This window comes from Heteronotia binoei, chromosome 1 (genome assembly GCF_032191835.1).
Source record: "Heteronotia binoei isolate CCM8104 ecotype False Entrance Well chromosome 1, APGP_CSIRO_Hbin_v1, whole genome shotgun sequence".
Taxonomy (NCBI): domain Eukaryota; kingdom Metazoa; phylum Chordata; class Lepidosauria; order Squamata; family Gekkonidae; genus Heteronotia; species Heteronotia binoei.
In genome coordinates, this window is record NC_083223.1 from 238290706 (window position 1) to 238579063 (window position 288358).

Sequence of the window (288358 nt, forward strand, 5' to 3'; positions counted from 1 at the left end):
TGAGTACTGAAGAGGGTGAACAGCTGCAAACGTTTTGCTTGTTCATAAAGACAATTTCCCTTGGGGGAGAAAGGGTGCTGCTTCAAACACATGGGGAATAAAATATATTGTCTTTACCTACATAGCTGCTGCTGTTGTTTTCTTCCAATCTTAACAGCTGAGAAATATATTTTATTTTAGAGTTCAGGTGACTCAAAAAGGAAGTATTTTCAAGTTTCTTGCACTTTTTTGTTCAACTTCAACACAATTCATTTAAAGGATAATTGTATGTTGTAAGCTTCTGACTCTCACAGAACTAGAAACCAGAGTCAAGAGACAAAGATCCTGGCCAGTCTGAAAGACTAAGCAACTTGGCACAAATTCTACTGCTATTCCCAGGATATGATGGGCATCCAGAGCAATCTTTGGCAGTGGGATTATGACTCCCATTGGGTTGTATAACAGGACTGTTAAGCCCTCAGTGGGCTTGCTCCAAGCAGCAGTGGGAGTGAAAAAATGCAGCCTTGTGTACTTACCAAAAATTCTTATGTAGAGCTCTGGAGTTATCTGGGGTTGCCAGCCTCCAAGTTGGGCCTGGAGATTCCTCTTTTACAACTGATCTGCAGTTGACAGAGATCAGCTCCCCTGGAGAAAATGGCTGCTTTAAAGGTGGACTCTATAACTTTGTACCATGCTGAGATTTTCCTCTCCCCAAAACCCATCTTCTCCTGGATCCACTCCCAAAGTTTACAGGCATTTTCCAAACCATACCTTGCAACCCTAGGTTATACGCTGTTGGGAAGAGCCATGAAACTAATCAATTTGTATATTGGGAGGTGTCTATAGGAGGGACTAGAAGAAAAAGAAAGGGAAGTAGGGTGTGGAGCAAAAGGCCTAGTTGTTCGTCTCTCCAAGGATTGGAGTTAGGGTTGCCAGCATCTAGGTAAGGCCTGGAGATCTCCCACTTATACAGTTGAGATCCAGCTGGCAGAAAGCAGCTCCCCTGGAGAAAATGGCTGCTTTGAAAGGTGGACTTTATGGTATTGTACCATGCTGAGGCCCCTCCCCTTCCCAAACCCTGCTCTCTCCTGGAACCACCCTCAAAGTCTTCAGCTATTTTCCAACACTGACCTGGCAACCCTAACTGGAGTGCTGAGTCCTCAGCTGAAGAAATTTTTTGTCTGGTGTGGGACCTCCCTTTATCCTTCTGGATAAATCTTCTGGCAATTTCTTCTAGAGGAGGTTAGCCCCCAGGCCATCTGTGTTTGAACTGGAGCTGATTTCTTCTCTTGGATGGTGAGCAGGGAGGCCCTAAAGACTTTCCTTCCCACTGGAGGCCTGCTTCTGAGGGACTGTGGTTGGATCAGCTTCAACAAGGAAACAGCCCTCCTGGGACACCATATCTTGTGTGCAAAATTGTATTTTCCTTGTTGTAATAAATACTTTACTTAAACCAAGGTATTGGGGGGGGGGCTTTAAGAAAGGAGGCCTTAAGCCTTGAATTTGCCCTTATTTCCAGCTCCCAGTTATGCTTAGGCTTCCCAGCCCCCCTGCCCTGGCAGAGGACCCTCGAATTTGCAGCCTCCTCCCCTGCTCTCCAAAAATCCAGAAGCGGGGGGGGGGGGGGAGAAACGGTGCAAATTTTGGTGCCACTCGCTCTGGTCCAGTGAGAGAAAAGAACATGTGTGTAGGCTTCCCAATCCCCAGGTCCCAGTGGGGGATCCCCCGTTTTTACAGGCTTCCCCCCACCCCCAGCCAGCTGGCCAGTGGGGGAAGCCCCACCCCCACAGTCATCATGTAGTTGTAGAGCTCCTGCAGGTTTAGAAACCTGCAAACTGATCCGTTTGTAAAATGTGTGCCTTTAAGGCTGCGCAGGAAACAGGAAGGGCTTCATTGGAAAGGGTCAGTAATAGTTTCCATGGAGAACGGCCCCTCCCTTTCTTTTGCTTTTGTTTTCACAGCAAGTAAAGTTCTGCAGGAAGAAGATCTAGTAAGTATTTGTGTGTGAGAGAGAGGGAGGGCGCAGGGGATTCCCTGGTTTGGAGGCCCTCCCCCCCTTTAGAAAGCGTGGGGGGGAGGGAAATGTCTACTGGGCACTCTATTATTCCCTATGGAGAACGATTCCCATAGGGAATAATAGGGAATTGATCCGTGGGTATTCAGCGGCCCGCTGAAGCAGCCTGTCGGTCACTTCCGGGTTCCTGTCCTGCATCTCGACCTGTGTTATTAGTGACAGGCTGCTTCGGCGGGCCGCTGCGCCGGCCCCCTGGGTCCCACAACGATGGGACCGATGCCACAGGGACGGGCTCGAAACACTCTATAACCCCTCAAAAGAACAGCAGTCTAGCTCACTTCCCCCGAGCCCTGCCGCCATAAGCCTCAAAAGGGCTCATTTTGCGGCATCTCCCGGCGGGAGGGTGGCACCCGCACGGGACACATATCAAATGAAAGAGGGGGCGCAGGGCTATCAGAAACAGCCGGCGGAGGGAGTCGGGAGACCACCCCACTGGGGGATTCACACCCCGAAAGTGATGAAGGTGGCGCAGATAGAGCCAACAGAGCAAACAGGACAAAATAAATAGGCTGCATTATGCAGCACAGTCTCACTGGAATCTCACTGGAATCTGACTGGCTTCTCAGTGTGGAACCCGTTCTCTCTAGTCTTCTCACTTTGAAAAAAGTTAAAAAAGAGTTTTATTTAACTTTATTTCCCCCTTTCCCTCTCTATAAATAATCTTGGTGTTTCCGGCGGTGATATTTGGGGGATTTTTGGGGATGTCACAGGAAGTGCTGTGAAGTCACTTCCTGTTTCCGGCAGTGACATTTGGGGGAAATGATGTCATTTGGGGGAAATGATGACACAGGAAGTGATGTCACTTCCTGCTTCCAGCAGGTGGTGCGGGGGAAATGATGTCACAGGAAGCGATGTCACTTCCTGCTTCTGACAGGTGGCGCGGGGGAAATGATGTCACAGGAAGTGGTGTCACTTGTTTCTGGCGGTGGCATGACATCACCGGAAGTCACTGTTTCCGGCGGCGCGCGCTGCTCGCATGCACACACATTCCTTCCCCCCTCAAGGTGTCCCTGGCTGGCCTGCAGATATTATGGCCACCCTAGCCTGTGAGCAGACTGTCAACCAAAATGGTGGATCTCAATTATTCCTGCTTAAGAGTACTGGTATATTCAGCAGATGTTTTGCTCATACACACTCACTATACACTAGTCATGAACTAGTCAGTAAGACGCAGGAGGTTTTCAGGATATGGAGGAACCTTCCTGTTCAGCTCGGGGTTACGCTAAAATCAGTTTTGGAATCATACTGAACTGTGGGAAATCGTCAGGTATTAGAACACATGAGACTAAAGTTCCGCAATCCGCATCCATTCAGGTAGGAAGGGAGCTAAGATCTAAAGAGGACAGCATACAGAAAATTCACAAACTCCAGGACCTTTCGGGAGGTGGCGCCTGGAAGGGGAAGCATTGCAGATGCTGTGACATCACTCCTGGACAATCAACTGGAAGTGATGTCACAGTCCTTCCCAAAGTAGTGCTCTAGGAATTCCCCCAATTTGGTTGGCCACTGTGTGAGTTAGAATGCCGGACCAGAAGGACCGCTGGTTTGATCCAGCAGAGCTCTTCTTATGTTCTAAGGTAAAGACCATAAAAATTGAGGGAATTTCTAAAGCTTTACAGGGGACAGTGCTGTCATTCACCACAATTTTTCTTCTACTGCTCACTTGATCAAGTGCAGGCAACTGAGTGTGGGGGCAGGAGTTTCCCCACCACAGGTGGGCATATGGTAAGCCTAATAACATCAACTAATTAAATGGCTGTGCTGGCCTGAGCCAGTGCTGGGTAAATTATGCCATCTACCTATCAGGGGGAAGCAAGCTAGACCCCAACATATAAGAACAGAAGTCAAAAAGTCCTGTAACCATGGTTAAAATGACTGTCAGAGATCAGTTGTTACAAGAGAGGTAGGTTTCTGTAATGCAAGACCCCCATGTTATGCACAAAGGAGAAGCACAAAACAAAAATAGACTTCCCCTTTCCTGCTGTACTTTTAAAAAGATTAGTAGTGCTTTTTTAAAAACTGGGATATATGTAACAGGATGCATTTCAGTCCTGCTATTTCACTTTCTCTAAGAACCATCAGTGTAATGCATGGTCCTTTTCCTTGGTTCTCCAACTTCATTGGGATTAAACTGAGATTTATATCAAATGTGATAACTTATAACTTTATTATTTGCCCATTAAAGAAGCAGATTAAAAATACATCTGAAAAGTAGGCAACATTTATCATGCCTTGACACCTACACCCCCCACTTCTGGGTCCCTGGTTTATATAGCACTCCTAGTCAGGAGCTGGGAAATCCTGAAAACAGTAACGTTCAGCTCTTTTCTGTTATTTTAAGCTGACCAAGTGGTTGAGAAGTTTTTCTCTGGCCTACATGTTTCAAGAACACCAGGCACAGAGCCTGGGATTCAGCTAAATCAACGACTGTAGACTGTTCCTTTGGAGTTTATTTATGCTTGTTGCTACCTTGCTCCTGGCTCCACCCCTGAAGAAGCTGAAGAGTTTCTTTCAAACTCAGGAGGAAATCAGGGTGCACAACAACAGCACCTGTGATTAGAAGGCAACGTGATTGGCTTCTGGATTGGCTAGGCCTGATTCAACTATTAGGAGCCTGAACTAGGTAACAGACCAGTGCTTCCTGCTTTGGGCATTTTGTGGAAGACTCTAGGCAAATGTCCCAGGATGGAGAGTTTCATAAGTGATGTGCCACCATCAAGAAGTCTCTTGTATCCTCAGGCACCTTCAATAAATCTTGTGAAGATAAAGACGTGGAAGGCTAGATGAGTGGGAATCTTCTTTGAGGTAAAGTGGCCCACATTGTGTATGGCCTTAAAGGTCAAAATTATGGGTTTTTTGCTGGTCCTGACAGCATGGGGTGAGGGGCATCCTTTGCTGGGAGACTGTTCTCTCAAGCATGCTGACAGGTAAACTGTTTCCCCCATACAAGCAGAAGGCCACTGACCACATGTCACCTGGGAGAGTTGGAGCAAGCTTCAAGGTAACTGGAACACCAGAGTTCTAGAACATCTTAGCTAAAGAGCCTGTCCTATATTTTACCATCTCTTAGGGACAGAGGATTTGCATTTTTACCCATTTCTTTTGAATTCCTTGCTCAATGTGATGCTGTGCAAAAAGGATGCTTGTAAACATTTTCTTTTTAATAAATACTGAGAATGGTTCTCTGTACTGCATAAACGTCAACCATCTTAGACACACTATTTTAAGATGGGAGTAGAGTTCCCAGGTCCAATTCAAGAAATATCTGGGTGGAGCCAGGAGCAAGGTAGCAACAAGCATAAATAAACTCCAAAGGGAGTTCTGGCAATCACATTTAAAAGGACTGCACACCTTTTAAATGCCTTCCCTCCACTGGAAATAATGAATAGGGGCATCTTCTTTTGGGGCTCATAGAATTGGACCCCCTGGTCCAATCTTTTTGAAACTTGGAGGATTTTTTAGGAGAGGCACTAGATACTAGGCTGCAAATTTGGTGCCTCTATCTCAAGAAAACAGCACCCCTTGAGCCCCAGATACCTGCAGATCAATTCTCCATTATACATTATGCAGGCTAGAGCAGGCACATTTTGCAACAACAGCAAATAGGCCTTCTTTGCGGATAACCAGATAGGAATGCCAAGTCTGACTCAAGAAATAACTGGAGACTTTGGGGGTGGAGCCAGGAACAAGGATGTGAGAACTCCAAAGGGAGTTCTGGCAATCACATTCAAAGGGACCATGCTCCTTTTAAATGCCTTTCTTCCATAAGAAATAATTGAGGATAGGGGCACCTTCTTTGGGGGCTCATAGAATTGGACCCCCTTGTCCAATATTTTTGAAATGTAGGAAGTGTTTTGAGGAGATGCACTAGATGCTATGCTGAAATTTTGGTGCCTCTACCAAAGAAACCCAGCCCCTATAGAGCCCCAGATATCTACAGATCAATCCTTCGTTATATCGTAAGGGAATCAATCTCCATAGGGCATAATGAAGTGACCAGCAGCAATTTCTCTCTCTCCCCCCCCTTCCCATTTTCTTCTGACCCTGAAGCAGGGGGAGGGCCTCCAAACTGGGGGATCCCCTTGGCAACCCTATAACCAGAGTAGGAGCTGCTTCCTCAAATAATGATCCCACATGACTATGGGCCAATACATGGGAACTTCCCATGGACTCTGCCTCCTGGATCTCATCCTCACTCATATGGACCACATATTTGCTTCACCTTGTACTTTCCTCCATTACAGGGAAGATTCTCCACTGTGGAGCATGTTCCTTTGCCACTAGACAGTTCAGCTCATGCAAGACCGTGCTGGATTAAACCCTGTGGAGGCCCCTAGGCAATCAAAATCTTGGGGGTCCCCTTGCAAATTATCTCAGAGTTGGAGCGGCCGCCCCACTGCCTGCGGCCTCCACTACAGCTTGCAAGCACTTTCCCAAAAGCCCCTTTGACAAAACTGTGGGGGAAAGGCAGAGAGAGGCAAACTTGGCAACAGCGGCAGCCACACCAGACAAGTTGGGCAAAGAGTGGCTCAGTTGCTGGCTGCACATGAAGGCTGGGGAGGGCTTCAGGCAGGGGGGAAACCAGGGGGAGGGGAACCAGCCCAGGGCCCCTAAAGGCATGGGGGCCCATAGGCCAGTGCCTACTGGGCCTACTTGTTAATCCAGCCATGTTTAGATCAGCATCTTTTAATGAGCAGAAAGTGTCTAATGACAGAGCACGGAATTCTGCAAAGGAACCTATAGGATCTAAGCCCTGGTTATATAAATTATACACAGCTCATGGCCTTCTGGCTTTACTTCACTGCTACTGTGGCTACCTAAAAGGATGACTGCCTTGCTAAAGATTTTGAATCATGTGCATGCCCTCTTCCCCCCCATCCCTCCCTATGAACCCCTGACATAGTGATAGGAAAGGAAGCGACTGCCACTTTAAGATTCCATTGCTATTAAGCAAATGTAAACCAGCCAACCAGGCTTTCTGCACCAATTCCAGCCCTGTAGTCCAAAATATTAATGCAAATCAAGGGGTTGCTGGCAGCAGCAGCAACAACAACCACTACCCCATTAGAATAAGTGAATACTGAAGATCTAATAACGAGCGGAGAAGACATTTCAGCGCCTCAATAACAGGGCAAGACACACCAAATCAAAAGAAGTAAGATGAACAGTGCATTTGCCTGGAAACATGAGTGCCAAATAAATGGCATATTAAGCAGAATAATCTCTAAAAGCCAAAGAAGGAACCCATTTCAATTCACCTTTCCCTGAAGTTAATAGTTATCCTGCCACCTTCGAGAACAGAACTAAATATTCTCTCTGACAGGTTTCAAGTATTGCTATTGGCTATTTGGTTTCCTAGCAGGATACGATGTGAAGCCGGAATAAGAATGGACTGTGGCTTTGTGCGTGCTTTGCTTTTGAGATCCTGTCTATAGACTCCGACAAGGATATCAATCCCTTTAGATCATCTAAAATTAGTGTGATTTAACAAGCAGTCCTTTCTGTTTTATTAGCACCCTGTAAAAATTATATCACCAAGCCAATGGTTTGTGATGTCTTAATCAATGTAATTTTTAAGGTCAGGAGGAAAGGAAGGTGTTGCAAATGTGTTAACCTTAGCTATGTTTTACTGTCAGGAGACTCCGTTAAAGATTATGGTGTGCCAAGAGAGACATAATAGACCCAAACCAATGCAATCAGGGAAATGCATTTCTGCCATCTTGTTTATTTCGGATCCTCACAGCCTGCAGGCGAGATTTGGGCAGACAAAAAGTATATGACGTAAAGCCAAGCTAGCATGACAATAAATGTGCAGTTGTTTCTCAGAAGTGAAAAACGTGCATTTAGTTCTCACCTCATATGCCTCTGTAACATCTAGAAGAAATTATGTCATGACAAGGGTTCTCATTTCCTCATCAGCAGACAGTGCAGTAGGACAGGGGCAGGAAAACACAAATCACTGTGATGTCATGTGACAACTGAGAGCAAAACATGGGGCTGCCATTTTCAGCAACAGCTGCACATTTATTGTCACAACTAGTTTTGCTCTCAATGTACCACATAATGAAAACTGCCCCTCTCTCAGTCAGACATTTGCATTCTGGCAGACCCATTTGGGAAATCGAGCATAATGAGTTGACCTTAAAAGATGTCTTTTCCTTTGTCTCACTAAGTGGCCTCTATATTTCCCAGACTCAGGACTTAAGTTTTACCTCAGCTTGTAGTGTGAAATGCTGAGATCTTATAGAGGGTGTTCTCAGCTTGTCGGGGCAAAATTTGTGCTCCCAGGCTTTCAAGTAAAGCATGTTGTGTTGCTGTTTTCTCCATATTGTACTTGAATTTGAATCCTATTTTTGTTCACTTTTGATTCTCGTTCTGCTCCTTAGGTGCTTATTTTAGAAAATGTTTTCCTTATGGCTTCATTTTGTGTCATTTCTGCTGTTATTCTTTTAAGCTGGAATTGTATGTGTTGTGGTGCTTTTGTTTTAATGTGTTGTTAGCCACACAAGGAATCAGTTTTCTGATTTGGGGTTCACAGCTACTTTGAAGGATCTGAGAAGGTGCCTCAGGAATGCTCCCGAATGCACATGGTTCTATAGCACATGAATAGGGTTCTTCATCAGACTAAATGATGGAGAAATTCCTTGAAATGCTGTGCAGTCAAAAAGAATGGAGCTACATTGGCCCATTCCTCTGGGAATATGCATACAACCCCTTCTCCTCCAAGAAGAGCCGTATGTGTTAAATTTATAGCTGGGGAAGGTAAGGTGTAGAATCTATATCTATGCCTGCATAGACTACAAAGAACTATTAACCTATATTACTTTTACCTCCATAAATCTATCATTTTCTCTTTTGCTCCCTTCCTTTCTAGTTCCCCTTTGTACTACTGATAGGATTACATCCCCATACTGTTCCTCATGGGTTCTCCATTTCTATGGCACTATGATGTAAGAAGGATCCAGGGGGACCAACAAACACACCATTCACCTCATGGTAAGATATGGCTCACAATATGTAATTCATAAGAATGAGAATGAATTTTTCCAGAGGCAAAATTGAGCAGGCAATGGGAGAGGGAGAGCTTGTCTTCACAGAAGTCATCTCCAGGCAAATTGCTTTGGAGCCAACTTTTGGCAACACTTTCTAACAGTGTATAGTTCTATGGGCCAAACCAGTGTCAAGTACTAGATTGCCTAGCCACTTTGCTGTCTACCCACCAACTTTCACATCTACCCAGCATGCCTGATTGTCATGGGAACTGATAACCACCAGTTGCATTCACTATACACATCTCAGTTTCTCAGTATGCCCATAGCTCTATCAGATTCTGTATAAGAAATGAAAATTCTGTGTTTTGCTGAGCAGCCATGAGCAAACTGTTTTTTGTGCTGCTAAGTGGATTTGGCCTCATTGCACAAACAATGATGACAATACATGTCTTAGTAAATTAAAAGGAACCTCCACATCCAGAGGCAGAAAACCTCTTAATACCAGCATTAGGAGGCATCATCTGAAGAAGGCCTTAGCCTCTATGTTCTGTTTGTAGGCCCAACAGTACTAGTTGGCCACAATTGGCCACAGTTTGAAGTGGGATACTGAACTAGATGGACCACTGGTCTGTTCAGGCAGGGCAGCTATTATGATCTTCTCAATATACCCCACCACCTACATTCATTGCATTTCCTGGTGATCCCTCTTGCGCAATCACAGTTTGACACAAACACATCTTGTTTTGTAGTAATTTCTTATTATTCCAAACATAAAGTAAAACATGTCATGACCCACCCGCCCCTCTTTCCCCCCAAAAAGGGTACATATTTAAGCAACAGAAATGCAGTACATCACAATCAGAATCACTCAGTTGTGTACACATGATAAATGAAGCAGTTGGGATTTCCACATGAACTTCGACAGGAATAAATACCAACATGTTTGTTTTAACACAGAATCATGAATATAACTTCAGTAGTTCTGGAAAGTACGCTGTCCATAGTTGCAAATGTCTGGTACTGAATGCATGTATTTCGATCTGGAAGGGTTGCTTTTTATGGTAATTTGCTATGTAGCCCATAGGTCAATGACAGAGCACCCACGTTGCATGTTGCATCAGGTCCCAGATCAATCCTTGTTATGTCCAGGGAAAGGATATCAGGTAGCATGGCTGGCCCAAGACCTTGGAGACCCATTGTCATGCAGAATAAACAGTACAGGACTACATGGACCAATGTTCTGAGACTGGTATAAGGTAGCTTCCTCTCTCCTAAAAATGAATGAGCAAAATAATTGGAAAAATTCATAACTGAATCCTTGCGATCCGCACCGTAGTTGATTTGCACAGTGACTCTCAAGGAGGGTGTGCAAGCTTCCAATGCACACCTAGTCTCCAAATCATAGTCATAGTAAAGACATAGAACAACGCATAAAGAAAACTGTGCTAATTACAACTGTCTTCTCAGGGTGTCCAGTCTCAAGGAAATTTTACAGACAGCCCCACATTCTACAACATGGAGGGCCCTCTTCTTCATGGTAAAATGTCATGGTGGCCCTGCTGACCCCAAGCACTTGCATTCTCTGCACATTTCCTGCTTCTGGCTCTTGTTCTGCTTGCAGTTACACCACAGAGCATGAAGGCAAAACTAAGTCATATGGCTTGATTGGGAGGGGAAAGGGGGAGGCATGAAGCTCTCTGAAGAGAGCAATTGAGCATAGTGTGAACCTCTGCATTTTGCAGTGCTGGGAGGCAAAATGCCCTCACTCTATCCCAGGGGTCTCCAACCTTTTTAAGCCTGTGGGTACCTTTGCAACTCTGAAACATCATGGTTGCCCAGTATTGCCAATCCCCAGGTGAGGGCAGGAGATCCCCCAGTTTGGAGGGCCTCCCCGCTTCAGGGTCATCAAAAAGTGTGTGTGTTGGGGAGGAGGGAAATGTCTGCTGGGCACTCCATTGTTCTCTATGGAGACCGATTCCCATAGTGTATAATGGAGAACTGACCTGTGGGTAGCTGGGGTTCTGAAGGTGCTGTTGTTTGAGATAGAGACACCAAATTTGCAGCACAGCACCCAGTGCCTCTCCTCAAAAGACCCTCCAAGTTTCAAAAAGATTGAACGAGGGGGTCCAGTTCTATGAGCCCCAAAAGAAGGTGCCCCTATCCTTCATTATTTCCAATGGATGGAAGGTATTTAAAAGGTGTGTGGTCTCTTTACATGTGACTGCCAGAACTCCCTTTGGAGTTCATTTATGCTTGTCACAACCTTGCTCCTGGCTCCACCCCCAAAGTCCCCAGATGTTTCTTAACGAGGACTTGGCAACCCTATGGTAGCCACAACCACAAAATGGCTGCTGCAGGAGGCAACGCCAGCCACAAAATGACTGCCACAGCTTATCTTCAGTTACACAGAGAGAAGAAGAAGAAGAAGAAGAAGAAGAAGAAGAAGAAGAAGAAGAAGAAGAAGAAGAAGAAGAAGAAGAAGAAGAAGAAGAAGAAGAAGAAGAAGAAGAAGAAGAAGATGATGATATTGGATTTCTATCCCGCCCTCCACTCCGAAGAGTCTCAGAGCAGCTCACAATCTCCAATATGCTATGGTATCAGCTGCCACAAAAGCAAGGTTTTAAAAAATCTACACAACAAATCAAATCTCCAGTGGCCTATTAGAACCCCTGCTGGCCAAAAGCCCACCTGGCCCCATCAATTTTCTAAAAATACTTGGCGGGCACCAGAAAAGGTATTGGATGCTGTGGCACCCACAGGCCGCCCGTTGGGAATTCGTGCTCTAACCATTGCTATCAGATTGAATTGATACAATGAAAAGGTAGGTCCCCATGGACCCAGCTGGCCATCATGATGTAGCATTTTGTCTGATCATAGTCAAGTAACAGGTGGTTAATTAACAACTGGTCAAAATGAGCAACATCCCAGACCTATTGTCAATGTCACAGCCAGGGAGAAAAAGGAATGTGTGTGTTCACACAGTAGCTCCTGGGTTGGCATTTGCTCCTTTTGCTGACTTCTAGGACTGGGCAGGATTGGACAGTAAACATGGAAGAACATTCTAAAGTCAATGCATATTGAAATTCACATGTGCAATCAGTTTGTAGGGGACTATCTCCATACAGGTGCAGTTATGAGAGATGTGGTCTAATCCCCAACCCCCTTCTTGCAGTTTCCCTTGAGGGAAAAGGGGTCTTTGGGAGCCTACTGCATGGACACACTGCAGCAGTAAAATTCACCTTATAGAATTGTAAGAAGTTTATTCACCCCACACCTCTCTCCGTGTTGTTTCCTGTGGAATAAAAGTCCAAGAAATTACTTTATACCAGTGAATCAGACCATTAGTCCATCAAGCCCAATCCTCTCTCTCTTCTGACGAGTAAACTATCAAATTGTATGAAACTTGGCTGCTTTGTTTCTTTCAAGCTTTTGTTGTCACAAATTAGGCAAGGGTAGATGGACTTGTAATATTTTCTGTGGGCTGGTCTCTTTTCTGATGGACCTATTAGCTGAGCCAGTCTTTCAGTATGTTTTAAGGTGGCTTTCCCAGAGCCATTTTGGAAATGGCCTACAAGATTGTCAAATAATAATTTTAAAAAACCGTATCAATCATGGAAAGCCCTTGATGGAGGATTAATTTTAATGATGTGGGTTTTAGACCATATTAATAAAAATATATAAATAAAAGAGTCCATCAGGCAGGCAGTGTGTGTGTGTGTGTGTGTGCGTGGGTGGGTGGGTCCTCCTGAAGAATCCTGCCTTTTGCATGGCGACTTCTGAAGCTGTTCTGCCAGACAGCATCACAAACTAACCCAACAGCAAACCCCACTTGGATGTCACATACGTGGCGCACATCCCCATTGCACTTCACATTCTCTCAGAATTTAAGCGGCCTTGAGCTTCCATCCGGAAATTGCCACACATCAGGAATCCCCTGGGCGCTACGCCAACCTACAAAAAAGGATGGGGACAGAGGAAAAAAAATAGGTGTAACATGGACCGAAAGGCAAATTATTCCTGTTTACAATTATGCAACACACTGAGTGATGAGATACTCTACTTGCACGTGTGTATATGTGTGTGTATGATCCAACAGAACAAATTCATTTATCTAGGCAGAGAAATGTTGTAGCCCCAATCCATCTCTAAGCACATAGACAACTAGTTTCGCACATCAAGTAGAAGCCCTGGGTTGGGAAATGCACCTCCACAGACATCCAGCCAGTTCATTGAGTAGGCATGGCTATTGTGATGTGGATGCAGCTGTGCATCTGTATTAACTGTGCACGTATGGAATTCCCTTGCTGGATCAGGGCATTTGAGTCCAGCTCAACATTCAGCATAATAATGAAAACAAAATCATCATAAAGTTTTTACAAGGTCTTTGCTTAGAAGGCTGATGCCCCATCCCATAGAGTTCATTGTAATGCAGAATTTGGTTGAATCCCTTGTGCCTTGCAAGGTTCTTCAGGTTTGACAGCAGCGATGGATGTAGGACTTGTTTGGTCCTTCCCTTTTTTCTTGGGTATGCTGAAGCTCTTCTGTTTCAAAGTGATGCAACCGTTCTATTCACAAAGATGACCACACTCAAGAAGAGCTATTATGACCACACTCAAGAACTATTAGCAGCAGATAGTTCAGCAGAGCTTGGTTATTCAGTGGAAGTGAAGGATGATGTTTCATGACAGCAGAGCTAGAAGAGATGAACCATATGGAAGACCAAACAGAGTCTGACTGCAGAGGTACATACTACACCCTATAAAACTCAATATGGGCATGTTCTTAATTGCAAAGTCATTATCATTGGTTTACAGAAATAACCCAGATTTATGAGATTGTTCTAGCTCATTTGTGATAGGTAGTAATTATCCTACATTTTTGATATTTTAAGGATTTTCCTTAAAACAGTCCACTCAAAGCAGCATACGGCTAATGGCACCAGGATTCTGTTGGAACGGCTTGACCTTCTGAGGTTTATTGCTACTGAAAATTTTGAAGCCAGTATTTTTATTACTGGTCTTACCCCACACCCCACATCACTCTTATTTATTAAGATATCTTTTTTCCTCACCAAAAAGTGTCCTGGGAGTGTAGGTCAGGCTCATACAGAACATTCCTTCAGCTTAAGAATACATTATGGCTGCCATCAAAATTCATTTCAGAAATCTAACAGTGAATTGGCCTCAGTGGTTCATGCCTTTACAACACCATCAATTTATCACACAGCTAGGAAAATGTCACATTTTGTATTACTGTTTTCGTTCAGGCTACAATACATTGTCCTCTCAAAGTTATGTTGTTATTCTACTTGTATGCTACTCGGTTCTTGTCAACTACCTTTTTCCTCTTTGTGTTGCTGATATTTAAGCATTCCTCTGTATAAGGTCTTAAAGGGAGGTCTTACCTCAATACAGGGTGTTTTGAAAACAAAGTGCAATAACAGTTGGATGTTAGGAACATTCTTTATTTCCAAAAGAACTGAAATTTCCTGGATGTTCTTTTCCATCAATCCTTGCTACTGCTTCAACTCTGCAAATAGGGGGTTAGCAGTCCATTCTACTATGGGTGAATTTTCCCTCCACCTTTCAACTCTGTGATCTCCACAGTAACATTTAGTTTGACACATAAATGTGATTTTTCATTTTATTGATACACAAATGTGTGATGTGAAACGTATGGATTGAGGAAATGTATACATTGATTCTTGAAGGTGGTCCAACAGGTAGACCCTTTGTTGGCAGCTATCAAATAGGCTCTAAATTCATTATTTTATTCTGTTTTACCTCATAGGCTCAGAATAGCTTACAGTAATGACTGCACTTTCCGCTAAAGGACTCACAATCTTGGTGATGAGTATGAATTGCATGAGAAAATGAGGTAATATCATGTAAAATGAGAAAAAGACTTTTCTTTCCCCTCCTTAATTTTTTAATCTCTATTTTCCCATTCTTCCATAATAGTTCTTTTCATCTGAGCCAAGGTTGAAAGGGCAGTAACAGTGCCTCCACCCATATGTTCACTTCCATGTGGTAAGCAAAGATCTCTTCAACGCCATCCTCCCTAAAAGAGGAGCTATCAAAGTTCTTCTGTCAAAGTTCTCCTTACATGTCTCAGCTGCCATTTATCCCCCTGTGCAATCCAAGACACAGGAAATGAGACTGACAGTGCAATCCTAAACAGGTTTATTTAGAATCTTATCCAAGTCTATTCCATGGGGCTTACCCTCAGGAAAGTGTTCCTAGGATTTCACTGAGAGTTGCTAAAGTGCATAGCATCATACTCTGACAGCAGCTTTCACTAGGCAGGAGGCATTAATGAGCTGTTTGTTGTGTCAGATTTGTTTGTATTGGGTAAGAGTAGCAGAGAGGTTAAAAATGGCCTTTGCCCTTTTCTTGACTCTTTTAACAGAAAGTGGTCGACCTAAGTGTGTACATCTGGGATTGGCGGCTGGATAGGAAATCCCTGGATCAGTGTGATATAGAGGATAAATTAGGGCTAGGGAAATCAGGGTTGAAATCCCCACTCAGCCACCAGGTAAGCTCAGACCAGTCACTGTCTTTCAACCTAACTGACTGCTCATGGCTGTTGTGACGATAAACAGAAGACAGAGAGAACCATGTGTACCACCTGTGCCTTGAAGGAAAGATGAGATAAAAATGTAACATATCAAAGGGGGGGGGCTAGATTAAGTCTCCATATTATCAGCTGTCTACCACTATAGAGGAAGGAAGACCTTTACTCTAATCACGATTCATATATATGGACTTGCTGGCTTACACGCAGTCTTTACTCTCTATACAGTGGTAATGGCTATTGCATAGAGATGTCATAATAAATAAAGCTCTGCACTGTACCTATACTATAGAAATGAGAATAATTGTAATTAAACTGTAAGAGCAGGAAAGAGAGAGAGAGTTTGAGTGGGCTAATCTGCATTTCTGAAATTTAGGGATCTGGCAGTATGTTCAGTGATTCTAGCTTTTCCTTTTGTATTTCCTTTTGAAATACAAAAGGACTCATTCAATTATTTTGAAACGGTAACATGGTTTCCAGAAATATTAAAACATTTTGTTCATTCAGACACTGATTATGTATACAAAAAGGACAGACACATATGAACTGACACATTTACATATCACATTCTATACATGTACAGTGTAATGAAAACTTAAATAGTTATAAGAGTTTCATAGCCCCATGAGCAATTAAGAGTATGAACTTGCCCATATTTCTTATTGTGCTGTGAATGACTTGTGTAAAACCGGCACAATAGAACGGTATACACTTTGATAATGCCTCCTAATAATGTCTTAACCAATCAGCATCAGAGACCACAAACACAGTATAATATTGATATATTTTGCCTGGTACCAGTGTGTTGGTTTGCCTAGATTACCATATAATTACTTACAACCCTGTGCACATTTGACTCTTGCAAAAATAGAGGAATCATACAAGTTTGGCCTTTGTACCTCTAAGCTTCTGCATGGAAGGCCCATCTTGTGCATTGCCTTATATGGATGGGAACATGCCTTATATGATGAATGGGAATATGCAAATATTCCACTATACTTAAAGGATTGTTGGCCAGTTAAATGTGTGAACTCACCCTCTGTTTCTAAGGCCAAAGTTTGCGTTCAAATATTGTTTCACTTGAAAATCTTGAATTTTAAAACATGCACAACTGACTAGAGTTATACTGAAGGACATTCAAACATTACCATTAAGAGTCTCAGAACAATGTGAGCACTAATATCTTGATTTAACAGACCTTCTTAATGTGGTGAACTTCGTTTAACATTTTGAAAAAGAGAATTAACTGGAATATTAATCCAGGACCATCTTGTTAAACCAAATCCTCTATCCAGTAGTTTGCCCAGGCTGGGCTATTGGTTACCTGAGCATTTCCAACGAGCAGTTTTAGGGCATTCTTGCTTTTTCAACAGATGGTGTAGCTTTGGCAGTCATAGTGGCCTTATGAATTGCATAGTGTGTCACGTGGTCTATAATGGATCAGTACAGGAAGCAGAAACTGCTTCTGGGAATCTCATCTGGGGAGAAATCAAAACTTCAGATTCTTCAAAAGACCACTGTAGTCTTGACTTCTGTAAGAGCCATGGAGACATCAGCATATAAAGAAGTACTGTACATGTGGGTCTAACCTGAGATTAAAATGTTTCCTACACCCATGTTACTTTCAGATATGGATGGAATGGCAACTCAGTGAAAGGTGATAGTAGTTCAGCCCAAACAGACAGGGAAAAGGAAAGCATAGAAGGTTTAACAAGGCAGAAATGACAAGATTGATTATCTGGAAGAGGAGCAGATAGAGAATACACTGAAGAAGATTCCGTGACTGCATCCCTCAAAGAGTTTAAAGAGGTTTATTTTGACCATACTTGGTTTCAGAGGGTGGCAAGACATCTGAGTTAAGCAGAGAGACTGCTGTGACATATTACTGGGCAGAAGGTAGAAGAATAAATTTGTGAATTACCTTATAATATTTGCCAGATAGTATGTAGGGCCATAGCTTGGCGGCAGAGCATTTGCTTTGCACACAAGATCCTGTGTTCAACCTCTGTCATCTCCAGTTAAAAGGATCAGGCAGTAGGTGATGTTTAAGACCTCTGCTTGAGACCCTGGAAATGCACTGCCAGTCAGAAGAGACAAGACAAAGCAGATCTAGAGATGGAAATCTCTGGACAGAGGACAATATCACAGACCCTCAAGGAAAAAAGGGCGTCAAGAACTATAAAAAGATTAACTATATCAGAGATATCAGCCAAGAATCTCTTAAAACCTTGTTTGTAGTGGTTTCACTGAAACAGAAATGGAGAAAAGCCACAATGAGAAGGGGCAAAGAGAGAGTTCATGAATCACACACAGTTTAGACCCTGTACTTGCTGTAAGGATTGGCTTCCCCATAACAAATTCACCTCATATTCACTTATTTAAAGATACTTATGGAGTGACTTTCATCAACACAGAGCGTGTGTAAACTGGAATCATCACATTGGTAGTGTCCCTCAGTGGCATTTGCTAGCAAGACCAAGAAAAACTTAGGTCAATGTGATGATCCGTATTCGAACTGTGATTTGTTCTATATCACAGCATGGGTTTGTTGCTGCTATTAATCCCATATACAGCAAATCCCCAAAAATCTCTACAACCTTACTGCAGTTTCAGATATCACAAACAGGTACTACCTACGTCTCTTCTGCAGTCTAGTGGTGGTGTTTCATCATGGCTGAAAAGGATATTGCGTAAGAAAGTCCATATTTATGGCCAGTGCAACTTTCCTGAGATCCTTTCCGGGCATTACATACCATTACCAGTAGCAGGCTCTGGAAGAAACTCAACTGCACAGGCAGCTAGTGCTGCTGGCTGATAACTTCCAATTCCATTTTTGTCCTCATAACTCTGTAAGTCGCCAACTGACATTCTAGAGGCTGTGATCTCAAAACAATCTACCCAAGGATGTCAGCAGAATTCATGGCAAACTTGGGTTTTGTGGACCTGCCCAAAAGGCTCTACTTATCTAGATTCTTTAGGTACCAAATTCCTATGGCTCACAAGTGAGGTTGGTGGAAGAAAAAAAGAAAAAAGATGAGAGGATCCAGCTGTGCCAGAGTCTAGACCAGGAGGTTATGTTCTCCAACCTGGAGTTCAGCCATGCATTCTCTGTAACTTCTAGTCACTCTAGAACAGCGAGTTGTCTTAGGTCACCTCATAGGTGGTCCTCAAGTCTTCCTCCATAAGCAGTCAGCAAGAAATTGGAATATAAAGATCAAACCAAACTGGAGACTGGAAAGGAGAATAAAGAAGATGATGGGATTAGAAAGAGATAGGAATTTACATGGAAGCAAACCAGAGAAGGACGACAGAGCACTAAGAAGCAATAGACTAGAAATCAACAGAAATCTCAGTCACAACAAAGTGTGGGAGATAGCAAAAGTGGTAGGCTAAGTGAGTGCTACATAATTCCCAGAGATACTTAATTCTGATCCACTAAATTTGAGTTCAGAAGCACCTTTAAAGACCAACAAGACTTTTGAGGTATGACCTTTCGAGAGGCAAAGCTCCCTTCCAGAATCCTGATCCAACATTTTTGTCTTAGTGAAATGCCTAGCAGGTGGGGGAAATAGGAATAAGTTTACACAGAAATGGGAAACAGATTTTGCAAGGAAGAGCCAGGAACATTGCCTACTTCGGCCCAAAGATCTTCCACATGGATCTGGAGCTACTGATGTAACATTCTTTCCATACATCTCTGTGGAGACAAAATAATATTACATTGGAAGTCTGAAAAGAACACAGAAGACAAGTTCAAGAACATGATCAAAAAGGTGTAGTAAGGGCTTGGTATGAAGATGGAGGAAAGGAGGTGGCTGAAGCAGAGACAGAAGGCATATCTATAGTATCAGCTTAAATTGGGTTCACAATCACGTCCAGTTAGAGGGATCTCTGCTACACAATTCTCAGCATCTTCTCCAAATGGCAAGTCCCAGGATCCTTTGGGGAGGCAAGAAACTGATATACATTTGTTGTGTAGATACGTCTGATGGAACTTTGTGATTCCCCCTGGTTTATGTATAAGAAAAACTTTGACAAGAATGGGTCAGCTATTGTCCTTTCTCAAATATAACCCTCTTACCAATAACATTCACATGGTGGTTGCCCATACCATAGTGGAAGAACATGTGATTTGTTTCTGATATATCCTTTTAAAGATATCATGTAGGAAAACATGAAAAGACCTTTGCCAGAATCAACAGAAGGCCACTGCCAGTAAGAGAAGACAATATTGTGCCAGTGGTCTGACTACATAAGACAGCTTCATAGATCAATGCATCTTTCTGGGAACAAAGATGTAATTCTTGGAACAAAATACAAAATGTAGGGTGAGTGACCTATTCTGAAGGACCACTTATGCATGTATGTTATCCAGGAATGTTAGACTATAACAAAAGTTTATTACAGAACATATGTATATAAAATCTATGTTTACTTTTAAATTATGTAATATCCTACCTCCATCTTAAAAACTAAAGCCAGTATCCCTCTAAATATGGCCATATATCTTACAGAGTTCAAAAATAATTTGATAGATCAGCATTAAAAACTTCTAAATGAAACTTTACATAACAGGTGAAACCTATTTTTTTCACAAATCTTCTGTGGCCACAGAACCTTCTGTGTATGCTTTTGGTGTCTTTTAAACATATTCTTTTTAAAAACTGTTTGGGCTTGAACTTGATTTCTTGGTACTGTTTTGTGGCAAGTCATGTGCAGTGCAAGTGTGCAACCCTATGCCAAGTTACCCCACTCAGCAAACCTGCACAGGATTGTACTTCAAAGGCTCTGTTTTGTAGAAAAAACAAGAGATGCATTTAAAAATACACAAATAAAACAAATTTGACTTTAAAAGCTATGCAGAACAAAAGGAGAGTCTATTGAACAGCTGAATTAAGCAAAGAGTGCTAAGGTATGCATTGTAATGTATTGTACTTTTGCTTCTGGATTGCGTACAGAGAGCTGGATGGGAGAAACATTGCATGTAGAAGGTTCCCTGTTTATTATTCCCCACTAACTAAAATGATGTCAGATAGTAAGCTAGGAGAGACCTTGCTATTCTGCAGAGCCATTCTCAGCTGGAGCAAGTAATATCAGTCCAATGTTCCAACTTTGTATTAAGGCAGTTTTGTACGGATAGTGCAGTTAGGCTTGTGGCCTTCTGTACTTTAATGGTCTGTGACACAAAACATTCAACAGCACTTGGCCCAGAGAACTACATTATAGGCAAAAAATGTAAAGGACTACCTACTTTTGCATATTCCTGTCCATCAAATAAGGTCTTCATCACAAGCCCTGCTTCACCTTCCATCTGGATTAGAAGCATGAAAGTATGCTACTGGACATTTTCAGTTATGGCACCCATACTGTGGAATGCCCTCCCCCTGTTATATGCCTGGTGCCAAACTTGATGTGTTTTTTGCACCAGCTAAAGATGTTTTTCTTCACCTGGGGCTTCTATTTAATGGTTACTCCACTGGTTTCGTTTATTTGTAACCCTGTAGTCTATACTGAGCTGGTTAATTTCCCAGCTTTTTCTTGTTCTGCTTGTGTTAAATCTTGCCTGTATATTTTGTATGGTTTGCTGCACTTCATCTACAATTACAGTACAGCTGTGCTGTTTTTTATTAGTCTTGTGGCTTTTGGATGGGGTTTTAACATTAATTCTATTTTAGTATTTATTTTGTTGAAAGACACCCTACGAGCCTTTGGGCTGAGGAACAGGATATAGAATATTTAATAAATAAAATAAAGATAGCACCAAGAAAAAACACAAACCTCCACCGCATCTTTCAGCAGAGCGTGATTTGATGTCTCTAGTTTCTCTTAACGCACATTAGGAAGGATCATCTCCATGCAATGGATGCCCGATTGGTACAAGAACAAATTTTGTCTCTGAAGTTAGTGCAGCACAAAGGCTGGTTACAATAAAGTTCAAATTCACTAAGCCACATACTTGTTGTGAAAGCCACTAATGTCTCAAGACTTTCCTTTATACATTATGAAGAAAATAATGTTGACTTGCATAATATCTGTGAAACTATATGAGCACTAAGGATTCTTATTATTGGCATGCACTTAGAGCTCTGTACGAACAGGGGCTCCCATCCATGGCAAAAGAAGTTCCACATTAACAATCAAAATATACACATACAGAGTTATCAACAAGCTCCAGCAAAGTACTAGTTCTATATGGATATCAAGGTTTTATTGGACTTTTTGTCCCAGTCAATGTGTCATAAATTAGCAAATTTCCAATATATAGAGAGAACACAGCACTATATTCTATGTTTTTATCATATAACTCATTTATTGTAAATCAGTGTTCCTAAAGGCTGGTTAACTAAATTCTCCTTTCCTTAGCTTTAGAGAAAAATTCACTGTGTCCTCTGAAATAGCAAGAAACATAAAGGAAGAATGCAAACTACCACATTAACCTGGGGCAGTGTCAAGTGGATAGGCCCAATGCTGCTGATTCAGTTTGGGAAGTTATGCCAACTCAAGCTGGTGATCACACTGAGCTACAGTGTAGACCCTAGAACTTGCTTGTGCTCTTGTGCTCAGCCAGTGCACAACTGAGCTGCAGCTTAGTCTGGCTCCTAAAGGGGTTATTTGCACCTCAATCCACAGACATTTTTAAAATCAATCTAGGCTAAGCCCCAGTGTTCTGGACACAAGAGGGAGATGGAACTAAGAGCATTCCTTAGTTAAAGCGGGCATATCTTGAGAAGGCATTTGTTCAGAACAAGGCAACAAAAAATGCTACTGAAACAACAGCAGTGTTATCACTTCAACCCCACCCATCCCCAGGGAAGCGATAAATACTCAGTTCTATTGCACTAGGAAGAGCAAGAGACAGTATCACAGAGGTATGTGTTTTTAATAAAGCAAATAGATGCTGCAACATGCAGTATTCGTAAAACTTGACAACATATACAGACCTCTCAGGAGGAAAAATATATATATATATATATATGTAATCAGAACCAGAGTCCAGATATTTAAAGACAATGTATACACAACGTTTTGATAAAACCTATCCATTGTACAGAATATATATATAAAAAAAGGAAGAGCAGCTCCTGCCCCTGGTTTCTTTCCAACTGGAACAATGTGGTAAAGAAGTTTCCCCAACTGGGGCTGATCTTGGATGCAACAATTGCATACATCAAGGTGAGCCTCCATTTACATGCATGAGTGCCTGTGAGTAGTTCCTGCTTTTGCTACATCATCATGTGGCACAGCAGAAATCAGATCTTACCAATTCACCTATCAGGCTGGGATTTAGTTTATTTTAAAGCAGGCAAGGGGAGGGGATTGATGGGGTATTGCCGTACAGGGAGGGAGTTGCATATATTGTCTTGTTTCTGAGCTTGTTTGTGATTGTACACAATGGTGCAAAACGGGGGGGGGGAGGGGGAGTGGAGGAACTGAGGAGTGTCTCTTTCACAGACAAGATATGAATGATCTGGATGTTGTAGCAAATGAGGTCTACCTTTAGAAGTTAGCTAAATGCATTCTCAGTGGGAGAAAAAAATGGTGTGGGGAGAAAAAATCTAGATGGAAAAGAAATGTTCCCTTGGTTTAAAGGGAGAAAAAAATTGAGATCTTTGCCATCAATGTTAAGACTAAAGACACTTTTTCCAAGGGGACAAAGCATTTTATTGCGGTATAAATAGGAAGTTTTCCGGGTCTTTAGGCTACTAATGCGTACATCAAAATGCCCCCATGAAGAAAACCCAGTGGTCTTCTCTTAAAAGCTGCTTCTTTTGCTGAGGGAAATTTACAGACTGTGTCAAATGAGGACACGCAAAGCTTATGGTGTGTACTTTAAGCAATTTTTTTATTTTTATTTTTTCAATTAAGGGACAAAATGGGTGAATGAACAGGGTAATGCAGACAACTGCCCATTAAAAAAAATAACCCCAAAAAACACAGACAGTGGTTTTCCCAATAGAATTTAACAAAGACTAGGAAAAAAAAATTACAGTAAAGAGCCAGGTTGTCAATGACCTTTGGTCATCCAAATAATAAAAAAATAATAAAAAACCCAAAGAAAAATAAAAGATCAAATCCAACGGCTCTGTTCTGAACAGAGCACGTAAGCAATAATAAATAGTGACTTCCATAGTAAAAGATAAAATTTCAAGTTACGACAAACAGCTTTCATTACAGGAATAGAAAAGGCCCAATAATAACAAAATATTTTGCATTGCCATATACAAAAAAAGGTATCAACTTCAGTGGGGCTCTCTCTCTCTCTCTTTTTTTAATATGCTTTGCATATGAAATCCTTTCCAATCTAAATATATAAAGCACCATTTTAACTTTTTTTTCTTTTTGGCAATGGAAAAAAAAATCCTGCAAAACTTGTTTAAATTTTTTTCCTTTCATTCTATTTTTTTGTAATTTTTTTTCTTTTTACTGCATATGAAGTTTAAGATGCTGGAATGTAAAAGGGGGTTAAGAGAAGAAGAATGGGGATCAAAGAGCACACTACAGAACAAACCAACATCATCACCTTGCATTACTGCATACAATATGGCAGCAGAAAACAAAGGAACCCCAAAAGAACCTTGATATGTACAACCCTCTGTGACACTTGGTTAGTGCGACATTCAAACAGATTTTTTGCCCCTCCCCCCCAAAACCAGCCATTATATGGCCTCTTATCTGTACAATGTCACACTATTGTTGTAATTTTTTTTAACATACAAATAATTTGCACTATATTATCCTGCCAAATTAAAAAAATATACTGTGGCAGCCTGCTTTGTTTGTATGTGTGTCTGTGTGTGTTTTTTCCACTACCAAAAAAAAAAGGTACATAGATACCTTTTTTGTAAGAGAAACAAGCAACAGTTAAAAATACAAGCTTCATTATAAATACTATATAGTGCCTACTCTAGGTGAACATTAAATTCAAATACCATTCTAGAAATTACAGAAAAGAGAGACCATAAATGTGTTTTTCTTCTTTTTTGTTTTTTGTTTTTTTCTTCTTAGCATAGGAACCAACATGAGTGTGCATTTTCCTATATTTAAGTACTATATATTCTTAAACCTTTCCCCAAATGCATTTATTTTACAACCTGAAGAGCTGTGTGTATATCCAAGGCATAGGATTTCCACTACTGGTTTTTAATGAAGAACAAGTCTTGTACATCACCAAGACAATGAACCCTAAAATACAGGGTTTTTCTCTCCCCTAAACATAATGAAGTGTTTTTTTAAAAAAATTTCATAACATTTATATTTAAAAAAGTTTTATACAAAAGAAACATCCTTGCACTGTAGGAATGAGAGCAATCATTCATTATTTCTAATATAACTGTAGGACCTGTTCCCATTCACAGCGCCGTAATAATGTTGCGTCCCAGTCATTAGTCAAGTAAACGGCAAGCTGGCAGAGTTTTTCTTTTACTATGTTCATAAGTGAGATCATGCTCAATTTTTAATTTTTTTCTCGTTAATTTTGCAATTTTTCCCTTAAAAGTATAGACCTGTAAACTGGGAAAATTGTACAGTGCATTTAAATTGTCCTATCTGAGCAGTCTTAAAAAGATTTTTATACTCAACCTGTGTACCTCTGATTAAAGGAAAAGATTCAGACACGCCAGGCAGAGTCAAGTGCTATGTGAACATCCAACAGGGGCAGATGCTAGCTTAGTTAGAAAAAACAATGAATCCTTTTTCCATGTCAACACAACTACCACATAGCATATGACAAAAAAAGAAAACTCAAAAACAAAATGAAGTACATTTTTAGGGAGCACAGACATATATACTGCTACTCTTTTAAAATTATCTTTTTTTTTAAGAATGTCACACTTCAAGGCAAATCTTAATAGTTCATAGTTAATCATCATATCAACATTAGCTTATAACCTGTTCTTAGTTTTAAATGGCAAACAGTACCACTTTGTGCTAATAATTCACTATTTTTTTTTGCTATGTGTTATACTCAGTACAATATTATTGCCCGTCTGTTTATACGTCTCTCTCTCTTTCTCTCTCTCTCTCTCTTTAGAGATCAATAGATAGAAATACGGTATGCAAGGTTGTAAGTTTCAAATATGATTGTCAAGTTGACAACCAAGTGGGTCTGGACTAATTGTTTTGATTCCTTTTCTTTTTCTTCTTTTCTTCCCCCTGTGACAGAATCACTAAAAGATAGTATTAAAATCTTTATAAGATTAATTTTCTTCCTGGTTTATTTAATCACTTTTCAAGGCCTTCTGCATTTTCACATTCTTTTTTGTTGTTTAAAAGGAAATCAAAAGGGGCTTGGGGGAGATAGGGGATGGTGAAAGTGACAGGTTTCTGGTTTGTAATTTTCCACAACTCTCTCCTGGAATAGAATTATTTTAGTTAGGTGACTTTAAAAAAAGAAAAATGGGGGGAGGGGGGCAGATCAAATGATGATTAACTAGGACTTATTTTTAATTTTCTCATTATTTTGTTTTTAGGTAGCCACTGTTGTGAGATATACATTATAGAATTATCGGCTGGGTCCTAAGGACTCATTTACATTGCCCAGTGCGGAAGTTGAGCTACAAGTTCAAAACAAGTAGAGATGCCAACAACATGGCTTAAATAGATTCAAGGCACTCAGATTTCTGTTTTAAACCAAATGATAGTACAAATTTACCTTTTCACTTATGTCCTTAATTTTCAATTAAAGGCCTTTCCCCCTCCCCATCCCCCCTCAAATGATACGTTAAATCTTTTAAAGACAGAAATCTAGTAAACACTGTGGACATTTTCCATTCCAGTGTTATTGGTCTGTCCATAGAGAGTTAATTCAAAGTACATTTTCTTCTATATGTTTCAAAGCAAGGCTGTACATGATATGGGTTACAGAATGTATGCAGCTTGGTTGGTTCTATGTTTAAAAAAAAGACACTTAGTTTTTCTTATAATTTCTCTCTCCTTTTTTCTTTTATGGAACCTTACTGGAAACAGCCATGGAGCTATTCTTTTTTGTATTTGTGTGAGAGGGTGGGTTTTGGTTTTTTTTGCTCAGCAATGGATCAGGGGACAGTTTTCTTAAAACAGCCATAACATACCATACATGCTGTCCAATTTAAAAAAAAAATTAATAAACATACACAACATGTAAATTATTGCACAAGAGAAAGGCTCAAAGTTTGCGTAGTATTGCCCCAATACAGATCATGCATTCAAATGGTGGAAACAGAAAAAAAAGAAAGAAAAAAGGAAAACAAAAACAAGAGTGCTGATGACAAGCACTTTCTTAATATCCTTAGCTTCCATTATTTTACTCACAAGGGACTAAAAAACTCTCTACATGAGGGCCAGGAAAAGGCTGGGGGAAGGGAGGAGAAAGGGACATGTTAATATACCTCTATTCAGTTTTTATGTCATTATTCAAGACTCGATCACTGTGCCATTTTTTCATGTGTTTTTCCAGGGTACTGTACACGCTAAAAGGCATCTTACAAATTTCACATTTGTAAACGTCCTTCCCCACCTGACCATGCGTTTTCATGTGCCTGGTGAGTTTGCTACTCTGGGCGCAGGCGTAGTTACACAGCTCACATTTATAAGGCCTTTCCCCAGTGTGGCTTCTCCTGTGGACAGTGAGGTTACTACAGTTCTTGAAGACTTTTCCACAGTACTCACAAGTGTCGCTGCGTCTGCCCTCTTTTGAACTAGGCCTTCCAGGGCCTGGGCCACTAATATGCGGGGTGCTCCCTCCACTTCCTGTACCGCTGCGGCCTGATATCCCTCCATCCATCTCCCCGGGAGGTGTTGAGAAGCGTAAACTTCCATTTTCTGAGGAGTGTTCTGAGGAGGAAGCAAAAGGCGATTGTCGGGAGTCTCCAAAGTTGAGGAATGGATCTTTTAGCTGCCTAGAGGCAGCATACCCAGCTAGCCACTGGGAGTAAACATTTTCAGTGTTAGGCATAGCTGCAGCAGGTAGGTCAAACTCCTTCTCAAGTTTGATGCGTTTGGAGAAAGGACTTAGGGAACTGGGGCTACCCAAAAGCAGCTTTTTCGACAAACCTCCGGAGGCAGATTCACCAGGGGAACACCCCCGACCATTAATAGCGCCATCATCAATACGATCAGATTCACCAGCTACTGAGTCTTCATCGCAAGTGTCTCTGTGCACCTCAGATTCAGACAAGTGCCCTCGTTTATGTTTCTCTCCAAGGACCTGATGAAAGGCCTCACTGAAGTGCTGCATGGAACTCAGGACCATCCCTTGCATGACATCTGGCATAGAACGATTCTCCTCAACAGATCGGGAATTGTTTTCATGGTGACGAGCTGCTTCTAGATTAATGCCAAAGCCATAGTCTGGTCTTTCATTTTCAGTCAAATCCTCCTCTTCTTCTTCCTCTTCCTCTTCTTCTTCCTCCTCCTCTTCTTCCTCTTCTTCATCCCCATTTTCTGGAATCATATTTGAGTCATTCTCACTCTTAAACTTGGCCACTACGGATTTGAGGGCACTGCTAGCACTGCCCACAAGGTCGCTGGTTCCAGGCTCTGGGGAACTGGCTGTGGAGAGGCCATCGTCTGACTTCACTGTCATGGGGGACGATTTGTGCATATGGGTTTTCATGTGGCGCTTTAGCTTGCTTGCTTGAGTGCACGCATGGTCACAAAGGTTGCACTTATAAGGTTTTTCTCCAGTGTGGCTCCTACGATGGACAACTAAGTTGCTTTGAAACTTGAAGGTTTTTCCACAAAATTCACAGGACTTGGATTTGACAGGAGGCTGGGAAGGGGGAGGAGCAGACTGAAGAGGAGGAAGAGGTGGTGTTGCCAGAAATGGCGGCTTGCTGCCTGGCTGGAATGGTTGTAGTAACCTTTGCATAGGACTGGGCCGGTTCGGTGACAATGGAGGACTAGAGGTGTTTCCAGCTAACTCTCTAAGCCGTCTGGAGAAATCCATAGCTGGTGGCTCCATGGCCATGGGGTTGAGTCGCAGCACCCTGTCGAAGGCACTGGGGTGATGGGTTGCAAGAGCCATTTCTTCGGCACCCAAACGTTCTATGCGATGTGGATCTAAGTGATGCCTTGGAGGGGGACTAAACAAAGGTGGTGTGGGAGGGAAACGCCCTTCTCCAAGACCTGAAGCTTCTCTCGCTACTGATCCAGGTATTCTGAGTAAGTTAAAAGGATTATTGTCTGCAATGTGAATCCCATGAAGTGGTGGCTGTGAAGGGCATTCTGCACCTAGTCCTGATGGGATACCAACCCGCGGTGTCAGGGGACTTCCGTGTTCACTTTCTAAGTAGATTCTTAATCCATGAGTGTTCTGTGCGTGTTGCAAGAGAAACCAGGCGCTGTTGAATGGCTGTTTACATGTTGTACACGTGTAGCTGCTGGGTTCATCTTTACCTGCAAAACAACATAACAGTTGCATCAATGTTTAATCTTCAAATAGACGCCTAAATGATTGACAATCACTGGGGCTTAATTTCATTTCTTGCAAATGACTGTTTTCCACATGTAACAAAAATAAGATGGACTTTCATGATGGTTTAATACACAACCATTGGAACACACAAACAGACTAGGAATAAGGCCCAGTACAATGAGCTCTATAAAGAGGCTCTGGGCGAGTGCCCCCACACCCTTGCTGTCTTCCTACCCACCCAACTGAAGGCATTCACTCCCCCACACCTCAAGGGGAGCTGATCTTTGCCATCTAGAGAGCAGTTGTAATTCTGAGTAATCTCCAGCCCTCACCTGGAGATTGGCAAGTGTTTCCCCAGGAGAAAATGGCTGGTTTGGAGGATGGAGTCTATGGTATTGTACTTGTTTGAGGTCCCACCCCTCCTCAAACCCATAGCCTCCAGGCTCCACTCCTCAAATCTCCAGGAATTTACCAACCTGGAGTTGGCAACTGCTAAGTCACACTGGCTATCATGGGAAGCTGCTGCTGAACAGGAGTAATTAGCAATGCCTAGTTAAGTCATGCCAGTCTAGTGGCATCAAGTCACCCAGAGGGTGCTGCCAGGCCTAGGGTAGCCAACCTCCAGGTGAAGCCTGACGATCTCCTGGGATCATAACTGAACTCCAGACAACAGATATCTCTCCCCCTGGAGGGAAAAAAACCTGCTTTGGAGGATGGACTCTATGGCATTATATTCAGCTGAGGGCTCTCCCTTTACTGAGAGAAGCAACTTTGATTGCTTAGCAATAGCCTCTAGCAGCTTCCCCAGTGGCCCAAACCTCATCTGTCCTGGGGCTGAGGAGAGGAAGGAGGGAAGAAGAAGAAGACATTGGATTTATATTCCACCCTCCACTCAGAGTCTCAGAGCGGTTCAGAATTTCCTTTATCTCCCTCCCCCACAACAAGACACCCTGTAAGATGGGTGGGGTTGAGAGGACTCTTACAGCAGCTGCGTTTTCAAGGACAACCTCTGCCAGAGCTATGGCTGACCCAAGGCCATGCAAGTAGGTGCAAGTGGAGGGAGGAAGTGACAGGAAAGATGCGGTTGCCATGCCCTCTGAGGAAACTCTTTGTGAGGCTGCAGTAGAATGGCAGATTTTTTTGAGGCCAGTTGATACAGAGGAGTGTCAGCGATGTGTCTGTCTCTGAAGTAAGACTGTTTGGCAGTTTGTTCAGTATTCCCAAGCCTGCAATAGGCAGGGGACAGGAGAGTGAGCCAATAGGGCTGTAGAGTGATCGGCCAATGGTTTACGGAGTGCAGGTGTCAACCAATGGGAGAGCTCCGTTTGGCCAATACCCCTATGGCTTTATTATTATAAAGGATGCATTTAGAATGCAACTGAGTGCTCAACCCCACACCAACATACTTAAAGTATACATTTAAGATCGCGGTCTAAGGCCAAAAACTAGAGTAGTTCTATTTTGGCTTATGGAACTGCTCTGAAACCAGTTTAAAAAGCATACTCAAGGCACTATGATTCTAAAAAACATTTAGCCTACAGGCTGTAAGACACTCAAAATTCCAGGACAGTTCTCTAATGAAAGCAAAAAAAAAATTACTTCCAAAAAAACTGACTGATGATCCATGTATACTCAAGTAATTCCTAATGATTTCAGTGTAACATTTCCAGATAAATAATCAACTGTACAACCCAATCTTATGGATGCTTACGTAGAAGTAACTCCCAAGTGTGTTCAATGAGACTTGCTCCAAAGTTTGGGTGCTCAATTGCAGCCTAAGTACTACTGAAATCAGTGGCACTAGCTCATACTTATATGCAGGATTTTTTTGTAGAAAAGGCTCAGCAGGAACTCATTTGCATATTAGGCCACACCCTCTTACACAGAACCAGCTGGAACTGTGTTCCTGCTCAAAAAAAGCCCTGCTTATATGGAAGCTCAGTAGTGTACAGGATCAAAGCCAAAGCCAATTATTTGTCAGGTAGCCCTATGCCAACATGTTTTTTTAAAAAAAAAAACTAATTGCATTTTTAAAAATCCCTCAGATTGATATATGCTGTCGGCAATTCAAAAAATGAAAACTGTGATATACAAACATTTTAGTCCCATAGAGTTAGGGGCTGCCAAAACTATTCAAAATAATTAGACATTTGGGCAATGGAAAGTGCAATTTATATATGGATTAAGAGTTTTGAATTGATAAAGTTCAAATAAAAATAGATTTGGATAACTCAAATCCTTCATTGGGCTGAGAAAGATTCAACTGATATGAAAGAGTAAGAGGAAAAGAAATAGATGCAGTTCATCTAGCTGACTATCTAGAAAGCAGCCATTTGGGCTGAATAAAAATCCCACTGGAACCATGTTTGTTGCTTTGCATTGAAAATGCACAGGACTGTAAACACCAGTTCGATAAGATGCTATGTATCTGTATTTGATAACAATTTATCTTAATACAGTACAGATAACCAGTTCCTACTTTTTAGTAAGAGGTTCTCCCGCCAGTCTGTAGTGCACAATCAGACTTCTCGGGGAAGGTATGGGTTTAATTTACATATCAGCCAGCATGCTATGTTATCTGCATGTTTGGTGCTACCTGGGGCTCAAAGAAGGTAAGGGTTCACAAAATTGCTACTGTCAGCAGCGGGAGCCATACATCTCTTTCCAGTAGACAGGATAATTTTAAAAATAATGGCATTGTATTACTGTGTTGTGAGGTTTCCTGTGTCAACAGGCAGCAGCCAATCATGTAGAGTAGAGCACATGATGTCACGCACAATCATTATGTCATTTCACAATTTTTCAAGTTAGTCATTATGGGGACAGAACAGAAGGGAAATGTAGGGTCGTTTTTTGCAGCAAACATACATTAACCATTAGTATGAGCTGGTACAACCAGTCAAGAAGCCTATATTTTAGTTAAGCAGCACTGATTTAAACCAGCATTCCACTAATGAATGTCTGCTAGCTTGAATGTCAATCTGCTCCTAAACAGCAATCAAATGTTGCCTGTGTTTTGCAGCAGGTAACTCCAATACTCAGCCAGAACAGGAAACTCCCTTATTTTCATGGATGGTGTTTTTTCTTGCACATTATATCCTGCTAAGGTCCTTCCCCTCCCCAGGCTCCACCTCGAAAATCTCCAGGTATTTCCCAACCCAGAGCTGGCAACCCTATGAGATGAAAACAGTTCCTAGGTTCATTTTTTAATTTTTATAGTTAATCCATATTTAGGGTTTTTTTTTAAAAAAAAAAACCTGTAATCTTCTCTATATGAAACTGAAATTGCAGAAAATATGAGAAATAAGCATCCCAGCAGTTTATCCTGACAAGAAAGCTTATGCTGGAATACATTTTGTTAGACTGTAAGGTGCCACTGGGTTCCTTCTTTGTTATCCTGACAGCTGATTGTAAAGTTAACTACTTAATCATTTGGAAAACATAAAAGCTGCCTAGGTTTGCTGGTGAACAATACCCAGATATGCACATACACACATACTGTACTAGTCCTCTAACAACAAGCAAGACTTACAATGGTATTTGACTACTCAATGTACTTTGAGGTTGACCTGTAATTTACTTTACGGCGCTGTTTATAATCTCACTCAATATAACCCACTTGTGGGCAAATCTTTTTACAAGATTAGACAGTAGATGCCAAAATTAGGTTTCCAAACATATGCCTAATGTACGTGCCGATGGAAAGGAGGGAGGGGGAAATGAAGTGGATGGATTTTGAAAGAAAATGCTGAAGTCCCTATCAACTGATCTTCATTGTTCTTGTTTTCCTCCTCACTTCAAAGAAGAAGAAGAAAAGCTTTATAAGGGGATTTTCATTATACAATGTGTTGAATAAATGACTTTGGAAAATGACAGGCAGTCTGCCTTACAGTTATGTCTACTGTGACTCATACAGAGGGTTTTTCCCCCCACTCTGTAGCTTCAGGTTCCTCTATTATTATACATTTAGTCTGACAATCTGAATTGGGTGAGTAAAAGAAAAAGAGAGAGTGCAATTCAGCCATTTCTGGCAGGTGTTTAACATTTTGGTCGCTTTAAAAAGCCTTTGGAATAATATTTAACATTTCATTCTTCTGCAACTGCCAGCATTTTAATGAACCACATTACGATGTTTAGCATAGGGCGTTGAAGACAGCAGCAGATAAATACATACATCTTCCAGACAGAGGAAAACTCAATTGGATTTGCACATTCCAGGATGCTTATTTTTTGGACTCAGGATGTGTGTGGGGGATCCAGGGAGGGAACAACCAGAACGGGGAAATGAGAAGGGGGGGCAATGGGCAGTAGGGAATACAATGAGTTTTGTTTTATTTTGTTGTTGCAAACTGGAAGCTCTTAACAACTCATAGCAAGTGATGCCATCAGCCTCCAGTATGCTAACAATGAAATGCTACCCTGGCTTTGCTAGTTTATGTATTAGGTCAGTAGAAATAGCACTGTGTCTTATAATGAGGATACAACATACAGTTTTTGTAATTGCATTTTAGCATTCCCATCAACTAGATATTCTGGATCAGAAGGGCAGCTGGTGTAATCATAATGTCAATGAGAAAGGCTGTTACGACTGAGAGTAAAGATTACATGGGGGGAAAAAGCAGCTTTGAAACTGGTAATTATTACCAGTCCACTAATAGCAAATGATGCATTACAGTTTCACCGTATAATCTGTATTTCATTCAGCTTCTTGTCGGGGCAGTAGATTGTATTACAGCATTCATGAAGCCAAAATTCCTAACCTACAGTCATCAATAAATGTGTTACGTCCCATAATTTGGCAAATGACTTTCTTCATAACATCTTTAACTGTTGTAAAGGCTAGAATCGATTTCCTGCATAGCAAAAAAAAAAAAAGTTTCATTGATCTACTGAAGTATAAAATGTAATATTTTTCTTCATTTGCTCAGATGAAAAACAAGCTTCCAATTTTGCTGCTTTTGTTTGGAGACCAAGAAGAGGGGGCAGGGGGAGAGAGCACAGTCCAGCAAGATGCTTAAAATCTATGAATGATTTGCCTCCCATTTTGAAGAAGCACAATTTCTAATTTGTCTATTGGTACTTGATTAATTATGAAAGTTACTGACTGACTACTTTTCCTCCTAGAGAGATCTTAGCAGTCAATGCAGGATATATAAAATAATTAGAAAAATGGTTAATGAAAGAGGTTGAATTTTGCCAAAAGAATGCCAAAAAAACCAGCCACTTTTCCAGTCAAAAGGCTTAGCAGGGTGTATACTCTGTTTACCTGTTTCCATTAAGACAGCCCCACAAACGTTGTCCTCCATAGGAAACAGATGTTTGCGCAAATCACCCCATACACACACACATACACACTGACTCAATAACAGTGACTTGTTTTCATAACCCACATGAAGAAAAGTGGGGTACTTAAGTAAATAAATAAACTGTGTTCAACCAAAAGAGCCATAAGAATGACTGAGGACCCAAGCTCTCATTGGTCTACTACTGAACTGTGGCATGATCAGGTTCATACCTGAACTGTGGCAGGCTTATACCCTAATTAAGACAAAGACTTTCTGACCAAGAAGATGTTCCCCACACCACCTCAGGATGGGGGAGTTGGCACCATGTCCCGGGACAATGGCACATGCAAGGGAACAAGGAAGAATCATGCGTGCCTCCCATTTCTTTTCCAGTTTTTCCTCAGCTGCCACTGCCTTTATTTTTGCTTTCAACTGCCTGGGCATAAAACAGAGGCCCACACAAAGGATGTTCAGAGAGAGAAACTGGGAGAAGCGCATGGGTGGCTGCAAGGCAACTGCCAGTGTTCTCCTTCTTTTGATTCTGAGTCATCCACAAATGAATGCAACACCCCCGGTTAATGAAGAAATAGGTTCCGCACGCTTAAACACAGGTGGTTCCATATATGTATAGGGAAAGTATGGAACAGGGAGTGGGTGCACCATTCAGGATTATGTTTTGAAGAAAGGTTTGAAAGTTGGAGGGCAGTGGAAATGCCAGGGAAGTTGGCAGCTGGCTGGACTTCAGTGTTTTACAGAGTTGCCACTTCTCATGACAGGTTGTCTTCAGAGAGCGGTCATGTGGAGAACTTCTCTTGGCATACACACCCCGTTCATATGGTTCGGCACTCCCTCCCCTCAGACTCATATGGTTCAAAGGGACAGTCAAATGACCAGCATAAACTCTAATCAACATAAGCTCTAATCATCCTCTAATATGATTTATACCATCACGTCAGCAATGCCTTCCATTCTCTACACTGGATGAACAGGCCAGTCCTTTCTACAAAGAATTAATGGACATAAGTCTGACGTCAGAAACTGCAACATTCACAAAACAGTGGGGGAACATTTTAGCCTTCCAGGACTTTCAGTTGCTGACCTAAAAGTAGAAGTTATCTTAAAAACAGAATTTCAAAGGGAAATTAGAAAGAGACACCGCTGAACTGCAACTGATAGCAAAGTGCAAGACAATCCATTCACCTGGACTGAATCGAGACCTAGGTTTCCTGTATCATTACCATGCTTATTTCTCCCAGACCGCTACCTCTCTGCATATCACACCTAATCCAATCATACCTTCTACTGTCATTTGCCCCCTAATGCCATTTGGCATCTCAAATCATTCCACTTTCCAATATATAGGACAGAGGGACTAACATTCCAGCTATATCTGAAGAAGTGAGCAATATCTCACAAAAGCTCATGCCCTACCACAAACTTTGTTAATTTTTAAGTTTGTTCTCTAGACCTGTTCACCAGCCTGTGTGGACATAAATTTTAAAATGCCCTTCTGAGATATAATGTAGTGTGAATGCACCATCAGACTCTATTGCCCCTCCACAATGGTTAGAAGAAACAGGAGAATAAAAAACTTGAATAAATGCACATTTTCTTACTTTGCAGACTATACAGGCTAAAGAACTGTTTTTCTTGGTGTGTGATTTTGAATTACCTTGACACAGTTTTGTTTTGAGGTGTGTATATGTGTGTGTGTCTGTGTTTAAGCATAAAGGGGATACAACCCTTGCTAAATCCTAGCCTCAGTTCATCGCAGCCACTTGTGCCACAGCACAGCTTCTTCCACCATATGAAAATAAAGCAGTGGATTACAGCTAAGCAATACCTGGAGCTGAGCCAGGCCAAGCATGGCTGAGGAGGCCCCTGTTTAGCAAATCAGACTAATCCAGCCAATCTGGAGCTCACTGGTGCCAAGACTTGAGGCAGGCTCCTAACACCATCCAAGGATGGAACTTTCGTCAGCCTCAAAACTGTTGACAGGGGAGAAGTCTGTGGCTTTTAAGTAGCTACTTTCAAATTCTGCAACAAAATGTTTCACATTCCCAGAAAAAAAAAGAAGCACTTCACCGCCCCCCCCCCCAAAAAAAAGAAATGGGAGGAGGAGGGGTCTTTGGGATATTTTGATTTAAAAATATATAAACAGAGACACAAAGCAAAGAGATGGTCTTAAAAGCTAGGACTGTCACCTGGTTAAAGTAATCAAAGCTGGATAACTGTAAGAGTCCTAATGCTCATCAGTTAAATCTGCATGATGCTACATATTAATTTAAAAAAAAAAAAAAAGTTTTGAAGGAGGGAGCCTCCCTGTCCACCCTTTTTCAAAAAAAAAAAAATGGTGCATGTATATGCCAAAGCAGCCTTATCTTGAAGAGGCATTTTCTCCTGTCTGAAGAGAGAGTTAGAGCACCTGCTTTGTATGCGTATGGTTTCAGGTTCCATCTGTGGCATCCCTAGATGTCAGGCAGCAAGACCTTTCTCGGCTGAGACCCTAGAAAGCCAATGCTGCTCAAAGCAGGGGCCGCATCTCTACTGGTGGCTGGGGGGGGGGGGACCTGGCAACCCTAGGCCATACTGAGCTAAATGGACCAATGGTCTGATAGTATAAATCAGCTCATATATGTTCACGTCACTGCCAGCCATCTGTGGTTTCTATGAGTACCTGTACTTAAAATACATTAATAATATTTTGAAAAAATGTGCTGTCTGATTAACTACAGTGTCTTTTAAACTGCTGGAACAAATATATGAATTCATCATTAATCAGCAGAAGTGGATGGGCAGTAGATTCAGGACAGACAAAAGGAAATACTTCTTTACTCAACAAGTGATTAAAATATGGAATTCAGTGTTTGAAGATGTAATGGATAGCCACAGGCATAGATGGTTTTAAAAGGGGATTAGACAGTCAAGTCAAGTTTAATATGGTTATAGACCCATCCAAAAAAGAAAAAAAAAGTAAAGTGGCATTAAAAAACCCCCAAGGTATACTATTCAGCTTGGGCACACTATAAAATATTATACGTTTCAATTTCTATTTCTAATTAAAAAACCAAGTAAATGGAAATATTTCATAGACTTTTTAAAAAAATTATCAATTAGTGATGGGATGGGGTGAGAAGAGAGAAACAGAAGGGGAAGGCAGGGATTAGACAGATTTACGGAGGAAAGCTCCATCAGTGCCTACTAGCCATGGGAACTAAAAGGGAACCTCCACACTGAGAGTCAGTAAACCTCTAAATAGCAGTGCCAGGACGCAGCAGCAGGGAAAGGACTCAGCCTATACTCTGTTGTTGGCCTTCCAGAGTAGCTGGTTACCCACTGTGTGAGACAGAATGCTGGACTACATGAACCACGGGTCTAATCCAGCCAGACTGTCACTATGTTCATTCTTAATGTTGCTCTGGGGAATGCATGGTCATCAAAGCTGTTGGTATCTGCCTACCCATTTCACCCAGATAGATGGCATCCTAGATTCCCCCCTAATTGTTTACACTGCATCATCAAAGTTTATGACATTTTAATGCTTATTTGTTTCTTTATAATCCACCATTCTTAATGAGACGCAAGATGCTTTCACATGTATTATCTTGTTATAAGGCTTTCAATAGCCCAGTAAGGTTAACCAATATTATTATCCTTCTATTCCAGATTAGCAGTTGAGGCTTAGAGGAAGACTAGTTTGCATAGCATCTTTTAGTAAATTATAACAAAGGAAAATTTTGAAATTACAATATTCTGCATCGCAGTTTACTCTTTTACTGGATACACTACATAGTGTTGCCAACTTTCAAGTGGCACCTGGAGATCTCCTACTATTACGATCAGGACTTTTTTTGTAGCAGAAACTTCTTTGCATATTAGGCCACACACCCCTGATGTAGCCAATCTTCCAAGAGCTTACAAGGCTCTTAGCACAGGGCCTATTGTAAGTTTCAAGAGGCTTGGCTACATCAAGGGTGTGTGGCCCAATATGCAAAGCAGTTCCTGCTACAAAAAAGACCCCATGATTATAATTTATTTCCAGATAATGAAGATCAGTTCCCCTGGAGAAAATGGCTGCTTTGAAGAGCGGACTCTATGGCATTATATCCTGCCAAGGTCTCTCCCCTCCCCAGGCTCTCCCCCCCCCCAAAAAAAAACCCTCCAGGTTTTTTCCAAACCAGATCTGGCAACCCTAACACAACACCAGCTTTGCATCATGTCTCATGAGACTTGATTCACGCATGTTGTTATGACTTTGACAAAAAAGTACATGTGTGAATAAGCCAAAATTCATAGACGGCAAAATGGTTTTTCACCATCATTTCAAACAGGGCTGTCAAACTAATTCAGTTCAGTTCTTTTTCATCAAAAGATCTCAAGGCACAAACAGATGTGATGAAGACCTTGGATCTCTGTCCACCTATAAAGGGCAAGTGAGCATGTGCACAGCTCCAACAGACTGGGGCCGCTGTAGCATTAATTGAAACCAGATACTCCATGTGGTTTTTAGAGTTTCAAAGGAGAAAATATGGATTTTTAGAGGCAGTGGTTCTCCCTCCCCAATCTTTTTAAATTTTAACAACCACATAGGAAGGCTGGTTTCAATAAGCTAAACTGTGCTCTCTTCCCCTTCCATAAGGGATCTCTGTCTAGGGAAACATGCATGCATGCATAGCCCCACTTCATACTGGGGCGATGCATGCATGCATGTTTCCCTTGACAGAGAGATCGGGATCCTTGATCATCATGTCAATTTGTGTGTTCAGGTAGCAACTACTGAAGGTGATTTTTCTCTGCCCAACCCACTGTGGAGAGCTCCTGCCACTCACAGTAGAGGATACTGAGCTCAATTTGGCAGAAGGCAGCTATTTATTGTGGCCCGGCATCTAAAATCCTCTTAAGATTCTGGGTTTCCACAAGGCAATGACCACATGTATACCTTCACACGTGTAAGAATTTGGTTTATGAAAAAAAATGGTGATACTCTGGAAATGTGGATGTTTTTGCCTTACTTCCATATTCTATTTTTGTATAGTCTATTTTTGACTATAGAGTCAGAGGATTGACACACACTTTATTATTTGTGCAGCTAAGGTAATACTTCCTGTGTCATAGAAATTCCCAACCACCTAACAGTCACTATAAGTAAAGTATCTTTGAGAAATTACAAGTGATGTGTGCATTCCTTCAAAATTTGCACCAGAGTTGTATTCCTGTTCTAATTTTCCAGGCAAGATTTCAGCCTGTGACTCATCTAATGATCTATGCAAAAGATAGGTTTCCAACATTCCACCACATTCTGGTGTGATCAGAAAATTGAACCATGGATGGGTCTGTGGAGTTGAAGGGGACAAGCTCAGTGACATACTTCAGTCTCAGTGGCAGGGGCGCCAGTAAGGGAGTGTCCCAATTTAGCCTACTCCTTTAATTCATATAAATGAATGATATGGGAACAACTTGTTCACCTCCATGCGAACAAGTAAAACTCTACACTTTGGGGCACTATTGTGACAAAAGCTAGAGAGAGATTAAAAGATGTGAGCTCATTTTTAAGAAGCAGGCTTTGATTTCAATCAATTTAATTCAGTTAATTTCCTCTATGCACTCCAATTCTTTTCTTCATATGGATCAAGAGTATGAGAAATCAGTTAAAAGGTTACATAATCTATGTTACAAGATCTTAAACGTGCAGAATTGGTTCACCTTACTTTCTTGCAGCTTTAGGATTCTATTACTATTCAGCATTGCACAAATTGGCAAGTCAAGCATTTGGACTTCCTGAGAAGTCAAGCTTGAAAGCTGAAGTCTGGATTCAGGCAGAATAAGGAGAGAGATCATCAGCCTGGGATACCCGTGTGTGACTTGCATCACATGACCAAGCATCGAACTGTTCTGTCAACACTGGATCAATGGGCGAGAGCCACCTGGGATCTTTTTCTGCCCTGCCAAAAAGCCAGAAGGAAGAAGGAGGGGGAGAAACACACTATGTTTGCTCCTAGGAGCCAGGAAGGGAAACAAGAACATGGAGCAGAGTGGGCCAGACAGAAGGGCCCCTGCTGCGCCACCCCCGTCCATGCCCTGCTGTGTATGAAGTCTTGCCAATTCTCTAACTTTCAACAGCAGACCAACAAGAGTTTTAGAGTTCTCCCTCTCTCTCTGTCTTTGAAAATGGAAGATTTTCCATTCATTCTCACTTTTACCTTCACTAAACACCCCCATCCAAAGCTTTCAAGAGATACATATAAAAGCTGTTTTTAAAGAAATGCTCAAACTCCTCTTCCAGTTCTTTAAAATAAATTTTGCTAGAGAGGAGCAATCCACACATTACTCTTCTAATAGTATGCTACACATAGGCTTGCCAAGTCTGACTCAAGAAATATCTGGGGACTCTGAGGGTGGAGCCAGGGCAAGGGTGTGACAAGCACAACTGAACTCCAAAAGGAGTTCTGGCCACCACATTTAAAGGGACCGTGCTCCTTTTAAATGCCTTCCTTCCATAGGAAATAATAGAGGATAGGAGCACCTTCTTTGGGGGTTTATAGAATTTGACCCCATGGTCCAATCTTTTTGAAACTTGGGGGTTGTTTTGAGGAGAGGCACCGGATGCTATGATGAAATTTTAGTGCCTCTACCTCAAAAAACAGCCCCTTTGGAGCCCTAGATATCCAAAGATCAATTCTCCATTATACCCTATGGGAATTGATCTCCATAGGGTATAATGGAGTGCCCAGCAGACATTTCTCTCCTCACCCCTCGCTTTCTGATGACCCTTAAGTGGAGGGAGGGCCTCCAAACTGGGGGATCCCCTGCCCCAACAGGGTACTGGCAACCCTAACTACAGTGTATAGTTGTGCACCACACATGCAGCAGAATAAGGCAGAAGAATAGAATGTACCCCTGCAGACTGCAGGGAAGATGGGAGGTCAATTTTTAAATGGTTCTCTATGGTAAAAACTCCCTTGCAGATACTAGGTCTCTCTTTCATATGTGCATGGATTGCATGAGTACCATGGTGAGCCAATGTGGTGCAGTGGTTAGAATATCGTACTAGGATCTGAGAGAACCAACTTCAAATCTCCACTCTGCCATAAGGCTTGGTGGGTGACCTTGGGACAGTAATCCTTCACTCTATCTCACAGGTTTTGAGTAGAGAATCAAAAGAAATATGTACGCCCCCCTGATGTCCTCAGTGGAAAACCAGGATAAAAATGTTCTAAATAAATACAATGTGGCAAACCACATTGCAATTAAGCAAGTAATTAAATGCAAGTTAACTTAAAATAAGTTGTTTTCAAGCTGTATTCAAGCAAACCCTGAGGTTCTTCAGAAGCTTTCCAAGACTTCCTCAGTGTGAAAGTCAGTGATACTTTTCTGAAAGACAATTTGTTCAGCAATCTTTCCTCACAATGTGTGTGTGGGGGGTAGGCCACACTCTCAGTTAATGTGAGGCCAGGCCCGTAGCCGCGGAGGGGCCGGGGGGGAGCTGGCCTCTTCCCCCAACCCCCACTTCGACCCTTATGGCCCTTCCTTTCCCCATTGCTTTAGCGCCTCTCTCTGCTGCCACTTCTCTGGCAGCCCCCGATCCCCCTGCCACTTTGGTGGCTCCCACTCTGATTGGCTGGGGGCACCTTGAAAGAGCCCCAGGAGCCGGTGCTTCACCAGATGGGTGGGAGGGGGGAGGGGGCACCTTGTAAGAGCTCCAAGAGCCGACACTTCACTGGTTAGGTGAGTGGAAGAGAGGGGGAGACGCCATGGAGGGGGGGCAAGAACAGTGGTGGTGGAGAGAGTGGGGGCAACCAGAGCGAGGGGCCCCTCTATCCAAACATTTTTTCCCTGGGCCCCTGCACCTAAAATTTTCTAGTTACGGGCCTATGTGAGGCAGTTGTGAGGTCTAACCATATTTTGTGCAACCAGTAGAAAAGAGTAGGACTCCAGTAGCACCTTAAAGACTAACAAAATCTGTGGTAGGATATGAGCTTTTGAAAGTCACTACTCACTTCTGAAGAAGTAGTGTCTGAAGAATTGAGCAGCGGCTCGCAAAAGCTCATACCCTACCAGAAATTTTGATGGTCTTTAAGGTGCTACTGGACTTTTACTCTTTTAATTTTTTTATTTTTATTTTATTGGATTTATATCCCACCCTTCCCGCTGAAGCAGGCTCAAGGCGGCTCACAACAGTGAAAACATGTACAGATATTAAACATTAACTAATTAAAACCTTAAACAATATAACAATTAAAACATTTTAAAATCAATTTGGTGCTAGTAATACATTCCAATAATATCGGTTTCAGTCTTCTTGAGTATCCTCATATGTGGCTATGCGGCTCGCTTAATAGCAAGTTAAAATAAAGCTGTCTTGCAAGCCTTGCGGAACTGAACAAGGTCCCGTAAGGCTTTTGCTTCTTCCGGCAGTTGGTTCCACCAATAGGGGGCTGCTATAGAGAAGGCTCTCTCCCAAGTGATCATCAATCTTGCCTCCCTTGGCCCAGGGATCAATAACAGGTTCTGTGTCCCTGATCTGAGTACCCTCTGGGGAACATGTGGAAAGAGACTCACTGTAGATAACTCACTGAAAACGTCAAGACAGTGTGCGATTGCAATAAAAAAGGCCAACGCCATACTTGGAATTATTGGGAAGGGAATTGAAAACAAATCAGCCAATATCATAATGCCCCCCTGAATAAATTGATGGTGCAGTCTCATTTGGAATACTGTGTACAATTCTGGTCACTGCACCTCAAAAAGGATATTATAGCATTGGAAAATGTCCAGAAAAGGGCAACTAGAATGATTAAAGGTTTGGAACACTTTCCCTATGAAGAAAGGTTAAAACACTTGGGGCTCTTTAGCTTGGAGAAACGTCGACTGCAGGGTGACATGATAGAGGTTTACAAGATTATGCATGGGATGGAGAAAGTAGAGAAAGAAGTCCTTTTCTCCCTTTCTCACAATACAAGTTAGGTTGGAACAGATAAAAGGAAGTACTTCTTCACCCAAAGGGTGATCAACATGTGGAATTCACTGCCACAGGAGGTGGCGGCGGCTACAAGCATAGCCAGCTTCAAGAGGGGTTTGGATAAAAATATGGAGCAGAGGTCCATCAGTGGCTATTAGCCACAGCATATTATTGGAACTGTCTGGGGCAGTGATGCTCTGTATTCTTGGTGCTTGGGGAGGGGCAAAGTGGAAGGGCTTCTAGCCCCACTTGTGAACCTCCTTTCTTTTTTGGCCACTGTGTGACACAGAGTGTTGGTCTGGATGGGCCATTGGCCTGATCCAACATGGCTTCTCTTATGTTCTTATGAGACGGTCCCTAAGGTAGACAGGTCCTTGGCCACATAGGACTTTAAAGGTAATAACCAGCACCATTGGCCATGCTGGCTGGGACCGATGGGAGTTGTAGGCAAAAAAAACATCTGGAGATCTACCGTTGGCCACCCCTGCAGTACACTATCGGCAGCCAGTGCAGTTCCCACAGCCCAGGCTGTATGTGCTCCCGCATGGAGAGCCCCAATAACAGCCTAGCTGCTGAATTCTGCACCAGCTGCAGTCTCCAGATTTGAGACAAGGGCAGCCCCACGTAGAGGGCGTTACAGTAGTCCAATCTCAAGGTGACCATAGCATGGATCACAGTTGCCAGGTCGCCATGGTCAAGGAAAGGGACCAACTGCTTTGCCTCCCTGAGTTGGAAAAAGGTGAATTTGGCAGTGGCTGCTATCTGGGCCTCCATTGTCAATGAAGGTTCCAGTAGCACCCCCAAGCTCTTGACCTTGGGCACCATTGCAAGTGGCGCACCATCAAAAGCTGGTAGTGGGATTCCCCTTCCCAGGCCATGGCGGCTCAGGCAGAGGACCTCTGTCTTTGTTGGATTTAGCTTCAGTCGACTCAGCTTAAGCCACCCTGCCACTGCCTTCAGCGCCAGATCCAGATTTTCTGGGGTACAGGCAGACCGGCCATCCATCAGTAGATAGAGCTGGGTGTCATCAGCATACTGATGGCAACCCAACCCATACCTCCTGGCAATCTGGGCAAGGGGGCACATATAGATGTTAAACAGCATCAAGGAGAGCACCGCTCCCTGAGGCACACCACAAATAAGTGGGTGTCTCTGGGATGACTGTCCCCCGATCGCCACCCTTTGTCCTCGACCATGGAGAAAAGAGGAGAGCCATTGTAAGGCCAACCCCTGAATCCCTGCGTCGGCAAGGTGGTGAATCAGCAACTGATGGTCGACCGTGTTGAATGCAGCCAACAGGTCCAACAACATCAGTATCGCTGAACCTCCTCGGTCCAGATGCCGCTGGAGATCGTCTACCAGGGTGACCAGTACTGTCTCCACCCCATGACCTGGGTGAAAGCCAGACTGATGGGGGTCCAGGACAGAAGCGTCCTCCAGAAAACTCTGTAACTGTAGCACTACTGCCCTCTCAATAATTTTGCCCCAAAAGGGCAAATTCAAGACAGGCCGATAGTGTGCCAGTTCAGCTGAATCTAGTGATGGTTTTTTCAGAAGAGGGTGGACCGCTGACTTGAAAGAGCCCCTCAGAGAGCAGGGAGGTTGTTGCAGAGCGACAAGATCTTATCTTTGAAAAAAGTCACAAAAGCTCACAGCCTATATCCAATTCACTACAGTTTGGTCTGCCTTGTGGCAGAGTTGTAAGATTCCGAATAATACTAAATAATTGTGCCGGCTGCAAATTCGCAGATGCAATCTTAGCCGCGAAATAAGCTTTCTTCGTGGCTTTGACTGCCATCTCATAGGACCTCATAAACTCTCTATAAGATGTTCTGGTTTTCTACTGCTACACACAGACTAACACAGCTTACTTTTTTCTGCTGCTACACTCAGACTAACACAGCTACCTATCTTGATCTATTTCTGTGGAAATAGTGTACACCCTATACTACTTCCCAGAATGTGTTACACCATGAAGGGTTTCTTTGGAGTCATTAGTGTGGAAAGCTGAAATTGTGAAAATAGATTTAGATCCAATAAAGTGGGTGGGTGGGAGCTATGACTAAATAATATGTGAATCATAATTTGAACAAAAACACTGACTGACAGGTGGATGAATCAATAACCGCTGTGCAGATACCTTGTTTGACATTATAAAGCCTTTGAACAACCATGTATTTGTGCATGTACTCAAGAAACTATACTTATAACATTAGGCTTTTTTCACAAACATAAAAGCAAACCAATTTTATTAGTATGTGTCATTTCATTAAGCACTCTCAGAATAAAGTGCTTCACAATCCTTAACTCATTCACTTTTGCCACACCACTGTAGGTCCAGTTACGATCAATCCTCATTTTACAAATCAGAGATTGAGGCAAATGAACTTGACTAAAGCCATCTAATCTTATACCACAATCTAGATTCTGTCCTAAACTAAGTCTATTATCTGTGTATTTCATGTTGCATTTTGAAAAGTACTTAAACAAATCTTCAGAACACTGTTTTTTGTCCATAATCCAACTTTTGCTGAATTTGTGATTATGGTAGAACATAAAGTAAATTAAGTGGCCATTTTATTCTGAGATAACAGTCTATAGAAATGCAGCTATTTAATTAAAATGATATGGCTAGCTTTACATCAGTCTTGCACAACTTCTATGGTGGTCCATAAGGGACTTTATACAAAAAGAGAGGGGTGTCAAGCACCTGGCAATGGCTAATTGGCTGCATTTGGCTTGGAGGGTCACAAGCTGCTCACACCTGCTACATACAGGGAAACTGTGAGGTTTGGGATGGAAGCAGTTAGTCATTCATACAACAAAAGTCTTAGTTTTAAAAGTGCTGAAACTAAGCAGAAGTAGGCCTGACCAGCAATCTGGATGGGAGACCATTGCACAGCCATGAAAACACAAGATGTACACATAATAAATATTTTTTTTAAAAAAACCTTACATTTTGGGGTTTAAAATAAAAAAGCTTAGCATTTCATTTGCTAAGCTAAACACACTAAATGTTAAGGTAGCTTATAGTTACCTCAAAAGCATGTCCATTGCTCCCAGCAATGGAGTCAGGAAACTAACACTGAAGAGAGGCCAGCTGGGAAGAAACCATGTCAGTTAGATGCCATTGCTATGGGGAAGGCAAAGGAGGGAAACTAGAGCTAGGCATTTAAACACTTAACTCTGCCAAGTCAGTAACAGAATAATATGCTGGCTAGTGTGCCAACAAGCTTTGGGAAAGCTTTCATTTGTGAAAGTAAAAGCAACGTCCAACATTTTTAGTATCTGTACACAACTGACATTTACAGGAGAAGTAATGATCAAGGATTTCCAGTGCATTCTTATGTTACCTGAGCTGTGTGAAAGCTTTACTTCTTCCCACATTGCTCTACTAATGTAAAAGCCTAGTGTTCACACAGGAAGAGTTAATGTGGCTACATTCTGCACTAACAATGTTCTCCTTGGACATACACTGGTATCAAAAGCAACTGTGGAAAGCTCCCTCCTTCTCCTGTCATATGTTACCAGGTGGCAGAGAAGAAGTTATACCATAGTGGCTTCCAGAAAGCTGATGTAATGCAAGAACATGTTGTAACAGTCTCTTCACACATTATATGAGTGCAAATGTGTTTTCCACTCAGCATACACAAGGCAAAGGTTTTCGGCCAGTCAACTCCTTGGCTGTTAATCATGCATTGTTGCCTTCACACAAAAAGAAAAAGTTGCTTCACCAAAAAGTGCTTTAAGGAGCACTTTGAAAAAAGAGCAGTCAGGAATGAGCACCTCACTGGCAGCTGATACCTATCAACAGGCAAGAAAACAATCTTCAGTCAGACCAGCTTAGATGCATCATGGCTTTCTTCAGAGGGTGTAGGAACTTTAGGGGTTTTTTTTATCAGGATATCGGTAAAATATCTTACCTCAATGAACTACAGTTTTCAGAATTCACTGGAACAGATCACTATAGAATAGGCTAGTAAGAACAGGCTTTTCATACTCTCATATGCTGTAACATGTATTAAAAAATTTCTCCTGCTTTTTGAGAATACTTGTGAGAATCATGCTTGTGGAAGAATGTGAACCAGTTTTGGAGCTCCAGGAGGTGTTCTTGTATCCCATTTTATTTTCAAAATGCACCTGTGAGGTATGTGGGACAAAAATATAATATACCTAAGGTCACCCAGCACATGTCTTGCCTGGCAATGCAATTCTAGGCAGAGTTACTCCCAATTAAACCGTGATTTCAACACAGACTAGAGAAGGCTGCATAGGATTGTTTTGTGAGTGAGACCTCCCCAGTACCCCCAATCAGTCTAATTTTGTGGAATTACTCCTCAGTCAGTCTTGTTCTCCCATGCTACAGTGTTCTCAGAATCTGGCTACAGCGCAGTGGTACAACATGTATTTCACATGCAGAAGATCCCATGTTTGCTCTTTTATAACAGAACTGGGAAAGATCTTTGCCTGAGATCTCAGATACCTAGATGGTTCTATATGAGAGGCCGAAATTCTAAACAGAGTTATGCCCTTCTGAACCCAGGACTTAGGAGAGTGTACCTCTGCCTAGAATAGCACTAACCCAACAACACGCTGCTAAAAACACAAATAAACCATCTATAATTATCTACTTTGCTGCCTATTAGTAGACACAAAGGCAGTATACAAGTTTGTAAATAAATAAAATGCCTAGTGAAAATTGGTGGAATAACCACTGTAGGGCAGTTTCACATATTCAAGTCTTCCATCCAAAAATGGACTATTGGACACTTACTGTGAAGGATTCCTCTCCTCTGAGGAAAGGACATCTTGGTGGGTGATTTCCACCGTCCATTTAGAGAGGCAGGAACAATTTCTATCTCCAAGGTGGGAATCATCCTCCTCTTCAGTTCTTGTAATTCTGAAAGCAACTGCTTTATACTTACACCCATGAACTAAACAATCCAATAGAAACAGTAATCTAAAAAAGAAGAGTAACAGTTAAGTATATGAAATAACAAGACAGGACATGATCTCTCTGAGATAATGAATGATGACAACCTTAGGAGGGACAAGATGTCCTCCTTTCCTCAGAGGAGAAGGACCCTTCATGGTAAGTGTCCAATAGTCCATTCTCCCTCTGGGGTGGAGAATATCTTGGTGGGACCTCCCAAAACAGTGTCCATATTATCTGGGTGGATCATCATCTGCATCTAGAATATGCTGTAGCACTCTTCTGCTGAATGCAGCATCAGCTGAGTTATAAACATTAACTTTATAGTGCCTTATAAATATGCAGATGGAAGACCATGTAGCTGCTTTGCACACCTCTTCTACCATGGCATGTTTTATCAAAGCAGCATTTGTTGCAGGGCTCCTTACTGAATGAGCTGTAATTCCAGTTGGTACTACTAACTTTTTTTTATTCTGTATATTTTGCATGTCTGTCTGCACCTGGAAGTCATGTCAACCTCTGGTGGCTGACCCCTACTGGGGGCTTGAAGGATATTCAGAGAAGTGGCTGAATAGAGCATGCCCCTGTCCTTTTGACTGGGTATTTCAAGGAAGTCTCCCATCCAAGTACTAACCACAGTTGATCTTGCTTAGCTTGTGAGATATGATGAGATTGGGTTTGCCTGTGCTATCCAGGTCAGGGTGGTACTACTAACTTTTGACATTTGTATGATTTATTGATACATGCTTTAATGGTACGGCTAATTGCTGATCAAGACATTTTCCCTCCCACATTAGGCAGGGATATATTAATGAACAAGGCATCTGATTTTCTAATGTGTTCTATTCTACGTAAGTAGACCTTGAGCACTCTCCTCACGTTCAATGTGTGCCACCTCATTTCTTTCAGTTCCTTGGGAGTGGGACAGAAAGATGGAAGGCAGATTTCCTATGATTTGTGAAATGATGAATTGACTTTTAGTCTGAAGGTTGGGTCTGTTCTCAAAACTACTTTATCTTTATGGAAGATGCATAGTTTGGATTTGATAGATAGTGCACTGAGTTCTGATACCCTTCTAACTGATGTAATTGCTGTGAGATATAGTGCCTTCATTCTCAATCACATCAGAGAGATTTCCCTAACGGGCTCGAACAGAAATCTTTTGAGTGTGGTGAGTACTACATGTAACTTCCACATGGGAAGTCTGTGAGTCTGTGGAGGGTCTTTTAGGGCTGTGCTTTTGAGGCAATGTTGTATATGTAGGTGTTTAGAAATATTAAAACCATTAAATGAGGTAACACCATTAATAGCACTGCAACTTGTCAAAGGGATACCTTTAGACCACTGGTGATTCCATCTCTTAGAAAATCCAATATAGACTTAGTTCAAGGGATCCACTCCCTTTCTCCTACACCATCTTAGAAATGCTTTCCATATAGTGTTGTAGATCTTGATAGATGATTGTCTCCTAGAGACTAAGAATGTTTCTATAACATCAGTGGTCTATCCTAATCCAATAAAATTTCTCCTTTCAATTTCCAGGTGGTCATTTGCAATCACTCAGGATATGGATGCCAAATCAGACCCTGTTGAAGCATGTCTGCAGACACAGGGACTTGGACTTTTGAGAATATCCTAGGAGCTGCTGAAAGTCTGAATGGAAAAGCCCTGAATTGAAAGTGTTGGTCCCCTACACAAAAACGCAGGAATCTCCTGTGTCCCTGGAAGATTGGGATGTGGAAGTAAGCCTCTGTAAGGTCAGTGGGTGAAAAGTATTCTTGTGATTGCAGAGATTTGGAGATTGAACAAAGGGTCTCCATCCTGAACTGTCTCAACTTCACAAATTTGTTTAGAAACTTCAGATCCTGGATAGCCTTCCAATCCCCGTTTCTCTTTCGAACCGTAAAAAGAAAATGGAATATACCCCACATTACTTTTCCATCTTTGGAATGGGTTCAATGGCTTGAATGTGGAGTAAGTGTTGAATTGCTTCAGTTGTTCTTATGCGTTTTTGTAGGTTCTGTGAGGTGACAAAACGTTTGAGGGTATCTAGGGAATATTGTGTACCCATTGGTAACAATTTCATTGTCCATTTGTGAGTTGTTCCAAGCCTCTTGAAAATAAAACAGGTCCCCCCCCACAACTGACTGAGAGTCATGCCTTTGAGCGTCTCTTTCCCTTCTGTCTGGTCTGTTACCTGCTTGTTTGCCAAATCAGGGGATGAAGCTGCCTCAGAACTGTCTTGAAGCAGTCCAAGATGATCTTCTGTTGTCTTGACAAAATCAGGGTAAGGTGTGATGGGATCAAAAAGGAATTGTTTCTAGATGATCTCTTGTCATTGCACCTCAAAGTTTTGGGCAGTGTTTTTTTTTCTCTTATCACTGGTTTCCATCAGTATCTTGTCCAGAGAATCACCAAATAGTCTATCCTCCTGAAAGGGGTGGGCTGTAACTATCACCTTAGACTGGTAGTCTGCTTGCCATGTGTGAAGCCACAAGGTTCATCTGGTTGCTGCCACCAATAACATGGCTCTTGAGGAGAAAATCATGGCATCCAGTGTGGCATCTGCTATGAATTGATAAAGCCTTATGAATTCTGTTGGCCTCCTCCATCAGACGACAATTATTCTCTGGGAGGAGATGGATGATTTTCCTTGTCCAGACAATGGCAGCCCTGGATACCAAGGAAGCTGCTGGTGACACTCTTATTGCCATAGATATGGCTTCATGTGCTTTTCTCAAGATGAATTTGGTCCTCTTATCCAGTTTTATCTCTTATATGTTTCTGTGTTCATCCTCTGATAAAAGACTGAAGGACTGAAGTGCTGTGACAGGCGTATTCCACCAGGGAACCTGTAACAATTCACTGGTGAAATATAGTAAAGCATATAATTTCTTTATAAAAACTGGGTATTGTCTATTTGCCATAGGTTTCACCCACACACCCCTCAAATGTTTCTCAAAAAATCTGAAAATGGCAAAATGCTTTCTGATGCTTAGATCTAGGGGGAAAACACTTCATTTCCATTGGGACTATTTTGTGTGACTGGGGCTGCAGAGGATTGTTCTTCCACAATAGGAGACTCTTATGGAGTTCCAACGCTGCCACAGTTTTTGCTAATAGTTATTGTCACTCTTTGCTCTTAAAGAATCTAATAGATTGTTCTGAGATTTCTATTTTTATTTATTTATTTATTTATTTGGGATTTATATCCCGCCCTTCCCACGAATGGCTCAGGGCCATTATAAGAAAGGCATTATCAGATGAACCTTGTGGCTTCGCACATGACAAGGAAACTACCAGTCCAAGGTGATAGTTGGCTGCGGAAGCAAGAAGAAGACCTCCCATCGCACCTCTCCCACCATGCTCACTAGGTATACTTCCTTCTTCTGCAGTTAACTTCAGCTACAGAATCAGGAAGGAGACTTCCTCACACACTCCTCCAGCTGTTGGAGAGGCGTGGGCTCATTGGGTATCCTTCCTGCTTCTGCAGCTAAACTCTGGAGAGATGACAGTTGGAGGGGCATGGCAGCTCATCGTGGCTCCCCAGGAATGGGGGACCAGGAGGGATGGGAAGTGAAGGACAGGGCTAATTTGGTGGGGGGGGCATCATCCTGAAATGCCCCACCATAGCTATGAGCATGTTGGGCTGGGTTTGCTTTACAACTTTCTCCTCGGCAGAAGTTATACATTTTCTCTCTCATATTCTGTCTGATAAGAGAGAAAAAGTCTGGAAGGAAGAGAAATGGCCCAGAGCCTCTTACATTGCCACCGTGTTGAAAGGATCTGATGTCTTCTGTTGCAGACGCCTAACTGATAGAAGCTGTTTCCTGCTCCAGAGAGCCACCACTATTCTCTGTGACCTCCAGGAGATCCATGGAGGTGGGAGATATCTCACTGCAGCCCCCGTTTGGTCACTGAAGGCACTGCAGAAGCCACAGCCTTGGGAGCTGGATTTAACAAGCAGTGCTTTTTGGCACACTTTTTCTCCTCACCTTGCTGAGGCGGTTTTGTTGGAGATGCCATAGCAAGCCTGCTGAGGGTCTTACCAGCACGCTTGTTGTTGTTCCAATATCTGGCAATGAGGGGAGCTTCCAGCTACTCGGTAAATAGGAAGTCATCACTATCTCCACTCCTTGTTGTCATCTTACTCAGCACAAGTGGACTCACTCAGTGGGCTGACAGAGCCACAAAATTACGGTTGCTGTCAGGACCATCTCTAAGAGCAAATTTTGTTCTTCTTCAACAGTTTAGAAAAGCAGAGAATAACAGTCTAGATGAATACAGAAGTAGTAATAAGACTAGAATTGGCAATATAAGAATCAGTAGTGGTCATTTTGTAGAAAAACAGGTGGTGGAGCTCATCCAGGGATTGTTATGCAGCTGCACCTACTATTCAATGGACAAGGTGGGAAGGAGGAGGTGGAACTATCAGGTTCAGGAGCTGTGCTCCTATGAGCTCCCGCTGAATCTGAGGCCTGATAACCAGAGATTAGATAAAGGCAAAGCCTCATCTAAGCTGTTCTTCTTACTGAGACTGGAAAAGAACTGAAGAGGAGGGTGACTCCCATGTTGGGGACAGGAAGTGACAATAATTTGTTCCTACCTCCTTACATGGATGGTGGGAACCATCCACCAAGATATCCTCCACCTCAGAGGGAGAACACAGTGTTTTGCTCCTCTCAACATTTTGGACAGAAGAGGAGACAAAATGGGCACCTGGATTTTTAATAGCCTCCTTCATTCTGAGCTCAGAGTGTGTTTCAGTACTCACTCTCAATTATCCCAGCCATTATTCATGAAAGATCAAACCAGTAAGATTATAAGAACATAAGAACATAAGAGAAGCCATGTTAGATCAGGCCAATGGCCCATCCAGTCCAACATTCTGTGTCACACAGCGGCCAAATATATATATATATATATATATATATATATATATCTTGACTAAGTGCCTAGTATCATCAACACTAATATTACAAGCATCAGCAGCAGCAATAAACGAGAGGAATGGGACACAGAAAGATTTATTTCAAACGCAAGGTTCCTGCTCATGAAGAGTGATCAGCTGAAAACAACTCATGGCAAAACCAAAATAAAGAATTCAGTGTAAAAATTAAAGGTGATAAAAATCTTAACAGCAATGCTAAAATTACTATTTCATTGTAGCACTGAGCAGAATGGAGTTTAAAATGTGAGTTAATTAATATGGCAGAAGTTTCTATTTAAATTAAAATAACTTAAACAAGAATCTGGCTGAAATGAAAAGCATAATTACTAGTTGTTAGTAAATAGCTGGATTTTTTTTTTTAACCCAGAGAGTTTACAAAAAGATAAATAGGCTATTGGCCTTGGCCCAAAAGCAGCATTCTAAAGGTTAAACCACAAAACTGCCTGAAATAAATCAAGTTTGATCTTCCTCCTGGGACCCTTCTCACAGGTGTCTCTAGGAACCTTGGATAACTTGCATCTGAAAGGTCCAAAGGTCTTGCAATTCATTTGGTAACATACATTCTTAATCACACCTGGGCTTGACCAGTATCGGGACTTACACCTGGCCTTTCAGTGGGTGTAGGTCAAGCATAATTTCCAACCACACTTGCTGAAAGGGTTGCCGAAGCAGATGTACAAGCTCTGTGGGATGACCTCACGTTTTCCTTTGAGTGGGAGTTGGGCTTCTAACAACCGTGGTGAGTCAAAGTTCATTTCTGTGCATGAATTACCTTATCTTTGACGCATCTTATTTTTTGAGCATGCTCAAGCAAAACTATTCTGAAGGAGATCCTCCCCCCCATGATTGAAATTTCTTCCAAAGACAAAGCTGTGTTAGAAATCTGACTTTCAGAGAAAGCCTAAAATATTTTGGTGCCTGAGAAAGAAAATCTCAAATGCTGCCCCTTATGCTGGTTAAAAAATGTAATTAGCTGACCCTTTAATGGACAGCTTCACCCAGCCTGGGCAGCTTTAGGCTGTACAGCTTTCAATCTGCCTTCTGGTAACCGCCTTGATGAACCTTGTCTCTTTTATAAAATCATAAGGATCTTTTTGTTACAAGTTGTTTATTAAATAATCATGTGCTTTTGTAAGCTCACCCACAGATTGTGTGTATCTTTTGTTACTAGACTCACTCGCACGATTTAGACGCAGATGCCAGGGAATGCTTTCTCCTCTCCTTTCTCTCTTTACCAGGAAAAAAAAATATTTGAACAGCAGTTTGAAGCTAAACCAGGAAACTCTTTTTATTCAACTTAAATGTCAAATGAACGTTTGTCTTCAGACATTGCATGGAAAATGAAAAAGTGGGGGAATAATTAATTGTTACCATTTGCATTAGATTCTCTCTTTTCTCCATCTGGTCTGCAAAGAAAAATAAAAAGGTGCAATTCGCCAAAGTTAAGCACTTAGACAGCAATCCTAAGAACATTTTCCTGGAAGTAATTCCCACTGAATAAAATAGGACTTACTTCAGAGTAGAGCTGCTTAAGCACATTGTTAGAAGCCCATACATCTTTTAATACAGAAGATTTAACTGTACTTAAATCTCTCATTGATACCAGTAAAACTTCGATGGGCTTAACGCTGTCTGGAGGATATTCAAAGCTTTTATCTTAAGGAATCCATGATATGAATGCAAATAAAAATTCAAATTATGTCTGTACACACTCCCCCCTCCCTCCCTGGGTTGCCCACACTCCTGGAGAAATATCCTGTTCCTTTAATAAAGGCTTAATTTGTGCAAATGGGCAACCCTTTATAATGTCCTGTTAAACTTCTGTTAAAAGGACACAACTGTTTTATCCAGACCTGCTGGCAACCCTAGAGTTTAATGTTGCTGATCCACCACTTCCTCCACAAACTACGCAACATCCTACTGTAGCTGCTGTCAGTAGAATTGCGGGGGATTTGCAGAGTCAGTGTGGGTAATGCAGTTCTGGAGAATGGGGAAAGCAAGCAAGGCATCTTATATATATGTTTTGTTAAATTCAAATTCCATTGGGTGACCATGGCTAGTCATACTTTACCAGACTAACACAACTCGGAGTGTAGTTGTGAGGATGAAACAGAGGAAGGGAGAGGATACATTCTCCCTTGAGCTTCTTCTTGTGGGAAGGGTGGAGCCACCCCTACCCCCCATTTTTTATTTGCTTCATTTAAAAAAAAAATGGTAAACATTTTTCTGTTTATGTCTTTGGAGAACTGGCTTGATTCCCGCAATTCTAAGAAAATTCTAAGAAAATCACACTAATGCCACTGCTTATTTTTTAAAAATTGCTATCTTATTTTCAAAATAGGATGCTATGCGTAAGAGTTTTATTCCAAGTTGCTTTACGGTCCCATGTAAAGCCAGAATGACAAGGCAGAAACTCATCATTTGATAAATTATTCTGGGAACTTATTTTAGTTAGTAAGCACTTAATAAGTTTAGAAAGGAAATAACTTGGGGGAGGGGGAGAAAGAGAGGAAAAACAAGTCATGAATAATTGGATTTTAACTTAAGCAGCAGAAAGTGCTTTTCACTGGCAAAGCTTCATAAAGGAGGAACTAAGTCATCTCAGTGTCTTGAACAACATTTAATACATCCGTTAAGAATGCATAATAATTAAAGCTATCAACCAACTGAAGAAATTTTAGTCGATTAATCATCAGCCTCTTAATCTGATTGCCCAATTAAAAATGCAATTGATATGCACATAATCAAGACTTCAGTTTTTTGAGGTACTGTAGGATGAGTGAAATAAAGCTTACAATTTAATAAACAAAAGCTGCCTTTATTTTAAGAAGGAAAAGCCACTTTTAATTTTTTCCCCCATTCAATATCATAACATTACACCAGAACAAAATGTCTTCCCTTAACTTTGGTCCTTACCCAACTGCTCAACAATTACTCAAACAATAATAATTGTAACAATTGCAAAATCTGTTTGCTTCAAGAGAATGTGAACAATTGGGGGAAATCTTGACTGTCAAATATTCTATATGAAATGTCAAAAGGAAAGAATTATTAGCTATTAAGACCCCATTTTACTACAACAGCTTTTCCTTTATCCTATAGAGCAATATTCAACAAACAGCCAAATCTTACGATGACCAGATTTCAATTAACTTGGCCAATGCATTCACAAAACTTCCCCATCCCACCGCAACTATTTATTAGAATTCCCTCCTTATTGAGACCTATGGATTAGTAACTCGAAGTTTAGGATGAAAGCCAGGCCTATTATGTTTGGGAAAACATTTAATGTTTAACATTGCTGGACTGATTATAATTAAAACATACCAAAATGTATACTGAAACTGATTTGGATTTAGGAATTCTTTTGTGTAAAACTGTGGGTACAACTAGATTTTTACTATGTAAGAATAGCAAAATCCACTTGCAAACAGTTGCTGTGTGAAAGCAACCTGTGATCCAGCATGATGTAGTGGTTACAGTGTCAAACTATGACCTGGGAGACCCAGGGTGAAATCCTCTTTCTGCCACGGAAGCTTGCTGGGTGACCCTGAGCCAGGCACTAGGGTGAACTCTACCTCTGTCCTCCCACAGCACTGAGCAAAGTTTGAAACTTTCCTCCAACTTAAATGGTTCCCTCTCCAATGGAAGAGAGCCACTTAAGTTGGAGGAAGACTCCTTAGGCTGGAGGAAAGCTACCTGGAGAATGGCAGGATCCACCTCACTATAACTCAGCCTAACCTTGTTATTGTGAGGATAAAATGAAGAAAGAGAGGATTAAGTTGTGAGCTGTTACAAGTCCTCATTTTGGAGAAAAGTGGGCTACTGATATCTATGAAGGAGGGGAGAGAGGGAGATTGGATTTATACCCTGCCCTTCACTCAGAATCTCAGAGTGGCTTAAAGGCCTGTGCCACCACAGTCACAAGCATGTATCAGCCTCAAGGGTGTACTGAAAAGATGTTACTGTTGCCTTCTTCTATCAAGGAATTAAATAAGCAAAAGTACAAGGTTTCCTTTTGTTTATATACTGTCCCATCAATAGATTACTCTGAGCTGAATATGCGAATTGCCTTCACCAAATAGCACTGTGACTGAGGGAACATTCGATTATGAATGCAAGCTAGTTTTAAAACCAGCTTAATTAGAACACATATATATATACTCCAAGTCCAAGCCAGTTCAAGTGTCAACTCTTTGCCCAAGGCAGCTGTTTCGAAGAACTACAATCTCTGATATCAGATCCAGGTCAGTGCCACAGGGATGTGCACCCAAATCTATACCTGAGCAGCGCCTGAGGTCAGTGACTGGACCAGGGGAAACCAAAGCAGGCAGAAGATATGGCTCTGTTGAGAAGAAAAGGCAAGAAGGCCAGGCTCATAGTATTTACAGCAGACCTGTCCAATTAGGGTTGCCGGGTCTTACTGGCTGCTGGTGGGGGAACTTGTGTGCATGATGCAATGTGTGAGGATGCTCTAGCATTTTGGTAAAAATTCAATGGTGCCATAGTTTTTCACCTAAATGCTAGAGAATCCCGAGGCGATTACATCACTTCCAGGTGACATCATTGCGCCAGGTACGTTGCGTGCTGATGGAACTATTTGGGGGCAGGGTTCCCCCACTAGCCAATCCTGGGCTTGCAGGTTAGAGGTCCTTAAATTAGGGGAATATCCGCCCCCAGTGGCAGCACTGGCGCTAGAGTGCCAGCCCAAGACTGGCACCCCAGGCACAGCACTCCTCATCCCCTGCCTGGAGCACTCCTCTCCCCCCCACTCAACTTCAGTGAGAGCAAGCTTGGCCAGTGGTGGAACAGTTTGCAGCACAGCGCACCCCGCCGCCCACTGCTGTAGCTTCACCTCCCGCACCATGTCTGTGTTTGAAGCTTGAAGCACAGATGCAGTGTGGGAGGCGGAGCTATGGCAGGGCACACTGTGTGAACCATGCTGCTGGTGGCTGAGCTTGTAAATTTCCCTCACCAGCCGAAACTGGTACTCTCTCCCCCAGGCCGCACTCTAGGCAGTCACCTAAGGCTGCTTAATGGACATGCCAGCTATGGTCAGCGGGAGGATGGGAACCCTATGTCCAATCCAGACACTTCATCCTGCCTGCCAGTCACGAGCCAATGCTACACACCCTTACTCCTTCCTGGGCTTGAACACTTGCAGTCCATGATGGCTCAGTCTGATTGGTTTCTTGTTCAAGCTTAGAATTGCCTGATTCCTTGAAGTTTTGGGCATGGAGATAAGAATTATGGTAGTTGAATTGGTTACAGTTTATAGCACAGATGCTCCCTGGTGTGAACACCCTGTTTATTCATTTACGCACTAGTTCTCATTTGTAAGAAAATGGAGACCACTCTAATATCAATAAAAGCCAGTAGTAAGACTCAAATTGATTTCCTTATGTGTCAGTTCAGACATACTTCTAGGAGCTACAGAAAGTGATTGAGGGGGTGGGGGTGAGGGATATTTCTTTATATTATTTCTTGCTCCTTTAAAAAAACTCTATTAACAAGAAACAGCTCTGAGCTTGGCAAAACAGAGATGGATTGCGCTGTCCCTCAGAAGCATAGCACAGCTGCCAATCAACTGTCATTCTGTTATTGGACTTCGCATAGTTTGGCTAGCAAAGCTTCACCCCCCCCCCCCCAAACTTCTGTCTCCAAGTTGGCAAGTTAATTTGTCAGTCTGGAAGTAATTTTTAAAGGCTTAGCGCCAGGGTGTGGTGTAAGGAAAGGAAGGTTGAAAGCCGTTGCTTTTGCATTCAAACCAGGGTGAAGAAAGGGGGGCAGAAGGGGTTAGAATTCAGATCTCGTGGCAAAAATTCAGTACAGAATGAACTTCTTAAAGAAACTCCTCAGGCAAATGAGAATTGATTCTACAGGCATAAACAGGAAGCTGGAAGTGTTAATTAATCAAAAGCCACCAATTAATCAATGAATCCATTGATCACAAAGAATGCAAGAAAGATACTTTTCTTAAAAAATGAAGCATGAAAAATGGTAAACAACAAACAAGGACTAGGGAACAGCCTCAGTTAATAAGAAAAATAAGTGTATTAGGAACTGGTTTAAACATATAGCAGGTGTTAAGCCAGTTTGTATTTTGTGGTAACTGTGCAAACAAGGGATTCCAGGCAGTTCCAGCCAATTTTATAACTGCATCCTAAATAAGTAAAAGACCATCTCCATCTGTAAGATCCTGCCCGGATTTCAGGGAACCTGTGTTACCTGAAATAAGGCTGGCAGGGACTCTTAAGGAGAGAGCCATATCTTAAGTTGTGCAACTCCTTCCTCCATGAACTGGCATCAGGGCTTCCAGCATAATTTGAAGACATATCTATTTCTGAAAGGCTTTCAGTTAATTTGAAACTTGTTGCCTAGGATTTAAAGTGTGTGTATGAGAGAGAGAGAGGGAAGGAGAGGGAGAGAGAGAGAGGGAGGGAGAGGGAGACAGAGAGGGAGGGAGAGAAAGAGAGAGAGATTTTAATGGAACGTTTGAGCTTGCACTGACTACTGTATTATGTGTTGATGTATTCTTAGCCACCTTCAGTATTATTTGAACAGTGTACAAATAAACGAAAATTAAAAAAAAATAAAAATAAAAAACCTGCCTTATTCACAGATATGGAATTGTGAAGTTCATCCACACAGGGTTACCAACTTCCACATGGATCCTGGAATTCTCCAGGTATTACAGCTGATCTCCAGACTATAGCAGCTTCAGCTGGTGGACTGCATGGTATCACAACACCGCTGATCTCCCTTCCCTCTCCAAACTCTACCCTCCCTAAGAACTGCCCCCACATTGCTAGCAATTTCCCAAGCCCAAGTTGGCAGCCCTAAAACACTCCTTGCATGGTAACTAGGAGCACTACTGAATTCCCCCCTGCCCACATGTCTAAGCTTGGCATTATTTTGTTTGCCCCATCTTGTAGGGAAAGTAGATACCTGTGACTCACACTGTCTTGATTTTTAGCGAAACCCAGGCTGAAACTATATGTGATACATAACTGAAAACATACTTCAGCTAACAGTTTTTGTTTTTATTAATAAAACCAAAAGCATCCACAAAGAAACTTCAATTCTTGAGCAAAGGACTAGTGGATTATGGGCAGGCTGCTTATAATCATCCCATTCAGGCTGGTTTTCTCACTCTTGGTGATTTTGAGCAGAGAAAATGGTCGGGATGATAAAGGTTAAGCAGCACACATACACCCCACACACACCAAGCCGCCCTGAGCCTGCTCTGGCGGGGGAGGGCGGGATATAAATAAAATTTTACATTACATTACATCTTTTCAAGACTTTAGCCACCCACAGTTGATTTTGGTTATAACAAAAAAAAAATCAGGAAAACACAATCATGAATCACATATAGTTTGTCCTTATTATGATAAAGTTTAAAATCCACTGTTTTAAATGAATGGGCATCTTGCAGGATGAGCCACCAAAACTGTAAGAAATACAGTTCCTCTAAGAAGCAGAAATCATAATAATAGCCTAAAATAGCTCTCAGGAGAAGCCATGAGAGGTCCCGTCTCTCTAAACCCCTGACCCCTGATCAATGACCTCACCAGGTAAGAAGTCTCACCCAAGCATCGACCAACTAGATCAAAGGTCCTTCAAAGCAGGTGCCCGACAATCAGGTAAACAATAACCTTGTTTCAACAGCCCATAATTATGTATTTACCTGCTGGCCGTTAGGGACAATTGAGTTAATCATTCACCTTATAAATGCAGCAGGTAATTACAGAGTGGTAGAGAAGTTCAGAACTACCATCGCTGGTTCTCAGGTACTTCCCCCCCCCCCCCAAATTGCCAGTTGATTCCTATTTCTATTCCTCCTGTTCCCTTCTCCCCCTTTTCCCACCCCTCCACTTCCCTTGCCCCCAATACAAAACATTTCCCTCTCACCCCCTATCTGTGGGAAACCTTAACCTGAACAAAAGGCAGAGAAAACTGAAGAGAGACAAAAGTGAGATTAATAAAAACAAAGAAAAGAAATGTTCAGCCAGGTTAAATCCTGCAGGGATTTTTCACTCTCACTCTCTCTCTGGCATCCACATCCTTGCAGAATGGACAACAGCCAAGAAGATGAAGGACCCAAGCTATCTTCCTGTGACTCATAGTGAAAGTGAACAAGAACAGGCCATTATGGAGCACTAGTAATCACACAAAGGAATTTTAAGAAAAACAATTCATTCAATCGCTTGTGGGGAGATGTGAAGCTTAGGACATGGAAACAGGATATGCATCTTCCACATGAGATGTGAGTTACCCATTCACAAGTTACAGATCATCTCAGAATACCCCCTGGAAACTGAGCTTCTCCAGCCAACTATTCTGATTTGCTTCTCTGACACCTAACCCTCCTCTAAAGTGAGGGCCTCTGTGCCTTTCCTAATACCTGGAAATAACAAAAACACAACAGAATATCCATTAGGAAATACAATCTGGTTTCATCACGGACCCCATCTAGCACTGCATGTCACCTGTGAAAGCACAAATTGTTAGCAGGTACAGAATTAAGTCATTTTATTTTCAGTTTTCATTTTACAAAAATAAGTCACTATCCCTCATATCTGCAAAGATAGGCTTAAAAGGATGTGTAGAATGCCTGGTGAAATTTGAGATGTCCCAATGATGACTTTGATGTGTTACTGTGCTGTCAAATTGCAACTGACTCATGGTATTCCCTCAGAGATGGTTTGCCATTGCCTTCCTCTGCATAGCAACCCCAGTCTTCCTTGGTGGTCTCCCATCCTAATACTAACCATGGCCAACCATACTTAGCTTCCCAGCTTTTACAAGCTTGCACTAAGCTGGGTGTGCAGGCTGCTCTGACATGTAAAAATGGAACACCAATGCCCAAACAGTACCAACAGACTATTTGTATCAGACATAAGGCTTTGTCATGGAAGACAGGTCACATGTTCAGCAGCAAACCATTGAGCAATGGGTTCTACAGTGAAACACTTTCATGACTAAACAGTGGATCAGTCTAACAACAAAATAAAAAGGGAATCAGCAAATAGATTTAGCTTTTGTCAAACAGTCAGACAAAAGCCTGCCACCAGGATTTCGTTCCCTTAACAGTTTAACCGCCCAAATCTGGGCCAGAGCATACTAGGAGCACAGAGTTGCAGCCAACAGAAATATAGTTGCAGAATAGATAGCTCCAGATGTTTCAAGTAAGTGATCCAGTACATACTATGTAGCAGAAGACCAGATCAATGAATGAACAAATAAACCACAGGACTTATAGTACATCTGACACAGAATTCTGTTTTCAACAGGAGCCAGTCTGAAGGTTTTGTCAAACTGAGAAGCAGGACATGTGGGCAGTGTCCCTCCCTTTCTGTTTAACCACCAGTTTTTCATATTCAGAGATACGCTGCCCCTGAACATGGAAGTTCAGTTTGGATACCATGGCCACCTTACCCTTAAATACATCTGGCCTGCCTTATGATGACATCCTACAGATGGAACTGTCTTGGCTGGAAATACAGTGATTTGGCTCAGCTCTTATCTCTGACCAGTGCTTTGCTATTGAGAAAGTAAACCATTTATTGTATTCCCAAATGAACTCAGTACCCCTGAGCAGCTGCAGGTACCTGACACGCTATCCACATCAAAGCATGTTATTATTAAGCAATGACTGCCATTCTGTTTTATGACTTCATAACTAAAACAAGACCAAAGCATCATGAAGTTTTCAAGCCTCATCTCATGTCTTCCCCACACCCCCCGCCCCACCTCCTGTTTCAAATCATTAAAATCTTGAGACAATAAAGGAAAAGGCTTTTTTAAAATCCCATTCTTGTACTTGTAGGAACTGTGGGACAGTCATTTAACTGAGAACTCCAGTGTGCAAGTATACAAGGATCTGCAAATATAATTGTCAGGACATGAACAGCAGTCATAAATTTAACTCTCATGAGTCTCTAGAAAGGAGGCGACCCTGGATTTGGTTCTGAGTGTTGCTCAAAACCTGGTGTGAGATGTAAGTGCTGTTGCACCAAACTGATCACAGTGCTAGTATGTTCAGCTTCTACATGAATGGAAGGTTATCCAAAAAGTCTAACATAACCATGGTTTCAGAAGAGATGATTTCTCAAAAATATAGGAATTGTCAAAAGCAAACTGAAAAGAAGGGTAAAGCGGATCAAATACCTTCAGGACGCTTGAAAATCAGTTATTAAACACACTATGATGAAAGTTCAGATATACTGTGTATCTCAAATTAGAAAGGGTACCACCAAATGTAAAAAAGAGGCCAGAGTAGTGAGCAAAGTCAAGGAAGCTATAAAAGCTTTCCTTTTGAAAGTGGAAGCATTGCCTATTAAAGGTGAATAAGAAGGAAGACGGGTTATGGCAAAATAAATCTTAATTGACAACAAGGCACTTAGAAAGAGAATATAAGGAACATATTCTTAAAAACATGAAGACAAACACTAAGAACTTCTTTAAATACAAGAGAAGCAGAAAACCCGTCAGAGAGGTGGTGAGGTCCTTGGATGACAACAGATTGCTAAAGGAAGACGTAGAGATTTCAGAGAAACTGGATAAATTCTTTGCATTACTTTTCAGAGAGGAAAATGTAGCCCAATGAGATTTGCTTGAACAACTGTTTTCAACAAGGGAGTCAGAACAACAGAAGTGAGTAGAAGTGATAGGACATGTTCTAGGGTTGTTCGACAAATAACCAATTAACAAGGTTTAGGTGTCATATACTTAAAGATTCTTAACTAACCCAAATGTAGAATTGTTAATCTCCTAACAAAAATAGCTGGCTTGTGGCTAAAATCTCTCTCTTCCAAAAGGATCTAGAGCAGTGGTGGCCAATAGTAGCTCTCCAGATGTTTTTTGCCTACAACTCCCATCAGCCCCAGCCAGCATGGCCAATGGCTGTGGCTGATGGGAGTTGTAGGCAAAAAACATCTGGAGAGCTACCATTGGCCACCCCTGATCTAGAGGAGATCCAGGAAAGTACAGCACGCTTTGCCTGATACCTCTTCCAGCTCCAGGTAAACTGGTAAAATCTATTCTTATGAGAATAATTAAACGCAAAATAAAGTAAGCCCCACTGCGGCAGAATCAGCATGACCTCTGTAAGGTGAAGTTCTGACACATTAACCTTTTGGAGTTTTCTGTGGGGCTACAGAGTTGCTTTATTTACACAGAGATTGTTAATGGACAGCCTACGAACCAACCTGACTTCCAAGATGGCTTTGGCTCTGGCCTGTGGGATGCAATTCTGGGCATTTCTGTGCTGTTTGTTTAAAAGATAAACCACTTGCTCCTTCAGCAGCAACCTTGTTTCTTGGCTAGCATCTATCACCATCCTTTCACCAGAATGGCAGCGTGTTCCTAGCTAGCCAAGTGAACTCACTGCTAATTAGGGTTGCCAATCCCCAGGTGGGGGCAGGGGATCCCCCCCGGTTTGGAGGCCCTTCCCCTGCTTCAGGGTCATCAGAAAATGGGGGGAGGGAAATTGCTGCTGGGCACTCCATTAAACTTATGGAGATAAATTCCCATAGGGTATAGTGTAGAATTGATCTGTGGGTATCTAGGGCTCCAGAGGGCTGTTTTTTTGAGGTAAAGGCACCAAAATTTCAGCATAACATCCTGTACCTCTTCTCAAAACACTCCCCCACCCAGTTTAAAAAAGACTGAACCAGGGGGTCCAATTCTATGAGCCCCCCCAAAAGGTGCCCCTAGCCTCCATTATTTCCTATAGAAGGAAGCCATTTAAAAGGAGCATGGTCCCTTTAAATGTGATTGCCAGAACTCCTTTGGAGTTCAATCGTGCTTGTTCAGCCACCCTGAGCCTGCTTAGGCGGGGAGGGCGGGATATAAATGCGAGAAATAAATAAATAAATTACACCCTTGCTCCTGGCTCCACCCCCAAAGTCCCCAGATATTTCTTGAGTTGGACTTGGCAACCCTATCACTAATTTGGATGCTAAAGAATATACCACCCTTTGACATACGGTAGTTTCCCCAGGTCACATGTTTGCAGAAAAAAATCACTTGTCTGTGTGCATGCTTGCAAGTGTGTTTTCCCAGCAAATGTCAAGAGTAATGGTTAATCCACTTCCAGACTCACAAGGTCTCCAGGGTCACCATTTCAAATCTGGGGCAGGGTTCAAAGGCTTCTCTTGAATTTAAGATTCAAGTGGGGGAAAAAGCAGTAACTTAAGCACAGTAGCTTAATACCACACAATTCCCAGAGAGATGAGCTCCTGAGAAATAAACCATGTGTGGTCTGAAATATGGAAGGGATGAAGGTTTTTCTCTCTCTGCTACAGCAGCCAGCTGAACACCCCCCCCCATAACAGGCAAAATGCCAAGGTAAGGTCTATTTCCTTACAACAGAAATGAGCATTCCCGATTCTATTGCTGCTGTAGGATTCCTTAATGAAAGGTAGGTTAGAACAACGCTGCATTTAAACTGGATTCAGTTCATCTGATTATACTGACTGTCTTGCTGGAATATATAATCATCTCTTTTGGATGACATTTTAACTATCCAGTGAGACAAATAATTGTGGCAATAATTGATAGCTGAATCAAACTAGCAGATTACAGACTGGCACCCAAACCCATGGAAACAAGGGCACATCTTTCACACATTACAGGAGGCAGCCGTGAATTTGATATTCTCCCCCCCCCCACCTCAAAAAATGGTTTACAGAGAAAGCCACTGCAAGGGAATCTGTGTTTGAGGACATTGCTTTCTACCCCTCCCTCTCCTTTTTATAGAAGAAAAATTAGGCAAAGTGATTTATGTTTTGCTCTGAGCAAATCATGATGGGGATAAGCAATTGGTTGTAATCAATCTTCAAGAAAGTTTTAAAAGAATTGCTTATCTAGGATGCAGCCTTCTGAAAATGAGCAGGAAAAAATAATCTATTCAAATAAGAGAAAAACAGGTTCCCCAAACTGCCTCACACTATAGCACGTTCAAGATGGAGTGGGGCAGACAGGACTTGCACCAACATGAGCATAGAACCCCAATGCAAGATTTCTGTAGAATGCTATATGCTATACAGGACTCAACTGTGCGACTGAACAACAAAATACAGGATAGGACTTGTTAAGAGTTTTGTGTCAGGATCTGGGAAGTGCCAAAATGTTACTGTAACTTCCTCTCTGGTACCTGAAACAAAATTTCCTGAGACAGATACTTCAGAAATCTGGGGGCAACAGGGAAGCGAGGACTTTCCTGGGCAGACAGATTGGATTGTGGGACAAGGATGACAAAATTGAAACAATCTCATCATCTCAATCCAGAGAGCACTGCTCCAATGCACATATTGAGTTCCCCTGCACTGATCACAATCAGGTAATAAAAATGTCTTCTACTATGGAGTTTTTGCCCAATTACCATAGTGTCACACAGATGTTGCCAACATGATGATGCCATTTCTGTACATGATGGAAATAATGTCACCATGTTGCTGACAATGTAGCTTGGGCTTCCTTCCTGCTCTTGTTAAGTCCCCTTGCTGACCAGCTGATCAGTGACAAGGAGTGAGGTCCAGGGGTGGCATATCCCTAACTTCCAGTGGTGGTGGGGATGCTAACCCTACAATGGAACCACCCTGTCTATAGCAAATCAATGGGCTGAAGCACATGGGAGAATTTCTTTCCTGTTACTGAAGGTATTTTTAGCCTGTCTTTCTCCTTGAAAGGACCTGAGGTGGGCTCCAATGTTATTCTAAAAATGCTTCACAGAATAATGCAGTTAAAGCTTAACATTTAAATTCTGCAAAAGAATAGGTGGTTTCTTCAGATAGTAAGGAAATTTGACAATTTTTTATTTGCATACTAGACTACCGTTTTTGATACCCCCTCCATCTCTCCTAGTACATTCAATCAAAAATGTCCATTTAAAGTACTAGCTAATTTTAAAAGAGCTATTGTCTGAGAAAGGGCTTTTCATGGAGAACACTTTGTTTTATTAATTGCCGTCTTTTAAAAACTGCAACACTTGTAGACAGAAACCCCTCATCAACTGTTTCTTCATTTCAATAAACAAGTAGTATGTGTTTTTGATCCATGTCCCTTGCAAGTTTGCAACCATATTTAAAGCAGTAGACAACAGATGATATAATTTTGATTCTCTATGGACTCCATCCCTTACCAACAGAAATGATACCCAGTCCCACCTCTGACTTTTTGCACCAGGCACACTTGAGCCTTTGAGCCCTTGCTCAATACTAATTTCTGCATTTACATAGCAAATACCCTGAGTCCTACCATATCATGCAAACTGAAGTCTAGTGTAACCTTTTTCTACTACATGAAAGGAACCGGGTAAAGAGTAGCCAAAACCACAATGCTTCATAATAGTAGCACAGCCAGAAAAAAGGCAATATATGGGCTTAGTGGACCGGTGGTGGACCAGTTCTCTCCCAAACTTGTAATTGACTCTTTCAAACAATATGATGCCTCCTGAGCAAACAATTAAATGCCTTCTGAGTTCACCTGCGAGATCAGCCATAGGGAGAGGGAGAGGAAGCACTGCTGAACTGACTTGTACTGAATAGATTCAAGTCAGTTCAGTAATGCCTTCCCCCTCCCCATGGCGAATTTGCCACTTGCACTTTAAATGGGTTTTGACAGTGGACACCGCTTGGGAGTAAAGTCCCAGCACTGAATTTACTGGTGAAATTGCCACTTGGACTTTACTCTCACACAGTGCCCACTTGCAAAACCTGTTTAAAGGGAAAGTTCCCTTTAAAAGGTTTTTACAAATCCCCGAACCCAAACTGGTTTGCGAACTGGGGGAGGTCCAAACTGGTTCATGGTTTGTGAGATGTCATGAACTGGGACGAACCTCCATTTTCCTGGTTCATGCCTATTCTAGTTCTTATTTAAGGAATCAACCAAATATCTTATTCTCTAGAAGTACAGAGATTCCAGAGGCAAATGCTGACTTGCTTCCTGTTCTTCTAGCACAGATATGGCAACAATATGCTTCACGCCAGTTTTACAATCCATATTTAAGAGCGGTATGCTCTGCACTCTTGCTCCCAATAGGTAGCTTTTCTTCAAAGAGGAGAAGTGGCCTTCATTTCTCACAGGTGACAAAGATGAAGGACTAATCCACACATCACAAGCTTTTCACAAGCTCATCTCAGTCATCATAAAACCATCCTCTCAGCTTGTAAAATGATATCACAAATCAGCCCGTGTGGATTGTTTCTTCTTGTCACACTATGGCGATGACCTAACAACATGTACGGTGCCATAGGCCCTAATCCTATACATTGCCATATTGATCTCAGAATCATAGAGCTGAAAGGGGGGGCCTATAGGATCATCTAGTCCAATCTCTTGCACAATGCAGGTAATTCACAAATACCTCCCACCCAATGTTTCCTCTAAGCTATGGAGTCATGTGAGCAAAAATTCTACTTCGTGAGCTACTGGCATTAGAGTTGTGAGCTACTGCATAAATTAGTTTGTTCTGGGGCCATTTTTTCTGAGCTAAGACAAAAATGTGTGAGCCAGGGGCTAAAAAACTGTGAGCTAGCTCACACTAACTCACCTTAGAGGGAACACTGCTCCCAACCAAACACACATCCAGTGACCCCTGTTCCATACCCAGATGATGGCAAAAAAAAAAAAAAACCTCTCCAAGATCCCTGGCCAAACTGGAGAAAAATTACTGCCTGACCCCAAAGTGGCAAGCAGCATTTCACTGAGCATGTAAGAAAGGGCCACAAGAACTAAGCATCGATGGCACCCTTCCTGCCCTCGTTCCTTTGATCTGCCTAAATTCACAGAATCAGCTGTCAGAAGGCCACCTTCCTCACTTTTTTTTTAAGGCCACTCAACATCATTCTGAAGAAAGCTTGCAAGAAGATGTGTTGATTTCAGTGTTACACCAAATCCTGGTTTGCACAAGTCTTCAAACCACGGTTAACAATTTACACATACCATGCATTGTTAATGCAATGTCATACAAACCCTAGTTAAACTTCATTAGTTACAGGGCTTGGGGTGAAATCTGTACTCAGACTTTTCAGTTATTCAGTGAAACTTGGGTCCTATTCTGCTTATTGTTGTTATTGTCAGTTGACTGGGTTTTTAACAGGACATGTTTTGTAATTTTTATAAGAGCTGATTGAAGGTGCCATTTTGGATGGTGCTATTCAAACCTAATTGGTAAACAAATCTAATTAATAAAGACACTGCACAATCCTATGCAGAATTACTCCAGTATTTAGCTCATTGAAATCAATGGGCTCAGATACAGTAACGCTTTATAGGGCTGCACCGACATACAGGCTTTCCTGTTCCTGGAGGTATTTAGAAGAAGAAGAATTGCAGATTTATACCCATCCTTCTCCCTGAATCAGAGACTCAGAGTGGCTCACAATCTCCTATATCTTCTCCCCCCACAACAGACACCCTGTGAGGTGGGTGGGGCTGAGAGGGCTCTCACAGCAGCTGCCATTTCAAGGAGAGCTATAGCTAACCCAAGGCCATTCCAGCAGGTGCAAGTGGAGGAGTGGGGAATCAAACCCGGTTCTCCCAGGTAAGAGTCCATGCACTTAACCACTACACCAAACTGGCTCTCTTTATGAGGTCCTGCAAGACATTTTTATCCAAGTAAAGATGTTTGTTGCTGGAAATGAGACTCACTGGAGCCCTGTACTATTGCCCACTTCATACATTACATGTTATTGATGTAACATGTGAATGCAACAAAAAAAATGTTTGTAAAGACAAATTGATTATACAAGTACACTCATCAGGGAGCCAGAATTGGCAGCATCTTCCCTGTTGCGTATACACACAACACCAATCTTGGGTTTACCTATATAAAATCTATGAAATGGCCCCAGGGCATACTTAGCATTAAGATTAATCCGCCCCCTAACTCCTGCTAAACTGACCGTTGTCTCCCCAGCACACCCGCTAATCTGGCAATTCTTCTGTTTAAATTGCACTTGTTCATCATGCGTTGCTTCTTGTCCTCTTGCTGCTTTCATATTAGCATAATGAAATGTGCAATGATATTATTTATCTGGGGTGGATCTAATTGCTACTGGAAACTAATTAAAAAGGGAAAGGTGTGGGAAGCCTGAGAAGAATCTATTGCTCATGGACAGCGGGAGCAGTTTTAAGGTTCACACTTGTCTTTTCTCCTTGAGTCCAGTTCTTTACTGTGGTATGTCCTAGGGTACATACAGAAGCCTACCCTCCAACCTCGTAAAACCAAAACCCTGAAGAAAAAAGCAAAGTATCAATTTCACACACACTTGTAGTTGCATAAAGGATAAGTTTGACCTAGCATTTAACGAGGCTTATTCACTTCACTAACCAGGGCAATGGAAGCCAAAGTCTTAAAGAGGCAGGATCATGTTTTGTGTAGGAAACTAGAGTGTAGACAACCCCCCATTTTGCCAGGTCTGCAGCAATGCCTCTAGGATGGGCAGGGACCGGATTAAATAGCTACCAGAAATTTAATCCCTAAAACACATACAGGGCATGTTTCCCAGCTGTCTGAACAGCCAGGATGCACAATGCACTTGCTCCACATGCGCAGAAGCAGTCTGAATGCTCCTCTTGCACATGTGCAGTCCAAGCCTCTCCTGGCAGCAGGGAGGAGGTTGTGTGATTGCTGCGAAGAGTACCGGCTTTTTCAAAGCTAGTATACCGCCGCGCCAAATTCCCAGTGTGATCCCACTCTATGAGCCAGCATGGGTTTCTCAAGAACAAGTCATGTCAGACTAATCTTATCTCTCAGGGGAATGCTGTAGACATAAATTTATCTTGATTTCAGTAAGGCTTTTGATAAGGTTCCACATAATATTCATATTGACAAATTGGTAAAATGTGGCTTGGACCCTATTACTGTTAGGTGGATCTGTAACTAGTTAACAGATTGCACCCAAAGAGTACTTGTTAATGGTTCCTCACCCTCTTGGAGAGGAGCGACAAGTGGAGTGCCTCAGGTTCTGTCCTGGGACCTGTTTTGTTCAACATCTTTATAAATAATTTGGATGAAGGAACAGAGAGAATGCTTATTAAATCTGCTGATGATAATTCAGAAGGGGAGCAAATTCTATGATTTCTGTGAGTCTTTGAGGCATATAACTTTACAGTCTCTGGGGAATGTGCCTTTTGCTCCCTCGAGAGTGCAGGCTTGGCACTTAGCAAGCCAGATAAGGCTAGACAGGTTGAAAGAGGCTGGGTTACTTCTTCTGCCATCTCCCTCTGCTTGCAGCAATCTGTGATGGATGGCCTGAGGGGCTAGGGGCCTGTCTGGGGCTCAACTGAACTAAACTGAAGAGATTCAGGTTCTCCACATAGTCATGACACTTACCAGGTAACCTTGGGAGAGTATCTTTCTTTCTTTCTCAGCCTGATCTACCTCAAAGGGTTGTTGTGTGCAAGAAAAGGGGGAATACAAGACTCTGTACTCCACCCTGAGCAAACTGGATAAAAGCTAGGATAAAAATACGACAGGAATATAAGACAGAGGCAAGATACAAGAAGAAGTTGCTGTCCTGGCCTACTCCCCCCTCCTCTTACTATGCTCATCCACACAAAAGAGTCTCCCATGAGGACAACAGGATTATAGGCCATGATGTTTTGATCATCACTTCTTTTGGTTTGTCATCTGGATGGTTTAATCAGCAACAGCCAGTGTGATTCTAGGCCTCAGTGTTGCAGGTCTGTATCAACAATGTCCAAGAGGATGTGTGAGAGGCAAGGATTAATGCCATATGTAACTCTGGCTTCCCCTGCCATTCTGCAGATTCAATCTCTCACTCCTCTCTGCCTACTCTCCTTACTGCCACATTACGGCTCTTAAGTTCTGCAAAAGCCACTATACCAGATTTGGAAATAAAACTCAGCAATGTAAAACTAGCATTAAAATGTGAGTGATTCATGCCTGTTATTTTAAGCACATAATTTGCATATTCTGGGTGTACGCTGTGGGTTTCCTTTGCACTGAACCTGTTCCCCCCCCCCCCAAAAAAACAAATAAACAGAACAAAACCACTTTCAGTTCCAGAATGCTGGCAGAGTAATTTGTAACTATCTTAATAACAATGTTTAATATTTATGTAGTATTTTCCTTTCAATTCTCCAAACATAGTCTTCAACAAAATGCTTGACCATTGGGGGGGCACAGGCATCAGAGGTTTATGAGAGGTGCAGTCATTTGGTATGCAGTCAGGTTTGCACTCATAAAGATGCCTCTTGGATCAGACCAAATCCCATCTCAGCCTGCATTCCCTGTTGAACAGTGGCCCATCATATCCTGAGGAAGCCTACAAAAAGGATATTAGGAAAAGAAGCCCTCCCCTCTTATTGGATACACTTCCTCTAAAAATGGAGGTTCCAATCATGGCTAATACCTTAACACTTTCATACCACAATCTGTCTATTTCTTGCCTCTGGAGAATAGAAGCATAACCACATCAAGGCAAAAAGGTGTGAGCACACACACAGATGCATTTAGAGTGGCACTAAAACCAAACTTGTTGCATGCTTTACAAAAAGTCAGCATGTCACTACTTTTCTAATAGCCCTTTAAGACAGATTTGTACTATCACCCCAGTGTTAACAAAAGAAGGCAGGCTGAGAGCCAAGCCAAGTACTAAAACTTGGACTCAGCTGGGGTTTGATCTCTAGCCCACGGAAAGTCTACACAAGACAGTTCTCCGCAAACAAACTTATTAGCCTGCCTAGGCATACATTAAAAGGAAAATGTAGTCCTCTGTGCAAGCACCGAGTCATTACCAACCAGGGGTCATTTCGTAGCAGGAGCTCCTTTGCATATTAAGTCACACACCCCTGATACAGCCAATCTTCCAAGAGCTTACAGGGCTCTTTTTTGTAAGCTCTTGGCGGACTGGCTACATCAGGGGTGTGTGTCCTAATATGCAAAGAAGCTCCTGCTACAAAATGACCCCTGTTACCCACCCATGGGGTGATATCACATCATGATGTTTTCTTGGCAGACTTTTTATGGGGTGGTTTGCCATACCTAACTGGAAAAACTGGCTTTTATAAAAAATCCCCTCTACATTGCTAGGGACTGGCCTATGCTCACCATATCCTGAGTATCTTAAATGTAAGCTTCAGGGCAAAAGAATTTGTATGGGATTCTTTCTTATAATATACAATATCATTTACTAAAATAATCCCATGGGATGATTTCTTGTCAGGGACACCAGTGAGCAGGGAAACGTGCAACTTGACATCACATTAAAACACAAGATATGTGATGCTGCAAGGAAGAGGAATACAGGGGCAACAGCAGTTCAGTGTCATATGCAATGTGTAATTCTATCCTTAGAGGCTATATGTATTGCATTGCAGGGCAAAAAACAGAGACCTGCACCTATTCAAGCAACACAGTGGAGTATCTAAACTGAACTGAACCACCTCCTTGTTGTCAGAATAGTGATTTGCAAATAAATATACCTTACTTATTTATTTACCTTATTTATTTGCAAATAAATATACCTTACTTACAAATAAATATACCTTACTTATTTATTATAAATATACCTTACTTATTTATTATAAATATACCTTACTTATTATATACCTTACTTACTTATTTATATTTATATTTACATAAATATACCTTAATTATGTACTGCTTTTTTGCCTGTCTTTTTCAGCAAAAGGGGCTGGTAAAGGGAGCAGAAGCTACTTCTACTAGTCCTGAGTCCACTTGTCATCTCAAGGCCCTGCAAGATTCAGTTCCTTGTTCACACAGGATCTTTTTTTTTTCATTTTTAAAATAAAGTTTCAATGTGCATGGTTTTTAAAAAAGATTTTTTAAAAATTACAGTTGAGTACTGAAACTGTTGACCTGACCTGCCAGGGGACAAAGTAGGAAATGCACCTTTAAGACCAACGAAGTTTTATTCAGAACGTAAGCTTTTGTGTGCTCCAAGCACACTTCATCAGACGAAGAATCAGATACAGTGAGCAGAGCTACATATAGCTGGTAGGCAGTTGTTTTGTTGTTTCTAAACAACTGCCTACCAGCTATATGTAGCTCTGCCTACTGTGTCTGATTCTTCGTCTGATGAAGTGTGCTTGGAGCACACGAAAGTTTACGTTCTGAATAAAACTTTGTTGGTCTTAAAGGAGCACTTGACTCCTACTTTGTTCTACTAATTCAGACCAACATGGCTGCCCACTTGGATTTACCTACCAGGGGGCAGGGAGAGAAGGAGATATGACAACACTGGCTGTTTCGAGGGGGGGGGACATTAAATTTTTCCACAGATGGCTTTCAAACTGTCTTCTGGGAAATCTTGAAAACTTATCAGGGGGTACCTAAATGAGAAGATCACTTGGATGGTCGAGCTTCCTTGACAGACAGCTTGTTCCCGCTCACATCTGATCTTATGAAACCGGCAGCTGCAGGAGAAGGTGCAATAAACTTGGATTCCTCAGCAAACAAGTAAAGTACCTGAAGGCTGAAAGTCTGACCACTATCAAGTAAAAATGGGGTGATGCGAGAGGAAAGGCAGCAGACTGTCCATTAGTTGCTGATTCCCTGACTGTCAGAAGCTGGTGCCTGGGAAGAACTGGACCAGATCAACCCTCTGTGGAGTAATAGACTTTCTTAATGTTTCACCATCTACCCATGCATTCCTGAAACTTTGATTGGCTCTCTGCCAAGCTGTCTGATTGGTTGGCAGCCCTTACATAAATATTATGTTCCTGAAAAACTTTTCAATCCTATAGTATTCTACTGGTGAGCTGCTGCCAGCTTCTCAGGTCTTTTTGAGGGTACATTTATGTTAGAAACAGAATATCATTTTTGTTCTGGTTTAAGTTCCCATGACTGAAATTCTGCTTCAGCTGGTTCCACATCACACTAAGATTTTAAGACTTGGGAATCATGGTCCAACCATTCTTAAGAAACAGGTGCCTTCGTGAAAGTCCAGTGAGTGTGGGGGCGACGACAGTCATCTGAAGCAATGCTCAATTCCTAAATTATTGTGATTTTCTATATATGATAGCCAGAGATGTAAATTAAATCTAGAATTCTATCAAACAGAAGGGAAAGTTTGAATCTGTGTGAAACTACTTCCTCCAGAGAAATCTAGCTGACTTCAATAGTGTTTCTCTGGAATATGTGATACAGGCCTAAAGCCTGCAGGATTTATATATATATATATATATATATATATATATATATATATATATATATATATATATATATATATATATATATATATATATATATATATATATATATATATATAATCATTTCCCTCTTGTCCTCCATGCAATAAATCATATAACAAATAATCAAACTGGAGCATTCTACTGGGTTTGGGTATGCTGGTGGCCAAAGCTTTCAGGATGATAGATTTATCTGCATGTTTTTAAGGATATTATTCTTGCAACCCGATTTCTATCTTTGGTTATTGGGCCATATGGCAAGGGGTTTAAAAACAATTTACAAAATGCCCAAGAATATATTAACTTCATAGTAGGCAGATGATGCATTAAGGCATAAATTACATCTCCCAGCACGGCCCTGCCTGACCCAGAAGGATACTCCCCAAAGGGGAATGGACAGGCTGAAATAGCTGTAGTTGCCCAGTGGCAAAGGACAATCTTAAAGTTAACAGAGAGAAAAAAATAGCTACTATAGCATGCATGCATAAAGGTTTTGGGCTTCATTCGTTCTTTGACATGGGTATGAACACTGTTAGGCTACTTCCACACCATCTAGAAAGCTGGAATCTGATAAATATAAAACACAATAAAATATGAGTTCTAAATAAGTCTGAACAAAAATGTTTACTGGTCAAACCTCCGGATATGAAGTTCTGTATCGCGTGATACTGCAAATGGTGTGCTTGACACCTTAAGAATGAGACAGTTTCATGAAAAACGGAACTCAAAAGTGAAAGAACACTGCCAGTCGCAAGCGAGAACAGAGTGTCTGTAGTCAGACTGCAGGAGAGCATGAGTTTCAAGTTCACACTTTTAACCACCCTGCAATTAAGTGATGAAGGGAATCACAGTTCACTGATTACTTAGGGCTAAACCAGTATAACCATCTCTCTCCACATATGCCTGTGCACTAATGTGGTCTTTTGGTTGCTGGATTCTAGTTGTTTCCTAGATTAAGGCAGACCATTTGGCAATTGCTAGAACCTCTTCCTCCTCTGTAGTGGAATCGGCTGTATATGAGGAAGGGGAGACACCATTTTCAGAAGCTTTTCGGAAGCCCTATAAGAACATTTTTGTGCGAGTTTTTAATAGGGCTGAAGCTTCAGGCATTTGAAATGTGAGTTAATGGTTTTTTATTGAATTATGTACTCTTTAAAACACTGGAACTGTAGGCCACCTTGAGTTACAAGAGAAAAGGGAAGTTACACATTTTTGAATGAAAGAATTGCAGAAGGTTCCAAGTCTGAGCAGAGGAGGGGACACTGATTAATCCTTTCTTCTCCGGCTGTCTTACCATTCAAAACTGTCTCCCTAAGCTGCCCAGGAAAAATGGATTGAAGGGAAAAGTTTAACAGAGTCTTCACAGCCATCTACAGCTGCTTTTCATTAAAGAAAAGGTAGGAAATTAGTACACACATCAGCTTAGTAACAACTAGCCTGGCCACATATGCTAAGAGCAGCAATATCAGTGCAGTAGCCAGTTACATCAACACCAGGGTTTTATTCGTAGAAAAAGCCCAGCAGGAACTCATTAGCATATTAGGCCACACACCCTGATGGCACAATTGTTTCACACAATTGTTTTGCACATGCTTTTTACTGAAAAAGCCCAGCAGGAACTCATTTGCATATTAGGAACTGTGACGGAAAGCAATGGGTTAAGCATAAGCTGAAGACGCACAGGGCTGCGTCAGGTGACCTGAGGGTGGGGGCAAAGTGCTCTGAGCTCTCAGGGAGGGAAAAAAAGTTAGTTTAGTGAGAGAAACGGCTGAGGCAGGAGTTCAGTCAGTTGGAGTCTGACAGAGTGGAGGCCTGTCAGAGAAGTCTGTCAGTGGGGACCTGACAGAGACTGAGAGGGTCAGTTAGTGCCGGCCAGAAGGGCTAAGAGGGCAGTTGATCCTGTGAAGAAGCTGGAGACGGGGAAGTCTTCCAGAGACTGCCAGCTGGACAAAACCAGCCAAGAGGGCTGTGTGTGTGTGAGTCAGTTAAGACCGGAATGGTCACAGACACCGGGAAACTACTCTAAAGATCTAGTGAGGAGGTTGAGGGAGTGGATGTGGGTCTGAGACACCAAGAAGGGCTGAGAGGAGAGACTCCAGTCGAGGGGTGAGACTAGACACATCAATCCCAAGAGGCCAGACCTTGGCTAGAGGTGGAGAGTGAGTTAAAGGGAACGGTGAACTGTGTAACTGTGAAAGATCCAAGAAAGAAAAAGTGATTGTAAGCTTGAAACAACTGAACAAAGAATAAGCCTGTGTAAATATCTCCCATATCCCCAGTTAAGACTTTTTGTTACAATAAATTTGTGGTTTAAGTTAAAGTTCTCGTGAGCCTATATATTTTGTGGGAAGAATAAACAAAGCTGCTGGGGTCCCATCAACAGAACAAGTAAAAATACCCCGAAGAGATGAAAATATAGAGATCCAGTGAGGCCGTGAGGTGGGCGCTGCTATAGGAACTCATTTGCACACCACTGCCAAGCCAGTCTGCTGCGTTCCTGCTAAAAAAAACCCTGATCAACACAATGGAGGAGAGTAAAATTCCATCTTCACACACTGTAACTTTTATAGGATCAGGAAAAGGGGGATTTGTTGTGGTAGCCCAAAATATAAATCTCTCTTCAGTATTATTTGCATACATTTAAGCTGCATGTATTAGATCAGTAGTATTGAAATTGTACACCAGGTAATCCTGAAGATCTTCAGGAACCTGTCAGGAGTTTCTTCATGAGATCATTAAAGGAAGCCAATCTTTCATGCATATAGCTTACCCACCAGTGCTGATCTTCTCCTGCAAGGCACATAAGCCAATATTGAGTGTGTTCTAGATTATACTATAACTTTGTACAGGGCAACAGGGATGCTGTGATCCCTATGCTCCAATGTAAATTGAACACACTTGAGTCTGTTTAATAAAGTTCCTCATCAAAGGCTCCTTAGTAAGCTCGAGAGTCATGGAGTAAAAGGCAGGTCCTCTTGTGGATCAAAAACTGGCTAATTAATAGGAAGCAGAGAGTGAGTATAAATGGGCAGTCTTCGCAGTGGAGGACAGTAAGCAGTGGGGTGCCGCAGGGCTCAGTACTGGGTCCCATGCTCTTTAACTTGTCCATTAATAATTTGGAGTTGAGAGTAAGCAGTGAAGTGGCCAAGTTTGCAGATGACACTAAATTGTTCAGGGTGGTGAGAACCAGAGGGGATTGTGAGGCACTCCAAAGGGATCTGTTGAGGCTGGGTGAGGGGCGTCAACGTGGCAGATGAGGTTCAATGTGGCCAAGTGCAAAGTAATGCACATTGGGGCCAAGAATCCCAGCTACAAATACAAGTTGATGGGGTTTGAACTGTCAGAGACTGACCAAGAGAGAGATCTTGGGGTCATGATAGATAACTCACTGAAAATGTCAAGACAGTGTGCGATTGCAATAAAAAAGGCCAACGCCATGCTGGGAATTATTAGGAAGGGAACTGAAAACAAATCAGCCAGTATCATAATGCCCCTGTATAAATCGATGGTGCGGTCTCATTTGGAATACTGTGTGCAATTCTGGTCACCACACCTCAAAAAGGATATTATAGCATTGGAAAAAGTCCAGAAAAGGGCAATTAGAATGATTAAAGGGCTGGAACACTTTCCCTATGAAGAAAGGTTAAAACGCTTGGGGCTCTTTAGCTTGGAGAAACGACGACTGCGGGGTGACATGATAGAGGTTTACAAGATAATGCATGGGATAGAGAAGGTAGAGAAAGAAGTACTTTTCTGTCAATACAAGAACTTGTGGGCATTCAATGAAATTGCTGAGCGGTCGGGTTAGAACGGATAAAAGGAGGTACTTCTTCACCCAGAGGGTGATTAACATGTGGAATTCACTGCCACAGGAGGTGGCGGCAGCTACAAGCATAGCCAGCTTCAAGAGGGGGTTAGATAAATATATGGAGCAGAGATCCATCAGTGGCTATATAAATTTTTTGTCCACTGTGTGACACAAAGTGTTGGACTGGATGGGCCATTGGCCTGATCCAACATGGCTTCTCTTATGTTCTTATGTTTCCTAGAATCCTTTGCAATACGGCACAAATGGAAGAGTTCCATACGAAAAGGATTTCTTTTTAAAGCCAGTCCACAGATAATTTTTCATTTCATTTTTGCAGCTTTTTCTAAAATCTAAGCCATAAAACTGGACACACATAAACCTTCTAAATTATTCATGAGGTCTGGAAGTAGAACCTGTATAACCACTAGTCAAAATGGCACATGCCCCAGTATCAGCCTTGAATGTGGAGCTCAACAGTGCACTGCAGGAACAAAGAGAGGAAGGGGTCTCAGCTTAACTGAACAAGAGATTCCTCATACCTGGAGAGGAGTAGAGCAGAAGGAAGGAGTAATATATTACAACAGTGGAATACATGTGTGTGTTTGTGGCAGAGAGAGGGCAGCAGGCCCATAGTTCTCTTAACACCTGAGAAACTCAAAATGGCTCCTCTCTCCACTCAATAAACATAATGATCAAGGAAATAATTGATAATTCTTTGCCCTTCCATCTGCTACCTGAGTCTGAACTCCCCCCCCCCCCAAATTCTCTTATGAACAGCTTTAAAAGGGAATTAGATTCATGGTGACTGAGGGGAACCTCCAAATTCAGAGGCACTAAGCCTCTGAATACCAGAGCCAGGGGATAATATTAGGAGACGGCCTTGGCATCTATGCCCTGCTGTTGGCTGTCCGAAATAACCAGTTGGCCACTGTGTGAGACAGGATGGTGAATTAGATAGACTATTGGTCTGATCCAGCAGGACCTTTCTTATGCTTTGGTACAGTAAACTGATCACAGATAGTGCTGCACAGTTGATAGGCATAGGTTGTGGGGGCTCAGTCCAGCTACCCACATTTCTGTGGCTGGCCTTGTACAGATCTGAAGGACACATTAGAATAGAAAGAAGACAATCACAACGAAAATAACAGCCTTTTCAGCATCTGTTACTGTTCAAAAAGTGGCCTTTACATTTACCAAAGATAAGCCTTCCATTGGAGGGAACACACACTTCAGCGTGTTAATTGGCAGCACTTAGCTACCGGTGAGAACCTCTGTATGAAAGCCTAATGCACAAATTAATGGAATAATCTTCCTTGTTATTCAATGGGCCAGCTTCTGAAACTCTTAGTTATAAAGGGTATGCTTAATGCAAAAGGAGCACCACTGAACTCAATGTGACTACCCAAGGATCAAGCTGCTAGTCAATCTGAGGAAGGGACTTTGGAATCCAACTCTTCTATTAATTAACAAGCTTTGAATAATGAAGGAACTCCTCCACAGCACATTCTCTCCAGCTTGGCTGCAATAAATCACTATTTATATTTTGGTGCTAATTTCTGTTTAACATTCATTTTAACACAGCAGCCCCTTCTTCCTCACTATCTATAACCCACAAAAGCAACAGTCAGGGAATGAAAAATCCATAAACCACCAGCATTCCCTCCGAAACGATGGGGGCATAAGAGAGCAATTGTGAGGTTCAAAGGGGAATGGACAAGGTACAAGGACCCATCTTGGAAAACCTCAAAGATTAGCCTAGCAGAGAACACACTAATAAGGCTTATTCTTGAGCCAAAGAATCTTAACTCCAGAACTTGTTTTAAACATTAGAAGAGGAAAAGCCCAAACAAATGGTTCACTATTCAATAACTATCTTCCTCAAGGTCAAACTGCCCTCATCGACCTTTGAGGTCTTTTTTTAAACTAGATGAAATAATGGAAGACATTATTTGGTGTAGTGGTTAAGTGTGAGGACTCTTATCTGGGAGAACTGGGTTTGATTCCCCACTCCTCCACTTGCAGCTGCTGGAATGGCCTTGGGTCAGCCATAGCTCTCACAGAAGTTGTCCTTGAAAGGGCAGCTTCTGGGAGAGCTCTCTCAGCCCCACCTACCTCACAGGGTGTCTGTTGTGGTGGAGGAAGGTAAAGGAGATTGTGACCTCTGAGACTCAGATTCAGAGTGAAGGGCAGGATATAAATCCAATATCAATGATTTGATTCCCAACAGAGTTTTAATTGCTATATAGCAGTAGCAGAGGTGGGAGTAATCTCCCCCCAACTGTAAAACATTGTTCAATCTTTTTTTGTTTTTTGTTGTTTTGTGTGCACCTGGAAATCATGGTGACCTCTGGTGACTGACCCCTACTGGGGCAATGGAGGATATTCGGAGAGGTGGCTGAATAAAGCCTGCCCCTGTCCTCTCAACTTGGTATTCCAAGGAGGTCTTCCATCCAAGTACTAACCACAGTCAACCCTGCTTAGATTCTGAGATCTGATGAGATTGGGCTTGCATGAGATAACCAGGTCAGGTCATTTTTCAATCTCAAATGGCTGCCCCAACCTGCCATTTGCCCCACTGAGGAAACCATTCAGGTTCCTTCCTATGTCTGTTCCAAAGCAAGCCAAACAGCTTGGGGCGGGAGGGGGTTGGAGATGAAGGAAGTAGGGCAAGAGAAAGTGTTCATTTCCCCTTGCCACAGCCCCAAATCTGAATCAGCACCCCACTCTGGGTTGTGGCTGCATTTCAGCATTTAAAAAATTAGATATTCCCATATCTCACATTAGAACTTCAGTGAGATATTTTAATTGGCACACCAGAATAAAGATATATGAACAGCCTTTCTCCCCAAGAGGGGGGCAATGGGCAATTTACACAAACCCAAGCTGCAGCAGGTATAAATGTCAGGGGGGGAAGCCACAGATTTCTGTGGGTTGTAGTTGGTGAGCGGATTGTCTGGTTTATTAAGTTGGTGAGTGGTTTGTCAGGAATTGTGAGGAGGATGAGTGGGTCAAGAGGTGTAGTTTGGAGTGAGCAGGAGATTCTGGATCTCCTAGCAGTATGGGGAGATGATGAAATCCAAAAAGTCTCAATACTGTTGTGATGGAAACCATAACTATTACAACAGTAAGGAAGCACCAAAGTATTGATCATTGTCTCTTAAGCTGGCACCTCCCTCTTTAGAAATCAGAAGAACAGTTCGAACAATAAATACACAAACCCTTAATCAGGCTGGCAATAACCTGGCAAATTAGTATACACACCAATTTATTAGCCACCACCTGCCAGTGCATACTAAGTAAGTCATTTGCAGCACATCAACCCCTATGAAAGAAGGGGGGGAAAGATGTAGTTCTCATCCATGTTACAAGAACATCCCTGCCTGCTCACCTCACAGCAATACTTATTTGCCACAGGACAGTAGACAAGTAGCGATTTACAAGCCTGAACTAAGAGAAGGACTTCTGCCTGCCAGTAGAGATGTAGTAAGGGTTGCTAGCAGGGTCTCTGTACTTCCTTCCATGAGTCACAGGGAAGGGAGAATTATTGCAGCAAGACTGCTATAGGGAAGGAAGTCTCAGATCTACAAGGTCTTGCTTGTCTGACAAGTTACACCTCTGCAGGCCTGTGTTGGCTTTGTGCCAAACTGCACTTCTCACTTCTGCACTCAGCACACAAAATTTGCTTTTGAAAAAAGCTAGAAACATATATTTCAACAGCAAAACAAGAGTATTCTCCTCCACCTCAGTCAAATATCTTATTCACCATTCCTGTCTATCCAAGCTAACTTCTCAACAGGTTCCCAGTGTTACCCAGCCCTCCAAATCTCTCAGAGTCACTAGTTTGCCTGCCCACCTTTCCCAGTGTTAGCATCTGTAGTGTAGAGTTGACATATAATTTTACCCATATTGCTAGAGCATCCCCTGAGCAGCATGCATAGTGCAATGACATCACTTCCAGGTGATGTCATCGTGCTGGGCACAATGGGCGCAACAGAGCTCTTTTGTGGGTGGAGAGTTCCCCCACCGGCCAGCTCCATGCCGGCAGGCTGTGGTCTTCAAAACCAGGGGGATCTCGCCCCCAGAGGGAGGCTGGGAACCCTACTGTAGTGTGTCAGTTGACTGGAAAAAAGGAAGACAACCAAGTCTCCAATCATTTCCAAAATCTTCACTGGTTGCCTGTATCAGAATTCCTTAATCTTTTTGAGCATGAGGGCATCCTTCAGCCTGTTTGTTCCAATATACACCTAGGATGGATGGTCTCTCATCTACACACTGACCAGACTCACACCTGCTTAGCATTAATAAGATTATCTGTGCCTTCAGACCACATTATAACTGAAGGAAAGAATTTCAGAAGCTTGCATAACATCTCCTCCATTCCCTGATGAGACAGTGGGTGCAATCAGATGGGGATTTTGGCACACCATAGCCACCCCCTCCCTCTGGAGTTAATGTACACTATCATACATGCACATCTGTCATCCTGTGGCTTGGGAACAGATTAAAGAATCACTGTGAACTTCCCAGTGGCAAAGTTGTTGCGGCACTTCCGTGGTGTGTTTCTGGCCATGTGATCGTCCCAGGTGCATCATATGAACATATATGAACATATGAAGCTGCCTTATACTAAATCAGACCCTTGGTCCATCAAAATCAGTATTGTCTACTCAGACTGGCAGCGACTCTTCAGGGTCTTAAGCTGAGGTTTTTCACACCTATTTGCCTGGACCCTTTTTAGTTGGAGATGCCAGGGATTGAACTTGGGACCTTCTGTTTACCAAGCAGATGCTCTACCACTGAGCCACCGTACCATCATGGAAGCGCAGGAGCAGTGTAATCACTCCTCTCAGCATGTGCATAACCCATCTTGATCTCACAGGGTCACGACTGTGTTGCCAGCGCTGTCTGATTGCCACAGCATGTCTCAAACAAGACTGGCTTTTTAAAAGCTGAGAGACCACCATGGCATTACACATGATGGCCAGATGAACCCTCCATGTTCAGAGCCAATACAGTTTCTGACACCAGTTGCTAGTGAGTAATACAAGCAGGATACATCATGTTCTGCTAGGGTTGCCAGCCTCTAGGTGGGACCTGGGGATTCCCAAGAATTACAGCTCATCTCCAGACTACAAAAATCAGTTCTCCTGGAGCAAATGGATGCTTTGGAAGATGGACTCTGTGACACTGTACCCCATTGAGGTTCCTGTCCTCCCTAGGCTCCTTCCCCAAATCTCTAGGAGCTTCCCAGACTAGATCTGGCAACTCAACCCCCCAGTCCCCTGCTGGTGGCCAGAGGGGACCCGGCAACTCTATGTTTTGCTTGTAGTCTTCCCAGGGGCAACTGGTTGGCTGCCATGCAAAAGAGTACTGATCGACCAATCCCAGATTTTCAGTCTGGCCAGACTTTTTGTCTGATATATTTCCTTATATCAGCAAGCTATGTTATATAAAACAACTGGAACAACTGGATTACCAGATGGTAAAGAGAGAAAAACCCTAGAACGTTGGTGAAGAATAATATCCCAGCCGCATCCATTTAATATGTATAGTACCTTTTTAAAAATTTTGCATATCAGAGAGTGCCATCTTAATGTACTGACATGTTTTGCAAAACAGTCTTGTTTTATTACAGTACCCAATAATGTTGCTAACTATTGGCTCAATTCTGAAATTTCAAATATTATACCAATGTTAAAGCACTATGGGTATAACATGCTGAAATCAGCACATTTTATATAAGGGCAGAACTCTGAAAAGCGGAATATTAATTTTCTAAATAAATAAATTCAAAATAAGAAAGAAACAATACTTAAGTTAACTTTAAGTCCCTTTAGTAAAGTACAGGGCCTTCAGGAAATGTCCTTTTTGTTTCTGCCAGCCTTTTTGCGCTCTCTCTCGCAGAGATTTTTCAGTCTCACTCCACAAAGTTCAGAAAAATGTTAGAGAATATTTCAAAACTATACTTCATATATATTCTTGTGTTCTTCTTTCCAGCCCCACTAAGTTGTCATTAAAGGGAATCATGCTCTCAAATAATAAAATGCATAGAAACATGTAGGAACATAACTAATGACCACTAGAAACTTATTTTTAGGTACTTTTATGGTAAACACATGACCAACCTGGTATGGATGTCAGATCTCCAAATAATTCAACTGCTTGTTGCAGATGAGCTATTTTAGTTTAACAATGCATAGTTTCTGTTTAAATGTCATTTTTTTTCTGAAAAGCTGAACTAGAGTCAACTGTAACAAATAAAATGTTATTAAAGGTCTTGACAGTAAATCTCACAGCTCAGTGCTAAGAAAGTTTACTCAGAAGTGCACTGATGTTACTGCATTTGCACTTTTCAAGGATAGACCAGACAGCAGCATTACTGCCACAACTGTCATCTCATTACAACAACTAAGAACACTTCTTCAGCTACTACTAGACATATGACACAAGCTCTTTAACCTCTGGGTAATATAAGTAGCGGCCTGCATGTCACAAGCCCGTTAAACCTGGTGAAATTAATTTTGACTCATTTGGAGAAACAACAGTTCAGAGAGCAGCTTTGGAGAACCATTAACTTCAGCATAACTGTAATTACGTGGTTATGCATTCTTACTATTACTAGTGAGGCAAGCATGGGATTTTGTAGGAATGAATGCAACAAGGCTATAACCTCCAGAACTGCAAGGCTGTCCTTGTGCAAACAGGCACCTTTTTAGTGGTCCCCAAACAGGTATATGTTATAAGCCCTTTCCCCCGAAGGACACATTCACAAATTCATGCCAGATTAATAACTATAACCATTGCCCCTTGTTCAGTCCCCCAAATCCCCAAGGACCTTTTTTGTTTCATCTACTGCCTCTTTAAGAGAATGTTAGTGGTTTGAGGACACAAAGGCAGTATTTGAAAATGAGTTCAAGAAGGCTTTTTTTAAAGAAAAAGGCCAGAAGGAACTCATTTGCATATTAGGCCACACACCCCTAGTGTGACCATTGTTTCACACAGGGCCTTTTTGTAGAAAAAGCCCAGCAGGAACTCATTTGCGTATTAGGGTGCACCTCCTGATACCAAGCCAGCTGGAACTGCGTTCCTGTGCATTTCTGCTCAAAAAAAGCCCTGAGTTCAAGACATTATTTCTCAAATGGGAGATGTTAGGGCTAATTTTGACTGGTCAGAATCTCTGACCAGGAAATGCTTACTTCTGATTCTAAAAGTCAGCCCCAATGTTGTGCCCACAGTATCTTGTGTTTCCAGATGCCCAGAACAAACCCTGTTTTCCCCTCCACTTTGCTGGAAGTAGGAGGTGTCTCAGTTTGGAAACCTTTGTTTCAATCATAGGAGGGAGCTTGGCTTGGAACCTCCTAACATTCTATCCTACCTTTTAATGTTTGGTGATTGGACCCAGCACCCTGTGGTAGCAATTTCGTTGTGGCACCTACTAGCTGTTCTCAAAATTTCAAAAGTGCCTGCATGTTCAACGGTGGAACCCCTGTTCTCAAACCTCCCTGGCAGACCCCTCTCCTGCAGTGGATGTTCCACCTGGTCATTATGTAAACAGTATATACTTCAGAGCTGGCTTCTAAATTTGCTAACTTTCCTATGACAATCTCTTTTTGATTTGGTGTCATCCACAATATATTGTAAGCAATTCATTTTCATCATGAATTGACTTGAAAATAGAGGCAAAAAAAGAGCCCAAATGCAATAAATAAATAAATAAATAAATTCTATGGGGAAGCAATTAATTTGTAGCATAGAAGTGGGGAACCCCCACCATACATGGTCAGAGGCACTTTTATTCATGCTTTGAGTGTTTCAGGGCATTTAAAATGGGTTTTGAGTCCTAGTTCTGGAGTATTTATTTATTTATTTATTTTATTCGATTTATATCCCGCCCTACCCCACCGAGGTGGGCTCAGGGCGGCTTACAACAATAAAAGCTAACAGAAATCGGTTTAAATATGATTAAAATTATACAATAAAAACATAAAAACCTAAAAATACATAAAACCCACATCGGTATACACTATGCTACATTTTCCTTAAATCAGTCCTTCAATTTCCAATATTCAGTAATCTGATGTTTGAGATTTAGTATTCGGCATTCTGATCACTATGATTCAAAAGACGACGTGACTTTCAGTTTAAGCAACAATCAAGAAAGCCCTTTCAGCTTGCAATGACAGAAATGTGTTTTCAAGGACACATTTGGCTGCCTTCTGGACCACTAAGGGCTCTATGTGATAAAAAAAATTACAAGGCAGGGAGAGTTTTCCATCCTCTGGATTTTCATATCACAGTATTGATATCTTGTGAGAAACTTAATCTGCACTTCTCTATTGTGCCACTGACCTATATGACAAATATTGAGCCCAGTGGCACCTTTAAGAGCAACAAGTTTATTCAAGATATGATAAATTTCAACGTATCTGAGGAAGTGTGCCTACAAATGAAAGCTCATACTCTGAATAAACTTTTGTTGCTCTTAAAAATGTCACTGGACTCAAAATTTAGTCTACTGCTTCAGACCAACACAGCTGCCCACCTGGAATAGACCTATATGTTAGCAGAATAGTAGTAATGGATAAAAGATTGCCTTTTGTTGAAATTTTGCAAATGGTCCAGCATGTCAAGAGGGCAGTGAAGTTACCTCCAGTCTCATTCTAAATCTTCAAAGGACTCAAAAATTAAGCCTGTTTCAGTCATTATCTGAACACAATCCATTCCAACCCACCCCTGTCCCCAAGCCTACAAAGGCAATTTACAATCTTTTCAACACATACAAATGCAAACTGAGTCACTGTATGCCATTTTCAGGATGATCAGGGAATTCTGTCCCAAACACTGATAGCACAACTTCACCTCTTTTTAACCAGTCACATCTTCACTGATTTCACACAAAACACACATATATTTTCAGAAGTTAAGGCTGCCCAAGAACTAAGCAAATCACTTTGAAATACTGCTCAGCTCATTACAAGACTAGTTAAGATCAAATGTATTGCAAGCCAGCTTTTCAGAACTGCTTCCTAAATCAGCATTTAAACAGTATACTAGAATAGGACAACCTATTATTAAACATTACAAAATGGCAGTCAAGACTGAGGTATCTATAACACATAGAAGCCAGGTGAAAACACTGGAGCAAGTAACACCTGACTGCTGGGACTCCCTCAACTAACAATTCATCTAACAACAATGGCAGAAGCCACAAAAAATAGAAGGACCACAAAAATGTGTAGTGCCCCAAGTTTATGAAAACTTTCCATAAACAATTACCCCCACACATAATTTATTTCTTTGTGAGTCCAAGAGCTTGTCAAGTTGCTAAATACACATTTTACTTCAACAATTTCTCCTACAATATACTGTTTGTGGGCATGCACACATGTGTGTGAAACATACAGACGTACATAAGCTCTAGCAGAAATTACCATCAGGTTCACCTCCTAAACTCCTTCCTTATGTCCTTGGCAATCCAGTTAAGATTTGACAGCATTTAAGGATGACAGTGCTTGAGGTAATGGGACAGTGCCATAACAGGATTACAGGAAAATGTGAAAGAAAGGGCATACGGATGTAATGTCATTTCAGCAACAGTATCTGTGATAAGTTTGGGCTCTTTTTTATTTTTTGCTGACAAAGTCACTATCACTTACGCCATTCTTTTAAAACTGCATTACAACCATAAAAGAGTTTACTTTTGCCACATGATAGAAAAACGTTTCAATTACATCTTATGAAGAAGCAAAGGGTCCAAATTTCATAGCATTTATTTAGAGACAGTGAAAGCCAGTGAAGCTTAGAGATTGCCACAGACCAGGAAGTTCCTGTTCTCATCTTACTTCTGCCAGTTTGTTTACACATAGGCCGTTTTCCCACTTACCTTACCCCGGAGCGACGTCCCTCTTCACCGCGCTGCGTCTGCGCGGATTTCGCACAAACTGCTGCGCAGCACCAGGAACAGCCGCGTAGTCCCGGGGCTTTTGCGTCGCAAATGTAAACCGCCAAAAAGCAGTTTACATTTGCGACGCAAAAGCCCCGGAACTACGCGGCTCTTCCTGGTGCTGCGCAGCAGTTTGTGCGAAATCCGCGCAGACACAGCGCGGTGAAGAGGGACGTCGCTCCGGGGTAAGGTAAGTGGGAAAACGGCCATAGAGTTGGTACTCTCTACTTCTCTGCTGGTGAAAAAGTGGTCCCTTTTGACCACTGAAAAGTCTATGCCCAGCACCCAAGAAGAGAAAAGCTATGCTGGATGAAAGCTGCAGAGAGGAGGGTAGTAAGCAAAACAGCTAGTAGGATTCAATTATTTTCCCCATTTAGGAAAGTATTTAAGTAGCTTTAAAAATTCAGTGCAGGGGTGCCACATGTGGCTTCTTCACACGTATTGTGTGGCTCTCAAAGCCCCCACTGTCACATTGGCTGGCTTGGAGAATGCATTAAAGCTAAAATTGCTTTCTTCCCACCTCTCCCTCCCTCCCCCATCTATTTGCCTCCCTTCCTTGTGACTCAAATATCTGATGTTCATGTCTTGCAGCTCTCAAACATCTGATGTTTATTCTATGTGGATCTTACAGTGCAACAAAAGCAAAATGTTTATCCATAGACTGACATGCAAATAACCAGCAAAAAAAAAACCTTAAAAAAAGACAGAAAAACAGACCCAGAAAAGGAGGGGGGAAGCTTAAAAAAATAAAGATCTTTCTAACTGCTATCAAAGTTGCACAAAGAGAAGGACAGCTGGGATTCCCTAGGGAAAGGAATTCCAAAAGAATAGTGTCACAACTGAAAAGGCCCTGCCTTGTCCTTGCCAATTTCCCCATAGGACACAGAGTAAGGATTCTTTGCCTGCCCTCAGATAAAACAAAATATGCAGGAGTAAAGGTATTCTGGGCTAGTTTTCTGCTTTCAGAGGATGTTTCTTTCCACAGGAAACCATTTAAAAATGGGGTACCTCACTTACAGTGCAAAGTGTAGAATCCACAATGGCTTGAATATTTTAGCACAATATGTAAATATTAGACATTAAATTCTCAATTTCCACATTAATGTTTACCTTTTGGAGTTGTTTGTTTTTTATTTTTACCCAGTCCTTCTCAAAAGATTCAGCTGGGATTATACTGTCCTTCTCAACAGAAAAGCCCTGATCTATACACACTTATTGAACTGGGAAGTACATGTCCAGTCAAAGACAACACACTTCTTTGTTGTAACGTTCATCTGAGCCACACAAACTTGATGAATGTGTCCCTTGATGATGACTGACTGGGGATGTGAATCTGCAAATGGGTTCATTATTTACACTCAGCGTATTTTATCATGTGCAACTAGATCTAGTTCAGGGCCACGCTGTGTTCAACATTTTAAAAACTGTCTCAAATCAAATGGTTAAATGGACAACTCCTCTGATCTAAACTCCAGTTTGACCTTAGCCCCCCAAAAGGGCTCTTTATACTCCTCCCCACTCCCAAATCTCAGAAAGACATGAATGTCGTAGAATGCGTATCACTAGGAGATGCAAATAAAGAGGTTTCCTCTTTTTTCTTGTTTTGTTACCCCTTTCGTTCACGTAGCATATGATTTGCTTATTCCACTTAATCTGCAGAGTTTATTCCAAGTCCAGAATCTGGCTTTTCCTAGCACAGAATTTGGATTTTCCCTCTCATCCCAAAATAATAAAAAGCACACAGAGAGAGTACAACCCTGCCATAAGGAAGAAGGGACCAGAAGCATGTGAATAAACATGGACTTCAAACACATTTTGACAAGAGCATGAAGATCTGCTGAAAGTCTTCTGCCACCACACTCCTCCAGCATATTCCCTGCGCGCTTGTGTGCAACAAACCTCCTTTATTTCACATCAGTATGCCTTGCCAGTAATATCACAGCTGCCCCTGGCCGCCACGCCAACAGCTTCCTCATTGTCTGCCTCACAAAGTTTTGTTGTCAGCCAAGTGACTGACCGCAAACAAAAGCTTGTTTGACCAGCACTTGTTCCAAAACAAAGCCCAGACTAGAGAAGGAAGTGCTGGAAAAGGCGGTCGAATTGATATTCTGACAATTTTGTAAATCCAAACAGAACAAAGACTGTTTTGGGACTGACAGACCCACCAAACAATGCTGTCTAGTTTTCCTATATATTGCTGGCTTTGTACTCATTCAAAAACCAAAAGGGAAATAAAAATATTTTATCAAAACTACAAAAGCAGAAGCCATTGTGACATAATAACCTTACCCGGAGCCTTGCCTGAGAATGCGTGTCTGTGCTTGTGGACAGCAATTTTCTGTGAATCTGGCATACTTGTGTGACCCATGAGCCTTATTAAAGGATGGTTTAACCTGGTTCAATGCTGTCCTGGTTGAACAGCCATTTCCTCTATCCATGGGACCCTGGGAACTGTAGTTTTGCAAAGGAGACCAAGGATCTCTAAGCAAAATTCTCAGTATCCCCATTAAGGCCTCATCTACACATTACAAAAGTCTTCAAGTTTGTTGGGGAACAGCATGTGGATCTTGTATCACATGTGTGATAGGAGTTTTGTGCCTCCCAGACACATGGCTCTTTTCTGAGATCCGCATCTCATGTATGCTGCAGTTCTAAGTTGACAAGTCTGGAAGCAAACCCACCAGCTTCCACATATAGAGAATTAGACTCTGGATTTTATGGCAATTCCTCATAACAAATCTGGATTTTGCCACAAAGTCTACACTCCTCAAGGAGCTGCAGCCAATCTTGGCTCTGCAGTGACTACCTGTATAATGTCATGAGCTTCAAACACCTCTCTGTGGTGAAAAGCTTGGGGGTACTCCTGGATGCCTCTCTGACCCAGAGGCCCAGGTTACCACCACTGCCAGATCTGCCTTTTTCCATCTGAGGGTCAGACAGCTCACCCCCTGTGACCTAGCCACAGTGACCCATGCAATGGTCACTTCCAGGCTAGAGTACTGCAACTCTCTGTACGTGGGGTTGCCCTTGACCCTGCTCCAGAAACTCCAGCTTGTGCAGAACACTGCTGCATGGATGTTGACATCATTGCCTGTATGGGCATGGATCCATCCTGTGGTGCATGAACTGCACTGGCTACCTATTGAGTACCAGATCTGGTTCAATGTGCTGGTACTTACCTTTAAAGCCCTATATGGCCAGGGGCCAGCATACCTTTCCCTGTATGAGCTCCGTAGACCTTTACAATCAATGAGCCAACATCTTTTGATGGTACCGAGTCCCAGAGACATCTGACTTGCATTTATGAGGGCCACGGCTTTTTGGCCCTGGCCTCTGCCTGGTGGAATGAGCTCCCCTTGGAGATCCAGGTGCTGCACGACCTACTCCAATTCCACAGGTCCTGTTAAACAGAGCTCTTTCACCAGGCTTTCAATTGAGGCAGCGGACGTCACTTGTTATTGGCCTCCCTCCTTTCATTCCATCCTAATGTTGTAGGACCTGCTAGACCTTGACAATAGGCCATGCTTATGAGGCTGAATCTGTCATGCTTGTGATGCAAAATCTGTCATTTTTAGCATTCAATGTTTAGTTCTGGCATTTTGGATTTTATATAATTTTAATATGGTTTTAACTGCTGATTGTATGTTTCTATGATGTAATCTGTCCTGAGCCTGTTGTATGGGAAGGGCAGGCTATAAATCGGATAAAATAAATAAAATAAAAATTTGTGAAGCTCTCTGTTTAGGTTTTTAGTTGTAAATGTGAACATATGAAACTGCCTTAAACTTGGTCCATCAAAGTCAATATTGTCTACTCAGACTGGCAGTGGCTATCCAGGGTCCCAGGCTGAGGTTTTTCACATCACCTATTACCTGATCCGTTTTAACTGGAGATGCCAAGGATTGAACCTGAGACCTTCTGCATGCCAAGCAGATGCTCTGCCACTGAGTCATAGCTCCTCTCCCAGAAAGGATAGGGAATCAATCAAACTGATCCTGAAGGGGAAGAAGGGAATTGATAAAACTTTGTTTGTTTTTAATCTTCCATTTAATGCATTCCTCAGTTTTAATGCTGTCAACTGCCCTGTGGCAATTTTATGCCTCTTGTTTATATATTTTTTGAAAACTATAGTATATTTACCCCAAACTGCATTGAGTGGAAATGTGAAGTAACTGTATAGAGTGAAATTTTCTTAATTATCTCCCTGGTGCTGGTGTCTTTGTTGCTGTTCTATTCCTCTATCACAAAATGGAGATTATTAATGAAACATGATTTTTTTTTTTCCCCCACTGAAGCGGGTATCATTCTCTGTGAAACCTCTACCTTTAAATTTAGTGAATTATTTTATTTCTGTGAGGGTATACTCTAGTGTTAGGCCAACACACCAATAGTTTATGCAGCAAGAAAAAAAGGCTTTGTTTTGTTTTTTTAAACTGACTTACATTTGCAGATGTGAGATAGGTGGCTGAGGCGGGGAGGGAGATCCCACTCACCCCAAATGTCATAATTTGATAAAGCACCACATCTAGCAAACTGTTTACTTCACCAGTTCAGACTTTCCCTCACACTTTTTGCATTTGCTAAAGCTGGCAGAAGGAACTGATATAAGGAGGGGGGGGAAGCCACTTTGGCCTCCAATAACACAGGAGAAATTCACATGTTCAGTTACTGATTAGACAAAACACCCTTCTTGAGACACTCAGCCATCACACCCTTGATAAGAAGTCTTAGAAAAGCACTGTGTCATGTAGTCAAGGCTAACGTTCGCAGGACATTCAATGGACAGCTTCTCCAGAGCTGTTCCCAAACAGACTGAAGCGCTCATTGCATCTGGCAGCATGCCACCTGTAACTGTTGAAGAGAGCTTTCAACAATAAACTGCACATGTCTAAAAAACAGACGGAGCACTGGTAGTGCTTAGTTGAAAATAGTTATAGGACTTTGTGAGAGGACTGGAAAAGGTGTAAGGCCCAAAGACACATGGCTCCCACAGGGGTGCCTTTTAGCACTTTTTAACACACACAAAATAAACATGTGGCACCTGAAAGACTATGGGCGTTTTCACACTGACCTTAATCGGCAGCGACGTCCCTCTTCACCGCGCAGGATCTGCGCGGATTTCGCACCAATTGCTGCGGAGCACCCGGAAGAGCCGCAAAGTCCCGCGGCTCTTGCGGCGCAAATGGAAACTGGTTTTTGGCGGTTTCCATTTGCGCCGCAAAAGCCGCGGGACTTTGCAGCTCTTCCGGGTGCTCCGCAGCGATTGGTGTGAAATCCGCGCAGATCCTGCGCGGTGAAGAGGGACGTCGCTGCCGATTAAGGTCAGTGCGAAAACGCCCTATCAGTTTTAGACTGGACCATTTTTGTAGGCAAGTCACATGCATGATATAGACACTGAATGTCTGTATAGGCCCATGGGTGGAGGGGAGAGAATCTTCTGGATTTGCACTGGAAATACCAAGCCTTAGAGACTTGTTCTACCTTGCAATCTATCTCACCACAAAAGCAATTGTAGAAAGAATATTTCCTCTGTGAAAACTATTTTTTCCAGATTTCAAAAGCTTGCTGAAAAATTTGGGGGAGTAAGTGGTTCCAAAGACTGGGCTCCAAATTAATTTCATTTGTGCATGTAAAGGTCCATCAGTGGCACACAGAATGTTGGACTGGATGGGCCATTGGCCTGATCTAACATGGCTTCTCTTATGTTCTTATGTAAAGGCTCTTTCTTCTCTTTGTGGGATCTGTTAAAAAGCTGTGATGACGGAGAACTCTTTCAATAAAATTAGTCAAAAATATGCCACCTTTAAGCATTATGCTCGTCTGATCTTCTATCATGAGTTTTGTATCAATATGATTGCTGCTGAAATCGAACAGAATTAAGAAAAAAAAAGTATACAGATCTACCAACCAATTCAGGTTTGACACAATACCAGCAGGAGATTGAAATCAAACCAATTAAAATGTCAACCCACATAGCAGAGCCTGGTCATCGCGCTGCTGCTGCTGCAAACCAAATTTAAGGAGTTGTATGTAACTCCAGCCTACGCAGTGTCTGACCAACCACACCAAAAAAGCAAACAGCCCATCAGCTATTTATGGTAACCCACATGCGGCTCAGTAAATTACTTGGTTTTGGGCCTGATTTAGGAAATTAAAGGGGGAGGAGGCTCTCAAGCTTCAAGAAGAGGTGCAATACATGATCAGTGCAGGATGGTCCCAAGTTGGGCAGGATGGTATAAATGTTACAAATACAGCTTCCAGTTCATTGGGGGCAGAGCACAGCTTTGAAATGTATGTGGGTCACTTGAGCCACATATTTATGTTTCAAAGTTATTCCAGTGAGTGAACATCATGCAGCAGTGAGTTGCACATTACATGTCGCAATGTGGCAATGCTCTGTTTATTGCCTTCCGTGCCCTCTCATAGAATGGGCTCCCAATACAATTTCACCATGTGTCTATCGACAAGAATGCTGGTGGGAGGAAGGGGGGGCTACCTCATACAGCCCTGACTTCATGACTGTGCCATACAATCCAGAAATGAATCTACCAAGAGGATCATCCTAACAGGGATATTACAGATGTATTCGTTCTGTACAACCTCAAAACCACACACACGCACACACAAAGATGTTTTTGCAAGGATAGGATGAATATTAAAAACCTTTCTTGCATTCTGTGCCAGATGAAAATGTAAAATTCATTGTGAACATATTTTCTTATTAAACAAAAAAGGGGCCATAAAATACAATTCTAATTTATGAAAACGAGGAGCTGCTTGAGTGAGAATATTTAATTACAGCTCAAAAGTACACACATTTTCCAGCAACCATTCACTCGCTACATTAATAATAATTAATTAATTCACAAGCTAAGGTGGATTTCCGGCTCATGCGGGTTAGGAAATTTGATTCTGTGTTTTTTAAAAAATATTATTTTATATTGCTGACATCTCGCAAAATAATATTACTTAGCGACCTTCAGCAAGTAGAAGCAAGTAGGTGGCTGTTCTTTAAAAAAGGATCAGCTAGCAATTGATTGTAACTATAAGTGACTGTGCAAATATTTATACAATACAGAGAATTGCTTGCATGGTATTATTACACCACACAAAACTGTACTTTCCAAGGTTTCTACTAGAAATACAGTATTTTTTCCTCTCTTAAATAAGCATTTATTCAGGGAGAAATAGGCAGGACTGCTTATATTATAATATTAATATCACACTGTTGGTATAGGTGGCACTTTACAGACAGATCTCTGCCCTGAAGGGGTTCCAATTGAAATTTCAGTAGTGGAGACAAAGATGGTGTTAAAAGGGGATTACTAATTCATAGAGAATAGGTCTATCAGTGGCTGTTACCCATGATGACTAAATAGAACTTTCAGTATAATTCTGAAAACCAGTTGCTTGGAGACAACAAGAAAGGGAGACTTTAATTTTCATGCCCTGCTTGTAAGATTTCCAGCAACATGATGTTTGCCACTGCAAGAAACAGGACATTGGACTAGATGGACCAGCAGGGCTTCAGTTATATCTATAACCTTTGGCTTAAATTCAGAAAATTCCGATTTATATTATAGACAAAAGACAAACAACATTTCATTTACTGTTTAAATATGATTTTGTCCATCATTAATATACTATACTATAACGTGTCTGATGATTATACAGTTCAAATTAAGGAAGAAAGACTGCTTAAATAAAATCAAGAAAATGTATAAGCTATTAAAGTTATCCTTGATGCTCTCATGATGTGGAGAAGCTTACATGAGATTAGAATGCTGTAATAGTGAGAATGCAAAATATTTAAGTTGTAACAGTAATTGTTTGTTAACTATGATTTATTTGACCTTTGCCTATTTGGATTGTGTAGTTTATAAATTAAGTTTGTATCTTGATTACTGGAAAAAGATGTGTATATGTAGAACACATTAAAATTACTCAGATATAATTTTTAAAAATTATATAAATGCACTGGAGGATCAAAGTGTTTAAATGCTGAAAACGTTACAAAGTTGATCAATATCCAAATGTTCTGGTCCTACTGTGAGAGAGTTTGTGTTCAAATCAAGCATGTTTTATTAGTACAAAATCGGACTGAGGTATTCTAAAACTTTTGTTTTTCCTGTCTTTCAGATGGCAAAAAGTAAAATACACAGACTAAGATAGTATGGGGTTCAGCAGTTTGCAACTTAACCCTCTCTCTAGTACTAGGTATATTCCCATTTTTGTTTGTAGAAAACTAAAGCATTTATACATTTAAATTTTACAAATACGTCAAACAGTACAATTGTATATGCTGTTATAAATTATGCATTTCATGTTGTTCAGTCAGAGGCCTATAATCTGCTTTAGCGAGTAAATCACATTATAAATAAAGTACATAAATGAGTAAATTTAAATACTGTACCAAAATGTCCAGGTTTGGGGGCGAGGGGCTGGGGAAAATCCAATCTCCCCATGGTTTCAAAATTTCTTGATATTTTACAAATCTGGTTAAGCTAAAGATGCTACAAAGAAGGCAGATTTTAAGGAGAGATTTGAAGAAAACGAAACAGGACAGTACACAGCAGTTCTGAGTAGGAACTGCAGGTGCATGAGGCAATAAGGAAGAAAGGGTAGAACTATGTTCTCAGCTTGGGGTAGGGATTGAACAGTCAAGCCTACATATAACAGAGACTAAAAACAGAGAGTGGGATTCAGGAAGATTCAGTTACAACAAGCTTACAGTTAGCACAGGATTGTTCTTCAGGCTGTTCCATACAGCACCTAAATTTGCTTCTATTACTACTATTTAACACTGACTAATTGTTTGCCCCCAACCATCATTTCTGCTGATGAAAGAGGAAGGTGGGATTCCCTTTGACCACCGAAAAAAAAGAGAGATGGGGATCAAAGGACTTGCCTGGACAAGAGACATGTGAGATGGGGCTGCAGCAGTATGGAAGGAAACTGAGTGGGATAGCTGGCTAGATCCAATCCTATGCTCACCATTAACACTCAAAATAGAAGCAAATGCAATGACTACCTAAACCATTTACCAACAAAGCAAATTCAATTAAAAGGTGTGATCTGAATCCTTTCAAGCTATGGAACTGAGAGCCCTACAGCCAACCAAACCTGTGAACGATACTAACTGGCCTCCCTAATAAAGTTTTAAAAGCCTCTCTCTGAGCAACTCTTTTGACATATTTCATTTCACATTACTTTTAACCTCCTGCTGCTTGCCCATGCACTCCCATAATTTCAGTCTCTGGGTTTACTGGATGACTGATTGATCAGGACTGCAAGTTAAGAACCCGGCTGTGGTTCCAATGTACTTCAAATAGTTGGGAATGGAAGCTGAAATTTCCTTTTAACAATGAATTAAATTGGAATTTATTGGACACGGCTCAAAAAGGCCCAATTAACTAATTGATAAAGCGGTTAAAAGGCAAATGATTAGAAATTCTTTGATCAGTTGACAGTAGTAACTTTCTTTTTTAAATGTTGAATCTGCAGAACTGCACCCTTGTAATTTCCCAACAAGCTTCATATTGTGTGCCTGATAGGGGCAGGGGGGCATTACAGAAGGATCATAATGGTGTCATTTCCTAGAAGAGAAAGTGACTGGATTCTGGGATTCTTACCTAGCCAAGTTTTTAGTTCTTAAAGACAATGTTTACAAGGTATTCATAGGCCACAGCACATTGAATGGTTACTGTACTCTTGATGATTGGTTGATGAATGTGTAAATGACTTAAAGAAAAACACTGGGCCTGAGGTAGTAGGAGGTACTATGAAACTCTAAGCCTAGTTCTCCTGAGGCAGTAAATCTGGGTCTCTAGACTGTTCCAGCACAAATGCAGAAGACAAAGAAGATGTGTGATGCTGATATCTGGCCATGATAATTTTCACTCAATTTTCACTCAAAAGAGGGTGTTTAATTCTTTCCACCATGCCATTTGATGTCTAAATCTCCCCCTAGAGTAGCCGCTATTTTATTTATTTATTTATTTTTTATTTATTTGGGATTTATATCCCGCCCTTCCCACGAATGGCTTCCCTGCATTAATATCTGACTCCCCTCAGTACATCAAAAGTCAATTCAGCAACGGGGGGGGGGCACTATTTAGATCAGGGAAACAGTGCAGCAGTTAAGAGTCTTCCCCCAGCACTGCTGCCCTAATTCAGTTCAGGGCCCACTGCATTACCCTTCAATAAAATTAAATATATAAGGAGAGGTGATTGTAGATCTCCCATATCACTTCCAGTTTTGAGGTTGTACAATATCAATTCCTCCTCCATGCAAAAGTCCTAGCATACAGATCACTAGATGTCAAGGGCAGGATTCTCAGACAGAAGGATTCTAGCCTATGCTGCATCATTCTCCCAACTGTATGTGGCTTCCTGGAGCTACTACTTGCTCCCCTGGAGGCAACAGACAACTTCCCCAACAAGGGAACAAAAGTTCTGTAGGTCTGTTTTAGGTTCTGTAGGTCTGATGGTTAACCCCAACACACACACAGTCTTGATCTAAATTCCAAAAGCTGCAATTTACTAACAAAAATAATTCAGGAAATCCAGCTACAAATCCCCCACTGTTCATCAAGTTCTCAATAAGATCTAGAGAACTGGTCATAGGGTTTGATGCATACATGCCAGTCAACATCTGGCAAGCTGAATCATCAAAGGATGGATGTGTGTGGCCAAAGTTAAGCGACTATCAAGAAGCCTGGGCCCAATGGATCTGGAAGAGTGCCTTTCTGCCTCCTCAGACTCTCAGTATGGCAAATGAAACCTTGCTCCGGGCATCTTCTTTTCAAGGAGTTAAATCTGCTGAAGATCAGAGCAGTGGTAACCTTCAGAGACAGTGAATTCAACTGTAGAATGATCTCCCCAGAGGCACCTGCCACACTAAATCCTACACAGATTGTAAAGACAGGTCAAAACATTTTTATTTTCTCAAGCTTTCCAAAACACGGCTGAAGCCCAGACTGTGGTTTACATAGCTCAGACTATGGAAGTGTTGTGTTCCAAAGATGGTTTCATCATTGTTTTGTTCTGGACTGGTTCAAGCATCAGTTTTGAAGTAGGTTTGGGATTCTCATTTGGCAACCTTAGTTAACCCAATTTTGATGTCACAGCAAACTGGTTACAAAGAACCAGGAAGTGAAAGAGGGACCTGATGTCTATGAAAGAAAGAAGGAGGGGAAGAGAAAACATTTAAGCCTCCCCCTTACTTACTCACACAAACAGACTTACACAGACTATGGTTATGACGTTTGGATGAAACTACAATTTCTAAGATTCGGAACACCATCCTGAACACTCAAGGAAAAGGAAAAATACTGAATAACAAATTCAGCTTAAAAAAAAACTTTCAAAAAGAGAAAAGAAAAACATGCAAGAGAATGCATTAAGACTTCTGTCCACACCAGTTATGAAAAATGTTGTTTTAAAAAATCCAAGATTATTTGGTTGGAGAAAACAAGGAAGTAAACCTCAGAAGTGATAGTTTCTGAGGCAGCCTCGCCCCTCCTGCTCCCTGTGTGAGTACTAGCAGCAGACTGCATGATAAACTGCTTGATCTGATTTTAAAAACTTATTAAAAGCATTTTCAGCCACATGGCATTTACAGTAACATACAATCATTCTAGCACCAGAGTGGTGGTGTAGTGGTTAGAGATAGGGATATGCATGATCCAATCCCTACTCAGCCAGGAGCTTCCTACCCAGACAAATTCACCTAACCTACCTCAAAGGGTTGTTGTTATGAAAAAAGAGAGGAGGAGAAGATGGTGAACCATGTTTGCAAACCTGAGCTCCTTGGAGGAAGGGCAGGATTAAGAGATAGAGAATAAAGTCATGAAATAAAACAGATTATAAAGTCATCAAATAAAAACACAACACTTAAGACACTTGCAAATTAAGTATTAAATACTCACATAAAGTATATACTCTTACTGAATGGGCGTGTCTAAACTCCTGTGGGAGGAAATTCTAAGGTAGGCCTCACAACAGCTCCCTATGTAAGGATCTCTAGCTATAACAGAAAAGTTTCCCATTTGCTATCAAAATATGAGACAAACAAATTACCTAAAGGAGTGGTTCCAGACCTGAGGGAGAGTCCCTAATATTCACAGGTGTCCCTTATTCTTTTCACAAAAGGAGGGGCAGCAGTTGCCCATTTGGTGAAGGTTAGTCTATTATCTCCTCTCTAACTAAGAAAACTGTAGAAACTGACCACATACACATAATGAGAATACATCAGGGCAGGTGGGCCTACAACTGGCCCTGAGTGTTTTATAACATGTTCAAACAACTAAACAAAGATAAGCATATTTCTCCAACATTATGGGAAACACCCCAGGTATGTTCCATGGAGATCAATCAAGATTAGGGTTGCCAATCCACAGGTGGGGGCAGGGGATCCCCCAGTTTGGAGGTCCTCCCCCACTTCAGGGTCATCAGAAAACGGAGATGGGGAGGGAAATGTCTGCTGGGCACTCCATTATTCCCTATGGAGCCCAATTCCCATAGGGTAAAATGGAGAATTGATCTGCAGGCATCTGAAGCTCGAGGGGGGGAGCTGTTTTTGAGGTAGAAGCACCAAAGTTTCAGCATAGCATCCAATGCCTCTCCTCAAAACACCCTCCAAGTTTCAAAAGGATTGGACGAAGGGGTCCAATTCTATGAGCCCCCAAAGAAGGTGCCCCTATCCTTCATTATTTCCAATGGAGGAAAAGTATTTAAAAGGTGTGCGGTCATTTTAAATGTGACGGCCCCTTTGGAGTTCAATTAGGCTTGTCACAACCTTGCTCCTGGCTCCACCCCAATGTCTCCTGGCTTCACCCCCAAAGTCTCCTGACTCCACCTCGAAAGTCCCCAGATATTTCTTGAATTGGATTTGGCAACCCTAATCAAGATGTGCAGCTGTATTTGTCTGTCTGCAGCAGTAGAAAAGAATTAGAGTAGTAGCACTTAAAAGAGTAACAAAATTTGTGGTAGGGAATGAGATTTTGTGAGTCGCTGCTCATTTCAGTATAGCTAGAATGTGAGTCCATCTGTTCTATATATTGGAAAGTAGAATGTCATTTGGCATCTGAAATCACTCCACTTTCCAATACACAGGACAGATAAACTCACATTCTAGTTGCATCTGAAGAAGTAAACCGTGACTCACGAAAGCTCATACCCTACCACAAATTTTGTTAGCCTTTAAGGTGCTACTGGACTCTTACTCTTTTCTACTATCCTAGGTATAAACAATTGACTGGTGTAAGCCAGCAACTTCCATAAGGTTCTTTTTCCATAAAGGAGAAGAAGGAGAAGTCAAAAGAAGCAATGACCAGGGAAGTTTTTAAATCAATTTTATTAGAGTTGATGACAAAGGAAGTGCTAACACGAAGTCCTCCTGGATTTCAACATTGACAGCATGTCACAGGTCTGTGTTGTGTGCTGTTTTGAAGTTACTGGTTGCAGCAGGCATATACATTGAGAATTACTGCTCTAGAAGACCGGCTCCTGGGAGGAAGGCATGGGAAGTTAGCACACACTTCACTTAATTCACACATTGTTCACAGACAACATCCCATAAGGCTCCTGCAACAATAAACTAGTTAAACTCTTAAGGGACAGTTTGTTCACTCCCCAGAATTGTGGAAAGACTTTTCCTGGATTACACCAGTTCTTTCAGCATGCAGGGGTGGGTTACCCCTTTGAATGTTACACCACATTCCTTGTGCATTAAAAGGGAGAAAAAATAGCATGTCACAGAGAAGATGTCAATTCATCATCTTTTTCCTTGATAAGCCATAAGAACAGACTGAAGAAAGCTTCAACGGTTGATTCTGTAAGATATACAAACTGACTTTTAGAAGTAATATCTTTTGATCTAAACATCTCTCAACGTTTGGATGCACCAAAGCAGTTCTCTGGATTGCAGCTGCAATTCTTGAAATCCAGACCACTTAACTAGAGGGCTGACCTGGAGTCCAAGTTCAGATCTCAACTCAGCCCTAGGGTGGCTTTGGAAAACTGTTCAATGATTCTAAGCCTCATTTTATCTCAAAAATTTCATAACTGTGTTCCCAGGAACTGTAATGGTTCTATCAGTGTTCACTTGGGGGTTGCTCAATATGAGTATCAGTAATGGTGGATAAGGGGCCTCCAATAAACAGCTTGACTATCCATTTTCATTACCCTGAGGTATTTTTTATTTTATTTTATTTATATCCCGCCCTCCCCATCAAGGCAGACTCAGGGCGGCTCACAACATAAAACTTCACAGTAGTAAAACAATAATCCTATAAAAATAGTACATTCAGTAAAATTAAACATTCTAATAATTAAAACAGCATTTCATTTCATTTGATAACAAGATCGAAGTATTGTATCATTCTATTTTTCAGTGCAACGACCTTCCATCTACTATGCAGGCTCCATGTTAATTGAAGGGCAGCTGGAAAAGGATGGTTTTGCAGGCCCTGTGGAACTGGCCAAGATTTCACAAGGCCCGCACTTCCTCTGGCAATTGGTTCCACCAGTGGGGGGGGGGGGGGGCAGCGATTGAAAAGGCCCTTTCCCTGGTGACTTTCAGTTTGGCCTCCTTCAGCCCAGGGATTACCAATAGGTTTTGAGAACCAGATCGAAGTACCCTCTGGGGAATATATGGGGAGAGATGGTCCCTAAGGTAGACAGGTCCTCGACCATATAGGTACAATGTACAATGCTTTATAGTTCCTCGGTAGACATGATCAATTAACACAAATTTCCCAAAGATGGAAAGCTTGAAAAACACTGCTGAACAACCACCCTCTTCCTCCCAAGGTTGTAGTAATGATGGATGAGCTAAAAGACTGTACAAGCACAGTTTGCAGAACAGACCTTACTACTAATTAACATCAAGTCCAAGTAAGGTAACCATTAGGTAAAGTTGCTGGGAAGGGGGTGTTCTTGTTTTCTGTTGAAAGGGGTGGGGTGGAAGTATCCATAGATCAAGCCAAAGGTTCTATTTTCAGTCCTTCTGTTTACTAGCACTCTTGGATAAACACTCCAGATGAACTGCTTTTGCAATCAGACTTCATACTTAATTTAAGTTGCGTTTCACTTCGGCAGGAAGCATCTTTACTTTGAGGATTTATAAAATAAAGATGATTGCCCCTGCAATCAGTTGTACAGAGGGTCTGGGAATTAAGAAGGGCCTCATACCAAGCAAATGAAGCTACTTCCCTACCCTCCTGTGGTTCTCAGGGACACAGTGGCATGTTAATCGACAAGAAAATATAGCTGTGTATCCAGAGATTCAAGATGGGAAGGGAGTGGAGACTGAAAAGTCCTTGATACAATCTGGTTAAACACACACGCACACAAAATCATACTCTGGAAGGCATTTGCCTGTATCTTATTTGTGAGGTCAAGGGCAGTTTTGGATAAACCCACTAGGGCACTGACTGATGTCTCAAAGGCAGGAATGAGGTATCACACATGTCAATTTGCACAAAAAAGGTGAATTTGCCCCCCTCCCATCCAGAGAGGGGGGGATCTCTGTCATTATTGCAGGTTACCATCTTTGAAATCTCCAGTGCTTTTTTTTGTAGAAAAAGCCCAGCAGCAGCTCATTTGCATATTAAGCCACACTGCCTGGTTTGGGAGTACGTGGCTGTGCATGGAGCCCTGGCCAGCCCAGGCGGAGCTCCGCTCCTATGGACTCCTGTAGGAAAAAAAAATCCTGGAAACCTCCACAGCTATAAGTTGATAAGAGCTCTGGTGGCTTCTTGATAATGAAATGAATACTCCCAAGAGAGGTTTGCCTGCTGAGGTGTTCTGGAATGCTCATGAATATTCTAACTTTCCAGACTTTTAAAGAAATGCCAACACACTAGGTCTCAGGATCAGATGGAGCTACCTAATGTAAAGGAGTGCAATAAAAGAAGGCAGCAGCATCCCATGGGCAATCAATGGTTAAACTGAAACAACTATAGCATGAGTCTGTGCTATCACAGTGGCCAAGGGGTGTTTACTTGTACTGTAGCTGATGCCCATGGCCACAGAATCTGAACAGGAGCAGGAAAACTATCTGAAAACATGTAGACATGGAGCTGAAGAAGATCCTTTCACTGATAAATGATGCCTTCAATAAGGAAACATTTGCAAACCCTGGGTTTAAATTAACTGAAACTGGGTACGTGGATACTGACACCAAAATGCCACTAAATATTCTGTTAAGCTCAGCCCTTAAAACCCATCCTTCAGAAGCACAATATGCTACCCACCTTCCTGAGGCACACTGGGGCCATTCCATCTCACTGATGCATGAATCTAGCACTGGCAGGTGTGTGATACTTTTTGGTCCAACTAACTGGAATCCTTCCCAAGTGAGTTGGAATCCTTATAAGCATTTTGTATGAGGGCAATCACCTGGAAGTGACAGCTATAATTTAAGTTTATGCTCGAAACTTTCATTCTAAGTCTCTTGTATAAAAATAGTCCTCAGTAGCCAAAATTCTAGATGGCTGATATTGGACTGGGTAAAAAATATTTTAAAGTAAAGGGGAGTGATAGAAGAGACTAGGTTTTGGTTTTCTGAATATGCCAGAGGAAGGCAGGGGGTAAATCCTAATTCAGATTTAGTAAAGAGTCAATATATTTAGCTATGTGATGACTCAAAGTAGGGCCACATAATTTAGGCCCTACAACATTTTGCACTCAGATATCCATATGCATTATATGATGTTTGATTTACTTTTTAATAGGATGATCCAATTCAGACTGTATTCCACATCCCTGCCTGCCACTGGAAATCACCTTTCCTTCAGTCCTATTGCTGAAACATGCAAAAAGGGGAGATCCCATACCTTGTATGGTTTGGCTTGAAGCCTGGTAGAGCGCTAACCATTTTTATGAGGTAAACTTTTCAGGCAAGTGGTATAAAACAGCTTTATTTCTAGCAATCAGGGCATCAAATTTCACTTTTCTACCTGTTGTGGAAGTATTATGATAATAATGAGTCAACCATGTAGCAAGGCTCCTGGCACTTTTATGTATCCAACATATTACACATTTGTGCACACCATCAAGGCAACATCTCAAAGAATGCATTCCAACTATTACCCCTTCCAGCTTTTTAAAACCTGAAATGCCCCCCTAGAACAATTACATCATGCTATCTCCCTTCCTTTTAAATCCCTCCTCAAAACCTACTTTTTCCACAAAGCCATTTGCTTAATCCCTTAGTCCTCATCTACATGGGGCTAACATCTGGTTCACACATGCAGAAGAATAAGTGACAAAGTAAGAGTTGCATTACTTTAGACTGCAAGGGGAGGATCATATCTTGAAACATTCCCCTCCATTAAGAATTCCCTAAAAGTAGAAAACTAGCTCAATCAGCACAGAAACATGGTAGGGAGTTTTTTTTCCTGCTGGGCTAGTTTTCTACTTCCACTGAGTTATGTACACCAAGGAATAGCCAAAGCTGGAATCCACCACTTTCAGTCTATACAGCACATTCTGTTATTTTATTCTCCTATGTATGTGAACCAGGCCTAAGCACATTTGGTCACACTCATCCCTTGTTATCCTTGCCTCCCACCTTCATCTCTTACCTTTCCCATTGCTGAAACTGATATTGCAAGTTCCTTGAGGCAGGAGCTTCCTGTCTTTGCTGCTCTGTAAAGTGCCATGTATTGGTATGGTGCTGTATAAATCATGGCACACTTGAAGAACAGCAGGTATTTTTTGCCTTTAAATTTAAAGGAATTCTCCATCCACAGCACACTATTACCCCTACTCCCACCGCCAATGAAGAATAACCTGCTGCAGATTAGCAAGGGTGTAATAAGGACTCCAAACTGGGGCAGGCATGACACCAAGCCATTATTTTTCAGGTCTGCTGGGAGAAGCTTCAGTGATTCAAAATGTGGCTTCACAATTTTTCAGCTGTTCCTCTGCAACAATAGCTGAGAGCTGGGTCGGTTCCAAGGGCTGACAAGACCCATATGTTTATATGCTGGTACTGGCACACAGCCTGAGTAAACAGACTTCACACAGGAGAGATCCACTATGAGATGTACCTTCAGGCCACAAAGATATGCTGTGGCTACCACTGCAACCTCAGGCCTCAACTAGTAGTCACCATGGCAATTTCCTCACCACACACAGTGTGAGGGGAATGAGGGGATTGTGCAGTTCTGCATAATTACCCTCGTCCTGATTTGTCAACTGGGCAGGCAGTTTCCTTGGACCTGCCATTCTGACACATCAAAATTAAATAAAATCCCAGGTTTAACCCTAGCAGAATTCCTATGCCCAAGGGTCACATCACATATTTCATTCTCAAGTATACAACCAAGATGCCTTAAGCAGATGCCTAAAAAGGAATGATAGGGCCAAACTAGAGGTGATTTTTTGTTTTTGTTTTTTTAGAATTGGGTCATAGCCCATGGAAGGGAAGAAAATGGAAATAACTTTTCCACCAAGCATCTTTTCAGCACAGAGAAATGGCAAGAGGCAAAAGCCCCTCCCATAATGTCATTCTGACCCCAACTGAGCGTTCCTTTATTTTTTTAACAGACATTCCACACAACTTGCTATCAGGAGTCACAGTCAGGTCTTGGTAACCCAAACCCAGCTCTTTAAAAAAAAATCATGTATAGTTTGGCCCTGAGAATGAGAGAAACATGTTTCAATCTGATACTTGAAGCCTGCTGAGCATACAGTGGGAGGCCAACCTCAGCAGGAACTTTGTGAAATGGTTGCAGGTCTCCATTATTTCTTTCACCTACAGGTTATATAATTTTATAGCACATGGTAACCCCAGTGAAGTACTTGGAATGGCCCGATGCTCTATATAATTGCTTATTGTTGTTGTTGTTGTTGCTGCTGTTAGCACCCACATAAACAATGTGATTTTTATCAGGAACTGTGCTGCTGGAGTAGATCAAAAACACATTACACTGTGATTATTCAAATTATTCAAACAACACTCAAAGAAATACATCAACAAAAGATTGAGGAGGGGAGGGCTTAGGTTGGATATGGGGAAGCGTTTTAAGTATTTCCCTGAGTAAGAACTGGAGCAAATGTTATGACCCTTTCCAAACTGCCTTTCTATTCTGTTTTACTAACTGGTTGCTAATGATTTTTTTCTGTCATTTCAAAGATTTATTTTATTAACCAGCTGCCAGAGGAATTTATTTACCTGCTCATACAAACCTGCTTGCTAGCATCAGGTTAGCAAAGCATGGTTGAGCTGCTTTTGAAGGCAACAGCTTTTTTTCATTTTCATCCCCTTTACTGAGCTTCTGAATAGCTGTAGTGTGCTGTTTAAAATGTCCACAGCGCTTCCTACAATGCTACTTTCCCCCACCCTTTTTTTGCCATGGGATCTTCCTCTGATTTTTAAAAAACCTTCTAAGGTGAGTGCTATAGCAGTTTAGCTGAAGTGCTATGCATTGACTCCATTAGCCAATGCATCTCAATGGTGCTACTATAGCACTCAAGTGATATAGCATTCACCTTAGAACATTTATTTTAAGCAGAAGCAACAGGAATTTTAGTACACACAAAGATGTGCCAGATCCTGGAAGGCAGGCAGGAAGGAAGGGGAGGGGGGACCCTTTTTCCTTTTTCAGGAAAGGATACATTGTTGGGATTCTTGTGTTCTTTTACTGAAGTATCTGAAGTATGTAACTTTTTCTATTCCCTGAGACTTATCAGAGAATTATTAACACTGAGAACGACCAATGGATACTTACCATGAGGGGTCCTTCTCTGAGGTCAGAGGCCATCTTGTGGGTGATTCTCAACCCACTTGTAGGGAGGCAGGACTAACTTCAAACTTCCTCTTCCTGTTGGGACTCACCCCAAGTCTGTTCAGTATTCCTAATAGCAGTAGAACCATAACTAAAACAAGTTATAAGAACATGAAAACCTTCAACATAAAAAAATAGGAAGGGAAGAATAACAATAGTTTCAACTGGACAAAGAATAAGATACACAGAGAAAAGGTAAGAATTCTTCTGTGCTTGTTTGTTCAATTGTTTGATTTTTTTTTTGTACAGCGCATTTTGGAGAAAACGATGATGATGACTGGGTGGCTCTGTACTGGTAGTGGTGGTCGCCATAGTTGAATCGAAGAAACTTCCAATGTCCTGGAAAGACTGGAATGTGGAAGTAAACCTCCGTTAAGTCTACTGATGTTAATAACTCCTGGGGCTGAAGTGCCTCTGCTATGGAGCATAGTGTCTCCATCCGAAAAGCCTTGTAACTCACAAACTTGTTGAGGAATTTTAAGTCCAGAATTGCTCTCCAGTCCCCTGATCGCTTTGGCATGGTGAAGAAGATCAAATAAACACCTTGACCGTATTCTGACGGGGGAACTGGCTTGATGGCTGCTATGTCTAGTAAATGTTGAATGGCTTGTAAAGTTCTGAGGCGCTTTTCTGCAGACTTGTGATCCGGTGATGGAACAAAACGAGACGGTGGTATAGTCTGAAAGTATCTTGAATCTGTCAGTGACAATTTTCTTGCACCAGGCGTCTGCTGTTGAGGATTCCCATTGATGTCGAAAGTGAAGCAGACGTGCCCCGACAGGAAGAAGGGCGTAGTCATGGTGCCCTTCTGGTCTCTCTCCGGTCTATCGGGCTGCTTAGCTCCAGCTCTGTTGAATTTGGAGAAACCGGGGCAACAAAAGGACTTCCTGGAATTGTTCCATAATGGTCTTTTGGAATCCTGTCAAAAATGCGGAAAGGTTTGCTGTGAACGAAAAGACGACGTAGATGGCTGTTATGAAGATCGTCGGTCTTGATGCCGTATAAACTTAGGCATCGTCTTCTTATTATTCCTGGTCTCCACTAAGATCTTATCCAGCTCTAGACCGAAAAGTCTCCCTCCATGGAAGGGATATGCCATCACAATATTCTTAGAGGAGGTGTCTGCTGACCAAGCTCTCAGCCAAAGAGAACATCTAGCTGCTGCTGACGAAGAAATAGCTCTGGAAGCAAACCCCATAGTATCTAGCGTAGAGTCAGCCAGAAAAGAAATGGCCCTTAAGATGCGATCTGCACCTTCCATGAAACGATGATCCTCCTGGGGTAGCCTCCCAATCAGCTTGCGGATCCATTCTATAGCTGCTCTGGCCAGCAAGGCTCCCACCGCCGAGGCTTTGAGCGCCACTGCCACAGCTTCGTGAGTTCTGCGAAGGGTGAATTCCGCTTTTTTATCAATATTGTCCTTCAGCTCTGAAATGCTGTTATCTGTGCATCCACCAGGGGGTCTTGCAAAAACTCATTAATAAAGGAATAAAGCTGATACATTTTCTTTTGAAACCCTGGGTATTGCTTATTAGCTAGTGGTCTCTTCCACTCTGCTCTCATTTGCCTTTCAAAATAAGCTGGGAAGGGAAAGGCCTTGGCATATGAAGCCCTCTTTGGAAAAATCTCCGTGTCTCCCTCCTTGTGCTTGACCTTGGACTTGGTCTCCTCCTCCTCTTCCTCAATGTCAGGATCATCATGGAGATCCAAAGCAGTGAGGGTCTTAACTAACAGATATTGTAGGTCCTCCACCTTGAAAAATCTCTGCACTGACTCTGGGACCTCTATATCTGGGTCCTCGTTCGAGGAAAATTCACCCTCTTCCCTGTCATTGGGTGTCTGAGGTCCATCTCTAAGAGGGGACCCTTCTTCTGTCCTATCTCTTCCCTGGGCTGGCATGCACTTCTGGGCTGCCTTTGTTGGCCATGGGCGTTTTCGTGGCCTGGACCCTCTGGAAGGGGAAGGGGATCTAGAGGAGGATGCGGAGGGGGACCTATTGGATCTGGTCCTCTTTCTATGGAAGGAGCCTATCTCATCCCACATATCACATAGCACAGCGAGGAATTCTTGAGGGAGAAGCATGGGAATGAGATCTCCTGGCTGGGGATTTTCAAACTGGCCTACTCGCGAGTTGCAAGTAAAGCGGCTCGTTCCTTCCCCCTCCCTTGCATTGTTGCTACTTAAGGGGGCCTCTGTGGTGCTCATTCCTGGGTCACTACGCTCACCACCTCTGCTGGATGAGAGGAAGATTCTGCCGGGCCCGAAGCCATCAGCCTCATCTCAGTGACGGAGCGGCCATTTTTGGCACACTCTCTTTGCACGTCGTGAAATGGCAACTCCGACGGGGAGTCCCGCACAAGCCTCTGCTGGGTCTTGCCGGCTCCCTTTGAGTTCGCTGGTCCGGAGGTGAGGTTCTGATCCTCCCCCTCCAATAGGAATCCGTTGTCCCCTTCTCTTTGCTGCATGTTTTCTAGCCGCCTTAATCCTCCTCCGTGAGGAAAAAAGAGAACAAAAAAATGGCGGCTGGGGAGCCAAAGCCCACACCCAACTGAAGGAAAGGAATGAAGAGTGAGGAGAGGAAGACAGGTACCAGAAGGCTAGTTAAGGAAGAGGGATAACCAAACTGAGATAAGAATTTGTAAACTACTGAGGTAATAGGCACAGCCTATAACTAGGTGCTCTCCCTACTAATGCAGGAAAAGAACTGACTTAGGGGTGAGTTCCAACAGGAAGAGGAAGTTTGAAGTTAGTTCTGCCTCCTGACAAGTGGGTTGGGAATCATCCACAAGATGGCCTCTGCCTCAGAGGGAGAATGAGTTCTGTACCTAAGCAAGAAAGCCCAGTTGTTTCAGAACCTCAGCATACCATATTCAGAAAGAGCTCACTACTCCTCTCTATTCTGCTGAATTGTGAGTTTTGTATTCTTTTCTTCACCTGGAATTTGGAGCACTTGGCCAGCTATCTAGCTGACAGCCACAAGAGGAAAATAATATTGCTAGTAGTTAACTCTCAGCTAATCAGGGCAAAGGCTTGCCTTTTTGCTGTGTTCCTGAAAACTGCCACATATGCTGATGGATATATATGCGAATATTAAAATAGGACATAGTGAATAAGTTATGGCTGCATAATCTGTTTCTCAAGCAGGAATTCAACAAAAGAAGCTTTCTCCATTGAGACATTTTTCTGCTGAGGAAACTGTGCTTACAGTACCATCAAAGCAGAGTCACCCCATTCTAAAACTACTGACTTCAATGGACATAGAAGGAAGAAGATGATGGTTTTGGATTTATATCCCGCCCTATACTCTGAATCTCAGAGCAGTCACAATCTCCTCTACCTTCACCCCCCACAACAAACACCCTGTGAGGTAGGTGGGGCTGAGAGTGCTTTTTATAGCAGCTGCCCTTTCAAGGACAGCTTCTATGAAAGCTATGGCTGACCCAAGGCCATCTCAGCAGGTGCAAGCGGAGGAGTGGGGAATCAAACCCGGTTCTCCCAGATAAGAGTCTGCGCACTTATCCACTACACCAAACTAACTCTGCTTAGGATGGCATGGCATTAATACTGTACCAGTGTGGTATAGCGGCTGGGGTGTTGCACTAGAACCAGGGAGCCCTAAGCACTTGCCATGAAGTTAATGAGGATATCTTGGGCCAGTCATTCACTCTCAAACTAACCTTACATGACTGTTGTGAGAATAAAATGGATGACAGGAAGAACCATATATACCACCCTGGGATCATTGGGAGGACGAGTGGGACAATTATGCATTAAATAAAATAAACAATGCATTTCTGCTTGTCAAAGGCTCTGGAAAAGTACCAGGGAAAAAAATGAAAAGAAAAGGTGATCCCAATATGTATGTGAGGAAGCAATGGTAATAAAACCCTGGAATCAAGACAAACTGCTTCATCGTGTGTTTGCTTTTGAAAGGATCTCAGGCCAGATTCCACCATGTACAGTCATTTATGCACATCAGGTATCTTTCCTGCTTGCTCTTGCAAATCCTCAAGGCTGAACAAGCCTGAAGATTGGTGAATGATTCTCCCACGAAAGCCACAGGTGACCCCAATTCGACTGCAATCATGATATGAGAAAAATGGGGTATCATTTCCCCCCCTCTCATGTGCCATTTCCCTGACCTCAGATGGTCCCCACAGTTGCTATTTGCTCCTACAGGGGGCTAGGTTTGTTGTCATTTCTTATTTTCTTTCTTTGGGGGGGGGGGGAAACCCAGGGGGGGGGGAAGAACAAGGAAGGGGAACTCAAAATCTGGCAACAAAATAGACTTTTTAAAAAGAAAAAGACAAAAAGATATACTTAAAGACAAAAATATAACAACAGTGACGGCAGATCTACATATAAGCTTTTATCAACAGTTTCCAAATATCTAAAGTCCAAATGCAATTGACATCTATATGCCGTTCATTCAAATAAATAAGGTCCTCAATCCACTGATTTATAAGAGGAGGGCATTTATCTTTCCCTTCCTGTAATATGAGTCTTTTAGCTATAGTAAGGGCACAGAGAGTCCATTTTTGTTTACCATTGGTTAACATTCAAGAGACAGGCAGATAGTTTAAAAGTACAGACACATCATCAAAAATCAATGAACATTCTAATATAAAATTGACATGAGCAATAACTTCTTCCCAGAAAAGCCAAATGGCTGAACACACCCAGAGGGTTACGTACAGGCAACCTCTGTGTTTTCCCCAACAGGGCAAACAGCAGCTCCAGAGGCTGTTTGAGATTATACCTCCTACCCTTGGTACTGCAATCCCAGCTGCAAGTGTACTTACCACTAGCTGCTCAAGAAGCTTCAGATTCCACAGTGTCTCCTCTGCTTTGGCCCCAACTCAAGAGTAATTTCCCTAGTTCTCTTCCCAGAGGACCACTTTCCTAACATCAACCTTACAAACACAATTTTCACACAAGGAGTTGTTTCTCTAAAACTGCCCCATGCAGTGGGGGGAGGTCAGGGGGAATCTGATTTAAAATTACCCTGGCAGTTTAAGAGGTGTTCATACAAGGGCAATTTCAAACTAATGCCTTGCTGTGAGGAAGATGGAAGGCTGTGCAATCTATACAGCCTCAGAAATAAATGCATTAACAGGGCATTTGCAGTTGCTTCCCCAAAACAAGGGCATTTGGGACTGTGTCATTGATACAGTAGATCAAAAGAGATAGGAGAACCAGGTTGTCCTTTAATGGTCTCTAAAGGAGGAATAAGAAGGAAGCAAAAGCTTCTGAACAAAAGTTGGGTAAAGTGAACACATATTCTGCAACTTGAACACAATTATGCACACTAGCATTGATCTTTCTTTTTCATTTCTGCATAGGAAGGGGCAAGGAGCTCTATGGTGTGCTGAACCCAATGCCTGTATTACGTACATACATTCTGTTTTAAAATCTCCCTACATATTACCTCCACACTTTCTAAAGGAGAGAGAGAAGATACTGAAACTTATATTTTTGACACTTCTGCAGAATCACAACAGCACCACAGCTCTGTCTTAGACCCCCCTTCATGCATTGATAAAACCAGCCCCCCCCCCTCCAAAGTATGTTTTATTCACTAATAAAATCCAACAATTGTCAGCCTGGGAAATCATTCCAGCTACTAAGCCCTGAGGGGTTAGTGTCAGCTGGACAAACATTTCACCTACATTAACAAATGCAAAAAGTTTTCTGTCCTTTCTGCCAACTCCTAGCCTCTCCACCCCCTTATCTTTCCATCAGCACAGCACAGAGGTGGTTGTTTTTCAACCTCAGGCTGCACCTTGCCTGTGCAAACAGCCTCCTCACCCAGGCAGTGGGTGTAGACTGGCACTTTTGTTGACCCTGGGATCAAGCAGCTACTCGCTGCCCATGCCGCACAAAACTGGCTTTTCCATTCTGAGCCTTAAGTCCTTCCCGGTGCTTCTCTTTAGCAATACACTGACAGAGAAGAGGAAGAGAGCCCAAATGTGGGGCCAAAGAACCCAATATGTAGGCAAAACAAAATGGCTGCAGGCACTAGTAGAAAGAACTCCAGCCGTTCTTTTAATGACTCAGTGCACGTATCAACTTGCCTTATACCAAGTCAGATCATTGGTTCACCAATCCCACACTTATCTGCTGACTAGCACATCTTTCCAAACTCTCAGACAGAGGTCTTTTCCTGCCTTGCTACAAGGGAACCTTAGAACAGGCAATGCCTGGGATCTAGGGCTGCTACCTGAAGAGCTCCAAATAAGGAGTGCATTGTGAGACTGCAAGAAGATGGCATACTGTTATGTGTTCACAACACAGAATATGCCTTCTATATAACGTATTGAATTAAAGTTTAGCATTTCAGTCAATGCTGCATCTCTTCTTTTCCACCGGTATTTCTATTAATCCTAAACAAGTGCCTGTTGAAACAAGGCACAGAAGGCAAGCCTACAAGGAACTGAACCTGCAATCTTATATGCAGGGCTTTTTTTGAACAGAAACAGTTCCGACTGGCTTGGTGTCAGGGGGAGTGGTCTAATATGCAAATGAGTTCCTGCTGGGAGTTTTCTACCAAAAAACCCCATGTGAAACAATGGTGACATCAGGGGGTGTGCCCTAATAAGAAAATGAGAACCTGCTGGGCTTTTCTACCAAAAAAGCCCTGCTTATATGTACAAAGCATGTACTCTGTCACTGTCACCTTACCTTCATTTTATTAGACTTCTTTCAGAGTGACACAAAAGTCATCAAGCAGTAAGACTGGAACCAAGCCATTTTAGGAGAATGCTCTATTACTTAGCCACGTAAGGAACAAGCTTGCCCCCTGCTATCATAGCTCCCAGTTTATACCGTTGCCTCTTAACCAAACAACACATGGAAAGAAGTCTCACAGTGACTACAATAGCTGCTGGTTCCCACATGTCACTTGATTTCCTTGCGGCTGCTGGCAAAAACCAATGAGGTGTTGGACTGCCATGAAGTCAAGTGACATGTACAGTGGCTAAGCACAGTTAGACTCTTCTAAGACCACTTAGTTCAATGGACTTAGAAGGGTGTAACTCTGCTTAGGATGGCACTTGTCCTGATTCTCTGCTTGATACAGCATCAAAAGAAAGGCTATCAGGCAGAATATCCATCTCCCAACCTGGTTTCCCAGATAAGTGAAAACCCTATAAAAATATTCAGGCTCTTGGGACACACAAAAACATTATACACTGGCAAGAAAGGGATCCACATGCAGTACTTCACATAACAGTGTATAGTGCTTTGTTAATCTTAGCCCAGGTCTGCACAATTGTGTGGAGCTTCTCAGTGCCAGAGAGCTGCACCACCCTTGCAACAGCCGGAGTGAGTTGTAGACATCAGCCCCCCCCCCCATTTTGTGCAGCTGTTTCCTCATTCTATTTCAGAGTTGAGTCAAAAGGTACCCTTCCACTCACTGAAGGAAATGTCTATACATGGAAAATCTTCCACTTATGGGAGATTCCTTCTGTGACCAGGAACGCACTTCTGAAACCAATCCAAACTTTCCAGTACACCTTATTATCCACTCCATGTGTTTCACATTCCCATTAGGCTCCACTCTCAAAAAGCCAACTCCTACAGCCACAACCCGCCCTCAAAACACAAAGTTCATCAACAGATAAATTTAACAGATCTTTAACACAATTTAAATGCTGCCTTGTTCTCAACTTAGATGCTTGTGCAAGATCACTATATAACCCTCCCCCAGAAATGTCTGCTGATCTGGATCCAGACCTTAGCATATCAGAACGGCCATGTGCAGAAGCTTTCTAACACTGGCTGGTAAATAGTTGCTTGTCTGCAAAGAAGCAAGAATTCTTTCCAGGCAACTATGAAAAGGAATTTTTGTGAGCTTGTGGGTGGGGGGGGGAGACCCTGAGCTGTTTTGCATTTACCATAGTTGGGAACACAAAAGCTGGCCTGAGGTTTCAAAGACACGGGTAAACAATGGTTTGGAGCTGTTTGGGCATTTTCTTTCACCTCCACTCAGTGGTCTGGGTGTAAGAAGAGTTTACCACTTCCGACATAATTCGTACAAACTGGATTGCAGACCCGCTTCAGACCACAGTTGCAGAACCAACCAATAGTTATTCATATTTTGTCAATTACGACACTGTTGTGATACCTCACTTGTATATGCATGACTGCACAAAACTTCTTTAGTCTGATTCAGACCACTGGTCTATCAAGGTCAGCATTGTCTACTTTGACTGGTAGCAGTTCTCCAGGCCCTCAGGTGACATAAGATTGACTCCCTGCTTGTTTTAACTAGAGACACTGGGGATTGAACCTGAGACCTTCTGCATATAAAGCTGATGTGCTGCCACTGAGCAAAGCCCCCCCCCCCGGTCCCATAGGTATATCTTGAACAGGCAGGCCAATAAAAATAAATAAGTAAAAGAGCTAGTAACATCTGTAAACTTAGTAAGAAATCAGTTTCTGCACATGGCCGTTCTGCACATGTGAGAAATGAGGAGGGGGAAAGAAAGCCAACATCTTATTTAGAGGTCTTCGCTCCTTAAACTGGTCCTGTTTATCTAGCAGGATCAACACATTTCCTTTATTAAAAATACTAATATTAACATGTATGTATTGTCTTCTGAAGAAAGGACAATTTCCACTGATTCCCCTTTCCCACTGCTGATCCCCCATTGCCCCAGTGCTATTCCTAAGGATCTGCTGACCCCCTAGGAACAAAATTGGGGGGGGGGGGCTCAGTGAAGTACAGCTGGAGGAGGAACAGGAGAAGTCCTGCTCTGCATAGTCTGCAGGTAGCTGGATACACCCCAATAAGCTACAACTTGGAATCACATCCAAGTCCAAACTCGAAAGATGCAGAAATGTTAAAGAAGCACATCCCTTATTCCAACTTCATATTAACATTTTTGATCTGTTTCCATTTTGCTGTCAGCAGCTTCAAATAAAAATGGGAAAGTCAAAGATTTAATAGGAATGCTTATAAAATTATTTCATTATTGCCTTTGCAAAAAAAGATGAAGAACACCACAACCCATCCTTACTGTTGCAGCCTAGACATTCAATTAATGTAATTAAACTGCTACCTGATGGCATTATCTCATTTAACTTGGGACCTGCAGCACTGAAAAGCATCTGCCTTTCTTTTAGCACACTGACTCGCATGCCACGTGATAAACACAGCCATAAACACGCTGGCTCAACTGAGCTGTTTAAAAATAAATTAGCAAACTATAAAAATAAACAGTCACATACATATGCAGTCAATTATGAACTAACTCTAATTTTTGTGCTGAAATACTGTCTTTGACCTTAGTCATAAACAAGCACTATTAAAAAAACATAATATCGCAACAGACAGAAGGCCAGGGATTAAATGCTCAGCAAGCATAGCCAAATGTGAAATACAGGATGAAAAGGAAGTGTATGTGTATGGGGGGGGGGGGAATCAGGAGGTGGAAAAACTGAACGACTCTCTGTTTATTAGGTGCAGAAACCAACAGTGATTCGAGGTTTTATGCTGATTAAAGCTACTTATGTCGGAACAAGGCAGCAGGCCAATCCAATGTTTTTGCTTTTGTGGGGTTTGGAATCTTGCAAGAGCAAGGGAGAAAAGACAACAGTGTTGCTCACACCTGTTTCAGTCACCTGCATCAGAAAAACAAAAAAGGAATCCAGTGGCAACCTTAAACATGAACACATTTCTCAAAGAGCAAGTTTTCCTGATCTTCAGATGGAGTTGAGCCCTAACACATGAAAGCGCATGCTTCAATAAATCTGCAGGTCTTTAAGATGCTACTGGGCAACATTTTTGCAAAGAATTAACACAACTAATCTAATTAGAAGTAACCTGTACTGCTGTGCCCCAATGGTTTTCAAACTGAAGAAAACTACCTTTGTATCCATTTGCCAAGGAAACCTACCAGTGAACAACACTGATTGGCTGTCATCTCATTATGACACCAAGAATGCCATCTCTCCTCCAATTCCAGGAACAGCTTTTGCCATTTTTTTCAATTGATGAGGCAACAACAACAACAAAATGCATCTGTGTTCATGGATCACCTTTTCTGCCCTAAAATTAAATATTACAGACAACCCACCCTAAACATGAGGGAAGGTCAAGGCTGGCAACTGAACCAGTGTCTAATTGGCCAACAGATAATGAGGCATTTTTCGATGCAAAACACAAAGGAAGCTGAGCCTCTCCCTCATTGTATGTTCCTTTACATAAGAACATAAGAGAAGCCATGCTGGATCAGGCCAATGGTCCATCTAGTTCAACACTCTGTGTAAAACAGTGGCCAAAACCCAGGTGACATCAGGAGGTCCACCAGTGGGGCCAGAACTCCAGAAGCCCTCCCATTGTTGCCCTGCAAACACCAAGAACACAGAGTATTACTGCCCAAGACAGGGGTGTCAAATGTGCGGCCCGAGTGCTAAACCAGGCCCCCAGAGGGCTCTTATCAGGCCCACAAGCAACTCACTGTCATCTGCTTCCTTCTCCCTTTCTTGCTTCCTTCTGGATCACAGCTTGGTTTCCCAGGCTTGCTCAATCGCACAAGAGATACAAAGTAAAGCTTCTATTTTCTTCATTGGCTGACCAGCACAGGAAGCAACTCATGTACAAAAGCTCACAATGCCCAGTCATTTCATGTTTTCCCCTCTTAAGCTCAAAGTACTGACCATGAGATTTCCATTATGCATGTCAATGAATCAAAAGTAGGTTTGCAACTTATACACACACCTGAACAACACCTGAACAGCATACTCAAGATTGCTACAGCACAGACATTGTCTTCAGATTTTGATGTAAAGGTGTCAGTTATCAAAAACTGTTAAATAAACAAAATATTGCAAGAGTGCTGATCTTTAAAGCATGTTTTAAGTTTTTAAAAAAATCTTTAATTGTGTCTATGTCCTTTATAAAGTTTATATCTCCTCTACCTGGGTTTACAGTTTATGGCATACATGGCCCAGCCCAACAAATCTCATGTATATCAGATCCGGCCCTAATAACAGTTTGACACCCCTGGCCCAAGACATAGTGTTCCATCTATACCATGGCCACCGATAGACCTCTGCTCTGGATGTTTATCCAATCCCCTCTTGAGGCTAGATCAAGATAGGTAGCCCTGTTAGTCTGTCTGTAGCAGCAGAAAAGAGCAGGAGTCCACTACCACCTTAAGGAGGAAGGTAAAGGAGATTGTGAGCCGCTCTGAGACTCTTTGGAGTGGAGGGCGGGATATAAATCCAATATCTTCTTCTTCTTCTTCTTCTTAAAGAGTAAGAAAATTTGTGGCAGAATATGAGCTTTTGTGAGTCATTGCTCACTTCAATGCCTGTAGCCACCACTTCCTGCGGCAGTGAATTCCACACATTAATTACTCTTTGGGTAAAGAACTACTTACTTTTATCTATTCTAAGCATACTGCTCATTAATTTCAATGAGTGCCCACAAATTCTTGCATTATGAGAAAGGGAGAAAAGTATTTCTTTCTCTACCTTCTCTATTCCATGCAATTTTTAAAATGTCTATCATGTCACCCCTCAATCATCATTTCTTCAAGCTAAAGAGCCCTAACCTCTTTAACCTTTCTTCATAAGGAAGGTGTTCCATCCCCTTAATCATTTTAGTTGCCCTTTTCTGCCCTTTTTCCAATGCTATAATATTTTTTTTGAGGTACAGTGACCAGAACTGCACAAAGAATTCCAAATGAGGCTGCGCCATAGATTTATACAAGGGCATTATGATACTGGCTGATTTGTTTTCAGTCCCCTTCCTAATAATCTCCAGTATAGCATTTGCCTTTTTTATTGTGGCTGCAATCTGTCTTCACCCCACATCTTGCTCATGCAAAGATACACAAGCCTTTATCCCAAAAAGTAAACTATTCCAGCATCACAGATAGTGTTGCCAACCTCCAGGTGGTGGCTGCAAATCTCCTGGAATTACAGCTGATCTTCAGGCTACAGTGTAGTTTCCTTGGAGAAAATGGCTGCTTTGGAGAGATGACTCTATGGCATTATACCCTGTTTGTCCTCAAACCCCACCATCTCCAGGATCCACCCACAAAATCCTCAGGAATTTCCCAGCTGGCAACTCTAACATGGAGTCCTAGGAGTCTTTTACTAAGCAACGGTATACAGGAAACAGCTAAATATTATGTGACGTGGCACTGAAGCAGCCTTAAATGCCCATTGCTCTGGGGTTTCTGCCTCCATTGGCAGCCCCACAAGAACAGGAGAAAAAGAAGACATTATATAAATAAAAAATGGGAAGAAACACATGTTCACATGCACACATGGACTCTTAAATGCAGAGAAAGCCTGATCGGCATGAGAAGCTGGAAGAAAGGCTTCATTACACAGCCCACTGCCTGAGGCCAACTCCTCTCCAGTGCTCAGACACGTAGGCCCAGCAGCGCAGTCAATAACTACACAGAATCTGACATTTACACAAACAAGAAGGGCTGCCAGTCGCTGAGAGACAAACATCCATAACACACATTTATTTAAAAGGAATGCAACGGTGGGGTTATGTAATGTCCAAGCAAGTTGAGAGATGGACTTCCGTGGCATGGCCAGAGGACCCACCAAACTTTGTGCACTTTGTCAAAAGGAGGGAAGATAAAAGGGAAGTCTCACTAATCTGCCAAAACAGATAGAGAGCAATTTTTAAAGGCAGTGCTTTTTGAATTGCAACAAAATCAAGTCTGTGGTTCTCAGCTCCAGAAGAGTAGAGGAAGAGTTAGAGTCTCAAGGCAGCTTACAATCTCCTTCTCCTCCTCTTCCCTCAACAGGTACCTTGAGAGGTAGGTGGGGCTGAGAGAGCTCTAAGAGAATTGTGACTGGTCCAAGATCACCAATGTGGAGAAGGGGGAATCAAACCTAGTTCTCCAGATCAGAGCCCACTGCTCTTAACCACTATGCTATGCTGGCTCTCTACAAGAAATAGGAATGAATCTGTAGTTAGCTTAAATTTTACAAGCTGACTTTCCTATTGAATACAAGTGTCCAATAATTTCAAAAGGGTGAGCTGAATCCCTGGGGTATAACGCAATATGCATCTAACAAATACTAGGGATTAATAATATGGGATGGATATCACCTCTTTATGTCCTCTTTATGAACTTCATACAGTAAACACTGCTCTCATGGATGAGCCAGACCATGGAGGTAAGGGAGACTGATGGAGGTAAGGGAGACAACTCCGAAAACCTCACCAACAGGTCATGGAATGATGGAAACCCTCTGTTGCTGGCATTCAGCAATTTATATTCGAAGGTATACTGCCTCTGCCCATGGAGGCTCAACTTAATTACTATGAATAACACCCAGTGATAGATCTAGGTCTACAAATTCTGATTGTTTTTAAAGCCATGCTTCACTAAAGCACTGTCTTGCTGCTCCCTGTCTATAGACAGAGTGCTAAGGAAGATGAAGCTTGCTTGCTAATCATGTATTCGTAGACTCTTGGGAGCAATTCTCAGCCAAGCATTTTTTTTCACCTTGACTCTCACATCCCTTTTGGCCTCAGTGTTTCCCCCCTCCCCCCTTGAACTGTCTCAAGGCCATTCATGAATCTGAAAGGATTTTTTGTAAACTATTTATGGAGTATTTTAGTAAGGGATTCAAGAGGATTAAAGGAAACTGCTATCTGCTCTCCAGCAACTAAAGAGCAGGGATTCATTTTCAGACCGACAGCCCACAAATGCCAAAATCAATTTTCTGAAAAGTGCACTAAAATGGATGCCACAAAGAAAGAACACGTGAATCAGAGAAGGACGGAAATTCCTGTCCTTTAGACCTAACCCTGTCATCCATCTAAGGTTTACCAGTGCTCTACCCACACAGATGTATGCCTTAATCCCTAAAAATTGCCTTCTGGGATCAAGCCAGCAGGAATGTAGAGACCCATCACTTCTCTATTTAAAAAATGGATTGGGGGGGGGGGATGCCTTTGAGAACTAAGGAACACCATAGAAGCAAAGATTTAGTCATGCATTGGTCATGCTCTCCTCCAACCCACACATACACACTGGCTTTTTTAAAAAAATGGCAGAGAAATTCACGTAAGCATGAGAATTTGCCATATACTGAATCTGACCATTGGTCCATTCACTTTTCTGGCAGCAGCAATCCAAGATCTCAAGCAAAAGCCATTTCTAGTTCTCGCAAGCCATGACTCTTAAAAGATGACTGGGGTTGGAATCTGGGGCCTTCAATACACACAGCATGCACCATACCACCAACAGATGACCTTTCCTGTTTGATCCTGAAGCAATTGCTAGGAGTTTTTAAGAAGAGGATGGTGGGAACTGAAATAATACGCTCAGAGACAAGCCTTTTTCTAACACACAGCCTCACTCATACTCCAATTTGATAATTATGCTGAACATGTTCAGACAAAGAAACTGCAACTTAAACTGTCTTGGGAATTAAGCTTTGTTCTGTGCCTTCTTAGAATCCCCCCCCCTTTTGCTTCTTTCTTTCATAACATGTCCTCCTGACCTACCCAAGCAATTCTTGCATCCAACTGTTATTTGCGATGGGCCGAGTCCTGTCTCTCGGCCTGCTTGTCATCCTTTCACCAAGACAAACCCTAACATGCAAGATTGGCTTTGTACTTTTTGCATGGTGCTTAACAAAGAGAAAAAAGAAAACTGATGCGAGCTCTGAATGTTTACTGAAACGTCAGGCCTAGCCCCCATGACAGCTTGCCATCCCCAGCAAGAGGCCATAGCTCTCTAGTGGAGCATGTGGTTCCTGTGTCAAAGGCCCCAGGTCCAGTCCCCAGCACTTTCCACTAATAGAGTCTCAGGTCATTGGGCTAACAAGAAAAAACTTTTCACTGGGAAAAGTTGGATTCTGTGAGATACATACATTGAGCATGTCTGCATATGCCAGCTTGTTTTATATACACTGTTTTGTTTCTGCTGGTCATGGGAAGATGAGCAAAGTGGGACTCCCGCTCAAGCTATCTTCATGCTTATGAGATTTTATGGCATATTCTCCCCCTCCCCCACCCACCACCCCAAAAAACCCCTATATACTGTTAGTATATCCCTATTTGTAGTTTTCAAAAAAACACAAGCTGAGCTTTTCCCACAGCCAGAATCAGCTTCTGTGTTTTCAGTAGTTAGGGGGAGGTATTTGTGAATTTCCTGCATTGTGCAGGGGGTGGACTAGATCACCCTGGGGGGTCCCTTCCAACTCTATGATTCTATTATTCCATTATTCTAGTGAGATTATAAATTCATGGAGACCCTACAACCTCAAGTCTAACTTAGAAATCTTCCAGTTCTTAACTCCATAAATTATCAATCATTTCATTTTAACTATGCTTTCCTCATTTCCATGGGTCTGTAGTGTTACTGTTTCTCGTCAAAAGAGTTTCATTTCTCTATAGTGGGAGAGGGAGTTGATTGTCATGTATTTCGGTGTGTTTTAGGCACTTCTGTTGTAGAATGTTACACTTCCTGCAATCTTGGGAACGGGGAAGGCAAAAATCTAAATCAATAAAGAAAATTGTTCATTTGATCTTTAGACAGTGACTAAAAGTCAGATGCAGACACCACTGAAACCAATTAGAGACTGGTTGAAAAGATGAGCTATTTTGCAAATGATAAGGTGTGAAAATTCAAATACCAATGTTAATCACCAAATGCTGTTTCCCAAAGTGATATTCAGATTTCAAAAGACAAATCAGTCTCCAAATATTTAAATTTTAATTCCTTCCCCAAAGAAATCCAAGGCTGATTCTCAACATTGAACTTGCTCTAGCCCAAGAGTGGCCAAACTTGCTTAATGTAAGAGCCACACAGAATAAATGTCATATGTCTGAGAGTCGCAAGACATGAATGTCAAATGTTTTAAAGCAGAAAGACAAGGAAGGAAGGAAGGAAGGAAGGAAGGAAGGAAGGAAGGAAGGAAGGAAGGAAGGAAGGAAGGAAGGAAGGAAGGAAGGAAGGAAGGAAGGAAGGAAGGAAGGAAGGAAGGGCTGGAACACTTTCCCTATGAAGAAATGTTGAAACACTTGGGACTCTTTAGCTTGGATAAACGTCGACTGCGGGGTGACATGATAGAGGTTTACAAGATAATGCATGGGATGGAGAAAGTAGAGAAATAAGTACTTTTCTCCCTTTCTCACAATACAAGAACTCGTGGGCATTCGATGAAATTGTTGAGCAGACAGGTTAAAACGGATAAAAGGAAGTACTTCTTCACCCAAAGGGTGATTAACATGTGGAATTCACTGCCACAGGAGGTGGTGGCGGCCACAAGCATAGCCACCTTCAAGAAGTGTTTAGATAAAAATATGGAGCAGAGGTCCATCAGTGGCTATTAGCCACAGTGTGTGTGTATATATAAAATTTTTTGCCACTGTGTGACACAAGAGTGTTGGACTCGATGGGCCATTGGCCTGATCCAACATGGCTTCTAGGAAGGAAGGAAGGAAGGAAGGAAGGAAGGAAGGAAGGAAGGAAGGAAGGAAGGAAGGAAGGAAGGAAGGAAGGAAGGAAGGAAGGAAGGAAGGAAGGAAGGAAGGAAGATGGGGAGGAGGAGAGAGAGAAAGGTGGAAAGAAAGCAACTTTAATTTTTAATGCATTCTCCAGGCGATTGGCTTTAAAGAGAGAAATATCTTCTCTAAGCTGGCTAATAGGGTGTTGGGGGCTTCAAGAGTCACACAATATGTGTGAAAGAGCCACATATGGGTCCTGAGCCACCGTCTGGCCATCCCTGCTCTAGCCTATCTATTAGCAAAATGTCCATCATTGTGATAAAACGTATGTGTGGAGTTACTCATAAAGAACACTTAGAAGAGACACTGGATTTCTTCTTCCGCATGGGATCCCAAACAGCTAATGCTGAGTCCTTTACAACACTGTTCTTAAAACCATGGCTCTAGATGCTAAGGTGCTTTTTGGAAGGACTCACTGTTCATGTGTATGTGTAGACAGCAAAGGCACTGTGCTCCCTGGCTCCCTTGAATGAACAGTAACAGCAACAGCAGGGGTCAAGGTGAGGTCAGTCAGTGATGGAGGATTCCTTGGTACCTCTGACTTTTGACTTGTTCCTCATTATGTTAATTCTCATGGCGCTCTATTTGGGCTTCCTACCCCTGACTCTCTTGCTCTGCTGCCCACTGTCCGGACCTTGAGGCCCGTGCGGTCATAACTCCAGTTCCCTCATTTCCTATCACATGACCATGATTTCACATGCTTGCAGTTCATTGGGTCTTGGATCTGGACAGGATGAAGACCACTGATCTATATCAGCACAATTACTGTGCTTTATTTTTATTTTTTTGTGATAGAAATGCACATGCTACAACTCACTTATTGGAGTGAAAGAAAAGGTTTGCTCTCAGTAGCACTATTGGGGCAGGACCCCTTGGCACCTAATATGACCCCTTGGCACCTACCTGCATAGTCCCATCTTGGGTTCTATTTCTTGGTCATGCTTGAATTTAATGGAATGTGGGAAACTGGGCTGCAAGACAGAGAGAGAACCAGTTGCAACAGAAACCAGATTCACAGTGTGAGAGTAAGGTAAGAAACAGCTGGACCTTAGTGTTTCTTACTTACTCCAGATCTCCAGGCAAATCACTGATCATTCCCAAGCACTCAGGGAAGGGGGCTGACTGCAAATCATGACTAGATAGTAAGCCACCCCAAAAATCTAAGGACCCCTAAACTGAAGCAGAGAGGTCTTTCTAAAGTAGTATTTTATCATCATACACATCTCTATTTGTGTACCATTCTCACTAACATGATGCATACAGAGCCAAACACAGTGTATGATTTTTCTATTCCTGAGTAGTTCAGAAAACTTTGAAGCCAAAATCAAGCAAGAGGCCATAACAACTCTGTCTCACTCACCACCCACCCCTCCCCAGGCCCTTTAAAAAAATTATTTCTGATTCTGTTCAGGCTTGCTTTCATAGCCATAAGACTAGCAATATGGACAGCACTGTTTATGATGCATAAGGCACATCACTTCTAAAGCCATGCTGCAAAGAATGGAATCAGTATGTTTCAAGAAGGAAATAAAAAGGGACATTTCTCACCAGCCATCTCTGGCCCATGGAGACAGACTGAAGCTATGCTCAAGCACCTGCTCCTTCAGTGAAATGGAACATCTTGATGGACTGTGCCCAAGATGCTTTGGGGGCTCCTTCTGCACTTCAGGATCTCTCCCCCCTTCTCCTTTTTTCTATCCAAGGTGACAATTTTCCCCCTTGCCCAAATGTTTCCACAAAGCCATGAGGAAGCTTTTAAGACTATGCTCTGTGTTAACTGGTGATAAGAAGTATGAAAAAAAAACCCAGCCCCCAAACCAAGGCCATTTTCCACGCCACCCATCTGCTATGACTCTGATAAAACACCTAAAAGCTACTATTCATGCAGGCTTAAAGTGGTAATGGCTTGCTTGTTAACATGCTTCATAATGCTAATATTCTACTGATTCTAACAGTAGTTCTCTTCCCAGAGCTCCCCCTTTCTTTTTTTTTTACTTAAAGAGAACTGTAACATGCATGCGAAACTGAAAGCTTGAAAAAAACTACTGTCTCCATAAAAGGTTGCATTAATGCTTGACAACCCTCCTTACCTGTTGCAGTTTCAAGACTAATTCCAGCAGGATAGCCACATCTGCTGTAGCAAAAACAAAATGGTGTCTCAAAAGACTGATAACATTCCAGGAATATGTATTCATTTACTTAGCTTCATTTATTCCTTGTCTTTTTCTCTAGCAGGAACCCAAAGCAGCTTGTCGTTCATCTCTCCTACATTTTATCCTCACAACAACCCTGTCAGGTAGATTAGGCTGAGAGATTGTGACAGGCCCAAAGTCACCCAGCAACCTTCCATGGCAGAGAGAACATCGAACCTGGGTCTCCCAGATCCTAGTCCAACACTCTAACCACTATACAGTGAAACCCAAAGGCTCCTTTCCTGGGAGTAAACCTCACTGAGTAGACCTGAGTAGAATTCTGAGTAGACCTGCTGAGTATTGTGCTCTAAATGTTGTTAGTTTTCAAGGTGCCTCAAAATCCTGTCTTAGTTTCAAGAATAGACTCTTCAAAAAAAAAAAACAACCTCCCAACATGCAGGAGATGAGTGGAGGCAACTGACACCACCAACTGCAGAATTGGAGTTTGTTTTTAGACTGTTATATTGCTTTTAGATTGTATATTGTTTTGTTATATGTATCTGATTTTAACCTTGTATTACTGACTGTTGTTACCTGCTCAGAGCCTATTTGGAAAAGAGCGGGTTATAAATTGAAAACAAACAAACAAGCAAACAAACCACTCAGAATTAGTATAGCACTTTGGTGCATCCCAAGTGCTTCAAGGCCATTATCACAGTGCCTCATAGAACAGCAAGCTAAGTTGGTATTATTTTTAATGTATTTCTCAGTCTTGCTCAAGACCACCTGATAACTGCTTGGCCAAAGAAGACACAGCTGGCTCTACTGGAAGATCTGATACAACTGAGGTCTGCATAGCATTTCATGTATGCATTGCAAAGTTGGCCACTGGATTTTAATTGCCTAATAATTTTTCATATTTTGATGTTTAGAGAAAATATTTTTATTTTAAAGCCTTTATTATTAGTATTTCAGGCAGGATCTGAAACGTGGGATGCTTTGGATCTGAGATCAGTCCCTTAATTCTGACGCTACGCTACTGCTCCATGAATGTGTGCTAGTTTATTTATTTTTTAAAATGGCATAGGACCAGACAGACCCTCATTGCTCCCTCATATTGCTTGGTTCTCAATGAGTTTACAGCTGTAATACCACCTTCTGACCATCTATAGAGGTGGCACTGCAGCACCAGCAGAAAGCAACCCAGCAGTTCTACAGAGAACAGAGAGAAGGCATTTGGATCCTGCTGCTAGTTCAAAATCTCTAGTTTATATGTCTATTCCAATTCTTGAAATTCCATGTTATGCCAAAAGTGCATCACCTTGAAACCTCCAGCAGTCTAAAGAAAACTTTTATCCCATAAACCTACTCATCTCTTTCCTTGCCTAATCTACAGCATGCCCAACCCACTACCCACAATATGAAGCTTGAGAAGCTTCTAAATGTTTCCTTTGTCTTACCTCAAATGTCCCCACTCACAACCACAGGATTGGTACCACTAGGCACTGCCATGCAATTTCCCCCAAGACTGCCACGTGAGTTCATAACACAGAGATCACAGCACCAGATGTCTAGATTAACAACATAATCCTAAACAGTTATGCCCTTCTAAAACCTTTGACTTCAATGGACCTTGAAGACTATAACTCTACTTAGAATTGCACTGTAAGAGTGGAAGGGAAAAAAATGCTGAATGAACAGATATTTCCAACATCTCCTGTAGATATGTCTAATATAGGCCTGATGATCCACCAGGCTGAACACAGCCTTTCAACTATGTACAAAGGAATTCCATCAACCTCCTTGACAGATCCCTGTAGAGTTGAACCAACTGCACAAGAGGCCCATTGAGAAAGTTTCTTCTACAAATTATGTGGCATCTACCATCTACTGGGGGTTGGACTAGATGACCCTGGAGGTCCCTTCAAACTCTATGATTCTGATTCTTGCATCCTAACGCCGTTCCTTCTCATGCTGTCCTCAACAACCAGAAGAGGCTACTTTTAGCCTAGTAGAGGCCACACTATTTCCTACTAGACAACTGCAACTGCACCATTAATGAGGGCTTGGGTGAACACAAAACACCCACTGGACCGCTGCATGAATCACTGCCCAAGGCTTGCCTCCTTCCAATCAAGAGACACTCCCAGCACAGCGACTTAAGATGCTTTCAGACAGGTTTTTCAATGCATTTTGGAGAACGGCGGGGGGGGGGGGGGAGGGATGTTGTTTGCGTTTCATACAGGCAAGCTCTTTAAATCATTGCCAACTCTGATGGTGGATGGCTTATTTTTTTTCATTTCAGATGCCTTAAGGGGGAAGTGTTCTCCCCCTACCCTTTATTGAAGGTTTCATCTTTTTCTTCTAAAAAAAGAAACACTTTGCCAGGTTTTATGTTGTGGTTGCATTTCTGAATAGCAGCAGATGATTGTCTGAACTGTTTGTGCTTTACAATAAGCACTTTTTAATTTTTCCTGCCCACTTCTCCTCATAATGCCAGCACCAACTGAAATTCAAAACTGAATCCAAACACGCTGTGGATACAGTTTAAAGAGCCTGTCGGGAAGTTCCCTCTTGAAACAACCCCACCTCACTTTTATAATCACTTCTCATAATGCCAGCAGCAGCTGAAATTCAAAATCCAATCCAAACATATAGTTTAAAGAGCCTGTCAGGAAGTTCCCTCTTGAAACAACCTCACCTCACTTTTATAACCATTTGGGACAGAAACAGAGTGAAAACAGAATGACATCTGTGTGTGAAAGCCTTCTTGCGCAGAACCGCATAAAAGACACTCCCCTCTGAGAGCCCAGTAATTCTTATTCTTTTGTGCTCATAAAGATAAACCTTCTGGGTGGGTAAAATAGTGAAGTGTATATTCAACTCGCATTTAAGAACAAAGATGTGTGTCAGGTGTCCAGTTTGGGAAATACTGCTGTATTGCACCCGTTCATGAACACAAAAGGTAGGAACACCATTAAAATGAAGTGTTTATAAAAAAAAAAATGAAACTCCCATGCAAAATAGACAGAGGACAAAACAAAGGGTCAGCAAAGTCATGGGTTTGACTCAACCAGTGAACTGCAGAGAGGCACCCCAGTTCAGTGGAAAGGTACATGTGTTACCAGTAGAAGTTTCCAGATTCAGTCCATGATATCTCCTCTAGAAAAACCCTTGCTTAAGACCTTGCAGAACCACCATCAATGAATGTAGACAAGATTAGGTTAAAGAGACCTAACATATGATAAAGGAAGTTTTGAATTTTCATAACACTCTTACTTCAAAAGAAGTTTCCCTACCATCAATGAATCTGCATAATTCATTCAGGGAAAAGCAGGGTCCTGGCACGAGAAACGAATGTTCTGCCCAACTGTATGAAAAGCAGGGAATTACAAATCGAAGCTCATGCTACCTGGAATTCCAGCATTCATGAATTGCAGAACTCTAAAACAAAGTTCTCTTTTTTTATAGTAAAACAGAAACAGAAGTCTGAAGTAACTCCATAGAGTCAATGAGTACTTTCATGGCTTTCCATATATCAGCTTTCCAATATGAAGAAAAGTGGGCAAGTATCATTTACTTACTGTACCATTTCAAATTAGAAAGGAATGATATCCAACATAATAAATTACAAGATTATACTTCATAGGCCCATTCTAGGCAGAATGACTGTGGCTGACCATCACAACAATGAGTATTTTTCTTTGGCACAACCACTTCGGAACCACCCTTGCGTCACCTGAACTGTTCTTCCACTGCCACCAGGCTCTCTCCATGTGTCATTCCCATTCTTATTGATCAGTCACTGACCTGACTCTTTCCCTTTAGCCTGTCTGTGTAAAATAAGTTCTACAATCTCATCTGCATGTTCAGAACTATCATATAGTATAGCACAATCCTTTAAGCTTAATGCCAATTATTTTATTTTTATTTATTTTAGTGAATTTCTATTTTGCCCATTCCCCATAAGGCTCAGGGCAGACTACAACATATAATAAACCAATAAAATAAAATAAAAACATTTTAAAACAGACAATTCAACCGCACTCAAGATTACCATGACATCACGTATTGCCCAGCCTAGCCATCTCACATCATGACATCTCATAGGGATGACAGTTTTTATTCCAATTCCTAGCACAGATGACAGTGCTGGCCAGGGAGGCCAACCAGATCAAGAATAGACGCCCGCAGCCTCAATAGACGCCCGCAGCCTCCTGGCGGAACAGCTCCGTTTTACAGGTGCTACGGAAGGCTAATAGGTAGGTCCTGGATCTCAATAGGGAGCTGATTCCACCAGGTTGGGGCTAGGACTGAAAAAGCCCTGGCCCTAGTTGAGGCGAGGTGGGCATCTCTTGGGCTGGGAACGGCCAACAGATGTTGGAAGGCCGAACGTAACAACCTCCTGGGCATACATGGAAACAGATGGTCCTGCAGGTATGCTGGTCCCAGGCTGCGTAAGGCTTTAAATGGTAGCACTAGAACCTTGAAGCAGATCCGGTACTCAATGGGCAGCCAGTGCAGACTGCAGAGCGCCGGCCGAATGCCCACCTGTAAAGGTGGTGCAGTCAGCAGGCGAGCCGCCGCATTCTGCTCCCGCTGCAGTTTCCGGATCAGTCTCAAGGGTAAGCCAGCATACAGTGAGTTACAGTAGTCTAGTCTGGAAGTGACCATTGCATGGATCACTGTAGCTAGGTCCTGGGGGGATAGATATGGTGCTAGCTGCCTGATATGCCGAAGATAACAAAAGACAGACCTGGCAACCATCGTGATCTGGGCCTCCATGGAAAGGGAGGCATCCAAGGTCACTCCCAAGCTCCTCACCTTTAGAGCTGGCACCAATGTGGCACCGTCCAAAGCTGGGAGCTCGGTGCCCATACCCACCCCACCCCGACTCAGGTACAGGACCTCCGTCTTTGCGGGATTCAGCTTCAGCTGGCTCTGTTGTAACCACCCAGCCACGGCTCCCAATGCTTCGGACTGGTCAGGGGCAGCGACTGGCTGGCCACCCATCAACAGATAGAGCTGGGTGTCATCAGCGTACTGGTGGCAACCCAGCCCAAAACTTCGGGCAATCTGGGCAAGGGGGCGCATATAGATGTTAAATAATATTGGCGAGAGAATGGCTCCCTGCAGCACTCCACATACAAGTGGATGCCACAAGGAAGTCTGCTCGCCAAGCACCACCCTTTGCCCCGTCCCCGGAGAAAGGAGGAAAACCATTGTAAGGCCAACCCCCGAACTCCAGCGACGGTGAGGTGTTGGGTCATAAGGTCATAATCGACCGTGTCAAATGCTGCTGACAGATCAAGAAGTATCAGCAGCGCTGATCCGCCTTGATCCAGATGCCATCTTAAGTCATCTGTGAGAGCGACTAGGACAGTCTCCGTCCCAAGGCCCGGGCAAAAGCCAGACTGGAATGGGTCCAAGATGAATGTCTCATCCAGGAAAACCTGCAACTGCTCGGCCACCGCTTTCTCAACTACCTTACCCAGAAACGGTAAATTCAAAACTGGGCAGTAGTTGGCCAAGGTCTAATGGGGTCTAATGATGGGGTCTAATGATGGTTTTTTCAAAAGCGGATGAACCACTGCATCCTTCAATTTCTCTGGGAAGGTCCCTGTTGAAAGGGACAAGTTGACAATATCACCCAGAGAATCCCTGATACCATCCTGACTGGCTTTCACCAGCCAGGATGGACAGGGATCCAGGGGGGAAGTGGTAGGCTTCACTGCAGCCAGGATCCTGTCCACATCCTCCAGTAAGAGCCCTCTGAAGCAGTCCAATACAGGACCAGAAGACAGCCAAGGGGCTTCCAGCTCGCATACTATATCAATCGTGGCGGATAGGTCCTGGCGGAGAGTCAGGATTTTATTTGCGAAATATGTCGCAATAGCCTCCGAGCCAATATCCAACTCTCTACCATTCTGATTGCCTGGTGGCAAGACTGTTAATGACCAAATTACTCTAAAAAGTTGGTCTGGGCGTGACTTTGAAGACTCTACGCAGGCCGCATAGAACTCTTTCTTAGCGAACTTCATGGCCCCTTCATAGACCTTCATAAACATTCTATAAGAGGTTCTTGACACAAGCACGTTGCCACACTCGCTCTAGCCGTCTAAGTCGCCGTTTCATCCTCAGCAGCTCCATGGTATACCACGGGACAGCTTTGGTGCAACAACGAAGAGGGCGCCGGGGATTGATGTCATCGATGGTAGTGGAGAACCGGGAGTACCAGTCCTCCACTAACTCATTCAATGATCCACCAGGAGGCATCGGATCCCGCAGAACTTCCTGAAACTGCTCTGGGTCCATTTGGCTCCGCGGGTGAGCATAAATCCGCTCACCGCTTAAACAGGAGGGAAGTTTCAGGTCTAACTGGGCTTTCAGGGCATAATGATCTGACCATGGAACTGGCTCCTCCACCACCAGATCTGGTAATATACCTGCCCCAAAGATCAAATCCAGTGTGTGACCGGCCTGATGAGTGGGAGCCGATACAAATTGGCTGAGTCCTAGTGTTTCCATAAACAACACCAGGTCCTGTGCCTGCTGAGATGCTGCGTCAAAAAGTCAAGTAAGTTTAGTGCCTCCCACCCATTCACCCTCCCATGCACATAAGTATAGTCATGCAGTAAAACAACTAGCATAACCAGGGCTTTTTTGGTAGAAAAAGCCCAGCAGGAACTCATTTGCATATTAGGCCATACCCTCTGACATCACCAATGTTTCACATGGGGCTTTTTTGTAGAAAAAGCCCAGCATGACCGTATTTGCATATTAGACCACACCCCCTGACACCAAGTCAGTCGGAACTGCGTTCCTGCGCGTTCATGCTCAAAAAAAGCCCTGAGCATAACTGAGAAAGGCTATTTCTTCTCCTGAGAAGCTAAATTTCCACAAGCAGGGATTTTTTTTGACACAGCAAAGTATACATCTGTTTATTCATTCATTTCTATTACTTATGTTCTGCCCATTTGTCAAAACACTCATGAAGTTCCACCTTCCACATTGTGAAGCTGTGCAGCCCCAAGGACTGTACAATATGATATTCCCAAAGACACAGTTTGACTCTAATCCAGCCAAAAATACATCACTTCAGAGTTCCATTCAGAACCTGCCTAGTCTTTGAGACAGGCTGTTCATGGAGTCAGCTCATCATTGAAGATTAAGTAGACTGTGACAAAGACAGGACCTTTTCAGTGAAGGCTCCCCAATTTCAGAATAAAAATTTAATTATATACCTGCAAGTATTTCATTTTGGTCAAGTTTTTTTGTTGTTGTTGTCCAAAGCTTTTACTGGTTGATATATGTTGCTCTCTTTCTTATGGAAGTCCCCCCCCTCCCATAGCTGTTTTTATCTGGCTCTTCTTTTTTAAATTGCTTTACTGAGCTTTATCACGTCAGGCTATTTTTTATGTTTTGTTTAAATTCTTATTTTGTTGTATGCTACTTGATGCAATTTTAAATGAAAAAATGCAACATTTAGAAGACTAGAGCTAGTGGATGCATGCTAAAAATGTTTTTGTTACAGTGGCAGCATCCCCAGTTCACATGATCAGCACAATTATGGCTCCAAATGTATGCTAAGTCACTGCATTTGTGATTGCTGTTATTTTATCAATGTGCTCAGTGCTTTACAAATGCAAAACCAAAGAGAAAAAGTCTCTGCCCCAAGAAGCTAACAATCCAAGCACAGATAAAATAATGGAAGGATAGTCTCAATTTTAAACTGGTTTTTGGCTTTTTAAAAATATTCTAGTTTAATGTGCATGACAGTGCATGATGAAGGAATCCCAAAGCCTCCAAACAGTTATTTTTAAATTAAGTTCAACTGTGTTCACCTTTTTAAAAAATTGGTCAATAAGCAATCCTACATGAGAATGGTACAACCATGAAGCTCCCCGCCCCCTAAAAAAAAAATTATGCAGGCACCTTGAACAGACAAAAAAAAAAAACACCTTAAACCTTCTCATTTTATTTTCCCTGTGAATTCTCTCTCACACACCCTGCCCCAAGTCCTGAATTACCAGAGTATTAAAAATTCCATTGATGCACCTAAACTGCAGGATAATCTTTTGAAGTGGTCACTTCCTCACCTCCTTAGGCCTCTGTGTACCAGCTGAGATAGGACAGATCCCAGATGTGAACACACAAAAGGTGCATTTTCTTGAGGAACACAAGGCAAGGTGTAGGTGGTGTCTGCTGATAAGTGAGGATTTCCCTGCTCAAATTTCAAAAGACTCATACCAAGAAAAAGAAGAGAGGGAGGGGGAGGAAATTCATTTAAACTCTTGAATACCTACTGCCTGAGCCTGAAAAGCAAGTGGAGACTCACGATCTCTTTCAAACCCTGACCTTTTAGAGGTTGGCAGTAACTGGGATAAAAGGTGTGGTGGAGGCAGATTCAGTCTCTTGACAACCTGAAATTCTAATGTGGACAAGGCTGCATATATCAACTCTGATTCAACATGGCCAGCAGGAAAGCTGTAAACGCAAGTAATGTCATAGAAGCCATACTGTGTTTTATTTTTTAAAAATATTATTATTCCCAGTTTCTGAAAAAGGTCTGAAACAGAAGGGCTCTGCACTCTCAAACCTCTGATCCAAATTCATCCAAAAGATATCAACTCCAGCCAACCCTCCACTGAACCTTAAGAAGGAACAATACAATCGATACAGAATGCAGCAGTCCAGCTGTTACATGGGAACATATTACTCTTACCCCTATTTTAATATCTTGATGATGGCTCCCAGTCTGCTTCTGGATCCAGCTTGAGGTGTTAATGCTTATCTTTAGAGCCCTTCAAGAACAGGAACCTCCACTCAATATGAGTCTATGTGGCAACCCCGTTCAGCACAGCAACATCTATTGACTATTTCACCCTCTTCAAAAGTTCGGCTGGTTGCTGCACTTTCATGAGACTTTCCTGTGTCTGCCCTTTCCATGGACAGACACTTCCAGCAGCCACCACACAGTTCCCCCTTAAAGCCAGAGAAGAAAAAATAGGATTTGTTTTTCTCTGGTTTGAAGAAGAAAGCTACAGAAACAATGTGAGTCATGCTCAAGATGAGCACAGCATTATGTGAACGTTCTTTATCTGGGGGGCTTCCTGCGTTCCATGTGCTAGGAAGCAAACTCAGCATTACAAAGGAGGGGGAAATCAGCACAGAACTGCCAACTTCAGTGGTATCCCATTATTCTATGTCACATCTAGGTCTGTCCTTAGAAGCAATCATTTAAATATCCAATTTTTTGCACTGGTGCATGCCATCCAAAGTCCTCACCAAGAAAAGTTTAATTTTGTGGCCTGTCTAAACTATGCAAATTGATCACATTTTCATAGTTTCTCATATCATTCTTAAGTTATTCTAGTTTTGCTTATCAAGGAAAGGGCAAGGTCACCAATGACCCTGCTCCCACCTGTTCCCCGAAAACTGAATTGAACAACCTGTCTGGCCTCTCTCTGCCCACACAAGCATATCTTCACAAGCCCATAAGGACTAGATACTTCAGCTCAAGCTACACATTTGGTGCGTTCACACTACACTAAGTAATGAGTTTTACATCCAGATTTTTGCTATTCTTATTCAGTATAGTGTGAATGCACCAATTATATTAACTATTTGGGTCCTGGCTAGGGTTGCCAAGTCCAATTAAAGAAAAATCTGGGGACTTTGGGGGTGGAGCCAGGAGACTTTGGGGGTGGAGCCAAGAACAAGAATGTGACAAGCATAATTGAACTCCAAGGGAGTTCTTGCCATCACATTTAAAGAGACAGCACACCTTTTAAAATGCCTTTCTTCCATAGGAAATAATTAAGGATAGGGGCACCATCTTTTGGGGCTCATAGAATTGGACCCTCTGGTCCAATCGTTTTGAAACTTGGGGGGTATTTTGGGGAGAGGCACTAGATGCTATACTAAAAATTTGGTGCCTCTACCTCAAAAAATAGCCCCCCAGAGCCCCCAATACCCACGGATCAATTTCCTATTATTCCCTATGGGAATCGTTCTCCATAGGGAATAATAGAGTGCCTAGTAGACATTTCCCTCCCCCCCCACGCTTTCTAAAGGGGGGGAGGGCCTCCAAACTAGGGAATCCCCTGCCCCCTCCCTCTCACACACACACACTTACCAGATCTTCCTCCGGACAACTCTACTTCCTGTGAAAACGAAAGCAAAAGAAAGGGAGGGGCTGTTCTCAGAAGCCCTTTCTGCTTCCTGCTTCCTGCCCAGCCTTAAAGGGGCAGACATTTGCAAACGGCTCAGGAGCTCTACAACATGAAGCCTAAAGGTATGTTCTCCCCCCCCTCCACCCCCCACCCCCGCTTCCAGAGTTTTGAAGAGCGGGAGATGAGGCTGCGAACCCAGAAGTCTGCCGCCAGAGCGGGAGGTTTGGGAAGCCTAGTCCTGGCTATCCTGAGAGGTGTTATTTGCCCCAACTTGTGTACGTGCAGCTCCAAAATGAGGTAACTAATGCATCTGGGGCCACAGTGGTTTGGGAAAACAGTGAAGAGAAGGCAGAGATCCCCTCCCCATGCCACCACCCTGACCCAAATTGGGCCTCAGCAGTGCTTTTTTAAAAAAACAGTTCCCTGCCACTGATATGCAACTGTTGGGAAATGAATTGGGTCCGCTGAAAACTGTAATGTGTACTTTGGCCTTTACTTATCTAAAAATGAAAATGGAGATGCTAAGGATGAATTTAACACCCAAGACCATATTCTGCATTCCTGGAGAATCACAGCAGAGCTGCTTGGAATTCAAGTGGTTTGCTGTTTGTCACGTTTAGCCTAGATGTCATGTTGGAAGATCCACAATGGAACACCCAAAGGTTTTAGCAGCTTTGGCAAAAGGGAGGGGAAGTTAATTCAGATCTTGGCTTCAGGGAGAGAGAGTTTAAACCTTTCTGTACATTTTTACAGTCACAATTTGCCCAGCCACTGGAAGCTGCTTCAACCTGCAGGACAGAACATACCAATATCCATAATAATGCCTGCATATTTCTACTGCAGGACAAATAGCTGCCACAGTGCCATGGGGGTAGGCTGTAAAGAAAGTGGAGAAAACAGTGAGAAAACTCCCCCTCCTCCTACCTGCATATACATTATAGTCCCTCTCCAAACTGGTGGGGGGTGGGGGGGTGCTGAAACTGCTCTCTAAAATAACCATGGGAGTTCTGGTTACCATGCACAGGCTTATATGGGCAGCTTTGAAGGACAGCTCTGGAGGCTAAAGATCAAGGGAGGAAAAGGTTGGGGAGTTTCTGGGGCACATCAGAGGAAATGCCACTTCTGAGCCAAGGAAAGGACTTTTTAAGATTCCCATGCAAGGATATGTTTGAATAACTAGCAGAACTTACACACCCTCCTCAACTGCATTGCCAGTGTTTTGAGGGTGTTTCCGCCCACCTCCAAATTCCTTCAAATGGACTGAACAAAGGTACCATGCTGGGTATTGCCAGCTATGCTGAGCTTTTACAACTAGGGCAAACTTTGATATGCCGACTTTTGACTCTCCAAGTAGTGTTTAGAACTCTCCCTGCTTTGGTGAAATATTTATTATTAATAATATTAAAGATTTATTATTTGTTTCCAGCATAGTCCAGAAAGCACACAAGGCACTTTCCAGACATAAAAAAGATGGCAAGGTCCCTTCTCCCAAAGGCAAGCTGACCAGTGAAGAGAAAAGTGAACAGCATGAGACTCCCAAATTATCTCACACAGGTGCAAGGAGGGGAGAAGCGTGTTTGTGCATTACTCAGAGGTTTGCCACAAATAAGCAGAAAGTTGGTAGCAAGGAAGGAAGAGACAAGAAAAGGGAATCGAATTATTATGCTGTGGAAGGGGACCTAGATACCAAGATCATAACAACACCTCACCTCATTTTTAACCTCCAGCTCCTTCCTACTCAAGGGCATGGAAAGAAGGCTGTAGGGAAGCGAGTGGCATGTTGCCAGCCCTTGGCAAGATCAGGGATTCATAATACATCTCTCTTTAACGTAAGGATAAAGGGCTAATTCTCACTTCGTGATGGCAGGCATGTTTGCTATCTATCCACATGCTAGGGTTTGCTGTGGTGAGCACATGAAGTGGGGAACTCCACTGTCAATAGAACTAAGTTTGAGTCCAGTGGCATCTTTAAGAACAACAACATTTAATTCTGGGTATAAGCTTTAATATCCATGCACACTTCATCACCAGTATCTGATGAAATGTAAAAAAAAATAAGGTAAAGGTAGTCTCCTGTGCAAGCACCAGTCATTTTGGACTTTGGGGTGATGTTGCTTTCACAACGTTTTCACAGCAGACTTTTTACGGGATGGTTTGCCATTGCCTTCCCCAGTCATCTACACTTTCCCCCCAGCAAGCTGGGTACTCATTTTACCGACCTCGGAAGGATGGAAGGCTGAGTCAACCTTGAGCCAACTACCTGAACCAGCTTCTGCTGGGATCGAACTCAGGTCGTGAACAGAGGGCTCCGACTGCAGTACTGCAACTTTACCACTCTGCGCCATGGGGTTCTTGAAGTGTGCTTGCACACAAAAGCTTATACCCTGAATAAAACTTCGTTGGTCTTAAAAGTGTCACTGGATTCAAACTTTGTTTTATTACTTCAGACCAACACAGCTACCCACCTGAATCCACTGTCAGTATGACTGCTATGAAGGCACTTTCCAGATGTAAAAAGGATGGCAAGGTCCCTTCTCTCAAAGGCAAGCTGACCAATGAAAGGAAAAGTGAACAGTGTGAGACTCCTAAATTATCTTGCACAGGTTTAAGTAGGGGAGGAATGTGGAATATGGCCTCCTATGGAGAAAACTAAAAGTTCTTCAAGAACTATAGTCTGGTTCCCTATGAATCCAGACAAACATCTCCAGAAACTTGCAAGGTAGGAAGGTAATGACCACTTCCTGCTGTTGGTCTCCAGCATCCAGAGCTCAAAGAAAGTTATCAGGCTTCTAATGAACTGCTTGCCTGGTCTCCTTGGGTGACTAAATATTGCATCCAGGCAACCAAGCAGAGAAGGCACCATGTCCCAATAAACACAGAAGTAACTCCAACAACACTAAATATTATGTTCAAGGAGCTTCATGCAGATTATTTCAATAGTCTTCCAATGACCCTGTGAAGTAGGCGGGTGTTATTTATCAATCACAAACAGGGAGCTAAAGTTGAGATGGAGCATCTGCTAGGTTCATGGCAGAGTGAGGTGGCCTCCTCAAATGGTGGATATGAGGGTCTTATTAAAAGGCAACTAGATTTCAGTCATTTTGTTTATTGTATTTTTTTCTACCACTTGGGATGCTGACTGGAATTTCTCTGTCAGATATCCCAGTGTCAGGGGGCACCTCTGAATGTAACACTGTCAAGTTCAGGTTCTTGGGAATTTATTTTTACCATACTATTTCTGATGGATAAGAATGCATAGTATTATGTTAGACAAGAGGGAGTTCCCAAAGGAAAAGTGTAGTTTACTCTTAGCAAATCACTTCTTGCTTGTAGCATTCCAGCTGGCTAATGTATTCTCTCACTTCATTCTGGCCATCCATCTCATGGATCCATAATGGGAATCCTAAATGCTGACACTTTGGAAAGAGTTGAAAATCTCTAACCCCTTACACTGGCCTATGGGAAAAAATGGCCAAGGGTGAGCACTGAGATCTTCACTTAACAGCAGCAAGCTCATCTGTCTTAGCTCCTGCACAAAACTGGGGGCGGGCGGGGGGGGGGGGAAGGAGAGGAAGGATGAATCTATTTTCCCTTAGAAGAAATATAGAAATCCAAGAGAAAACATACCTGAATTCAGGGGATTCACTACTTTGAAATAGCATTAAGAAAGGCAAAAAGAATGGGCTTCTTCATACAACACATCACTAACCACAAAGTGAGGATGGCCACTAGCTTAAAAGTGGTTTACACAAATTCATAAAGGCTATCTGCCATGATGGCTAATTAGAGCTCTGTATACAAAGGCAGTATAGCTTGGAATACCAAGCAAGTGATTAGGTACTGCTGTAGACAGAGGGCAGAGTTACATTGAAAGGGCTCAGAACTAGTAACAAGCTGGTCTGGGATGTTTTGAGGACAGAATGGAGAGAAGAGTATCCTGCCCTGAGTTCTTTCAAAGAACAGCTGGATAATATAACAGATAAACATTGGAAACATAAAAACCCTTATAAATATGAACATACTTGGTGCCAGGAGAAGAAAGGACAGGCAAGCTATTGAACAACCTGTCAGCTCCAGGGAGGGAGCCAGGCCAAAGTGGAGCCAGGCCAGATTCTGGAGCATGCTTAGAAGAGCTAATTAACAACTTGACAGGTCCAAGCACAACTATGACAGAATCCGGTACTCACTGGTCAGGACCAAAGGTAGTGCTAAGGAGATTGATGGGTTGAAGGGCACAAATGAGGCAGTTTTGGATTGGATGAGGGCTAACAAGCTGAAACTTAGGGTGCTTTCACATGGTGATTCCCATCATGAGGTGGCCATTTCACTACTACTACTACAACTAGTAACATAAAGTTACCGTTGCTCTCTCAAATGCAAATGTTGGCATGTGTTTTGCAGACTTCTCTTTCCGTGTGACTCTTGCAAGTGCTTTATCCCAAAAAAGATTGGTAAATGCCACTGCATCATACAAGAAAGGCAGGAGAGCTGGGAGGCTAAAACATGTTGGAACGCTTCCCTCATTCAGTGCCAAAAATGTGTCCATCTCTCGCTAACCTGTAGGTAGGCAGACATGGGTGTGGCGTCCCTTCCACAAAGGAGATCTTGGCAGTCAGAAAACCTGGAAGAAGCCTCTCCTCTTGTTTTCTCTCACACTTTTTGTCCTCCCATTTCATTCCCTTCCCCCGCCCCAGATTTAAAAAGAAAAAGAAATCTCCATTAATAAGATCTCTAGGAGACCAGTAGAGTTTAGAATACAAAGAGATGATGGGCGGCACCCCTTCTTACTTGAGAAGTTCAAGTCAGCTCATGGGTCACCCAATGCTGAACTTAGGACCGCTTCACCCAGCGGGAAGAAAGAAAGAAAGGAAGGAAGGAAGGAAGGAAGGAAGGAAGGAAGGAAGGAAGGAAGGAAGGAAGGAAGGAAGGAAGGAAGGAAGGAAAGAAAGAAAGAAAGAAAGAAAGAAAGAAAGAAAGAAAGAAAGAAAGAAAGAAAGAAAGAAAGAAAGAAAGAAAGAAAGAAAGAAAGAAAGAAAGAAAGAAAGAAAGAAAGAAAGAAAGGCATTTTCCTTCTGGACTATGGTGCCATTTGCAACTCACTAGACTGCAGGGTGTGTTTTGGCAGCTCTTTGTGGGTAGTTCTTTTGCAAAAGGTGTGTTCTAACATGTCCCCTGCTCGACTTTGCTCGGGACTGTTTTTGATACCGATAGTCAATTGCTTTGCTAAAAGTCATTCAGGAAATGGTGTCCTGTGCTGTTAACGGAACTAATCCTGGAAAGGTGAAGCAAAGATGAATCACTAATTAAACTCCTCTAATGCTGAAAAGTGACAAGCCATATCGCCTTAAGTTGTAATGAGAACAACAAAGGCTGAGTTCAAACGGGAAAAAAATGGCAAGCCGCATTAAAGAGATACACTGTGTGCACTATTCAGTGGGGAGCGGATCTCTTGAAATGTTTACACAGACCAGATCTATAGCCCTCATTTCCTTACACCACCACCACCATCACCCCTGGAGGTTCACATTTGGTGGCGGCATGCAGGCAACAATAAGACATAGTAACAAACCACAGTGTGTCTTTATGGGAACACTCTCCCTCATACATCCCCCTCCTCCCACAGTCCTGCCTCCTCCCATGTGTGACTCAGGGAAATTTTTTCATATTCCCATCACGCCACAGCTTGTCTGTGGTTTGCTATCAGGCCTACAAACTAAAGCAGGATTAAACTGTGGTTTGGAATCCTGGTTTATAGGTAAGAAACAAACCACAGTTGATCTTTTTGTCCAGTTTCGAGGAATCTGGGCATATGGAAATCTTCAGTTGCTGAGCTGCATGAAAGAGAGGTGCAGAGGGAGGACATGTGACCCTCAGGACTTCTGAAGCCCACTGATTTGTCATTATATTAAGATGCCCTATACAGCCTGGATCCAGAGTACCTCAGACTGGGCACCCTCATGCATGAACCTCTCTGCACATTAATTTTCTCATGAGGCCCTATTCAGTCACATTTCCAGCCTGAGATGTGGTCAGCACCCACCATAAACAGGGCCTTTTTGGTAGCGGCACCATGTCTGATGTGATACTCTGTCATGTGAGACCCATGGAAGTAGCTCTCTTCTGGCTATTATGAAACAAGTTAAAATCTTTTACTTTGTCAGGCTTGCTCTTTTGCAGATTGTACATATATGCTGGCAATGGTGTTTTTAATGTAGAAATGTTTTCATTATTTTCAATAGTTATAAAATTGCATTTTTTAAAAAAGAAATGTAATGGTTGTAAGCCCCCTTGTGGACCTCTAAGGTAAGATGGTTCCACATAAATCATAATATGGAATAAATTCTACTTTCAAGAGAAGACTTTGCCTGTAATGTGGACAGAGGCACTCTGGGAAGGGATGAAGGATTTCTTATTCTGGCAATGTTTATATGTCCTTCTTTTTGAAAGAGAAGTAACATTAATGTTTTCTCCACAGAGAACAGTATATTATCTTACACAGAAAACAAATTCTGCTACTACCAAAACCAAATTATATATTTCAATAACACCTACATTCTACATCAATAAAATATATGTTTTGTTATGAGCGGGCCAATCACTATATGTGTAGATCACTATAATGTTGCGCCAAACTTCACCTTGTCCCCTTTATTCTGAGTTTTCACCAGCCATTGTCTTATCCCCCACATATTTTCAAACTCTATTTTCATAACCCCGAGGTCAAGAAAACCTATAACCTTTTCAAATCAAAGCTAAAATTCTCAGGCAAATGTGATGCTGAAGTTCCCTGATTAGTGTTTTGACCCTAAAAAGCAACCAATGGAGGCAATACAAATCAGGGTTACACAGAGCTGTAGCCAGTGGGGGTGCACAGGTGCTGTGCTCCCTACAGAATCTACAGCACCCTCACCCAATCTTCCCTCAGTGAAAGAAAAGATTGGATGGGGGTGCTGCAGATTCTATAGGGGGCACGGCACCTGTGCACCCCCCCCATTGGCTACAGCCCTGGAGTTCCAGAATACTGAAATTTATACTTTACTCCCACTGTGTTTACTTCATACATAAGTTCTCTCCATGCCTACTTTTAGCCTACACTGTGGGTTCCTATGTTTTCCTACTGGGCCTCAGCATGGCCAGGAAGTGGAGGGAAAACCCGGGCTTTACAATAAGCTGTCAAGGTCTTAATCTGTCTCTTCATCTGAAAACATATTGTATAGTCTCTTTTACTTCACTCTACAATTATGTAGGCCACTGTAATCAACCTGACGGTCCTGAATCTTAACTCTCAGCGAGAACCACACTGGATCAGCAATGTGTTCAAGGTTTTGTTTTGTCTAACAGAAATGTAAACGTGACCAAAAGCAATGATAAATTACATAAGAAATAAACTTCCTGGACACCACAGTACGAATACACGAAGGACACCTTAAGTACCACATTATACAGGAAACTGACAGGCTGGCAAACATACTTACATGCCTCCAGCTACCACCCCAACCACATCAAACAAGCCATTGTCTATAGCCAAGCCCTATGCTATAGCTACACCTGCTCCAACACCTCTGACAGAGATACTCAATTGAAGGATCTACAGCAGGTATTTTTGCAACTACAATATCCTTCTGATATGGTAGAAGAGATGATTGGAAAGGCCAGAATGATACCCAGGGACAGCTTGCTACAAGATGAGATAAATAAAATGACAACTGAACTCCACTGGTGGTCACTTACAGCTCAAGCCAGTTCAACGTATTATTGACCTACAACCCATGATGATAGTGACACTTCACTCACACAGGCACTGGGGAGGGGCAACATTTTCTTGCTTACAGACAGTCTGCTCACCTAAAACAACTTCTCATCCACAATGATAAACTATGTAACAGTAAGTACCAAGGCCTGCAACAAACCAAGATATCCACTTTGCTCTCATATAGAGTAGCAACATCATCACTGGACCAGCAACATCAGCCATCTCAGGTCCATACTCCTCATCCTCTAATGTGATTTATGCCATCATGTGTCAGCAATGCCCTTCCACCCTCTACATTAGACAAACAGGCCAGTCCCTTCAACAAAGAATAAATGGACATGAGTCTGACATTAGAAACCTCAACATTAAAAAAAAACCCATGGGGGAACATTTTAAACTACCAAGTCATTCAGCTGCTGACTTAAGAGTAGAAGTTCTCTTATGAAGGAATTTCAAAGGAAGATCAGAAAGAGACGCTGCAGAACTGCAACTGAGCCTGCTCCGGCGGGGAGGGCGGGATAGAAATAAAATTATCTATCTATCTATCTATCTATCTATCTATCTATCTATCTATCTATCTATCTATCTATCTATCTATCTATCTATCATCATCATCATCATCTATAATGAATGCATCCTCCTGGACTGAATTGAGACCTAGGTTTCCTGTCTCATTACAAATATTGATTGCTCCACGCCTATTACCACTCTGCATATCATACCTAATCTAATCATGCCTGCTGTTATCATTCACCTGCTATTGTCATTCAGCATCTGAAATAACTCCACTCCCCAAGATATAAGGACTGATAGACTCACATTCCAGCTATATCTGAAGAAGTGAACAGTTGACTCCCAAAAGCTCACACCCCACCACAAATTTTGTTAAGTTTTTTAAGGTACCACTGAACTCTTGCTCTTCTCTACTGCCACAGATGGATTATCATGCTACCCATCCCGACCAAAAACTTCTAAAATAATAAAAACCCTAAAATAATTAAAACTTGACTGTCACCTGAGTTTTCACAGGCAAGCAGACAACAACTTATTTCATTCTCCTAGTAAGAAGGTGGAAGATATACACCTGCCAGGTTTGAAATGCAAAGGATTACACTAAGTTGGCCAAGCAACACCAGGAAGTAATTAGACATAAGAAACAAGAGTCCCTAAACTAAACGTTGCACTTTGAGGAACATCAAGTGACTATCCAACAGCCAATCCAGAGACAAAAGAGCTGTGGTGAAAATGCATGTTTGCTGGATGACCTTGGGCCAATCTCTCTCTCTCAGCGCAATCTATTTCACAGGATTGTTGTTGCAGGGATAAATTGAAGGAGGGAAGTATGATGTTATAAACTGTTTAGATACCCAGTGGGCAGAAAAATGGAGTACAAATGTTTAACTAAAATAAAGAACTGAGGCTGAGCAGGATTTCCAGGAACTGGTTGGTAAAGCCTGTGTACATCCCATGTCTCAACCTCTCACCATGCCCAGCAATATCATCCAATACGTTTTTGGCAAATGTGCTTGATTATTATTATTCATGTATGTCGTCATAACATTTGCTCATGCAAACTCTGAAGTGGTGTCATGATCCTGAGCCTAGTGAGAGTGGCCAGGTTTTGGAGGGAAACTGGTCCAGAGAGGGGTGGGGCCTGGGAGGAGGACATAAAAGGGTCAAGTCCAGGAAGTGGGTGTTCTTTTCCCTGGAAGGCTGAGCTAGAGGTAGGCTGTGCCTGGAGAGCTTGAGCAGAGGAAAGCTCCCTCATCCAAGGCAAGGGGTGAGTGTTGGTATTAGGTAGGGACTGTATAGATAGATGTGTTAGGGCATTTGTTTATTTTCCCTTCACCCTTTTACTGGTTAATGCACCTTGTTAATTTATACTGCACTAAAATAAACCTTTTTGTTGTTGTTCACTCTGCCTGGTCCTCACACCTATTATTTGGCCTAAGCTACAGGGGGCCTGGAAGGGCTTGGGAGGGTACTCTGGGCCTTCTCAAGGGGAACCCTTAACTCAGAGTGGTGGCAGCAACTGAGTCGTGACAAGTGGTTTCAGAACAGAGTAAACACAGGCCATGGAATACTGTGCAAGAGATTAAGATGAGACTCCTCATCATTTTGATTAGATATACCAGCTCCCTATGCATCTGACAACATCTGCTAAAGCCCACAAAACTTTACACTACAAGTACAAGAATATTTTTTTAATTTCACAGCACTAGGAGACCTAGGATTTATGAGCATCAATCAGCCTATCCAGACTACTACTGACTATTCTAACTGGCAGTTACCATCTTAAGAGGCTCTACCTATTATATTTTATTCCACCACTCTTCCATTTTATTCTCATGATGGCCCTTGTTAGGTAAGTTAGGCTGAGAAAGTGACAGAGAGAGAGTGAGGAGAGGGCATGGCTCAGTGGTAGAGCATCCACTTGGCATGCAGAGTCTCAGGTTCAATGTGCAGTGTTTCCAGATAAAAGAGCCAGACCTCTACTTGTAGTCCAAACTTGGCATTCCGTACTGGGGTCCATAAAATGTTCACAATAGATTTTCACCTTCAGAAATCCAGTCTGCCTGCTCTACAGTAATACCACTGACTCTAAGGAAGTGCTTCAGAGTAAGCAATTATAGACTAACTTATGACATAAGTGTTCAGGATTAATAAAATAAAGCAACCATTTTAAAGCAAATAGATCACAAAAAATATTATGACAGCAAAATACTAATTCCTTTTTTTCTGCCAAATCAATGAAGAAAAAAATCACTACCATAACCCTTCCTTTCTTGATTCTGTTAAGTGAAAGGAAATGTTTGGTTTTTAAAAATACATAATTGAAACAAAGTACAAGTTTTGCAGAGGACAATCTGGGAAATGTAAGGATGAACAAAGAGACAGTATAACAAAAGAGTTCACAGAGCCTCCCCCCACCCCGTTGTGGGGGTCAAGCCAATCTTTCTCCCAGCTTCACATCTGAAAAGACAGACATGCCTACCAACCACTGAACACTGGCTCAGCTGCCTCTTTTTACTCCTGTTTTGGGTGGTCTGCTCACTTTTGTAATTTTTAAAGTCTTGTATGTTCATTTGCTGCATCATGAATTATGATGATGGTAACATTTTAAAAGTGTAAAACATCTCCTGAGATTTCGGAGTGAAGGGTGGGCTTGGTGACAGCACAAGACTTAGCCAATCAGCCACACACATAGCTGGCTTCTGTTTTGGCATACTATTGGCATTTATAATGCAATCCTAAACAGACTTGCACTCTTCTCAGCCCATTATCTTCAGTGAACTTAGAAGCATGTATCTCTACTTAAGATTGCACTGTAGTGGCTGCACCACTCCTGGAATTTGAAGGGCCTTGGAGACTTTCCAGTTCATCCAGCCATCTCATCTATTTTCTTTTTAGCGGCAATCCAAGAACAATGAGTAGTGTTGTGACAAGAGAACAGAGGCCAAGTCACAAGAAGTTGCCTTATACTGAGTCAGGCTGTTAATCTACCAAAGTCAGTATAATCTACTCTGAATGGCAGAGTCTCAGGTGGAGATCTTCCATATCTTCTACTATTGGATCCTTTTAACTGGAGATACTGGGGATTGATCCTGCAACCTTATGCATCCAATGCACATACTCTACCACTGAGTGATAGCCCTTCCATTAGTCTAGAGCCCTATTCCATGACACCTACCAAAGACATTTAGTCTCTGATCTGTTTATACACGTCCTGGACCTTAGAGGTCCATGCACTAACACATCTGTGGCCCCCAATTATAACTGTGTACCTGAGCACTGAACTCAAGAGTGTCCCACTTGGAGCAGCACTGTTTGAGCCTCACCTTGCTTTAACTCTGGCAAAGGTTTACAGATCAAAGCTTGAGTCCAGTGGCACTTTTAAGACCAACGAAATTTTGTTCAAGATAAAAGCTTTTATGTGCAAGCACACTTCTTCAGACGCACGCTTCATCTGAAGAAGTGGGCTTGCACACAAAAGCTTATATCTTCAGTAAAACTTTATTGGTCTTAAAGGTGCCACCGGACTCAAACTTTGTTCTATTACTTCAGACCAACATGGCTATCTTCAGGAAAGGTTCAGAGCTTTAGTGGCAGTCTTCTCAGTTATACTAAATATTTTAAGACTGTAGCTTAATTTTATTATAAACAGTGGTACTTTCCTGTGGACATCAGCATACTGTGTACTCATCCCAGACTTACTGTGCCCTTCTAAGTCCACTGAAGTACATCTCTTCCTAGGATAGCACTATTAATCAGCCAAATTTGGGGATGAGTGTAAGGAGGGGCAGTTAACTATTATTTTATTTTCCCCTGTAATTTTATTATGCAGTGAAGCAGTCCTTGTACATACTTGCCTCAAATTTGTCACTCAACTAAAAAAAAAAAGTCTCATCCAAGTTAAAGTTTTCTGACCTTTCTCAGCTCTATATTCCAGGACTCTATAATTCAGGAAAAAGAAGTATTACACAGCGTTTCTTATAGGAATGACCTAGAAAAAAATATTAAAACCGATTGATTGCAACTTTAGCTATACAGTGCCTATTTTCACTGAATCTTTGTGCACAGTGCTCCATTGCATAGGACTTACATCCTACAATGGCACAACTGCAGAAAACACACAGGCATTCTGTATAATTATGGCACCAAAATGGATTCAGTGTATTAGTACTGGGAAAATATTACATATTTCTATGTGCAGGTTTCCATTTTCAGAAATTGCATCATGGGGTTGTTTTTTGCTGTTGTTTTTAAAAAGTCAACCTCCCAGAAACAGGGTTTTCCAGAAGCAGGGATGCTCAATGTCAAAAACTAAATGCTAGAGAGATACTACCAAATGTCAAGGACCCCAAGGACTTGAGTTCCTAAGAACTGATCAGTTCTACTCCCAGGTAGGACACAATGGTAATGGTAATATTTGCAAGTTAGGAGCCAGCTGATTCTTCTGGAACATGGTTCTGATTCAGAGACACTGAGACTTCCACCACTGCAAAGACGGACTCAGTTCTCTGTTCTTCCTTCATATATTTCCATTATTACAATTATTTCAAGTATGGTTAAGCATTAACACTGAAAAAGGTACTATACTCTGAGAAGCCTGAGCCTGTATTTGGCATCAAGGCCAGGAGAGAGGGGGGAAAACAGGGCAAATAAAGTGTTAGGCCCAAGCCCTCTTCCTCCATCTTTTAATGGATGGAGTTAACTCTGGCCTAGTGTCAGAAATGCAAGACTCTTATTGTCATGAACTTATATTATGTGAACACAGGAAAACTGCTTTTATGGACATGATAAGCAGCAATATGGACATTAATGTCAATTGCCCACCTAATTACTTTCTATAGGCAGTGAATCCTGTGTGATCTTAAGCATTTGGCAACTGTGCCAGCTTCAGTATGGACATTTTACTCTGTGGGGCCAAGCAGCAAACACCCCAGCTTGGTTAAAAGACCTCCCTGCTTCCTCCCTGTGCTGTAACTGTGCATTCCTCCTGCATAGAAGGACTCTATATCAGACTTCCCCAAGAAGCCGCCAAAGCCATGCAGATCATCACTGCACTCCTGTGGAAGGAAGACAGCATCTAAGCACAGGCCTTAACCAGAAGCCATGCTGGATGGGGAAATCCAGACTCCATCTTGGACCTGCACAAGCAGCTAGAAGGACAGAGCTAAGACAACACTCCGGGTGGGTCAATGCAGATGCAAATATGAGTAGCCATCAGCTGGACAAAAGGGTTGGCTGCAGCGCCTGCACATGACAAAATCAGTTCCTGCCATGCCTACACATCACAAAAGAGACTTTTTCCTGTCAGCCGTTAAGTGGACCCTGGAAACAAAGAAATAGCCCAAGGAAGTAACTGCCACTAGAGAGCCCAATTGTGTTTGCTCTGGTGTTACAACAAAATAGGAATCTGGCTCTAAATTGACCAACTGTCATTTCTTTGTTTAAGGCAGTTTTTCTTTTTTTTGTTTAAACCCATAAGTACTTGCTAATCCTTTCAAACTACTGGGAGCCTCCTCCTCTCCTCCCCCTGTCCACTCCTTTTGATTACATAGGAGTCACATGTTCTGCCACTGCAGTCAGCTGACCTCCTTGTCACTTACCTCATGACCTCATTACCTGAGGGCACAAATCAGGTGATATAAGACCAAGCACATGGCAGTCCAGTGTCTTGTCTTGTCTCCCTATCCCACAGACATGCACCCCCAAACTCTGTTTGGGCCACTTTCCACATTCCTGCCTTCTGCTTCAAAGGATCCATGGACCAGGTTGTAGCAACCCCCACCCCTGCAATATTCCTAATGTCCTTATATGTTTCATCTCTATTTTTCTTCAGTTCTGTTGTGTATGAATGTTTGATTGTTTATGTGTGATTGTATTTGTTTTTATATATTTTTTTCTATAGTAAACATTTTCCTTTGTATTTGGTCTGGAGTCTCCGTATTATAGTTAAAAAGATCTGCTCCTAAACTCTGCTTGCCAGGGTCTCCTGCTAATTCCTCCATTTAAAAAGGAGATCCACAGCAATTTTCCTAACAAAAGTGTGGTGGGATGAGCTGGGGAGGGCTGAGCTTCCTTCTGCATGTAAACATCAGGGCTCAAGCAGTCAGGACATTGGGAGTCTTGTGAACAGAGCCCCAAGCATTTTTCTTCTCTCTAAAAATAAGGGACCCAGTTCAGATCATGACTGTGATGTGGGGGGAAGGGGGAAAGAACAGTGCCATATCGGTGCCTATATGGTTCTGCTATGGGGTCCCCATTACCTGATTTTTTTTGGGGGGGGGGGCACTAGTGGAAGTGCTTTATCAGAACTTCCAACATCTAATCTGTCTGAGCCCTAATATACTTCATCTCACTGCACCCACACAAACATTGTCGCTCACTTGCTCTACTTTGTTTTAAAGTAGTTAGAGGGTGCACCCTAGTCTTATACACAGCAGCAAGCATGAAGACAGTCTTGCTCCCTCTATCAACCTAATTTTTGTTTCCAATTTTTAAGGAGAAAAGTGAATCTTTGTACCTCCGTGAATCTTTGTACCCCCGCCAGACGCATGTCAAACTTTTTCCTCATGACCCTCAAGGAAGATCATTCTGTAACAAATAGTTCTTTTGAATTAGGAGGCTATTCCTGACATCAAACAGAGCTTCCCTGCTTAGTTTGTATATTCACTGGACAATTTATATGCTGTCATTCTGCCCAGAATGGACTGGCTCACAGTATATATCCATTGCTCAAACTCAGTGGATTGAAAACCAGCCATCTCCAAGACAGCTTGCCATAGGGACAAGTTTCTTGTCAACCAGTCCTCACTCATACGCAGAGGGGGAGACTAGGATGTGGGAAGACAGTGGCCAGAGGTCCTCTTGTTCGCAATGTGCCTCTAAGGGGCAAGATGCCAGGGATCCTGGAACATGGTGCCATTCAGCTGATACAACACCCATAATGTATATATAACAGCCTTGCCAACCGCTGGCAAGCTCTAGGCCTTAACCTTTCTATTTCTGAGGAAGGTTTTTGAGAAAGTGTTCTTGGAACACATCCAGCTGCATCTTGATCAGGCAAGGCATCTTTGATCCTCCACCCTGCCCCAAGTCTGATTTGTTTTACACATGGAGACATTATTATTAATATTCTTTCTATCTATAATCTCCTTCAAGCAGCAAACACACCAGGAAAGCAACTCTGCTCATCTTTCCTTGCCCTCCCCCATTCTTTCCAACTGAAATCAGTCTGGTTTCGAGATAAGGAACCACCTCTCCAATGTCATCTCTGTGGAAACTAGAGGCAAACAATTTCACATGGGGTTATTGCTAAAAGAAAGAGGATGCTGCAGTTAACATGTCTGTGGCCTGTCCTCTGTTACAGGGAATTAATTTCAGTGTGTTTCATCATGGTAGAAGCCTGTTCACTTCAGGATCTGATCTACAGATGTATGGAGCCCTGCTGAGGCTGGCGGGTGCCTTGTTGTCATGGTATCTCTGTTTTAGGGAGACAGCTAAAAAAAACCCCTGGAACTAGATGCCATCATATTAAAAGAAAGATCAAAGGAAACTGAAATTATTTAGAAGTGTGCCATTAAAAAATTAAGTGAAGGCACTATGTTGGGAGGACCAAATGTTCTTTTGGCGACTGTGGAGCATGAACCAGGAACTCAATGACTATCAGAGGGCTTCGGTTTGTGAGCTACTATGAACTGTCTGGGTTTAGACCTCAGAGCCCAAACTCAAAAGTCACTGGAGGTCTGCAACCATTGTAAATGATTTGTCTGTGAAATGTCTGGCTTGGCCAGGAAAGGGCTTCTGCCACTGCTTGATCGGTACCTTTCTGCCTTCTGGTTTTGTCCCAAATACCCAGTCTCCACAGTGCCCCTTGTCTGAGGCCCCTGTACTTTCTGCACAACACCAAATAAGATAACACTCTGCATACAGCCCTTGCATACATACCAATCCACACATGACTCGGGTTGCCTCCCAAAAAAAGCCCTTTAGGGGGGTTGAAACACCTCTGACTTTCTTGGAGTTGGAGCAATCTCTGCTGTAACAAACACAGATTCCTCCAGGGTGCTCTAGTAAGTTTGTGGATCCCAGGCTGGATAAGGATATACACAGTTGTCTCCAGGCCCCGGGGTATTTATGCACAGAAATTCTCTTTAGTCCATACAGTAAAACAAGAGGAAGGGAACTGAGGAAGAATAAAGATGGTGATAGGCAGAGCAAACCACATTGGTAAAGTGCACAAAACCACAAGTAACCTCCAGGGAAACATCCCTGTACAGCTTCCTGAGCCTGAATATTGTCAAGACAAATGTTGAGGCCCATGCTCAAACAAAGCATCTCCAGGAAGTTCAAGGCTCGATGAGGCAAAGGTTTGATGAGGCGAGCAATACTTCTCAAAAGAAGGGAGAGAGAAGAGAGGGTCTTGTGAAGTCCTTGTAGATTTTGCATTGTACCCTAAACCAGCTACTTTTTCCCCAGCTGATTCAGCTAGGAAAGCAATCTAGATCCTAATGCTAGTTTATCAGAGGGACCACGAACATCTGCTGAACTGCCTCATCCCAAATCACCACCAGTGCATACTGATAAGTATCTGCTCAAACTGGCCACATCTCTCCTTGGTCTCGGGCAGAGAAGACTCCCAACAGTTGTTGCCAAAGAACAGTTAACCACAGGAGCCAAGGATTTAACTCTGGACCTTCTATATGCAAAGCACATACTCCACTACTCAGTCATTACTACCTGACAGTAGCTCCTCCACTGTGCCTAATGCCTGACTGTGTGTTAAGCTCCCCCCACACCAACCCAGGATATTGTGTGGATGGAGAATGAAGTTAAAATCTTGCAGAAGTAACTGAACAATATGAAAAACAGCAGAAGTCCAGAACAGACCATTTGCTGCAACTCTTAATACCCCCTTCCTGATAAGTATAAACTTGCCTTTCATGAATTACATAAATTATGTGTGATTAAGGTTTCCTTCGAAAAGCCCTGGATGTGAAAGCACATTTGTTTACCTTCAACGGGTGAAAGATTATCTGAGGAACTGCCTGACAAGTGACCAGTTAAAGGGCTTAGTTGTCCTGGCTATTGACAAAACAGTTGTCATTCTCTAGATCTGAAGAAACTTGCTGACAGATTGGCTGCTGTTCACAAGACAGGCACATCCTTTTTTCAAGAAGCTAATTTTTTTTTAAAGCATTTACAGTGTCAACCTTTTGTATAAATTATTGTATAATGTGAAGCAAAAAGAAAACTTTAGCTCCTGCCAATAATTGCCACTGATTGGTACTCAGTAAATGAACGTCTTCAGGCTCATTCCCTTCTATGCAGAGGTAGAAGACTTCCTGATGTAGAACTAACTGCAATTGATCATGACCTCTGAACTGTCTCTCTCTCTCTCGGCTTGGCTTCGCGAACGAAGATTCAAGAAGGGTGCAATAGTCCACGTCTGCTGCAGGCTCGCTGGTGGCTGACAAGACCAATATGGGACAGGCAGGTCCGGCCACAGTGGCTGCAGGGAAAAGTCTGATTTAGGGTTGGTGCTGTAGCAGTGCGATTCTTCCTCAATCTCCTTTTGTCTTCAAGACCAGCTATGCGTGCGTTCTCAAAAGAAGAAACAGCCTGGTGGATAGTGTGCCTCCATGCTTTGCGATCTGAGGCTAGGTCAGACCACTGGTGATGGTTGATGCGACAGGTGCCAAGGGATTTCTTCAAGGAGTCCTTGTACCTCTTCTTTGGTGCCCCTCTATTTCGATGGCCGGTGGAGAGTTCGCCATACAGGGCAATCTTGGGAAGGCGGTGGTTTTCCATCCTAGAAATATGCCCTGCCCAGCGCAGCTGCGTCTTCAGCAGCAGTGCCTCGATGCTGGTAATCTCCGCCCGCTTGAGAACTTCAGTGTTGGTCACAAAGTCACTCCAGTGGATGTTGAGGATGGTGCGAAGGCAGCGCTGATGAAAGCGCTCAAGGAGTAGCAGGTGATGATGGTATAAAACCCACGATTCGAAGCCGTAGATGAGGGTTGTCATCACAACCGCTTTGTAAACATTGATCTTTGTGCCTTTTTACAGATGCTTGTTGCTCCACACTCTTTTGTGCAGTCGGCCAAAGGCACGGTTTGCCTTTGCCAGCCTGTTGTCAATCTCCTTGTCGATCTTAGCATCTGAGGAGATGATGCACCCCAGGTAGCTGAACTGAACACTTTTAACCTCTGAACCTCTGAACTGTACACTTTTAACAAATCACATTTTGTTTCTTGCTTACCAACCAGCATTCCAAACTATGGCTTAATCCTAGTGGGCAAGAAGCTTGTTAAAGCATCATATTTAAACCTCATGCCAAATTGTGGTTCATTTTGAATAGGGAAGCCTTCTATCTCAGTCTGAAGTGTGAAGGTAGGAGGCAAGGAGAATGAGAGCTCGGGTTTCAAAGGACCATTCTTAGACTATGGCTGTCTGAATGCAGTCTCTGGGTAGTGAGCTAGTTGGACCAACCAAATTTTACTTGTGACCAGTGTTCCCTCTAAGCTGAATTAGTATGAGCTAGCTCACAGATTTTTAGCCTCCAGTTCACACATTTTTGTCTTAGCTCAGGAGCACAAGAATTTACGCAGCAGTTCACAACTTTAATAGCAGTAGCTCACAAAGTAGAATTTTTGCTCACAAGATTCTGCAGCTTAGAGGGAACATTGCCTGGGACACAAATTGCTTCTAGGTTCCCCTGACTCAACTTTGATCTTTTTTACAGAAAGGACAATAGGAGAACTAATGTTCCAGAGGGTGCCAGGACCTAATCTGTCTCAGAGCACAAAGCAGGGCAAGGAAAGCAAGTGCCAATTGGTGAACAAAATATACATAAAGATTTGTCACTCCACAGGAGGCATCTATAGCTGGATGAGTGTGTGTGTTAGACTTGCCAGTCCCCAGGTCTGGATGGGGGATTTCCTGGTTTTGCAGGCTCATCCCCACCGCCAGCCAGCTGACCAGCAGGGGGGAAGCAGTAGAGAAAGAAGTACTTTTAGAGTAGAGAAAGAAAGTACTGATCAGTAAAGGAAAAAGTACTTTTCTCCCTTTCTCACAATACAAGAACTCATGGGCATTCAATGAAATTGCTGAGCAGTAGGGTTAGAACGGATAAAAGGAAGTACTTCTTCACCCAAAGAGTGATTAACATGTAGAATTCACTGCCACAGGACATGGTGGCGGCTACAAGCATAGCCAGCTTCAAGGGGTTTGGATAAAAATATGGAGCAGAGGTCCATCAGTGGTTATTAGCCACAGCATATTATTGGAACTGTCTGGGGTACTGATGCTCTGTATTCTTGGTACTGGGGGGGGGGGGCAAAGTGGAAGGGCTTCTAGCCCCACCTATGAACCTCCTTTTTTTGGCCACTGTGTGGCACAGAGTGTTGGACTGGATGGGCTATTGGTCTGATCCAACATGGCTTCTCTTATGTTCTTATGTAGCCCTGTCACAACAGCCAGGAAGGTGTGTATATGCCTTTAAATCTCATTGAGACTGAACCTGCAGGGGGGAGAGGAGGAGAAGGAGGGAGGAGGAGGTGGTGGTGGTGCTGATGATGATATTGCATTTATACCCCACCCTTCACTCTGAATCTCAGAGACTCAGAGCAGCTTACAATATCTCCTTTACCTTCTCCCCCACAACAGACACCCTGTGAGGTGGGTGGGGTTGAGAGAGCTCTCTCTGCCATTTCAAGGACAACTCCTATGAGAGCTATGGCTGAGCCAAGGCCATTCCAGCAGCTGCAAGTGGAGAAGTGGGGAATCAAACCCAATTCTCACAGGTAAGAGTCCATGCACTTAACTACTACACCAAATTTGGGGGGGGGGGGCAAGTAGGAAGAGCACATGCGTGTGAGAGAGAGATGAAGCCAGAGAGCCCAATCCCTCTGTTCGTTTTGCATTAATTCTGGAAGCTGTTTCTGTAGTAAAAGGGATAGTAAAGAGTTAACTAGAACCTAAGTATGGGATAGAGGACAGCTCTACCCCCAGATCTCTCTCCATAAGCTGGTTGAAATGCAGCAGATTCAGCAACTCCAGTGAGTAAAGCTATACCATTACCCAGGAAGATCACAAAAGTGTGAGCATGTACACTGTTTATTTTGGCTGCTTTGTGAGTGTGAGTGTGTGAGTTCACTTTCATTTTAGTGGAAGTGCGGCTGCTTGTGGAACCATATGAATGCAAAAAAGAGGAGGAAATAAAGACTATTCAGGGGAACTGTGATGCTGTATTTTTATTTGTTTTTAGGGAATGGGAAAGTCTCCTGGCTCCATCCTCAAAGTTTCCAGATATTTCCTGAGTTGGACCCGGCATCTCAAGTGTGTGTCCGTGTATATGTACAAGGAACTTCTCTCTCAAGTAAACGGCTACTTTCCAAAGAGTCATCTTTTCAGCCCTCCGGTTATATCTACAGAGGGAAGCGAGGGAATAAATGGACAAATAAAAGACACTGGTCACGACATCCTGTACTCATCGGAGCACATTTCCACAGCAGCAGCTGCTTCTTTTGTTTCCTTCCAGCAGAGCCCAACCAGCCTAAAATTTAATTTAATCTGCTGTAAACCCAAGTGTCAAGCACTTAGGTGGCAGCTAAAAGCGCCACTCTTGAAGAACTGAGAGACACTTACTAATAATAGCCTGTGCATTAAAGAGACCAAGAGCGGACATTTTGTGTCACCAAAAAAGAGTAACCTGCAAACGGGGACTTATAGCCTTGGCCAGTCGTGGTTTTTCAAGCTGGAGACATAGCATGCTGGGGAAAGCCCATCCGGGCTCTTTATGTGATTAGCAGTGCTAATACCCACCAGTGACCTCCCTCTCCAGGCTAGGAGGCAACAATGGGTCTGGCTTTTGTATGCAGGGAAACAAAATGCCACCTTTTAAGGCCCTCCAATCACTGTACTCTTCCCATTTCATCTTTCTCAAAGCTACGCTGGTAGGCCTTTCTTGCCAGGAAAGTGGCTTAACCCCTCACTGGACAGGCTTTTGCATCTTCTTCATTTTTCTTTTCCAAAATGAATGATCTCTGAGACCAACTACACAGGAAACAACAGTGGTAGGAGGGACTTGTGTGTCAACAGCAGATTTGAAAATGGCATTAACCTGCCAGTGTAGCCCAGCGAAACAATTATCAAAGTATGCTGTGAAGTAGGGGCAGACAAGTCATTGCTTGGATTTCAATGTGGTCTCAACAGTTTTCCCATGGGCTTCCAATAATTCCCCAAACCCAAGGATCACTCTCCTCCCACCCACACATGTATTCAAACTGTGAGCAGCCATGTTGGTCTTTGAACAGATCCCCAAACAACAGTAGTTTACAATTCTCTCCATTTATTCTCCATTTACTGAGAACCAGTTTGGTGTAGTGGTTAAGTGTGCAGACTCTAATCTGGGAGAACCAGGTTTGATTCCCCACTCCTTCACATGTACCTGCTAAGTGACCTTGGGTCAGTCACAGTTCTCAAAAGAGCTCTCTCGGCCCCACTTACCTCACAGCGTGTCTGTTGTGGGGAGGGGAAGGGAAAGGAGATTGCAAACTGCTCTGAGACTCTGAGTGAAGGGCGGAGTATCAATCCGGTCTCCTCCTCCATCTCAGCTTAATACCATAGAGATTTGGATGAGAGAGTGTGACTAGCCCAGGATCACACAGGAAGCTTCAAGAAACAATAAATACTTGAATTTAGACTAGGGGAGGCCAGACTTGATTAGCGTAGGAGCCATGAAGAACAAATGTCAGATGTTTGAGAGCCGCAAGACATGAACATCACATGCTTGAGAGCAACAAGAAAGAAAGGGAGGCAAATAGATGAGGAAGGGAGAGGTGGAAAAAAGCAACTTTAACTTTAAATGCATTTTCCAAGCTGGTGGCTGGCCTGGCCTAGAAAGTGATTTAAAGAGAGAAATGCCTTTTCCTAGCATGGCAATGGAGCTTTGAGAACTGCACAATGTATGTGAAAGAGCCATATGTGGCTCCCAAGTCACAGTTTGGCTACTCCTGTGTTTGAGAGCCAAAAAACAGGAAGGGAGAGAAGGAGGCAGGCAAGTAGATGGGGGGAGGGAAGTGAGAATGAGAGGTGGGAAGAAAGCAACTTTAAATGCTTTTAAAGTGATTTAAAGAGACAAATGCCTTCTTCAAGACAGCTGATGGGGCAGTGGGGGCTTCAAGAGCCACACAATATGTGTGAAAGAGCCACATGAGCCGCAGTTTGGCCACCCCTGATCCACACCTTCTAGTTTTGGTTCAATTCATTCACCATGCAGGCTCAGACCTTGAAATACCTTTTACCAGAACCAAGTGTAATGTCACAAACAAGTGATGAAGAGTTCTTAGGATCCCTCATCAGATCAGCTGATGCTAAACAAAAGAACTGCTTTGGGGAGGGTGGGGAAGATTTTATTGAGCAATATGAAAATGTTTGCATGTCTTGTTATATGGATACTCTGTAAACATCAGCTACTTTCTCTGACAGGCAAGCTGAAATGGAGAGCCAAAGGGACTTTTAACTTTGGGAGTGGATCCAGAAGAGGATGGGGTGAGGGGAAGGGCCTCAGCATGGTACAATGCCACAGAGTTCACCCTTCAAAGAAACCATTTTCTCCAGGGGAGCTGATCTCTACCAGTTGTAAAAGTGGGAGATTTCCAGGCCCCACATGGAGGCTGGCAATGGCGACCCTCGCAGAGGATTCTGGGGTGCAATTTAACTTGGTCGAAGGTTCACCTTGTATGTTCAGTAACAGTTAACAAGTATTTCCAGTGTCAGCTTTAATTAAAAGTTATTGAATGATTGGATCTTTTTCCAAGATTGCTTGAAAGAGGGAAACTTTTTATGAAAATGAACATGAAAGCTGTCAAAGAAATCTTCTAAGTTAAAACACATCTAGCAAATTCTAGAACGCCTAGAAACTGTACTGTATCTAACATATCATGCTATAGAGCTCACTGTAAGACCTATGAAGTGTCAATGATGGTGGCAAAGAAAGGTTATTCTCTACCATGAATAACCTAGCTCTCATTCATCCTAGTTGTTCAATGTAGCGCGGCATCTACTGATGCCTACGTCTGAGTCTCTACTATCTCAAGTACAAACAATTAGCTGTGATACTTTTGCCAAGGTTTTCTGATTAAATATCAAGAATACACTGTGACCTGGATGTCAGTTTTAACACAGGCATGCCAGAAGAAAGACTTAATACACCCAGGGCTTTTTTTATAGCAGGAACTCCTTTGCATATTAGGCCACACATCCCTGATGTAGTCAGTCCTCCAAGAGCTTACAGGGTACAGCGTATAGAGCCTACAGTAAGCTCCAAGAGGATTGGCTACATCAAGGTGTGTGGCCTAATATGCAAAGCAGTTCCTGCTACAAAACCCCCCCTGGTTATATGTAATCTGCTCTGAGTCCCTGTGAGAAAAGCTGACTACCAAAAACATAAATAAATAAATCGATATTTTTCTAAGTATGTTATGCTATACATGCTAATATTTCTGAGAATTTTATTCTACAGATTTTATTTCACCATGTGACTATTCTAATATTTCAATAATACATTACTGTATGGCAAATTATATCTTTGAGTTGCACTTGTTCACCTGGATTCTCACATACATTATAGGGCTGCATTGTGTCCCCAAGTTGCCAATCCTGCCACAGAAGTTCCTAACTTGCTCTTTAAGGATGGCTGATATAACCTACCTACATGCTGTTGCTAAATTATGAAATTAAAACAATAAGACTCTGATCCTTACTTGAACATCCTCAACCCTGTCAGCGCTATTACCCAGGGCATTGTGAGATTTCCACCCCCCCTCCCTAGCCAGTAGTTCCCTTCTAAGGACTCGTAACTCAGTACTCCGGTGAAGCCGGACAGAATCTGTCCTCCAAGCGTGTCTTGGATACACAGCTGACTGGATGTGTCAGTTATGTTCCAAATGGGTTTTTCACAGGTCAAGGTTCTGTTGGCAGCAAGAGCACATGCTATTTTTAGACAGGATAAGGTCACAGCGCTTTTAGAGACAGTAAGGTCTACAATAAAACCTATTGATCAGACTCTGGAACTAGTGCTCCAGAGAGACATGTAGATTGAAACAAAAATTGCCTGGCCGTTTTCTCCAAAGACTCGGTGGGTAAAAGCTTGCTGGTCTTAACAGGACACAAAAAAAAGAAGTAACTGTGCTGAGATTATTTTAGTCCATTTAACCAAATGTAAGAAGCAGGAAAAGGGGGGCATCAGTGGTGGGGGAAGATAGATGAAGGGATTAAATAATGTTACTGTCCTGAGCTGAACACTTGACTACAGTCTCTCAGAAGCACAAGTGGAGCTGTAATTCTGGACCCAAGGCTGAGGGACTCAAAGCATTACTCAAAACAACAAAAACGATGAAGGGTTTATCAGGAAACTACAGGCTTTTTCTCTACCTTGTCATATCTTTGGACTTTCACTCAGCAAGCAACCAGAAGGTAAGAACTACTGCCCAAAGTCCATCAAGCCCAGCATCCTGTTTCCAAGAAAAGGGCAACAGATGTTATAAAGGAGAAAGGTGTTCAGCCTACCAATTGCTTGCACTGAGCATCCCCCAATGGGTTTATGATGAGCGAAGTTCCTTCATCCTAAGGATTTCCCAGACAACTGGTTCATGGAGCAACAGGCATATTATTTTTAATTTAATTTGTTACAACAAATCCAGGTATTTTTCTTTAAAATTGTAATATTTCATCCATATGAGATCCTTTTACTCCAGCAATCAAAATGCATTGTTTAATCACTGGGAAAATCAGATTTTTGCCTCCAGTTAGTGCATCAAAAGAGAGGTACCATTCTGTAAACACAAAATCCGTTAGGCTGGATGATCCTCACCATATTAACTCTTAGCGTTTTTAACTACTGTATGGCCTATGGGCTGTTAAACTTAATAAACTTGAAACACTGTATCGCGCTCAAGTATAACTGCCCTTACAACAAATTTTAAAAGTCTTCCTCCTTTTTCCTTTTGATTTTTTTAATTTTAGATTTTTAACATTGTGCATTTCCCCCCATTCCAGTGCTGCAGAATACGTCTCCCTAAGCATAAAAGCAAATTCCACAAAGCAAGGCTATCTCCTCTCTCCTGCCTTGCATTAGCAAAGTTATACACACTCACCATGGGCAGATTAAAGACCTACCGATGCTGGATCTGGGCTGTCACATATGTAATACTGAAGGGAAAAAATCTAGAGAAGACTCTGTATAGCACAATATTCATAAGACTGGCCACTAAAGATGCTCAGAGTTCCAACTGCCTCCAACACTTCCAATCAGCAGCTCCCTCTGCCCACCTTATCTGCATTGCACGCACACTACAGGTGAGCACATGAGCACATACAGGTCTTCATCCCATATCCCAGATTCCCTCTTGTTCTTCTCTTGCAGAGTCCCAGGGCCTTCTTGTCCCTTGGCGCCCTGAAGGCTATGCTGATCCTAAGCACTTTTTCAAGTTTTTTTTTTCAGGGGGGGGTGCATTCACTTTACAGAGAAGGCTTGTGCTGGCATAACACAGAGGCTAGGAGAATAAACTGAGAAGCAAGAAGATCCAATCTCACTTCTAACATTAGCTCACTAGGTGGTCTTAGGCAAACAGCTGTTCTTTAGTCCACCCTTTAGTCCACCCAACTGGGAGAGCCAGTTTGGTGCAATGATTAAGTGTATGGACTCTTAACTGGGAGAACCGGGTTTTGATTCCCCACACCTCCACTTGCACCCGCTGGAATGGTCTTGGGTTAGCCATAGCTCTCGCAGAGGTTGTCCTTGAAAGGGCAGCTGCTGTGAGAGTCCTCTCAACCCCACCCACCTCACAGGGTGTCTGTTGTGGGGGGAGAAGATATAGGAGACTGTAAGCTGCTCTGAGTCTCTGATTCAGAAAGAAGGGCGGGGTATAAATCTGCAATTCTTCTTCCTTCTGCAATCGTATCTTATAGGACTATCTGTCACAATCACAAGATAATATGACATAATGTGAAACACTTTGAAACTGCGAAGTATAAATACAAAGTATTCTTACATTTTACATGGAAATCTGTCTAATGCAGAATGGTGCTCACTCCCACCCTCCTCAACAGCAACTCCCACTGAAATTATGTTATACAACCCCATCATGCCAGAGTATGGGTTGGGCCACAACTGACCTAGTGCAAGCTACAGCTGAGGATGAAATTACAGGTCTTTACACATATTTTGGTTTCCTCTGGCTTGTGGACCCATCTCAGATCCCCACACCCTTTCAAACTCTGACTTCACTGTACCTTATCGAGTGGGTGGAACCCTCTCACAAGCTCCGTTTTGCAAGCAGAGAGCTACTGCTGCTGTACCACTTGCAGTGACCTCACAGACATCATGAGGGAAAATGCAAGAGGGAGCATGTTGCCTCAGGCAAGTGGTCAAATGGAACAGGCAAGGAACACACACCGTCTGGAAGAGTGAGAGAAAATGGTCCTCGTAATGAAGTTGCTTAGATGACACAGTTTTCAAGTAAGAAAGTAGATCCTCTCAAATAATGCACAGGGGCACAACTGGCTTAATCACAGAAGCAAACTAGGCTGGGGTGTCAGAATTCCAGGGGTCATCTATCTTAACTATGTAAATGTTTTGGAAAGAGTATCCGCTGTTTCTGGATTTATGTGCTACCTCAGTGTAAGCTTGTAGCTGAAATAAAACTTCTAAACAATGTTACAGAGATGCAGATACCATTTTGTTCCATTTATATCACATGATGCACAGTACTGAAATCATTAAGAAGTGAGCAGTGATTCACAAAAGCTCATCTCCTGCCACAAATGTTGTTCGTCTTTAAGGTGCTACTGGACTCTAGTTTTTTTCAGCTGCTACAAACGGATTAGCAGGGCTACACATCTTGTAAAGAAAAATGAAAATGAGGAAATATTGGACCATTTAATATGCTGTTATTATGCATGCAATAACACAATTTATTTTATAAATTCGCCTTTCTCTCTGAGACTCAAGGCAGATTACAAAACATAATGTGATCAGGCAGCATAAAACATCCAACAAAAATGCAACAGAACTATAGCTACAAAATTAGAAAACAATACAAACAAGAAAAGTATGTGTGGCATACAATGTAACAACATACAGAAAGAGAGGTAGAAAGGGATTGGCATTGTGCAGCAAAACAACTTGGCCCTCCATGGGACTCTTCCCTCAATCCCACATCAGTTTTGAAAGAAATTGATAGCTTGTCTTATACAAACTAGAAGGTTGGTCCATCTAGCTCACAACTCTCTACTCTGACAGACAGACAGCAACAGCAGCTCTTGAGAATAAGGCTGAGAAAGGTCTCTTCCAACATCAGTTTACGTGGAGAAGCCAAGGCCTTAGTGACATCAAAAAGCCCTAGTCAACCAGCAATGCCCACAGCTTCTTTTCATTCAAGCCTACATAACCCTCCCCCTCATGGACTCAGCTCTGGAAATCAGGTTGACGGGTCTGACTCAGGAAATATCTGGGGACTCTGAGGTGGAGCCAGGAGACTTTCCCATTCTCTAAATAAATAAATAAAAAGACAGCAGTGCAGTTCCCCTCATCCTCTTTTTTTTCATACTCTGGCAGCTGCACTTCCACTAAATGAAAGTGAAATTTGTCATAACCCCACAAGTCCCCTTGTCAGGCTTTGGAAGTATTTCCAAGCATGGCTTTTTAAAGGGACACACACACACAAAGCAGCCCAAATAAAGTGTTTGTAAGCCCACACTTTAGTAATCTCATTGGAGCAATTTACTCATGGGAGTTGCTGGATGTAACCATCTGCTCTATTTCAACCAGCTTCTTCAAATAGGTACAGGAAGGAAAGCAGCCTAGGGGGTGGATTTTCCCTCCATCCCATAATCAGGTTCTAGCTAACTCTTTCCTAACCCTATCCATTTTACTATAGAAACAACTTCTGAAGCAAATGCAAAGTAGAGGGACTCTGCTGTCTGCCTTTCTCACAGCTTCACATACTTGTGGCTCTGCCTGCTCACTTCATTTCACCTCCTGCTTTCCTGCTGCTGAGATTTAAAGGCACACACATGTTCCAAAACACAAACAGCTGCCAGCATCTTCTAAGCCTGCCAAGATTTAAAGGCACATGGTGGCTGTTGGGGATGGCTTTCCCCTGCCAGCCAGCTGGCTGGCAGCAAGGAGGAGCCTGAAAAACCTGGGGATCCCCCACTGGGACCTGGGGACTATATCTGTTTGTGCTGAAAGCCACAAGGGTGCTTTCAAATTTGACCCACGGCTCTAATAAGGGTGTAATTTATCTGGATCAAGGAGAAATTGGAGTTAAAAAAAAAAAACCTCTCAGAAAAGCAGATTTCTAAATCTCCAACTTTTAAGTCAATTACCTGCCCACAGATGCCTCTCCATTATGAAAAGACCTTCACTGTTTGGGAGGAGATGTTGCAACCTAAGAGTGGGGGTAGAGAGTAGGAAAGTGATGTGTATCTATCATCTGCTCTACTTCCCCCATTTAATATACAAACCAAATATACCACAGTCAGGGTTGCCAGCTTTGGGTTGGGAAATACATGGAGATTTTAGGGGTGAAGGTGACTTTTAGGAAAGGGGGGGACCTCAGCAGAGTATGTCATAAAGTCCACCTCCAAAACAGTCATCTTCTCCAGGGTTACTGATCTGGGTCATCTGGAGATCAGTTGTAATAGTGGGAAATGTCCAGGTGCAACCTGGAGGTTGGCAACCCCAGTACAGTAAACATAATCCATGTCAACCATGGTGGCACAATTGACCTCATTAGTTATTCAAGGCTGTCCTGTTAAAAATGGTGGACTAATGACTAATACCTGCAATAAAACAGGAAAAAGAGCACACAGAAGAAAATCTCAGTTTTGTCTAAATGCACTATACACTTACCTTTTTGGATGTTCTCTAAAGACAAAAATTTGCTCAACTGTTCATGAAGTAACATGACCTGTATGAATTAAAGCATGCAACATGACTTTGCCTTTATCTGACTGCCAATGGCCAAATGAAATACTTCATAGCTTTTGACCAATTTCACACTAGGGTGCTCCTGGCACTTCTCTACGTTTTTGCACAAGCTGCTGCAGAGCTGCAAGTTAGCACGCCGCTTTCGCGCAGCAAGTAAGATCCTCTTATAAGCGATTTCTGCTTGCCGCAGAAAAGCGGCATGCCAACTGGCAGCTCCACGGCAGCTTATGCAAAAACAGAGAGAAGCACCAGGGGCAAAAGGGGTCTCCACCCAGAACAAGCCCTAGTGCAAAATCGGTCTTTCACAATAGGCATGAAAGGATGCAAATCTGAAACAGACAATGGTATGTATCCCAACTGAAGCTACAGATATTGTTGTTGATGTTCTTGATGCCTGCTTGTGGGAAGGGTGGGATATAAATGGAAATAAATAAATAAAATTATTGTATACTATATCAAAATAACACAATAAAGAAAATAAAAACAGTCCCAGCCATTCAAAACATACATTGAACAGCAGAGAAATATTCTTTTATTAAAAAGGTAATTTTATTTTTAGAGGGAGCCTTTGCTACTATGATAATTTCCTTCACAACTTCTCCCTCCTCTTTACTGTTTCTTTCCCCCATTTTTGGCTGTAACATCAAAAAAATTATAAACAGAGTCTTAGTCTTTACTATACTTCTTACTTAACAAATTCTCTGTATTAAAGAACCATTTTAATGGGCTGCACATTTGCTGTGATAAGCTTTAATTAATAATTATACTGATAATAAAGAAGAAAATGGGAGAGAGAAGACATACATGCTTTTGAAGAAAGCAGAACATTTATACATGATATGTGCAGTGCAAACCCTATTAATTCATGTGAGCGCAGAAATAATGCAAGATAGTCTTTTTAAAATGTAACAAGTAATCATATGGACTGCCTGCACTACTGAGGATGATGCCAGCCAGAGACCCAAAGTGAGAGTAGGATTCCCCATAAGCTCTTATACATATAAGGCTGCCAACCTACAGGTAGTGGCTGGAGATCTGCTGGGATTACAACTGATCTCTAGGCGACTGAGATCATTCACCTGGAGAAAATGGATGTTTTGAAAGGTGGACTCAGTGGCATTATACTTCACTGAAGCGCCTCCCTTCTGCAAACCCCAACCTCCTCAGCCTCCACCCCTAAAATCTCCAGCTATTTCTCAAGTAGGAGCCAGCAAACTGTACATTAGATGTCAGCAAATACTTGTGTATTTCTTTAACAGTTGAAATAGGACAGAAAGGGCCAGCTCAGATCTAATGCCAAATAATGCCTTGCCATTATATAACACACATATTTTAGAAGCTGCCACTCCTTATACCTGCCCCCACACCAACTACTTTCTACACTTTAGGCACTGCATCATGCTCCACCTTCCTACCAGGTAAGATCTGGCATACCTGGAAACCAGGCATTTACAGCAACTGTCTCAAGACTGTAGAATGAACTCCTCTCCCCACTCTGAATTTCTTCACTTCAGAGGAGATGTAATACATTCTAATTTTGATTGGCCATTGTCCTGGCTTGAAGGATGTCATTTTTTTATATTTAATTTTCCATTTTTTAGACATCAAACCATTATCCTGATGAAACATCTTGGATAGGAGTGGAAGACTGACTGTAGGGGATAGGGTTGCCAGATCCAACACAGGAAATATCTAGGAACTTTGGGGTGGAACCAGGAGCAAGGTTTGAAACTTGGGGGAGGGCTGAGGAGAGACACTAGATGCTATGCTGAAAATTTGGTGCCTCTACCTCAAAAAACAGAAGGGGGAAGAGCCTCAGATACCCATGGATTGATTCTCCATTATACCCTATGAAGACCAGTGTCCATAGGGTATAATGGAGTTCCCAGTGGACATTCAACACCCCCCACACACGCTTTCTGATGACCCTGAAGCAAGGCGAGAGCCTCCAAGTCAGGGGATCCCCTGCCCCCAACTGGGAATTGGCAACTCTAGCAGCGGACAGGGTTATAAGAAAGTGAGGGGTGGAGCATGATGGGGAGGGATCTCAACAGCGTATAATGTCATAAAGTCCACCCTCCAAAATAGCCATTTTCTCCAGAGGAGCTACTGAATGGGTCACACCATAAGTGACATCATTGTGTCACCAGCAATTCTCTGAAATTTGGTCAAAACTCTATGAGTTATTCACTTTTTCTCCCACCATCCAGCTGAGCAGCAGTGTGAAGGGCACATCTCCTGCCCCCAGCAAGAATTTCACAACCCTAACCTTGAAGTTATGGAAAGATGAGATAAATTTAAAAAAAAATAAATGAGGAAGTGAGTCACATCCCCATTCGCCTTTCTGTTTATTTGCTTTCCATTTCATCCCAACTGGTCTGCAATCCTGGCTGAAGAAAAAGTGCAAACCATAATTTGCTGATTTAGGCATAATGGCAAACTACTATAGATGTCTACTATAAGAAGACTTGAACTGCAGTTTCAAAGGGCAGGTGATACTTTTGCATTGGCAAACTCTTGTCTTGGTAGCAGGGCCAGCTCGTCCACTAGGCAAACTAGGCGGTTGCCTAGGGCGCCGGGAACAGGGGGCACAAATTGGGCTCTCCCCACCACCACCTGTGCCCAAGACAACCAACTAATTTGCCTGCCTGCCTTCCTGATGACAGCCCCTGCCATTCCTTCTGCCGCTCTTCCCCACCCCAGCTCACTGTGACGATACTGGGCCCTACCCTACCGGCGAGGTGGCCATGCGTTTTTTGAAGGCAGCGCTGCTGAAGACTTCTCCCCCCTCCTTTCCAGAACCTGAAGTGAGAGGAAGCGAAGCATCCTGTAGAGCTGCCTTCAAAAAACATGCGGCTGCCTTGCTAGAAGGGCCCAGCATTGTCATGGCGAGCTAGGGTGGGGAAGAGTGGCAGAAGGGAAGGGGCTGCTGCCATAGGAAGGGAAAGCAGGAAGGCAGGGTCCAGCGTCGCCATGGCGAGCGAGGAAGGAGAGGAGGTGGGGGAGGGCAGGGGCATGAGATGGAGTGCAGCAGTGGGGGGTCGGGCAGGGAGCCTGCCTGGGCCACCATGCGCCCCAGGGTCAGCACTGCTTGGCAGACTGTTGCACAAAGCGGTTTACAGTAACACTTGTAGTAAAACTATAGATTAAACAGAAGAATGCAGGTCAAAATAGACAAGATGCTGAAAGATCCATAACTGGATTTGCTGTCCATTTTTATAATCAAACAGCATTTGTAGGAAGGTTTGGATACCCCATCACACACCCTGCAGCACACTCTTCACCCCCCAGCAGACATTCCCTTGGATTTCCCAGTGTGGGAAACAGAGATCACATATATTTGCCATTTTGCCTGTAAATTTTCACCGATGAGGCAAATAATCATTTAGGAAGCCTTTTGAGGTTGGGAAAACAAAGCAGGAGGAAGCAGTTAGAGCCACCTTCACCATTTTGATGTGGAACTGATCCATATCAAATCCGTCTCATCTGACTCTACCACTGCTATTTAGCAGTACAAATCATACTTCCAGCTCTCATCTAGTTTGGCTCTCAATTAAAAAAAATAATAGAAAGATAAAGGTAGTCAGGCAGATCATAAATTGAGATGATGTCTCAGATTCTTATAAAATTTGGGTTTTGGTGGTTGTTTTTAATTCATAGTCACTAGCTTTGTTTGGACTCTGTCCAACTCTTGTCATTCATCACCTGCCATAAACATTAGACTAGGCCTTCACTTGAGCTAAATATAAGTGAACAATTGCTGTTTTCCTGAAAATTTGTACCTTTATTTAGTTATGTGTGTGTGAGTGAGTGTATGTGTGTGTTTTCTGAATACTTGAAGCTGAACAAAGAGTTGCCTCAATGAAGCTTTGCTAGCAGTGAATTAAAGCAAATGGACTCTGGAGAAGGGAAGAATCACTAGTACCTTTTTGCTTTAAGCCAATCTGTGGTCAAGTGATTTTAGAATCTGCTCCATGCTTGTTATCAGAGACATTCTAAACAGAGAGACCTATGGAGAAAACTAAAACTTGGCTCAACTTTTTTCACACATCCCTCAGCACCTCTACTCTTCCCACTTCCCACAGCGGCAATTGTTACATTCACTTTGAAAAGAATTATGCACTAGATACATGGAATGCTCAGGATCTGAGCATGGATTGAGTGGACACTATCCAGAATATGGTGGTTTCCACAAGGCTTGTGTGGTTTCCCTGATGTTTCAATGGTTGCCAATACAGAAGAGCAGCGATGAGGCTTCTCACATGACAGGTTTCCCTGCAGTTTCCTTGCACTGGTCTCCTGGTGGCAGCTGTTCCCTTCCCCTGGACCATCATGGCTTTCCCAGGGTATTTTGAAATAGAAATTACTTAATGATGTATTGATGCAATTTTATAACAATGTTGTGTATGAGCAGGTCCAGCCCTAGACTGTCGGGCACCATAGGCAAGGCTAATTTCTGGCACACACACCCCCCACACACACTGATGGCATCACTGAGTCACATGGGGGGCGCCAAATTCAGCGCCCCCAGAAGACCTGCGCCCTAGGCAGTTGCCTAGTTTGCCTAGTGGCAGAGCCGGCCCTGTGTATGAGATTCTCTGAATTCCCAGCTTTCACTTTTTTAAAGAAGTATCTAGTCTTTTCTGTGACTGAGATTAAGCTTTCCCCCCTTACATATCTACCACAAAAAGGAATACAGATTAACTTTTAAAAAAGAAAACTGGTAATTCAGATATTGTGGTACACATGCGCTTATAACATTACGTCAATATAGTAATATTTAATAGCAGAGCTTTTTTGTAGCAGCAACGCCTTTGCATATTAGGCCAAACACACCCTGATCTTGTCAATCCTCCTGGAACTTACAGTATTATTTAAAAATTTGAATTCCTATGTCAACACATTCCAAAAAAAAGAAAATTCCCTCCATCTTTCAGAAAGTAATCAAGGGCTGAACCTGAGACAGGGAATTCCGTGGTTGTGGTGTTGAATGGATTGATTGAATGGAGTGGTTGTGGTGGCAGAAGAGAAAAAAATTCTATCCCCTGAAACCAACAAAGCTTCTGCAGGACTACAAGGAACAAGGCTTCTTCTCAGGGGTAAGAAGTTCAGAGTTTTAACAATTTGCATCATCACCTCTTTGCAGGGCCTATGTGAGACATAGGATCTCTGCAGTTGTGGTAGAAACCCTCACAGTCTCTTTTTTCATATATAGGCTCAGCATTATGATCTATACTAGGAGTAAGGCCTGTTGTGAAGAAAAATACAACAGGCTCTAGAAGGAGGCTCTGGGCAAGTGCCCACCAACCTTGCTGTCTTCCCACCCACCCAAGTGAAAGCACTGACTTCCCCACACACACACCTCAAGAGGAGCTGATCTCTGCCATCTAGAGAGCAGTTGTAAATCTGAGTGGTCTCCACTGGTTCCCCAGGAGGAAATGACATTGTACCTGTCTGAGGTCCTATCCCTCCTCAAACCCCACCCTCTCCAGGCCTTACCCCTTAAATCATCAGGAATTTTCCAACCTGGAGTTGGCAACCCTATCTTCTTCCCTTTATCTGCCCCTCTGACTTCAGGGTTCCATCACCTCCCCCCCTCTCTGCAGTCTCTACATAGAAAAATAACAGTCTTTCTTCACAGTGGGGGGGGACCAAAGCAGTTTACATCATTCTCCTCTCCCATGTGATCTGAACAACCCTGTGAGGCAAGTTAGGCTGGAAGTCTGTGACTGGTCCAAAATCACCCAGTCAGCTTCCACAGCAAAAACCTGGGTCTGGCAGATCCTGCTCTGAAGCCCTAACTCTTATGCCGCAGTAACTGTCATAGAGGGGCTTCCTGGTAGCGTTGTTTGTGTGTGTGGGGGGGGGGGGGGGGGCGGGGACGAATTGTCCTGGACTTCTTATAATGCACCCTGAGAAGAGGCAGTAGTGATCAGTAAGCCCCCAGGAGAACCTGTCAGCAGAGAACTGTCTCCCTCAAAAGTCAATGGCCTTCTGGTGGAGTTCTTGCCTAACAGGGTTGGCGGTGGGCCAGGGAGAGAAGATTCAGGATTGGCCAGGGAGAGAAGCCAATCCTGCACAGGCCAAATCCAACCAATGAAAATTCTCAGATTTGCCACGCGTGGGCTTTTATTTATTACTGATGACAGAGACTCATTAGGCTAGAAACCATACCAACATTTCAAGATATAGGGTTGGATACAGTCAGCTTGTCCACTCAGTCTTACCCAGTTCTTCTCCTTTCCTCATCATATGTGGCTTTTGTTCATGCAGGTCTTTAATAATCCTCCAAATTGGTTAGGTTCTGGTAGGTTCTCAAATTAATCAAACATGCTCAAACACACTTTATTTCTTCATGTTTAAATACTAGCAAAACATCTCATGAGAAAATAAAGGGGTGTTTGTTTGTTTAAAGCATGAACTTCTTTCCCTTGCAAGTGTAAATATTTGATCATTTAATAGTCAGAAATTCTGTTTCAAGCCAGATTATGCGTTTTGGTCAGCAACAGCCCATTGGAAGACATTTGGTTTCCATTGCAGATTTTAAAAATTCATGTTATACGTTGCTAGCAGCATAACCAATTCTTGGTGCTGCTGTTAACAAACTCACACAATTTAGCGGGGGGAAATCAGCAGCTACTGCTGTTTGTTCAAGCTATACTGCAGAATAAAGTTCCTGCATTAATGTATTAAAGAGGAATAGGTCTACCAGGTGCTACTGATTTACTTGGGAATCTACAGTTAAAGATCAGGTAGTAGGTGATGTGAAAGACCTTGACCTGAGACACTGGAGAGCAGTTGGCAGTCAGAGTGGATAATAAAAGATATTGGATTTATACCCCACCCATCACTTGGAGTCTCAGAGCAGTTTAAAATCTCTTTTCCCTTCCCCTCCCTACAACAGACACCCTCCGTGAGGTAGGCAGGGCTGAGAGAGCTCTGACAGAAATTGCTCTTGAGAGAACAGTTCTGAGAAAGTTAAGACTGCCCCAAGGTCAATCCAGCAGTTGCATGTGGAGGAGTGGGAATCAAACCCAGTTCTCTCAGATAAGAGTCTGCACTCAACCACTATACCAACTACTGACTTTGATGGACCAATGGTTTGATTCAGTATAAGAATGCTTCATATGTGTTTGTGTGTATACTATTAGAGACAAATGGATTCCTATGTCATTATTATCCCACGGACCCATTAAGTCTTGGGTTCAATTCCAGCTGATCTTTGGCAAAAAAAGTAGAGTTTGTAACTGACTTCATACAGACCATAATAATTTACTCATGCTGAGATTTAGAAATAGATGGTTAAAATTTAAACTTTTGCAGGGGAAAATATTGTATTATCTCTAATTGACTTTCCCATGTTTATTTAGGATTTTTATGTTCAGAATGACATAACTACACTCAAACAACCAAAAACTCCATACAAAACTAACTGTCCAGTTGCTGGAAAAAATGTATTTTTGGCACTTATTGAATACTTTCTGTACCCTTCTGCGACCATCCAAAAACAAACGTATTCAAAATTAACTCCCTGTGTTATTTTTTTTATAAGAAACAGGACTTTAAACAGTAATATTTAAATGGGTTTATTTTATTGTATTGTTTTTGCAACTGCAAGTTCTCAAAACTAGCTCCAAATCTACATGGTTAGCAGAGAGCTAGCATTATGCCTGCACTGGACTCTTGCTCTGATACAGTAAGATAATGCTTTTTGTTCACATTACATTCTGAATTGTTGCAATTTCTAAATAGCACTGTTGTCTGCTGTAATTACACTGAACTCATTACCTCTGTGAATACTCTTGATTACAGAGCTACAGCACAGCCAATGGGATTTATAAAGCTATGGTAGGTAGAAGGTAGATTGAGGTCCAGCAGTAAGCCCACCGGTGCCTGCTGGGTGCTAGAATTCTTGCAACCAATACTGAACTAAGCAGAGCTCAGTCTGATCCACTGTTGTTCTTCCTGAAATTGTTGATTAGGAATATTGATAGATTATGGAGGAAGAAGAAGATAGATGATAGACAATGATGATGAAGATAAAGAGACAGACAGACAGACAGACAGACAGACAGACAGACAGACAGACAGACAGACAGACAGACAGACAGACAGACAGACAGACAGATAGATAGATAGATAGATAGATAGATAGATAGATAGATAGATAGATAGATAGATAGATAGATAGATGGACAGATAGATAGATAACACATACAAAGGATCACTTAACATAGATCAAATATGCATCAAAAACTGTTGAGATCCTAAGCATGGACACTTCCTTTGAAAATTTAAAATAGATTGGTAGAACTTGGGGATTCTAGTAGACGCAGTATGTACAGGACTAATGACTGCCCCCTTAAATAAAACAAGAGAGCCAGCTGTGGTGCAGTGGTTAAGAGTGGTGGATTCTAATCTAGAGAACCCAGTAAAGGGTGGGTGCAAATCCAACTTCTCCTTCTTCTTCATTAGTTATTTAAATATGAGACAGCAAAAGGTATCCAATTTATAAATGCTGCCTTTCCCAGATAGAAATCATTAGGCAGGTCTGCCTCCTCCATACACAGAGTTAACCCACTGTTTTGACTTCTACAAAGTGTTCATATGGTTTGCTAACTCATGTGGTTGTATCTGCTCACAGTTTAGCTAATAGAAGAGAGAGGAGGAAGGGTGACCTCACCAGATTACCTTCTTTACTGCAGGTCCTCAAGCTGCATGGATTTTATTTATTTTCAAACATTTATACCCCACCTTTCTGCACGCGTAAGACTGCCTAGGAGGTTAATAGATTAAAAGAATATTGGATAAAAACACATATTTAAAACCATTAAAACCAAATAAAAATAGTACATTGTTAAAACAAAGGAACCCAAGGTACCAGGGGGGCTGTTGTAGTCTTCAGAGAGTAGTTCATAGGGTTCCTAGGCTCAACCTTTCTGCTGGGGGGAGGATTGCTGGGCCTTTCTGGGAGCTTCTGCCATGCGTGCAAAGCATGCAGGGCACCATGACACCTCCCAGAATTGACATCATCTCACCACCAATATCGCACAGTGACACTCTAGGTTTTGGGCAAAACTCTAAGGCTTGAGCCTGATTTTACCATAGAGTTTTGCCCCAAAAAACAGAACACTGCCATGCAACATCAGCAGCATAATGATGTCACTTCCAGGCGACATCATCACACTGCATTTCAGGGCATTTGCTGATGGGGTTTCCCTCCACCAACCAGCTGGCCGGCAGTGGGTAGAAGCCCACAAAAATGAGGGGAAACCCACCTGGACTGGGGGGGGGGGGCTGGCAACCCTAGTAGTTCAGAGGGCAGGGCAATCCTAATCCCCTCATGGCTGGTATTATTAATCCAGCTCTATTACAGACACTAAGCAAGGGCAGAGGCATCTACATGATACGAGAGCATGACATATCATGTTGCCTTATACTGAGAGAGCCCATTGGTCCACCCATCCCAGCACTGTCTACTTGGATTGGCAGTGGATGGGCCAGGCCTCAAGCAAAAGTCTTTCCAATTGACTAGGGACCTGAGAAACTAACATACATCTACAGAGATCCCCTTAAGAGGCAGTGAAATATAGCTTCAGGAAGAAGAAGAAGAAGAATGCATATTTATATTTATAATTAGAACTTAATAATTTGCATTGGGGACAAATGAGCCTTGATTCCAATCTGTAGTGTATTTAGATTCACACGAGGATATCATAATTTGATTTTTTCTATTCCTCCTCCCTTTCAGACTAGGAAGCAATACGGTTGGTTGTCTTTGAAAGCTGCAACGATGTCTGTGTGTGTGTGTGTGTGTGAGAGAGAGAGTGCTAAGAAAAGCTTGCAATGAAAATGTTTGACAACGCAAAAGCAACCATAAATTACATGACAACTGTGTAAAAGTCATGATGAAACAAATAAAGAGCTGACCTATAATGCATCTGATTCACTGTGGCACAGAGAACTCTCCAGCTCAGATGTCTAGGCGGCAAGCTCCTTCTTTAGGAGCAGAACTACTTAGCACAGAGAGAACTGTAAATTATCACAAGTCAACAGCATTGATTTTTAGTCGACATTTCAATCAGTTTGAACTAGAAATACTACACCGCTCATCCGGCAGCCTCTTAAGCGAAGCTGCCTGCTCCTCTCTGGAGCCCTTTTCTTCACTTACTTTGCTCTTTAAATCCCCCATTGTTTCCACAGTACAATATTTATTGTGGAATCTCCAGGCCCAGGTACTTGACCGCAAAGGTCACTGGCTTGTCTCATGGGACATTCCAAGTTAACTTCAATACGCTTGAAATTTGCCTGGCTGTAGAAAGTAGTGAGCTGTGGGTGTGGTTAGTTTAACATGGGCCCCTGCTCTTAGGGTTGCCAACCTCTAGGTGAAGATATTCCAGAATTACAATTCATCTCCAGACTACACTTCCCCTGGAGAAAATGGCTGCTTCAGAGGGTAGACTTTATCATATTAAATCCTGCTGAAGCCCTTCCCATCCCCAAATTTTACCCTCCCCAGGATCCACTGCCAAATCCCCTGGAATTTCCCACCCCAGAATTGGCAACCCTACAAAGTTTCAATGCCTAGAAGGGCAGTCAACATATACCACAAGGCTGCTTTTTCTGTGCACTTGCCAGAGGTTGTATGCAATAACATAAAGACATATGGGCTGAGAACAGTCGGGCATTCTGGGGCAGCTTGGAGGTGTCCTGAATCGGGGAGGCTCAAAAAGAGCTGTCCCAACGCCTCCGTACGCTCACCCGCATGCCACCCCCATTCCATCTGGGTGGCGGCTGGGCACCTCCACGTGGGAAGGCGCCCTGGAAGCCGGATTCCTTGGTTTTTTCCACGGGGGGCAAGCACTCATGTGCATGAGTGCTCCAGCACTGTGAATGGTTTCTTTTTTTAAAAAAAATCTAGGAACAGCTTGGGGCGGCTTGGCAGTTCCACACCGCCAATTCGCCTCGCTTGCACTCTTCCCTGTCCAGACGGTGGGGAGGCGACTGACGGCGGACTCAAAGATTTGCTACTACTTTGAAACTGGTAGCCTTTTGAGCCGGTCTCAGGCGCCTGGAGGACAGAGTGATGACGGGATGAGGACGGCCGGCAGATGTTACCGTCTGTACAGATTTTTTGAGTCGACTTCAGAGGAGTCTCTGAGTCGACCCAAAGTGCCGGTCTGTAATTAGCCACGGAGCACTGATAGCCTAAGCATAGAGAGAACCAATTCCTACAACCAGTCATCATGGGCCAATTCAAGCTAGGTTTACAATTTATAAAAACTAATCTGATTTGAAATGAACACAATTGAGTCAATCTTCTCTTTCAAGTCCTCTCTTCAATCAAGTTTTGTGCACAAAGCAACCAGTGTGAAATAGGTAGGGTTACCAACCTCCAAATATGGGCTCATGGAATTACAATTTATCTCCAGACTACAGAGATCAGTTCTCTGTCCAAGCAAGTGAGAAAGGGAATAGAGTTCTGGACACAAGTTTATCTTCATTGTCCAAACTCACAAGCAGATCAAGATTTTTCAAAAATAAACCACAGCTATTCTTGGGAGTGAGTGTTACCTTTGACAAGCCTCAGAAGTTGTACTTTGTAAGTCTTGAAAAGCTCCATATGACATTCTTCTGAAATGGCGCAGAAGCTTGCCTAATAGGAACACAGTGGTGCCCATGGCCTTAGGTTTGCATGGTCCCTCCCACCTCCCCAATCTGACTTGAATGCCCCTCCCCTATCCTTCGCTTGCCTTAATCAGTACATTGTGTATGTACACAGACATCAGGCATATTTAAACTCAAATAAGTTACCTCATGAACAATGTTTAAAATCCCTTTTAAAACTCAGTTTCAAATTCTGGTTATAAAGGCCATCCTAGTTAGTCTTTCTTAACCATGATTTCCTGTTAACCATAAATTATCATGAGTGAACACAAAATTGTAAATAATAGGTAAGACATACAAGGATGGGTAAGGGGAGAGAATGAGCACTGGAGAGCTGGAAGAAGGTACACATTCCAGTGTTAACATCTGTACAGGATCAAAGTCCGTGGAACAGTCACACTTATTTCCTACAAAATTCCAGTTCCCATGAAAATGAACCACGGTTTTCTTTCAAGTATTTAAGCCCTCAATGTAGTGCCTCCAAACATAATTTGAACATGTTCCTCTTCTTGCAAAGTACACGTAAAAAGAGTTTCCCAACCTTACAATGAGAGAAGTAGGGAACACAAGATAAACGAATGCTAATGAAATTCTTGGCACAAAAGAGGAAAACAGAACATATACCTTGGAACTTTCACATAGCCAAATCAATGAAAAGACTGCACACTGAGCCACCCCAGGGCCAATGCTGAGATGAGCATATTCACTGGCTAAAATATAAGATGCATGTCAAGGCAATGAACAGGTGCTTGGACAGGTGTCGATGAGCACTCCAGATTACTAGGGAGTGTCCGCCTCGCTACCTTCTTCTCTTTTGACCGTTAGGAGAGTTAAAAGCATTGATTTGGGCCTTGCAAAATGTATGGCTAGTTCCACACAGGAGCGATGGGAGAGAGTTTGGTGGAGATGTTTGCCAGAAGTAATGGCATGTATGGAAGCCAGCATGGAACAGGCAATTAAAGGAACTACAGTTTTGGCTCTCTAATTCTCCAATCAAGAGGTGTGGTAGCTTGCAGAAAAGTGTCACCTGACAGAATGTACACTGTTGTCACTAGCAAAGCTGTCAGGATAGCAAAGTACTCTTCACGTTGCTTCTGTGCGATAGGCCACAGGCCAGAAGGATGCAAAATCTGTGTGGCTGTGGTTCCATTTGGCACACAGAATGAAATAGCTGACAAAGAAAGCTGACAGCTATTGTGGGGCAAGAATAATCTGATCTTGCTTGTTGTTGTTTTTTAAAGGGGCAGGTTTCTAGCTTTCATGGACCATCTGGTGAAATCAATTTTTTAAAAATTCAATTTGGATTGCTAAACAGTTAGAGAATGAACAAGGTTAAAGGGGTCTTGGAAAGTTGCAGCACTTTACTTAGCCACCACAAACTTACTCTGTGCACCCTGCCTCCCAACAAAATTTTGTGTTATTACAGGTATATACATACTGGCTCATAACGCCATATCCCTCCTTAATTTGTACTCAGTAATTCTAAAAAGCAATGTCTAGCTATTCTAAACCAAATTGTAGTTAGACACGGTATATATATTAGGTATAGCTATGCAAACTTGGATACATTTCTTCCCCACCCCTGACCTGATTCAGGCTATTATACATGTTAAAGATACAAGCGACCTATCAAAGGCACCACATTTTAAGAAAGCTATAGACATGCTGGAATGGGTCCAGAGGAGGGCAACAAAGATGGTGAGGGGTCTGGAGACCAAGACCTATGAAGAAAGGTTGAAGGAGTTGGGCATGTTTAGCCTGGAGAGGAGGCGGCTGAGAGGTGATATGATCACCATCTTCAAGTACTCGAAGGGCTGTCATCTAGAGGATGGTGTGGAATTGTTTTCTATGGCCCCAGTAGGTAGGACCAGAACCAATGAGCTGAAATTAAATTAAAAGAGTTTCCAGTTCAACATTAGGAAGAACTTTCTGACCATTAGAGCAGTTCCTCAGTGGAACAGGCTTCCTTCGGTGGTGGTGAGCTCTCCTTCCTTGGAGGTTTTTAAACAGAGGCTAGATGGCCATCTGACAGCAATGAAGATCATGTGAATTTAGGGGGAGATATTTGTGAGTTTCCTGCATTGTGCAGGGAGCTGGACTAGATGACCCTGGATGTCCCTTCCAACTCTATGATTCCATGATTCTATGAAAGAGCGCATTCACACTACACTAAATAATGTATTTTGCAAATGGATTTTTGCTTTTCTTACAAGTAAAAATCCATGTGCAAAACACATTATTTAGTGTAGTGTGAATGAACCCAAAGGGAAAAGGAGATGGTATCCCTACTTCTTTTGGAATCTCACTGCAAGCTTGGTAACACTGCAAACATATCCATGAAATTAAACTCAGCACAGGGAAGTCCACTATGCACAACTTTTATAACAGCAACAGAGCTGAATTCCAAGACTGAATTTCTAACCCTATAGAGAACAATTTTCAGCAAACACTTACGATCATAAGAAGTGGTGGTCGTACCAGACACATTACACACTTGGTGATGTTTTGCTCAAAATCCCTTCCAGTGCTTTCTCTTAGCTATGACCAAGTAACATTTAACCAACAAAAGTGCTGTTTTCACTTAAAGCTTAGCTTTGGGATTTCTGTACTGATGTGAAAGCAGAAAATTACTCTGGGCATACAAAGAATGCCTTTCCCATCACACTGATCCCATCACACTGCTACAATTAATACACTGTAGACTCTGCCAGTCAGGAATGGTCAGTCTCTATATTCTTAAAAGCATTCTATTTTTCCAGACAGTGATCCACAGGCTGTAGTACCTTTTGCCACACACCCCTGATATAGCCAATCCTCCTGGAGCTTACAGTAAGCCATGTACTAAGAGCCCTGTAAACTCTTGGAAGATTGGCTACATCAGGGATGTGTGGACTAATATGCAAAGGAGTTCTTGCTACAAAAAAAAGCCCTGATTGGGACCAACACAAGTCAACACCACACAGCAGTGGAACAGAGATGTAATGATCAAATAGGGAACACCACTCTCTCACAACTTTGGTTTTCTTTTCTTTATGAGTGAAACCATACCCCGAATTTCTTTTTTTTACTATATATGTATTTGTCAGCACTGTAACGGATTACTACAGTTGATTTGCATATATATATATACACACATACACTGTGGCTAATAGCCACTGATGGACCTGTGCTCCATATTTTTATCTAAACCCATCTTGAAGGTGGCTATACTTGTGGCCGCCACCACCTCCTGTGGCAGTGAATTCCACATGTTAATCACCCTTTGGGTGAAGAAGTACTTCCTTTTATCCGTTTTAACCTTTAGGTTAGCTAAAGAACAAATACTCCTGGAGGTACAGAAGTTATGTTTACATTTAGAAGTTCCTCAGTTTTGATGCAGGACTATGTGTGGCTTACAAACAGCCATTTGCTACAAGGTGACTGCCTGTAAACAGACTTCTGTGCAATCTACAACCATGTGAAAAGAAAGCTGTGATACCAGGCAAATTTTAACTACAATAATAGCATTTATATATCACTTCAGAGTGCAGAAAGGGGGTTGTGGACTTTATCTTAGTAATCCTTGCAACAACTCTGTAAGGTAAGTCAGTATTATTATCTCCATGTTGCAAACAGGAGCTGCAGATGAGCAGTGTGTTTACATTCCTCTGTTATGCACCATGCACAGCAAGGCTGGGCTTGCCAGCTCTGGGTTGGGACATACCCAGAACTTTTGGGGGTGTAGCCTGGGGAATGCAGGGTTTGGGGAAGGGAGGGACCTCAGCAGGGCATAAGGCTATAGAGTCCACCCTCCAAAGCAGCAATTTGCTCCTCCAACGGAAATTATCTTAAGTTGTCTAAAAAATAATTGTAATAGCAGGAGATCTCTGAACAGCCACCTTGTGAGTTAACAGAAGAGGTGAAGACAAACCTTGAATCTTCTGGTTCACAGTTTCTTAGTCACTATGTGCTTCCGACTCTATAGAGGCACAGAAGATATTACAGAAAGTCATCGGTCATGCTATAGTAACTTCGTAAGTGGTCACCCAATGATTGACAGAAATACAGCAGGAATCATGCAGAATTCGAAATCAAAACTGGAGAACAATTGTAAAAACCATTGAAGAAAAAATGCCAACAGACCCCAAGAAGCAACCTTTCTGGCTTCTCAGAAGCGTACTATGCACTTCTAGTTCATACTCACATCACACAAAACATTATATTAATTCCCATATGTCAAAGATCAAAGGTTATGTCTTCAGTGGTAAGTTGCAACTGAAGTTTAGGAAATAACTTTTGCTCTTGCTAACACACAACACAGCCATACACCATGCATATGCTCTCACACACAGAGAAACAGACACTCATGTTAATTTGTCTGGGGGGGGGGGCTGAAACTCTTTTTTGTCTTGGGCCCTCAGGTTATTGGCACTTACACAATTTCTTCTCTTAACTGCCAGCCAAGAAAGATGATAGAAGCCGTCTGCATGGCCAAAAGACTGGTCTCAACTAGTTGAGGGGGAAAGGAGGAAGGAATTGAGCTATCTCCCATCTCTTCACCCACCCCTCCTCTTTTCCCTTTAGCCAAAAGACTTAGGTGCACTTGATGCAGAGTATTACAAAAATATATATTGAAAAGCCTTGACTGCTCTTGGGCTTTGACACACTCTCATCACATTCTGGACTTCAGCCAAGTTCATCTCTTAATAGGCAACCACAACCACGGCCTATACCCCCATCTGTTTCCCCAGATCCTCTCTTCCTAACTCCCCACCCCACACTGGCCCTTTTCCATGACCCTCTCAGTCCTAAAAAACTAGACATCGATTATGTCTGCACTTTTCCCTTTCCATTCAAGATAAACATAATGCTTCAAGTCCAGGGCACACCCTGGGACCCTTCACAAAGCCATCTATCATCCTGTCTGCCAAACCAGTCTGGCCACACTAAAGCACAACAGAATAATGATCTCAATGTACAATTTTCCCTTTGTGTGCTTGCCCTGTTACTACTAACCTCTTTGCCTCTACCACTTTCTCAGGAGCAGTTGCTATTGACCACAAAAAAAAATCATTCTCTTAAAGAGGGGAGGGGAAGGATTTCATTTATCTACTGGTAATATTTAATCCCATCCTTTTCTCAAAAGATCAAGGCAGGTTAAAAGCACTTTAAAACTATATATATGAAATTTGGCCAGAATACATGCCTTGCCAGGTAGATTTCTCTCTGCCAACTTGTAGATTGGGGGAGGGGGGAGAGAATGTAACTGGATTTTATAAGGAATTGCATTTTCAGGCATTTAACTGGTAGAACACCATTTAAAACCAAAGTGGTTTAACTCATGTATAACAGGACAATCTATCTATCTATCTGTCTGTCTACCTATCTATGAAGGTGGGGTTGAATGTTTGATTAATTCTTTAAAATTTCTAGCCTTCCCCATTCTTAAAACTTGGGGCAGGTCAACTTAAAATCTTATAAACATAATAATAATTTTGATGGCCCAAAATTAAAAGCAAGGCCCCAGCCAAAAAAATTTTCTGGGTGGGAGGGATAAATGTGCACAGAGGAGGTGAAAATAACAAGTAATGTAGAAGAACAACCTAAATATGGTTAGATTAACTACTGTAAAATTTAATTCTAATGAAATAGAACAAATAAATGTTGTAGTTATTAATCATCCTTTTATCTTTACACTCATCAGAGAATCAAGGAATGCAAGTGTTCTTGTCCATTTCTTCACCAAGACCCCTCTCCCTGTGTGTACACAGTAATGATTCTCAACAGGGAAAGCATGGCGAAGTAGACTTATAAGCAGCTAAAACTCAACCAGTGTAATTTAAAAATATTCTGTGTAATGAACTGATTGATAGGTTTGCTATTGGGTTTTTAAAGCTGTCTGCTGATCCATTGAAGCTTTTCTCCATAAAAAGGTCTTCGAGGTTCGTGGCACAGTTGTTAAAACCATTTATGGGCACTGCCTCATTCAGTCAGCACGTTTAAGATGATTTTCCCACAGAATAAACATTGTCAGTACAGTGATAGTCCAGAAAATGGCTGTCTGTTTTAAAAGGCACCTGTGTGTCATTTAAACAGAAAAACTACGGTAAATACTGGTTCATGCGGGGTGAGGGAAAGGCAAGATTACTGCCTAGAAATTCAGCAGATAGATTCTACTTTTGTGTTTTTATTATTACCAAGCCTTTGTCAAAAATCAGTGTAGCTTTTTTTAAAATACCCAAAGGTCTTCCGTCTCCCAATCAAAATACTATCAACAATCTGCCCTCAACTCCAAGCATTTAAACACAGGGTTACCAGCTCTAGGTTGGGAAATATCTGGATTATCTGGAGGTGGAGCCTGAGGAGGGCAGGGTTAGGGGAGGGGAGGGACTCCAGTGGGATATAATGCCATAAAATCCACCTTCCAAAGCAGACATATTCTCCAGGTGAACTGACCTGTGTCACCTGGAGCTCAGTTGTAATCCCAGGAGACCTCCAGCCACCACCTAGAGGATGGCAACCCTATCACACTAGATCTGGAGTTTGAGGTTTTAGGTAGAGATGCAGTTCAGGTGACGAATCAGGAGCAAGCAAACTACTGTAAGATGTAGCTTCACTCCCAGGGAAGCAACATCATCCATGACTTGGGCTCCTGCCACAAACAGGGCCATCAACTTACACACTATGGAATACAGTAGGCACCTCACAGAGCAAACCCAACCAGAGGAATCAGAGGTCTGTGTAGTATGATAGACAAAATAGTGGAGCTGGACCATGGAAGCAAATTTATAGTCTATAACAAACCACAGAATGAATCCAGGGAACCCCACAGCTCACACAAACCCTCTGTGACACCATCCATGACAATTTAATTAAACACTCTTGCATTCATAGCAAACCATGCTGTTGCCATTATGTCTGAATCAGGGCTCAGAATCCTGCTTTGCACGGAAAGAGAATAAACCATGGGTTGTGGTTTGCACATAATGACAAACTTTGGTTGCTACAAAGGCATGGCTTTAATTAGATGCCATGCACAAGCCTGAAGTCCTCCCCAGGTCTGCTCATGCATGACAAACCATGGTTTATTGTTATGAACCACATATGCCCAAGTCATCCGCCAAGTCTTTCCAAAGAATATTTTATCAGGCACAAACCTATGTCAGAGTCAAGCATGTAGAATTGGATATTGCTGACCCAATAAAATGCCTGATATTTCCAGGACTGGATCGACAATATCCAATAGCAGAAAGAGCTTCTCCACGCTGTTCCTTATTCTGACATTTTCACTTCTGATAATATCAGAATTGGGAACAACCCCTGCTAGTCCACCGTACTTCTGCTGTTTTTATACTAAGGTTTATTTTTAATATATTGATATCCAACCCAGTGCTCCAATTATTTTTTTTAAAAAAACAAATAATTACAGATGAGGATTTTTTGTAGGAATTTACTGTGTATCTTACCCATCATATGGGTTTATATGCAGAAACATTGAAGCATACGATCCACTGTTGTTACTGTTACATTCCTGTGCTATGTTTCTTAGCCTGACAGAAAGCTGTTACTTAGACAGTAACTCCCATTCGAAAAGCAAGCCGTACCCCCATATTGGTACTATGATACTGGTCCTTCACATCCTAATGTATTCCAAGGCAGCTGGAACCCCCAATAAGCTCCTCATATCCATCTCACATAGCCTAAATATGTAAGAGAAGATTCAGTGGCAGACCCACTACATTCTTGGAAACAAGACATGTATGCTGTCTCTTGTTTAGAATCAGAATCCAAAATATCTCGCAATTTGGAGTTAATGTAAAAAGAGTACTTTGCATGCATTACTTGAAAAACAATCCCACTATGTGTTTAAGAAAAAATGTTTCATAACATTTTGACATGTTACAGTTGCTTTAACTGTTCCATTTGAGAGGGCATCAGTTTAAGAATAACTGACTAAAGTTCTCAGGGTTTTTTTCTCTTCCACCACTTAATTTAAAGAGTCATAGGCAGGTTCTGTCAGAGGATTTATAGAACAGGACCGAAGGGGAAAAAATCAGTGGTAGCTAATGATCCCCACATTTTTTAAGTAAACCCCAGCTGCATAGCTACTTCCTATCCCTTCCAGACGCTTTCTACCCAATATATGAATTCCCTTTCAGAATCTGCATCCTCTGAAATGTTTATTAACCAACACTGCCAGGGTAAGGGGAGGGGATTTGGGTAGAAGGGTTGTTTTTTCCCCCCTCGCTGGATCCTTTGTCTCACCAGGACAGCTGCATGCCATCTCTACCCTCTCCCAGCCATCCCCTCCTAAAGAAATAATTAAATCCAATTAGGACCGGAAAATAATTTACATTTTAGTTGAAAGTAACAAGAAGCTGGGGGTGGGGTGGAATTATCAGACAAAAAAAACCCCAGGACTTTAAATTTTCATTTAAACCACCTTGCTCTGCATTTTGAGCTACAAATTTATTTTATATTCAGAAAGTCCATTTCTCAATGTTAGGTTTGGGTGCATGTTAACTAATTTTATGTTTAATAATAATAATCCATGTAATAAAAAGTGAGGCTATTAGAATTCACTCTTCCATTAATCATTCCCTGAACAAGAGAATTCTGGCCTACTGTTACATATGCTACAATTTGGTTCTGTTCCCTCCATTACAGTTCATTTAAATAGGCTCCGCTGCAATGGATTAATAAGTAAGAGAATCTTGGTATGTGAATGGCAAGAAAAAAAAATTCCTTGGCATTGGCATATGTTTGCTGATCAAATTTCAGATCATGTGTCTTTCATTATTGTGGCTTTGCCACAAAACGGTTTGCCGCGGTTATGTTGGTTGGCCTCAAATACTCCCCCCACCCCTGCAGAGAGCTTTGAAATCAGAAATATTTGGAGAACGAAGAGAAAGAAAAATATCAGGGGGGGGGGGGGGTTATAAAAAAGACCATTCCGTTGCTTCGAATTATAGTAGTGGCCTTATCCTTAAACTTGCTGACTGAACCAATTATTTTTTTTAAAAAAACCTGGTTTGGATGGGGCCTACCGATACGTGTGTTACTACCATAACAGAGCATTGTGCTATCATAGCCAAAAATAGTTAAAACGGGGGGGGGGGGGGGAGGAAGGAAGGAAGGAAGGAAGGAAGGAAGGAAGGAAGGAAGGAAGGAAGGAAGGAAGGAAGGAAGGAAGGAAGGAAGGAAGGAAGGAAGGAAGACTTTTTCAGTAATTTCAGTAATTTCTGTACTGCCTCAAATTCACCAGACTTTAAATCTGTGTAGTTTATTCAGAAACAAGAACAAAACCTGCATACACTTACGAATATATCTCAATGAGAGCTTCATAACAATTTTACCCAGTAAATTTATTTAATTAATTAATTTACAATAACTTGAAGAAATGTAAGCCTCTACGCTATTTTGGAAGACTTTATAGCAGGTTCATCCTTCGGCCTCAAAAAACGGCGTAATACAACATTCACAAAGCAGTAGTTACTTCTGCTAAAATCTTTTTCTATCTGCTTGTGTTTGTACAATCTTTGTACAATCACAAGACCGGATGAAAACTAAACAGGAAAAGGTACTCATTTTCTTAACATAAATGAGTGGATTTGAGGGGGCCTTTCTTTGTCCTGCTCCAATACAGAAGTGAAATGCTTACTCCTTTCTTGCTCCCAAATTTCATATTCACCAGTTTACCTATTAGATTCATCATCATATCCTACAAAGCAATTACATCAAGAAAATGATCGCGCATATGGAATCAATTATACATATACTTGGATTCGGACCAAAGGCTAGGAAGTCAGTGAGGGCAAAACCATTCGACACACACATACATACAAAAGCCCCTGGAACTCACAGATGGACCCCATCAGTTCATCTTACTGCCTAAAAAAGTTCATGCACTTAATAATTTATTTGTGTTCTGGATACTGTTACCCAGCTGAATATTAACATCTTTGAACTGAAGCATGCTTTTAGCATGGTGTGGCTGGGAGTCACGAAAGGGCAGCACCAAGTCCCCTCAGAGGTTGAAATGGTAACTTTTGTAACTTGCAAAATGGCCACTTCTCTTCATGATTTATTTTCTTTCATTATCTATTCTGTTTAATCAAGCCATCGCTTCTCTGTGTTCTGATTCAGCTTGTTAAAACCAGCAACAAATGTATAATAAGCCAAAAAAAAAAAAAAAGGCTTAAGCATTCATCCTGATGCTTAATGGACACAGACAATTATAACTGCACTTTGGATGGCACCACTGGTATGGTAAACGGAAAAGGTTCCGTTCAGCAAGCAAAAGCCTAGCTTCTAAACACTGAAGGATACCCTCAGCATAATATTATCAATCAGTATTACTGATATTGTTTTAACTGTTTAATTGTTTTATTGCTGGTTTAAATTGTTTTTACCATGTTGTGATCCGCCCTGAGTCCATTATGGGAAAGGGCAGACTATAAATTCACACAAAAAAAATAAATGATGGATCTAGTTGTGGAAAGAGCCAGTTCTCTGACTGCTGGCTTCCCACCTGTCCCTAAGCGGCTGAATAAAGCTTTACTGGGAAGGAGGTCTCCTCAGGAAGACATATGTTGAAGCAAGTATTTCGCTGTTTGTCACTTACTGAGTTTCTGTGTTTAAATTCTGTCACACCATGGCAATCTACTTTCCTGAGCTTGACAATGACCAATTCTTTAAAGTCCTTAATGCTGAAAAGACAGGATTGAAAAGGAAAGGAAGGTGAAACTTCTAAAGCCAGTCTAGAGTACATTTTCAATAGCCAAGGGCAGGCTGTACCAATTTGTTTAAGCTTAATTTTCAGACAATACAGGTAACTTTCACTCCACAGAACTTTGTAGTGGATCCCTTAGACCACTAGGTGAGGGAACCAGACAATGGGGGAGTTTAATACCATCCTCCCTGTTTACTGCAGCCTGATTTGAACTGTGATTCCTGGATATCTGAAAATTATATTTCGAAAAATCATTGGTGGCTCCGAGTGTGCATCTGGTAAGGCCCTGTATAGGAAACTTTTATTTGTTGCTGTACAATATGGAAATAGAAGCATTCCGTAGCCTAGTTTCCGAACTTCCTTCAGGCATTTCCAACAGGTTTCCCAGCATTTCTCAGCAGTCATGGGAGCTAAAGAAATACCAGGAGATAGATTCTTACGGTGCTCAGTTCTGAACACAACAGACTGAAAGCGTACAGCCCTAAACATACCTGTGCCCAGGCTCTTGAGAACTACCAGGACATACTGGCTAAATGAGTTGCAAAACAGGAAGTCACTGATTCAAATCTCACTCCTGTCATAGACTCAATAGTGGCCTTAGGCAAGCTATTCTCTCCTTTCGCCTTCAGTTACCCATCAGCAATACAGAGATAATACTGACCTGTCTTGCAGGGTTGTCGTAAGAATGGCTGAGGTAATATACATCAAGAACTTTAAACAGCTATAACGTGCTAAACAAATGAGAGGACCAGATGTGGATTTTTAAAAAGGAGAGAAAGTGGCATGGTATATAGCCCGATCTCCTCAGATCTCAAAACCTAAGCAGGGCTAGCCCTGGTTAGTACTTGGATGGAAGACCTGCAAGGAAGACTGCAGAAGAAGGCAATGGCAGATCACCTCAGCTTCTCACTTGCAGTTAAAGCTTCCTGCTGGGGTCACCATAAATTGGCTGCAACGACAGCACTTGGGGGGGGGGTATAGATCAGCTTTGCACCAGCACCTACAAATAGGACAGTTTCAGCAGGAGGGAATACTTAAAACCCCTTTCCCTAGAGTCCTGATTCAAGCCCCTCATCCCACATTCGCCTGAAAATTAAGATTAAAAAATAATCACAGGGAGCTCCAAACACAGAACTCCCAATAGAGTTCTAGCCATAGCAATAGTAACATGGAAAAAGCATGAAAAATATCCCTACAGTACATGCACTTCCAAACGCCAGTTTGTTGCACTGGCACATGACATTCTTGAGTGTTGATATATAATATTTATCACTTAGGAGTATAAACATATAATTAATTCAAGTGCTAAAGTACTATAGACCAGTGTGGTATAATGGTTGGTCTAGGCTTTACTGCTGATACTAGGTCCTGATATTAGATAACATGGAGGAGGGGAGAATGTTGTAAACCACTTTGCATCCCCACTCAGGGGACAGGAGTGGGATAATTAATAAATCATCATCATCTGGCAGTGTGTGTAGTATAACCAGGAGATCCTAAAATCACCTTGGCAGACAAAAATTCTAGGTCTTGTAGCATTATGCACCACTAGGTGGTGAGTAGTGTTCCCTCTAAGCTCTAAATCAGCATGAGTTAGCTCACAAATTTTTAACCTCCAGCTCACAAATTTTTGTCTTAGCTCAGGAAGGATGATTCCAGAACACACTAATTTATGCAGTAGCTCACAACTTTAATGCTAGTAGCTCACAAAGTAGAATTTTTGCTTACAAGACTCTGCAGCTTAGAGGGAACATTGGTGGTGAGCTTGATTTTTTTAAGGCAAGAGACATTTCAGAAGCAGTCTGCAGCTGTCTGTCTCTGCCTCACACCCCTGGTATTTCTTGGAGGTCACCCTTCCAAATACTAGCCAATGCCAGCCCTGCTTGGCTTCCAAGATTTGACAAGATGGGGCTAGCCTGGGTTATCCAGGGCAGGGTAGGAAGTGGGATATAAATGAAATAAATAAAAAGGCATTTTAAAGCGTATAAATGTAACACTTGATCACATTTTTACTTCACCTTTTGTGAGGAGTTCAGGGTAACCACATATGGTTCTCCCCTAGTGCATTTCATACTTAGGATAACTTTGTGAGGTAGATTAGGCTGAGAGATAGTGACTTGGCACAAGATTACCCAGTGAGCTTTGTGGCAGCATGAAGATATGGACCTAGATCCTCTGGTTCCTAGACCAAGACTCTAACCAGTACACCAGTCTGGGAGAAATAAAAATGTAAAGCATGCATATGACAAACAGATGTTCAGAAACACTTGAGAGTAATACTTTCAAGTGGCTCCCAGGAGGCACAATGCATAGACTCTAAGAGCTACACAGAAACCCAGCTGGACCAGAACAAAGGTCTGTCTGGTTCAGAATTCTATCTCCAACAGGGGACAACCAGATGCTTGTTGTCAGTGCTTCTCCCAGGACTGCTACGCGCTTTCCTATCTGCAGCCTCCATTCCTTTCATTTCCTTTCTTCCCACTAGCACCACCCCACCCCTCATCCTTGCTAAAAACAATATTATAAATTCTTTCAACACCTGAATCTTGGAAACAGAATAAGCTAGGCAAAAAAAGTATGCAATTACATGCAAATCTACTTAATTTCCATAATTTTGTCTCAGCATCTAATTTGGGTTTCCTTGATGTGGAATTTTTAATCTTTTTTTGGTTTTGTTTTAAAAACCAGACCCTGCTGCACATGCCACACAACAAAATCAGCGAATGATTGGGGCACAATAAAGTAAGAAAAGAAGCTAGCGAAAAAATAGAGGGACAGATCCTCTTGTGATTAAGCAAAAGGAAAATCCAAAGACCAGCAGCACTTAAGATGCAATCATTTTTTGCTAATTTAGAGTAGCCACACTGCTTCAAATGTACTTCACTGGCCACAGTTTCCATGTAATGTGTTATTTACATCTAAAGAAGGATTGTGGCAAATGGGAAGTAAATGTGTCCATATAGGGTAATCTTGTAAATTAGTAATAGTGTACAATCCTAAAGAGAGTTATTCCAGTGTAAGCCTATTGAAATTAATGGGCTTGGACTGATGTAACTTTCCTTAGGATTACAGTGTAAATCACAAAAAAGTTAGGTGTTCTCCCTCTGAGTCGGAGGCCATCTTGGATGCTTTCCACCATCTTGTCGGGGAGGCAGGAAATAGAATAATTCTTCTTCCTCTTCCTTGACCCTGGAGCACCCAGATCTCCTCAGTTTTTTTCCTGCCTCTAGACGGAGAGCAACTAGCTAGCTTAGCTCCTAGAAGATAGGAAGCAATTTTAATCCTATTCTTTACTCCTAATCTAATTCTTCCTTTTTCCCCAACCTTACTCCTCTGTCTAACAATCTTCTTAAATTCCAGTCTGTTACACTGAGCTACTTTCACTTTTCATCTGCCTTCACACCTTCACAGTAGTTGGGAGAGAGGCGCAGCTGCTTTTAAAGCGGCTGACTTTTTTTTTTCTTTGCCTTCACTTGCGGAGCGCAGCAAAGAGTGGCGGATGGAAAATTTCAGGGACAAGTTCCTAGAATACGCATCCTCCATAAGTCCTCGCACTGAGGCTGTGGGAGTGGACCCCTGGACCGGCATGTCTTCCCAGCTTGCTGCGGTTCCCGGGAACATTGCCCGTTTTAGTGACTCTAGTCACCGCGGGCTGAAACGTCCAGGGGCTTCAACAGAAGGGCTTGAAGTTCCTCCCCACCAGAGGCTCGCATCTGATGGCAGCCATTGTGAAGGAGGATTTTTGGCGCACGTTTCGCCAGACAGGCGCCAGGAGCCTTATGCTTTGCCCCTTGAGACGGTTACCAATCTCCCAGCGGGAGACAATACAGGAGGCCAACCCCTATCGGATCATGCCTCCATGGTCGACCCAGCCCTAATACAACAAAGTGGTAATGTACTGTACCCTAAAGGGCCATTTTCTATTGAATTTATGACTATGCTCCAGCAAACAATTAGAGCAGAAATGTTTAATGCCTGTCAATCAGGGGCTATGGGCATGAGGTCAGTGGGATCCAAATCTCCTTCCCCTCCTTCTTCCTCCTCAAGGCGCCCAGAGAAAACATTTCTTCTTCCTCCTCAAGGCGCCCAGAGAAAAATCTTTCCAGAGAGCGCAACTGGCCAACTAAGGCAGCCAGAAAAGAGATCTCTGACTCTAGATTGTTAGAGGAAGATTCAGAGGAGAATCAGTCGGATGTGGAGTCACAATCCAAAGATCAAGAGTTTTATTTCAGATGAGGAGGTGGAGGATGTCTGTGTCCCAGAGCAGTCAGTTGGCTGTTTTAAAGCTGATGACAATCAGTATTTGTTCCGTTTCAAACAATTTTATTAGTAACATATGGTAATAAATTTCAATTTCTTACATCATTATTTTTTTTTATCTATCCCATATATTACTTTCTACCCACCCCTCCCCCTGTTACTTGACCCCCGCCGGTGTTATATACTTAAAATCTTAATATTAAAGGTACGTGACTATCAGTATTTGCTAACCAGGGTCATGGCAGCATTGGCGCTCCAAGATTCTGCCTCTGGGGAGGAGAATCCCGGTACCAATACCAATACCAGGAATAAAACTACTGGGATTAGGGATTTTTCCCAGGCTCACACACCACTACCAAGGTTTTCCCTTTTCCACAATTCTTTGAGAGACAATTAAAAGCTGAATGAAGAAAACCTAACTCTAATCAGCAGTTTCCTGCCTTTGTAAAAAAGTTATATGATTTGCCTGTTTTTGCAAACGAAATGTTGCAGGTTCCAGTAGTGGACGCACCAGTGACAGCTCTTCAAAATCCAGGTTTGGTGTCAGAAGACGGGCACGGTTCCATTAGAGACAATTTGAACAAGAAACTTGACCTAGCCCTAAAAAGATCACACGAGGCGGTAACTATGGCAATTAAGGCATGTACTGCATCGTCTATTGTATCTAGAGCAGCCATAGTCTGGGCTAGGTGACTCTCTCAATTGCTACCAGAAAATAATAAGAAATTGATGGAGAGAACCACCAGACTACTTAAAGCAGCAGAGTTCACGGCCGACGCTTCACTAGATGCCCTCACCTTCTGTTCCAGAGGTCTGGCATCGGGGCAGTAGCCAGAAGAGGCATCTGGCTTAGAGCATGGCCTGCAGACAACCATTCCAAACAAATCATGATATTGTATCTGTTTCAAGGAAAAAAGCTCTTTGGTAGTACCTTAGATAAGATCTTAGTGGAAACCAAAGACAAAAAGAAAGCCATGCCAAGGAACATTCGCAGAACTGACAGAAGAAGCTTCTATTCTCAGTCCTTTCGTTCCTCACACACATTGGCCAGATCAAGATCCTATGCAGATAACAAGAGATCATCCTGGAACCAACCAAGACAACCCTTCAGAAAAGGGTTCAATAATCCTAGATTCAACAAGCAGAATTCAGAGCGTAGAGACAAGCAGGACTGGGAGCCAAAATTCAACAAGGCGTGACTGGACTTCATCTCCGGTAGGGGGAAGACTTCAATATTTTCAAGACGCTTGGGAGGCTTCCCAAACAGATTGCTGGACATTAGAAATCGTATCATGCGGGTATGCAATAGAATTCAAAAGCATTCCACCGGAACGTTTTCTGGTGTCCCCGATCCAGAAGAACTCTACAAAAAGATCTATAATGAACAAGGCCATCACACATCTCTTAGAGATCAATGCCATAGAACACGTTCCAACAGATCAGAGGGGTCGAAGTGTTTATTCAATATTCTTCACGGTTCCCAAGAAAAAGGGGGACTGGAGAGCAATACTCGATCTAAAGTTTCTCAACAGATTCATTCATCTACGACACTTTCGTATGGAGACCATGAAGTCAATCACAGAAGTCTTACAAGCAGGAGAGTTCCTCACCTCACTGGATCTCACGGAAGCTTAATTGCACATTCCGATCCAGCTACCTCATCACCGGTTCCTTCGGTTCTGTGTGGGGAACAGACACTTTCAATTCAGAGCGCTTTCCTTCGGTCTAGCCCCGGCCCCCAGGGTATTTATGAAAGTGGTGGTAAATGTTGTGGCACATCTCAGACAACAGGGGATACATGTTCATCCATACCTAGACGACCTTCTAATCAGATCAGCATCCAACCAGAAAGCTCTGTCGGATGTCCAAGCAACTATGCAGTGTCTACAGGAACACGGCTTTCTTATAAATATAGCTAAGAGCTCTCTAGAACCAACACACTTGGGGATGATTATAGATACATGAAAGAACTCTATCTTCCAAACGACAAGATACAGAAAACCAAGCAACTCGTGAATTTAGTCATTTGGAACACTCACACTCCATTATTGACTTTAGCCAAATTTATGGGTTTGCTCATCTCAAACAAAGATGCAGTTCAGTGGGGCAGATTACATACGAGACTGTTACAAAGGTTAATCCGCCCTCACCAGTACCAGATCATGACAAAACAGAATCCACAGATCAAGGTCACATTAGAGGTCAAGAAATCTCTGATGTGCTGGTCCAGGGATTCCAATCTGCGACAAGGAAGAGTTTACTATCTTCCCAGAGAGATGCAGCTGTTCACAGATGCCAGTCTGTCAGGTTGGGGAGCAACGCTCGACAACATACCAACGCAGGGTCGATGGTTACTGTCAGAAACCCAACTGCCGATCAATGTATTGGAACTACGAACAATACACCTAGCCCTATTATTCTTCACCAATCAGGTACAGAAACAGCATGTACTAGTAAGAACAGACAATGTGGCTGCAAAGTCCTACCTGAACCATCAGGGGGGCTCGAGGTCGTCAGCTCTGTCCAGGGAAGCAAAGACATTATTCAACTGGGCAGAACACCACCTTCTTTCCATCAGGGCAGAACACATCAAGGGCATTGTCAATGTTCAAGCAGATTGGCTTAGCCGAATGACCATACAACCAGGGGAATGGAGATTAAAGACGTCAATATTCCAGCAGATAGTCGAACAGTTTGGTCAACCTATAATGGACCTGTTTGTTTCTCACGACAACTACCAGGTAACAATCTTTTGCACCAGATTTTTTCACCCGGCTGCGGCAGCAGTGAACGCACTGACAGTGAGTTGGCCTCAGGGCCTACTGTATGCCTTCCCCCCGATTCTGGTGTTATCAAGGTTTCTTTGACAGGTACAACATCAGAAAGCACGGGTTCTATTAGTAGCCCCGTGGTGGCCATGACGCCCATGGTTCTCATCTATCCAAAGGCTATCAACCACTCAACCTCTCCGGCTAGAAATCGTTCCAGATATGTTGATGCAGGGTCCAATTTGGCATCCAAATCCAGATTGGCTGCAATTGACCGTGTGGAAATTGAACAGTCTACATTCCTGGTTAGGTTATTCTTCAGAGATCACTGACACATTATTGGTCTCCAGAAAGAAGCCCACCATTAGAATTTACAATAGCACTTGGAAAGCTTTTCATAGGTGGTGCTGCAGAAAAGCAAAAGATCCACTAAATCCATCAATTCAAGACATATTGGAATTCCTACAAAATGGATTACAATCTGGACTGAAACCAGCCACCTTACGGAGACAGGTAGCAGCACTATCTTCCATATTGGGACTGATACAAGGTAAAGATCCCTCCAAGCACGCACATGTACAGAGGTTCTTAAGGGGAACCACCCTCAAGTGCCCTCCACAGACTCATAGGTTTCTGACGTGGCGTCTACACACTGTCTTGTCCGCACTCACTAAAACACCCTTTGAGCCTATTCAAGGCATTTCTCTAAGATGGTTACGCTTAAAGACAATCTTCTTAATAGCGATCACTTCAGCAAGAAGGGTATCGGAGATCAATGCACTGTCTGTCAAGAAAGAACTTTGTATTTTTCACAAAGACAAAGAAAGTAGTTCTTCGTACAGATCCTACCTTTCAACCCAAGATTGTGTCAAAATTTCACAAGTCTCAAGAACTTCACGAATGTGGCATAACTTAGATGTCAGACGCTGTCTAAAAGCATATTTAATCAGGACTGAACCAATCCGGAAAATGGATGCCATGTTCATTAACATTGCACAACCAAGATTGGGCCAAAAGATGTCAACTTCAGCCATCAGCTATGCTATTAAACAATGTATTGTGGAAGCCTATAGAGCAATGAAATTAGAAGTACCCAGAAGTATTACAGCACATTCAGCAAGAAGTGCTGCAACTAACGCAGCCTTTAACAATTATGCCTCAGTAGACGAGGTGTGCAGAGCCGCAACATGGTCCTCTATCTCAACATTTGCCCAACACTACAAATTAAACTCCTACAGTTCAGCAGAAGCAGCATTTGGCAGAAAGGTTTTACAACATGTGGTCCTAGAAGAGAGCGATGCCCCACCCAGTCATTAATTTACTGCTATAGGAGATCCCAAGATGGCCTCCGACTCAGAGGGAGAACGACCATTGGTACTTACCTTGAGGGGTCATTCTCCTCTGAGTACAGGAGGACATCTTGCCCACCACGTTGCATCGCTCATACTAGGGTCTATTCTGCTATATCTATTCCATTTTCTTCTGCTGCTCCACAGTTCTTTACAGTTCTTTACAGTTCCTTATGTTATGCTTTTTGCATATTAACTGACTGTTACTACTGTTTCTTTATTGTGAGTAAGACTGATAGTTTAGAGACTGCTTATCGGAGTATCCCAACCGAGGAGATCTGGGTGCTCCAGGGTCAAGGAAGAGGAAGAAGAAGTATTCTATTTCCTGCCTCCCTGACAAGATGGTGGAAAGCACCCAAGATCTCCTCCTGTACTCAGAGGAGAATGACCCCTCACAGTAAGTACCAATGGTCGTTCTAACTGTCCACACATATTAATTGTTTGCAACAGATCACTGACCTAAGCAAGAATAAGGGGGAAAAAACTTAGGAAGGAAGGAAGGAAGGAAGGAAGAAAGGAAGGAAGGAAGGAAGGAAGGAAGGAAGGAAGGAAGGAAGGAAGGAAGGAAGGAAGGAAGGAAGGAAGAAAGAAAGAAAGAAAGAAAGAAAGAAAGAAAGAGAGAGAGAGAGAGAGAGAGAGAAAGAAAGAAAGAAAGAAAGAAAGAAAGAAAGAAAGAAAGAGAGAGAGAGAGAGAGAGAGAGAGAGAGAAAGAAAGAAAGAAAGAAAGAAAGAAAGAAAGAAAGAAAGAAAGAAAGAAAGAAAGAAAGAAAGAAAGAGAGAGAGAGAAAGAGAGTGAGAGAGAAAGAAAGAAAGAAAGAAAGAAAGAAAGAAAGAAAGAAAGAAAGAAAGAAAGAAAGAAAGAAAGAAAGAAAGAAAGAAAGAAAGAAAGAAACTCTCTCTAAAGATATTTTGTTCTTTTGAAATTATCTGTTTATCTGAAAAATCAGGGGCTTCTGCACTGTTTCAGATGCACCAAGCCTAAATGTAACAAAGCTTACATTCATGTCACCGCATTGGTTCACATTTATTCCTGGCTACTATTATGGCATAATCATTTGTAAGCTTTGTCAGATGCACTGAAACTGATAAATTACATACATAAACATACATAAATGGAATTTACTGTGATAATAATAATAAATAATAAAAATACCAGACAGACATTTCCCAACATGTCTTAATTGAAACTGTCTCATTGTCTATGCCCATTCACATGCCTTTATTCTTCTGCCAGAACTGAACCAACTTCTTATACAATGAGACCATCTGAGCCATCATCCTAAGCAAGAACCAAAGATGTTGTACACAAATATAAACTTTCCTCTTAGGAAAGGTCTTGTTCACTGTGCCCACTTGTCATCAGCCATGAACAGAATGATCACACAAACTGGCTGACACATGAATGGAACTGTGCTATCTTCTAAATCAGTGGTCTTAAATCCTTCCAGACCTGGGACCTACCTTCAAGAGAGCCAGCAGGGTATAATGGTTAAGGATGGTGGACTCTAATCTGGAGAACTGGGTATGATTCCCCACTCCTTCACATGAAGCCAGTGGAGTGATCTTAGGTCAATCACAGTGCTCTCAAAACTCTCTCAGCCCCACCTGTCTTACAAGGTGCCTCCCAGTGGAAGGTGGGTTCAGATAGCCAGCTCAAGGCTGGCTCAGCCTTCCATCCTTCTGAGGTCGGTAAAATTAGTATCCAGCTTGCTGGGGGTAAAGTGTAGATGACTGGGGAAGGCAATGGCAAGCCACCCCATAAAAAGTCTGTCAAGAAAATGTCATGATGCGACGTCACCCCATGGATTGGTAACAACTTAGTGATATTGCAAATGACAACTGAGGGGTGTTATTATACAGGTTTTCCAAATTATGCATGGGATAGAGACTAGAGAAAGAAGTAATTTTCTTCCTTTCTCACAATACAAAAACACGTGGGCACTCAATGAAATTAATGAGCAGTAGGCTTAGAACAGATAAAGGAAAGTAGTTCTTCACTCAAAGAGTAATTAACACATGGAATTCATTACCACAGGAAGTGGAAACATAGAGAGCTTCAAGAGGGGACTGGATAAATATACAGAGCAAAGATCCATCAGTGCTATTAGCCACAACATATAGATGAAACACTATGTCTGGAGCAGTGATGTTCTGTATTCTTGATGCTTGGGGGGCAACAGTGGAAGGGCTTCTAGAGTTCACGGTCCCATTGGTGGACCTCCTGATATCACCTGGGTTTTGGCCACTGTGTAACACAAAGTGTTGGACTGGATGGGCCACTGGCCTGATCCAACATAGCTTCTCTTATATTCTTATGTTCTCAAGGGGTGTGGTCCCCAGCTGTCTATACACCAGTAGCAGATCCTTCCAAAAGAAACAAAAAAGTGGCTCTAGACGTATCTACAACCCAGCAGATTCAGTCTATAACCCAGATGAGAGTCCTGATTATTGGGATGAAGACCAGTATTCTAAATAAGCCTAAACAGACTCTGCTCAGCTGCCTCAATCAAGATAAGCCAGCTCAAATAATTCCTTGGATGAAAAACTGTCTTGGGCTACTGGATATGTTTAACTGCTGTACTAAGTACTGCCCAGTTCTGCTGTTGTCCTTACTCAGTCTCAGCAGTGTTTTGCAGGAGAAAAGACTCCAATGAAACAATGGAGTTTTCTAACCTTAATGCACTTCAGCGGGTGAAGCTTCATGTACAAAAGGATGAGTTTGTAGAGCTATAGACTTCTAGTGAAACATGCGCAGATGCTTTGTGTATGCATCACAGCCTACAGGACTGGGATAATAAGTCTGTTCTTGCTTTCATATCATTGGGCACATCTACACACAAACTACAGAGCACTGGTTTTTCGACTATACCAATTCATCTCTGATAGTACTGAAGTACACTACAGAGGATTCTGGCACATACTGTAGGGTGCATACTCAATTTATACAGGGTACTGAACAAGCCTACTAGACACTAGCATGATTTCATATAAAATAAGAAAGTATATTAAAAAGAACTTTTATACTGCAGATGCACATTTTTAAGGAAGTTTGTTAAAAGGAAACAAGTTGTTCTCCCAAGAAGCTCATCCGCCAGTACTTATCTTCTCACTGAGGAAAGTTGGTAAATTTTTGAAGAAGCCAAGGCTGTTTGGAATAAAATTTGAAAATAACTGTTCCAATATATTTGTGCCTGGGAAAATATCTGGAGAAATAAGAAGCAGATACCACCTCCTAACCCATTTTCCACAAGGAAAAATGGAAAGTAAATCTTCCAATGTAACATAGTCACCCACCCACCCCCTTCCATTACATTTGAACATTGCATTTTAGTCAGATAAAGAGAGGGTGGGAATGAAATCTGGCTGGCATATTCCAGGTTGTTGGGGGGTTTTTAATAAGTGAAGCGTACAACATCTCCATACAGTTTCATTAGCCAAATGTTTCTGTGAATCATCTGAAAAAAGACAGAGATTGCACTTTAGTATTATCGGACCTCTTAGAAAAAAAACACTGGTGCATTACATCCCAGTATGCCTATTTTACCGGGTGGGGACTGTTATACTATAGAGCAAGAAATGGCTAAAATTTGTTAGAAGAAATGTCTCCCCAAATGGGAGCAATTTAATTCTACACTTCCACAAACTGTACTTAACATTAAAAGAGAACGGATAAAACATATTTAATTACTCCAGGTTACACTTCTAATTCCTCAATTCACTAAAGGAAACTTGGCAAGAAAGGAAGCATCATTTTGTTGCTTTCGACTGGAGCATCCGAGGGAGAAGAGCTACTGAGGCAGCTAATACACAAAACATGATCAAAAGTGATTAACAACAGCTTCATATGCAAATTGCATTAATGAAGGAGTGCAAAGTCATCATGTAAATTAAATATGTCAAATCTCTTGGTGAACTTTCAATCTTGAGGAAGGGAGGAGGGAAGCAAACACTGCTTTAATTTTTTTTTCTACATCATCAATTTTCTGAGATTGAAAAAAAAAATCTAAGAATGTTGGCGCTATAAACAATTTTCACCTTTCTTCCCCCTCCTCTCTCTCCCTCTCCTTCAGCAGTCTGACAGTTTGGCCTGATGTGTGCAGACTGCACATGTTAATAGGCCAATCAAAAATGCAAAACAATTCGCAATTACTGCAAGGACCTAATGGTCATTAGAATTTACAACTAGGTAATGAACTAAAGTCTGCCCACACCATGCATATTCATAAAGCAATTTAGCCTTTGAAGATTAAAGAAGTGCTTAAAATTCAAATGAGCTTTAGCAAATTATCAGGAAGATTCATCCAAAAAGCAAAAAAGGGGTTTTCTTCCTATGATTTTTTTTAAATGCAAAATTGTTCTATCTTCCAGACTGCAATTCAACTTCAACAGAGGCCTCCAAGTCAAGCTAAAGGCGCTGAAGACAAACAGAGGCCGAAAACAATGCAGAGGACTTTGTTCAGAAACCTAAGCCCTTCAGAGCCAAACATATCTCTAAACATGGTAATTTATCAAAAGCAACACAGACTCGCTTATGGGCGATATTGTGAGCTGCTCTCTGAGAACAGATTAACAAGATTTCTGCCACCCTCCAAAAAGAAAAAAAAAACAACTGCTGTTCTCCCCTCTGGCCACATCTACCATGTAAACATCAAATGTATTATAAAAACATTATTCTCATCAAAGTGCACTGGTATTAATTTTAAAAGGGGGAAACTTTGTTCTCTGAAAAGGAAGGAAGGGAGTGAGATGATGAGGGGAAAAAAACGATGGCCCACATTCAAGAGTGAGATATACATTTGATTTTTTAAATGAGATTTGCAAAGCCCAAACTCCTGCCATTTTTAGAAAATCCGTTCCAATGAGCCACAAGGATGTCATCAGTGGACACTCAGGAAACGTTGCTCAGTTATAGGCTGTGGGAATCAAGAGGCTAGAGAAGGAACAAATCCTGCTATTATCTAACAGCAGGTCCAATTGGCTATTCCCTGGAGTAAATCCTACTCAAGGCAGTATTCACTGGAGTAAATGTTATCTTGGGTGAGTCTGTGCTCTGCCACTCTGAGTTTTTGGGAAAAGACAAGGATTTAAGATTACTTCCAAACACCACATTTGCCTCACAGTACAGTATCGTAGCAGCTACTAAGGACAGATAATACATTTACCTCTGTTTTATTCTCATTTTCCTCACACTACCTCACAGGCAACTATAGTCTATGGAAAGCGGCCTCTTGCTGCAGATTAGAGAGGGACTGTGAGGGTTTGAAAAGAAGCATTTGTAGTAGATACCTCCTGTGCTGGAATGCGACATAGGAAGCTGCCTTAACTGAGCCAGGCAGTTAGCATACCTAGTTCAGTAGTGTCTACACTGGCTGGCAGAGTTTCAAGGTTCAATGACCTAAATCACTGAGAGTCCCATGATTGTGGGTTTTTTTTCAACAATCACAGGAAGAGAAACCCAATTTCTAGCTAGAACCATTGTACTGGCAGAGGGTGGGGTAAAATATTCCCAATCTAAAATGGCCTAGACAAGGGTTTCCCAAACTTTTCCCCCGTGGCCCAGGGAGAGCAACGGTGGCAGCAGGAAGAGCAGGGCAAGGAAAGCAACGGCAGCAGTGGGAAGAGTGGGATGGGGCAGGCCAGTAGCCAGAAAAAATTTGGTGAGGGGGCTGTAAAACACTGCTGCAGCGGCTGCTGCCCTCCTCCCCTCCTCTTCTGCGGCTCCACCCCCCTGGCGGCACCTCCTCCTTCCTTCTTCATACTTTTAAGGCCCAGGGAAGGGCCAGTGAAGCACTGCTCTGGGCTCTTTAAAAGGTGACTCCCCCCCAGCTGATCAGCTGATCGGCGGGAAAACCCATGCAGAAGGCTGGCCCCTCGGCTCCTATGCCCCTCTGGCATACTCACAATCAGAACTTGGGGCAGCAGCAGCAAGTGACCCATGGAAAAAACACCGTCACCCTTGCCTCCTTGCCCCCAGCACTGATTGTGAGCACGCCAGGGGGGGCATAGGAGCCGAGCGGCCAGCCTTCTGCATGGGTTTTCCCGCCAATCAGCTGATTGGTGGAGGGGTCACCTTTTAAAGAGTCCAGAGCAGCGCTTCACCGACCCTTCCCTGGGCCTTAAAAGTGTGAAGAGGAGAGGGAGGAGGAGACGACACAGGGGGTGGGGCACAGAGTCACAGGAGGGAAGGGGGCGACAGCAGCTGCAGCAGCTTTATTCGCCGATCAGCTAATTGGCAGGGGGCAGCGTCTGCCTGGGGCAGGGAGAGCAGCAGCGGCAGCAGGGAGAGCAGGGTGTGAAGAGCAACAGCGGCAGCAAGGAGAGCAACAGCGGCAGTGGGAGGGTAAGGAGTCTAATTCAACCCGATATTGAGGCGTCCATGGTCCGGTACCAGGTCGGAACCTGGCAAATGGGAAATGCTGGTCTAGACATCTATACCATGCTTTCTCCCGAGTGGGCACCCAAAGCACAAATAGTTCTCTCCCCCTCCAGTTAACCTTTACAAGAACCCTGTGAGGTAGGTTAGGCAGAATGAGAAAGTGACAGGCCCAAGGTCACCCAGCTAGCTTCCATGGTACGGTAGAGATTTGAACCCGTGTCTCCCAGAAACTAGTCTGGTACTCATTTCTACATCACACTGGCCTGCAACTTCTCCAGAGCGCCAGTTTGGTGTAGTGGTTAAGAGTGCTGGGCTCTAATCTGGAGAACCAGGTTTAATCTCCGACTCCTCATGAAACCAGCTGGGTGACTTTGGGCAAGTTACAAGTTCTTTCAGAGCTGTTCTCTCAAGAGGAGTTCTCTCAGCCTCACCTACCTCAATGATGAGGAAAGAATGGGAAAGCGATTGTAAGCCACTTTGAGCAGGGCTGGTGCCAGGGGTTTTCACAACCTAGGCAAGGCCCCCGCCACCCGCACTCCCTCTTAACTGCAAGATGCCCAGCGGCGCCTCCACATTATCCAGAGCCAGAAGGAGGCTGAGGAGTGCCAGGGCAGGCTGCCAGAGGTGGGGGTCGCATGGGGGGGGGGTGATCCACCACAGCCAGCCAGCCCCCAGAAAGGGAGAAGGAATGGAGGAGAGGTGGGCGGAAGGGAAGCATGGCATGAAGGGCCACAGAAGCCTTAGATGCTCTGAGCACTTCCAACCATAGAGGTAGTAGCAAGGGCCAGAGTGGTAGGGAAGGGACACCAGGGGTGCTCACCGCCCGCCCCTGTGGCCAGGAGGCACCCTAGACAGGCCTCCCTAGCCTACTGGGTAGCGCCAACCCTGACTTTTGAGACCCCTTCAAGTAGAGAAAAGCAGGGTATTAAAACCAACTCTTCTTCTTCTCCTGTTGGGTAACCATAACTGTATCAGTATCTGTATTTCCCCCCCAGTGGGGCAAGCAGAAATTCTCTGGGACTCTTGAGATCAAGAAAACAGTACTGAGGGAAAGATTTTTAAAAACAACACCTTTCCCCCTCATGGTCCCAAGCCCAATCAATCCCCTACGGATACACACACATACACAAAGCACTCTCTGTGCAGAAGTACCAATGAAATTTGTAGTTGAGCCGCCTGGCACAGAAAGATCTTTCCCAAAACCTGTAGCAGCCATTCTGTCATTGCGCACATCACCCTGTGTCAGAATTCCAAAGGTGCCCAAAGGATCAAAAAGGCTGAGGACTCCTGTAGCAGGGACTCCATGCAGCAATGTACAGGCTATGATCAATTTTTCATACTTCCCCTTACCACCATCACTGGCCACAGGAAAGCTCAGCACCAGTAAGTGGAAAACACAGACTAGCTAATCCACATGGGGAAGGCAGTGTCTGATTTATAGCTGTGGTGTGGAACCTCCACCATGCAGAAGCATTTTTCTAGCAGCTAATGACTCATACCTAAGTCAAAATCTTTTCATCTCCTGGATGTAACACCAGCTATTTTTATGCCAGCAGATGTCTTACGGTCAGGAATCAGGAGATTATTTTACCAACTGTTTATTTTGATAACTGATAAACATTTTAGTTGATTAAGCATCTGCCTTTTAATTGATATATCAAACCGAAATAAATCAGCAAATTACCAAACCTTCCCAGACTTATTTTTGAAGTAACTAAAGCAAGTATAAAATAACCAATAATTTAATAATCTAAAGCCTATAGTTCATTGTCAAAAGGAAAGAGCACTTTCATAGTTTTTAGCTAATTGTTGCAGTACTAAAACAGAATCAAAGCAACTTAAAATCAAATAAGCCTTCCTCTCTCCTTTGTTAATTAAATTATGCTTAAATTATCTTCCCACCGATTAATCGACTCTAAATTTACTAGATTTACCTACCACTTAAACTAATTAAAAATTGGAGCCTTAAGATGTAGATGTATATTTAAAAGTATTCTGATAAACCTATTTTAAATATTGCAAGCAAGCAACAAGGTAAATAAGGTAAAAGTATATTATATTTCTCATTTTCTCCCTAAATATCTCCACTCCTTGATATAGGTATATGCAGGATGTTTCCCTCTTACACATTTAATTCAACGCCTGTTCAAGGTCTGAGATACGGAACATGACTCAGAAATCCCCTCATTGACAAAAGACATCTTAATACCTGCCACAAAAAGAGCAGGCAATGGCAAAAGAAATGACACAAGATGGTTTACTGCTTCTGTGCCACCTGGCCAACATGACACTCTGACACATGACACTGTGAAAGCAGGTTTAGTGCTTGGGCTATCTTAAAAACCCATTGTTTCCAATAAAGGGGAAAGTTGTTTGCATTCAAGGAGCAATCTTACAGAAGGCCCATGGATTAACCACGGAGTTCCTATTCCACATTCCTATTTCCAATACTGCTCCCACATAGCTGATCTTTACTTTCAGTCTTTGAGAACGAACAAACCCAGCCATGTTAACTCCCTAGGTTGTCTTTCCTCTTGACATCTCCTTCACTAACTCGTCACATCTTAATGTTTATTAGAAAGACGAGGATTCAGGACTGTGTGAAAGGCGCCATCAACAGACATCTGTATCAGCTACAGGTTTCCAGTTTTGACCAATTCCTTTTGACACTAACATTACTTTACATGAGTCAGGCTGGAGGAGGGTGGATATGGAATGTGACAGAGTAAATCGAAATTGGATTAAAAACAAAAGTTTAGACACTAGTGGGCAGATGCCCTGCGAATGGCTCTTGAAGGGAAAATTTCACAAGCTGTCTTCGTGTCACATCCCTTCTTTGAACATTTATCCTCCTGTCTCTGGGACCTTTCAAACATTAGGCAGGGGCACACATGCATTTTGTTTTAGCTCTGAGGACCATGTAAAATAAATAAAATTACATGTAACTTATTCAGGGTAACTTATTCAGAGAACTCAAAGCTAAAACAAAACAAAACAAATTAAACTATGCACAAAAGAGCCTGACCTGAAAAGGTTACATGTAATTTTTCTTATTTTACATGGCTAATTCTGCCATTTTCACTGCTGCATTTCAGTTCTGTTAGACTAGGAAATGAGCAGAAAGATATTCTGGATAAAGAAGCCCTACCCCTGACACAGAAATCTCTCCAACTTCCGACATCTATGCAGGCATTGCCTATACATCTTGGATGATCTTTGCATCCGTAAGTGCTAGAAATGGAAGGAAGGAAGGGAGGGAGGGAGCTGAATCTTGCATCAAACATTATAACCTGCTTATCCAGAGAACCAAAGCTTGCACAGAGAGTTGGCTTCCTACAGGATGTGTCGGTTGAAAATATGCATTTCTCAAGTGCATACAGTAAGATTCTAGATGCACAAGTGACAAGCACATAGCAGCCCCTCTCTTTCCAATTCTGATGTTGCTGTAAATTCACCCTTAGACAGACTCCGAATATTCCTAAAAATAAAGCAATTAACTTCTTGCCAGCAACCAGTGAGCCATCGTTGACAGAACAGCCCAAACGGAAAGGACCAAGCCATGATTCCCGACCCTTGGCCAATCATGAGAAATTCAAAAGGCAGTCCTACTGCAGTGTCTGCTGTCAGCAACCAAATTATTTTCATACAGGAATTTTTTTTATCTCTGTTGTACAAACAAGTATGTGCCTGTGCTGACTTGTTAAGCAATCCACTTATATGCAGAATAAGATTTTTTTTGTGTGCCTGCTACCAGTCACACAAGCTCCAAGATCAGAAGAAATACATCCTCTTTGAAGAGCCACAAATGTTGCAGTTAAAAAAGACAGCAGTTGTTTTCAAAGATCCAAGAGGGTTTTTTATCGGAATTTAATGTTTTCCTTATTGACCACCTCCTCCCCCCCCCCCCGGTAATGGTACAAAAAACTTATCAGTAAATAAACGGCTTATGGTTTATTACAAAATAGTGAGGCTTCTCACTAAGTCTTCAGAAGATAACACATTCTTACGATGCAAAAAATAGCACTTATCTAATCATGTGGGTAGAGGACAAAGAGCTGGTTTATTGAGCCACCTTATACAACAATAGCGATAGCAAGCCATAGGTATAATTTAAACCACAAACAAATACACAGTCTAAGTGCAAGTGCTTCAGAACAGCATCTACTTGCTACCCTTTATGCCTGGAACACCATTCAACATTCACACCTTGTGACTCCCAACCTTTCTTCCGCTGACTTCCCCTGACTAAACCAGGACCTGGAACATACAAGGACCTTATACTGATAAAGAGGGTGTACCTTTCTTTTGTCCACCATGCAGGAAAGGGCACAAGTGGTCCACGAGGACATCCATTCTCATAGATGCCCAATTTGGGGGGAAAAGATCAGGTGTCTGCAAAGAGCACCCATATTACATGTGATGTTATCTCTATATTACAAAGAAGGAGCACAGTCACTCTTCCACAACTCAAAGACTCTAGCTGGCACAGTGAGAGTATAAATCTATTAATGTTAATTTAATGCTACATAAAAAATAAACCATACAAAGTAACAGTGATGCAGAACCTGCATGAATCGTTTCTCTTTTTTTTCAACATTATCTTTATTTAAATTCTTTTTCAATACAAAATTAAGCCACAAGAAAGAACAAACAGCAAATATATCTGAGGTAAGAGAAAGGAAATGGTAAACAGACCATGGAAAATTTAAGGCCATCTTTTACAAGTACATAAGTATTCTACCTGCCCAGAGTGGGAGACTGATGTTAATTTAAGTAGTATAGCACAATAATCACAGACCCTAGTGATACCAAAAGGCAGACTTTTTGAAGGCAGCTGTAAACTTCCATCTCCCTTACTATAATGCTTACAGATAAGCCACCATTTATGGAAAAAGCTAAAAGGATCCTTAGCTATGCACATTTGGAAGGTCAATTTCTCCACTGTGGCTTCCTCTCCTATACTTAGGTGTTGGTTAGGAACTGACAGAAAAGTTGTATTTTTTCAATGGCAAACTAATAATACCCCAGATATTACAACCTCCAAGAAGACATAAATTCATAGACCTCTCTCTCTACATCAGCAGACTTCATTCTTGCATAGTCTGCTTTAAAAAAAAAAAAAGTATCCCTATGGCCCACCAACCAGCGTTAAATTTATAATGCAAAGCTGCATGTTGTGGATCTCTTTAACTGTTAAGGGATCCTGGGTGTGCATACTTGCTTAAGAATATTGTAAATGGCTTGCTGGGTCAAAGTAAGTTCAGCTTTTATTTTATAAGAACCCCAAGAAGTATCAGGGACAAGGTGCTCCACTGGAAGTTGGATAGAGGTCCACTGAAAGTTAACGTTCAGTGTAACTTTGCATTTAAAACTGCCAACCACCAACAGAAGATAGATTTCTGAACTAATCCTTACTAAAATATATAAGAGCCAAAAGTGGCTTCAAAAATAAATTCAAGGCCCATCAGTACTGCTTTTAAAAATCTTCCTTTAGAGGGCATACTGATTTAACTTCAATACTGTTCATTTCAGTTGCCCATAATTCTTATTGTTATAAGAAAAACCGCAGAATAAGAAAGCATTGCCTAATGCTGGGTACAAAGAGAAGAAAGAAAGAAAAAAACTGTATTTACACTTTTATTTTCCCATCAAGTTTCATGTGGAAAGAAGTCAGTTCATTTGTGCAGGCTAGTAAGATGTAGGCCCTTGAAAAGTCCAGAGACTTTTTCTTAGCTGCACCAATTAATGAGCGGGAATTTTAAACTGTGATTAACGCTCTGATTGATTAATCACATCGATTCATCAATTAAAGATTGCAGCCCTAATTATGTTTTACCTTGCTAATTAAACCAAACTGAAACTACCAACTCAAAATTAAAGCTCCAAGCAAAACCTCCAGAAATTAGGTTTCTCTCCCCCCCCCACCACCACCACCCAAAAAACCCAAAGAATATTTTGGGCTTTGATTTTTGGCTTGTATGTTTAGAAGTAATTTTGATAGGATGACAGGAGGTTGATTTAATTGAGTTATTAAATTGTGCTTTTTTGTATGCTAACTTCAAGATCGAATCATAGGTGTAACTGTTTAACAGCATCATTAGAGAACAGGCAAACAAGAGCTTATTGTTTATGACTGACCAGCTCTCCCCCGGTATCCCTCCATCGTCATCTTCCACGGTGAACTATTCCAGGGTGAATTCAAGGAGTGGTGCCGATTCATAACAAAAATAACAGGCTGACAAGTGATCTGCAGAAGCACCGGCAGACTCTGAAGGAGCTTCTCCGCACCAGTAATTGCACAAGAAGATTAAAATTTAACCATTTTCTTGATGCTAAGGCATCTACTTTGTTACCTAGGCTGAAAAACACAGCATATGATACACAAAGTCATGGGGGGAAACATAACACTCCTGATTCAAACTTAGTTGACAGGAACTCTTTCAATATAGAAAGCCATTATTTATTTAATTTTTTAAACAGCAACCTGTACAGGTAAAGCTTCCAATATGATTGCATCAGATTACCCAGCTCTGTTCTCTAGGGGATGGGGGGTGGAACCTCTGTGTACAGTCTGTAAACTTCAGATTCAACATCTCATTGGTACCTCATTTGTTTTCAGCAACTGGAAATATATGGGGAGGGGGGCTCAATTCTTTTGTTCCTTCTCTATACAGTTTGTTACATTTATTCCAATTGGTTCTGACAGCTGTTGATACTATGAAATTATTAATGAATTGTTTTTAGAGAAGATACACCTCACAACATATTCCCCATCTGCTTAACAAATATACTTTCACTGGAGTTTTAAGTTGTAAACATGGGGGGGGAGGGGTAAGGCTTCTTGAGTGCTGACTCTGAATGCAAGGATTGTGTTGTTTATGTGGACTGTATTTTCCTTTGTTTCAATAAGATGTAGAAGCACTTCTTTCTTGCTTGCTTTCTTTCTTAAATTAGTATGTGGCAATCCTTGGACAAAATGAAAGATTTGAACGAGTAAAAGGAAGGTATTTCTAATAATGCCATCTCTGCATTATCTACTCAAATCTATATATCCATTTGTTAAAGGATTAATTGAGAGAGAAGAGAAATAGAGAGCAAACAGGCCCTAAAATTGTATAAAATTAGGAGGGAGGGGGGGAATTTTTTTAAAGGAGTGTTTTTGTTTTACATCAAATCACAGAGAAATAACCCTGTGGAAAATCTGGCATATTGAACATTTTTCCACTGCTGTCATTCTCTCTAGACTACCTAAGTCTTCTACAATTCCCTAGACTGCCTCCATATTAAGCCTGCTGTGTACAGCTTTATTATAGTGCAGTGGTGAAGGGACATTAATATTCCTTGGGTTGCATCTGACAGGATATTTACATGCGCCCATCTGAGCTCATACCCAAGAGCCACTCCAAGGTGCAGTAACCGCTCTCCGATTGTAAAGGCAAATGAAGAACACAAATTCCCTATAGGGATTGGGACTAACCTCCCTGCCACACACACACACATACACACAAACACACACACAGAGGCATAGCCACCTCAAACCTTGCCCTCACCAACCAAACTAAACACCACCTCGGAATGAGGAATGTACTGAGGGGCTGGCACCAGGATGCTCACTTCAACAAAAGCAACACAACACATCTCTCTGAAAGAAGTTTTTAAAATGCAGGAGGAGCAGAGCATAAGGTAGCCTTGCAAACTCCTGTACACCTCATCAAGAACACATTTGCATACGAAAATGGCTCGGAAATGACAGGAAGATGTCCCTAACACAGCAAACATCCATCAGAATTGACTAGGAAAAGAGAAAAGGGGTTGATTTGCCAGAGATACACACTATCTTTACTATATGTGCCTTTTATTCCACTAAACTTTTGAAGCTAAGGTTGACCAGCCCATATTGCTGACCAACACAACACACCTTTTACCATAACTTTGGACCTAATGTATGGTAAAATCCTCCTTACCTTTTCCAGGATATCAATAACTAAGCTACCACAGGGTAGTTCGATCACATACGCAAGTTTCCTGTCAACTTCCAATCCAAACTGGGCTTCTCTGAGCCTTTAACAACTTCACAGCAGGATGATGTATGGCAGGTGTGACACCCTTAACTCCCTCCCCACATACACATAATAGAGTGACAGTGAATGGAAGCTTCAGATTTCAGTGGAGAAGGTCAAAGATTTCAGGGAGGAAACAGATATACCTCAACATTCTAAGGCCTGCTTTTAGATTCATTCAAGATTAAATTTCACATGAGCGCACACACAGAAGCAGCACATTTTATGAGCTCTTGTGGTTACTTTTTACACCTCATAATAACTATAGTGATGTTTACAGCACACATCAAACAGTCATCATTTTGCAAAGGGATTTGCGCCTTTGGCATGCCAACCTCAGACATATAACCTGTACACTGTTTTCAACAACGGTCACTCTGTGCATCTAGAACTAGTGGGTTGGTCAGATACATAGGTCCTCACCAGTAATCTGAAATGCAAGGGAGGATAAGTCTAGGGATAAGGTGAGGGAACTCTCTTCTGTATGAGGATGAAACCGCCCCTGACTTCTTCATGCCACAGGAATACATCATCAATTGGGCAAACAACCAAACCTTGAAGGCAGAATTCTATGGTCAACTTCTAGAAGGGGCAGGATATAGTGTTCTGAAGAGGTACAGTAAAAAGTAGACATGCCGGTAGACAGGAGAAGAAAAAGCACATGGAAAATTACACACAGCCTAAGAAGAAGCAAGCAGCAGTAAGACCAGTCCTGAAACAGAACGGAAGCAGAGATAGCCTCTGTCTAGGAGAACTGACAACAACCTGTACAGAAATAGCACAGTTGTGCTCTTCTTAAAGTTGCTGGTAACACTCCTCTGCTCTCAAGAATAGTATACATGGGTTTATTTCCCCCTTACATACCATACCTATTTTCAGTACACAAAACCTAGATTGTCTTCATCAGTGAGAAAAGGACAGATTTTTCATACTTACACCAACCCTTCTATGCTTAACACTTGTACTAAATGCACATGATTGGTTTCCATCAATGCTTCCAGGTTAAAACAAAATCTATGATCCACAGCCTAGAAACTCTGAATTCTCCAACTTGTATAGCTTATGCAGATAAATAAAATTTACATACATTTTTTCATTTGCAATGAGAAGAAACTATAATGGGTACTAAGTCCTGATCAACTAGAAATGGTATGCAGCATCCATCTTTACTAGCTCCCAATTCAGGGATTTCTGCAGAAATTGCTTCAGCACTCCCAAGTGCTGCTTTTTAGCCTTATAAACTTTTTTTTTTAATGAAAGTTAGGATTTCTGCACCAATACTATTTTTCCTTCTTGCTGAAACTGCAGAATATGCACATTCTTTCTTATGGGGAAGACAAATAACAAGCGGGCTACTCCACTGTATTCAGTCTGTAATTACAGTGTAATTATGCCATGGTAATTAATCTGTTATAAGAAAATGTACAATCTTATAAAATGCCAATTGTTTCTCAGGCTCTAATCCGGCAAACACCTAAACAGAATGTTGACTAACAGCACAATTCTAAGTAAAGTTACATCCTTCTAAGCTCAGTGACTTCAAGGATACCACTTAAAGGGTATATCTCTGCTTAAGACTGCACAGTGAAACATGGATCACATTGTTCACTACCATAAATTCCAAAAGATTTCTGGGTATTCATCAGAACAGAAATGATATTAAAATATTTTTTTAAAAAGATAAATAAAATTTGTTGCATCAAAAGGAACAAGCCCACATTCACTAATGTTATTTTCAAAAGATATTCCAGATCTTACTTGACTAGTCTAATGCAGAAGCTTAAGGGGGGGGGGGTATGTTCAAATTACAGACAATACAACTACAGATTTCCCACACAATCAACTAAAGATCTAGACATTAGTTACAAATTCCTAAAAGATGCCTCAAAGTAGATGTGAAAAAGCAAGACTCTTTGCCCATTTTTTCCATAGGTATCTATCAATTTTCAACTATATTTGATTTTTTTTTAGTTAACCATCAATATCAAGAATGGAGGGGTTGAGAACACATGATTCATAAAGGTAAATTCAACAGGGAGATGAGACTGGCACTCTGTAGCAAACCCAGGTTTGTTGCTGAATAAGTAAAATTCTGCAACCCAATGAAGAAAGATTCCGCAACTACAAACCAAACATCCCTTTTCACAGCAGTGTTGCTGGAAAACTGGTATAAAGTGGTATAAAGTGGAAAAGTGGTATAAAGAATAACTCTTATGCTCCTGTTATTTTATTTAGTAGCAATATGCCCATTATTTTTCCCAGTCAGCCTGATACTCAGCTTTTGGGGGAAAGATTTTGTTTTACTGTATAAAACTGTACACAACTGGATGAGGTCTTGAAGTTAATTTTGTCTAAAAGACTCCATATATTCTAAGTGACAAACGCATGCATATTTCACGTTCACTGTCTGAAATCATCATGTCATTTCTGTTTTCTCATTTTTGTTTGAAAGACACAAAGAATCTGGATTCTCAGCACTGCACAGAGCCAAAATGTATATTCAACATTTTATACAATCACAGGGAAGAATCTCTACAAAAGAATGTTTCCTTCCTCTTGATCCCAAATATCTGGTTTGTTCCTTGTCACTCTATTCAACCCTCCCAACTCCTCCTCCCCTAACATTTCTGCTGAGCCCCCATAAATCAATCACTTTATTGTCTACATCCAGCCAAAGACGGCTTGTCATTTATTAAATTATTTTCCAGCTTGCAATACATTAATGCTCATGCCTTGCCATCCAATCAACCAAAAATGTTGCCCATCCAGCTCTATTTCAGCTCATGGGGTGTGCCTCAATTAAATGCCACACATTCAAAGGAGAAATTAAGAATGCTAAATGGTATTCCTAATCCGTTACAATAAAAAAATTAGCTAGCAGGAGAGAAGAAATTGGGTTAATTCAAGGGGTTTGGCCCATGTGGAGGCTGCACTGGAATATTCATATCCCATCAGAAGGAAACTTTCTAGCATACAGGTGCTTTTTAGCAGGGGGGTGGGGAGAGAACACAAGAAGTATTTGTTTTTCCACTTACAGTTCACTTTTACACTAATAATCTCAAAGCACAGGGGAAAGGGAAACGAGCATAATCCTCCACCATCAAACAAATGATGAGCATACTAGTCACAAGGGCCTTTCTTCCAAATCACAACTTGCAAAAAGAAACGTGGGAAAACGTGTTACACAGCAATCAAGCACATCCCCCTCCCCAGCCCCCCCGTCGTGTGCACATCAGAAAAACTTTGGGATCCTTGTAATGTAGTAAGGCTGTTTCTCTTTGCTCGTCACAAGTAAATTCTGCAGCCAAGCAGGCCTCTGGATTTAATTAAGCTTTCCAAAGTCTTCTGACAACAGCCCAGCAATAGAGAGAAAGGCGCTTCTGTAGTTCAGTCATGCAACCGTTGCAACGGTTCTATTTACAATTTATCTTGGAAAGAGTTGCTCTGACATTGTGCTTTGACCAAAAAAAAAAAAGCCAGCCTGCCAATTCACAACTTTTTAGGCCTTATTTACAAATACAGCTGCTATGTAGGATCCGGGGAACCATCATAAGAAATAGCCTTCAGGAAATCCCTGTTGAATTTTCCAGTTGGCATCCATTGTACCCAGCCAGTGATCTCCTGTGATCCTTGGAATTAAGGCAAATCAGCTAAAGGCTCGGAGCCAAAACTACTAAGGTTGATTTCCACTCAACTATCTAAAGAGCAAAATCTTTAAAATTCTAAAATCTAGAATTTTCAGTTCTCCACAATTGTAAAAAAGAGATAGAATCTACAATTTATAAACAACAAAATTACAGCAACAGTTTGGCTGGTGTTACACCTGGCCCATTTTTTGGATATGCATAGAAGGAAAGATATCCCTCCCCCCCTTTTATTTATTTTAATTGCAAAAGGCTTGCATCACGTTGGGTTAATTCCCAACATATTGTGACACAAAAAGAGTGTGGCTAGATTTGCACGAAGAAGACTGTTAACAAGAGGCATATGTAATGATTTCAAGGTACACCCCCTCCTGAACAGCTCATACAAAATGTACATTTGCAGCCACACACCCTCATCACATTCCAGTGAGTTGAAATTGAATGGCAGAACTGAGATTCCTCTTCCTTAATCACTATGTGCCAAAGGAATTCATATAACAGGCAGACTCTAAAAATCTAACAGAGGTAGACTAACTTATCTATGTATTCTTATTCTTGGCTATGTATTTTACCATCCATCTGCCTACTCAATGTATCTCTGTTTTGCTTCATGTTAATTTACTAAACATAACTAATTGAACATCAGTATTGCAGGAACTGGAATCAGGATGATCCCGTTAATTTTGAAACCATCTTTCAGGATGACAAAAGCCAATGCTTTCTGCCACACTCCTCCTTTGGTATCAATAAATTGTTGGTACCTCATGGCCAGCATCTGAGCATACCAACACTAAGAGATCCCTTTTTAAACAAAATCTATTATTTTCCCATTAGATTTTTGCTATTACAACCAATCAACATCACTAAAAATACTGTTTCAGCCAAAAGCCTATGGACAAGTCAGTCCATATGCTTAGATGTTAATATTATTGGGGGGTGGGGGATGACTATCATTTGTACAATGTGGATTGTAGAAATACCACATCAATGGCAATTCCAACTGTCCTCTCTCTAGAACAGGAGACGCACACCAAACAGTTAAAGATGCCTCATCTCACTGTATATCCGAGTGACTCAGAAGCTCGTTTCTCGCATTTCAAAGCAGTGAACCCTAAGCATTATTTATCTGAGGAAAATGGCCTTTTATTGTAATACACAAGCTTACTGACTAGAAAATGGCTCAATGAGTATCCATATTTAATATGAAACAGGGCAATAAATGCCTCGCTGCAGAATTCTTAACTGGACCCATTCTTAGGTTGTTACTGCGGGTATATTTTGTTGAGACACTTATCATGAAAGCTCATTTCTTCTTCAAGAGCATTCAAAAATACTGGATTTCCCCCTGCCCACCCTTCTTAATGTCACAGCAATTCTATTCTCCTTCCCAACAGTTAGACATGAAGAACCGCAGACCCAGAAAAAAGATATTTTGTGGCTATATTTTTGAGCACTGCTTCGGACACAGCAACACACCCACCTACACCCCCCCCACCTCACCCATCATACAAAATGCTAATTTTACAAGGAATCCAAAGAGTGTGAAATGGTTAGGAAGCAATGGTTATTAATTCAGGTATTCTGAAACATAAACTCAGTGGTATGACAGAACTGTCTTGGATTGAAACTCCCAGGGCAGGTGCAGGGGGGGATGGATGGATACAAGAACAGGGAAAATATCAATCCTCTTAATTATTAGAACATGAAAGCTTGATCACCTGGATCACATCACCTTTTCATGAACCTGAAACATTCTTTTAATTCCACAGGGGGACGACAAATCCTGAATGTTTAACTTATACATACCTCTAGAAGAGGCTCTAAGATACAGCCACCCTTGCCCCTAAATCATGAGTATACAGGAGAGAAATAACACAGTCCAGAGACCTCTGCAAGCCCAGAGCTCCAATGCATGCCCAGAACTCGTGTACATACAAGCTGCCCCTTTCATTTTTATAAAGAGAACAAGTGCCAGCAGTTAAAGGAATGAGCACAGATCAACCTTCTCCACTGAGATAAGCAGAACAGGAGAGGAGCAGAGCAGGAGAGAGAACATGCCCAGCTCTTGCGCCTGAAACAGAGCAAATGGATAAGGGGAAAGGTGTGTAAACCAAACTGTAAAAGCAACCACAGCATGGCTGGATGTTTTATGGATCTTAGGGACCTGAGTTTGTGTTCTGCCGGAGATTACACAATCAATGTGAGGTCTTGGGCAAAATGCCATCTCAGCCTTTCATCTGTAAAATGAAAATAAATAAATAAATAACTAGCCCCTTTGGCAGGATTGTCAAAGGATAAAAATGTGATGTAAACTACTTTGCACAAACCAGTATATAAGGAAACAGCAATAACTTAATTTACAGTGATATGCTACCAGCAACTAAGAGTTCTGAAGTCTTTATACGGCTCTTCCTTGCAACTGAAAGGGAGCCCGAGTACATGCTGCTGAATTTGCTTCTCTTCTCACTTTGTCTCTCCTAATCCTCTGCTGTCTCCCTTTCACTGTCAAAATCTAGAGTGCAGGATCATTGGGGCAAGTACCTCTTTTTATCATATCGGTAATGATATCAGGTTGGATCCAGTGGTTCCCCTTCCACTGTGACAAACCTTCCACTGAATGAAGACCTCTTCTGCTGAAGGAACCTTCTTTCAGTGGACAATTCATCACTTAGCAAAAGGGAACTAGTGACTCCCATCCTTTATGAATAATCAAAACTAGGGTGTTTTATTTGCTGTCAAGTCACAGCTGACTTATGGCAACCCCCTTTTCCAAGCAAGAGACATTCTGATGGGGTTTGCCATTGCTTGCCTCTGAAGTAGGTGGTACCAACATATTATACAATTTTCCACTGGCCAACTTTCAACCAATTTGTCAATTAATTGATTAGTAAAGAATAAATATATTTGCATGCTACCAAAAGGTCTACAAACTTATCATGGAGGGATGTTAAGATACATTGATACTTTCCTGCAGAATAAACAGTCGCTCCCACTTGGAGAGCCAGTCTTTAATATTCTCCTTTGTTCCTCATTACAGTAAAACACCAAAACCAGAAACAGCCTCAAAAAAATAAAACAGGTGCACTCTTAATTATGGAGATTGGATCCCACAGATCAATTATATAAAATGCTAGCTGGTTCACCTTAAATTATACTGCCTAAAAAACCCTATTAAGCCCTTTTTGCTACCTAACTGCATTCTCAGGCATGATTTAGGCATGACCTTGTCTCTCAACTCCATCACTGTATAGACTGCCCACCTCACACCCACGTGCACGAGAATTCAACCTTTGCACTGCCCCACAAGTAAACACACACATACATTCAGCACAGTTAGTAGGCAGTTATATCCCTTCCTTTTGGCTTCCAGGAACCAAATGTCATTTGTCTTCTCTCCTCTCACACACCTGCATCCATCAGCAATGAGCCACCCCGAAGAAGACAGGTCATGAGGAAGAGATAGTGAAACCCCTTCCACCAGCCCTTAGCAACAAGCTGTTTGCTCCTTGTGTTACTTATTCTGGGCTTTTCTTTAAAAAAAATTAAAGGATTGAACTCTAACTACCAGTTACTAAGGAAAAAATAAGGTTAAAAGTGTGTCTTTCACACCACCACCACCTTTTTAGTGCCAGGGACCCAGGGAAACTGTACAGAGGAGCTGCTTCTTCCAAATTAACAAATAAGGTGCAAAATCTTTTCTGTTCTAGTCTTTTTACATTTAAGAACATCTAAAACCAACTGTTTTGGTGATCTTTACAAAACCCCGCTATCCTGCAAGTTGTGTTTATTCTGAAATATTAGGAATTATCTCAGAGACCTCTTTCAGAAGAACAAGGAAAATACAGCTGGAAACATCTACTAATATGAAGTCTAGTTGAGAGAAGGCTGCCCTGAGGACTGGAAAAATCTGAACCTTGGTTCCTTTTCTGCTCTGAACTCCCTACATCACTTTGAGCAAGTCTCTACTCCACCAGACTCAGTTTCCCATCCCTAAAATAAGAACCAGAATCACCGCTGCCTGTTTCTGAGAGGATGAATTAAAGAGATAGCTTGTGAGAGGCACTAATGCCAACCACTGGCAAGAGGACACTGGCTTCCAGCAGGAGGATAATCCTGCATGCTTTACGCTTGTGAGCAGTTAGCTTACTCACAGGCTGGCTTGTGTCAAGTAGTGCAAATGGGCTGGAGTTCAGGAAGAGAATGACAACATACAGAACAAAAACTTTACTTCTTCTTGCAAATGCTTGTTGCATTTTGGACTCGGCAACCTATCTGGTACCCCTTTGCTGCTGAGCGGGTCTTTGTTGGTCCCCACCCCCATCCCACTTAATTCATGCTTGACAGACACTGCGTTTTGTCTTTTAAGCAGAGACATTCAATATGTAAATACCGTGTTACATCACCAAAGGGTTACTCCATATTTGGTGATTTAGCATGCCTGCAGTACACAGAAGATCAGAAATCCCTTCCGGCAGGCGCCTGCTTCACTAATCATACCTCCTTCCCTCTCAGAACGTGGACAGCACGTGACATAACGGTCACTGCTGTACGTTTAGGCTGCAGTCGCTCAGCTTACACTCTATAGATAAGTTAATGGGGCTGCAGTTTTCATTCTTTTAAATGTAGCATGCTGCTTTTTATAATTACACATAAAGTACTACCTTATTTATCTATGCTATCAAGAGGATCAAGATAATCAGAAGTTTGGACAAACGGGAGCATTGCTTACCTAGAGTAACCTGGACACAAAATTATGCTGAGGACCGAGGTATTCCAAATGTATGTACATGCAGGCAAGCAATTACATAAAATATATAGTACAGGTCCAAAGAAACTTCAGTCTACAGTTTAGCGGGGATAGTCTGCAATTTACAGTCATATGTATGAGGGAGCTACACAAGACATACAAGTAGAACTAAAATAGTTAAGAGTTGCCGGTAAGTGAGTGTGAAATTCAGAACAAGTTGAGAATTACTGTACCTCTTATTGGGGTTTTTTTTTAGTTTCATAGGACCCTTTTTCAGATATAGATATTAAAAACTTAAATTTCAAGGGGAAAGAGGGTCAAATGTTTATTCTGGTTCTGTATCATTTCTTCTGTTTTGAAATGTTGCTTCTAACACCTACGTCGAAAGCAGAATATTATCAAATCTGAAAGCTCTTACGCAGTTAAGATGTCTTCTAGCTTGTTCTGTTATAGTTTTCTCCAAAGAACCCACATGATGAGGAGATTTAAATGTGCATGGGCACATGGAAATGCTACTAAAGACATGGACAAGATCTCTCCACAGAGAAAACAATGAGTGTGGTGGTTTATCCATTACACACATCCACATGCATGCTCTTAGGAGCACTAAAACTTCACCCAAATGCAAAATTCCTTGGAACTGCAAATGCAGCAAATTAAAATTTGGACTTGAACACTGCTTCTGAGCCTGGCATTCATTTACAATTATGTCCCGTCTTTGTGTTCTAACTGAAAAATGCATTTCTAAGAATTCCATTCTCTGGGATCAAAAACTGCATTTTGGGCATTGAAATTTGCAGTGTCTTGTACATCTCACTCCCTGCAAAATCCCTTCACCCTGCAAAATCCACAGACAGGATGACAGCCTGAATTCAAACCCAAATGTCAAAAGCCTGCACTCGCAAATTTAAAAAAAACTTATCAAATGTTGTGGGGTTCGATTTAATGCTTCAATCTCATTTCACTTAAACTACACCAAAGCGTGGTCTCTCTCTCTCTCTCTCTCACACACAGACACACGCAAAACACACACACGAAGATATACATGCAAAGTGGATTTTAATTACTGCATAGGAGGCTGGAAAGCAAAGAAGTCTGTTAGTCCCTATAGCTGCCATAGGAAGTAAGTCTCAGACCACATTCTGCTCCACATCTACCAACACTGATAAAAGTAATGCCAGTTTAAGTGGCCTATGAATTGCTCTTATTTCAGTATACATATACATGCATGTGAGTATGTGATACATATCTATATACCTATACAAATATATATCGTAGTTATAGGCAAGACAACATGTGACTTACATACTGTGCTTCTCTTAATGCTGTAACATCCCTGAGGCTGTTCAAACAATAGCTTAAGTGATACTTTATGCAAAACTGCTCTGGCCTTCCCTCATGCTTTTATCAGATGCGTATGTTGACTAGGAGGCTGCATATTTTTCAAGCACTACTGAAGGCCAAAAGATGCCGTTCCCGTTTCGCCATCTGTATCCTAACAACTAAAACAGGCCTTATTAGCCAAACAGACCTATCCGTGTTTGTATTAACTTCAAACGTCTTTTCGCCTCGATTTAAAACACAGCAGCACGCTGCAGTGTCTTGCCAGTAATTAAAGTGGGGGGAAGAAAAAAATGATTAACTGCAGGGAACGGCACCCGTTACATTTTATTTTTTCCTTAAATTACACGTTCAGATTGTTCACATGCCCGAAAAGCTAACCCGCCTCGGACATTTGTATGGGTGACATGTGGCAGTGTAAAGCCACAGAAGAAAATCAAGATACATCTGTCAAAACCACATCAGAGACAAGAGACAGCGGCGGGGGGTGGGGGGGGAAGCATTTATCATTTGGCTGAGGAGGCAGAATTGCAGAAAGCACCCTCCTCCTCTGTCAAACCAACCTTTTGAAATCTCCAGCATGCCCTTAAACTTTTCCAAGAAGCAGGCCTGTGCGCTTCAGCAACTGCCCTCTCTACTCTGGCCTGGGCAGTGGAAAATGGCATCTGAAAGTCAAGGTCAGCTGTGTCACTTCGCCAAGGGGCTGCCTTTAATTACATCCCATGCAGTGACAGCCAATATGGATCGGAGGTTGGGTGATGTTAACCCTTCCTCCCCCCCACCCCTTTCTCGAGTTTGCAAGAAATAATAATTAAAAAGAAAATACCAGAAAGACTATGCAGCCAGTTCTAGCAGTCAAGGAGCTGCTAAGATTCATATTTTGGAACAAACGCACTTGAGGCTGCAGAATTGAGTGAGTGGACAATTTCATTAGACATGCATCTACATATTTGGGGAGTGGGTTCCATGCTGCTTGGGCTGTCTGCTCTGACAAGCCAGCGCTAATGAAGCTCGGGCTTGAGAGAGCGTCCTAAGTGGAAACCTTGTTTTCTGGAGCTGCAGCCTTCAGTGGACCTCTAAGCTCAAAGAACCACAATCAGGTCTTGAACTGGAGAGAACACTGAGTTCATGGTCCATTCCACACTTTATAAAGGAATCACATTAGCTGTGGCGCCACAGGACCGTACGTACATAATGGACCTCAGTCAGGAAGGGATATCCAATCGGGTCTTGCAGTACATGCTCACAGCATGGATAAGGGACTTCATGTGCTTACTGTAAGAAGAACTAGCTGAAATGCCAGAACTGCCACATCACGACACATGATGCTAAAACATAAAGCTGTGTTAATGTTATTGTGTGGGTTCATAAACATGTAGCACAGAATAGCCATAGGCTGGAGGGTGATTTGAGCATGTTCTGATGGGGCTGTTACATTAGTGCTTCCTGCAGTACTACTCAAAAAGGCTTAAGAAATTAAAAACAAAAGGACACAAAGCTGCTCACTGAAGAGCCAAAACTGAAACAAACTTGGTGGCATGGCATGGGTCTCTAGAATCTGCAGATGGTCATAAGGAACTGGTATGCATGTATATACTTCATATAAAAAGATATGCTTTGCATGGTTTAGCAGAGCAAAACTGCAGTCCTTCTGAGAACTACATGCTTCAAATGGGCAAACAATAAACTTGCAATTTTTCTCCCCCTCCCCCCATCGCCTCGATTTACCTGCTATATGTTCCTGTTTAGGGCAAATTCCTCTAGATGACGTTGACAAACAATCATCATCCTCGGGCGTGACCTGGATGCCAACCTCCACCGGATTGGATGCTTTTCTCAGCTCGCTCGGCGAGGGCGAAGGGGGCTTATCCACAGCCTTCTCTAGGCAAAGAATGCCATTGCATTGTTTCCGTTTGTGCTCGATAAAAATAAGGATGTCCCCCAATGGGAAGTTCATCTGACACTGGCCACATGTAAGGAGGTCGTGGTCCCCTTCTGGAGCTCCCAACGTACCATGATCTGGTTCGTCATCAGTGAGAATGGCTTCTAGAGGTTCGGCTGCAGTTGAAGACCAGGACAAAAAGAACAACTTTAATATCTCGGGGGGGGGGGGGGGGGGGAGACAACTTCAATATTTCAGAGATGAGAAGGAAGAATGGGGGGGCTACCCCTGTACAAAATAGATCAATGTTAAAAACAAAAACTTCCTGAGGATCTTTGAGAACTAGTGTCTCATCTTTAACCTAACATGCTGCTGGATAATCTGACAGAAGGGGGTATCCTTGGTATTCTACAAATAAGTCATAAAGGAACAAAAAAAGACTTTATTCATATCAGGGATCTTTCTTAAAATAAAGGGGTGATTTCAAAAAAAGGGCACCCAACATGCCCCCATTTTTAAAGTTCTGACATGCTTTTTTTTTAAAAAAAGAGACAAACAAGATTAAGCCAGTCCAGTCCCAACCGCAAGATGGCAAGAGAGCTTCCCCTTTACAGCATGTTGTCATTTCAACAGGAAAACGAATTTATCAGCAGCGCAGAGAGGGATCTATGTGAAGGGAAAGCATCTCCAATATGAGCAACAGTAAAGAAGGGCCCCCTTCAGAGTCTCTCTCTGTGCTAGAAGGGTCTAAGCAAATCTGCTCTTCAGAGCAAACAAATCAATGCAATAAAAACTCTGGAGGGGAATTAAGTTGTTATTAATACTCTCCAAAGGTCTTCAAAAGTAAGGCTATAAAAGCTACTTCTACAAATCTCTCTTTCTGTGGATGTTCTACAGATTTGTTTGGGTTCCCCACCCCGCATGGCTAGTATGAGATGTTTAGGCATTGTGTATTGTTTAAGGCTCCAGGTATGAGTCAATGTGTATATGTGTACATGGCTACAAAAATACAAGTACACATAATCACAAAGCAAAATAGCTTGCATGCGCTGGCCTGTCAACTGGCAAACAGCACCCAAACAGCTCTGCTGCTTCTTTCAAGGTACATTTGCATGTTCTCTGTCGTACACATATAACCATAGACAGAATCTCTACTGCAAAAAAAAGGGCAAACAGAAAAGGAAGATAATGGTAATTCAAGAAAATCTACATATTCTGTTGCTTTTTTAAAAAATCTCTAATTTTCAAATGTGCCACCCAGGGAAAAAAATTATAGACATTTCCAAGTCATTGGCAACTGCTAGCTTTGATTTACGAAAATATAATACTAACAGAGACATAAGAAAATAATCCGATTAGCGTGAGGTGGGCTTCCCCCCTCCCCCCAGGAAAGGAATGCCCGATCATTCAAAAACATGTTAGTACCGGTGGTCTTCTAAGGTTAAATATCTGTATAAAGCCAATTGAATCTGAGCTTTCATAACAAGAGGGGGGGAAGTCTTTAATTTGGATTCGAAGTACCTTTTCCTAATGTTGTCAGAGTTGATTAATTTCCTGTAGGAGCTCCAGAAAACACCATTAACAAGCCTGTTTGTGCACACCCTATCACAAGTGGATAGTTTAACAAGACAGACCTAGACTAAGGTACTTCCCCCCCACACCCATTACTTTATCTTAAATTATCTAGGCAAAAAGGGGAGACCATGAAGCATTTCTGATTCTACAGAGAGAGAAGAAAAATCCAGCCTGACTTGTGTTTCCCCTACAGCTCCTACCCAGTCCTCTCACCCACAAACAAACATGAAATGGCATTCTTGCAAAATATCAAATGCGGCAGTTACGGGAAGTGTGGCAGGAGGACCAACACCTCAACAGTTAATCAGGCTGACCTTCTTTAGCATGCAGCCAATTTCACGTTTAATGAACTTAAAGCCACAGAGAATCAAAAAATAGATTTTAATTTGACTGCACCATATTGGAACAGGTTTTGATAAAGTGCAAAAAAAAATTAGCAAATTTAAGTTAAATTTATTTTCAGTCCTAGCTAGGCAGACTATGGGGGGGAGAAGTAGGGGTATAAGAGGGCATTGAGGTAACTCCCAAATGTGCAGAATAAAATCCTATTGAAGTCAGTCTACATCTCTTGAACCTGGTTTCCAAATAGAACAAATGGCTACAATCTCTGGCATTCAGAATTACTCCTGATTTAAGGTAAGGTCAATTACAGAAATACGAGAGTTACATTCTTCTTTATGCTGAAGTCTCCAGCACGTGGAGAGACTCATCTAAGCTCAATGACCATTTACGGTAATACATATGTTAGTTCTTCCATAAGTACCAAAGAAAAAGAACAAATATGAGGACATATTGCAATTTCTTCTTTCTTTCTGGACGACTGCATACCAGGTTGCATTCTGACCAAGTGGCAACACAAGGGCAGGTAGTCCCAACAAGTCTCTCTCTCTCTCTCTCTCTCTCTGTTCCACTCAAGATATTTTTCAAGGCAAACTATGGAGCAACAAGATGTCAGAAAAATTTAGTATTTCTCTCTAACAGGAACCTCTGCTTCTCTGGTTAGTTAAACTACAACATTTTCTTGTTTCTAAGGTCTGATACGCTAACACAGCAGATAGTACCCTTTTCAGACAGTTAAAAGTTAAAGTCATGCTAAACAATAGACACACACACCACAAGAAAGAATCCTGAAAATCTCTATATCCAGGATGGGTTCTCAGTAAAATCAGCAGCTCAAAAGCTTTGATTACTCTTCTACATTTCAGCCAATTAATTTTATAAGAGACAAAAGTTCTTGAAAATAAGATATTAAAGCATACGTATCTAAAAACCCCTAACCTCCACCTTTGGCCCCCATACCATTCTTAACATAAATTATTGCTAATTTAAAAGAATGATGGAGCAATATTTTAAAAAATGGGACAAAAAACAAAAGCTTTAACTTGGTAAGGTAAAATCCAGGGACAACATTATTCCTGTCATCATGGGGAGATCCATTAATATTGGGTGCTCATTTGCCTATTTTTTAAAAATTCCATGGCCTTAGCCACCTACATATTTTGTGCATTTGATTTTTCTGTTTAAAATTTCCTGTGACAAGAGATCTGCAAGGAAAAAAACCTGCTATCTTTAGCTTTTCTTTATAAACATGAACCTACAAAAAAGAGCACACAGGGAGAAGTGGGTAAATTCAAAAACAAAGCCTCTCTGCTCCGTGCCACGGATTTCACCTCTTTCCAAAGGGTAGGAGATGAAGACAGAAGGAAGTAGAAAACACACGGGATGGAGCACTTTCCACCTTAGAAAATATGTATTTTTTTCATACTTGAAATATGGATTTTGCAAGCACATCAAGTCTTGCCTGCAAAACATGAAACAAAGCAAAAATCTTTTTTTTAAAACAAAAAAAAAAGAAAATAAGACAGGCCCCCAACAGCAACCGAATTTCAAGTTTACCTCCATGTGTATCCTGGGATTAGTTTAACGGTCACAAACCACACGTGAAAGCCAAGCTAGGAGGGCAAGGAGTATTTTTAAAAAACACAGAAAGGGGGGGGGGCAGGGAGGGAAGGAGCCTGTAGCGTTTATGTGAATGGAACTTGGGGGAAGAAGCACAATAGAAAGGGAAAAAACCTAAGGAAGGGAACCCTTCATGGGAAGACACGTGCAGACCAAGCCAGGGTGTTTCCTCCTTGCCTGTCGGCTCAGGCCAGCCACTCTCTTTTCGATCTACCCTTTTTTTTTTTTTTTTAGAAAAATGAAACTATTTATTTTCCAAAAACCCCACAACTATCTGATTTCAAATAAGGCTGGAAAAAGGGGGGGAGTGATAACAGACTTCTCCCAAGCCACCCAAACAAAAGCAGATGCATTTCAAGTCAAGCCAAAGAAATAAGAAGTCACTGACAAGAAATTCACACCCTTGGATCTTTGCAGCCGCAAGCTTCGTCTTTCATGGTGCAACTCCTTAGCAACGCCAGGATGGCTGGCTGCATATATATTTAAATGCATATGTACATACATCAAAAAAATTCAGGTAATATCTCAACCTTTTTTATTGTCTGACTCATCTCTCCACTAAAGAACTTAGGGATGTTTTCAATCGAGAAGGGGCAAAATTGAACGCCAAGTTGTTAGTACTCCTGATCAACCCAGAAGTCTTTTTTCCCCTGCTTCTTTCCAATAGAGGGCCATTGGGACTGGGTATCTCAGCAACTGAAAATCTGAAATGTGGGCCAGGGAAAAGTGTCATTTCTAAGCACTTGGAGCCTTTTGCTTTTTTCTCCCAACATCAACACAAGATAAAATTAAGAACAAAGGGGGGGGTGGAATTACTTAGACGGGGGGGGGAACCCTCCACATGCTCACAAACACAGCCCCCACCCCTCGAACGAAAAACGTAGAGAATTGAGCACAGGAGGGAAACCGATGAAGCGCGAGTTTGTGGTGCTTTTTTGATCTGACTCTGCCTTCTAGCGGCTAAAACTGGAATTTTAAAGGAGGTAGAAACTGTTTTAACTCAACTCTCCTATTGATTCCCACCCTCTTTTCTTCCATGGTTTGGGGGGGGGGGCTTAGCAACTTGCACAGCATTTGTACTAATTGGCCCGACAAAGCTTTGCACTGAAATATTTAAAAGACAAGCACGGTTATGTATAATATTTTGTGTGTGTTTTTAAAATTTTCTTCGATGTCCAAGAATATTGGGGGGGGGGGGAGAGAAATTGGAAGCAGCGGCAACCTAGTCCTATTAGGAGAGTTAACGCCTTCAAAAGAGCCAGGGTACTCTTCTCTCCCCCCCCCCAAAAAAAAACAAAGATGGAACGTTTATGATAGCAGTCAAAATAGGTTATCAGTTTGGCCAAAGGGAGGAAGGCAGAAGAGTTGTTGCAACGTGTTTGGATGGTGATAGGACGTTAAGAAGTGTGACAGTTATGTTGCAACAGACAACACAACTCTCTCTCTTCACAGGCACAAAGTCCCAAGAAATCACCGGAAAAGGAAGGAGGTAAAGATAACATACTCAGAAGGCTGCTTAAAAAAAAAAAAAACTTTACCCCCTCTGGGGGGGGGGTTAAACCTGCTACCAGGAATGGTTTCATTTAAACGTCTATGTTGCAATGCTGGCATTCGTCTGCATTGCAATGCAGGCAGGGGTCATATGGGGGGGGGGGGTGGAGATTGCAAATGCAAACTTTTTTGCAAAAGCGGGGAGGGGAACGACTTCAGTGGGAGATGTAACAAAACCTAAAAATAAGAGCGTTCAATTTTTTTTTTTTTCCCCAGTCGCAAACACCACACTAGTAGTATTTCAGCTCTTCCTCCCCACCCCCCCCACCCCAGGTCCAGACGAGACTTCTCTTTTGTGTTGCAAGCCAAGCAGCCGCTCAAAGCTTTTGTGTACGGCTTGGCTCGGGGGCAGAGAGAAAGGAGAGAGCCAAGCCACAGCAAACTGGAAAAAAAAATTTCATTTAAAAAAACAACAGTGTTTTCTCATTGTGTTCAGATGGCAGCCGGGGGGGGGGGAGTCCTTATTATTACTATTATTACTATTATTATTATTATCCTTCCCTAACTGTGATCAGACACACAGCGCTCGATCGAGACTTCTTTTCGTATATGTCCCTCGCCTGCCTGCGTCTGTATTCGTTGCAATTTTTTCGCTCCTTCCCCAAGCGTTTGTTCTCCTTGTCTGTTTGCTGGCAGCGAGTCCGGAGCACACGCGGCGCTTGTAAACATTCAGACACGAGATTTTTCCCAATCAAAATCCACTTCCACTTTTTTTTTTTTGAAAATCATCCAAAAAATAGTAGGAGAGGGAGCGAGAGGAGGGGAATTCCTCTCCCTCCTAGACACACAAACCACGCTCCCGATCTCGCTTTTCGCTCGCCTTGCATGTCTCCCTCCATGCAAGCCCAAGTTTCTGCAAAGCAGGAGTTTGGGGGCTGAGGAGGAGGGAAGAGAAGGGAGGGGGCCGCGATACCGCTGGCGAGAGCAGGCGGTTGATTGGGGGGAGAGGAGAGCTAATTGTGGCGGTGCAAGCGGAGAAAAGCGAAGCCCGAGAGCTCCGGCCAAACAGACGCAGCGTCTGTCCCTCGGCTGCCCTTTCGCCGCGCAGGGTTCGGGTGGGGGGGAGAGAAAAAGGAGCGGGACACGCACAGAGGAGCGGGGGGTGGGCGATTCCCCACCAGCACCACCCCAATCTCGCCAGTGGAGACAAAAGAAGCCGCGAAAAAGGTCCCCTTTTGCACGTTTTTAGCGCATGGGGGAGAAAAATAATAATAAAGGGGGATTGGACGGAGGCAGGAAAATCAGATTCAAAGGGGGGGGGGGTTGCATCCGACTGCGAGCCCCAAGATCTCTCCTGGTCTAGGTTTCTCTTTTTCCTCGCCTCGTGTGAAGAGAGTCTTACTTCGGTTAAAAACACGCGCATTTCTTTAGCACACACATAACGCCCCCCCCCCCCCAGCATCTCTTTTGCAAGATCTGCCCTCGCCTGCTTCTTTTAAGTTGCAATTCTTTTGCAAGCTGCAGACACACACACACACACAGGCACGCTCTCGCGCTCTCTCTTCCGGCACAATATCTATAGTGGAATCAATGGGGGGAGGGAGAGAGAATTAAATGGAACTTTGGGCGAGCGGACAAATGCCGAAGGAGATGCCTTGAAAAGTAAGCGAGGGACTACTCTTGCCAGGGGGAGGGGGGGTGAAACTGACTTTAAGGCGAGTTGCTATTTTTTTCATTTCCAAAACTAAAAAAAAAAATGAAAATGCACGCACGAATTTTTTTTTAAAGTGAGCCGGATTCAGACCGTGCAAAAAAAAAAATGCATATCTATTACGAGGGGATGGGGGCGAAATCAGACAGGCAAGGAGGTTTACTTACGTGAAAATTCCCGTTTGCTTAAGTGCTGGGGTTTCCCTTGCTTGCGGCGCGACATGGTGGTGGCGGCTGCTCGGGCGGGCGCGCGGCGAGCTCTCTTGCACGGATCACATCGGGAAGCGCCGGGTTAGAAAGGAAGGAGACTCCCGAGAAAATATCTTCATCAATGTCTTTTGACATCCAAAATAAATTAGAAATAATACAAAGATGGCGCGGGGAAGATGAATTGTGGGATAGCAGTCATGGCTTTTCTTTTCTTTTTTTTCTTTTCCTTTTTTTTCCTTTCTGTGCAAGAGAGGAAGAGAGAGAGAGAGAGGGAAAAAGAAGAGAGAGAGAGAAAGGAGAGAGAGAGGGAGAGAAAGAGAGAGAGAGAGAGATGAAAAAAATGGCAAAAGCCCCCCTGAGCTACAAGTTCAAGTGCGGACGTGACGTCCCTACGAACTTGAACGTCAAGCGACTGGCTGGACACAGACATACAAAACATGGGCAGGGCGAAACTGGAGAAAGGGGGTGGAGGGAAGGAGTGCGCCACGCCAATGGACAGTCATCAGGGGCTGGACATGATCTCGCAAAGAGTCTGGGGGGGGGAGCCCATCTCAGGGCAAGCCAATGGCCAGTGATGGGGGAGAGAGGGAGGAGGGAGAGGGGGTTACCCTCCGAGACATCAGGCACACGCTGCTGCTGCCGCCGCCGCCGGCGCTGCTCCGAAGGGAGGCGTGCAAGGAGGAGGAGTGCGCAAAGGCGCGCAAGAGCCCAGCCAGGAGTGACCGCCGACCCAAAGCGGGGGCGGGGGGGGGAGAGAGAGAGAAGGTAGCGTGTTGGAAGAAAGGAGAGTTGGAGTTGTGGGTGTTCTTATTATTACTACTACTATTATTATTATTTAAAGGCAGGAGGGAAATTTAAAAGCCAGAGGCGCTTGGAGAGACGCGATTAGAAAAGAGAAGGGGGGGGGAGGAATAACACCCAAAGCAATTGCAAAGGTGATTTCGCGTTCACCACGGCTACCTCGCTCGGCACTGAGTGGACGACTGGAAGCAACGCGCGGGCGCGCACAGACACACGCGCGCGTGCACACTCACACAGAGGCGGTCGTGCACGCTGCGTGCCTAAGATCGTACTGAACAAACCAACGAATGGGACCGTTCAGAATGGCCTCTGCTGGATCACACCGCGGAGTCCAGCAGTTTGCTGCCGGCCAGAGGCTGCCAGGGAAGCTCACGGACAGGGCTGGAGTAGAGAGCAGACGTGCCCTGAGGGGTGCCTCGCCCACAGCCAGCCAGAGGTACACTGCCTCTAATCATGGAGTCTCCATGTGGCGCGTCATGGCTCATACCCACGGACAGACCTAGGAAGATGTATCTTTAAAAAAAACACACTTAATCGAGTGTCTCCACACGGTTTTGCTAAGAAATGAAGGCGGAATACACCACTCCACCAGGGTACCTGGAAATGTTCTCCCCTGTTGGCACTGGGTTCGAATCCCCGCATATGTTTTTTAAACCTAGGCCGGGAAGGAGAAAGGTTGGGCGCGTGTTCCATTTGGCAGTGTCTTGCAAAAGAGTGGCTGAAAGTGGGTTCAAGGAATCGGCAACCTCTTGGCGTAGGATAGGATTAGACCAGGAGCAGAGGGAAAGGCGAGCCGGTGTAAACGTCAGAGATCTCTTTTTCTGGAAGGCTATCCGTTGAAGTCGATAAGTTTACTCTGAAATAAGTGTTTTGAGAATCCTGACATTGGACATTTTAAAAAGAGGAAGGAGCCCACAGCCCTCCACCCCACCCCCGCCCTGGCAATGGATTGTATAAAATGTATACGGAAGAGAAAATAGGTTTAAAGTTGTTGGGCCTTTTTCAAAAAAAAAAAAAAAACAGGATGCTTTTTTTTCAAGAGTTAGAAGGTCGATAAGAAAAAAGAGGAAGGACCGCTTGTAGTACGGCCCGGGGGGCACCTAAATTATGATAGATCAACATTTTGAAATTTAAGGAGACAGCTATAAGCACACAGCGGGGGGAGCTTTCCAGTTTAAATTTTCAAAATAAAGGATCTCGAGGAACACAGGGAAAAGAGAGCCCCCCCCCCCTCAATAACATACCTCCCTTTTTAAATAGAAGACCCTACAAGCATTGAAAAGGATAAAGTTCGGACATCTCAAGAGTTTTCCCTTGCTGGAAAATCCAGCGAGGAAAGGAACAGCTAAACCAGTCGGGTAGTAAAGGAAAGTTGAACCGCACGTGTCGTCTGTGAGGTTAAGATTATGTTTTTAAAAAGATTTTTAAATTATGCTTTCAGGCCGGGAAAAGGAAAAACGCCACACAAGTTCCTCGCTGAGGGCAGCCAAGAAGCAGAGAACTGGGGCGGTGGGAGAGGTCGAGAGGCGAGGCAGTGCGGCTTGATCTCCCCCCCACCCCGCAGCCGCTGCTGCTGCTTTCTCCGCAAATAGGCGGCTGCCGAGACGAGGGAGGGGTCTTGAAGGGTGAGGTGTCAAGTTTAAGCGCGGGGTGCAAAGCCCCTGAGCGGCTGCAAGGGCGGGAAGCCTCCCTCCCCACACTCGGCCCAGGGCGGGCCGCGCGAAGGCAGGGGGGAGGGAAGCGCTAGCTCCAAGCCTCCCCCTGCGATTGACCGGCGAAGCGGCTGCCACGGCCATTGCAGGTCCCAGGAGGCACAAAGGCAGGTAAAGGACTTTTCTGGAGAAGCGCCGAGGAAACAGGCGGCCCGGTCCTGTGCGTGCTTACGCAGAAGTAATAAATTCAGTGGGACTTACTCCCCAGCAACGGGTTGTCAGAGGTGCAGCTTCTTGCCCCAGGCTGCTTCACCCTTGCACTGGAAACGGGTGCAAGTTTTTAAAAAGTGCTCCAGACTGCAGTCCTGTGCAGGCTTAACTTGGAAGTTCAGTGCCAACTGAACAGAAAAGGACCCCTTTCCGGATAAAGGCACCAGCGCCCCTAAATCTTACACATGGGGAGCGAGGCGAGGAAGGTCTACTCGGGTGTAAGACGCATTCAATTCAACGGGGGCTTACTCCCAGTTGTGAATAGAATCCAGTTTTTTATACCTTCCATTTTTTAAAACCAACAACCAACACTCGCACAAATGAAGTATTCTCCCTACCTTTCTCCCTGCTTTCCCACTAGCTCAAAGTTGTGTTCACACAAATTCTCATTTCAATCCGTGCAATCGCTCTCGCAAGCATGCAAGCACATATGCACTCAAAACAAACTGTGTTCCATTCCACACAGCCAGGGTCCCTCCACAGCCGACTGCAAAGTCACACACACACATATGTGAGGAAGTGAGCTCTGACTGCCTCCCCAAAGTTTATCACTTGGACATCTTGTTGGTCGTTCAAGGCGCTGCTGGACTCGTTTTGCTGCTGCTTCTGCAGACAAACACGGCTACCCGTCTAAACATATGCCCATTCTCTCGCACGCACACAACTTTCTTGCATATCTAACCCCAATCTCTGGGTCATGCACACTACCACACTCATGCATTCCCTTCTCTTCGGCACCAACTAACTCTGAAGCGGCATACATTTGCACGCTTACTCGTGAGTAAGCCTCACGGAATTCCACACTGTTTGGCAGCCCAGGATCGGGCTGTGATAGACTCGGAGGCCGCCCAAATCGCCCCACCCCCTTCACTTTTCCTGCTCATCCAAGTTCTTCCTCTTTCCTGCTTTCTCACCTATGCTGATAAACCAAGTCCTAAAGACTTCAGAAGCAAATCCTATTGCTTCACAAATTGGGATCCGAGAGCAGGAGCCGGGCTGCCTGGCACAGACACTTGTGCATACAATCCTCCACTCAGACGCACACTTTCACAAGTCGCGCTCTTTTGCTAAGTCACTTTCTCCTTCCAGGGCGCCGCTGCCTCTGTGTCCTCCCTTTCACACACGCACGCGCTCGCACCTCCCGCAACCAGAACCCATCGCCTTAAGAAGGTGCACGCGAGGCCGGCTGCGCCATCGAAAGTATTTTCTCACAACCCGTGCAGCCCGAGAGAGCGCCCGGAAACTGCAAGGAGTTTCCAAGGCATCGACCTGTCTCGGGAAAGAAAGAAAGGAGCTCTTTGCCGGGACTGTAAGCAATGGGGCTTATCACGCGGAATTGGCAATAATTACGTTAGCCGGGGGGGGGGGGAGGCAAGGGAGGGGCTGGAGGAACCTTCTCCCCGGCGGCTGCCACTCTTTTTTTTCCTTTTGCAAAGGAACCGCCAAGGGGTGGGGGGGAAATGAAGTTGGCGGTTGTAGTTCTAACATTGCAGCAGCCGTTCTTTATAATTGCTTGGAGCAAGTCTGTGCTTGCTGATGCAGAAGTGAGTCCAGCTCCGCGTTAGACAGGCGTCTGCAGATCAAGAACCTGCTTCTAAGGTGCGCAGCTGGTTGGGGGTTGGGGGTGTTTAAGCCCCCTTGGAACTCAGTGTGGGACTGCCTGACTTTCTAAGTACACATGCGCATGATGCGCCCGTCGCCTTCGGAGTCCGGCGGGCCGGGCCGGCTCGTGTGCCCCCAGAGGCTGGGAGGCGGGAAGGAGGCGGCGGCGTGGAGCTGGAGCTTCTCTCCCTTGAGTGAAAGCAGAGGCCGGCCGGGCGGCTCTGGCGCGCTCTCTGCAGCCGCATGGCAAGGGCTCCCCCTAGATTAAGGCAGTCGCGGGATTCTTTCCGGCTTGCAGCTCCGAGGCGAGGGTGGGAGGGACCCAGAGCCCTGCTGCAGCCCAGAAGCGCCCGAGGCCTTCCGCCACGAAAGTGTCAAGAGTCTCCTGGGCTGGGTTGGTCGGTTCCCCCTCGGTTGAAGCCGATCAAGAAGCGGCGGCACTTCAAGGGCGACGCTGGCACTTAGCAACCGGGAAAGGGCCTGCCCCCCCCCTTTCCCCTCCTCCTCTCCCCATCTCGTCCTCGCCGTTGTCGCTCTCCCCAAGCCGAGAGGTGTCGGTTTGTGAAAAATGACACCCCGCTTGGATTTACCTTAATGATTGTGCGTGCCCGCGTGGGTGCCTGCGTGTGCAGATAGATAAATTGATAGATGGGTGGACAGATAAGATGACAGAGACAAAGAGAAAGATTGCTGGCCAAACACGACAGGAGGAAGGGAGATAAGACGGGAAAGATTCTCCACTAGATACAGGACATAAGGCAAGGGATAAGCCAGAGGACAGGATGGGAAGAGATGGGTGGCTAGAGGTGGAAACACAGGCTGACAAAGGCGATAAGGGGAAGGGGGTCGAGGGGGATGCCCTCGCAGAAAAGGGCGAGAGGAAGCCAGAAGGGGAGAGGAAAGGTGACAGGGCCGAGAAGTCAGTGAACCCGGAGGACACAGACCTGGAGCTCAATGCCTTGGCTTCGACGCCAGGTGGAATTTCCCTCCGAGGAGAAACAGCAGACTCCGTCCTAATCATGTTTGTCCGGCACAAGGGGACATGCAGGGCAGCAAAGGCTGCAATCCCAAATACTTTCTGGGAAGGAAATCCTGGGACTGAGTTTGGGATTTCAGCCTCTGCTACCCCTGCATATCCTCTTGTTCCTATGGGATCCATTAGGACATGAGGAAGCCGGCTGAGAACTGCAAAGCAGAACTGGTCAGTATACCCGAGAGGGAGAGAGACATCAGATGGCACACCCGCGTCCCTGTCCTAAGAATGTCACTCAGGCCTGTACCAAGGGCTGAAAGAATGCCTAATGACAAGAAACCGGATCCTGTATTTTGAGTGTATGGCTGGGATAGGGAATCTCTCAATAGGATCGTGTAGCTTCTCCAGCACGTAGCCAGTATACACAAACACTCTACACTCTTTCTACTGGAGGGTTCTTGGAACCTTACTAGCAAAGAGACCCCCTACAAAGTCGATTCTGTGCACGTTTACTCGAGAGTTAAATCCGCTGTGCTCTCCAGGACTTGTGCACAGGTGTGCAGCCACAGATGCAGGTCGTCACCCCCATCCCGCTGTCAAAACTGTCCAAAGAATCAGCCAGTCTTCTGGGGGAGAGAGAGCCTGAGATGCTCACGGGACAATCTAGAATCCTGACGTCAGTCTTCTCCATTCATTTCTGCAGGTCTGCACAAGTTACTTCCACTCTTTAAAGCTTGGGATAAACAAGGTCTAAACCAAGCCGTGCGTTTTGTTTCCCTGCCCTTTGTAACTTAGGGAAAAGGTTGGCGGGAGACCTGGAGGGGGAGGAAAGGTTTCGCTAGCATACAAAAAGGCAATGATTTGGGAAGAAATCACAAACTAATTTCGGCTGAGAGCAGTGCACGAAGAGGCCCTCACGGTTTGGGTCCCGCAGCGAGGAGGCAGTTTCTGGCTTGAGGCTCAATCGATGCCCCGGGAAGTTCCAGGCGAGCAAGGCTTGTCGGAATGAATGGGGGACGCGCAAGCGCAGGAGAACTTTCCGCCTGGAAATCGGCACTTTCGGAAGTCACGCATGTAGCCGACCCCTCCATAGGCATCAGGCGAGGGAGCAGAAGAGCGTTCAAAACAAGGGAGAATGTGTATATGAGGGGGGGGGGGTTGCACTCAGTTGTGAATAAGTCCTGCTGTGGGTGCTGAGTAAAAGGGCAAAGGATCCAACCAAACACCGTGGTGGGTCTGCCTGTATGTCTTTGTACACCTCCCGCTGAAAAACCACCTATATATTATTCCACTATGCAAAATACCTGTAACAAAGACGAGTAGTCGCGTTTGTCTCTCTACGCAGGCTGGTGAACGTGTGGCATTGCACACAGAAGGGGGTTTCTAAATACTGAGGGGACAATGGGCAGGAAGCAATTTCCCATCTGCGCACGCCCCCCCTTGAACATTATAGCTGGGGAAATCTATTGGACTGTTTTCAGGGCGTCTGTATACAGGCACGAGGGTATTCAGGGTTGTGTGAACGTGAACAGCGCCTGAGACACAGCCAGGGAGAGTCTGAACAGCCTTGCATTCCAGAAGCCATGTCTTTCTACTAATTCCTTTCCAGGGTGTGTACAAAAGGGCAGAGGCAGGTGTGCCGGCTGCGTAAATCCTGGAGAACATCTGTACTATAAATTGCATGGAATATCCTGAACAAGCCTGCCAAAGTGAAGCCCTTCTAAAGTCCCAGATTCATTACTCTGGCATTTGATTCAGCGGGTTTTACAGTTTAATCCCATGTATGTTTAGTCTGAAGCCCAAATGGGGAGGAGTGTTTAGGATCGCAGCAACTGGATATTGGGGCTTCCTTGATGTGTTCTACAGGAAAGTACCGGCATTTAGAGAATACACACGCCCAGAGTTTTCTGCGTGGCTGCACAGATCTCCTTCCCCTTGAAATTTCAGCGAGTCCCTTCCCTGGCATTTTATTACAGGTATTTTGCACAGTCGTCTGAATAACAAATTCGTGCCCTTTAAAAAGCCAGCAGCCTGACTGTTTCTAACAAAATACAAGCGGGGCTGCACGGGTTTCTTTTGACCAAAAAAGGAGTGGGCAGGAACGAAGCCCGAAGAAACCGAAGGGAATCAGTTGCAAAAAGGATCGGCCTTCTCACCGCCAGGCATTTTCTTTAGCTCATAAGCAAGAGGGGATGTGTATGAACATATGGTTAATTCCAAAAAGTGACACCAGTCATGTCTGAAAAGGGAGATCTTCTCTTAAAGGCGACAGTTCACGTGTGGCCTGGAAAGTCGCTCTTGATGTTCCGAGGTCACTGGCGCCGCCCACTGGAAGTGTGGCTCCTCCATTTCCCACCTATGCACGGAAGGGAGAGGGGGGTTGATTGGAACCCAAGATTAGGTCCTATACTAGTGCAATGCTGTCAGACTCAAGGACTGATGCAGAATGCATGTTTAACACAGCCAGATGTTCTCTACTCTGTGGTAAACGCATTTAGTTGTCTAACGGGTGGCCAACAGTAGCTCTCCAGATGTTTTTTGCCTACACCTCCCATCAGCCCCAGCCATTGGCCATGGTGGCTGGGGCTGATGGGAGTTGTAGGCAAAAACATCTGGAGAGCTACCGTTCGCCACCCCGAATAAAAGCCAGAACATTGATGCCATCTTAGCTGATATTTTGTCTGCTCCGAATACCACCGTCACAGGAGAAAGGTCTTTTCCCAGCGCCTGCTCCTTGAGATCCTTTAGCTGGAGACTCTGGATTGAACCTGGGACTTCCTGCAGACAAGGCATGCGCCCTGCCATTAAGCCAGGGTCCCTTCCCACATCTGCTTAAGCGTCAGCGGTTTAGAACCTGAAACGCGACCTAAAGGAGCCTCTGGTTCAACATACTCTCACCATACAGTCGGGGTAGGAATACAGAAGCAGATCTGCAAGAAAATGTGATAGATCTTATCTGCATAATGTACTGGTTCGACAATGCAATCGTATGTAGAATGAAGCTGGAGAAACGGTGCAGAGGATGGGGGTCCTACTCTCCCCTCCCCACCCCAGAATCTTGAGACGCTGAAAGTTCTGTATGTCTTCTGGCCAGCACCCACACAGCCCTTTCAGTTCCCGGCGGCCGTCCCCCAACCACCCCGGAGAAAGTGGGAATTTTAATGTTTGGATTGGTTGCATTTCTTTCCTGCCTTAGAACTCTAGGTAGCCTGCACTCAGTAGTCTCACGGATCAGACAAGGGCCTTCGACTGCCCTTTAGACATCCTAAGCCAAATGAAGCCGGTATGATATCGTGGTTAAGGTACCAAGTCGCCACCAGCTGAGAGACGTGAGTTCAAATCTCTGAAGCGTGCGTCGTTCTCTCAGCCTGACTGACCTCACAGGGTTACTGTAAGTGTAAAATGGAGAAGAGGAAAGGCAGGAGGAAAACCATTTTTCTGCGGTGTAGGTGCGCCCCCAGGACCAAGTCAAATGTACGTGGCCTCCCCCCGCCCCTTTTGCGATGTGCACAATCATAATACTGACCTATTTTACAGGATTCTTGTGAGCTAGTATATGGAAAGCGCCTTGAACGCTCTAATAAAGGCAGCGATTGCAAAAAAAAAACCCACAACCGTCCACTAAGTTGTGGGAACTTTTAGAGTAAAACATCTCTAGGATCCGCCTCCCCAGCTAAGCAAGTGTGAAGTGTTGTGGCAATGTTGTGTTGTGAAGTGTTGTGGCGCTGCAGCACGCCTCTCCTCTGTTTACAGCCCTCCCTCGGCTCGTCCCTCCCGGCTGCTTCGGCAGGACCAAAAGCCAACCGGAGGGAAGGAATTCCGCTCCACGTGCTCGCGCGGCAACTGCTTGTTTTGGCCCGCGGCCTTGGCTAACGCTGCGCGTGCACGCGCTCGCTCCCTCCCTGCCTCCCTTTCCCCCTTCTCTAAACAGGAACTTTCTCTAGGCTGGAGCTCATCATCTCTCCGACGACTGCGAAATAACTTGGGAAGCGAGAGACCCTCGGCCACGAAATCACTGTTGTTACAATTGTGTTTTTATTACCCAGACAAATTGCAGCATTTTTAAGGCGGCAGCAATCCACTGCGAGCTTACCCCGCCGGCTTCATTGGGAAAGAAACGTAAGTCTCCCCCCCCCCCCGTTCATTTCCAAGAGGCACGCAGTCCTATCCTGTTGCGTGCTTACTCAGAAGTAATCCCCCGGGTCTTACTCGCAAGTAAGTGTACTCAGGATGACCTTTACCACGTGCCCAAGGGCAAAGTCTACTGTCATTCTAGGAACGATCTGGTTAGAACTCCGCGGGATTTACTTCCGAGTAAACACGCATAGGCCCAGGCTGTCCGTTCGGTAGATCATGCCTTGTAGGGATAGATTTGCAAACTTTTGTAAAAATCGCAGCATGATCGTATGCTTCGCAGGTCTGAGTTTCAAATCGTGGTCGTCTCTGTTCACACTGCTCAGAACATTCCTCTCGCATTTGAAGAGGGGGGAAAGACCTGTCTTTCCAACGCACGGAATTTTGAGGTGGTGGGGAGGGGGCACAGAGGCATGGGAGAGCGTAAATCATAGAAGATTTCATAACCCCTTTCAGTATGAAGAATGTGCCGCGTGGCCTCCAGACGTAACCTTTTGTAGGAGGGGGAGGGGAGGAGAAAGAGAGTGCTTTTATTTTATGGTGTAAAGTGCTTTTAGCTCCGGGGCTCAGGACGTGAAAGTGGTCAGCAAGTAGCTGGGGAAAATCTAGCCTCCACCCAACCTTCTCCTGGCTTGTCTAAGAAAATGGGCAGTTTCGCTCTTCTCCTGTAGGAGGGAAGTGGTTACAGCAGATTGAGAGTGGTGGGGGCATGTCCCAGATTCTATGCCCCCCCCCCCCCGTTTTCTTGCTGGAGACTCGAGCATGTCAACACTTTTCACATAAACCACTTTGAAAATTGAAGTGTTACCCACCCTCAAAGGTTCCTGGGAATTGTAGTTACGGAGGATGCTAAGACTTGTTTCCCTTAGAAGTCCCCCCCACACACACACCCCCAACAGATGCTTTTTTAACACTTCCATGCTGCCATGGTATTATTTATTTACTGACTTAATTCATGCCCCAGTGGGGCCCAAAGTGGCTTACATAATTTGCTTTTCTTCCATTTTATCCTCACAACAACCCTGTGAGGTAGGTTAGGCACTTGAGGCTCTTGTGGGGTGACATGATAGAGGTTTATAAGACTATGCATGGGATAGAGAAGGTAGAGAGAGGTACTTTTCTCTTTCTCACAATATGAGAACTCGTGGGCATTCAATGAAATTGCTGAGCAGTCGAGTTAGAACTGATAAAAGGAAGTATTTCTTCACTCAAAAGGTGATTAACACGTGGAATTCACTGCCACAGAAGGTGGTGGCGGCTACAAGCACAGACAGCTTCAAGAGGGGATTGGATAAGCATATGGAGCAGAGGTCCACCGGTGGCTATTAGCCACAGCATATTGTTGGAACTCTCTGTCTGGGGCAGTGCTGCTCTGTATTCTTGGTGCCTGGGAGGGGGCACAGTGGAAGGGCTTCTAGCCCCACTGGTGGGCGTCCTGATGGCACTTGGGGGTTTTTTGGCGAATGTGTGACACAATGTTGGACTGGATGGGCAATTGGCCTGATCCAACATGGCTTCTCTTATGTTCTTAGGCGGAATGTGGCCAACTAGCCCAAGGGCACCCAGCAAGTTTCCATGGTAGAGATGAGATGCAGACCTGAGGCTCCCAGATCCTAGTCCCACAGTCTAAACACTACACCACCCTGGCTTTGGTTTAGAAGTCATTTCTAGTAGCTTTCTGTTGAAAGTTCATCATCTCTCTCTGCTTAAATGAAACCTAAATATATGGAATTGGACACATACCCTCCCCGCCATCCTCCTCCCTTCCCTCTGTGGCCTCCTCTGTGCTGAACTTTAGATTTGTGAGCTCCTCCAGACCGTTTAGTCGTTATTCTGGTTGTGCACATTAATGCTGCTATTTAAACAAACAGGAAAAGAAATATTTTACAGCCCCCTGCTTGAAGGCTACCAAAAGTATTTTCCTATAAGTGTCACACGTGTGCCGGCTCACACATGCATGTATATTGCCTGGTGCTACAGCCTCATATGGCAACTTGCAGCTCTCCCAATCAGTCTATGTCAGAATCATGTTCCCAGTGCTACCAAGTTAGGATCATATTCCCCGTGGTGCCAAGGTGCTTTTGAAAGCCTAAAGTTGTGATTGCCAGCATGGTGCCCACCACTGTGTTCCCTGGCACCCAGTTGCTTCTTCTCCAAGACAAGGAGCCAGTCCTGCCTTTGTTCAATTTCTTGGCATATGAGGTGCTTCAGAAAAGCCCCAGGAGGTATCACATTCAGGTTTGCAAGATGTTCAGAAATAGCTGCACCCATCATAAAAAAGCTTGGCTTGGGACCTCCCATCCTTTTATAACCACCTCCCATAACAGCTATTTTGTAATTGGTCTTGACTCCCAAGGGAGCCATTTTGTGGTGGCACTCACTACTGGCAGCCACTGCTTTTCCACAGAATTCTAGAAATGCCCATAGGCTTATCAAGGTTGGGGACCCCTAACTTACAGCGTGCAAACAATGAAGATATATATTAATATTTTAAAAAATTCTTTGGAGTTGCAGAATTCAGATTCAAATACAAGAGCCACTGTAATATCAGAGTAGCAAAGCTAAATGTAGTCAGGACAGCAAGACTGCTATCTAGTCACTGCGTCCAAGCTTGAATTATTAAACTTGGGTTTGCACCAAGATTGTATTTAACAGGGAGCTGCAACTAATTGCAAATTTTTCCCCCCTGTGTTTTGGTAGATAATATTTTAACTATACATTTTAAAGGTGTAATACTTCTTATGGCCAAACTACACATTATGATATTTGATATGCCGTGCTAGGGTTCCCCCAACCTGACATAAGCAGTCAGTCATGTATCATACTGAGGGGAAGTGATTTCCAAAGTACTTGGAATACAAACAGGAAGTGGAATTAAAAATACATTATAAAAACAGATGGCAAATAATACATTAATTATCCAGGTTTGCGGACTGCTGGCCACTTTGCGGGCAGGGGGGAGGGAGGAAAGAACAGAAGAGGGTGCCAGCCAGTATGGAAACCATTGCTGTCCTCAACCTAAGTCTGGTTGAATATCTCTTTCTTGCAGGCCTTGCAAGATAACACTGAACCCCCCCACACACACACACACACCAGTCCTTAATCAGGCCCCACACACTTGGGAAATTAATTCTCATCAACATATGTGGCTTTTGGTAAGCCAGGCCAGGGCCCCCCAAAATAACATGTTAAATATGGCAGCATATAGGTAGTCCTTAGATTTACACTTCAAAACATAATGCATAAAGTGTGAAACTTATCAAGAGTATTCCTCTTACTGTTTTTCTGTTTTACTTTTCTGTGTGCTAGTTAGTAGATTCTTATTAATTTATATCAGTTAAACCCCACCTTTCTTCTCAGAGGGTCCTCCATTTATCTTTCCTCCTGCAGGTTAAAATTGGAAATTAAGGAACACATTGCATGAGAATAGGAGGGTCTGTTGGACCTTCTGAGCAGTTTCAGAAGGCACCCCTTCGATTGTCTTCTGTTTGATGTTAGTGGATTAAAAGTGTGAGGAGAAGGAACTCCTAAGTCTAAGTCCTGTCACGAGTGGCTTGGTTTACTATCTGCTATGTGCTGGTGGCTGTTTCAAGGCTGCCTTCTTATTCAGGATTTAAAACAAAGCTAAAAACTCTACAATCTCCAAACTATTCTAGTAATCAGACAGTGAAATCCTAAGAGTACATTCATGGGAGTAACCCAACTTAATAGGCCTACTTAGGTTTTTTAGTAGACCTACTTGGGAAGCCACTGAAAATGTCTGTATTTTCATTTGAGCTTTCTATCTCTTTGTACCTTAGCAACTATGATAATTCAGTAAATTGTGCCTATATAAAGTAACTAATAACTGAGTGTACTTATGATCCTAGCTAATATTAAAAACCTCCTCCTTTGTCAGTCACTGAATTTGAGGGAGAAAACTGTCAAGTACTTTTTAAGCAATCCTTCCAAGAAGTTCTAGGTGCTTGTCTAGCTTAGCCAACTCTGTGCAGTAGATTAGACTAAGAGATGTTGACTGACTGAAGGACACTCTGCTAGCTTCATGGCAGTTGAAGGGCTTCCCAGACATCCTAGCCACAGCACTATGCGCAAGCTCCCACACACCTTTACGTAGCTCACAGCTTTCTTTTCCTTCAAACAATTTTATTAGTAATATATGGTAATAGATTAAAATTTCTTACATCAGTAATAATTACTTTTTTATCTATCCCATATATTACTTTCTACCCACCCCTCCCCCAGTTACTTGACCCCCGCCGGTGTTATATACTTAAAATCTAGCTCACAACTTTCTTAAATAGCTGCTGTGGTGTCTCCCATTCCTAAACAAAGCTTGGTTCGTATATGCAAAGAGAACACTTCCACATTCCTCCATTAGGTAATATTTGTGCCTTATTTTCTTTGTGGCATTGAAAGCAGTTGTAAGAGAAACTTCATGCTTCAAGTTTAGGATGAGAGGCATAATACCACTTGTTTCAGTCTTTCTTTGGTAATGAGATGCCTTCTTAGACTGTCATGTGCACAGATCTTTATCTGATATGAAAGGCCTGAATATATCTGATGCGTCCATGAATATAGCCCAAGTGTCTTAGGACCAAACTATGTATCACAACATGTGAGTCATATTATTGCTGTGAGTTCCCACTGGGAGTACCACAGGGACCCAATTCAGATCGGGACTAAAGGGCAGGAGGAAGAGGGGTTCCTTCTTTCTCCCCTGCACTGTTTACCTTAATGTAAGAAGTACCATCTGAATCAGGCCCATGCAGTGCTTTAAAATGGAGTTCACGCTTAGAACTCGCAGCGGCAACATGGCTGTAATTCGTGTACATTGTAATGTGTGGTTTGACCTTTAGATTGAGGGAACACTGCCTATCAAATTGCCAATGGGAACAAACCATCTCAAGAGTCACCAAATTTTATTGATCATCCAATTCATTAATTTGTATCTGTCATGCATTCCTAAACTATGCAAGAGATGATGCCTGAAAAGCACAAATAGCTGGGAAATGTTTTTATCTGTATATACAAATGTAATATACACACCCATCACATTGTGTATCCCTATTCAGAATGGGGCTAGGCAAAGGGGTGGCATTAGGCAGAAAGGTACAGGCCTTGTCAGTGATCACTGTTACCTAAAATATGGAGCTGATCCATACCCTGCCCAAGTGGCTTTCCCAGCAGTTCTAAAATGGTGGGGGAAATGCTGCCCAGTTCCCAGTATCAGCCACACCAGTCCTCCTGTCATATACCCTTCTCCTTGAAGCTCTTCACTCCTTCTTCGCCCTCCACTGATTCTATGCAACATTAAACTCTCCAGCCTGCCTCTGGTTTCTGACCAAGGAAAGTGCTTGCTTGGTCCTGATCTGGATGACACAGGCAGTCCCAATCTCCTCAGATCTTGGAAGCTAAGCAGGGTCAACTCTGGCAAGTACTTAGATGGGAGACCTACTTGAAATACCAGCAATCAGGACAGGGGCAGGTTTTATTCAGCCACCTCTCTGAATATCCTCCAGGCCCCAGTTGGGATCAGTCACCAGAGGTCAATGACTTCCAGATGCAGACACACACACTTTTTTTTTTAAGTACCTGCACCAATATAATGTTGGGATGAGGATTTTTTTTTCCTGTAGCAAAAATGCTGCCATTTGCAAGTTACCTCCCTAAGACTGAGGGCTGTTTCACACATTGTAAGGCAGAAACCCTGGTCCTGTCATACCACAGAAACAGGGATCCACAATGAATCTCAGATGAACATGCCTGTACAATATGCATCCTTTCAAACACTTGATTGTCCTATTCACACATGACCTATTTAGGCATAGATTAAAAGATTATAGGTGTACCCCTGAAAATATAATCTGAGAGGGAGGAGCTGCTAGTTGGCTTGCCAAGTTGTATAGCCCTGTGATACAGCCACACTTTTATATGCCATAAAATAAAAGTCGTTGTTTTGTACATCAAATGAAAGCTATCTCGGAGTAAAAAATATTGCCGTTTTTATTACTGCAATATCAAGTTCAAGCACAGTTAAGGTTACAATGTTGACCTCGGCTACCCAAATGGAGATTTAGAATTCTCTTTAAATTGTCCCTGCTACAATAGTTCATTGATGTGGGGGAAAATATAGTGCAATTACTTTTGAAGGCTTATAGTTTAGGAAGACAAATAAGAGTTATGTATTCACTCCACACTTTTAACAGCAGTTTTTATAACATTTTCACTCCCATGGCCTACCCAAAGAATTCTGGAACTTGTAGTTGGGTGGAGGAGCTGAACACTCCATAGCTGTACCTCCCCCCTCCCACAGATTACAATGATTCCCTGGAGAATTAAAGCTGTTTTAAGTCTGTGGTGTATTATACATGCCCAGATGTTGCATTTGAGATAAATACTGACACTTAATAAAAACTAAAAAATAATCAAGTAGCTGAAATAATTAATGATATTTATTTACTTATTTCTAGAAGTGCCACTTATTAAGACCTGGCAACTGATCAGGAAAAAAAGTGAACTAGCTAGCTCTTGTACACCTAACTGCAATTTGGTGAGCAGAAATTCACAGGGTAGTTTGACAGCCAGTGTACTACAGCATTTAGCAATTTGGACTATGATCTGGCAGAACCAGGTTCAAATTCCCACTCTGCTGTGGAAGCTTGCTGGATGAACTTAGGTTAGGCTGAAAGTGTGGCTGACCCACCTCACAGGGTTGTTTGTCAGGATAAAATTAAAAAGAAATATTGTAAGCCATTTTAGGTCCCTATAGTGGGGAGAAAAGAAGGAGAAATAAATAACTTCTTACCAACCAGTTGCCAGATATTATCAGCCTGCTGTTAAAGGCATAGCTTCAGGGCTGGGCTTGAAATCTGGCAACACTACTTCTTTCCTGGCTCACCTAGCAGCTGTGAAATATTCCACAGGCCCAACTTTCCCCACCACTGGACAGCCCTACTGAGAAGTGCTGCTCTTGTTGAACTTTTGTCTGTCAAACTTGGCAGTTGAAGGAACAAGACCTCTGTCAGAAGAAAACGGCAACCTACTTTCCCCTCGTGTCTTCCTCTAAACTCACTCAGTCTTGCACAAAGAAATGCTAATTCAAATGTTACATTACCCTCTGGCAGGACTGAATCTTTTCGAAAAAACGAGCATGATCCAGTGCACCGCATTTGCAGGATATGAAACCCAGCGCCATGTAAAGGAAGGTGTACCTTATTTATCTCATCTTGCAAACCAGCCCCCATCCAAACAGCTTGGGGAGCTTGTCCCATGTTATCCTCACACTGGATTTATACACAATAAGTAAGTGACAGTTTAGGACCTCAGATTAGTAGGAAACTGTAATTAAAAACAAACAAATCTAAAAATTACTAAATTTCCTTTTGGGAGGTGATAATGCTATGGGGAAAAATTTGACAGCGTTTCAGTCCTCAACATCTCTTAATGCAGCTGCACCCTCACAACTTTGTATTGTGTTCATTTGTTAGCTCAGAAAGAATTTTAACTGGGGTCTCCCCACTGCATGTCACAGGCTCTTTGGAATATTTTCTTTTCTAAGAAAAGTAAATATTATTTTTGAGAGGTATTTCAGCTATTTTTCCATTTGGAATATGTTTGCAGGTTTTGGCTTGAGTTTGAGTTGGGAGGCACTAGTCACTTTTAAATATTTAGCCCTTACCTGTGGTTTAAAAAAAATTGTTTTATTTTGTGGTGTTTGATTCTGTGTTGGTATTCCATTAAAAAACAATTCTATTGGTCATGACTAATGTTTAATTTGTGTTAGTGGCTTTGAGAGTACCACTGAAACGCAGGATATAAAATGTCAAAATAAAGAACAAGAATAAATATTGCCATTTCTCATCATTGTGATTCTGGCAGGCGTGGCTATTCTCACCCCCCCACCCCCTTTTGCCATTCTGAAATGACAAGCCCTACCTGCCAAACAACTGTGCTGGTGTTGAAGGTCCCAGGAACCTTGCTCTCTGTTCCAGCTGGTCACCCTGGGCAACTGTGCAAGTATGATGCCCTGAACATAAGCCACATGGGCCATGGCCTTAATTTCCAGCAGAACCGCATTTTCTTGCTATTCATAGCACATAAAGGGGGAACATAGGGGGAAGTTGGGAACTGGAATGTCAGAGTAAATTATGAGATGCAGATACTGCTCTGCTGAGAAAGCGACCTGTGCCGTGCAAGGTCTGCCCAAATGAGCTATTCATTCCTAGGCATTCATCAAAAGTCTCTGTATCCAATCACACAAGACTCAGGACCTCAGCCGGATAGACAGACAGCTGCATAGAAATATAGAGCCATCGACCTAGGAATTAAAAGAAGAGATAACAATTTGGAGATTCCCATGTTTAAGCCAGTCTCACATGACCTGCAACCCACCAACTCATGAAGCTGCTTTATACTGATTAGTCTGTCAAGGCTGGAATTGTCTACTTCGACTGGCAGCGGGTTTGCAGGGTTTCAGATGGATCACATCACCTGATCCTTTTAACTGGAGAAGCTGGAAACTGAACCTTGGATCTTTGCATGCAAAGCAGATGATCTACCACTGAACTATAGCCCTCTTCTGATAAGCCCACACAACCAACCAGCCATGTGTGCGGGCCCACTGGGAGTAAGATAAAACTCCTACTTACACTGCCTGCCTGGGACTGTAAAAATAAAGAGGTTGTCAAGCACACTGTAGGCTGCAGTATAAGGCTGGCAGATTCACCCTTTGCAAATGAAATGAGAACTGTTTTGCACTTTACCCAGAAGCAGCAAAAAAAAAAAAAAAAGGACACATGACTCTATGCATACTTACAGGTTTTGGGAAAAGGAGAAGTTGTTAGATTCTGCAAGTGTCCCCACTTTTCATGAAAAAGTTAATCTGCTGTTCGTGTTTACAACCAGAAGTTATTTGGCATACAGCCTATAAGCCATAGTGTAGATTTTCCTGCTAGAGAAAGAGGAGGTGGTATACTAAATAAGGGCATTGAAGTTTCTCTATTGGGCTAATCAATTATTGAAAGAGAGTTATCTGCTTTTGGTCACATAGGCAGTTTAGGGGAAACTTCATTTTCTTGTTCTAGAACCCACAAGAATTTTAGCCAAGATGGAGTTTAGATCAGCAGAAGCTAGTCCGTTTACACTTTGTTATTTTCAATTCCATTGTACCCGTCCCTCTCTTTATCTCTTAGTAAAGTTTTTATTTTTAAGCAAACACACATGACTGCATTTATTCCATTATCTCTTTGGTGCTCTGCTAAAACTCTTCCCAACAGAAGTTCACAAACCTTCCACATAGAGAGACTGTATCATAAGCACATGAATCTCCACAAGGGGGATTATTGCTTCACACAAAACTGGGATGTACAGACATAGAACTCATGCGTTTATTATCCACAACTACAACCCTTTTGTGGTGCCATCATAACATGGCCCTTACTAGATTCAGCAGCTACTTTATGCAAACCACGCCATAGGAAAAATGGGTCTAGAAGCAGTTGCAGGGGACATCCAGCAGGTAGGGACAAAGTTAATTATGTTCCCCTTCTTCCTGGCAAATCCCTTCCCCACATGGTAACCCTAACCCCTTTGTTTTGCTGCTTAAACATAATAGTAAACACTGCTGGGGGGGAGTGATAGAAGCATGCTCTGCACATGGCCAAAGGTTCTCTCTCACCCATTAATTTCACATTTCATCTTGTCAGGTTTCAGCTGAACATGGAACCAATTGTGGGACTAACCATATTGTGGTCCATGGACAGATAATCATATATAGTATATTTTGTTTATTGGTTTGTGGTTTATCTTTCTACTGCCTCTGCTGTGGACTGGTTTAGAACTGTACATGTTTTATTTATGTATGCCATATTCTTTGCAATAGCCAAATATGCCTTTCTGATAGTTTGGTATCCTTGCCTCTTCATATGTATTCATGTACCATGTATCTGATTCAGTTTCAAGTTTGTTTTTATAGTGTACTATCCAATGGTGCTTTCCAATAAAACCACTTAATTCATATCAGTAACATATTAAAGTCTGTGTCTTCCTGCTGCCAGTTGCATACCCACCAGGGTGATAAGAACTGTAGGAAGAGAGACCTGTTTAAGGGGACTGAAATAACAAGATCTATGCATCTTGCAACTGAGAAGCTGGAAAGGTTGTAATGGGAAGAGAGAAGAAGATGATATTTATATCCCACCCTTCACTCCGAATCTCAAGAGTCTCAGAGCGGCTCACAATTTCATCATCCTCCCCCACACTCTGTGAGGTGGGTGAGGCTGAGAGGACTCTCACAGTAGCTGCCCTTTCAAGGACAACCTCTGCCAGAGCTATGGCTGACCCAAGGCCATTCCAGCAGATGCAAGTGGAGGAGTGGGGAATCAAATCCGGTTCTCCCAAATAAGAGTCTGCACACTTAATCACTACATCAGACTGGCTGACTGGGGGAAACGGAGAATGCCATCACTTTCTAGACTCTTCTGCTCTGAGGAGCTACAAAACAGTAAGAGATTCAACAGAGAAAAGCATTTCCGGCAATACAGGTGCTATGATAAGGAAAGCTTCACATGTTGAATTTCTGCCTATCAAGTAACTGAATGACACAGGATCCCTGTTGGGCAAAAAGACAATGGTTCTAATGACAACAGATTATTGAGGAGGCTCAATAATAACTTTACATTTGCCTCTGCAAGAGCCCCGTGGCACAGAGTGGTGAAGCTGCAGTACTTCAGTTAAACCTCTGTTCACGACCTGAGTTTGATCCCGGCGGAAGCTGGGTTCAGGTAGCCAGCTCGAAGTTGACTCAGCCTTCTATCCTTCCGAGTCGGTAAAATGAGTACCCAGCTTGCTGGGGGGAAAGTGTAGATGACTGGGGAAGGCAATGGCAAACCACCCCTGCCGTGAAAACGCTGTGAAAACAACGTCACCCCAGAGTCGGAAATGACTGGTGCTTGCACAAGAGACTACCTTTACCTTTTTATTTGCCTCTGCATAATGTATGAAACTGCCATGGGATACAGCCTGTTGCTCAGTAATATTATATGCTATGAATAGTATCAATATAATATAAATGTATTTGGTGTTAACTGGTGTGAGAATCTTGCATTTCATGTTAGGGAGACAGAAAGTAGAATGGGGTTATTCTGCAAATGGATCCCAAAATGTACAGTACACTTAGAAGTGGATCCCATTTTAACAAGCTTCAGAACCACTGCCTTCATTTTTTTGTTTCAAAAAGAGCTGAAAGATGACCTAAAGTTCTTACAAGTGCTTCTGAATCAGCAGAAAAGAACAGAAGCAATGACAGACCAAACAAGCCTAATAGGTTTTTTCCTACAAAAATCACTGACTTCTCTTGGGGCAAAATTATGGGCTTATCAATATAGAGACAACCCCTGATTTCATCATAGTTTAGTTAAATTGCTTCAAACTATCTCACAAGCACTCTTTTTATATCAACTTGCTTGTCAAAGAACCTCTGCTGTGGAACCCCTTAGACAAATAAATATCTGTTCTTATCACTTTTTATTTTTATTTTTTTGCAGTCTCATTTAATGTTAATTAAATGCAAATTTGCATATTTTTCAAAAACATGTAATATTTGTTCATGTCTTGTGACTCTCAAAAATCTGACATTTATTTGATGTGGCTCTTACATTAAGCAAGTTTGGCCACCCCTGCCTAAACCCTTCAGGAGATTCTGTGAAGAAAGAGCATTCTATGTGCTGGGCTGGCCTGTGGAACCTGACTTGTGTCTCATGTGAACTAAGGTTCTCCATGCCACAGGAAGCCTTCCCCTGAAGCTGCACGTTAGAGGGGAAGATATCCCTTAGGGCAACTTAACTGTCTTTAGAAATAGTTCCTCTTCTCACTGAGAAGCTTCAGAGGAACTGCGGAATTCCCCAGGACACAGCATGAAAACCAGTCCTCTACACAATGGCCAGTCCATCTAGGACAAGAAAGTCCTATTTGTATTGCTGAAGGTGTACCCAAAACACCTGAGAGCTAGCAAAAGAAAACTATTCTGTGTCAAACATGGAGAATCTTCATGCATAAACCAACTACATTTTCATATGTTGCTTAGAGGCTCAAATGAAAACAAACAGACTAAAACATCATGGCTCTGTGGGTCTAAAGAGTCTGTTGGACGCCATTTCTGTTCTTCTGGGACTGAAACCTTTTTATGGCTATACATTTGTGGGGTGTGACTTGGCTAATTATCTCCCTTCAAATGATTCATGCTTGTTATATAGCACTCTGGCACAAAAGAGCGCACTTTGGTTGCTTGGATCTTTTGACTGCAAGTTCCAAAAAAAAACCTCACTACAAGATAAGATGCGGGGAAGTGTTTGGTAAACAAATTTCATGCTATGGGTTTTTACAAAGATTAGCGATGTATTGGAGCAACTGCTTCACGTATTATCCTTTTTTCGTATTTTTTTAAAACGAAAAGGATCTAAATTTTTTCTGTTACCTTTCCTGACTGTAAAGCAATCACAGAAAACGGCAGGAGGCCCCATAAATATGCAAATCGCTGAGAGATAACTGGTTTCAATGGTTCCGCCTTCAAGTAGAAGGAAGAGAGCCAAAGCAGCTCCATTCCGAGTAATTTATATGTTAGTGGTGCCCCCTGCTGTATTCACAAGCTGTCCGCAGAAGAGACAGCAGAACATCTTCCCACTGATAAACAGAAAACACCCTGCGAAAATCCCCACTTGTATATTAAGGCTTATCAGTATTTCTATTACAAGATGTTGTTTTTAAAAGGGTATGGAACTAAAAGCATTTTTTAAAAAGGTGCTCTGAGCTAAATGCTGGATGAATGAAATACAAACAAAAGGAATGTGACTAGAAGTTACATAGGGGGGTGTTATTAATTTCAATCAAATGCCTTCAGTCTCTTCTTGTTGCACCTAGTTTGATAATGACAATTATTTACAGCAGATTTGCATTTTAGTTCATTTGTTTTTTAAAAATGACTTTCTTTTTTAAAATCAATTCTCCTCCTATGCCCAGAAAAGACTGGTAATGTGATATGATCGCTTTTAAATTACACAACCAGCCAATATATTCCCATCTTAACCTAGTCTCCTCTAAGGTGGTCATAGCTGTCCATTCATACAAAAAAACGGATCTCACCCTCCCCCCACCCTTTGTAATGTACCTGCTCGTAAAAATCTAGCTGTATTTGCCCATGGCACCATAATCTCATTACTGCTAAAACAAATTAAAGGCTGTATCTTTTTATTTTTATGGCCCAGCATCTGATTGGTTGGTTTTGGTCATTTGCTCTGGTATTAGTGAGAAATTTAAATAACGCTTCTGTTTGTAGTACTGATGATGCCCATATCAGAAAGTTAAAATATAAAGGGGGGGGGGAATCTTGATTATTTTTTCCTTCGTTCCTGTCTCTGGTGTGCTTTAAGAGAGGGGCTTGTTTGCCAAAGCAAAATTTTGCAGGTCATTAGTCCAAAAGATTTAGAGGGGAGGTTTTGCTATATTATCTAAGAGTAAAAGCTATAAGCAGATGTGCAGTAACTTTATTACTGACGTTCCTATGAGCACTGCAGTGGTCCCTGCTTATAACAGAATAACATGATACAATTCAGACCCGTGACGGTCTATTGAATACATAATATGCATTTTAAAAATCGCCTGGAAATGTATTCACATGACAGCGCCTAATGGATCAGGAGGCGCTCCCCCTCTTTATCAAATAATAAAAATGGTTATAGGCCAGTCTATCATGTCATTTTATACTCTCATCTAGGAGAACTGTTTTATGGTGTTATTATTATATATTTTTGTTTAAATACTACAGCAAAAAGAGCAAGCTTGGGGAAGGAGAGGGTGGAAGACAAAGACATTAAGCAGCCTAAATTATATTTAAAACCAGATCCTTAACTGTCAAGACACACACCAAGGAAAGAAGCAGTCAAAGGATGGGTGTTCATTTACTTTGTTTTTACCATATGAACGGCATAGTTTTATGCTTTTTAGGCAGGAAACAAAGGAACACTCCAGAAAGGCAACCCTACATTTCCTTTGATCCTGCCTGATATATAATGGTTACTATTGTTATTTTTTCTTAGAGTGATTTCTCCTTTGCCAGGGACTGAGTTGGAAAGATGATGCTGTTCAGGTGTAACATGTTTCTAAACTGCATATAAGATGGCTGATGGCAACTTTTATGATCAAAATACTAACCTTTTTCCTTCCTGAAAACTTCGAGTAAGTTTCCAGTAGTATTAGATACCCAGAAGTATTGGCTAAAGAGATTGCAGTGAATCAATCTATGCATTTGAATCAATTAAACCATTATAAACTTGCATATGTACAAAAACATTTCTGAATACTTGGTGATGAACACAGGTATGGGGCAAAGGCCCCATCTTAAAAGATGAAAAAGTGATCCAGTGAACCAAACAACCATACAGTAGAACAACTATTATATAATTGCATATGGATATTTTAGCATATGCTTGGAGCTGTGGGTAAACTATTTTGTTGGCTCACCATCTCAGAAGAAGCATACCTTTACAAGAGGAAGGATGGATGCCTCTTCTGAAATGGCACCCATCACTCATGGCATTTCTAAGTGCTGCAATTAAGCAGTTAATTAAAAAAAACCCTGCATGCTGGCCAATTCATGGGGAAGTTTTTTTAATCAACTATTTTTTTAAAGCAATTACGTAATCCAAGTCAATGGAACAACTAAATGTTGTAGCCATCAAATATACAGCAGAAGGGTATCCCAGCTCTCCCTCTTTCATCCTACATACTTAGTACTCCATTCCATTTTCTGATGATGTATGCATGCATATGAAAACTTACATTCTGAATAAAACTTTGTTGGTCTTAAAGGTGCTACTGGACTCCTACTTTGTTCTGTTGCTTCAGACCAACATGGCTGCCTACCTGGATCTATCTTAGTTCAAGTTAGATTGCTGGCAAAGCCTGATTGTTAAAGAATATCCCAGCTGGGATTATTGACCTGTCCTAGCCAGAACTCTTGCCATCCACTTCAGGTCACTCACCTTCCAGATGGTTGATCCCACCATTCCATCTAGTTTCAAGAGACTGTGATCTTATCTGCATCTCATTTGCATCTCTGTGTTGACTGTCATCAACCTGCAAAGGCTGTATATCAAATCACCTCACAATGCTTCTATCAATCTGCAATGATCATTTAATTCCAAATTTATTAACCCTTAGAGGGCAGTCTTTATGTCTAACCTAGTGTAGTTGGTATTTTATTTCACAACACTCCCAGTTTCCAGTTCGAATGGTATGTCTGGCTTTGGGAGGTTAAAGGATTGTTAATGAAGTGAATTGCTATTATAATGGCTTTTCTTGATGGATAAAAGTATGTTACCTTACTGTTGGTGATTTAGTGTATTTTTCCGTTTACTCAGTATCAACTTGTTTTCACACATGGCAAATACATCTTTCAGTGTCTGCAACAACCTGAGTATGTATATTTGAGCAGGATATAAATAAATGGGATTACTTACTGAAAACTGAGGAGGAAGGGAACAAGAGAATGACCATGTCCACCTTTGTAGCAATCCCCCATTGATGCCCCACACTGCACTAGGTAACCGAAGAACAATGTTTCAGCCAATGAGTCAATTGAAACACCATACATTCACATTAGAGTAGGAAAATATATTATTTTGAGATTGGCTTGAAAGAAAACTGAGAAGGAAAACAGCTGTTAGCACAACTCTGGAAATGTGTGCACAGGCCCTAGCGAGTTTGTGAAACACTGGTATGGGAAGGTTCTATAGCGTTTCTCTTGCTTGTGCAAAAATTCTCGTACAAGCGGAAGACTGTCTTCAGATTTACTTTCCTTGATACATCTTGTGCCGATGCCTGACACAAAGAAACAGTCTTTTTGTGAGCTGAAGATCAAGCAGAAGTCCACTTCTGCATCCCAACCTTTGTTTTCAGAGAATGCAGGTATGCATCACAGAAAGCAGCATTCTTTCCTGTGTAAGAGAATGGGCAACGTGTATTCTGACAAGGGATACCTACTACCTGTATTTTTCTGTAATGCTCACATTCAAAATCTCTGCCCTGTTAGCTTGGAGGGAGCACCTTTTTAAAAATTACAAAGCGTTTTAATTGAACTGCCTAATTAAATTGACCAAACACTGCAACCACAGTCCAATCCCCATGAAGTCCCATTGGCATTTTGATAACTGGTGCACAGTAGTAGCCAGAAAACAAATGCACAAGACTAGCCCTAAAGATAACAGAAGTATGACTTGTGTAGTTCCCACTGTAAGCATATATTTCCCTGTACACCTTAAATCTGATACACATACACAAATGCCTCTTTATTATTCCTGTAAGTTGCTGATGCATATTCACAGAGATCTTCCCCCTCCCTCTGTGTGTGTGTATGCATCTCCATTTTTCCCTCCCAGATGCAAACTGCTAGAAATGTGCCTGGTCTCTCTTCCTCCCTCCCTGCCAGTCTTTAATGTAGCCAAATAACAATTTTAGCATTCAGATGAAGCGATTTCATTCTGTGACTGCCTCTTCTATTAGATTTGATTTTGAGAAACCCCAGTGGGTGCCTCTAAGGCAGAGAGCTATCTTTGAGGCTGCAACCGATTCAATAGCAGCCCCGGCCAACCTTGACCTTTGACTAGACCCGGTTCCATCTGGTGCCAGCCTAGGCTTCCCTCCTCCCCCCCCCCCCCCCGCTTCACAGTCAACATTGATCAAGGCAGAATCCAATGTCTCTCTCCCCCCCCGCCCCCCTCTTTCCAAGGGCTTGGGCGATGCGTGCAAAGGACACCACATTTCAATATATGGAAATGATCAAGCCTCTTATGCAACCATAAATCTACAGACAGGGCTTGTGCGATGTGATTTTTTTTTCCCCCATTCACCTCCAAAGAGTCCCTCGCTCACCACAGACCCCCATGTCCCCCCCCCCCCCCCGCTCTGCTTGCCCAGCAGGGATTTGATAAACGCGATTAAAGCAGCATTCCTTTCCACTCCCGCCACCTGCAAAAATGGAAACGGCTGCCTTGCACACCGAACAACCAAAACTGCCCGGGTCACACTGGGCTGCGTCTATCCCACACAACTCATTGTTTGCTTTGCTCATCCTTTACTTATCGACACGTTATAGGAAAAGGGGAAGAATTGCACCGGCGGGGGGGGGGGTCAGATTAAAGTTTTAGGTTTTTTAAAAAATACGTACTTAATGTGTACGCGGCCTGATCCTGTACGTGCTAACTCAGGAGCACGTGCCGCGGAAAGCAACGGGGTGTAGGCTGTACAACCGCGCGCACAAAAAAATGCAGCTACCCAGCATGTTTGCTCAGCAGTACATCATCGGGGCCTTGCTCCCAAGTAAACCGCGCACGGGACCGCAGCCTTAGGCACCACACTTCGTAACAAACATCGATGTAGATAGAGCCGGCAGCTCAGCGCTCTGCAAGAATTAAAACAGCTTTTAAAACGAGACGGAGCGCGGCAAAGCACCTAGTTCTGCAGAAGGGCCAGAATATAATTAATAATAAGCTGGTTCGGCATTCTCACGCTCACGTAGGCACGCGGTTATAACTTCAAACATCCTGCCAGCAGCTGCCGGAAACGGTTTAAAAAAAAAAAAAAGCTGTTTCTGCAGTCTTTTTTATATTTCTACGGTCTCCAAAAGTGAGGAGGAGCTACGCCCTGAGGCGGTAAACACCCCTGAAGATAATGGGAGGTTTGCTTCTTCTAAGTAAGTATGCACCTGAATCTATAATAAGCAAATATCTCCCGAGGAAAACGGCCTGCAAAAATGAGCAAGGAGCCTTTACACCCCCAGAGGATCCGGCAAACGGCAGTCCGACCTTCCGCATGCTTACTCGAAAGTAAGCCACACGGGATTCAAGGGGAGTTACTTTCAAGTAAACGCGACTAGCAGCGCAGCCGTGCAGTCTAGCCGCTAGGCGCGTCGGGCTAGGTCCCAGCGAGTTCCGTAGGGCTTACTTAGGAGTAAAAGCGCACCGGTTTGCAGCCTAAGCGCGCCCTGGACAGCCACAATCCTATGCTGTTGCTAAGAAATCCTATCGAGGTTTGCTCCCGAACTCTGCATTCAGCAATGTTTACTCCCGAGTAAGCCCGGACTGCTCCTGAACCTCCCTGGCTGATTCTGCAGCAGCGTAGAAGACACAAAGAAGCAAACACGCAGCGCGGGGATGGGGGGGGGGGGCGAGAAAGGAAGGTGGAATGATAGTTTGGAAATTGCTTTCGCCCCAGCCCACCTGTCCCTGCCACTCAACCCTCCTCCTCCTCCTGGCAAAGATCGTACTCCTGTCTTACTTCTTAAATCACATATTACGTTGAGCACCAACTCCCCTCCCCTGCCGAGGTGGGAGGTGTAAAGACTCGGGAGGGGGAGGGGGATGTCACGTGGGAACAGCCCGGCCGGGGACAACGGCAGTCGCTTTTCAAAGGAAATTGCCTGGCTGGCCGCTTGGGCGCATTTCAATATATGGAAATGACCAGCGGCTTGTGTAATAAATCAACACTCAAGACTTTTGGTCATTTTTTCCCTCCTCGCTGTCCTTCAATTTTCTCATCCTTTCTTTCCCGGGCACATCAGCAAACCATTGCATCACCGATTCCCCGATTCTCTATTAATTTCCTTCGTCTTTCCTTACTAGCATCATCATCATCAATAGCAGCTAGCTCAAGCATTGTAGCAATTTGGTCCCCAAACAAGCGGGACTTTTGTGTAACTTGTTATTTCAGATGGCGAATATTGTGTAGTTAGACGTCCCCTTTTTTGTTAGATTAATTACAAAGTTAAGACGCAAAAGGAGTCCTCCAGAAACTGGGAAAGTTTTTTTGTTTGCTTGTTTAGAAAATGCTTTTTAAAAAGCATTGTGTGCGTTGGCCCGTGTATATGAGGTCTTGGAAGTTTTTTTTAAAGACCTGAGGTTTGGAATTGTTTTGCATTTTTGCAATCCCTATGCGGAAAGGGTGTAGTATATTGGTGCATGCAACCAGGCAATGCTATCAGTAGGAAAAGGATGAGAAATAAGCGTGCACGCAGTTTCTTGCCCAAAGGGGACTTCACTTTAGCTTAGTCGGAATTTTTCAACTCCGGCCCCTCCCCCATTTTACATAGCTTTGCCTTTCTTGTACAACGTTCTGTGAAACGTTAGCCACCATTTACCCAATTAAATGCCTGATCCTAGAGTGTTTGCATGCCTCACTGCTGTAATTTGCTTCCCAGAAAACATGCATAGGATAACCTAACAGTGCATAGTAGGAGTTAAGCAGCACCTTTAAAACCAACTAAGTTTTATTCAGAATGTAAGCTTTGTTGGTCTTATAGGTGATATTTGACTCCTACTTTGTTCTACAGCTTCAGACCAACACAGCTGCCCACCTGGATCTAACAGGGCATGTTTCCTTGGAAGTAAATTCCACTGAAGGGTGGGGCGGGGAGTCAACTCTCTAAAATTTGCAGGGGAGAGTAGGGGAATATCAGTTCTGTTACTTACAACACCAGTACTTGAAATCTGTTTACACATTCAGCTGCATATTGGCAGGTGCTGACAAAAGTAGAAAGATGGTCCAGACCAAAGATCTAAAGTCCAAAATTCAGTTTCTTGCAGAGGTCAGCAAGATCTCATCTTGAAGCTCCAAACAGAACAAGCCCCACCCCTACCCAGAGTCTGCTAATCAGAATTTAGGGTCTCATTTAACTATTGTTGCTAACAGCTATTAATAGAACTATCATCCATAGATTAGTCTAGTTCCCATTCAAAAGCAACTAGTGGCCATCGCTTTATTTTGTGACAATCAATTCCATGTTTATTATGCTTTTGGCTCTCCATCCTGAGTTTACCACACATCGATTTCATTGGACATCCCACATTCCTGTGTTATGAGAGTGTATTGAATAATTTCTCTCTGTCCTGTACACGCCATGCACCAACTTCTGGCATGCCTCTTCCCCACTTAGTAATGATGTAGGTGCATGTGTGAATCAGACTTTAAGTGTGTGAAGTGAATCCATTCAAAAGTGTAGCATTTGAGATAATGTAACATGGTGTTCACCCTGACCACCATGGCCCAGACTAGTCTGATGTTGTCAAATCTCAGAAGCTAAGTATGGTCAGCCATGGTTAGTGCTTGAATGGGAGACCACCAAGGAAGTCCAGGGTCATTATGCAGAAGTAGGCAGTGGCCCAGGCTAGCCTGATCTTATCAGATCTCAGAAGCTAAGCAGGGCTGGCCTTGGCTAGTATTTGGAAGGGCAACCTCCAAGGAATGCCAGGGTCCTGATGCAGAGGGAGTGGCAAACTGCCTCTGAAACATCTCTTGACTAAAAAACAAGTCTATCTTGTCACCTAGTGGTGCATAATGCTAAAAGAGCTAGAACTTCTGGCTGCCAGACAATCTTAGGATTTCCTGGCTATACTACACACAATGCATCATCATCATCTGGCAGTGTGGTAATATTACCAGATCCTAAGATTGTCTGGCAGTCAAAATTCTAGCTCTTGTAGCATTATGCACCACTAGGTAGTGAGCTAGACTTGTTTAAAGGCAAAAGACATTTCAGAGGCAGTTTGCAGTTGCTGCCTCTGCGTCATGCCCCTGGTATTCCTTGGAGGTTGCCCTTCCAAGGCCAGCCCTGCTTAGCTTCCAAAATCTGACAAGATGGGGCTATCCTGGGCTACCCAGGGCAGGGAGTGGGATATAAATGAAGTAAACAAATAAACAGGCATTTTAAAGTGTATAAATGCAAGGATTGATCACATTTTTTACTTCACCCTTTGTCCAAGGAGTTCAGGGTAACCACATATGGTTCTCCCCTAGTCCATTTCACACTCAGGACAACTTTGTGAGGTAGATTAGGCTGAGAGATAGTGACTTGGCACAAGATTACCCAGTGGCAAATCACCTCTATTCATCTCTTGCCTTGAAAACCCTATGGGGTCACCATAAATTAGCTGCAACTTGACAGCACTTTCAACTCTTAATGTAGCATAAAAGTTCCGCCTGTAGTCTTATATAATGAGACCAGGGCCAGTCCTTCCACTAGGCAAATTAGGCATTTGCCTAAGGCGCCAGGCTGGGGGCGGGGTGAATTGAGCTCCCCCTTCCCCCATGCCCTAAGCAAATGCCAGCAGCTGCCACCAGCTTCGCTTCACCTCTCTTCTGATCAGAAGGGAGGCAAAGCAGAATCCATCTCCCTTCTGACTGGAAGGGAGGCGGAGCAAAGCCAGCAGTTGCATGCCAGCACGCTGGCTTCACTTTGCCTCCCTTCCGACCGCCGCACACCCTAGGGCCAACCCTGCATAAGACAGCACTTGGTGTTCTAGGTACTGAGTAACAAACATCTGCAGACTGTTTTGTAGCTTGGGAGGTATATGTGTCAATGAGTGAAAACACAGTCGTAGTACTTAACCTGAATCTGAGGGCTGGGAAGGGCCGGTATCTCAGTGGTAGGGCATGTTGTTTGCACATGCAGAAAGTGCTTGGTTCCATCCCTGTTGATGGGGAGATTCACAGGACCAGTAATGGGACTCAGCATAAGGCAGCTTCATGTGCTTCCAGTTTCCCTGCTGTGCATGGGAAAGAGTGTGAGAGACTTGGTTAGAGCAGGGTCCCCAAAATGGCACCCATGTGCACCATGGTACCCATCAACATATTTTCTGTCAGCTGTCAGTATCTTTAAAAATTGGTGGGATCAGGTGGGCATTTACCCAGCAGGGCTTCTGATTAGCCACTCGAGAAGGAATATATTGTTGATCGTAACTAGAGGCATGTCTGCTCAGAAATAAGTTTACTTGTGCATAGGGCTGTGAGAAAAATCTTTCCTCTAAGCTTGCTGCTCTGATTGCGTAACCAAACCTTTTGCTATTTCTTCCGCTTCTTTTCTTTCTCTTCCTTTCCCTGCCATGCTTTGGTCACTAAGGGTGCTTTTCAGAGTGAGTCAGGCAGCTGGGCAATGCTAAATTGGTTTTCCAGAGAGAGGACAAGTGGATCACTTGGGGGATAAAGTCAAAAGGGTGCTCATCATTTCTGTCTCAAGCACAAATAAATATGGCCACAATCTGCAGCCCACATACTGCAAAGCAGATCTCTTAGGTTTAATGGGACTACTGTAGATTTAACGAGTTGAGTACTATTCTGTGTTAGCCTCCACATTTATTTCCACTACTAAAAATACCACATTCTGTCTATGTATCTCTGCCTGTCCTTGTTTGTTTGCATTTCTTGCTGGTGGAGAGTTGAATGCTATTACTAAGAAAATTTTGCATTGCTTGTTTGGCTTGTTAGATTAAAACCGTTCCAACTTCAGAATTTTCTAGCAATTAGGATGTCTTGGTCTGTGTGTGTTCTAAATTTCAGTTTTGTAGTTGGTTGTGTAAGATCCTTGACCATTTGGGGGATATTCTTCATGTCTCCCAGTTCAAGGGGAGCCTCCAGTTTGCAGACTTTTCTAGTCATTGGTGTATCTTGAATTAAGCCTGTATCAAATTCCAGCTTTCCAGCTGGTAGGAAAATACCCTGATGTGGTAATTTTGATATCCACTTGATTGAGCAGGTCCATCATTCCCAAGCTTTTTTGTACGTATAATTTAAGTAAGCAATCTGATTTCCATTTAACACAGGACATAATTAGGGCTGTCACCTGATTAAAGAAATTTTAATCAATCTTACACATTTTAATCTATCCATTTAATGTGAGAGATATGTAGAGTATGCCCCAATGTAATTTTTTTTCCTCTACTGCAGCTGTGGAAAGCTCTGAATTTGATTCAAACATTGAACAAGAGGAGGGATTGCTTAACATTCCCTCCCCCAAACTGTTTTCCTGATCAAAATCTTCCCACCAAGCTCTTTTCTCCCTACAGGGGAAAAGATATGCAGGCCAGTAAATGTGGAATTGAAAGGTATTTTACTGATGCTTTCATATGAACCGGAATTGCTTCCTGCCTTGTTCATAATTGCCAGATCAAAGTCAATAGTGAGTGACTTCAGTTCCATTCCCTAACTCTAAAATAAATATTATTTGAGGCTAGTTACATGAGATGAATGGATAATAAGGATATACGAATGAGTGAAATCTACCAGTGTTTTATAAACTATGAAATCTGCAACTTGTTGCTGAGAATGAACAACAGTTTATTAATTTCCCAGTGGCTTCTGGTTGTCCAGTTATGCAGATAAGAAATGCACTAGATGATCTTATATTTCTTGTAGATATCTCTCTCGGCTTGGCTTCGCGAACGAAGATTTAAGAAGGGTGCAATAGTCCACGTCTGCTGCAGGCTCGCTGGTGGCTGACAAGACCAATGCGGGACAGGCAGGTCCGGCCACAGTGGCTGCAGGGAAAAGTCTGATTTAGGGTTGGTGCTGTAGCAGTGCGATTCTTCCTCAATCTCCTTTTGTCCTCAAGACCAACTATGCGTGCGTTCTCAAAAGAAGAGACAGCCTGGTGGATGGTGTGCCTCCATGCTTTGCGATCTGAGGCTAGGTCAGACCACTGGTGATGGTTGATGCGACAGGTGCCAAGGGATTTCTTCAAGGAGTCCTTGTACCTCTTCTTTGGTGCCCCTCTATTTCGATGGCCGGTGGAGAGTTCGCCATACAGGGCAATCTTGGGAAGGCGGTGGTTTTCCATCCTAGAAATATGCCCTGCCCAGCGCAGCTGCGTCTTCAACAGCAGTGCCTCGATGCTGGTACCCTCCGCCCGCTTGAGAACTTCAGTTTTGGTCACAAAGTCACTCCAGTGGATGTTGAGGATGGTGCGAAGGCAGCGCTGATGAAAGCGCTCAAGGAGTCGCAGGTGATGACGGTATAAAACCCACGATTCGGAGCCGTAGATGAGGGTTGTCATCACAAGTGCTTTGTAAACATTGACCTTTGTGCCTTTTTTCAGATGCTTGTTGCTCCACACTCTTTTGTGCAGTCGGCCAAATGCACGGTTTGCCTTTGCCAGCCTGTTGTCAATCTCCTTGTCGATCTTAGCATCTGAGGAGATGATGCATCCCAGGTAGCTGAACTGCTGGACTGTCTTCAGAACTGATTCACCCACAGTGATGCAGGGAGGGTGATAATCTTCCTGGGGTGCAGGCTGGTGGAGAACTTCTGTCTTCTTCAGACTAACTTCTAGGCCGAATAGCTTGGCAGCCTCTGCAAAGCAGGACGTCATATGCTGCAGAGCTGATACCGAGTGGGAGACGAGTGCAGCATCATCAGCAAACAGTAGCTCTCGGATGAGTTTTTCCATTGTCTTGGAGTGGGCCTTTAGTCGCCTCAGGTTGAACAGGCTGCCATCGGTGCGATAGCGGATGTAGACACCATCGTCATCATCTAGATCTACTGCGGCTCTTTGAAGCATCATGCTAAAGAAGATCGTAAAGAGAGTTGGCGCGAGAACGCAGCCTTGCTTTACACCTGTGCCTATTGGGAAGGGCTCCGAGAGGTCGTTGCAGTGTCTGACTTGGCCTCGCTGGTCTTCGTGTAGCTGGATGATCATGCTGAGGAACCTTGGGGGACATCCTAAACGTTCCAAGATTTGCCACAGGCCTTTCCTGCTAACGGTATCGAAAGCTTTGGTAAGGTCGACAAAAGTCACATACAGAGCCTTGTTCTGTTCCCTGCATTTCTCTTGGAGCTGCCTGAGAACAAATACCATGTCGGTGGTGCTCCTGTTAGCTCTGAAGCCGCACTGGCTCTCTGGGAGGAGTTCTTCTGCAATGGTGGGCACCAGTCTGTTCAGGAGTATTCTGGCAAGGATTTTGCCTGCGATGGAGAGCAGGGTTATCCCCCGGTAGTTGGAGCAGTCTGACTTTTCCCCTTTGTTCTTGTATAGGGTGATGATGATTGCATCACGAAAGTCCTGTGGTAATTTGCCTTGTTCCCAGCAGGTGACAAGTACTTTGTGAAGTGAGCTATGTAGTACTGTGCCCCCATGCTTCCAGATCTCTGGTGGAATTCCATCAACTCCTGCTGCCTTGCCACTTTTCAGTTGCTTGATGGCTTTAACAGTCTCTTCTAGAGTGGGGATCTCATCCAACTCTGCTTTCACTGGTTGAAGTGGGGTGAGGTGAATTGCTGAATCTTGAACTACGCGGTTGGCACTGAAGAGGACCTGAAAATACTCCGACCACCGGTTCAATATGGATGCCTTGTCGGTGAGGAGCACTTGGCCGTCTGTACTACGCAAGGGACTCTGAGTATGATATGATGGACCATATACTGCCTTCAGGGCTTCGTAGAACCCTCTTAAATCACCAGTGTCTGCACACAGCTAGGTTCTCTCAGTAAGCTTGGTCCACCACTCGTTCTGAATGTCTCGAAGCTTGCGCTGGAGGTTGCTACATACAGTGCGAAAGGTTGCTTTTTTCCCAGGACAGGAGGGCTGAGCAAGATGTGCTTGGTAGGCAGATCTCTTTTTCGCCAGTAAATCTTGGATCTCTTGATTGTTCTCATCAAACCAGTCCTTGTTCTTCCTTGTGGAGAACCCGAGGACTTCTTCAGAGATCTGCAGGACGGTAGTTTTTAGGTGTTCCCAGAGTGCTTCTGGAGAAGGGTCTGTGGGGCATCTGGGGTCCTCAATTCTTGACTGGAGTTTTGCCTGGAAGGCAGCTTTAACTTCAGCTGACTGGAGACTGCCAACCTGAAACTTCCTCCGAGGGATACCTCCTCTCCTGGGTGTGGGTTTAAAGTGAAGACGGAGATTGCAGCGTACAAGACGATGATCCGTATGACATTCTGCACTGGGCATTACTCGGGTGTGTAAGACATCTCGAAGGTCTCTCTGGCGCACCAGAATGTAGTCGATAAGGTGCCAGTGCTTGGACCGTGGGTGCATCCAGGTTGTCTTCATTCTGTTCTTCTGCTGGAAGATAGTGTTGGTGATGGTGAGCTGGTGCTCCATGCAGAATTCTAGCAGGAGGCGCCCGTTGTCATTGCAGTTGCCAATGCCGTGTTTGCCAAGTACTCCTTTCCAGGCTTCCGAGTCTTTACCTACTCTGGCATTGAAGTCGCCAAGGATGATCACCTTGTCCTCTGTAGGGGTCTTCCGTACGAGGTTGTGTAGATCAGCATAGAACTTGTTCTTTTCTGCAGGATCTGCTTGAAGGGTTGGGGCATACACACTGAAGAGTGTTGCATGCTTCTTGTTTTGAAGTGGGAGGCGCATGGACATGATGCGATCTGAGTGACCTGTTGGCAGGTTTTCGAGTTTGGAGGCAATGGAGTTCCTGACCATGAAGCCAACGCCAGAAAGGCGGCTCTCAGCCTTTGACTTACCTGACCAGTAGAGGGTATAGCCAGCACCGTGTTCTTGAAGACTACCTTCCTCAGGGAAACGGACCTCACTGAGAGCTGCTATGTCGATATTCAACCTGAGAAGTTCGTGGGCAACTAGAGCAGAGCGTCGTTCAGGGCGACCACTGTCTACTGTGTCAAGCATGGTTCTGATGTTCCAACACGCAAGCTTTAGTCTTTGCACACTTTGTGAGGCAGGTGCATGCCTTTTCTTTGTTGTTATTTTTTGACCGCAAGTAAGGATGCCCGTTGACCGCAGCTAGCCAACTGGGGTGGAGGAGACGAGCTTTGTTTAGGCCACCTTTTCTAGGCCCCTCTCCGTGTGGAGCAAGCAGTGCTGTCCCTAAATAAGGCTGCTTGGTCGTTCAGGGTGCTGCTGAAAAATGCTTTCGTCTCCGGGTTAGCATCAGGTGACCAATACCCTGAACCGCCTACATGCAGGATCGGGACTGCGGCTTCCAGTGGCACCTTCCACCTGCCGTTTCGCCCCTTGCCCATCGCTGCAGGACTTGATGCATTGTGGGTTGTGTATGTGGATATGCCCTTCAGGCCTGCGCAGAGGAATTTTTTAGGTGAAGCCCAGTGTGCGCGGTACTGGCTCCACCCTTTCACCTGGGGGTCATCTGCCATGGCCCAGTAAGCCGGGATGCCGGCAGCGAGTCCTCCAGGTGGTAGGTGTTACATTAACAAGCTCTATCTGCCCGGGTTTGATGTTTTCCTTCTCATAGGCTGGCGAGGTTGGTGGGCCCAGCCTGCCCATCCGGTTATACCGCCGGACAATTCGGTCGCACCATGACGTAGCAAACTCTGTGAAAAACGGGGGGGACCATCGAGAAGGTGTTGCTATGGATGCAGTAATGCAGGAGAGGCCATTGCAGTGACCATCTGCCAGGCATAGCCAGACAGTGACCACGCGGCGTTCACTACACCGGGAGAGGAGAGGCTATGTATTGCGCATACACTTTCCCTGGGGGGGTAGGATACCCAGAGGGAGCCCACCCACCCCACCCCACCCTTGTAGATATCACTGCAGCAATAATGGCATTTGCTATGAGGTTTATTTATTTTATTTATTTATCTGGGATTTATATCCCGCCCTTCCCACCGAGTGGCTCAGGGCGGCTTACAACATATATAAAACTAACATAAAAATATAAAATTACACTTTAAAATTAACATTTCATAATATATAAGTAAAATCAAACATTTGTTATAAATGTACATCATTAAAACAGACAGCAGTCGTGCAGCTACACTCTATTCAGATTCAGATACAAATTCAGTATACAGTATACAGTATTCAGTAGTCGGTATACAGGGCCGTTAGTTGTGGGCCAGCCGGAAGAGGACTGTCTTACAGGCCCTGCGGAATTGGGTGAGATCCCGCAGGGCCCTTACCTCCTCCGGCAGCTGGTTCCACCAAAATGGAGCCATTACAGAGAAGGCCCGGTCCTTTGTGATCTTCAAGCGAACTTCCTTTGGCCCGGGGACAACCAAAAGATTTCGAGATCCCGATATCAGTGCTCTCTGGGGAACATGCAAGGAGAGACCGTCCCTCAGGTAGGCAGGTCCTAGACCATATAGGGCTTTAAAGGTAATAACCAGCACCTTGTACCTAACTCGGTAGGATATTGGCAGCCAGTGCAGAGCCCGAAGTCCCGGCTGAATGTGCTCCCACCTTGGGAGCCCCAATAACAACCGGGCGGCGGCGTTCTGCACCAGCTGCAATTTCCGGGTTCGACACAGGGGCAGCCCCATGTAGAGGGCATTGCAGTAGTCCAGCCTCGAGGTGACCGTAGCATGGATCACCGTTGCTAGATCGTCGCGTTCCAGGAAGGGAGCCAGCTGTCTAGCCCGCCTGAGATGGAAGAATGCGGACTTGGCAGTGGCTGCTATCTGGGCCTCCATAGTTAAGGAAGGCTCCAGAAGTACCCCCAGGCTCCTGACCCTGTGCGCTGCCATCAGCGGCGCACCGTCAAAAACCGGAAGGGGTATTTCCTCCCCCCCCCCCCCCGGGCCACGACGGCCCAAGCAAAGGACCTCTGTCTTCGCTGGGTTGGAAGGGAACTGACCGAATCCTCACTAGCAGTTGCTCTGCCCCGAGGCTTCTGCTTTCCCCTGATCAAGTGATCAGTTACCCATCAGTTGCTGCACAAGCACATTTTGATCCATGGCTCCCTCCAATTTCCCTCAAGGTTTCCTGCTCTTGTTTGTTGAAGATCTGGAAGCTGCAAGGGAAACTGGAGGGAGCTGCAGATCAAAATGCGCCTGCGCAGCAACTGGTGGGGAATTGATCACTTGATCAGGGGAAAGCAGAAGCCTTGGAGCAGAGTAACTGCTCGTGAGGAATCAGTCATTGTGTTTGCCTTCAGGTTTTTTTTGTACTCTCATCATGACCAGGAAATTTTCCCTTTTCTCAATATGCAAAATTTTCCATTTCTCTTGGGAAAAAAATCAAGAGTTTTAGGAATAGGTGTAATAAAGCAACCGGGAAATATGATTTTCTCTGCCCATCACTGCATTAGCCATGGCCTACTTTCGGTGAACAAACAGAAAGATGTGAAGGAAAGACTGGAGGAGAAAAGAGAGAAAGCTGAATGTTAGCAGCTGTATGACTGCATATAAAGTCTAATTGTCCTGCAAATTGAGAGCTGATGAAGCATACTGGCCAAGAACGTGAGCTGTGAACCAGGAATTCTCCTGTTCAGATTGCGCATGGGCTGCAAATTTACTAAGCAGTTATAAACGAGCCACTGTTTCCTCAGCCCCAGCTCCTCTGAGCGATGTGGGGGTAATTGTGGCCTCCTTTACAGGGTTGTTGTGATGATTGCAAAAATAGGACTTGACTGATGGCCTGCTTGATGCTAATTTGGTTTAGGAGTAAAGTTTGCTGAGTTCCAGGGAGTTTTCTCCCAAGTCACTGTGCACAGGATAGCAGCCTGCAGATCAGACTGATCAATTGGTTTAATTTTTTTTTCTTTCCATATTGTCTAACTTGTTAAGTTCAGAAGGAGGTGTGAAATAACTTAGTAAATAACTCCTAATCAGAAAGAAAAGCCATATTTCATTATTTATTTTTCTTTCCCTATTATGGTAACTTACCAGGACCATGATTGTATTGAGAAAAAAAGAAGCAAAGCCTTAAATGGCAGTGGCAGAGCACCTGTTTTGACCATGTTTTCAGTTAAAGAATCTCAGGTAGCAGAAGACCTCTCAGCATGGGATCGTAGGGAGGTACTGCCAGTCAGAATAGGCCTCATGGTGTTCATTTTAGCACAAGGTTTTCCCAGTGGGATATAAGCAGATTGGGAGTGGTGGTTTTCAGCAAGAATGCAACACAAGGGAAACCAGTTAACAAGCCCTCTGTCTCCTATGCTGGTCTCCCTCCGCAGACGCAGCGGCTGCATTTGGTAAAAGAAACATTTGTTAAAAGATTCACAGAGCTGCCTTGAGCAAGATCAGAAGTCTCCAATGTGTCACCTGCTGATACCTTTCCTGGCACCCGCCAAGTGTTTTAGAAAGTGGGCAGGGTTTTTGCCCACACAGAACAATATCTACATAAATACTATTACTGTTTGCAACAACACATACAAACACAGCTATAGAGATGCTCCAGATATTGCTCTTGTGTTTTGCATTTCAACCCAACACATTCAGCTCAACTGTGAAAATAAAACAGGAGTTCTGTTTGTACATCAGGAAGGAAAATGGGGTACACGCACAGGCAATCAGACTGCACAGGCAAAGGTAACAAGGTAGTGCTTTACTAGGAAGGATATCTGTTTTTCTTTTTGTCTGGAGGATACACTTTGATTAAGAAAGCAAGGGTCCCCAACATGGTGCCAGTGGGTGCCATGGTGCTCACCAAGTATTTTTAGAAAATGGGAGGGGCCAAATATAGGGTTGCCAAGTCCAATTCAAGAAATATCTGGGGACTTTGGGGGTGGAGCCAGGAGACTTTAGGGGTGGAGCGAGGAGACGTTAGGGGTGGAGCCAAGATCAAGGCTGTGACAAGCATAATTGAACTCCAAAGGGAGTTCTGGCCATCACATTTAAAGGGACGGCACACCTTTTCAATTCCTTCCTTCCATAGGAAATAATGAAGGATAGGGGCACCTTCTTTTGGGGCTCCAAACTTTTTGAAACTTGGGGGGTATTTTGGGGAGAGGCACTAGATGCTATACTGAAAATTTGGTGCCTCTACCCCAAATAATAGCTCTCCCAGAGCCCCAGATACCTGCGGATCAATTCTCCATTATTTCCTATGGGAATAAATCTCCCTAGGGAATAATAGAGTTCCCAGCAGACATTCCCCTCCCCTCCCCCCGCTTTCTGATGACCCTGAAGCGGGGGGAGGACCTCCAAACCGGGGGATCCCCTGCCCCCACCTGGGGATTGGCAACCCTATAGGGTTGCCAAGTCCGATTCAAGAAATATCTGGGGACTTTGGGGGTGGAGCCAGGAGACTTTGGGGGTGGAGCCAGGAGACATTAGGGGTGGGGCCAAGATCAAGGCTGTGACAAGCATAATTGAACTCCAAAGGGAGTTCTGGCCATCACATTTAAAGGGACGGCACACCTTTTCAATTCCTTCCTTCCATAGGAAATAGGGATAGGGGCACCTTCTTTTGGGGCTCATAGAATTGGACCCCCTGGTCCAATCGTTTTGAAACATGGGGGGTATTTTGGGGAGAGGCACCAGATGCTACACTGCAAATATGGGGCCTCTACCCCAAAAAACAGCTCCCCAGAGCCCCAGATACCCGCAGATCAATTCTCTATGATTTTCTATGGGAATAAATCTCCATAGGGAATAATAGAGTTCTCAGGAGACATTTCCCTCCCCTCCCCTCGCTTTCTGACAACCCTGAAGTGGCGGAAGGGCCTCCAAATCGGGGGATCCCCTGCCCCCCACCTAGGGATTGGCAACCCTAGCTGCACGCAACGAAACGTAACGGCAAAAAAAAAGAAGGCAGGCAGGGAGAGAAACGGGGGGGGGGGGGTCGACGACGTCCCAGTCTGGACAACAAAATGTCACGTCCCTAAAACTATTAGCTTGCCCTTTTTTTCTCTCCCCAGCCCCAGCCCCTCTCCACCCATGTTTTAATCGTAGGAGTTGCAGATTGGCTTCTGTGCCCGCAAACAGCCGGCGCCCAGAGCGCGCTCTTCAACCTCTACATATACAACAAAACAATACAATAAAAAGCGCGCCAAGCCCCTGCCTGTGTCTCTCTCCCCTCGCCCTCCCCGCAGCCAAGCAGGCCACCTCGGTGCTGCCTAGGCAAGCCCTTCCCCGCCCACCTCTCCGTGCAAGGCGAGCATCTGCCCCAGCGTGGCGGAAGGGAAGCGAAGGAAAGCAGCTGGGCAGGGAGGGCCAGGGCAAGGGAAAGTTGTAGCGACGGTGAGAGGTCTGCAGCTCCTGGCTGAGCGACGGGCTACTTGAGACCTGCAGCATGCATGCCTTCTGCCGCTCCCCCTTTTGGGTAAGCACCATCCAACCCCTGGAGAGGAGCCTGCACATCCTCATCAGGCTTCTTCCCTTATTCAAGAAAGGGAAGTTTTCAGCTGAGCCGCCTGCCGAAGCTTCCAAACAAGGGACGTCGCATGAGGTCTGCGCAGTCGTGGTAGTCCTTAAAACAAAGGTGGCGGGGTAGGGGGCGGGGAGTAATGAGGCTGAGCCCATCTCGGAGGAGCAGCTACAGAGAAGAGGCGGCAGCTGCGCAGCAGCGTTGCCCCTCCGAGATGGGGCAGCTCGCCACGCTCCTTGGCCCCGTTTCCCCCCTTCTCCCCCCGCTTCCGTTTTGTTGGGGGGCGGGGGAAGAGGGTGGAAATCCTGGATTCCCCCGCCATAGCGGGAGGGTTGGGAAGCCTAGCCAAATATGACTTTTGCCCAGCAAGGCCTCTGATTGACTACTGGAGCATTGATTGGCTGTACAGATTTTTTAAAATTTTGCTTTGGCAGCAGCTGTCACTGCAGCACAAGGATCTACACTATGGTACTGAGGTTAAGCTATGGCAACCATCTTGTGGATGGCTCAACCTCCTGCAGCAGCCATTTTGTGTCAGCCATTTTGTTGCTTCACTCACCACGCATGTCAGGAATTCCAAATGTGCCTGCAGGCTCAAAAAGGTTGGAGAGACCCCAATTTAAAATAGATACAAACAACAAAAGCAAGTGTTTTGCACACACACACACACACATATAAAATACTTGAATATTACAATGGCTTTCTGCAGTACTACATAAATTTACAATATTTTTCCAAACTTTAAAGTGTAAACAAAGATTTGCACAGCATAAGGTTTGTTAGGAAATCTTGCCAGCACATGCCAGCTAAAAAGGGCGGAAAGCGTCAATTAATCATAAAATAAAGCTTTACTTATTTTTTTACACTCATGTAACTTAACAGGTTTTTCAGAAAATCGCTGAGGCGGATGTGAGATTTTGTGTCCCAGTATCTGCAAAACTAGCCATTTTTCATCAAAAGACAACAGCACTTCTCTAAATAGAGCTGTTGAATTTCTCTACTTCCTGCAAATGCTAAAACACATTATACACATTAAAATAAAAAATTAAAACACAAGGAATGTTCATTTTTTACAGAAAAACTTTTGTTCTGGGGTCCAAGCAGATGCAACCCAGTCTCCTAATTTACACATTTGCAGTTCAGTTGCTATGCTAGGTAATTTTAAGCCCCCAAACATGGACATTAAAAAAAGAAGAAATGAAAAGAAGCCCAACATTCTTTATACTTTTAGCAAGAGACATATGTAACAAAAAATTTTCTCCTAGGCATGTGGTAGAAATCTGTACAGATAATGGCAGGTTGGCTTCAGGGAAGGTGAAATATGAGTTAGGCAGAAAGGGTTTTTGTAGCAGGAACTACTTTGCTTATTAGGCCACACACCCCTGATGTAGCCAATTCTCCTGGAGCTTACAATAGGCCCTATACTAAGAGCCCTGTAAGCTCTTGCAGGATTGGCTAATCAAGGCTAAGTGGCCTAATATGCAAAGGAGTTCCTGGTACAAAAAAAGCCTTGGAGGTAAGTTTAAAAAAAAATCTATTGATGTAGTTGTCTACAAGCTTCTGAGTTAACACAGAACTTGTTTGATTATAACTGATGAACAGTGCAATTAGAAGCAAAATTACACTGACTCCAATGGAGTTAGAAGGATCTAACTGTTTAGGAGTGGATTGCAAGAGTGCTATATAACTCAAAAGCTTGCACACTTCTGCACCAACAGAAGTTGGGTCATGTCGTTCTATCTTTGCTGTTGTTCCTTGGCAAAATTGTCTTTTTTTTAAAGCAGCAACTTCTGCAAAAATATTGGCTAGTCATCACCACACAGTTGAATAAAGATAGCATCAAAAGAGGGCATGGAAGGGCTATTTTCCCAACCATCCGTAAAGGCACAGCTGTGGGTGACTCTCCAGTGGAGCATCTCTTCCTCCACAGGGTTTTTGAGTTTCTTGCACTCATCCCACAGTGACCTTGGTCAGCCATGCACACTTCCCGGCTATCAGGTACCATGACATCATCATTTAACGTGGAGGAACCTCATACACCCTCCCTTGATTTCTCATCTCTTGATGCCTGTTCACATTGACACGTTCATCACTTGAGCATCAGCTGAAGAGTTTGCATGTGTGAATGGCCCACAATGCAGATTTTAAAGCACAGATAACTGTCATATCGCCTCAGATGCAATGTTTTAAGTTGTGATTGGCACATGTTTGGTAGTCACATGATGAACACATGAAGCTGCCTCAGACTGGGTTAGACCCTTGGTCCATTAAAGTCGGTATTGTCTACTCAGACCTCCGGCGGGTCTCCAGGGTCTCAGTCTGAGGTCTTTCACATCACCTCCTACCTAATCCTTTTAACTGGAGATGCTGGGGATTGAACCTGGGACCTTCTGCATGCCAAGCAGATGCTCTGCCACTGAACTCCCTGTGAGCACCAGCCTTTGATTTCTAATCATTTGGGTGTATACCACGTAAACTGGCTCCACTGAAAAGCCCTGAATGTGAGATGATGATGTGGCAGTTCTGTGGTTTTTGATCTGTGTGGCACTTCACACATGCAAAGCAACCCTGAATGCTCCATCCATTAGGAAAGAAATATGTGTGGGTTAATAGTTCATAGATACTGTGGGGAGGGAAGGCTGCTGCTTCTGCATTTGATGTTGTATGAACTTTCTTGTGATGATATGCAATCCTGTTGGATCACGCCTAGGGTTCTAGTTGACCAAAAATCTTCCATACCATAGTCCTATAGACATGTAGAGGAGCAGTTCTACTGACCCACAAGCTCCAATCCATTCAGCCCTCCAGGTTTCCAAAAATCTTCCAAACTGTGGATACTCAGATGTGTGACAGACAGGGCTTTTTTGGTAGAAAAAGCCCAGCAGGAAATTATTTGCATATTAGGCCACACCCCCTGTCATCACCATGTTTCACAAAGGGCTTTTTTGTAGAAAAGGCCCAGCAGGAATTCATGTTCATATTAGGCCACACCTTCTGATGCTAAGCCAGCCAGAACTGCATTCTTGTGCATTCCTGCTCGAAAAAAGCGCTGGTGGCAGAGTGGTTCTACTGACCCACAAGCTCCAATCCATTCGGCCCTCCAAGGTGTCTAGACATCAGCAGCTGCCAGAGTCACTGCCAGGTGATGTGCTGCTCTCCATGCCCTCTTGGCCATCAGAGGGGGTTTTCTTTCACTACTGCTGCCACCAGCTGGCCAGTTTATGCATTACCCACAAAGAGGGCCAGGGTTCCCAGCTTCCCTTCCAGTGTGGTATAGTGGTTAAGAGCAGCAGACTGTAATCTGGAGAACTGTATTTGATTCCCCATTTCTTCATGTGAAGCCTGCTGGGTGGCCTTGGGTTGGTCACAGTTCTCTCAGAACTCTCAGTCCCACCTACCTCACAAGGTCACTGTTGTGGGGAGAGTAAGAGAAGGTGATTGTATGCTGCTTTGAATCTCTTTAGGGCAGAGAAAATGGGGTATAAAAACCTCCTCCTCCTCCTCTTCTTTACTCTTTCTAAGGCCCTGCCTTTCATCTCCTACTGCCCAACAACTGGTTACCATGGGAATAGTTTACTGCCTTGCATAATCCTTGAGAAATAGCCATTTACCACCTGACCACAACCCTTGCCTTGGTGCACATTTTAAATAGCGTTTTCAAACAGTAGACGTCTATGTGGTATGGAGAAAAACTACCAGTATTCAGAATAGTAAAGAACATATTAAAGGTGAAATGCTCACACACATGCTCTCAGCACAGCAACAGATTGAGCAAGGAGTACAAAAAAACGGTTGGTGCTTGGTGAGGCTTGTGAGCAATTGATTTCCCCCTTCCTGCCTGTCTCCAGTTAGACGAGAAGAATTAAACCTCAATGTGGAGGTTTTATCAAACCCGAACCAAATAAAATGCATTTCTCCACAAAATGTTTCTGGGAATCCCACAAAAAGGATCAAAAGTTCTCAGTTGCTATTTGTTGCCCCAGGACTTGGATTCAGAAGCATGTTGTTTCTGAACATGAGAGTTCCATATTCAATTATTATCCATCAGTTGTCTCATCCATAAGTTACCCCAGTCCCCTTTTAGCTACCTAAGCCAGAAGCAACATACATTATATCTTCTGTGAAAAAGTATTCCCTTTTCATGACTTTCACTAAATGATTTCAAGCTGTAGTGTTCTGAGACAGGAAGAAAAAGTCTTTTCACAAACTGCCATCCATTGCCTAGCCACCTTTCACAGGGAATATAAATGCAGTTGATTTAGAGAATTATAGTGAAATTCTTACATTAAAAAGTTAACCGAATGACCAAAAGGTAAGTGTATGATATTATGAAAGAACTTCCACTACCCCCCATGTCTATCAATTGCATTTTCATCCTGCAGTTTCCCTCAGTGTGCTCAGATAGGGTTGCCAGCTCAAGTTTGGAAAATATGTGGAGATTTGGGGGCTGGGGTATGGGGAGTAATGCCATAGAGTCCAACTTCCAAAATGGCCATTTCCTCCAGGTGAACTGATCTCTGTCGCCTGGAAATCAAATGTAATAGCAGGGGATCTCCAGCCACCACCTGGAGGTTTGCATCCTATATACCAGCCAAAATACCTGCTTCACTCCTGAGAAAGAATGACTAGTTACCCAGTAAGCGTTACAAATGTCTTGAGCACCCATCTTCCGACTTTGTTTTAAAAAATAAATATTTGTTTGTTTGTTGTAGCCAAAAACCCAAATACAATGACATTGTAAAAAGATCAATTAGAGTGCTCCTTGAGAAAGGGATTTTCAGTTGCAGTTCCAGCCATTATGGAGTGGCTTCCTGACTGTTTCTTCCCCTCCCTATAACAGAAGCTGAAGGGGTTCCCAGGCTGAGCTGGGTCTGGGTATAAAGGAAAGGTGGCTGGCAGTTTCCTGTACTCCACCCTAAGCCTCATTAGCAGCCATCGATGGGGCCCTCAGAGGGTGGGCAGAAAGAAACCAGGCGCCTTTCTATCATGCCTGAATCAAACTCCATCTAATCACCACATGGATTCTGTGCCTTTCACAAGACATCAAATAATCACAGGCAAACATAAGTTTAAAATGTCACGCTATCGCTTTGGGAAAATCCTCCATGAGGGCAATTCTGATATGGGCGCACTTTTTTGCACCAACCTGGGATTTAAAGACTTTGGGCTTGTTTCTGAACACTTTTGCAACCTGAAGAGAAGAAAGAAACAGACCAAGAATGTAAGCTATTTATTTTGAGCAGTTGTTTCCTAATTAAGAAATTGTCTCATTTTTACTCTGCTGGTGGAAGGCAGAAGGGCATTATTATAATATAAGAACAAGACAGATTTGGTTTTGTTCCCTCATCCCCCCCCCCCCCGCCCCATCTTTTTCTCTTTGTCCTTTTCGCATTCCTGCACTTCTAATTTAGCACTACTTGGTTATGAAAATATTCAAAAGTTTTTTTTTTCTATACAGGGGAAAGGGCTTTTTAATATCTAAGGCCTCATCTGAACTAGATTATTATATTACCACAGGTGAGTGGTGATTTGAAGAAATGATGAAAGGCTTGAAATCGGTGTTTTTCAGATTTAAAGGAATGAATGGAGGATGCATTGGGGTCATTAAACCACAAGATTCATCACCAATTAGGGTTGTTAACTCTGGGCTGGAAAATTCCTGGAGATTTGGAGGGGAGGGGAGGAGCCTGGGGAGGCCAGAGTTTGGGTGGGTATGGTCTTCATTGGGATATGATGACATTGAATCCACTCAGGGGAACTGATCTCTGTCTTCAGATTTGTTGGAATTCTGGGAGATCTCCAGGTCCTTCCTGAAGACTGGCAACCCTAGATCCAGTTGCAAACCGTGCTCCCTCTAAGCTGAGTTAGAGCTAGCTCACAGTTTTTTAGCCTCTAGCTCAGACATCTTTGTCTTAGCTTAGGAAAAATGGCCAAACAGCAAACTAATTTATGCAGTAGTTCACAATTTTAATGCCAGTAACTCACAAAGTAGAATTTTTGCTCACAAGACTCCACAGCTCAGAAGGAACATAGGCTGGGACCACCTTATTCTTCACGATATCCTCCTTGGCCTTCCAATATATTTGTGACATATTTATAACCTTTTGTTTAACTCTAAGCCATCCCATTATCTCCTACACCACCTCTTCCTGGTTACTGTATGGCAGCACTTTCTTCAAAGGCCTTCTTCAAGTCCACCATCTGGTGGGCCATTTTACCTCTTGCGGTTTTTTTGTTTACAGATGGTATAGTAAAATATCTGAAAAAGCACCCTAAGCTGGTCTACTGAGTTTCCTATTCAGCCTATTCAATGGGGCTTACTCCCTGGAAAGCAGAGCCAGCACGTGGCATTGGAACTTGGGGCATGGTGCCAGCACTTGCATAGCACACTCCTTGCAAGGACTGCAGTACACGTCGTAGCGGAGCTGGGTTCCGGTGCCAGCACTTGCATAGCACCCTCCTTGCAAGGAGTGCATTATGCAAGCATCGTAGCTCTTCCCAACCCCAATCAAGTTTCCTGCAACGTAGGAAGCCTGAGCGGGGTCGGAACCAGCACTTGCATAGCGCACTCCTTGCAAGGAGCATGGTACGCAAGCGGCCGGGCACCGCTAAAAAAGTGTGGTCTTCGGAGACTTCCAAGGAAGCCCCCAAAGATCATACTACAGGGGAAAGCAGCAGCGCAGCAGCACTGTTGTGTGCCATCCATCGCTCCCTTGTCACCCACTCACCTGGCGTGCACAATGATGTCACTTGATTTTTCCTGAGGGAGCTTGGGGGGGGGGGCACAGCGCAGGGGTCTGCCTCAAACGAAGCAGAGTAAAGTGATACCATCACTTTGCGGGAACTGGACACTATACTTCTGTTGATTCAGCCCCAAATCACATTTGCCTTTTTAGCTACTGCATCACATTGCTGACTCACGTTCAGTGTAGTCCACTAAGACTCCTAGATCTTTTTCACACATACTACTGCCAAGACAAGTCTCCCCCATCCTATAATTATGCATTTGATTTTTTTCTACCTAAATGCAGAATGTTACATTTATCGCTAAAATTCATTTTATTTGTTTTAGCTCAGTTTTCCAGCCTGTCAAGATCATTGCAGGAGACTGGATGACACTTCAGAGCCCACACCCTGCTCAGATTTTGCCTCTGTCATGAATTCACAGCCTTACACAAGCTGCTCCTATAAACTGCAATATGGGGAAATACTACTGGCCCGAGTTACAGGACTGTTGTGAGAAATACAACCAGATAATGAGTGAGGTACTGAGAACACTGAAAGAACTATATGTGTTGTTACTATTGCTATCATTCCCATCTGAAATGAAGCTCAAGAATGTTCATAATTGTGTTTTTTCCATAAATCACTTGTTATCCTTGCCTCTCCCTTACTTCCTTTCTGAGTGGACCTGTGGCTGCTGTAACATCTAGTTCTTCACTTCTCTTCCTCTCCTTTTGTTTTTCCCTCCACCTGTCATTATTTAGAATGTAAGCTCCTCAGGGCTTTGATTATGTTGCTCTGTAGCCAATGAGGTGCAGACTTTCCAGGGTCAAATCCCATCTCTGCCATGTAAGAATGGGTGACTTTGGGCAAGTGTAATGATCCTACAGGGAACCCTGTATCAGAGTAACTACAGGGCCTACATTTCCCAGGATCCCTTCTGTCCCTCTGATTGGGTGGGCAGCAGTTTTGGAGGGAAAACTTGCCCAGTGGAGACCAGAAAGGTGGAACCTGGGAGGAAGGAAATAAAAGGCCCAGTTAAAGAGGGAGGATTGTTTTCTCTGGAAAGGCTGGGCTGGAGAGAAGGCTGCAGTCATGAGAGTTCCCTCATCCAAAGAGTGGTGAGTCAGTTGGAATCAGAAGGAAGGGAATGTATAGTATAGTTAGTCACATTAGAGCTTTAATTTCCTTTTAATCATCTGCTTGTTTCACTTTCACTGTTGCACAAATAATTAAAACCACTCCTTGTTCTTGAGCACTTGTGATAAACTTATTATTGTTGTACTGCCTGGGTCCTCAGCTCTCTTCAGTCACTGATGGAAGGTGTTTGTTAGGAAGGAAGACACGGATTGGGTGGGTGCTCTGGGCCCTCCCAGACTGACCTGTACCAGAGGGGTGGCAGCCTGTAGAGACCCTCCCTGGTCTCTAGCATCAGGCCCCCCCAGTTCCCAGCAAGTCACACATTTTCATCCTAATCTATCTCACAGGGTTGTTGTGAGTATAAAATGGAGAAGAGACCAACATAAGTCACTTTGGGTCCCCATTGGGGAGAAAGGTGGGATATAAATGAAGTAAATAAATACATGTCTCAATCAGCCTTACTTTCCCCAGTTCTCAGCAGTGGAATAAGGAATATGAGTTGAGATGTGATCCACACATGACAATCATAATCACACTTAGCATGTATAGAACCTTTGCAGTGTACCCCCTAATAAAGAAACGCCTTCTTGATTCTATCAGAAGGCCTTTAAATCAAACAATGTACCTATTGAGTAACACTGCAACCCTAATGTCTTACTGATCACTTGAATATACCCATATCATGTTTCAGTTAAAACAATTTTATTTGGTAACATATGGTAACAAATTATATTTCTTGCATAATTAATAACTTCTTTTATCTATCCCATATATTACTTTCTACCCACCCCTCCCCCCATTACTTGACCCCCGCCGGTGTTATTTACTTAAAGTACTAACATTTAAAGGTACCCTTAACTAATAAAAACAAAAATTAATATTCTTCTTTTTTCTAAGACTTAATCATTATCAAAAATTGTCCAATGTCCTTTTATTTTCCACTCTTTTTCTACATATCTTCTGAACTTTTCCCACTCCATCTTAAAAACTTCTAAATCATAATCTTTTAAAATTCTTGTTAATTTGTCCATTTCACTCCATGTCATAACTTTTACAATCCAATCCCATTTCTCTGGTATTTTTTCTTGCTTCCACAACTGCGCATATAATGTCCTAGCAGCTGAAAGCAAGTACCAAATTATAGTTTTATCTTCTTTTGGAAATTTTTCCATTTGTAATCCCAACAGAAAAGTCTCTGCAACTTTCTTAATTTCATATCCCAAGATCCTAGAAATTTCTTGTTGAATCATCTGCCAATACTTTTTTACTCTTTCACAAGTCCACCACATATGGTAGAAAGAACCTTCATGTTTTTTACATTTCCAGCATCTGTCTTGCATCTTATTATTCATCTTTGCCAATTTCTTAGGAGTCATATACCATCTATACATCATTTTAAAATAGTTCTCTTTAATACTATGACACGTCGAAAGCTTCATAGAGTTCTTCCACAAATATTCCCAAGTTTCCATTTGTATTTCTTTATTTACATTAATTGCCCACTTAATCATTTGAGATTTCACTACTTCATCTTCTGTAGACCATTTTAAAAGTAATTTATATAATTTTGAAATTAATTTTTCGTTGTCTCCAAGCAGAACTTTTTCCATTTCTGTTTGCTCTTTTCTTATTCCTTCAGTTTTAATATCATTCTCCACCAAGCTCTTTATTTGTTGCATTTGAAACCAACCATATTTATCAGTTTTCAATTCTGTTTTGCCACTTTGTATTTTTAATAGTTGATTATATGACAACCACTTTTCTTCACCCGTCTCAGCTGTTATTTTTATCACTTTGGCTGGCACTATCCATAACGGTTTTCTCTCATCTCCATATTTCTTATATTTCATCAATGTATTTAGCAAGCTGTTTCTTATATAATGGTGAGAGAAAAAGCTGTCTATCTTTTTTCCCCCATAATACATATAAGCGTGCCAGCCAAATTTATTTCCATGACCTTCCAACGCTAAGAGTTTTTTGTTTAACAACATTATCCATTCTTTAATCCATACTAAGCAAACTGCTTCATGATATAATTTTAAGTCTGGTAATTGAAATCCACCTCTCTCTTTTGCATCTGTTAAAATTTTCATTTTAATTCTTGGTTTCTTCCCAGCCCACACAAACTCTGAATTTTTTCTTTGCCATCTATTAAATTGTTTACTGTCTTTCACAATCGGAATAGTTTGAAACAATACATTATTCTTGGTAGAATATTCATTTTAATTGCAGCTATTCTACCCAACAGTGACAAATTAAGTTTATTCCACTTTAACATATCTTCATCCATTTTACGCCATAGCTTCTCATAATTATTTTTGAACAAATCAATATTCTTCATTGTTATCTCCACATCCAAATATTTTACCCTGGAGGTAACTTCACAGCCCGTTAGTCTCTGCAAGTCTTGTTGCTTATTTATTTGCATATTTTTACATAGAAGTTTTGATTTTTCTTTATTAATACAAAGTCCCGCCAACTCCCCATATTCTTGTATTTTGGCTAACAACAAAGGTGTGACTTGTGTGGGGTTTTCATTTATAAACATTATATCATCTGCAAATGCTCTGTATTTGTAAGTAAATCCTTTTACTTTTAATCCTTCTATTTCTTTATCTTCTTGAATTTGTATCAGTAATATTTCAAGAGTCATTATAAACAACAGTGGGGAAAGTGGACAACCTTGTCTTGTACCCTTACTACTTATCATGTCTTCTGTAAGATCAGCATTTATACATTGCCTTGCACGTTGTTCAGTATATATTGCTTTTATCATTCTTATAAAGCTTTCTCCCAGCTCCATTTTCTCCATTACTGCAAACATAAAATCCCAATTTAAATTATCAAATGCTTTCTCTGCGTCCGCAAAGAATAATGCTACTTCCTTTTCTGGATGTCTTTCATAATATTCTACAATATTTACAACAGTTCTGATATTGTCTCTTATTTGCCTTTTGGGAAGAAACCCCGCTTGATCTTCCTTTATAAAATTTATCAAACATTGTTTAAACCATTTTGCCAAGATTCTTGTATATATTTTATAGTCATTATTTAATAATGAAATTGGTGTATAATTTTTTACATTCGTAACATCTTTATCTTCCTTTGGAATCAACGAAATAACAGCTTCCTTCCACGTATTTGTTATTTTCCCTTTTGTTCTTATCATATTCATCAATTTCTGAAGTTCTGGGATTAACTCCTCTTTGAGGGTTTTAAAAAATTTAGCTGTATATCCATCTGGCCCCGGTGCTTTTCCATTTTTCATTGCAGTAATTTCTGCTTCAATTTCTATTTTTTCAATTGGATCGTTCAAAACTTTTCGCATATTTTCTGCTAAGGGTGCTATTTTTATCTTCTGTAAGTACTCATCTATCTTTTCTTTCCTTATTTTAACACCTTTAAATAACTTGGCATAATACTTAAATAATTCTCTTTTTATTCCTTCTTGATCTACCACCTCTCTTCCATCCACCACAATTTTATTAATAATTTTACTTTCTCTCTTTTTCTTCAGTTGCCAGGCCAAATATTTTCCGGCTTTGTTTGCTCCTTTGAAAGATTTCTGCTGCAATCTTTTCAGATTCCATTCCGGTTCTTTATTTAACAAATGACTCATTTGCGTTTGTAATATTGTAATCTCCCGTATAATTTTCTTTTTCCCTGGCCTTTTTCTCAGTTCCCCTTTTTTTTTCTTTATTTCATTTTGAATGTCCAACATCTGATTTTCTTTCGCCCTCTTATCTTTGTTATTCAATGTAATCAATATTCCTCTCATTACTGCTTTATAAGCATCCCAGACCATCTGAAATTCTATATCCTCTTTATCGTTTATTTGGAAGAAAGCTTTCGTTTTATTTTCTAAAGATATCACTATTTCTTTATTCTGTAGTAAATCTTCATTCAATCTCCATCTTCTCAACTTCTTAGACAATTTTGTAATCCACATTATTGGGTTATGGTCAGCTAGGGTTGCCAAGTCCAATTAAAGAAAAATCTGGGGACTTTGGGGGTGGAGCCAGGAGACTTTGGGGGTGGAGCCAGGAGACATTGGGGGTGGAGCCAAGAACAAGGATGTGACAAGCATAATTGAACTCCAAGGGAGTTCTTGCCATCACATTTAAAGAGACAGCACACCTTTTAAAATGCCTTTCTTCCATAGGAAATAATTAAGGATAGGGGCACCATCTTTTGGGGCTCATAGAATTGGACCCTCTGGTCCAATCGTTTTGAAACTTGGGGGGTATTTTGGGGAGAGGCACTAGATGCTATACTAAAAATTTGGTGCCTCTACCTCAAAAAATAGCCCCCCCAGAGCCCCCAATACCCACGGATCAATTTCCTATTATTTCCTATGGGAATCGTTCTCCATAGGGAATAATAGAGTGCCTAGTAGACATTTCCCTCCCCCCCACGCTTTCTAAAGGGGGGGAGGGCCTCCAAACTAGGGAATCCCCTGCCCCCTCCCTCTCACACACACACACTTACCAGATCTTCCTCCGGACAACTCTACTTCCTGTGAAAACGAAAGCAAAGAAAGGGAGGGGCCGTTCTCAGAAGCCCTTTCTGCTTCCTGCTTCCTGCCCAGCCTTAAAGGGGCAGAGATTTTGCAAATGGCTCAGGAGCTCTACAACATGAAGCCTAAAGGTATGTTCTCCCCCCCTCCACCCCCACCCCTGCTTCCAGAGTTTTGAAGAGCGGGAGATGAGGCTGCGAACCCAGAAGTCTCCCGCCAGAGCGGGAGGTTTGGGAAGCCTATGGTCAGCCCCAATTTTAGGTAAAACCTCTATTTTCTTTGTTATAAGGCCTAAGTCTTTAGTGGCCCACAACATGTCAATTCTGGAAAAAGTTTTATGTCTTGCTGAAAAAAAGGTATAGTCCCGCACTTCAGGGTTAAATTTCCTCCATATATCCTCCAAATATTCTTGTTTGACCAATTCAAAAAAAGACTTTGGCAATTTTCCTTCCTTATTATTTTTTTTACCCCCAGACCTATCCAGTGTGTTCTTAATTGTTCCATTAAAGTTCCCCATTATCAAAACTTGGTCATAAGTCAGTTCATCAAATTGTTGTATAATGTCTTTTTAAAAAGCATCCTTTGCACCATTTGGTGCATACAGTCCCAATAACAACATTTTTTTTGCATTTAATATTATTTTTACCATTACAAATCTTCCATCTTTATCTTTAAACACTAATTTCAGCTCCAATTCTTGTTTAATATAGAAAATCACTCCCCTTTTCTTCTGTTCAGCCAATGAATAAAATTCTAGTCCCAATTGTTTATTCCATAAAAATTTGTAATCCTTTTGTTTGATATGCACTTCTTGTAAACAAACTATATTACAATTTTGTTTTTTAATCCAATGAAATGTTGCCTTTCTTTTTTGTGGTGAATTTAGTCCATTTACATTCCAAGATAATAATATGTAATCCATCATGGTGCAAATTCTTTATGTTCTTCATAAAACCTACGCAGTTCCTGTGTGCTTGTAATTGCAATCCTCTTTCCTTGCAGCTCAAAGCTCAGACTTTCAGGTATTATCCATCTATACCTCATTTCATTGTCACGTAGTTTTTCTGTCAATTTTTTGTATGCTTTTCTGTCATTTATCACTTGTCATGGCAATTATTTGATGATTCTTACTCTGCTGCCTCCCACTATCAATGTCTTTTCAAAATTTTTATTCAAGATTTTTCCCACGATTTCTTTTGTCATATATCTTATAACCACTTCCCTTGGTAGATTATTTTTCTTGGCATATAGTGAGTTCACTCTATACATATAGTCATACATGCTTCTAGTTCCTTCAGGATCTTCCTCCAAAAATTCTGCAATTATTCTTATTATATATCCTTTCAAATCAGTCTCAGGTACTCCTCTCAGACGTATCTGGATTTCCATCAATTTGCAGTCATGAATTGCCACCTTTTCTTGAATTTTTAGCAAGGTGGAATCATGTACTTTCACTCTCTCTTCCACCTCTTCCACTTTCTTTGATGTTACCACAGTCTCATTTCTGAGATCTTCTATATCTTTCCTTAGCTCTTCAAAGTCTTTTCTAATTTATTTTTTAGAAGCAGTTATCACGTCTCTCACCCCTTTCATCATCCTGGCTTCCATTGCTTCTAATTGCTCTTGCATTTTCTCCATTGAGGCAGTCCTTGCACAGGTTAACTTATGCTCTGACATTTAAAAAAAGTTTTTATTTCTTCCAAAATGGCGGTCGCAACTTTCTGCTTCCCTTTAAAAAAAAATTTCCTTCAAAAGGTTTCTAAAATAATTATCAGCGAGAATGTCTAATAGTATTTACCTTATAATTGTCACCTCTGTCAGCTTTACCAATTTTTAATGTCCCGAACACTTTAAAAATTTTGTTTAAATTTTAACCTCCTAGCAATGGCTGTCGATGTTTTTCTATAGTAATAGGAAGCAGAGAGTGAGTATAAATGGGCAGTCTTCGCGGTGGAGGACGGTAAGCAGTGCAGTGCTGCGGGGCTCGGTACTGGGTCCCATGCTCTTTAACTTGTTCATAAATGATTTAGAGTTGGGAGTGAGCAGTGAAGTGGCCAAGTTTGCGGATGACACTAAATTGTTCAGGGTGGTGAGAACCAGAGAGGATTGAGAGGAACTCCAAAGGGATCTGTTGAGGCTGGGTGAGTGGGCGTCAACGTGGCAGATGCGGTTCAGTGTGGCCAAGTGCAAAGTAATGCACATTGGGGCCAGGAATCCCAGCTACCAATACAAGTTGATGGGGTGTGAACTGGCAGAGACTGACCAAGAGAGAGATATTGGGTTGTGGTAGATAACTCACTGAAAATGTCAAGACAGTGTGCGTTTGCAATAAAAAAGGCCAATGCCATGCTGAGAATTATTAGGAAGGGAATTGAAAACAAATCAGCCGGTATCATAATGCCCCTGTATAAATCGATGGTGCGGTCTCATTTGGAGTACTGTGTGCAGTTCTGGTCGCCGCACCTCAAAAAAGATATTATAGCATTGGAGAAAGTCCAGAAAAGGGCAACTAGAATGATTAAAGGGATGGAACACTTTCCCTATGAAGAAAGGTTGAAACGCTTGGGACTCTTTAGCTTGGAGAAACGTCGACTGCGGGGTGACATGATAGAGGTTTACAAGATAACGCAAGAGATGGAGAAGGTAGAGAAAGAAGTACTTTTCTCCCTTTCTCACAATACAAGAATTCGTGGGCATTCGATGAAATTGCTTAGCAGACAGGTTAAAATGGATAAAAGGAAGTACTTCTTCACCCAAAGGGTGATTACCTTTGTGGAATTCACTGCCACAGGAGGTGGTGGCGGCCACAAGCATAGCCACCTTCAAGAGGGGTTTAGGTTTATAGTCCTAAAGTAGTCTAGCTGCTTCAATGATTTCCCTTTTCCATCCAACACTTCCTGCTTTTCTTGCCACCAAATCCCATTTTCACTGGTAAAAAGATCTCGCGATGTTTGACGTATTTCCTGCGTTGACTGTGAGAGCTGCAAATCTGTAACGATGGGGCTTTTTCACCAAAACTGCAAGTAGACAAAACAATAAATTCCTTTCCACTTTTTAGCACTGTCCTTTAAAATTACAAAGTTCAATTTTCGCCCCTTCTCCCCTTCTCCTTCCAAACTTTCTGAATCTCTATTTCCCACCTTCTGATTTTATTTTGTTTAACTTTAAATAGTCCCGGAATGGGGTGGGGGAGGGGTGGGCTCCCTCTTGGGTATCCTGCCCCCCCAGGGAAAGTGTATGCGCAATACATAGCTTCTCCTTCCCGGTGTAGTGAACGCCGCGTGGTCACTGTCCGGCTATGCCTGGTAGATAGTCACTGCAATGGCCTCTCCTGCATTACTGCATCCGTGGCAACACCTTCCCGCTGGTCCCCCCCGTTTCTCACAGAGTTTGCCACGTCATGGTGCGACCAAATGTCCGGCGGTATAACCGGATGGGCAGGCTGGGCTCACCAACCTCGCCAGCCAAGAGAAGGAAAACTCTAACATCAAACCCGGGCAGATAGAGCTTGTTAATGTAACACCTACCACCTGGAGGACTCGCTGCCGGCATCCCGGCTTACTGGGCCATGGCAGATGACCCCAAGGTGAAAGGGTGGAGCCAGTACCGCACACACTGTGCTTCACCTAAAAATTCCTCTGCGCGGGCCTGAAGGGCATATCCACATCCACAACCCACAACACACCAAGTCCTGCAGCGACGGGCAAGGGGCGAAACGGCAGGTGGAAGATGCCACTGGAAGCCGCAGTCCCGATCCTGCATGTAGGCGGTTCAGGGTATTGGTCGCCTGATGCTGACCCGGAGACGAAAGCATCTTTCGGCAGCACCCTGAACGACCAAGCAGCCTTATCTAGGGACAGCACTGCTTGCTCCACACGGAGAGGGGCCTAGAAAAGGTGGCCTAAACAAAGCTCGTCTCTCCCACCCCAGTTGGCTAGCCACGGTCAACGGGCATCCTTACTTGCGGTCAACAAAAGGAGATTGAGGAAGAATCGCACTGCTACAGCACCAACCCCA

At 42.8% G+C, this 288358-nt stretch overlaps 1 protein-coding gene across 6 annotated transcripts; it reads right to left on the bottom strand.

Moving 5' to 3' along the window:
* Window positions 1-12484: 12484 nt before the first annotated feature.
* BCL11A (BCL11 transcription factor A) lies at window positions 12485-231405 on the bottom strand. Of its 6 annotated transcripts, XM_060249597.1 has the most exons (5): window positions 230652-231211; window positions 223595-223924; window positions 28850-28992; window positions 27265-27429; window positions 12485-12996 (listed from the first exon to the last, which is right to left on the bottom strand). In XM_060249597.1, the coding sequence occupies exons 1-5, from the start codon at window positions 230704-230706 to the stop codon at window positions 12913-12915; spliced, it is 777 nt and encodes a 258-aa protein (XP_060105580.1). In that variant the 5' UTR covers window positions 230707-231211; the 3' UTR covers window positions 12485-12912. The 6 variants fall into 6 exon arrangements, with proteins under 6 accessions (XP_060105580.1, XP_060105588.1, XP_060105563.1 ...); XM_060249605.1 differs by lacking the exon at window positions 27265-27429 and having other exon boundaries at window positions 230652-231204; XM_060249580.1 differs by having other exon boundaries at window positions 27265-28992; window positions 230652-231202.
* Between the last annotated feature and the right edge of the window lie 56953 nt (window positions 231406-288358).

Coding starts and splice junctions, on each gene's coding strand:
- BCL11A (XM_060249572.1), bottom strand. CDS start 230,706: ATGTCGCGCCGCAAGCAAGGGAAACCCCAGCACTTAAGCAAACGGGAA. Junction 223,925..230,651: donor AAGCAAACGGGAATTTTCAC/GTAAGTAAACCT, acceptor CTTCAACTGCAG/CCGAACCTCTAGAAGCCATT. Junction 28,993..223,594: donor TAAACAGGAACATATAGCAG/GTAAATCGAGGC, acceptor GTTGTTTTGCAG/GTAAAGATGAACCCAGCAGC.